Consider the following 265,198-nt stretch of genomic DNA (forward strand, 5'->3'; position numbering starts at 1 on the left):
AAAACAAAGCCATCATCAGCGTTATGATGGCTGATGATGACTTCCATTTTTTGCCCAAAACATAAAAAGGCAATTTACCCATGAGTGCCGGTGCTTTGATTCATCTTGTTTTGTTGGTAGTTTCTGGGATTCACCAATGTTTTCTTATTTTTGATCTTCTCCTAGGTAAGAGAACATTTTGCAACTGGTCCCGAGCACTTTTTTTCTTCTTGGTTTCAGAGTCCACAAATTGTCCAAAACAAGGAAACATACGTTTTAAATTTGAGGAACATGAAAAAAAAATGCATGAATATAATACTATCAAATTTAGAGTGATGCAGGTTTTAAAGTAAATAGAATGCCTTTCTGTCTAATCATGGCATCTCTCCCACCTAATAATCATTTTATAACGTTATAATGTAGTCTATACTTAATATATTTATGTTAACTCTTACTAAAGTCTCTCCTGATTGAACTCAAATTTAACCAGCCAATCATTTCATATCTGCAGTCTGCATGTTTACATACTATTGTAAAAAAGACAACATTCAAAACATAACATAGCACACAGCTATTGTAAATTAGATTGACTTGCTACATCCTGCTCCATCTGCAAAGGAATACAAAAAATAAATATGTCTAAATGGATCGCAGAACTAAATGACACATTACACCCGAGTAAGTCAGTAGTGAGATTCCCCTTTCCTGTTTTCTTTTTTCTTTCTCTGTCTATTCTGTTTTATTCAGTAAATTATGTCAACATTGAAGCAGTTCCCTATTTTGTACAAATGCCAAACATTTTGCAAGAATGCTTTGAATAAGGCAGCAGGTGCAGCACACATTTTTATTTGAAAAAGAAGCCATAAATCACTCATTTAACTTTTGTGTCAAAATTAAAGCTACTACGAGGAACTTTCATTTTGTGGTGATTGTGGCGGTCCCTGTAGACAAAAGCAGTAGTGTTTCTTAGCACCAGACTCCCTTTAGAAATCCTCTCAATTCACTGCATCAGGGTGTGACACTCTGCTCCATTCAGTCCTGGTTCTGGTTCTCCCGTGCCTCCTTTTCCCTCCAGCTGGTCCAGAAACAGGATCTGGTCCCCCAGCAGCGTGGTGTCGATGTTGGCTCAGCGGAGCAGCGACGAGAAGCTCTGCTCCTGACTGGAGGAGGAGACGCTGCTGCCGGGAGCAGAGCTCTCCTCCTCCCACTGGAGCTGTGACTGTAGGTTAAAGGCGGCAGTTTTTGGTGAATCTGCAGGATTTAATCTTATGTTGTGCGGAATCCGATCCCGGTGGCATCAATGACCAGCATAAAAAATAACTTTAAAGAAATGGCCAATCTTCTGGTTGTTGGTCTTTTTTTACTTATTAATGTCATGTAGAGGCATCAGTATTACATTGAGACTGTTTCATAACCAGTTAATAAAAGCACCACACAGTTACTTTGAAGAATGTCATGGTGTGATGTCCTAGCAGGTGTCCTGCTTTCAGTCCACACCACCTACTAACACATCAGTACTTACTAAACTTACACAGCTTCCTTCTTTCATTCGTGGGGCTCATTTCCCTCTCTGTTGTCTGTTCAGGAACTGTGCCATAGTTATATACAACTCAACCAATAGTTCTAGGGCTACAAGCTAAATTTGTGTAAAAAGTGTGATATGTGGCTTCAAATGCAGAATGTAATGATTTAGAGACAATGGACATGATGGTAAACATGTCTGATAGTTACATATTTCATGTAAAAAACAAAAACAAGATATTTCATTTTTGAATTAAAGAGTACCCTATATGTTACTGGTACACTCACATATTGGAAATCTGGGTGAATTCAATAAGAAACGCACATACAAATAGATATCTGTATTCTCTCTACTGTTAATGCCATCTTGTGGAAGCTCTTGGCATGACATCTTTTGATCAAAACATTCTCCAAATGGCCCCGTCACATGCTCCTTGTCTGGAGTGGATCTCTAGAGTGAAGCCTTAACTTAACTAGGGGGAGAGAGATTAGTACTGCTTTCATGTTCCACTTCTTCAGTCTATATGTGAGACCTTTATTAACATATTGTATGAATGTTATTAAATGTCAAATGTATGTACAACAAAATATCTGTGATATTATTTTGAAAATGTCAGCTTCTTGATAAGATCAAATTTAAAACTGATCTACATACAAACTCTAAATATTCATAGGGAGAGGTGTCCTGATAGGCGTGGAGTGGACTGATCCATATAACGTGCAGCCTGACCTCCTGGTCTCAGCGTCGCATGATAAAAGCAAGAGACGAATGCAGAAGGAAGATCATTGCTGAGTGTGTTACTGATGCTCTGCCAACAGGGGGCAGTGGGGTACTGCTAGTCAAGCTTCAAGGCTGAGCTGACTGGAGAGACGCTCGGTACAGTGAGGCATGAGTCTGTGACTTTAATGTATCTTTATCATCACAAGCATAATAAGACACGAGGATGACCCAATCTAGCTACATGTTGATACACATCCATCTAACACAGCAGACCACGCCCCAAGCTGTAAAAATACAGTGCTGAAGGAATGAATGGGCCAGTCGATTTAAAGTACAGTTTAATGTAGTTTTTCTTTTTAATAAATCATGAGTTCGTTTTAGTAATTAAGTAAAAATAAAAAGTACTAGTTCAAATGTGAATTGTCTGCTTGGCTCGTGACTGATTTCCGGTTTCTAGACTTTTTGTCAGACTTATTTATAATCTGAAGCCTGTCAAACATTGAGACCTGTATTGGAGTACCATCACGATACGAAAGGTGACATTTTATTTTTCTTTATCCAGGCAGAATCTAAATAACGGGCAGTGGAACTCTACGGGGCGCGCGCAGGTGCAGCCTGGCCAGGCGTACTTTGGCGTGACGTCTCTGCAAAGAGAGCGCGAGCGTATCGGAGTAGGTCTCGCGGGGTAGAGAGGAGAGGAAGGCAGGAGAGGAGGAGAGGAGAGGAAGGAGAGGAGGAGAGGAGCCGAGGAGCCGAGGAGCCGAGGAGCGCTATAAACTACTCCAACAGTCGGCTGCGTCTTCATTCCTCTGTCCCTTTGTCCGCCGACAGCAGCGCGCGCCATGGCGCCCCGCCGGTACACGCCGAGCGGCTCGGCCGCCGTTCAGAGCGAGACAGACGCTGGAGCTGCACCGCCGGGTCCCTACTACGGTGAGTAATTAGTAGTTTAATTAAGCTAATAGGTGGACATTATTGTCTGCTGTAGCTGACTAATTAAAAGCATAACAGAAACCACAAACTTATGGTAATGTAGGCTATTGAGATGGGCAGGTTACCTGGTTTTGTACTTTTGTTGTTTCTTTGACTAAATAGATTCATAACATTACAAAGAGGTTCGGCCACGATGTGCTATCTTTAGTGACATCTATGCAGACTGCAGCCATGCTCTGTACACAATGGATTATATACTTATAGAAATAATAAAATAATAATATCCTGTTAAAGTACCTGCTGTGTGTGTGTGCGTGTGTGTGCATTTGTGGATCCCTTCACTCTCTGGATGCAGTAACGTTACTGTCTCCTTGATTATTTTTTTTAGAGTTAAGTTTAATTTTAATATAATTTTACATAACAAAACAAGTCGACATTTGTGTCGTTTCTTTCAGTGAAACATGTCCAACCATCTAGTTACAGTAACCTCACCTTAAAGCAGGCTAACACGTGCAACTATCAAACCCACAACATAGGAGCAGATGTAAAGAGCGGTGTTCCTCAAAGTCAAGGATGCTTCCTCTGTAGGATGATAGAAGTAATGTCACACATTGGCTTGTGGACTACGGCTGACAAGAGCCTCTAGTTTGGCTTTTTGGCAGCCGCCATCTTGGTTTTTTTTGCCACCAGAAGTGACATAAGAGGGTCGGGATAAGTACAACACAACAGTGAATACTGAGGTAATAAATCAAGAGAGAAGTAGAGTCATTTTTTCATAGACTTCTATACAACTAGAGGAGTCGCCCCCTGATGGACACTAGAGAGAATGCAGCTGTCTGGTGTAGATCATGGATGTATAAAAAGAACTAGATACACCGTTCATTCCTATGAAAGTTGCTCAGTGGTGCATGAGGCAAAAAAAGTTTGACTTCCAAGTCTAAAACTACCCGGATCTTGTGGCGATCTTCTGCATCCATTGGGCCCAAAGAGCAAGGAAAATAACTCTGGATTCAAATTGTTTGGACGCTTTGCTTTAACTAAGAGTTGTATTGTTGTATAATTCAAGTGTATTCAAGATGTTTCTTTCCAAATGTTAATCTAATGGAAAAAGTCTTTTTGGGACCAATGGCATCATGTGATGGACCTGCAAGTTATATTTTTACCGCTTGGTCACTACGTACATTTTTTATTCATTTTTCTATTCTAGATGGAATTTCTAGTCGGAATATTGATTTTGCATTCCTCAAAACAATATAGACAGATTCATAACAGGTAGGTCTATTACAAAATAAATACAATCTTTTTGGACAACGGTTCAAAACATCCTATTAATATGCTCTCCTCAAAGCTACCAGACTCCATTGATAGAAACAGTCACTTTATTTCGCCGACTGTAAAACACACTTCATTCAAAAGAACAAAAGAAAAGGCATCAAAACTGTGGTGTTGGTGCTTTGTACTGAGCAGACTGTGGCTATTTTGGTCAGCAGTGGGATAAAGATTAGCCAAGTATTACTGTGCACTAATGCCATCAGCTGACCTCAGGTCTGTTTATTTAAACAAGGATGTTTCTTACTCATCCTGTCCTGTCTTGTTGTGCATTAACTGCCTACTGTACACTGGTTTATCAAAAATGATTTCAAAAGATGTTGAGCAATAGAATAGATCCTGTGTGTGTGTGTGTGTGTGTGTGTGTGTGTGTGTGTTGGTGGGAGGATCTATAAGAGCGCAACAGATAAGTAAGATAAGTCCTTTATGATAAGACCAGGCCAAACTAACACTGTCAATTAGGTGTGTGTGTGTGTGTGTGTGTGTGCATTCAGATGTACTCAATGCACTTGATGTTTGTGTACTGTTCACTGGTATTATTTTTCCATAATGCATTATACAAAAAAATATAGAGCTACTCACATCTTGAAAAATGTCCGCTCAGTGTTGAGACAACTCCACATAATGTACGTTATGATTTATTTATAGAGAAATGACGGAAAAACTGCTCCACCTGTCAGTTTTCATAGCTTTTTTGATCAGTATATTTACAAACAGTAAGATAAACATGTTCTGATAGATTTGATGAACGGCTTGATAGGCATATTCTAGCCTGTCTGGATGGACAATATGGCTAAAATCTTCAATCACCTCTAAGGATAAGTGGTAATAGATAATGATATATGGATGGACTGAGGGATGGACTGATGGATGGATGGATGGATGATGAATGCATGAATGGATGGACTGATGGATAGACAGATTACATTACATTACAGTCATTTAGCAGACGCTTTTATCCAAAGCGACTTACAATAAGTGTATTCAACATAGATATTCAAGAGAACTACTAGTCACCAGATGTCATAAGTACATCTCCTTTTTTAAACAATCATCTAAGAGCATAAACTAGAGCATAACCCAGAGCCAAAGTACAGTGCAGAAACAAATGAAAACAATAAGTGCAACAAACTAATGAGTACAATAAGTGCAACAAAATAGTATGAATGCAATAAGTGCTAAGTGGAAGGCTCAGGATAGCACTTCCTGAAGAGGTGGGTTTTCAGCCTGCACCGAAAGATGGGCAGCGACTCTGCTGTCCTGACATCAGTGGGAAGTTCATTCCACCACTGTGGGGCCAGGACAGAAAACAGACGTGACCGGGTCGATCGGCCGCAGGGACCTCTGAGCGACGGGGCAACCAATCGCCCCGAGGCAGCAGAGCGAAGTGGTCGGGCGGGGGTGTAGGGCTTGACCATGGCCTGGAGATAGGAAGGAGCTGTTCCTTTCACTGCCCTGTAGGCTAGCACCAGAGTCTTAAACTGGATGCGAGCTCTTACAGGGAGCCAGTGTAGAGAACGGAGAAAGGAAGTTGTGTGGGAGAACTTGGGGATATTGAACACCAGGCGAGCTGCAGCTTTCTGGACAAGCTCCAGAGGTCTGGTGGCCGACGCCGGGGCTCCGGCAAGTAGAGAGTTGCAGCAGTCCAGGCGGGAGATGACAAGAGCCTGGATGAGCATCTGCGCCGTCTCGTCAGTGAGGAAGGGGCGAATCCTCCTGATGTTGTAGAGCAGGAATCTGCAGGAGCGTGTAACGGATGAAATGTTTGGTGAGAACGACAGTTGGTCATCCAGGGTCGCACCCAGGTTCCTCGCAGTCCGAGTTGGCGTCACCACGGTATCGTCAATGGTGATGGACAGGTCTCGGTGCAGGCAACCCTTCCCCGGGAGGAACAGTAGCTCGGTTTTGTCCAGGTTGAGCTTGAGGTGGTGTGTCGTCATCCGCTTTGAGATGTCAGCCAAGCACGCAGCGATCCACTTGGGTGTCACCAGGGGGAAATTACAAGACCAGCTGGGTGTCATCGGCATAACAATGGTAAGAGAAGTCATGCAAGCGAATAACAGAGATGTTGTGTAGAGCGAGAAGAGAAGGGGGCCCAGGACTGAACCTTGTGGAACTCCTATAGTCCGCATGCGTGGTTCCGAAACGGCCCCCCTCCATGTCACCTGGTAGAATCGACCTGTCAGGTAGGATGCAAACAGGTAGAGTGCAGAGCCTGAGACGCCCATCCCCTCGAGGGTGGAGAGGAGGATCTGGTGGTTCACAGTGTCAAAGGCCGCAGACAGGTCCAGGAGAATCAGGACAGAGGAGAGAGAGTTCGCTCTCACGGCGTGAAGCGACTCTGTCACTGCAAAGAGGGTTGTCTCAGTCGAGTGACCCACTTTGAACTCGGACTGGTGGGGGTCCAAGAGGCTGTTCTGGTGTTGATGAGGTGGGTGAGGAAAGGAAGGAGTTCAATCGCAATAGACTGAAGAAGAGGGGCAGGGATCGGGTCAAGGAAGCACGTGGTGGGGCGGTTAGATGTAACAAGGTTGAGGACCTCGTTAGGGGAGAGGGGAGCCAGAGGTTAGGATTTTAGAGCAGAAGAACACAGCTTTAGCAGTAGATAGAGAGGAGGAAAAAGTGGAAAGAGCTTGGAAGTTAAGAAGGTCCTCCGGGAAGGTCCTATGGATGAATGCATAAACTGATGGACTGATGGATGAATGGATGATGGATGGATGAATGCATGGATGGATGGATGGATGGCTGGATGGACTGATGAATGGATGGATGGATTTCTGTGAAACAGGCGTGAAAAAAAGTTTTACCAGGATCATTTTTCAAAGTTTTTGTCGTAATACTAATTTTTCCATGCGCTTTCAACACAAGGTATATATATAAGTTATGTAAATTAAAACTCACCTGGAAGAAAACAGGAATGCTTTTAGCTCTTTTTTTGAAAATATGGTAGTGGTGCCATTCAGACAAAACGAGTGTTACCAATACAAACACTTATAATCAAATAATTCAGACAAAAAATCACCTGTCAAAACTCTTTTCCTGCCCGTTTTACAGTGAAGAAAAATGATGGAGCTTGGAAAGATTATTCTGTAAAAACTTTGTTTCACCTATTCTTAAGTCACAAATACATGGGAGAGAAACTATTTAGATCAGACTCAGAAAACGGATCACCAGAATATTTTTTCTCACTTGTCTCTCAGGGCTTTTGTAATGCTGTGAAGTTTGAAGTGAGTTTAAAAATTTGGGAACGAGTTGCTTACACAGTCATGTAAAAGACGGCGGAGACATCTATACATATTTAATATTTAAACATTTCTTCTCACACCGAGTCGGAGGGATAAACAACACAGTACACTGCCAATGGGACCAGCATTTCGAATATATGAACATCACAGAGTCTTTATCGTCTGGTTCCCTTGATGTTTGAATTTACAAAGTAGCAAATGAGGAGTTTCGAGAAGCAGAGAAAGTCAGTGCAGAGGTAAGACTAGATGCAGTTAAATGCACTGCTGTGTATAGTGGAGGACACTCATCAGAGAAGTGACAACGATGCTGAAACAGATTGAAAATTTTGTTTCATCAAACCAATTTATACTAAGTTATGGAGAAAGAGACAAAACTATTAATTTTGGATTGTAGAATGAATTGCAAATAAAGCAGAAGAGTGGGGAACAATAGAGAGACCGTAACGGCCCAAAGCAGTAGGTCACATCAGCTGTGACACTAAACTCTGTTTACGTGCTCTCTGCTGGGCGCTGTCTCTACACAAAGAGTGTGTATCAGGTAAACGAGAAGTCTCACTGTTTAGCTCCACTGGACAACAATGAGTGGACTGAGTGGTCTTGCAGTCCCAAGAACTCCAACAGAGTGATAGATCCTCCACCTAGCGGATCGCGTGACACCACTTTCACATTATCTAGTTAAACTTTCATTCACATCTTTATCAATAATTTAAAAGATGAGATGTTAAAGGGGTATCTGTAATATACAAAATGACATTTTCCTAAAATACTGCTGGCGTTGGCATTTCAGATCTGACTCCTCCAGTGCGTCATAGGAGCATCAAATGAGGCGCTTATCGCTTTCAGAGTGCTTTTGGGCCTTTTAAGAAAGAGAAACAGTAAAACATAGATCAGCGCAGAAACAGATCGTTTTCACATTTCTGGACAACTTTGATGCCATTTCATGATTGGAGTTATTCTTGTTTTGGCTTTCTTTATTGAGCACAATTCATGCATAAAAATTCAACACAAAGTCCATTATATGAAAGCAATTAATCATAACATTTACAATAAAACAAGGATAAATATAATAAGTGTCATGGTGGTCATTTTTTGTTGGTACTAATTCTGGTTTTCCCTCACATAATCAGCATTTATTTAATGTCATGTTTGTGTCCAAATGTAAATTCAATATTTACTCACTTTTAGCTCCGTTTTGGTCTCCACCAACTCATGAGAGAAATATCTGTTTATTTCGCTGCTAAATGCTCCAGAGCTAGTCTCTAGTGTCTGCTGTGTGGTGCAGAGGAGGAACTGTGCAGTGGCCTTCTAGAGAGCTTCTATGAGAGCGGTGACGTAGGGGATGGCGATGTATCAAATAAACTCGATGTACAGCATGTTCCACGTGGGATGTAGTGGCATATTAGCAAGGATGTGCGTATGAGGCGTATGATTTTGTATCTGGAGGGAAAGGGTCTGGAGAGAGCGAAAGAAGTGAAGCGCCAAAGCAAATGATGAATAATGCCCGCCTCCACTGGAAAAAGACAGTATAATGACACATTTCCCTGTCACATTTTCCCCCGTTGGCGGAATGTAACGGCCGATCTTTAATTGAAGTCCAGCAGCGAAGTTGCTTGTCGCGCTTGTTAGCGTTCCTCTGGCAGGGTAGGAGCTAGGCAACAGAGCACTGCCATTCTGCCATGAGGTGGCTCATCTCCCCTGTTTACGTAAACACCATTGTCGACAACTGATGACATGTCGGGGTCTCGATTGTCCCATTTCATAGGGGAGGATTTCGACCACTATTCTTTTTTTTTTTTTTTTTTACGCTCGTAGAGCGGATCTCCATGGCGCATACGCACCACACTTCCATTAGACAATATACGGAATACACCGTGTTAGCCACAGGACATTACACGCCCATTTTACTCAGCTATTATTTGAATACCAGCTTTTATTTCAGAATTGACCCTTTGCTAAGTCCCGCCCCTCAAACACAGTCTGGCCAATCATAGAGTAGCAAACCGACCAGGGTCCGACAACTATCCCGCTCTGCTCTATAGACTCATCAGTGGTTTCAGATGTTCTTCATCCTCAGGCTGGTTTAGTGGATTTGGAGCTGGTCATGGTTAAACGTTATAGTGATATAATAGTGATGCTCGTTACCTGGGGAGGTTGGAATGAGATATGCGTTCATAAAACGTTACATTTCTGCATAAAACCTGTGGAGCTAACGTTAGCAGAGTACATTAAGACATCAATAACTAGCGTTAGTAATTCTATGCTATGCTAGCTACTGAAGGTATACTGAATATCTACACATGCTGCTTCTGTCTGGATCTCCAGGTGATGCGGTGGTTCACTTTTACACTGTGACATGTAGCTTTAGCTTCTATTGTTATCTATTTAACCTGTTTTCACTGCTGTATCAGTTTGACATCCTGGATATATCCTTCAAATGCATATTTTAGACCCTTCTGACCCTTTTGTGTGACTATTTATTCAGAGAGTGTAGTTAGTGACAGTGTGGCTCCGTGGCAGCAACATATTAGTGTTTCATAAAGTTTCAAGCTACTCTCTTATTTTAACTGACTTCAAGCAGATTGCTGTGTCTGTGGGGTTTCACTGTGAAAACAGATCTGAAGGAAGCTGAACTTGACACTGAACAGTAGTTTGTGTGTGTGTGTGTGTGTGTGTGTGTGTGTGTGTGTGTGTGTGTGTGTGTGTGTGTGTGTGTGTGTGTGTGTGTGTGTGTGTGTGTGTGTAAGTGAATGAGAACGATCTGAATTCCAGATTTCTCCCTCTGTATATGTTACATAACAGATCTGCCACTGGAGACAGAAGGATGTAAGCACAATGTGTCTGTGTCTATAGTGTGTGTGTGTGTGTGTGTGTGTGTGTGTGATGAAGAAGGTGATATAAAGGGAAAGAGCAGACAGCTACACACAGTTCTACTTTCTGAAATACTGCCGATGAGTCATGGAATTGTATTAGTGCCACTTGAGAGTTCCCCGTTTGATTTGACTGTGTCTCATAGAACAGAGGTTACTTTACAACCTCTCGTGGCTCACACATGAGGATAAAAAACAACTTTTTTAAAGATGTGTATTTATTCATTGTGGTTTTTTAACATTTGAATCCTACAAAAAAATGTAGTAGAGGAAGTGTACAAAAGGAAACAAATCTATTGTGCAAATTAGGCGTTTAGGTGCAAAACAAAGTGTAAATTATTTTCCTCAGTAGGAGAAGGTCTAAAAATAGCACCACTGAATGCTGAAAATAGTCATTGTAAAACAGAAGACTGTATCTTATTATAGTGATTGAGTGTTTGTTGTTACACAACTAGTGAAAAGTGTGTTCAGATAGAGTCACATACTCACATACGTTGAGTCTGGTTCCTGTATTCCTTCCTTCCTAGTGTGACCACACTGTGAATACATTCTAAACGAGAATTACCAAAGTGTTGTATGCTTCCGCCAACTAATCATGATGCAGTTTACATCCGTGTCTGGCCAAAATGTCATCCCTTCAACATTTTATCCTATTAGACTGTGTGAAATTTCCATAATTAGGGCCCGAGCACCGACGTAGTCGGAGCGGAGGACCTATTGTTATTCTAATGTTTTTTATTATTATTAGGGCCCGAGCACCGACGTAGTCGGAGCGGAGGACCTATTGTTATTCTAATGTTTTTTATTAGGGCCCGAGCACCGATGTAGTCGGAGCGGAGGACCTATTGTTATTCTAATGTTTTTTATTAGGGCCCGAGCACCGACGTAGTCGGAGCGGAGGACCTATTGTTATTCTAATGTTTTTTATTAGGGCCCGAGCACCGACGTAGTCGGAGCGGAGGACCTATTGTTATTCTAATGTTTTTTATTATTATTATTATTATTATTAGGGCCCGAGCACCGACGTAGTCGGAGCAGAGGACCTATTGTTATTCTAATGTTTTTTATTATTATTAGGGCCCGAGCACCGACGTAGTCGGAGCGGAGGACCTATTGTTATTCTAATGTTTTTTATTATTATTAGGGCCCGAGCACCGACGTAGTCGGAGCGGAGGACCTTTTGTTATTCTAATGTTTTTTATTATTATTATTATTATTATTATTATTCTCGTACCAGTTTCATCGCAAAAAGGAGGTGCTTGGGATACTGGGAATCTTTTGAAATTTGGCACAAAATTCAATCGTGGTGAAAATTCCAGTATTATTGGGGTGTCCAGCTGCGGCATGACATTTTGGCTCGATAGCGCCCCCTACAGAGTAGCCCCAACTTTGGGTTTCACCTAGCTGTATGAAATTTGGTAGGTATGTGGAACGTGATGGGACGTACAAAAAAGTCAAAAGGAGGTATATCCTAAACCAAACAGTAAGTCGGCCATTTTGAATTTTATGACGTTTTTGGACCGTTTCAAGGCGCCGTACTTTAACGAACTCCTCCTAGAGATTAAACCCGATTGCCTTCAGATTTGGTCAGTATGCTCTTGAGACCTTGGCAGTGAAACGATACTCAAAGATCAAAAAGTTATCGAACTATGTGTCCGTGGCGTGGCGGCAAAAAAACACCATTCGCCATGAAACAGGAAGTTGTTGTAACTCGGCTGTACATTGCCTAATCTGCTCCAAATTTCTCATATGTCATAACATCCTGACCCTGAACACATGTATATGACAATTTAGAATCATAGTAATAGCACCACCTAGTGGCAACAGGAAGTCATATGTTGTGTACTTTGACACCCTACTGCTCACAGATTAATTGGATCCCGCTCAAATTTTGTCACAAAAGCCGTAAAACCTTGATAATGCTTCATTGTGAAAATTGTAGGAAGTTGTCGAAGCGTGGCGACGTGGCGGCTCTGCGAATTTCGATCCTTCGCCATGAACGAATAAACTGATGTAACTCGACTCAGCATCATCAGATCTTTACCAAATTTCACATGTTTGATTAAACTCCAGGCCTGAAGACATCTGCAAGCCAATTTTGAATCATAGTCATAGCGCCACCTACTGGCAACAGTAAGTTAAAGTCTTTATACTTTGGCTTGTTTCTCTTAGTTGGAAAATCAGATCAACATCAAATTTGTTCCACACAAATGTAAGAAGTTCATAATGCCAGTTCTCTAAGCTTTTGATGTTTTGTCGAACGCTGTTGCCGTGGTAACGCAGTCTTCGCCGTGAAAAACGATGGTCATTTGGAGAGGTTAAAAAAGCTCGAAACACAAGCAAACTTGACACACAGATCACAAGGCCAAAATGTAGTTCTATAATATGATTTTATTCAATCAGAGTGTTAAATCGGCTCAATAGCGCCCCCTACAAAATTTCGACGAAGCAGCCCTCGCAGTACGTTTCACATAGATTAACGAAATTTGGTAGGCACATGTATCACATGTGGACTTAAATAAAAGTCTCTTGGGGCCATGCCCTAAACCCAACCGGAAGTCAGCCATTTTGAATTTAGTCTGAATTTCTAGTGTCGTTTTTTCAATTTCCAGGCGCTCTACTTTAACGAACTCCTCCCAGGGAACTAATCAGATGAACTTAGAATTTGGTCAGAACAATCTAAAGACCTTTGTGATTAAAAGTTACTCAAAGGTTGTTGTTTCGTGAAATGCCGTTGCCGTGGCGATGCATTCCTCGCCATGAAAAACAAAGGTGTTTTTGAGGGGCTAAAAATACTCAAAACAAAATCAAACTTGTCACACACATTTAAAATCCTGAATGTAGTTATCTGATGTGATTTTAATGCTTCAGAGTGGCAACTCAGCTCGATAGCGCCCCCTACAATATTTCGACGATGCAGCCCTCGCAGTACGTTTCACCTAGATGTATGAAATTAAGTAAGCAGGTGTATCACATGTAGACTTAAAAAAAAGTCTTAGGGGTCCATGCTCTAAACCCAACCGGAAGTCAGCCAATTTGATTTTTGTATGAATTTCTTGTGGTTTTATTTCCTTTTCCAGGTGCTGCACTACAAACTCCTCCTAGGGAAATAATCCGATCAGCTTAGAATTTGGTCAGAACAACCTAAAGACCTTAACGATTAAAAGTTACTAAAAGCTTGATGTTTCATCGGATAACATGGACTTGGTGTCGCGGCAATTTTACATGATTCGCCATCATCCATCAAGCTTTTGTAACTCAACCTTACTTTGTCAAAACTGCCCCAAACTTGACATGCTTGATTGCTGTCGTGATTTTAGGACTTCTGCATGCCAATATTAACTCATAGTCATAGCGCCACCTACTGGCAACCACGGACGTAAACAGAATTCTATAATAACAGCGGCCCAAACAGGGTTTGTGGGCACACCATGAGAAAAAGACTTCTCTGATCTAAATATGTGCAAACTAAGATGCTTGGAGAACAAAAGTTAATCAACAGTGTTTTTCAAACCATGTCAGTGGGCATTAGTATAAATGATCTGTCTAGAGCTTCTACTTGAGCATCAGGTTAAATGTTACAATGAATGCTTCACACTACAATCTAAAGTTACAGAAGAGCTTAAAATGAAAACAGTGTCAAATTAAAGTGTTCAAGTAAAAACAAATGACACTGCTGTTCTGTTAACTTTCATCTAAGTCCAAATACAATCAGTAGGACACTGCAGGGAGTTGAACTCCATCCCAGTAACCTGACAGTCTGTTATGTTACAAATACTGAAGCACATTCACACGTTCATTTTCTTAATGATCTTAACAGGCTTAGATTTATGATTGTATCGGAGGTACACTCAAAACATTTGAGGCTTAAGACCTGGCAACATGGTCTTGCTATGCTGCTGGTCGACGCAGGAAATATCATCTAACTTGTGCATGCAGTGTATGATGGTCACAGAAATGCATTGCCGCATCAACCAGAGTCCTGCCAGTACCCTCGACGTGTGTGACGTTGCGAGGGCCCGATCAATGCTGCTTGCAGCTTTAATTATTAGGGCCCGAGCACCGACGTAGTCGGAGCGGAGGACCTATTGTTATTCTAATGTTTTTTATTATTATTATTATTATTATTATTATTATTATTATTATTATCGTACCAGTTTCATCGCAAAAAGGAGGTGCTTGGGATGCTGGGAATCTTTTGAAATTTGGCACAAAATTCAATCGTGGTGAAAATTCCAGTATTATTGGGGTGTCCAGCTGCGGCATGACATTTTGGCTCGATAGCGCCCCCTACAGAGTAGCCCCAACTTTGGGTTTCACCTAGCTGTATGAAATTTGGTAGGTATGTGGAACGTGATGGGACGTACAAAAAAGTCAAAAGGAGATATATCCTAAACCAAACAGGAAGTCGGCCATTTTGAATTTTATGACGTTTTTGGACCGTTTCAAGGCGCCGTACTTTAACGAACTCCTCCTAGAGATTAAACCCGATTGCCTTCAGATTTGGTCAGTATGCTCTTGAGACCTTGGCAGTGAAACGATATTCAAAGATCAAAAAGTTATCGAACTATGTGTCCGTGGCGTGGCGGCAAAAAAACACCATTCGCCATGAAACAGGAAGTTGTTGTAACTTGGCTGTACATTGCCTAATCTGCTCCAAATTTCTCAGATGTCATAACATCCTGACCCTGAACACATGTATATGACAATTTAGAATCATAGTAATAGCGCCACCTAGTGGCAACAGGAAGTCATAGGTTGTGAACTTTGACACCCTACTGCTCACAGATTAATTGGATCCCTCTCAAATTTTGTCACAAAAGCCTTAAGACCTTAATAATGCTTCATTGTGAAAATTGTAGGAAGTTGTAAAAGCGTGGCGACGTGGCGGCTCTGCGAATTTCGATCCTTCGCCATGAACAAATAAACTGATGTAACTCGACTCCGCATCATCAGATCTTTACCAGATTTCACATGTTTGATTAAACTCCAGGCCTGAAGACATCTGCAAGCCAATTTTGAATCATAGTCATAGCGCCACCTACTGGCAACAGTAAGTTAAAGTCTTTATACTTTGGCTTGTTTCTCTTAGTTGGAAAATCAGATCAACATCAAATTTGTTCCACACAAATGTAAGAAGTTCATAATGCCAGTTCTCTAAGCTTTTGATGTTTCGTTGAACGCCGTTGCCGTGGTAACGCAGTCTTCGCCGTAAAAAACGATGGTCATTTGGAGAGGTTAAAAAAGCTCAAAACACAAGCAAACTTGACACACAGATCACAAGGCCAAAATGTAGTTCTATAATATGATTTTATTCAACCAGAGTGTTAAATCGGCTCAATAGCGCCCCCTACAAAATTTCGACGAAGCAGCCCTCGCAGTACGTTTCACATAGATTAACAAAATTTGGTAGGCACATGTATCACATGTGGACTTAAATAAAAGTCTCTTGGGGCCATGCCCTAAACCCAACCGGAAGTCAGCCATTTTGAATTTAGTCTGAATTTCTAGTGTCGTTTTTGCAATTTCCAGGCGCTCTACTTTAACAAACTTCTCCCGGGGAATTAATCAGATCAACTTAGAATTTGGTCAGAACAATCTAAAGACCTTTGTGATTAAAAGTTACTCAAAGCTTGTTGTTTCGTGAATTGCCGTTGCCGTGGCGACGCATTCCTCGCCATGAAAAACAAAGGTGTTTTTGAGGGGCTAAAAATACTCAAAACAAAATCAAACTTGTCACACACATTTAAAATCCTGAATGTAGTTATCTGATGTGATTTTAATGCTTCAGAGTGGCAACTCGGCTTGATAGCGCCCCCTACAATATTTCAACGATGCAGCCCTCGCAGTACGATTCACCTAGATGTATAACATTTGGTAAGCAGATGTATCACATGTGGATTTGAAAAAAAGTCTTTGGGGTCCATGCTCTAAACCCAACCGGAAGTCAGCCATTTTTAACTTTGTATGAATTTCTCGTGTATTTTTCCCATTTCCAGGTGCTGCACTACGAACTAGTCCGAGGTAATTAATCAGATCAGCTTAGAATTTGGTCAGAACAATCTAAAGACCTTTGTGATTTAAAGTTTAGAATTCATCAAACATGGACTTGGTGTAGCGGCCATTTTACATGGTTCGCCATCATCCATCAAGCTGTTGTAACTCAACTGTACTTTGTCAAAACTGTCCCAAAGTTGACATGCTTGATTACTGTCATGATTTTAGGACATCTGAATGCCAATATTAACTCATAGTCATAGCGCCACCTACTGGCAACCACGGACGTAAGCAGGATTCTATAATTACAGCGGCCCAAACACTGAACTTAATTTAAAGGTTTGTGGTCACACCATGAGAAAAAGACTTCTCTGATCTAAATATGTGCAAACTAAGATGCTTGGAGAGCAAAAGTTAGACAACAGTGGTTCTCAAACCATGTCAGTGGGCATTAGTATAAATGATCTGTCCAGAGCTTCTACATGAGAATCAGGTTAAATGTTATAATGAATGCTTCACACTACAATCTAAAGTTACAGAAGAGCTTAAAATGAAAACAGTGTTAAATTGAAGTGTTCAAGTAAAAGCAAATGACACTGCTGTTCTGTTAACTTTCATGTAAGTCCAAATACAATCAGCAGAACACTGCAGGGAGTTGAACCCCATCCCAGTAAACTGACAGTTTGTTATGTTTCAAACATTGAAGCGCATTCACGCACATTCATTTTCTTAATGATCTTAACAGGGTTACATCTATGATTTTATTGGGGGTACACTTAAAAACATTTGAGGCTTAAGACCTGGCAACATGATCTTGCCACGCTGCTTGTCGACGCAGGAAAAATCATGTAACTCGTGCACACGGTGTATGACGGTCACAGAAATGCATGGCTGCGTCACCCAGAATCCTGCCAGTACCAAGAAATACCGTTTAACTCGTGCACTCAGTGTATGATGGTCACTGAAATGCATGGCCCCGTCAAGCAGAGTCCTGCCAGTACCCTCGACGTGCGTGAAGTTGCGAGGGCCCGATCAATGCTGCTTGCAGCTTTAATTATTATTGTTATTATCGTACCAGTTTCATCGCAAAAAGGAGGTGCTTGGGATACTGGGAATCTTTTGAAATTTGGCACAAAATTCAATCGTGGTGAAAATTCCAGTATTATTGGGGTGTCCAGCTGCGGCATGACATTTTGGCTCGATAGCGCCCCCTACAGAGTAGCCCCAACTTTGGGTTTCACCTAGCTGTATGAAATTTGGTAGGTATGTGAAACGTGATGGGACGTACAAAAAAGTCAAAAGGAGGTATATCCTAAACCAAACAGGAAGTCGGCCATTTTGAATTTTATGACGTTTTTGGACCGTTTCAAGGCGCCGTACTTTAACGAACTCCTCCCAGAGATTAAACCCGATTGCCTTCAGATTTGGTCAGTATGCTCTTGAGACCTTGGCAGTGAAACGATACTCAAAGATCAAAAAGTTATCGAACTATGTGTCCGTGGCGTGGCGGCAAAAAAACACCATTCGCCATGAAACAGGAAGTTGTTGTAACTCGGCTGTACATTGCCTAATCTGCTCCAAATTTCTCATATGTCATAACATCCTGACCCTGAACACATGTATATGACAATTTAGAATCATAGTAATAGCGCCACCTAGTGGCAACAGGAAGTCATAGGTTGTGTTCTTTGACACCCTACTGCTCACAGATTAATCGGATCCCTCTCAAATTTTGTCACAAAAGCCTTAAGACCTTGATAATGCTTCATTGTGAAAATTGTAGGAAGTTGTCGAAGCATGGCGACGTGGCGGCTCTGCGAATTTTGATCCTTCGCCATGAACGAATAAACTGATGTAACTCGACTCCGCATCATCAGATCTTTACCAGATTTCACATGTTTGATTAAACTCCAGGCCTGAAGACATCTGCAAGCCAATTTTGAATCATAGTCATAGCGCCACCTACTGGCAACAGTAAGTTAAAGTCTTTATACTTTGGCTTGTTTCTCTTAGTTGGAAAATCAGATCAACATCAAATTTGTTCCACACAAATGTAAGAAGTTCATAATGCCAGTTCTCTAAGCTTTTGATGTTTCGTCGAACGCCGTTGCCGTGGTAACGCAGTCTTTGCCGTGAAAAACGATGGTCATTTGGAGAGGTTAAAAAAGCTCAAAACACAAGCAAACTTGACACACAGATCACAAGGCCAAAATGTAGTTCTATAATATGATGTTATTCAATCAGAGTGTTAAATCGGCTCAATAGCGCCCCCTACAAAATTTCGACGAAGCAGCCCTCGCAGTACGTTTCACATAGATTAACAAAATTTGGTAGGCACATGTATCACATGTGGACTTAAATAAAAGTATCTTGGGGCCATGCCCTAAACCCAACCGGAAGTCAGCCATTTTGAATTTAGTCTGAATTTCTAGTGTCGTTTTTTCAATTTCCAGGCGCTCTACTTTAACAAACTCCTCCCAGGGAACTAATCAGATCAACTTAGAATTTGGTCAGAACAATCTAAAGACCTTTGTGATTAAAAGTTACTCAAAGCTTGTTGTTTCGTGAAATGCCGTTGCCGTGGCGATGCATTCCTCGCCATGAAAAACAAAGGTGTTTTTGAGGGGCTAAAAATACTCAAAACAAAATCAAACTTGTCACACACATTTAAAATCCTGAATGTAGTTATCTGATGTGATTTTAATGCTTCAGAGTGGCAACTCGGCTCGATAGCGCCCCCTACAATATTTCGACAATGCAGCCCTCGCAGTACGTTTCACCTAGATGTATGAAATTAAGTAAGCAGGTGTATCACATGTAGACTTAAAAAAAAGTCTTTGGGGTCCATGCTCTAAACCCAACCGGAAGTCAGCCAATTTGAATTTTGTATGAATTTCTTGTGGTTTTATTTCCTTTTCCAGGTGCTGCACTACGAACTCCTCCTAGGGAAATAATCCGATCAGCTTAGAATTTGGTCAGAACAACCTAAAGACCTTAACGATTAAAAGTTACTAAAACCTTGATGTTTCATCGGATAACATGGACTTGGTGTCGCGGCAATTTTACATGATTCGCCATCATCCATCAAGCTTTTGTAACTCAACCTTACTTTGTCAAAACTGCCCCAAACTTGACATGCTTGATTGCTGTCGTGATTTTAGGACTTCTGCATGCCAATATTAACTCATAGTCATAGCGCCACCTACTGGCAACCACGGACGTAAACAGAATTCTATAATAACAGCGGCCCAAACAGGGTTTGTGGCACACCATGAGAAAAAGACTTCTCTGATCTAAATATGTGCAAACTAAGATGCTTGGAGAACAAAAGTTAATCAACAGTGTTTTTCAAACCATGTCAGTGGGCATTAGTATAAATGATCTGTCTAGAGCTTCTACATGAGAATCAGGTTAAATGTTATAATGAATGCTTCACACTACAATCTAAAGTTACAGAAGAGCTTAAAATGAAAACAGTGTCAAATTAAAGTGTTCAAGTAAAAACAAATGACACTGCTGTTCTGTTAACTTTCATGTAAGTCCAAATACAATCAGTAGGACACTGCAGGGAGTTGAACTCCATCCCAGTAACCTGACAGTCTGTTATGTTACAAATACTGAAGCACATTCACATGTTCATTTTCTTAATGATCTTAACAGGTTTACATTTATGATTGTATCGGAGGTACACTCAAAACATTTGAGGCTTAAGACCTGGCAACATGGTCTTGCTATGCTGCTGGTCGACGCAGGAAATATCATCTAACTTGTGCATGCAGTGTATGATGGTCACAGAAATGCATTGCCGCATCAACCAGAGTCCTGCCAGTACCCTCGACGTGTGTGACGTTGCGAGGGCCCGATCAATGCTGCTTGCAGCTTTAATAATTATTGAGTTAGCTAGGTGGATGGATGGATGGATGGATGGATGGATGATCCCCCCCCCCCTCAACATTGGTAACACTTGTGGGCACTTGGAGAAATGTTGAATATATAGATTCCATTGTTTTCCAATTTTTGTAAAATAAATTATCAAAGAAATTCAATTTGTATTTTTAATGATTTATGGTATGGTAAATGTTAATCTGCACAAAATATATCTTTGAGTTCTCTCTACTTCTAGCCATGATTGTGCTGTTTCCATAGAGATGCTGGATTTATATCTTGCATTGAAAATCAAAGCCACAGAGAGTGAAATGTGAAAAAACGCCCTGAAACTGCTTGGGGTTCAGATGGACATTTTAAACGTATCGGTACAAATAAAATGGGGTTTTGTTCCATTTTTAACGGCAGGGTATTGCGATACTTTTCTAATAACGGTATATCGTTCGACACAGTTATGCCCTTCCACCTCTCTCTTTCTCTCTCCCTCTCCATCTCATGTACTCGTCCTCCTCTCTCACCCCATTTACTCCATTGCTCCTTCAAAGTTCTTCTCTCTCGTACTGCTGAATATATCTACATCTCATCTCTTCCTTTGTTTCCCTCTCTGTTCTTTCTGCCTTTTCATCAATTGTGTCTCTTCTTGGAAAAGTCCCCCTTCCCCCACACACTTGCAAGTCCTCTGTAATTCTCAGAAGGACCGTCTGACTGGCAGCCTCCTGGGCTCTCTACATTTCAGCTTCCGTCTCTTGTGCTTCCTTTGTAGACCAGTACTCACTCTAGGAAGTAAGTGTGTGTGTCAGGAGTGCATCCAAATGGTAGTCCCTCATTTCTCTCTGTATCTATTACCATGCATCAATCAGACCCAAAAAACAGCCCTTGTTAATGTGGCCGTGTTGTTTCAAGAAGATTAAATAGAAGGAAGGGAAGGTCAGTTTTGAGAATCTGATCTAGGGGTAAGTATGCAATATTTAAAATGCAAAATACTGCCATGAGCTTGTGTCAGCGACGCTTTTAGGGCCTTTATTCTTCTTTATGTGTTCCGGACGAATCGATGACAACCAGATTGACCCTCTTTGGTCCCCTAGGATCTCTCTGTCGATGCATTGACCAAGTCAACAGCTGGATGTCTCAAATTTCTCTTCGGCTGAATAAGCACAAAACTAAAACATTTGGGAAAAACAATGAGAGACTTAAGATTACTAAACTACTCAACACAAAAGAACAAACACCAAAGGACTCTGTTAAAAACCTGTCTTTATTGATTGCGATCTCAGTTTAAAAAATCATGCAAAAGTGACGACTGTTTAGCAAACATACCAAACTTAAAGGCCTTATCAATTAAATTAAATTTCAATCTTTTTTATTTGAATAGCCCAATATCACAAATTTGCCTCAGAGGCTTTTACAAACTGTACAGCATACGACATCCTCTGGCCTCGAACCCTCATATCGGAGAAGGAAAAACTCCAACGAGAAAAGTGTCAAAGCATGATTTTGAAAAACTCATTCATACTTTTATTTCCAGCAAGGCTGGCTTTGTGTTTTTACAGGCCTTCCTAAAACGACCATCAAACAACTTGTACAAAAAGCAGCTGCTTACCAACACCAACAAAACAACCACGTTGCTCTGATGCTTAAGTCCCTACACTGACTTCAAGTCACAGAATGGACCTGCTGGTTTATACATCTGGTTTCTAAATCATTAAATGAAGGGTATTTTGGTCCTGCTCCAGATATGTTTCAGCAGTACACACCTGCTAGACCCAGGGGGGAAAGTAGATTGAAGTTTGTGCCGGTGCTACTACCCCACACTTCATATTGGTGTCAGCTGCAGCCTGAACAGGTTTAATAGATAAAATAGAACAGATGTTTGCCATGGGTCCTAAATGAAAGAATCACAAACTATCAAGGATGCAGTCATTGTGAAGGAGATGGACACAGATTTCCTCATATGCAAATGAACTAACTCTCCCAAAATGATAATAATCTGGTTTCTTTTTCTTTAGATGACATTAAATACATAACTAATAATGTTTTGATAAAGTAATAAGTTAACATGTTGCTCTGATGTTTGTTTCTTACACTGGTTTATTCAGTAGGTATCATGGTAAGTTATAGAATAATTTGTAAATGTTGACAAATCATCTTTTAAAATCATAACAATTAGTTTTATTTTTAATAAGAAGAATATTACAACTAAATGAGTTGACGGCAGTAGAACAGTTTACAAGCTCTGTGTGTTGTGAAGTACAAATGTGCACAAACACCGTTATGAGTTACAGACGTCACATAGCATGTTTGACCTGCTGCTTACTTGTTTTTTTTTAGTATGAAACCACAGCCTGCCAAAAACCCACAGCCCTCGATGTCAGACAAGCTGCAGCAGAAGTTAACATTTGCCAGCAGTAGACTAAACAGTGTTGGAAAGGCAGCGAGCACGGATTTAATACCTGTAGGTCTGGGCTGGACACAAACATACCGGGACACTTTAGATTCAGTTTTTAAGAAAACTAGAATGGAGCTCCTCAGATGGTTTCCGTTTTCCTGAGTTAGGAAGTCGTTCTTCCGACCGAGCTTTGCGTTGTGTGGTGGAAACAACTTGGACGCCACAAAGAATATGTGTTGTATTTTATTGTTTCAACAACATGTTAGCTGTGTTTGACTTGCCGATTTGAAGGGGTGGTCGCGTGAATTATCCCGGTTCGGAGCTAATTATTCGGATTATTCCGAAACTACTATGAATGCAGCACAAATGCAATGTTCATGAATGGGAAACGTACTGTACAAGGAAACAGACAAACCGGAGGTAACGAACTGTATGTTGAACTAAGGTTAGCAGATCATGATCATGTTGTTGTAGTGGGCTTTGGGTTTTGGCAGGCAGTTGCTGTCCCCTCATCACGACACTGAATCCTTTAGTGCTACAGAAAACTGGACCATACCGGACTACTTTTGGCCCTGGTTAGACCTCTCAGAACACTTTTTGTAATGCCTACTGTCATGACTTAACATGGTGTTGAAGCTTTTATTTTCCTGATTGTTTCAAAAGTGCACCAACTGTAGCAACTTTCAAATCTCGACTTAAAACTTGACAGTTCTCAGAATATTTTGCTAACTGATAGAATGCACTTTGCTTTATCTGTCAATCACTCTGTAGCCCCGCCCTAAAGCATACTCCACTTTATGGTCTGTTTGACTCTAAATGGACCATCATTTACTAAATGAAGATCATGCTGTATTGAAGAAGACTTGAAACTAGAGATGAAGACCATAAACTCATGTTAACAATGTTTGCTGAGGTAATAAATCAAGAGAGAAGTAGAGTCATTTTCTCATAGACTTCTATACAACCAGAGGAGTCGCCCCCTGATGGTCAGTAGAGAGAATGCAGGTTAAAGGCACCTCAGCATTGGCTTCACCTCCTTAATTAGAGGAGGTCGATGCCTGGGAAGACAGGGTGGGCTGTGATTGGATGTTACATAACAAAGCATGACTTTGATTGCTGACCTGCAGGAAGTAGGGAAGAAGAAATGTTTTTCTCCCTCTAAATATTTCCTGTTAGCCCTGAGATGTAATTTTTAAAGGAAGTGTATGTGCATACTTCTCTTTCCTTTTGTGTGTGTGTGTGTGTGCCTGTGTTGTCTGGTAGTGTGCACGTTATTACTGATGTGTGTGTGTGTGTGTGTGTGTGTGTGTGTGTGTGTGTGTGTGTGTGTGTGTGTGTGTGTGTGTGTGTAACTATGAAGTATGATGCAGCTGATGTTTAAATCTTGACAAGCATCGTCTCATTTCCATATCTTCATCTTCAAGAACACTCAGCGTCTTTGCGAAGGAGGTGGGAAAAAGGTTCTGAAAGAGAGAAGAGAGAGAATAAATTTCAGTCTCATTTACATGTTCAGCTCTGAACCTCAGCTGTCCAAAGGAAGTCTCATAGCACCACACATCACATTATGCAAGGTGTTTGGACGTCCAAAAAGGCTGCTAGTGTCACCAATCATCCTGCGTTATACATACAGATACAGTATATAACTGTAATTTAACTTCAGCTTTTGATTAACTTTAAGTCTTGAGTTGTTGATATTATTTAGTTTTAATACAGACAGCAGACAACAAAAGCATGCATAAACATTTACATAATGAACCCCCAAATGTTTAACATTTAATGAATATAAAACACAAATAAACTATCACATGAATTAACTGTTTTAACCATATAAATAAACCAACAATTTTTGAGAGAATTAAAGAAATTATTAAAACTTATTATCATGAAATGTTATTTCATCATTGCATTTCATTATAACTGAATTATAGGCTATACCATTTTATTTTAAAGTGCCCTTTTTCTGTATTTATTTCATCATAACGTGTAACGAGCATTGTTAGCTAGCTCCCATTGATTTGAGCATTCATAAAGAACGTCTGTCTGTCTTGTTGATCATCAATGCTATGGAGGTAACTCTGATTTACTCTGACTCTACTCTCACAATGTGAAATAAAAAGCAATATTAATGATGTATTTAATATTCAACACTTTGGTGCTGCATGGATGTGCAAGTCTGTCTCTCCCTTTATTTCCTGTCTGTCCTCGGTGACAACCATCTAATAAAGGTGAAAATTGCCTGAATGAATAAACAGGCTTTTCACAGCCTTTATGAGAAAGGAAATGCTCTCAACTTTAGATCTCAAGGATACACACACATCACAGCAATACAATGTGCTTTGATGAACAACACTGGATGCCAACATGAAACTTTAAATGGCGATCGCTTTGTTTTTCCGATTAGCTTTGATCATCTTCTCTGTCCGTAAGCTAACTTTCTCACCTCAATATTATTATTATGTTACGGTTTTATTTATGCTCAATTAGAATTACAAGTACCCTACAGTTGTATGGTGTTTACTCACACAATGCACACAGTCAGGACGAAAGACAACTCATTTCACAGTGAAGAGAAGTTGACTTAGTCCTTCCTTATGGTTTTCAGAGAGTTGCCATAGCAACATTAAATTGATTTGCTGGCAGCAGAATTTGAGGCGTCTCTGGTGGGATTATCAGGGTTCTTCATGGAGGGATTAACAACAGGAGAAAGGTGCACACAGTGAGGTGCAAATCTCTGCCAGGTGTGTCATGTGGCCATAAATGACAACCCAAAACATTTTGCAGCAGTATGTGAGATTAGCCGTGGACAGACACAGAGATGCATGCACGCACACCACATGACCGATCTCATTATCTCCAGGCGGCGATAGTAATAAGGAATATAATGTTGCTAAAGAGTCATTTTGAGAAAGAAGTGCCTACAGAATACAGGTGCTTATAATCATGATGACAAAAGCCTCACATTTAGAAAGAAAAGTTGCATTTGAGTTAATTGTGGCGTCTTTTTGAGAACTCCTGGTTAAATAATCAGTGAAATATAAGTGAATACATGCAAAATATGCTCTGTATCACAGAAGCTGTTGTAAGAAAACCAATTGTGTGATTCAGTGAGATAACTGCCTTGGTAGTGTGTGTCTGAGACTATTGAATAAGACATGAGGGACCTCCAGTGTGCCCTAGATCCCCGTTCCACAAACCAACTGTACAGTTTTCATATCAACACACAAAAACCCATGAGGCCAGAGGCTCCCAGACAAAGACAAACATGAGCTGTCTGAATCAGACCTGTCAGGATAACTACTTTTGTTGGACGATATATTGTCCCAGAAATAATTGCGATAAACAATACATCATTTTAAGACCAATAAATTCCAGTCATATGATTATAATCTAATACATGTATTATAATCTATAATCTAATACATGTATATATTTATATATATATATGATAATTCCAGCTAACCGATTCAAAGAGCAATGAACTTTAAGTTCTTAAAAATATGCAGTCATTAAAATTAGATTGTGAAAACAATTGAAATATTCTAAACAAATTAAACGTGAATGAAATAAAATTCCAAAACAATATCAAAGTCAGCAAAAAGGTCATGTGCATATATCGTATGATAGGTCCATAATATAAAAATTATCAAGGTCATATCCATATATATATAACATAAAAAGTTTATTAATAAAATATTAAAATAATGAATACTAAAAAGTCATTTATTTTGCCACTTAATATTTATTTTCTATTTCTGTCTGTAAAGGTTGCATTTTATTATCTGAGTCGCAAAGTTAATGTTAAAAAGTTCTTAACCCTTTAACCCTCCAGTGCCTGTATTGGTATTGTGATGTCAGTATCTTCAAATGCTTCATATCCCTAAAATCTGTAAAATGTAAGCTAAAAGGTTGTGTTAATACTAGTGCTGGGCAACGATTACAATTTTGAATCGCAATTAATTGCATGATTTTCTGCAATTAATCTCATTGTTATGCGCAAAGTTCAATAATGAATTCAAAAGTGGTGTATTGCGTACTTTTATTTTAAAAGTACTGCTATATGAACAAAAGTGCAATAACATTTGGTTTGCAAACACTTTAAACAAATCAGGTTCTTTTTAACAGCAGTATTCCCTTTACACAGTAGCAGTTATATTTCTTCACTATCTGTGCTCAGTGTGCTGACTTTGTTTGAAACGTTCCACTGCTGTGCAACATGAATAAAATGTTCCGCACACGTTTCAGCAAAATGTCTGTCTTCTGTTTTCATGACAGTCAGAGCATGCAGCTCCCACTGTTCATCAATATAATGCACTGTAACTCCGAGGTGATGATGGTTACCCGGCGATGTCCAGTAGTCTCCAGTGAGAGCAACAGTTGTAACATTGTAACGCCGTCGCTTTTGTAGTCCTCTCCTTTTCATACAACTCGTGTATTCTTCTTGTGACGGTGCGTCTTGAGGGAGGCTCATATGTGCCATCATTCGTTGCGATCCTGAGAACGTTCCTCAGACCGACATCTTCCACAATACTAATCGTTCTGCAGTTTGTATCTATCCACTTCTCTGTTGCATTTGTTAGCTTGTCTTGCTTTTGTTTATCTATACTTCTCCAACACGCTGCATCCAACGTAGTCTGCCGAAGCCTCCCTCCACCGTTTGTTTGGGTGATTTGATGGCATCAATGGTGTGTATTGCATTTTAAAAAAAACTGCGTTAATGCGCGACAAAATAATTGTCGGCGTTAATTAATGAATGCGTTAACGTTGTAATAATGCTTTTTTGAGATTTAGTTCATGATTAAGTTTTATCAAGTGCACAGGCATTTTGATAGTTTGGTTCTGTTGAGCATGTGCATCATCATCATCATCATCATCATCATCATCATCATCACATTGTACATTCCTGCAAAAGCTGCAAACAGAGCGTATGCTCTAGCTGTTCTGGTTTTTAGTTTAGATCAATTTAAACAGGATCATTTAAACTGAACATTTGCAGCGACTGTGTTCCTCTAATTCCTCAAATGACTGAATTTTGGACCGTTGGGTGCAGGTTCATTTTCAGTGAAACAGAAGTGAGCGGGTTCTACTGCAGGTGGTCTTCTGCCTGACAACAACATGCGTATGCAGCAGGCTTGAGATGTTTGAACAACAGAGCTGAAAATACTTTCACTAAAGCCTCAGCACCTGTTCACTATTTTGCTCTCCTTTTTTTCTTCTTCCAGGAGAACCACACAAGTTTGATCCTTCCTTCAGAGGTCCAGTCCACAGAAGGTAACTCCATACTTCCATTTTTACATACCTTATTCTTTATATTCTGTCCTAAAGTATGTATGTATATATGAATATACAGTATATGCCCACACTAAGCCATCCACTATTACAACACTGTGTCTTCACTAGTATTTCCAGGATACTCTAGGATAAAGCTAAGCAATGGCAAAACAGCGAATTCTCTTCTTCCTGATCCTCTTTTCAGTCAGTAAATAACGAAATTGTGCATAACAACCAGCAACTGCCTTAATGCTGCATTCTCTCTAATGTCCATCAAGGGGCGACTCCTCTGGTTGTATAGAAGTCTATAAGAAAATTACTCTACTTCTCTCTTTATTTATTACCTCAGTAAACATTGTAAACATGAGTTTATGGTCTCAATCTCTAGTTTCAAGTCTTCTTCAATACAGCATGATGTTCATTTAGTAGGTTACATGTGAAACTTCTGACCACACTCATCAGTAAATCTAATTAAGAATTGAAATGATGAAGCAAAACTTTATATATTGTAAGATCTCAGCTGTATCAATTTATCATTTTCACATTATTATTTATGACTTTCAGACACATAAGCTGTCAAAAACTGTGACGGAGACTTGTTCTTCCACTGATGTCCTCAATGTTTAATGTGTCCTTTGAAAAAACATATTCCATAGAGATAGTTCTTCTAAGTTCATAATCAGTTCACATGTTGAGCATGTTTTTGCTTACCGGAACATGTTCTTGTTAAGACTCCAACACATCATTTATTTATCAAATATAGAATAAAAAATCTTTGTTTGTGTAGATATTTCCTCTATTTGTGAGAGGGGCTAACGTTACTGTACATTCAGTGCAGAGAGTGTGACATTAACATTCGCCTCTTGTTTACTTTCAGTGAAAACACATTTGCTTCTGGGGGGCGAAGCAAATTCCAATTTTTGAATTTGCGTAGATTTCACCTTTGGTGAGCTCTCTGAGATTTCTATATTACCTCGGCAGGTGTCACTCATTGGTTGGTTGAAGGTGTGAAAGAGGGAGGCTGTGTTTGCCACCAGCTCATCGGAATATGCACGGCTGCGTTTGAACAGGAATATTGGTGGAATATTCATTTTCATTAGCCATGTAAACATCTTAGTAAGAATATTGTCGTCCATCTTTCCAGAATAAGTGCATTTAAGTGTAGCCAAGTAGGCAGACAACTGTATGGTTTTATGAGTGTATTTAGTGATTAATTTAACATATACAGTAAATGCCAATGCATTTTCAGTCAATTACACAGACTAATTGCGGCAGCACTAAGAACTCAGGACACAATGTCACAAAGAGGGGCGTTTATGGCTCTTTTGCTCAAAACACCAAAATCCAGTCAACAAAACAACCATGTTTCAAGAAATTGAGACATCTTTACGCCTGGACAGTCTCAACCTGGCATCAAAGGTCACTGTGGCCCTTTCAAGTTATTCAACAGATAATGTAACAGTGACAAGAGCACCTTTCCTCACTGAGAAAAACACAGCAGGACGTCCATGTTGACAAGGTGTCTTATTCCAAAGAGAGACCATAAAGACATTGGACTATGAGGACCAAGTCTCAATGTCTTGCACTGTGAAGTTGTCTAATAGTAAGATGATTTAATGGAGGACATAAGTGAGTGGTTGTACCTCAGACATCACAGGCTCATAAATGTTATTTATATCATCCCACCCAATGATGTAGAAGACCCACCCTTCACAATATAAACTTTTAATAAATATTACCTCAGAAGGTTTTTTTTCCCCTACAGTTAACTTATTGCGTTTCCTTACTTCTCTTTTCTTTAAGCCATGAGCATGTGTAATTCCACTGCCACATTATTCTACATTACGGGCTGTACTTTAATTTTTAGGTTTGAGGACTTGTGATAGACCGATTACAAGGTCCCATATTGTAGAAAGTGAGATGTCTTTTTTTTATTATAAAGCAGGTCTAGGTGCTATATAGATACTGTGAAAGTATCCAAAATCTCAGTGTATACGGAGAAAAGCACCCAGCCCGTATTCAGAACCTGCCCCTTTAAACGAGCCCTCAGGACTTGGTTGAGGTGGTGATGTCACAACTATACTGTCACCGGATGAAGTGACGCTACACACTGAGTATGCTCCAGGTACGATGTGAAGATGACAACGGAGATATGGAAAACGATGACTAATCAGAGCAAACTGGGCTTCTGCGGTAGGGGGTCTTAAAGAGACAGGCGCTAAAATGGAGCGTTTCAGACAGAAGTTGAAAACAGGTGTATTCTGACACAGAGAGAAACAAATTGTTTTTTTGAACATTAGAGTGTGTAAACATGTTCTAGTAGAAACCCAGTGTACAATATACAATATGAACCTGAAAATGAGCATAATAATGAGCCCTTTAAACTAAAATGTAAAAAACAGAGATTGATTTTAAATCCTTAGTATTGCTAAAGCTGCAAAAACAGTGCATCCTACACTTCCCATTATGCAAATAGTTTTTCAAACTCCATTCTTCCAGTTTGTAAGACTCTCTGTAACCCTGCTTTAGTCTTAACACTAACAATGATGATGTCACCAGAATATTTGAAAATGTCTGTTCCCGAGGGAACACATGGTGTTTGGAGGTCTCAAATGAAGCTATTTTCTGGTGAATCAATCTGTAGCGGAATGAAACTAGTTTTCCCCACATCAACCAGAAATCTGACTTCAGTCCTCCCTGTAATTAGCTTTCACACACACAACACACACATTCTCACAAACACACACACACACAAACATGTAATTTTGATCTATAATTGCATCTTTTCAGCCGTGCGACTGGAAGGAAATCCGCAGTTGTTCCCTGATGCTCCATCTATAATTTCTCCCTCAATCCTTTCCTACTAAAGAGGAATAACCTCTTCTTCATTAAACTCTGAGCTCTCTTGCTTCTCTTCCCTTTGTTTCTTTATCTTGCCCTCACCAGAGCCCGAGGCACAAATAATTAAAGAATAGAGAAACACTTTCTTCACAGTAGCAGCATATGTATCACATGTTCTTATCTAAACACTACGTTTCATGATGATTTTCAACTAGAGCCAAAGTTGTATCAAAATCTGAATCAGGATAGTATATCGTATGAAGACTATTATTCCAAAAGTTACAGTAGTATACGCTGTTTTGTGACTATTGCTGCTGTGGTTGATGCCTTGTTTCTTTTCTGTCTTTTCAGAAGCTGCACTGATATCTTATGTTGTTTGATCTTCATCATTGTTATCCTCTCATATGTGGCCCTGGGGATAGTGGGTGAGTCAGTCTACACCCCCCCCCCCCCCCCCCACACACACACACACACACACACACATGCAGCGATAAAAGCAACTCCCAATTCAGTCACGTAGGACAGTCAGTGGTGCTCTGCGGACCTCTATAGGTGGGACGTTCTCTCAGTGACTCACGCACACACCGCGAGGGCGGGAGCTCATTATTCAACTATTGGGATATTCCTTTGTTGGGGAGCTATTTGGTGTTTAACTTTGGAGGGGTCAATTGGTAATGTGTTTGTGTTTGTCTACACTAGTTGCCTGCTCATTTCTTGCCTGCCACTAGTCCACAAGTTAATGGATTGCGAATGTCGTTCTGTCGTTTTTGTTAATGAAAACAAAAACAAAACAAAAATTGTTTGTTTTGCAATTGCAAAAATACACTTCCGTCTTCACAGGAAGTGGTTTTGAGCCAACAAAACCACTCAGTTAGATTTAGGAATGACTGTTTGTTTGACCCATCTACATCTCTTACAAGAACAAACCCTTCATTCAAAACTATATTTTTTTTTAATCACAACTTTACAAACGGACACCAAATAAATAGCTATTTGCACATGCCGACTGCACACTGATGTGCCGAGTATAAAACACTTTTATCTAGAGAGGCTTCTTCATGTGTAGCATGCAGTATATAGACTATGAACACAAAGGAAATGTGTTCATTCTCAGTACTATTCTCATAACAGTATCAGATACAATTAAATACAAAGATGATATCAACATATTACTGTATTGTACTCTAAACTAAATACAGCATATTGTAATTACCATCCTCTAACTCTCCAAAATTAGCCTCCATTGTTGTTCACACCAAAGAGTAAACCTGAATCCTGTTGAAAGTGTTCAAACTCTGATTTCTAAGTGATCTAATTGGAGACAGGTGTTTTCACAGGTGCATTCTGGGTGCATGCGATTATTAATTGAGTGTGTGGTATTTCATTGGCAGTGTTTTAGTTGTGAATGATGTGTCTAATTTAGATGACCTTTAACACTGTCACAGTGTGTTTTCAGTTTATGAAAGTTTTTTAATTAACTGTAACATGTTGTACGCCTATAAATGTCTTATTCAACGTCCTGTTGTACTCCACCCTCTCCTGTCACTTCTGGTTGCAAAAAAAACCAAGATGGTGACGGCAACAATTTCCGAACTAGGGACTTATGGACCAGATGATTGTTGCTTCATGTAGAATTTCCCCGTTTCTGTCATTATCTCTGTCTCGACGATCATTTGGTTTTCAACTGTTTCCCTGACTTACGTCCTCTATGTCCGTGCCCTGATCACATTGATTGTTTAACTGGCCGGTGGTTCTGAGGAGGAGATGAAAGGAGAGACATTGGGAAAAGAGAGGAGAGAAAGAAAGAGATAAAGTGAAGAGGGAGAGACAGCACACTGCTGGGAAGCTTATCTGAGAGATAGAGCGAGGTGTGAGAAACCGAGGCCGTGGAGGAGACAATAAGCCAGCAGAAATCACAACAGAAATCTCTTTGTTGCCAAATGTTCAGCAGCCCCAGAAGTCACAGCAGGAAGTGGAGGGGGAAGCTGAATTAAAGCATTTGATGTTCTGGAGCACAGCTCCATGTGAAACCATCGGTGGAGTCCAATTTCTACCTTAAGCACAGTCTTTGCTTACTCTGATGCTGTTCAGCCACCTTTAAAGCTACAGTAGCTTACATTATCCAAGGTCTTCGTTTTGAAACTATGGTAGCCCTGAAAGCTCAAATTACAGCCACTTTAAAAAACACATGCATTCAAAAGAAAACACAACCAAATACAGAAATACATCTTTAAATACAGAAAACACAACCAAATACAGCAATACATCTTAAATACAGAAAACACAACCAAATACAGCAATACATCTTTAAATACAGAAAACACAACCAAATACAGCAATACATCTTAAATACAGAAAACACAACCAAATACAGCAATACATCTTTAAATACAGAAAACACAACCAAATACAGCAATACATCTTTAAATACAGAAAACACAACCAAATACAGCAATACATCTTTGAATACAGAAAACACAACCAAATACAGCAATACATCTTTGAATACAGAAAACACAACCAAATACAGAAATAAATCTTTGAATACAGAAAACACAACCAAATACAGAAATAAATCTTTAAATACAGAAAACACAACCAAATACAGCAATACATCTTTGAATACAGAACACACAACCAAATACAGCAATACATCTTTAAATACACAACCAAATACAGAAATACATCTTTAAATACAGAAAACACAACCAAATACAGCAATACATCTTTGAATATAGAAAACACATTGTCAAACCCTTATTAAACCAACTCCAAACAAATACAGAAAACGACGAACTCAACCTCTACGATACTATTAAGCCACTTCAAAAGCTGCAGCTGCAGTAAAGCAGCAGGCAGAGCTTCTGCTTCAGCAGTGGAGGAGTATGACATCATCTGTGTCCCAACAGACAGCCCCTAAATCCCATTTACTAGTATGATATCACCCAATGGTGAGATCACTGGGAGCTTTCACATCCTGATGCTGATTTAATTTCTTACTTTATTTTATGTTTATCTGCAAAAATGCCCCAACTATTCAATAATTCAGTGAAATTTGTCTTTTCACTATGCAAAATATCTGAAACATCTGATGTAAACCATCATGTACAGAACTGATGGCATACATCTAGATGTGTAATAACCAGGCAGCAACCTCTGAAAAATGAAGCCAATATTGAAGTGTTTTAAAGCTGCATTCTCTCTAGTGTCCATCAGAGGGCGACTCCTCTGGTTGTATAGAAGTCTATGAGAAAATGACTCTACTTCTCTCTTGATTTATTACCTCAGTAAACATTGTAGACATGAGTTTATGGTCTTAACCTCTAGTTTCAAGTCTTCTTCAATACAGCATGATGTTCATTTAGTAAATGATGGTCCATTTAGAGTCAAATAGACCACAACGCAGGGTATGCTTTAGGGCGGGGCTACTTTGTGATTGACAGGTCTCTAGAGACACCATACCACTTCATGATTCAAAACTTCAGTCCACAAACCAATGGGTCCCGTCACAATGACAACGTCCACTTCTTCTATCAGTCTATGATGATAACAGTCAAAGGTTTAAAAGGCTGCTAGAGACAGAATTGCCTGGTGATTTACCTGCACTATTTAAATCTATTGATGCATTTGCTTGAGCTGCTCGTGCTATTCCTACTACCACTCCTATTCCTGCTCCTATAGATGGGGCTTTCGCTATTACCATAACTGCTCGTATTGCCACTACCTCTCAAATGTGTGTGTGTGTGTGTGTGTGTGTGTGTGTGTGTGTGTGTGTGTGTGTGTTACTGAGGGGCTACTGGCTACTGGTGACATCACCCTATACGGAGGGCATGGATCCACAAATCCCATTGTACACACAGACATGCATGCAATAACCACACGAGCCGTCATTTCTGCGCACACTCTTACACAAAGAATCACTCCACTCCACTCTGCTACTACCAAACACTGATGACATCATTCCCGATGACATCACCCTCTCTCTCTCTCTCTCTCTCTCTCTCTCTCTCTCTCTCTCTCTCATGCACCATCTGCACCTTGTACTTAGCCCCCATCTCTTTTTTGTCTCATCCATCCTTATTTTCAGAGCCACACACACACACACACACACACACACACACACACACACACACACACACATACACACACACACACAGTATAAACACAATTTCCTTTCTCTTCACTCTCTTCATTGTCATTAATTACACCAACCACTTCACTGTGCTGTAGATATATGAATGTCACAATGATGAGACGGTTTACTAGTGAGGAAAGGCAGGTGATCAGAAGATCATTTTTCAACACAAGCTAATTCCTTTGTTTAGAGAGGATAGTGAACTTCTCCAATCCACCACTAGCATAGAAAAAAAACACAAAACCGAGCTGTCAAACGATAGGCATCTGTTCAATACTTCCGTTCCAAAAATATGAAAAAAAAGGATTTGAAACAGTTAGCGTACAATGTGTAAAATCTGGCCAGAATTTCAGTTTCAAACATTCAGAAAGTGAATGCCGTTCACTCGTATCAGCCTCTCCCCAATAAAGGCCTACTGTAGTTCTCTCTGCAACTGAGAGAAAAAAAGACCCAGGCCTTTATTTCAGAATAACTTTGGAGCACCACTTGATCAACTTTTAAATGCATCTTTATGCATATCAAATGACATTAGATTGGTATATACATGATGGATAAATACATAAAAAGTGCAATGTGAAAAATGTGGCCAGAATTTTAATATTAAAACAGTTCAAAAGACGTCTATATGTTGTGTTGCAGAGATATACTGAAATGAACAGCTAGCCCGTCCTGTCTTGTAGTACCACTTGTTCTGTTCCTAGAGAGGCGATAGTGAGTCACTGTAGCGTCCCGTCTGTCCTCAGTCCAACATGTCCTGTCCAGTAGTCTCCTGGTGACGGCTAGGACGAAACTAAAATAGGAGGTTTTCTTGTTTTCTTGCCCTCTGCTGCTAGTTAGTAGTTGTTTTGTTTTTTTGTAACTTATGACTGTAGATTTAGTTTGTATGGACCTATAGTAGTAGAGGTGAGTTGCCGTCCCCTGGTGGCCAGACATTCCACATTGCACCTTTAAAATCACTTTGTATTACATATTTATTTTACATTTTACATTGATTTTTGTTACATTACATTTTACTATGACTCGTTTCAAACGAGTCATAGCTTCAGCAATGATGTAATAATTAAGGACAAGATATAGATTATGTTGTAATACAAAGTAGTAAGGAGGTTCATACTAGCATACTAGTACAAACTAGAAGATGTCAGTAATACTAGACAAAGACAAACCAAGTGCAGGAACTCAAAACCTAGTACAGTAAATCACAGTATTGAGATTTATTGTTCTAATTTTATGCCAAGGCATTGTTTTGGCACAGAGGGATGAGGGATGGTTGAAAATGAGCAAACACACACACACACACACACACACACACACACACAGAGATTCCTCCCATGGTTACTGGATGTCTTAGTGCCTCTCTGTTGTGTTGGTTAGATGGTTTTCGATAGTTGAAAAATATTTTTATTTTTAAAGCTGCGAATAGTTTAAGGTCTTTTCTTCCGACATTTAGCAGCTTTAATATCTCTCTCTCTCTATATATATATATATATATATATATATATATATATATATATATATATATATATATATATATATATACGTATATCCATACTGTCTTCCTGTTTCTCTGCTACAGTGAATGATCTGTCCGTCTTGTCTGTCTGTGTCGTCCAGCCTGGTTACATGGGGACCCCAGGAAGGTGCTCCATCCAACAGACAGCTATGGCCAGTTCTGTGGTCAGACGGGGACTTCCAACGCGTAAGTCACTGTTACACTCTACACACAGATCCCTTTACACCCTACAGCAGGGGTCGGTAATTGGCGGACCGCGGTCCGGATCCAGACCCAGACGCTGTCCTATCCGGACCCAGACATATAATTGAGAATCATACATTTTGGTGGGCGCTAATGTTTTAATCTGCGCATCTTTTTTGGCCTTTACGGCACTCATTCAGCAGTTCAGGAAACACACTGACCAATTGCATGCATTAATTGAATCTCACGTGACGCTACTCAGCCAATCGAATGTTTATTCCAAAATGCATCGAGAGTCGAATGAAATTACGCAGACAGGCGAGAGACGGACACCATTGAGAGAGGCGGAGAGCATTGAGAGAGACGGAGAGACGGAGAGCAGTGAGAGAGACGGAGAACAGTGAGAGAGACGGAGAGCAGTGAGAGAGACGGAGAACAGTGAGAGAGACGGAGAGACGGAGAGCAGTGAGAGAAACGGAGAACAGTGAGAGAGACGGAGAGCAGTGAGAGAGACGGAGAGCAGTGAGAGAGACGGAGAGCAGTGAGAGAGAGCAGTGGGAGAAGTAAGTCGGAGAAGCAAGTTAACATGGCGTGCTCTAAAAAGAGAAAAGTGGACCTCGAAAACCGAGCTTTTAATAAAGAATGGACGGACTTGTATTTGTTCATTCTTCCTGCTGGTGCTACAAAACCACTCTGTCTCATATGTTCAGAGACCGTGGCCATTATTAAAAGCGCCAATGTGAAACGCCACTATGAGACCAAACACAAATCTTTCGACCAAACATACCCACTCCAGTCTGAACTGAGGGCACAGAAGATAAATGATTTAAGAGCCCAATATGAACGTTCCACCAGAATATTAACAAATTCATTCACTGCCCAACAACGTGCTTATGAATGTTCTCTGAAAGTTGCTTGGATTTTGGGTCAACATAAAAAGCCATTCACTGACGGAGAGGTTGTCAAGGAGTGCATGAGTGCAGTAGCTGGAACTTCACTTGAGGGGAAACAAAAAGAAGAGTTATGTGAAAAAATCAAGCAAATACCTATGTCAGCATCATCAGCCACAAAGAGAACTGGAATATTAGCCCAGGATCTACTAGCACAGCTGGATGAAAATATTCATAAAGCACCCTGTGTTGGCTTAGCTGTAGATGAGTCCACTGATGTGTCTGACAATGCTCAGCTCTTAGTTTACATGAGGTTCTTTAACAAGGAGAAGAAAGAGTTCTGTGAAGATCTGTTGGGTGTTACACCACTTAAGACCAGTACAAGAGGAGAGGACATCTATCTGGCCATAAAGGAGATGTTAACTGAAAGGGGATTAGAGCCGCAACAAGTGGTTTCAATAACCACAGATGGAGCCCCTGCCATGGTAGGGAGAGAGAAAGGTGTTGTGGCAAGAATGAAAGAGGACAATCCTGAGCTCATCTCATACCATTGCATAATTCATCAATCTGTCCTGTGCTCCACTTTGTCAGATGAATATGCTGAGGTGATGAACATAGTTATGAGATTGATTAACTTTCTCAGAGCATCCTCTTCCCTTCAGCATCGCATGTTAAGGGAATTTCTAAGAGAAGTTGATGCGAATGCTGATGACCTTCTGCTGCACAACAACATAAGATGGCTCAGCAAAGGCCGGGTGTTGGGGCGCTTTTGGTCCATTCGAAAGGAAATTGCTGCTTTCCTTAAACAGCTGAAGAGCCAGAAGGCAACACAATTTTCTCTCTTTTTAGAAGATGAGAACAATATGCATATCGTTGCTTTTCTGGTAGACATCACTTCACACCTGAGTGAACTAAACGTAAAGCTGCAGGGCAAAAACAATTCAGTTTGTGACCTGATGACAGTGTACGCTCCTTCCAGAGGAAACTTGAGGTGTTTAAGGAAGACCTGCAGGCAGACTGTGCACACTTTCCAACAGTGCAGGATCAGGGTCAGGGTGAGCGAGATGCATCTACTTTTGTTAACTTTGTTGACAAGCTGAGTGTAAACTTCTGCACACGCTTTGAAAACTTCAGCTTTGGACAGCAGCTCACCCTGTTCATTCAGAACCCATTCCTCATCACAGATGTCACAGGGTTCTCAAAGGAAGTCACACAGCACTTTAAGTGGGCAAATGCTGGGCCTCTCCAGATGCAACTGATCGATCTTCAAGCAGATGTAGCCCTGAAAGAGCATTTTGGAGGAACTGACCCTGCCACCTTCTGGCTCCAAATGGTTTCGGAGACAGCTTGCCCAGGTCTGAGGAAAGTAGCTTTGTACATCTTAACCATGTTCGGCTCCACATACAGCTGTGAGGCAGCTTTTTCCACTATGAACATTATTAAAAACAAATATCGTTCCAGGATATCCAATGAGCACCTTCATATGTGCATGAGACTAACCCTGACACCATTCCAGTCCAGATTTAAAATCCTGGCAGGACAAGCTACAACTCACTTCTCTCACTAAACAAGAAAAAGAGATGGAGTGGGATGTAAGAGGGAAAGAAAGAGAAAAGGAGGTGTTAAAGCTGTTCAATTGTTAAGAGATTGTTTATTATAAAGTTGACAGAAGATTATGATGTTAACAAAAGAGAAGAAAAAAGTTAACTCCAGCCACACTCTTTAATTTTCATTCATTTTTCTAAAATCAAGCACTTTTTTTTAATAAGATGTAAGTTTTTCAAAAGTTATTTTTTGTGTATTTTATTTTTAGATGGAGCCTTTATTTTACTTGAAATGAGAGAAGAACATTTATTTATGTATTTCTATGTATTATTTATAATCCATCCAGTTCAATTTGAAAACAGAATAATAATTGTTAAAATATAATTGATGTGTGTGATGTCTTTATTTAAATTTGACAGTTGTTGACTACACAGAGACGTTGTTACTACTACTAGGCTACTATATGGCACTAAATGGCGCAAGTTAGATATGTATAATGTTCCAGACCTTTGCACGAGGAGATTTTCTCAATCTGGACCTTTTGGAATTTTAATTGAATACCCCTGCCCTACAGTCTCCCACATGTTCACATGTAGCAACTCAAATGATATTAGTTCAGTGTTTATTTATGGTGCATACTTGCCTGAAAACATTGGAACATATTGGTTAATTATAATTAATTTTATGTGTTGACAGCATTTTTATGGCAAAAATATGGACAATTTTTAAGATAAACTTGTAAAGTTATGCAGCTAAAGAACTTACTAACTAACTAGAAAAGAGACAAACACACATGATGATATCAATGTGCTTGTCACAGTTCAGTCATCCAGCCATCAGTAATTTTCCATTGATCCTGCCTCTGTCCCACTCAACCTGTCAGCCACGCCCACCTCGTCAGTTCACTCCACTCACCTGTGCACACAGCTGCCTCTCATCACATGCAATCAGCCCAGCATATAGTCACCAGCTCCACACTCACTCCTTTGCTAGATTGTTTTTTGCCATGCGAGTCTTTCCAGCGTTCTCCTGCCTGTCTTCCCGGTACCGACCTCGCCTGTCCCGGATTCCCTGCTTCATCTGCCTCCTGGTTATTCGACCTAGCCTTCCGTCCCTGACCAAGAACTTTGCCTCTCCTCTCCTGATTCCTGTTTGCCGGTTTCTAAACCGTTTGCCTGTCTGCCGGAGTCTAAGTAAAACGTTGAACTTTTTACCTCTGTCTTCTGAGTCCTTTGTACTGCAATTGGGTCCATACACCACCCGTTACAGTACAATCTGGCCAGACATGGACCCAGCAGGACCACCCTCACCACAGAATCGGTTTGAGAGGATTGAGAACGCGCTCATGCAACATCAGCAGAGAATGGAGGAGGCTGATGCATACGCCAGACGAGCTGCAGAGGCCAACGCCTTTGCAGCCCTCTCCGCCCAGTTGCAACAGCAGATGTCCACTCGCCCTCCTGCAGTTCCAGTCCCCACACCGGAACCTCCTGCTCCAGCTCTGCCACAGCCCAGGATGATCTCCGAGCCCCGAGTGGGAACCCCTGAGCGATATGATGGAAATCCTGAACTCTGCGGTTCATTCCTGACCTCCTGCTCCTTACTCTTTAGCCTGCAGCCATACACGTTCGCCACCGAGGAAGCCAGGGTGGCGTACGTAATCAGCAACCTGACCGGCAGAGCCCTCCTCTGGGGAACAGCAGAGTGGGAGAGGCGGACTCCCGCCTGTGCATCATTCCAGGCCTTCTCTGAGGAACTACGCAAGGTGTTCGGGTTGGGCGCTTCCGGATCTGATGCCGCCCGTGATCTGCTCTCCCTGCGCCAAGGGAACCGGTCAGTGGCTGACTTCTCCATTGACTTCCGGACCAGGGCCCGTCGGAGCGACTGGAACACTGCGGCTCTGCACGATGCTTTTCTGCATGGTCTGGCAGACTACATCAAGGATGAACTGGTTTCCTATCCTCTACCTTCCACACTTGATAAACTCATTGAACTTACTGTCCGGCTGGACTTCCGCATCCATGCCCGGAGAAGGGAGAGGAGACTGAACACTCATGGTCGTCTCGACCCAGCCTGCTGCCCGTTAAAGAAACAGGGCTCACCAGTGAGTGAGGAAGTCCTGGTGAGTCACACGGCAGCAAAGTCTTCCTCCTCAAGCTTACGCCCCCTATTCCAAGTCAAGCTCCTCCTTCCTGGTGGTGCACACACCCTGCCCACCTTTATAGACTCTGGTGCAGATGCCAACATTATGGCCGAGAGCTTAGCCATACAACTGGGACTTAAGAGGGTTCCGCTTGACACCCCAATTCCTGCCAAAGCCCTTGATGGCCATCTTCTGGGGACTGTCACTCACCAGACTTCTCCTGTCCACTTGCTACTTTCCGGTAACCACCATGAGACCATCCGGTTTCACCTCCTGTCATCTTCCAACATTCCACTGATCCTAGGCTACCCTTGGCTCCGTCGACACAGCCCCCACATCGACTGGGCCACAGGGGCCATCCTTGGTTGGAAGAACTCCTGCCACCAGGTCTGCCTTAAAGAGGCCTCCGTACCCCAGCAGACAACGCACTCCAGTTCCTGTCCTGACTTGTCCAGAGTTCCTGCCGAGTACCATGACTTCCGGGAGGTGTTCAGTAAGGCTAAGGCGACTTCATTGCCCCCTCATCGGCCTTATGACTGTTCCATTGACCTGATGCCTGGCACTTCACCTCCCAAGGGGCGTCTGTACTCCCTGTCTGGTCCTGAACGGGAGTTCATGGAGTCTTACATAAATGACTCCCTGGCTGCCGGTATTATCCGACCTTCCTCGTCTCCTGCTGGGGCAGGATTCTTCTTTGTGGAGAAGAAGGACAAGACACTGCGCCCCTGCATTGATTACCGGGGACTTAATGACATCACTGTAAAGAACCGGTACCCTCTTCCCCTCATCTCCTCAGCCTTTGAGTTACTTCAAGGGGCCATGACCTTCACCAAGCTCGACCTCCGTAATGCCTACCACCTTGTCCGCATCCGAGAGGGGGATGAATGGAAGACTGCTTTTAACACGCCCACCGGACATTATGAATATTTGGTGATGCCATTCGGCCTCACCAATGCCCCGGCAGTCTTCCAGGCCTTGGTCAACGACATCCTCAGAGACATGATCAACAAGTATGTTTTCGTCTATTTAGACGACATCCTCAATTTCTCCAAGTCCCGCGAAGAGCATATCCACCATGTCCAGACGGTCCTCCAACGCCTGCTGGAGAACTCCCTTTTCGTGAAGGCCGAAAAGTGTGAGTTTCACACACAGTCGGTGTCATTCCTGGGTTACATTGTGACCCCGGGTCACCTGGAGATGGATCCTGCCAAGGTGGACGCAGTTAGGTGTTGGCCAGTCCCTGAAACCCGTAAGAAGCTGCAGCAGTTCCTGGGCTTTGCCAATTTTTACAGGCGCTTCATCCGCAACTATAGCTCCATCGCTGCCCCTCTCACAGCCCTGACATCCTCCTAGACTTCCTTCCGATGGTCCCATCCTGCAGATACGGCCTTTCAGACCCTGAGGGGCCGCTTCAGTTCTGCGCCCATCCTCCAAGTCCCCGACGCCGAACGGCAGTTCGTCGTGGAGGTGGATGCATTTGACATGGGTGTAGGGGCTGTGCTGTCCCAGCGAGCAGCCAGTGACCAGAAGCTCCATGTGCCTTTTTCTCTCGGCGTCTTTCCCCAGCCGAGAGAAATTATGACATTGGTAACCGGGAGCTCCTAGCTGTTAAACTGGCCCTGGAGGAGTGGCGGCACTGGCTGGAGGGAACCAAGCAGCTCTCACTGGTTTGGACGGACCACAAGAACTTGGAGTACATCCGAACCACGAAGAGACTCAACTCTCGACAGGCACGATGGGCCCTCTTCTTCACCAGGTTTAATTTCACCCTCTCCTACAGACCCAGCTCCCGCAACGTCAAACCTGACGCTCTGTCGCGTCAGTTCCAGAGGGAGGATGATGCCGCCAATGCTCCTGACACCATCCTTCCGTCCCCGTGTGTTGTGGCATCCCTGACTTGGGAAATTGAGGAGAGAGTGAGAGCTGCCACAGAGGGTCAGCCTGGTCCGAGTGCATGCCCTACTGGTTGCTTGTTCGTGCCTGCAGCTCTGAGATCGGATGTACTCCAGTGGGCCCATGGTTCAAGGTTGACCTGCCATCCTGGGATCCAGAGAACCCGGGACGTCCTTCTACAACGTTTCTGGTGGCCCACGTTACAGGAGGACACCCGGGAGTATGTCAGAGCCTGCCAGACCTGCAACCAGAACAAACCATCGCGCCAAGCCCCATCCGGCCTCCTGCAGCCTCTCCCGGTGCCACATCGCCCCTGGTCCCACATTTCAGTGGACTTTGTGACAGGCCTGCCACCATCGGATGGGAAGACGGCCATCCTTACCATTGTGGACCGCTTCTCTAAGATGGCCCACTTTGCGTCCTTGCCTAAGCTCCCGTCAGCTAAAGAGACAGCCCAGCTGCTCCTCAACCATGTCTTTCGCCTTCATGGGATTCCTGTTGACGTGGTCTCGGACAGAGGGCCCCAGTTTTCATCAGTGTTCTGGCGGGAGTTCTGCAGCCTCTTGGGAGCCACCGCCAGTCTGTCATCCAGGTACCACCCTCAATCTAATGGCCAGACTGAGAGGATGAACCAAGAAATGGAGACGGCCCTCCGGTGTATGGTGTCACAGAACCCATCCTCTTGGTCCCAGCATCTGTTGTGGGTGGAATATGCCCACAACACCCTGACCAGCTCCACCACCGGTTTGTCTCCTTTCCAGTGTGCCTACGGTTACCAGCCTCCTCTCTTCCCAGCCCTGGAAGGGGAAGCCTCTTGCCCTTCAGTTCAAGCCTTCATCTGTCGCTGTCGTCGGACCTGGGCCCGTGCTAGGGCCTCCCTCCTGAAGGCGGCAGACCGGTACTCCTCAGCAGCCAACCGTCGTCGCTCTCAAGCTCCAGAGTACCAGGTGGGCCAGAAGGTTTGGCTCTCCACCCGTGACCTTCCTCTGCGTGTGGAATCCAACAAGCTGGCTCCCAAGTTTGTCGGGCCTTTCGCCATCGAGAAGGTCATCAGCCCGGTGGCAGTCCGGCTCAAGCTCCCTCGGTCTATGCGGGTGCACCCGACATTCCATGTGTCCAAGGTCAAGCTGGTCAGCGAGAGCCCGCTGGTGCCTGCTGCTCCACCCCCACCCCCCCCTCGCCTCATTGAAGGGGGACTCATCTATGCTGTGCGCCGCATCATCCGCTCTCGCCGACGTGGAAGGGGCTGCAGTACCTTGTCGACTGGGAGGGCTACGGTCCGGAGGAAAGATCCTGGGTTCCTGCTCAACACATTGTGGACCGGGGTCTCATCTGAGACTTTCACCAGCAACATCCGGACCAGCCCTCCCTCAGCAACATCGGCAGGGGCCGTCGCCATAGGACACCTGCTGCTGGCCCTTCCACTGCCCCGGACCAGTGGGAGGACTCCCTGTCTGAGGAGGAGGCAGTGGACCCGCCGGCGAACTCGCCTTCCTCACAGCCTGAGGATGGGGAGTTCTCGGGTTCTCCCGAGTTTTAGCCCGCCTTCCAATTCCCCCTCCTCCCACCCTGGTTCCTTGGACCTGTTTTGGGGACGTCAGGGGCCGTCCCTTGAAGGGGGGGTTCTGTCACAGTTCAGTCATCCAGCCATCAGTAATTTTCCATTGATCCTGCCTCTGCCCCACTCAACCTGTCAGCCACGCCCACCTCGTCAGTTCACTCCACTCACCTGTGCACACAGCTGCCTCTCATCACATGCAATCAGCCCAGCATATAGTCACCAGCTCCACACTCACTCCTTTGCCAGATTGTTCTTTGCCATGCGAGTCTTTCCAGCGTTCTCCTGCCTGTCTTCCCGGTACCGACCTCGCCTGTCCCGGATTCCCTGCTTCATCTGCCTCCTGGTTATTCGACCTAGCCTTCCGTCCCTGACCAAGAACTTTGCCTCTCCTCTCCTGATTCCTGTTTGCCGGTTTCTAAACCGTTTGCCTGTCTGCCGGAGTCTAAGTAAAACGTTGAACTTTTTACCTCTGTCTTCTGAGTCCTTTGTACTGCAATTGGGTCCATACACCACCCGTTACAGTGCTGATAGGACAGAGACTGCGATTTGTCCCATCAGTGAGGATTTATTTGGAAGCACCATGATCTCATCCCTACTTGTCATATGTTGCTGCTTAACTAATTACATTAATTTGTGTTACAGTAACAAAGTCATGTTGTGTGTGTTAATTTTCATATTTTAAAAATTCATAACTTTTCTTCTACTCAGGACTTTTTTTTTCTTCAAGTATTGCACATCACTACATTTTAAGTTGCATCCGTTACAGAGAACACAGAATGATCTACTCTGTGGAAGGAATGAGACGCAGAACAACACGTTGTTCATGCTGCCAATATTATATATATATATATATTAAGTCATAGAATCGTTGCAGAGAGTGAACCGAAGAGGCTCACGAGATTATTCTTTTTACAATTACTTGCCTTGTTTTACGAGTGCAATATGAGCTGTTAGATTGTGAAGCGGGTGAACACACGTGCACACGTCAAAGATCCTGACAGACTGACAGTGATGTCATTTTGTGCTTGTTTACAGCCCAGAAGGGTTCTAAGTCTATACATGAATGTAGAAATAATCCATCAAATTCAGATGACCTTCACGTCTAGAAATAACAGTCAGCTCTCGTTTCCTTGTAATGTGCATAATCATAGATGTTCCAATGTGTATATATAGTGACATAACTCCATTATATCCCCAACATATTGGACACATATTTTTGAGGCTCCATTGGGCTAAAGTTACACATCGATAATGTCACCTCGCTGTGTTGTTGGGTGCCAGAATCGATATATTGCATACATTTAAGATGATAAACTGTGATTTGAGGCTCTAGCCATGATGGAGAGAAAATGTTGCAAGTAGTTTAGCGTAGCCTTCAGCTAACCTTCTCAGTCATAATGGCTGCTGCACCGAAAAAGGCTAAACTATTAGAGAGAAGAAAAAATGGCCTGCTGCTTATTTTCTGTAACGTGTAGCATGAAAGCATGGTGGAATTACACTGGTTACAGAAAATGATCCGAACGAAGTTGACACTTATCTGGCGATAGCAATGCGCTTTCCTACATTGTGACAGTGTGTAGATAATACGGCCCTGTTGGTTTATGTATTGGTGTTTATACAGGGGTGGTATATCACGTATACCAGCCTTTATTGAGTTCTTTATTATGGTGGGTATAGTTTTTATACTCCTTTAGATCCCATCATCTTTATTCAGCTTTCTGTACTTTTTATGTAATATTCATGTAGCCTTGATACTATCGGTAAATATATTTAATATACAGTGTATTTACTTACTAATATTTCATATTTGATTGGCTCTTTGCAAGTGGTGAAGTACGTCACCTGTGCTTGTATTATGCATTATATCTATCGACTGTGTTTATAAGAAGTGCTCGAAATGTCACACGGCAAGAAAAAATAAATCTTCTAAAGGAGCTACTTGGTGTGTGGATCTATGTGTTTATATTCAATCAGATATTTCTTTGAACCAGCCACCACCCTATCGGACCTGCGTGTCTATTTTATCGTTTCATGTTCGAGTATCACAGCTCAGCGGCGTTGTTTGGCCTGATGCGTAGCTGTGATATAATCACAACATATCACAGTCAGTAATGAGCTCAGAATGGCAATATGAAAGTTATAGATACATTACAATTAAAGTCATTTTTGTATTAATATCTAATTATGTTCACAATAAAATGAGCAACTAGCATATTTCTTTAGCATTATATTGATAATATAATTATTGTTCATTATTATGTATTTACATTATTTGTATGTTGCCAGTTATAGTGCAGCAACTGAGAAACTGACCATTGTCGATGACTTTGATAACTACTTGTACGAGGCTTGTCTTTATTCGTCGGGTGGAGATGTGTTGCTTGGTTTTGGGTTGTTGCTTTACTTTCAGGAGTGTTGGTTGCCAAAATCTCCGGAGAGAGTTTTTACATTTGTGTCTACTTAAAGCCATTATTTGACACACTGTCTGGTGTCAAAACCTGCGTCCGATAGTTTCAGTCATCCGAGGCAGCGGCTAGTGTTATTCTGACATTATGTACAAACAAAAACAAACAAAAAAAAAAAAAAACACAAGCATTCCTGCTTGCTTGCATATTCTGGGCTACATTGTGGAACCTCCTCTTTACGTAGCGCTGCATGTTGTTCAGCAGGGGATTTTTTTTTGGAGATGAACACTGATCAATCTCGTCCTCCATAGAAGTCAACCTGAAATGTTTCTATTTTGTGTCAAATGTTTTATCTGTAAACTTTTCCATGTTCCCCCCCCCCCGTCTACTAAGCATCCGTAATAACATTAGTGTAAAAAATCAGCCGCGGGGTGATACTGTAATAGGAGTTAGACATCATGGTATGTAGATACTTCATCATGGCTATGAACCAATCCGATTGCTTGGTTTGAGCTACCCGTTTTGTAGCTAGATATACTGTTTACATATAACTTCCATTTATCTGTATCTGTCTGAATAACAACATCACCAGGCTCCATTTGACAATTTACAGGAATACTGTGCAAAGGATTATGGGATACCGAAGGCTGTTATTAATAAACTGGTTCGGTCCTGCATTTGTTGGCCGCATTTGAAGTACATTACATTACATTACAGTCATTTAGCAGACGCTTTTATCCAAAGCGACTTACAATAAGTAGTCTTTGATATGTAGTCTTTGATATGAGACAGACCATATCGACCTGTTTATGATCAATCTGGGCTAAAAAGACAGACTTCAGAAGATCCAGACGCTGAATTAGGACACAGTACATATTTACTAACTGTCTCTGGGATGAAACCAAAATGCAAGTAGTACAAGCACTTGGCGGTCTTAAAACTTGATGTCTTTTAAATTGATAAATCATGCTAGTGTGTGACTGCTCCAAAAAATAAATTGATGCGACCATAGAGGTGAATGATAGCATGTAGCTGACCAGGCTGCAGGAGAATGATAAGAGGATGTGTCTGTCAGGATTCAGTGAGATGAGTGGCTGAGACCAACACACAGTAGGTTTTTCTTGTGTGTGCTGCCATCTACTGGTCATTCATTGTTGCTACATGCTGACGAGTTCTGTTCTGTCTTTTTATTCATTCCATACAAACAGTATGTGACACAGAAGAGGAGCCCACTGACATTAACATTTTTAAACCTTGTCTTGATTCTTTAGGTTCCCCTCACATATGGATGTCTACTACACTATCACTGGATTACTTTGACACTGAAGAAAAATAGAAAATGTGATGATTCTCAGTCAAATTCTGGAGTCTTTTCAATGATTTCTTAGCAGATTTATTGATGTTTATTTGCCTTTAATGGACATCAGAGGTAACGATAGCAGGGGCTAGGTGCCACCTGCCTATCAGACTAACTCATTCACACACCGTAGGCATGGGAGCAATTTTGCTCAAGGACACATCGACATGCGACTAGATCGAACCGCTAATCCTCTGATTGAAGGACGACCCTGCTCTCCACTTAGCCACAGTCGCCCCTATGAGTTGTGGATGCACAGAAGAGGGTGACAAATACAAGACCAAATATAGTTCTAACAACTGAAGTGATTGGCATAAAAAAAGAAATCTGTGTAATAAAATACTAAATTAATGAAGGCTTGGAAAGAGGGTTGATCAATATAGTCAGTATGGGCTGTCAAATACAGTATGTTGCACCAACTGTCACAGTTTTGTCGAGCAGGCAGCAGGGGAAGGATCCAAGCAATAAAGATAATCGACTCTTACACTTAATGAAATATATTTAAACCCAAGACTCAAAGGTTATTTTTTTCACCACCATTCCATCAAATGGAAATAGAGTTGCATCCATCATTTTTAAAAGCTTTAGGATCTCCACTAGAATCATAAATCTGTTAGTTTGAACAATGGACAGCTGCAAACACAAGTTTGTGAGGTTTAGCTACAGGGACCAATGCGCTTCGACCCAACAATCTCTACTCTTTGATGCAAGGCATTCTGGAACATGAAATCACTAACTGGAAAAGAAGTGCACACTGGAGAAATGTGCACTATCTGTGTAATTTAACACATACACTTTTTTTTTTTGCAGGAAGAAACCCATCCTATTCTATTTCAACATCTTGAAATGTGCCAACCCGGCTATACTCATCAACCTGCAGTGCCCCACAATGCAGGTACTCCATTTACTATTACTGATGCATATCTGCTGCAGTAACACAGCATCACTTTATCTTACACCTGCTGCTATGGATTTATCGTGTCAGTTTAGAACAACACTGAGATATATTGAATTAAATACATTCTCACTTCCAACTCGTCAAATGCAGATGCTTGCTCAGAGGTCCTACGCTTCAAACTGTGACGCTCTATGTTCCCCTCCAGCCTTTGAGAACAGATTGTGATTGGGGTAAAACTAAGTAATGTTTGTTAAGTAAAATAAGTACACTGGTTACTTAAAATAAGTATACTTGTTACGTAACTTAAATATGTGATATTAGCTAAGTATGTAAGTTACATAACAAAAGTAAGGTAAAAGAAGCAAACATTGGCTAAGTTTCACAGCGATTTCCTGGGTGAAAGTCCTGTGTTTGTTTGACCCATCCATTTGCCGCCCTCATTCTTACGCTGACTCTTTCACTTATTATACTGTCATTGCTCTCAGCATCTAATAATTCTCTATGTCATAACAGATTGGTTTATATTGGAGTTAGGTAAAAGCAGTGGTGGGCCGTCAGGGCCAGCAAGGCCTTCTCTGCTGGCCTAGACAGAATCACAAAGTTATAGCTATTTTATAATTTAATTCATTTTCATAAATATACTACATGTATTCTAAATATTTTTCCCGTTAGTTTATTTTCTCATTGCATAGCTACTGTCTTTTTCAGTTGCACAGCTTGTTTTAAGTAGAGCTTTTATCCAATCAGATTTTGCCCCTATGCTGTCTCTAAGTAAAAAAATGTGCCCGAGGCCTTCAGAATTACAAGTGAAAGCCTTTGTAGTTTAAATAAATGGGGATGATATTGTTGATTGTCATAGTCTTCAACCAATCAGTTTTTTAGTTTGACATGTTGGGCATATTCTTTGACGTGCCAGAGCCTTCTAGCTGGCCTACAAGTACGTCAGCATTAACGTGCGGCTTGATTGGTCAGTGGGCTAGCATGACTGTTGTGAAACTAGCTAGCAGAACTTTGTAGTAGTAAGAGTTAAAGTTTAAAGATATGTAAGATGTTTTTACGTGACATTACATTTTTAGCATTTTGGCATGTTTGGCTGTGACAATCCCATGAATCGAGAAGGACCTCTTACTGGAACTGAACCGCACCGATGTACTGTACAACGCGGTATTGAACTCTTTGTAATCGAAGAAAGGAGGATGGACTTTGTCTTTAAATAGTGAACAGCAGCATTGGTAAGTGACTGCTTTTGTTTTCTTACATCTGCAGTAGCGTTACTACTGTGTTGATTTTTCAACCTTGTTGTTTTTATGATATGGTTGATATTGTTCCCTCTGATGTGAATAATATTTGAATGGTGTGTGGCAGAATGTGTGTTTTAGCGCCGCACTTTTGCTGGAATGTGCAGAGGCCTGTTGAATCGTGTTATTTGGGTTTTATGTTATTCTACCTGCTTTGTTGTCATATAAATATATGTGACAGGTTCTTGTGAGTTTGTTCTTGTTATTGTTAATTACATTGATTTTGACTATAAGCATTGCCCGTTAATGATGAAGCATCCCATCATGCTGCGTCATAATGAGGTTATTAGGAGGTGGTTCATCTGTAGTAGGACAGCACTGAAGGCCCAGGTACAGGTATAAAACACACGGGTAAAAGTCTGGTTGATATCAGACGACGAAGGGCATTGACCAATCGTTGGTATTTGACGAGTTGGAATTAAGAGCGCGGTGGTCACAGCGTACGCTAACAAAAAGTGACACATATTGTATAGTGCTTATTAACTTAGACAAGATTGCAGTTGTTAATAAAACAGAACTGTACTGAAAATGTATGTTTACTAGCTGACTGCAACTTTGCATTGGCATTGATGAAAGTGAGATCCACATGTCCATTAACAGAAGTCTATCAAATCACAAACGTAATGTCTGTGTCCATTTTCTTCCAGATGTGTGTGTCAAAGTGCCCGGACAAGTTTGCCACCTACACTGAGATGCAGCTGCAACACAAACTCAGCAGGAGTTACTGGGAATATTACAGACAGTTCTGCAAGCCTGACTTTAATAACCCTGACAAGGTACCAACACTGATGCATTGTATACGTGTATTACTAGAGTACTTGATGTGGTTTGGTAAGCTGTGATTAGTTGAAGACCAATATTGTGAGGGTCAAAGAGGATCCTGCTTGAAACTTTAATAGACAGAATCTTAAGGTATTGCCAAGGGGTTAAAAAATGCAGCAAAACTCCTATTGACCCTTTTAAAGCCGGCGTCTTTAAACATTTGTATGCATGTCGGCAACCGAAGTGGCGTTTTGCCTCAGCCATCCAGACAACTAAACAAGCTTTAAACGTTGAATTAGAAGGTTTTCCAGCATCAGAATGTCTGGTTGTTAAGTGTTCGCTTGTCAGAATGGACATTCCCACAGCGGACCCAAGTTCTACAGAATTCTAAAAAAGATCACAACCGTTTCAGAGTAATAGGTGTTTCAGTTTCATGAGTGACCATGTTATCTGGTGACTTTCAGCCAAATGCTTCCTTTGTGGCTCGTAGTAACTTACGTAAATGGTTGGCGTAGATAATAAACACATTGGAGTATGTATTTTAAATTGATGCAAGACCAAGATGGCAACTTCAAAAATGCTGAACTTAAGGCTTCAAAATCATAGTCCACAAACCAATGGGTGACGTCACAGTGACTACATCCTCTTCTCATATACAGTCCATGGGTGCAGTCCAGTATCGGACGCTGAAGTACATCTCGAATACATCTTGATGAAACTTTTCCAAAGTTCAAACTAACTTTGTGTGTGTGTCTTCACCGAGAACCAGAACTCTCATTCATGCTGTCATTGTAACCCTCCTGTCTCTCCACTGTTTCTTCCAGCCAGTATCTCAGGTTCTACGAGATGAGGACTGTCCCTCCATGATTGTACCCAGTAGACCATGTAAGGATGAGATCCCCCCCCTCCCCACAACTTACCTAAAATTAACTAGTTTTGTCAATGCCTCAATTTTAAAGTAGGTTAAATAAGTCATCACTTGACCAAATTAGATGGTTTTTTTGCAAACCAAAGTAAAAAAAAAAATAACGTGTCAATGGGTTCATCACATAAATCACATTTTATTGACATAATAGATGGAGTGGATAATCAGTTGAAATGTGGATATTAGTCAGTGGAAAACCACGATGTGTGTGTGTGTGTGTGTGTGTGTGTGTGTGTGTGTGTGTGGCAGTTCTCCAGAGATGTCTACCAGACTTCATCACTCAGAATGGGACTGTGACTGTAGCGAACAGAACCAGCTTTAAAGACGCTCTGGAAATGGCTCGTAGTGTAACTGAACTCCAACATGCTGCCAAGTACTGTAACTTCTATTACTTCTTGTTTTACATGTCTGTCACCTGCTGTGTCCACTTGTCAAAGATCACTCAACAGCACTAACGAACCAACTGCACTTCATCCAACTGACACTTTTCCTTCCCCTTCACCATAGCTGTGCCTACAGTGTATGAATGAGATAGTCTGATAGGCAGGTGGCACTTAGTCTGCCATCAGTGTGTGAATGGGTGAATGATAACAAGTAGTGTGAAAGTGCTTTGAGTGGTCGGAAAGACTAGAAAAAACAATACAAGTACAGTCCATTTACCATTACAAGACCCTGCAGGGTGACTTACCTTCATGTGTTTTTCTTCTAGTTTCTATTTTAACCTCTACATGTTTGAATATTATCTGTCAGACTTTGAGTGTGGCAGTGAGGGGATATTTCATACAATGGCAATAGAAATAGAAAAAAAAATCTGAGATTAAAGTCGTAAATTTACAAGAAAAAACTTGCATATTCTTTGAGATTACAGTCATAAATTTAAAAGAAAAAAATGAGACTCTGAATATATGAGATACTATAGGAAAGGCATTGCATATCTCTAAATCAATGCATGCTTGATTTTGTGTCTGTATATATTTACAGATGCTAACACTCCCCTTCAGCTCGATCTGGGCCGTTTAAACGCATTTACCATAAATGTCAGTGTAGCGTCAGCTGATGTGACCACGGAAATGCAAGTGGCAGCTTGAATACAAGTTTTTTTTCTTGTAAATTTGTCAGTTTTTTCTTGTAAATGTATGACTTTGTTTTTTCTCAGAATATTCCCCCCTTCCCCTGCTGCCTAATTTTACATTATGTATTACATTTGTTTCTACATTTGCCCTAATAGGCCGTCGTAGTTTCATTAGAAAAAAATATTTTTCGATATTTAAATTTTTAATTAAAAAAATTGTTGAACAACAGCTCATTGAGACCTGGGATTGATGTGTATAGTCAAGTGTTAGCATCTGGCTGATGGACAAAGTTCCTACAAACATGGCATTTCTCTGTGTCTTAGTGTCTTTGTCTCTGATGTAACATTGAAAGAACCGGTCTCTGTTTTCTTTCTCTGCTTCATTTCTGCTCAAATAACTCCTCTTCCCCTCTACTCCATGCAGGGGTATAACAGGACTAGTGGATACTAAGGAGCTGGGCATGAAGATCGTGGAGGATTACGCCAAGTCATGGGCGTGGATACTCATGTAACTACACAAACAGCACACACAGAAAAGCCACAACACCTAAACGCGTCTCAAAGATATTTAGCTACCGTTTAGCCTCAGAGCTAGTTGTGTCTAGACATTTACAAGTATCAGTAGCAGCTCTGCTAAGTTTTGAAAACGTTTCTGATCAGTATTTTGTTGTTGTCACCATCACTTACCTTCTAAATAACATGCACATTTACTTGATTCATTATTATTTGACGGTTCATCAGTAATGTTTAAAGTTTATTCCATTAAACAATCAGTGCCTCACAAATCTGTCACAACTTGAAGGGTAACTTTGGTATTTTTTTCAACCTTGACCCATTTCCCATTTTTTTGTGTCCCCACTGATGGGGATTGTTACACATCACAGTTTTTAAAACTGGTCCAGAACGCTGTATAGACGGCAAAATAACAAACAGAAAGCTAAAAGGTAAAGAAAAAGGTTTTATTTCTGTGTAGGGTTCTTTCCATAATGTTGCCAGGCACTTAGAACAACATTTTGATCCCGTCAGTGACAAAAACAAGCACTTTTATTAGAACATTGACTGAGCTGAATTGCCCCAATAGGATTACGTCGCAGCCCGTTTAGCGGCTGCCGTCAGCAACAATATCTCTAACTATCAGTCAGTCAGACACAAAAACATTACAAAACAGGGTCCAGGTTGAAAAATACCAACATTACTCTTCAACATGTCGCAGACTTGTGAGGCACTGTGACAGATTGTTTTATGGAATAAACTTTTATAATTAGAAATAACATATTTTATGTTATAAAACTTAGGATAGACATTACTGAGTCTGTTCACTGACTTTATGACTAGGACTGCCCCCTTTTAGTCGATTAGTCCACTAATGGGGTCGTGTTGGTCTTTGTCGACTAAGATATCTTAGTGGATTAGTCATTTTCAAATGCTTTTTCATGCTAAATGACTTTTCTCTGTAACAAACAACTGTAACAAACCTCAAATCATTTAGTTTTAGAACCAGTGAGACAAGATCCGGGTGATCTATGTGTTACCATATTGTTGTGTCTGTGACAGAGGCCTGCTGATATCCTTGGCTGTCAGTCTGATCTTCATCCTGCTGCTGAGGTTCACAGCTGGGTGGCTGCTGTGGACTACCATCATCACCGTCATACTGCTGCTGGCATACGGTGCGTTGTGTCGGGAGGATTCACATCTTAGCTCGTCCTTTACTGCTGCCTTGAGGAGAACCACTTCCTTATTTCATGAAGCGTCCGTGTGTGTGTGCAGGTATGTGGTTCTGCTCCGCGGAGTTGTCCCGGCTGAGACACAGACCAGGCTCCGATGTCTCCATTGTAGAGGTGGGGCTGCAGACTGACCTGCAGGTCTATCTGCAACTCACACAGACATGGATCATACTATGTAAGTCCGTCTGCTTTGGGAGATTTCACAGGAAGTCATTAGAACACAGATTCTGACTTTTGAATATATTCTAAAGTTTTTTTCTCCTAAATGTACGACTTTCCTCTTATGAATATGTTTTTTCTCGGAATATTACCCCCTTACACGGCTCCTTGATTCATTTTTTATGTATTGTTTACATACAATGTTCATAATACATAGTGTGGGTCTAATTCAACCAATTGGTCAAATAATGTGTGCTTGTGTACTTTCTTAGGAAGTTAATGTTGTATTAATATCATTGTGTACTTTTTTTATTTTGATGATTTGGCAACATTCTTTATTTTTTTTTACTTTCATGCCAATAAAGCCACATTGAATTGAAGAGTAATTCAGACTAAGAGGGAAATCAGAAATAATTTCTATAAATTTCCAAACAGTAATCTTTGGGGGGATTAAGAAAGCAAAAAGGTAAAAAGCTGAACATATAACGAGCATAACCTCTTGTTTGTGTTTGTCAGTGGTGTCTCTGGGGGTGACAGAAGCTTCCATCTTGTTGATGTTGATCTTCTTGAGAAGAAGAGTGCGAGTGGCCATCGCCATGCTCAGAGAGGCCAGCAAGTATGAACTCTAAGGACATCTGCAGAAATCAGATTATAAGAAGAAAAAACAAGGAATTGTACGATGACATGTTTCTCTGTTGTTGCAGAGCCATCGGTCACATCATGTCCACGCTCTTCTTTCCAGTCATCACCTTTCTCCTGTTGACTGTTTGCTTCTCCTACTGGGCGGTGACTGCCGTGTATCCTTCACTGTGCTGAGAAACAACAATGTTAACTTCTTGTAGAGCAGAGAGTTAAAATATGTATTTGTAAAACTCTTCAGTGTCCAGAGGATAGGATTTCTAATTCATCAACCAGCTTGTTAGTTGTGTCTTTAACCAGCACTCTGTGGGACCAGTTACCTAGCGTCCTCAGGTGAAGCTGTCTACAAAGTCATGTCTCCTGATGTCAGCTGTCCCCATGCCAACAGTACTTGCAACCCAGAGGTACAGTCATACAGTAGTATTACTGTAGTAGTAAGTGTATTGACTAAGGTTTTAGGGCATTGTGGGGTGCTAATCAGTCAGCTGTTAGCTCTGTTAGCCAAACACACTCTGCTGCTAACTAGCTCTCCTTCTACTGACATAAGACGGGCTTCGTTGTAGTTGCGCTTATAATTTGCTAAGCAACAGTTATACATAGATACATGCAATTATCTTGCCTAGGTGTGCAAATCAAGACAAAAACAATTGGTGACCTGTAGTCGAAAAAAGAGTCCAAATTGAAGAAGTTGTTGATCACTTCCGGCCTATTAAAAGTAGTGAGGAGTCAGCAGTCAATGACGGTATTAAAAATGTCAATAAAAGGAGGTTTCAAAAAGTGTAAATCACCGCAACTACAAGAGGTCCTTCAGCATACAGTCACAAATGAGCACAAATAATATTAGGCTGCTGGGTCCAGCAGTATTCAAGTTTAGACACGGACAGACAGACAGACACACTCATGCATGCAGGCACACAACCAAATGCATAATCTACTGGCAGAGATAACAACTGTCCTCTGTTCTCGCCCCTCACTTCTCTGTCAGACCTTCACCAGAACCAACATCTCCAAATCAGCGTTGTGTCTGGGCTCTCAGTGTCTGTTCGCCTTCTACGGTGGGGAGACGTCCTACCACCACTACCTCTTCCTGCTGCAGCTGTCCAACCTGCTGGTCTTCCTCTGGCTGGTCAACTTCAGCCTGGCCCTGGAGCAGTGCACCTTGGCCGGGACATTTGCCAGCTACTACTGGGCCAGGAGGAAGCCTCAGGACATCCCGCTGTGTCCACTCTTTTCATCGTTCAGCAGGGCCATCAGGTCAGGACCGAGCCTGGGATTCATCATGTGTCACATTGTATGCAAAACAACACAGACAGCCTTGTGCGTAACACCGTATTGAGCTCTTCCTCTGTCCTTCTTCAGGTATCACACGGGGTCTTTGGCATTTGGAGCTCTAATTCTTTCAGTTGCCCAACTGGTCCGGATCATACTGGAATACCTGGAGCAGAAACTAAGAGGTTTACATGCAAGCGCACTAACACGTATACACAGTTTCACTTACTACTACTATAATTACTACCACTATCACTGTACCGATCTTGTGCATGTGTATCCATGTAGGTGTTGACAACAGCCTGTCCAGGTTCATGATGCACTGTCTGCAATGTTGTTTTTGGTGTTTGGAGAAATTCATACGCTACATGAACCGTAATGCTTACATCATGGTGAGTTGATTAAAGGTGCAATGTGTAAGATGTGGCCAGAGGTATCTACTGAAATGAGCATGCTAACCAGCTAGCCCCGGCCCGTCCTGTCTTGTAGTACCACTAGTACCTCGGGAGGCGATAGTGAGTCACTTTAGAGTCCAGTCTGTCCTCAGTCCGACATGAGAGGACCAAGAAGTAGAGCTGCCCCGAGGGCTTCTCAGTCACGTTGAATGTTTTAATAGCTTGTTTATTCGATTAAATCCAACTCGCCCCCTTTGCTTGTTCCTCCCGGCCACCACAAGACAAGTGAAGAGAGTGTGTGATGGCTCTGGGAGACGGACCCACAGTCATCAGTTAGCTCGGATTCAGCCAGTGAAAACCCCAGCTCTGGTTCTGATCACATGGGACTGCCCCGACTCCCTGCCGCGAACTTGCTGGTGCTGAGGTCACACAGCCCAGACCCAGCGTTCCACCAGCCCGCTGTGATCCCCGGTGCTGGGGTTTTCGCCGAAATCCGAGCCGCCCCAGCCACCAACTGAAGCTCCGTCCCCCGGTGTCGCCACACGTTCCCTGGAGAGATCAAAATAAAAACACCAGACGTTCCCTTGTCTCAGCTACCCCAAACCCAAGTCAATAAACACACTATCAAAGCGTACACGGACCGTTCAGCCCCGGTTAGTGTCACAGTAAACACACAGATGGCTGACTAAACCACAGGCCGATGCCACATGTGAAAATCATAAGATGGCAGTGTTTTATTGACTGTCTCAGAGTTTCAGCTGTTTGGTTAAATTTTGCGTGGTAGCTGCTTGTTTTTTTTTATAACTGATGACTGTACTAGAGGTGAAACTGCTGCCCCCTCTTTGTTTGAAGCATTTGGCCACATCTTACACATTGCTCCTTATATAAAGTGTTTTTATTTCCAAACCAGAGTCATATGAATATCACTGTTCAATTTGTCAACAACAACCCTGTGTTGTTATGAGAGCTGTGTTCTGTCTCTTCTCCACTAGGTGGCGATCTATGGTAAGAACTTTTGTACCTCTGCCAGAGAAGCCTTCTACCTGCTGATGAGGAATGTGGTCAGGTGAGGCTTTTTTCACAGGTTTATTGTTTGGATATATGTTTGTGATGTTATTATAGTCTTCATAAGAGAAGCTGTTTATGATCATTAAACCCTGTGAGCAGCACACTGCTACTCTGTTCAGATGAGTGGTGACTGTGTCTCCACAGGGTTGCCGTTCTGGACAGAGTGACGGACTTCCTGTTGTTTCTGGGAAAAGTTCTGATAGCAGGAGGAGTTGGTAAGTGACAGTACAAGGCTCAAGTCTGAAGGCCTTTACACACATAGCAGGGCATGACGAATAAATTACATGAAAATGTGAAACACTCACCAACAAATATTTTGCATCAAAACTATTCATACCAGGTGCGATGCAAATCAGCAAGGATCCCGTTGACCCAGAGCAGCTTCTTTATTGAGTTTCCTTTTAGTGAAATGCTCTGAGTGAGTTTGAGTTCCCTCTGGTTAACAGGTATACAGTGTATATGTCAATGGCTTTTATTGTGAAAGGTAAGAGCAGAAGGAGTGGATCTGGTCTGCGCTGCCTTTGTCAAGGTTGAAATGAGTTATACATTTTGCCTTCTTGCCTCCATATTGTTGTACATCTGATTATGTCCCTTCCACACAATGGTATTGTTTGATGTCTTTATTTGAGTGATATCTCAGAAAGAAATCTACCTTTTTATGTTGCTTTATTTCAAAAAGGTGTGTAAAAAACTTTCATGTTAAATGTTTCACATTACAATTTTCAAGCAAGTGTTCTATCTGCAACTTATTTCTGAATATAATTATAGAAGAATAGTATAGAGATCAGTGAAGACATGTAGACAGCAAGAAGATGTGTCAGTCTATGTGTGTGTGTGTGTGTGTGTGTGTGTGTGTGTGTGTGTGTGTGCGTGTGTTTCAGGTGTGATTGCATACCTCTTCTTCACGAGGAGGATCCCTGTTATCCAGGAGGAAGTGCCCAATCTCAACTACTTCTGGGTCCCCCTGCTTGTCAGAGTCTCTTTCGCTCACACACACACACACACACACACACACACACACACACACACACACACACACACACACACACACACACATTGTGCATACATGATGTCATTTGGCATTATTGTTAAAACGAAAACGTGTAATTCTCGAAGCACCTCAAAGGGTGAAATGTACCTCTAACTTTGCTGCCAAGCAAATATCATCTTGGTGCTCCTTTTTTTTAATTCACACATTTAAATTATGTAATTGGGTAAAAATATCATCAGTGCAGTATCTTTAGTGAGTGGGACTTTGAGACGGGCCAGATAGTGGTTGCAAATTATGCATGGTCATGGTGCTATCAGCGGCTGCTAACCATTTTTTGTGAACTCACCCCTGATTTGGGGAAAACTTATTAGCTGCAACTTGTGTCATGGAGACACCATAAATCTGAACAGTAATCAACAGGATAATAAATTACACCAACAAGCAATGAAATTACAAAGAATACCATTTAAAGAATATACAGTGTATTGTTAAGACATTCGTTTTTTTACGTCTTTCTTTCGTCTGTAATCAAATCTGCTGTAGTTGTCCAACACATGTGTCTCTCTCATCAGACGGTGGTGGTCGGTGCCTACCTGATCGCTCACGGCTTCTTCAGCGTCTATGCCATGTGTGTTGACACGCTCTTCCTCTGCTTCTGTAAGTAAACATGGCCATTACTGTGTTCAGGACTGACTATCAAAAAATAGTCCAGGTCAAGTGTACAAACTGGACGAACCCTGTGTCTGAGTTCGGTACCCGGTATTCACGCTAATCAAATGAACTGGACTTTGGGGTCAAGTGTACTTGGATCAGAACCCCGTCCCTGATGTGAAATCCTTGTCTGTCTCAGCTGGTCTTAAATTCTAGAAAATAATTCTAATTGCCACACTGTGTAGTGTGAATCCTGTGGTCCCATGATGTTCATCTCTTCTGCATGTGTCTATTTAACAACACTAACTAACGTCTCTCTGTCATTTTGTCTCCACTTCCCATCCACACATCTCCATTTGACCTTTGGCTTCAAACTTGAACTCCATCCTGGAATTCCTCACCCTGCGTCATACCCATCCCTCCACCCGTTCATCATAATCCATCTACCCATCCCTCCACCCGTTCATCATAATCCATCTACCCATCCCTCCACCCGTTCATCATAATCCATCTACCCATCCCTCCACCCGTTCATCATAATCCATCTACCCATCATCCATTCATACCTACTTTTTCTCCCACGCTTCCATTTGATCTGTCCCTCCATTTAATCAATCCAACCAGGTGATGACTTGGAGAGACATGATGGTAGTTCAGAGAAACCTTTCCTCATGTCCCCAGAGCTGCACAGAATTCTGGGAAAATCCAGTCAGTCGCGTTGATATCCATTCCTCCTACCCACGGTGTCAGCAGCCAGTCTGGTCGGTCTTCATCCAACAGTCCTGCACAGACGTCACCTGGCCAAGGCCTCCACACTGAAGAAATTAGAGACTACAGAAAGACGACGGGTCTGATCCTCTGTGGAGACCCTGTAAGTTCACTACCAATAAACCTGTGTCGACACACACAGGAGGGCAACTCCTCCTGAAATCTAAATGTGAACAATGTATGAAACCGATACTTCAATCAGAAAGGAAGACTTTTTAAAACATAACAAAGTCAGAACCAGATGAAAGTTAAAATGAGGCCTCTGCTGGATCCAGGAGGTTCTGCTACACCAATGCACTGACTTACTGCCTGTGTTTTTAACGCTGTGCCATTCTTGGTCTCATGTAATATTTAAACTCTCAAACGAGTAAGTGAGAAGAATAAGTGAGAAGAATGCCGTTTTGTATTAAGATTCAGGAGTGAATTCACAAAAGGATTGTTAGGCTTTTGCGGCTGCAAAACCTGCGAATAAGACGTAAAGAAACTGTGTAGTTCTCAAAGCACCTCTAACTGTGCTGCCAAGCAAATCTCAGCGCTCCTTTTTTATTTATTCAGATGTATTTAGGTTAGATTATTAGATTTTTATTTAATAGGGATGATGTAATTTAACAGTTTCAATACAAAGCATGACACTGATGTGCTACACAGAGAGTTTAACCCTATTCCCCATTTCAAACTATTGTCCCTAGTTAGGTTTTCACATTCAATTGTAATTACAGTAAATTCATACATTTTGAGCATAATTGGGCCCTTTTTATGCAAATGAGCTTCAGTGCAAAAACAGTCCAATTCACAAAGATCAGCGCTGATAGACACACACAGTTACAGTGAAATTATTTGCGTCTTTAGAAAGTTGGTGGTAATGGAAGCACATTTATGAAATGCGTCCGCTCAGACTCATTTATTTGTGGGATGCAGTGACAGTTGAATCATGAAAAATGAATGAATAAAGACACATTTATGGTTTCTGCTGCGCTGAGATCGCCGCAAATGTTTAATAAACTCAAAAAATGTCTCAAAGAACTCTTAAAACAAGAGATAAGTAAGTAATCTGTTTCCTTGTTAATGGTGTATTATTTCACCAACCAGCATATGTGTGAGAGGCTGTACAGGCACAATAGAAAGACATGTCCGACACGAGCCCGGCTCAAATCAGTCTTCTGCTGTGGCGTGGCCTGTACTGTAGATTCACCTGAGACCAAAACACAGTACAGTGTGCACCTGGCGCTTCAGCCAGCCATACTGAAGACCTCACAATACACACAGTCACAAACTATCACTGTAACATTCCTTACTTGTGTGACATTAGTATTTAATCAGTATACTGTATAAGAACATCTACATCTCTCTGAAAACCAAGAGTCAAACCCACAGGGTCTTTAGGATTTGGTCAAATTCTGGATTAGTACTTCCTTTTCAGTCCAGTCTTGATATATCCGTTTTTTATGATGTAACATAGGAAGTACTGCAAATGTCTTTTTTTTTTATTTAAAAGGGGCCATTATAGCTTTAAGCTAATTCACATCTGTAGTCCCTTGGCAGGTCAACACAAGGAAAGCACAATAGCAAACAGTACAAGGTAGAGACACAATACAAAGATATACAAAAATAAAAAAAACAATACAAAGCTACACACAATAGCACATCACAAATGTATGTTTGTCCGATAAAAGCAAGTCATAGACCATAAAACTCAAGGTCAGTGACTACAGACCTTGCTGAGCAGCTTTTAACAGAAATTATGCTAAAGATATGGATTTACACAGAGACATCTGCTATATTATTATTATTATCACTGTTCACAATGAGTTGAAAATTATTCTCTTTTGCTATGTTAAACCACGGTTTCAAACACTCCCTGTTCATTTTCATAAGATGGATTCATTTTTGTATTTGCAATGTGTTTTTTTTATATTTGTAAGTTGGTTCAAATATAATAGAATGTTCATATCTTGATTAAAAAAAGAATAAACGTGTCTCTGTCTTCAGTGCTTATGTTGAACTAAAAGATGAAATGACAAAAGGCAGCTTTGTGATATTTAAAGCTTCACTTCTGTTTCCACTGCTAACTCAAAATCAGACCACAACTAAACACAGTTGTATCATCTGCAAACAAAACGTTGCTGCATTATATCTTTTACTAATGTCTTCCTCAGGATTACGATGTACCACAGAGAAGAGCACAGTGCTGCAAAAGAGAAAATAATCAATGTATGAGTATGATTTAAAATTGGAGGAGTAACCTTTAATTCTAGTGTATCAGAGTTGAAACTCTTCAAAGGATCACACAGGTTCAGACCATTTACGTATTAGTAGAATCAGATATCAGACATCTACCTTGTTTATTGTGAATCATCACCCTTTGGGTTTTCTAAAGATACTCAACTAATGTTTTTAAGGGGCCAGAAAAGAGAATCGAATTGAGACCTTTGAGATAATCAGCAGAGCAGGGAAGGTCTCCGCACCCAGGGTGTCAGGTAGTCACTTCTCCAGCAAAGCCACTGAATTGCCCTTTGTGATTCAAGAGTCATGAGCATCATTTCCAGTTTTCCAGCTCATTTGTTTTGGAGGGGAGTTCAGACACCTGTTTCTAGAATCTTTATCGTTTTATCGTCCTCTACGTCATCATCTGATCTTCTGCCTGCCCCAGTCTCTCTGAGAAATCTTTGATGTCCGATTTGACCCCATTAATTGGAGTCAGAACTCAAAAATGTGGAAATTTGGAGCCAAAGCTGTCCTTCAGGGCTGCAATTGGTTAGCCCCGTCCTGAGCAGTTTGAGGCCATTGAGTCGACATATCACTCATACTTATTTAATTTAGGAATTCAATCCCTTTTAACACAGGAGAAATGTTCAATTTATCAATTGTTCAACTGGCTGAGAGATTATGCAGCTGCTAGTTACATCCCTCCTTCCCCTATATTCATCTTAAGCAGTAAGCCACACAAACGGTTGTGAGCGGAGTGCCTAAAACCTCCGTAGACCCCCTGTAAATCACTGCCTCATGTGGCTTGTTTTTTTAAAACACTTACTACATACACCTGACAATAAACACACAGCAACCAAAAATGAAAAAATGTATTGATATAATCATTCTTCCGCCAACTAATATAGTTCTTTATTATGTTTTTTATTTATTCATTTTTTTCTCTGTTTTATCTCAGTTGATGTGGCCATAGTGCAATTATTTCAAAGGTTCTCTTGACGATATTCAGAGCATTAATATAGAATTAAACAACTATTATCTATGTGAACATATAGAGAGTAATGCCTCTCCCTCTGTGTGTTATCACAGCTTCTCTGCTTGGTTTACACAGCCGGGCCGGCTGCGTGTGCTTTTAGTGCATGTTAGTGCATGTGATCGTGTCCCAGGTAAACACTGTTAGCGTTGCTTGCACAGCTAGCGCAGTTATCCCCGTTAGCTGCTTGCCACCGGCTAAGCTGTCGCCATGTTGAGAGCTGTGTGGAGGCAATAGATATTCTCTCATTTCTGTAGGGATATGCCTCATGTACACATAATATCTTAAGTAAAACTAAAAGTATTGAAACTTTTAGTCGGCCCTCTACAAAACACAGCCTCCAGATCAGGTACAAACGCAGAAGATAACCAAGGCCCTTATTACTATTTCAGGTTTTTTTGCGTACATTACAGTCATTTAGCAGACTTGCTTTTATGCAAAGCAACTTACAATTCAGTATCTATACACCGTAGGCACACGGGAGCGATTTTGGGGTTAAGTTGGGTTGGTAAGGTTAAGTGTCTTGCTCAAGGACACATTGACATGAGCAGAGCAGGAGCTGGGGATCGAACCACCGACCCTCTGATTGAAAGGCGGCCCTGCTCTCCACTTAGCCACGGTCTCCCCACCACACTAATAACCCTGTGCCTTCAGTGCTTCTGAGGATTTCGGGCACCGGGGCAGTTGCCCGATTCATAATCCAGCCTACAGAGAGACTCCACGGTGATGCCGACAGCCTTAGTCTGGCTCAGTGCTGCTGCTGGGCGAGGCTGCAGGACAAAGCTGGGTGGAGTACTTCAAAGGGACGTCCAGACCCACCACAGGACCCACAACACTGAGCCACGACAGCACGTAGTTCACCGGTCTGCACAGACACACAGAGACAGATATCTGATAAACACTGTATGACATGAGGAACCCTCTGCAACTGGTTTCTTTCCTACCTGTGTTGGTCCTGAGCCGCCTGCAGCACGGGCCTCATGAACTCCTCTGTCCTGCAGGGGTGGAGCATGAAGAAGGGCTGACCCAGCAGAGGATGCTCCTGACACACAGACACAGAGGGGAGAGGTCAGTGGAGCTCTGAGGAGGAGGGGGGGGGGGTTGGAACAGCTGACGGCTGTTTTACCTGCAGAGTGATGGTATTCAGAGGGCTGCTCTGAAGCCGAAGCCTGAAGCTGGGATGGACGGAGCTCCACACCTCCTCCAACGACAGGCTCCTCCCCTCTGATGTGGTGACACGCGAGGAAGAAGACAAAGCACAGATATCACTGAGGGCATGCACAGAAAATACTGTACACAACGTGTTTTCCAGAAGAAACCGATGACAACTTTTGTCTGATGTTTGGGTCGAATAAAAAGAAACGCAGCGTTGTGTGTTTATGTGTGTGTGTTTATGTGTGTGTGTGTGTGTGTGTGTGTGTGTGTGTGTGTGTGTGTGTGTGTGTGTGTGTGTGTGTGTGTGTGTGTGTGCAAAAACTGTGCAGCTCTTTGTTTTGCTTTCATAAGTGTGTTTGTGGTTGTGGAGCTTTTGTATATTTATCATTTATAATCAGTTGTATGCACATGCTGAAAAGTGTTGTCTATAAAAAAGGAATATATTGTTGCTTTGGACATTACATGAAATCAGTAATCTCTTTTAAATCGCTTCTTAAAGGGACAGTGTGGAGGATTTTTGTCCCTTCTGGGCTATGGTAGAAACATGGTGGTGCAACATGGTGGAAAAGCAGCTCCCTAAGTACAGGTTAAGGGCTCCTTCTCAGCAAACAAAAACGACAATCAGACAATGATTCTTAGTTTCAGGTGATTATATATTAGTTGTAATGAAAAGATAGTTATGAATATTAAATTCCAGTTCTGCTAATAGATCCCCCGAAATTTTACACACTGGCCCTTTAAAACCCATTTTATAGACTTGCTTTTATCTGACATTGTCTTTTTACTGTTTTTCTTTCTAGTTCTATTTATTTTATTGACATGTTTTTATTGTTTTTATCTGTTGTACTATTTCATTTTTCGCCATCATTTGTCTTTTCTTCACTGTCTTTTGTCTTTGTGTCTAAATTTGACTTTAGTTGTGTCCTGCTTTTGCTTTTTTTTGTCTGTTTCTTTGTAAACTGCTTTTAAAGGTGCTATATGAATAAAGTTTGTATTAGAGCTCTGTGGTGTGATTGTAATATGCTGATATCACATAACATCATCATATACATTATGCATTCATATTCAATACACTAGCATATGTGTGTGTGTGTGTGTGTGTGTGTGTGTGTGTGTGTGTGTGTGTGTGTAGTGACTGACTCACCCTGAGTGAAGGCTCTGAAGTAGAGCACAGGAGCAGCGTAGCTGCAGGAGTGCAGGATGTGATACTCGTACTGAAGCACCTGGCTGCTGCCTTCAGTCACCGTACAGACCCCGTCATCTTCATCATCACCATCACCACCATCATCATCATCATCATCATCATCATCATCTATGGCACCGCTGACACAGTCAGTACCCACTGAGGCAACAAGACCAGACTGGAGGAAGAGAGGCGGTGGTGAATGGAATAAAGTTAATGATTGTGCATGGTATTAGTTTAACATGTTAGTTAAAGGGTCATTTTAATACCACTGAAGGATATAATTCAGTGATATTTAGTCAAGGCAAAGATGGAAACAAAATAAATGTTGCCATGTTTCACCTCTTCCTTCTCCCGGCCCTGCTGATCAGGACAGGACTGACAGGAAGTGCGTGGCTCCGAGTCCGAACCCGATCCTTCCTGGTCACGAGCCGGGCTTGGGTCGATGACGACCGACCTGAGAGCGGTCTTCCTCAGGTAGCCCTCCTCCGAACCCTGCAGCCCCGGATCAGAAAGCACCGTTAACCACGTTCAGGGGGGCCCACGGCAGGCTGTCGGGGCCTCTGTCTATGACATGTGACCAGTCCAGACCTCCTCACCTGGACGGCCTCCCAGCTCCAGCCGTCTCTCAGCTGCTCCGACCGCTGCAGGAGGAGCCTGCAGCAGAGACGGAAGCTCTCCTCATCCAGCACACAGCAGCTCATCTCTGCAAGGGGACACGGTGGAGGGGGCGGTACATGAGTGATATGAATAACACATTACCACTATTATATAACAATGAGATAGATATATATATATATATATATATATATATATATATATATATATATATATAACCTGCACTACCTGCTGCGTTTGACAGTAGTGGAAGGTTTCACTTGTTTTATCATTGTGCGGGAGGCCTCTTTCATAGATATTATATTAACATTGCTGATGCAGGCAGCACTTTAATATTGTTGCTGGTGGAAGTGTAGCTTCTTTTAAATACTTTAAACACTGTTGCGTATTTATAGAATTAAAAATATATATATTTTATAAACTGTAAAAAAAAATTCTATGTGCAATCTTAATCTGAATAGTAAGCAGTACCTCCTCCTGCTGTCAGATAATTGTAGTGCAGTAAAAAGTACAATATTTCCCTCGGAACTGTGGTGAAGCGGAAGTATAAAGTAGCAAAAATACTCCAGTACAAGTACCTCAGAATGCAGTTCAGTACACCTTAATCTCTGCTACCGACGGGAGAATGTGTGTACCGATGAACCCTTAACGTTACACGCAGTCATCAGCGCATGCGTAGAACATGACGCAGCGTAACGTTACCGTGTGGCCGACGGGAGGTTCCGACCCAACCGAAGCTCAAACACACAAACACAGAGCAACAGACACCGGACAGTTTATATTCCACTCTTACTTGCTGGACGGGTCGCACGAAGGAACAGCAGCTGCAGAACCAACGTTTCACTTCCGGGTCGGGAGATCACGTGACTATTACCGTCACCATTTAAAATGATTATACAGATCTGTAAAATAACAGATTCATTAGGGAAAGATTGTCAAAATTACCAAAATATTTAGAAACCTCTTTATATAATATAGATTTAATTAAATATAGCTCGTGTCATTCGTTGGTCTTTGAACTGTCGTTTGTCTTGTTGTTTGTCTGTACAACCGCTAGATGACAGCAAATAGCCCATTAGAGCTGCGGCTCGAAACATGTCAGCGCCAGAATGTGTCGTCACTTCACGAGCTGGATTTACAAACAATAAGGCAATCATTTCAATTATGAAGTGATCTAACTGAGCAGATACCACATTAACACATTTACACACACAATAACACAATTTAAAGAAAAGTATATATATGAGCATAATTAATCCTAAAAAAACTAAATAGTATAGATAAAACAAGTAAAAACAAAAGATGCATAATAATGAAAAAACACATTGTTGAGTGATTGTTAGGGTCAGATAATTTTCTCGTAATATATAGAACCTTTGGCATATTTGGATTTCATTAATTCCAAGGACTCTAGAGTTGAGTTTCATAGTAGCACATGCAGAAGGGTGGGGTCTTCAGAAATGTTTCCTTATGAATAAAGAATTCAGTTAAAATTACAAAAACATACATCCTTAGGTCGATTTTTTTTCTTCATATAACAGTAAAGATAATACTACTATGATCAGCATTTCTGTGGATTTGCTAATTAATCATTCCCATCATTTTTTCCCAGAATAAGAGAAGTTGTTTCAATATCACCTTTACAGAAAATAACCTAATTACTCTCAAAGCCAAACCTAAATCTGAAAAATTCACTGGAAGGGTAAACATCAGTGATTATCTTGTAATGAACTTCTTTTGTTTTGGGTGGAACATGGTTTTTGAAGAACCTTGTTCTCAGTTAACATACTGTTAGTTGGTCAAACGGTATAAACTGTTTGTTATTACAGACCCGGTGAATCTGTTGGAGAACTTTTTATTAAAAAAAATGAATTCCATATATAAATTGTGTGGGGATAGGAGATGCGGACTGAGAGCTGAATAATTTGGACAGGTATAGGTATTCTTTTTGTTCATCTTCAGTGGATTTCAATGCACATTTAATCATGCTGGTAAGGTACCAAAATGTAATTTTGAATATATAATACAAAACACCTGAACTATCCCTTTAAGACTCACTACAGCCATCATGTCTCACATTATATTACACATAATACATAACAAGTCTTATTGAATATGTGACATCACCAAAGAGGTCCTAATTTGATACAAAACGTTTCCATAGGTTTGTTGAGAAGCAAAATGGATTATGGATTATGACCATAAGTAGTTTCAGTGTACATTTAATTACTGGAAAGTCACTTTAAAATGGATTGGAGCCCATTATCAATTTGCCCATATTTCAACTTCTTTATGAGGTTTGCCAGTTTCAGATAGTTTGCCAGCTCAGACATGAGGAAATCAAAATGTGTTAGTGTGCTTTTTGAGGTGAATTTTCACATTCAATTTGACATGGTCATAGTCAGGGTCATTTTATTTAATGACAGTTCAAATATGACAAAATTCTGAATGTGTTCCAATGCATTTTGAGGTGACTTTCCAGTAATGTAGTGAAATGACTTATGGTCATAATCAGTAACATTTTGAGCCAAAATCCACTGCACTTCTTGGCAAACCAAAGGGTCAGCAGGTTTTTGGTTCTCTGTAGTTAACACAAACTATGTATTGTTTTGTTCTATGATATAAATACCTCAGTGGACACACCTCTCATTACTTTTGAAGCTTTTAAGTGTCTTAAAAATGGCTAGATGAGACTACAAACCCTACAACATTAGCTTTTTGCTGCTGCCCATTGTATTCAGAAATAAAAGAAGTGGAAATTCGTGAAAATGATTTTGCTGAACTAATGATACAAAATCTGATGGAAAAATCCAATTGTTTTTTGTTGTGGGAACCAGTGCGATGTTAACCTGTTCTTCATAAAGAAGTCAACCCTGCACCTCTGTATTGGGCAGAGGGAGAGCATCAGCACCACTAAGTGTATGTGTGAGCAGTTTGGTGTAGGAACTTCTTTCTTTCTACCAAACAACCGTATCACTGGGCAGAAGGAAGCGTGCATCTACTCTGCTGGCTAACAGCTCAGCCCAGGATGAGCCTCTCTAGAATGATAAATAACACTACAGGTAAGATGAAAAATATATATTTTGGGATTTTAGGGTGAACTGACCCTTTTTAAAGGGCGTATGTGCTTTGGTAAAGTAAAAAATAAAGTCACCTCAAGGGCTCCGTAGAATTCATCCTGCCTCAAGAAAATCTTTGTAAATAAAGATTAATTCAATGTTCCGTTAAATTGTAGTTGCCACCTTGCGGTCACAGCGGTTGCTGTCCAGCAAAAGTTAGTTTCACTTTAGGGGACGGACACAAAAGACCTCAGTGAGAGACATGGCAAAAGAAGCCATTTATTGAAATAGTCAAAAGAAACAAAACATGAACACTTTTTTTTTTTTTTTTTCCAATCAAGCAAAATGCAACAGTTTCCACGTCGAAACACACGTCAACACTACGTCTTTGAGACGCTCCCGCCCAGTTTGATCAGGCAGTTCTGTACCGAGGGCAAAGAGCAACACAGCAGTTTTTTTGTTCGGAATCTTTTGTAACACGTAAACCTTCAGACGGAGAAAGAAAAACTGAAATCCAACACATGGCTTTTTAAAATCAAATATATACATTTGTTCTTACAGCATTTACACAGAGAAGAAAAAATAAAAACAAAAGCAAGTACCACAGAAGAACTCTATCTGTCAATCCAAAAGTTATAAAAAAATGTAGAAAGAGGAGAAACTGAAGCATGATGAGACTGCCAGAAGAGTTGGACATTGTCTTTATTAATGCTGACAGCGAGAAGCAGGAGGGTTTTTCTGCGTTCCAGAAGTAGACGCATGGGAAGGACACATCAGGGTTCTGGACAGGAACATGCTAGAACAACCCTGAGCTCAGAGCGGGGGGGCAGAGGGTTCACTTCACTTCCACTTCAGTCTATTTAGCAAGAAAGGGATGTGTCAAAACGGTGAAACTTCCTACAACTCCCACAATGCCATTTTACCCAATCATGCTAGATTCACTCTTATTTGAACTAGTTGTTCATGGCAGGTCTGTAACCACCGTGTGAGACGTTTTAAGGCTGGTGTGAAGCCACGCTGAGGCTTTTTCACAAGTGTAATTATGACTTCCATGAGGATTTAATCAGGACATGTGCGTACTTGTGCTTATAAAGTACGGTTTCAACAAAAAAAGGAGACTTTTTGGCCTTAAAGGACAAGTGTGTAGCATTTCGGGAGATCTCTTAGCAGACATGGAATATAATATTCATAACTAATTACTGTATAATCACCTGAAACTAGGAATTGTTTTCATTAGATTAGAATGAGCCCTTTACATCCCAGAACAGTCAAACCAAACACTGGAGAGATCCTTCAGCGTTGGTTTCGTTACCTGAAGAACACCGTAGTTCTCCGACACGCTTGTTAACCTGCGATTCTGTGAGCCGCAGAGTGTGATACTGTGGTACCGCTTTCTGACTACCGTTGCTCTTAAAGTGATGTTATAAGAGCCCAGTATCATGTTAGGTTGTGAAATGATCAGGAAATGCAATCTATTGGTTTCATGTACAGACAAATTGTCTTTTTCATGGTGGACACAAATGAAATGCAGAGCAAGTGAAATAGTTTTTAATATCCAAAAAGACCACTTTCGGTTTGTGGGAGGGGAGCTGGATTGGTCAACCAAGATGTTTTTCCAAAACTTAATTAAGTGATTGTATTGCCTAAACCTAAACTTTCATTGTTGACATAATGTGGTCCAAAAACAAAGTTCTGAGCGACATGAAAAATACAGACAATTGGTGTTTCTGTACATAAAACCAATAGATTGTATTTTGTATTTGTATTTCACGAACTGCTGTGAGGCTGTGTTGGTTATTATGATATGGATGGCCTCTGAGCGAGGCGACCAGCGTTACCGCGGTTTTGCACTCTGCGATTCACGTCAACTAGATCTCAGAAAGGAAGGAGTAAGCAGACGGGTAGTCAGTTGTTTGCAACCACACCACTAGACGGTAATCCTACACACTGTCCCTTTAAAGCCTTGAGTTAAGTTTAACTAGATCATAGCGGATAGGTGAATCAGATTTCATGGGTCTTTCTGAAAAGCTGAAACATGTTACTTTTCTGTCCATATTGTCAGCTAAATAGGTATTTATTGTGCATGGAAGTGAAGTAAGCCTAGCAGAGTTTCTGCTGTTGACACACTTGAGGGTGAGGGGAAGGGAGGTGGCAGACAGACACACTGACAGTTTACTAGACGCTGACTGAGGCGCTGCATTCACACCTATATGGCTTCAGGCCTTGAGACGTGTCAGCGACGTGCAGACATGTGGACAGACTACGAGGGTGAGGGTAATTCGGCACCCCCTTCGTTACCAGGGAAAGACATAGGGTGAAGACACAGGTTTTGGACAGATAGAGAGGCGGATGGAGCAGCAGAGTCGAGGGCATCGACAAGAAATCACACCGTAAACGCAGTACGGAGTGTTCTTTGACGTAATAGACGAGCACTCCCTTCCACCCTCCTATGCCATACTGTGCTGTAAGAGTGAACAGACAGCTTCATTATAGTATTGCTCTCAGTGTAGGTAAGGGGCCTGGTGGTCTACATAATCAACACTGTTTTGGAAGGAGAGTTTTGGTGTCCTGCTTGAAGTGTCATTTCATCGCAGATTGCCATCTCTGTTTAAAGGACACTTCACTGCTCATACAACTCGAGACTTTCTGGTTCTTTGACCTTTAATTCTCCCACAGATGTGCGTGTGAATGTCTGTAAAACAATTCACTAACGGGAGTCATGCGGACTGACCGGTAACTCATTCATTGGACCATTTTGACCCGTATCACCGTGACACGGAGCCAACAGAGGAAAATAACCTTGGGATTGGAAGCAGGTCCTGCTGCACTTTACCGAACCAGGTTGGTGTATTCAATTGATATGTTTCTATTTTTTGCACTGTGTGGATGTTGTTGATTGTTTAATGTTATGCACCACCCGCTATGTCAAATTCCTTGTATGTGCAACATGCCTCGGCAAATAAACGGTTCTGATCTGATAATGAGCATTATTAGCAGAGGCTGATCACTTCCACCTCAATCATTTATCCCTTACATCTAAATCATTCATGTAGAAGATGGAGCGTTGTCTTTTTGAAGAGAATAAAGACACTCCATCGATCAAACGTAATGATGAAGAGTAATGCTTCGTCATCAAGGAAACCACCCTACATATCTTCTTACATACATAATGCAAACACCAGCATGCAGAGAGCACACTGACCAGACAACAGCTGAGTGTCATATAGTAGTTTGGCAAACTCGCATAATTACATTGAATTATTTACTGCTGAATAAACCTGTCAGCAACAGCTGCAGTTAAGAGTTGGAGACGATTGACGATCTAACACTTTCAGTTAAGAATTTTTACAGCTGGTTAAATCATTAATAATACAATTAATCTCTGACGATTTGATAACTACATTCTTTCAAATCGTAACAGTAAAATATAAATTATATAATTCAATTTGATCATTTGGTAATCTTCGAAATAAAATCTGGTAACTTTGGTGGTCACAGGACTGTAATGAGCTTGTCCAATTTGGGCTGAATGAAACGATTGATTATTTTGGGGGAGGGGCTTTGGAGGGAAGATTTAGCATCTTTTGGAGCTAATGCTGCTAGCTACTTTCATTCTAAAAGAGTTGGCAACACTGGGCTGACTTTTTAGGTTGGATTAGTTTACAATCTAGTGTACTCTTGCTCAGCACCATTAGTAATAACATTTATTACAATTTACCATTTGACCAAATCTCATAATTTTAATGAAAAAAAATCCCCCAAATGACATGTATTAAATCATTGAATTCTAAATAGCAGGGTTGTCGACAGTGTGGAACGGCCTCTGAATGACCGCATCCCATCACAGGACATTAAAACTCTCCAGTGAAATGGTTTGTTGGTTAATAAATCATCAGCATAACGATTTGATGATGTTACCTCAATGCTGTACGGATAAGTATGCTTGAGATTATATTCTGTATTGTGTGTGTATCTGTCCAAATCCTTCAGTGTCCTCTGTTTCCTTCATCACTCAGTCATCATCACACACTTCAAGGCATTCATTCAACAATTACAACATCTAGCTTAACAAGAGCTAAAGCTAGCTTACTACCGTTCGTGTTTCATGACTTTCTCAACATTTGACTCATTAATGACCAATTTGTAACCCATCGAGTTGAATTGATCAAATGTTCCTTTAACAGTCAATATCAACTTCATCACGGCCACACGGTGTACCAGCGTCACTGATTTTCCAATGTGAATTTTGACAGATAGAGTTCGGTATCTGTTTTGCAAAGATGTCAGGACCCTTTTCAAGGTTGGTTTAAACGGAGACATCAACACTGTGACATTAGCCTTTCTCAAAGTGGACATTTGACTTGCAGTAAAAACACAGGTAGAACTACTAATGTTGATGGTGGCCCTGACCAACCAGTAGTATGTTTCAGTTAACACAGGAGCTATAGAGACAGTTGCTATGAGGAGTTAATGGTTAGGGCTGTCACTTTTTAATTCCAATCGCAGGTAAAATGTATTGATCTGATCTATTGAATGCATCTGTTAATTGTCATTAGGCTAGGCTAATGTTGTTCTCTCTTTGCTAACGCAAAATGCAGGTAACCAGTGAGCTATGGTGACCAGATAATCATGACACCAACCATCTGAGAATTAATGTGAAGAAGAATGTTGGATTTGACGCTATAGATTTAAAAATTGTGGAAAAAAGTCAACCTTAAAACACACTGCAGTGCCACATCATGTGTTATTAGTACTTTTACTAATGTCAAAGATCTGAGTAACGTTACTTCTTCCACCTCTGCATTAAAAAAAATGTCTTTTATGGGGCGGAGAGGGTGGAAATGGGACAATGGCTTGATTTTTACAAAGTGACAGCCCTAACATTGGTCAAAGAAACATGCGTTTTTAGAAGTGTTTTTGACATCCGCCACTCGCCTGACTCATGAAACATTCTATCAATCCACACTGACTCAGAGACAGCTCAGTATATTCCTACTGTGTGTCTGCATGGTGAAGGCAGTTGGCCTAGCTAGTGTCCTTTCAGCTCCCCAGGAGCTGCTGAGAGGACAGAGATGGCAAAACCAAGGTTGGAGTTAATGTCGACTGAACAGATAGAAAGCTAGGTAGCTAGCAAGCTATGTAGGAAGATAACCCCACTTACAATGCTCTAATTAGTCAAGCCAAAATGTTCTCCGTGAGAAAGGCCTATAACCCTTCGATGTGAGGCGGTCACTTGATGAGTCCTTGGTAAATCGCAGTGCATTTCGCTCCTCTTGTTACTTCAGCAAATTGACAGACTGTCTGTAGGATTATACAGTGTCCATAGAGAAACAATTAATTAACTAGTTGTTCTCAGACATGTCCTGTGGTTGTTTGTCTCTTCAGACCGAGACAGTTTGTTCATATAACTGTCCAAGTTTCATTCCATTCTGGTCATAGTGTTCATGATGTTCTAAACATAAGTGGACTGGAGTCCTTTTCCTCATCCCTTCATTAATTTCCTTGCCAGGTTTGTTAGACACGTCAGGCTTTCTCTTGCATCCATTCATTCATCCATCTATAAATTTTGACAAATTTTCAGTTCAGCGCCAAGATCACAGTCTGTAAACCTGTGAGAGATTCTGGTCCATCTATCCCTTCTGAAAGATGGGGCAGTTTGCCTGTAGTTTAAAGTACATCCATTCCACTGTAGTGCTTGCCCTAAACATGTGAGACTTTTTGCGTCTCTCTTGCCTGTTTGATGCTGTACAGCCACTTGATGACTCTTGCGTTTCGCTCCACAGCCGAGATGCCATATGGAACACGCTCCCCAGCCTCCTCCTCCTCATCTTCCTCCCCGTCTGATAGCCCATCGTTAGAAGATCGGCGAGACCGGTCACATTCTGAGGAGATCATAGAAGCTGATCGAAAGTTCAGGCTGACAATGTCTGAGTTGGCCCGCGCAAAGTTCTCTGGACCGACTGCCTCAAGCTCCTCTGGGTCCAGGCCGCAGTAGTTAAAAAAACGTTCCACGTCAGCTCCCGCCCGGGCGTACCGGTCTGACAGGTCTGATTTAGATCTGTGTAGCGAGGAGCGACGAGCCACGGATGAACCAAGCTCCGGATTGGCATCGGTTGAAGTATTGGAAGAATCTCCGAAATCGCAAGGTAGCGACTGGGGGGCGGTGTTGTCGCAGAGCGAGGGGGATGGAGTTGGACGAGGGGGAGGCAGCGACAAAGACAGAGCGGGGGGAGGTAGGGTGGCAGGGTTGGGTTTTGGAGGGAGGGGTGGAGCTGAGGAGCTGCTGGATCGCGCCGTGCGAAGTGGCTTGCCATTGCACAGTCGCAGGAGGTCGGAGGAGGAGTGGGAGGTGAGAAGAGGTGGTAATGGGGAGCGAGAGCGATCTATAACGCCTTCACCTCGTCTGCTAAGGTTGAGGTTTCCTCCCTGTAGTGGACTGCGACGTCCCCCACTGTTGATCGGAGGGACCTTCAGGGAATGGGAGAAGGATCGGAGGGAATGTGAGGTGCTTGGACTGGGAGCTGAGTCTGGTGGTTGCTCATTAAGTGTCATTGTAGATCGGTAGGTTAACGGCATCCTAGGAACAGAAAAAAAGAAGATAAGTACATGTAATGCAGTATAATTTGGTAGGAAGACAAATTCAAGTATGTGGACTTACAACCTTGTGGACATACAGAGTAATTTAACAACCTTGGACATGGCCCCTTCCCAAATTAAAAAAATGCATTCAAAGCCAGATACCTAATCCCCTGCCCATGGTTCCCCCTTGGCCATTCATTCTGCCACTACTCTGTTAGATCGATGTTCCAGCTCCAGGAGACCCGCCCTACTTCGCCCCTGATTGGTTTACCCTGATATTCCTACCCTAACCCTTACCAATCTGACTCCTCATGCCTAAACCTAACCAATCTAAACAATGAAGGCACTGACTACTAGCCAATCAGAGGCCGAGTAATCAATATTGCTTAGGTAAACATCCAGGGTCATCCAGATTCCATAAAACCAAGTCACATGCGGCTTACGGTTTTACTCGCCAATATGAAGCACCTTTTTTACTTGCAGACACTGAAAGCAGTGACAGTGTCCCAACCTTTGAGTCTCCACCATCACTGACCGTCCAGATACTTGTATGAACTGCTAGCTTAGCTTAGCGATGTTTTAGCAGAGGCAGTGGAGAGTTACAGAACAAGGGATGTGAATGAGTGGTAATAACGGTGTAAATTTGCTACCAAAACTGTAACATTGATCGACACCGTAGTAGTAGTAGGATGTGGGGTGAATGTGACTTGTAATTTGGAGGTATAAAGTACAAGGCAAATCGGGAAAAAAAATATTCTGGAGTTTGGAACAAAACATATAAATAGAAAAGGCATAGAACGGACATGGAACTATTTGGAAATTGTTAAGGTGACAACACACGTCAGTGGGTCCTTAAAGTGTTGTAGGTCAACAGGAAGAGGGCAGAAGCAGCTAGCTAGTTAGCTACATAGCTTGTCGTGGTTATAATGATGATAGTGAGGTGGAGGGACTGTTACACCCAGTGCTGCCACTGGCTGTATGGCTTATTTGCTGTAACTAGTGCAGCATTAAAGCATAGTGAAATTAGAAAGCTAGCTAACTTTCCAGCCGTCTGCTAACTAGCTTGCTACTCCCACCATGCTTTAATGCTACACTGGTTACAAAAAATAAGCAGAACAAAGTCACTCATCTGGCTAATAACAATTTACTACGGAGCTTTTACATCAAACAAACTGATATATCCATGAAAAGGCAACGGAGACACAATGAGCCAATAGCTTTGTTAATGTAGTTTTGTTCAAACTATGGTGACTCCCCACAAGCCTGTTCGGGATAATTTAGGAAATATCAGTCAAGGTGACAACTTGCAGTAGACATTTTAGAACACAAAAATGGCTCATAACCATTTCTAAATATTAAATTAGTAAATTACCCCGATGGTGTCCAACTCCTGGCCATTCCCCCTGATGACCTCATCAACACAGCACTTTTAGCTCCACCACCTAGTCCTTCAGGTCCTGCTCCTGAAGAGGATGATGAGTTAAGCAGATTTTTAAGGATCTCAAGGTTTAAATTCCCCCGTTTGCTGCTGCCGCTGCTTGTTGGACACGTGTCTGACTTGGCGTTGTTATTGGATGCTTTGAAAGGTATCCCGCCTCCATTTCCTCCTCCACCAATCCCAGGGCCTCTCTTGGACAGGAGGGTGTGACCAGCGGGAGGCTTAGCCAGCACAGGTGGTTTGATTGGCTCCTGCTTGGCGTTAATAACTTCCTGGCTCTTGACATACTTGGCCTTGTCAGCTTCTAATCTCTCAACAGCACTGAGGCGCTTTGGATTTGGTTCCACCTGAGACACAGATTCAAAATGAAATGTTAATGAACACAACACTGATTACCCATTTTCTGTACATGTTTACCCTTCACGCTCCTCCCTGCTTACCCAGGGTTGGAGCAAACCCAACTTCAGGAGAGAGGCAGGGACCACCCAGAACAGCTTGCAAACTTTTCAGGGCAACAACTTGTAGACAGATGAACTATTGATACTAACATTGAAACCTTCCTTACAGGCTCACCTAAACATGCAAGTCTTTGGACAGAGGACACAAGTGCACCACAGAGACATGAAGAGACAATGCAAGGACGGATGGTCAGGTAGGGCGCAAACCCGAGGACCTACCCGCTGATTTGACCATTTTTCCTTGATATTTGTGCTTCTACCATACAGTACGTAGGCTAAGTAAGTAACCAATGTAGTTAAATGGTTTCTTTTTTGTCTGTTTTAACTGTGTTTATTGTTTCCTACTTTGTTTTGCTGTAGCAGACAAAGTTAATACTGTTAAAAGTCCAGTTATGAACAACATGGATCAAAGATTTGTGGTTGCGTTGGGTGGAATCGCTGAAAATCATATTGACATGAAACAGGCAGAGGAGGAGAAGATGGCAAAATCAGCTGGGGTAGTGTGGGCAGGGCATCAAAGCCACTATGGCTGTAGGACATATCATTTTTTGAGGGGCCAAACTGATGGGGTGCAGCAGCCATTGCCATAATGACCTTCGTGAAATTTCTGCACTGATGATTATACACAGTGCATTTTTTTTTTTTTTAAATGGACAAGACTCCTAGTTAGCTATTATGCCAACAGACTTTTGCCATATGTGTAATAATATAAGAATTATTACTTACACATTTTCCTGTGATTTTAGATTAATCAGAAGACATGTCTTATTTTCATACATGCCTTTAATGACAGATGCTAGGACATTTCATTTATTTATTTATTTTGCATCTAGTGCAGTCAGAGGCATTAATACCAATCTAGTAACAGATAAGATTTCAGCTACTATGATAGAACAAAGACTTCAACATGAAGTGTAGGGGTAGCAAATTATCCAGTTTCAAAATCATATCAGAGAAGATATAGGGAGTGTTGTTTTGAAACAGATTTTTTTTTTTTTTAAAGCTGACTTCACAAAATGAAACAGATCCCTTTTCAGTCCAGCATCTTGCATGAAGCTCTGGGAGGTGCTATCGAACTATGAAGGTATATTTGTGTCTTTATTATGCAAACAACAACAAAAAATTTTTGAAAGCAAATTTCTTGCACTGCAATCAAAAATCAAGTTTGTAAGTGAAAATATATAAACTGTGAATAAATTATGTGTTAGTTTTGCTTATGAAACTAGAATTTTTGGCTGCAAATCAAACAACTTTGCTTCCAAAAAAACCCCTACACTTTCAAAACGAAAACCTACGCTTTCAACAAAAAAAATCTACGCTTTAAAAAAAACAACCTACGCTTTCAAAACGAAAAGCTATGAGTTGAGTTTGGACGTAGTGGGCGGGGCATATGCTGCTGAATGAGCAAGGAGTTTCTATTGGTGGGTTCGACTTGGATCCCGGTATCTGCCTCCACTGTAAACACTGACGGGAGGTTACTGTGATGAGCGACATGGAGGTAAGTTATACATTATATTGCTCTGTTTTGTCAAACATATTTTAAATGTAGCAGCACTTCACTTTGTTTTTAAAGAACGACATGGAGGGCTGATGTGTTGACATGAAGCCTCACTTTCTAGGTCGGCGAAAACCAAGCTTAGGATTTATTTAAAATTGTGTCATACATGCGTATCTAACCTTAGCTAACATAGTCATGCCTCAGGCATACGTTACTCCCATACCGGGAGGTTATAACATCACATGTTTGTTAAAATGATTGGTTAAGTTACATGACATTTGTAGTTGACAAACGAGCTAACGTTAGCTGACAAGCTAACTAAAATTAGTGGCAGCTCATCTGCCTGCATCCGACCGTAGTTGGCCTTGGAAAGTAACTTTGAATGCCTTCACTTTCAAACTTCAGATGTTGACTAATAGTTTACTGAGATTGTGACGATTTTACAGTTGATTTACGCTTCATATTATGTCCATAAATGGACCAACAAGAGCTCAGGTCGACCGGTTATGAACTTTAAGTCCGGTAACGTTACAAACGTTGAGATTAATTACACGGATAAACTGAATTCGAGTATTTTGCTCCTTTTTTTTGTGAAATAAAACTAACTCTACATTTTGTTTTGTTACAGGGAGCCAGGAGCAAACGGCTCAGTTCATCAAGCTGAGGGGGAGAACGATGGCCTCTTCACCGGGGCCAAACATTCAGCAGCCGTAGCTTGGAATTAAGACATTAGTCCTTTTGTAATATCTCCATTTGACCATCCTGTCCTTAAGGTTACAAGTACATTAGCTCTCATCCAATACAAAGCCTTTACTAATAGGACAAACAATAGAGAGGACAATACACTTCTGATGTGTTATTGTTGCTGTCACACAGATGACAGTTGTGACTGTCACTTTTTCTTTTATTTATTTAATCCCACAATAAGACATCCATGTAAATGATTTCTGTGTGGATTTGTGTATATTCTGCTGTGTAAAATGTGTCAATCTTCTAAATTTGCATTCTGGTGTTAACTTTATTCATTTCTCAATGTTTTCTCAATGTGACAATTTTGGAGAAAATAATCCTGCAAGCAAAAAAAGGGACAATTTATAGAAAAAAGTAAAGTATGTCCATATGTGTTACTGCAAGTTAATAAACACGTTTGCTGACATTTGTTTTGCTACTGTTGTTTTTGTTAACTGTCCTCTGCCTTAGGATTGCAAGTATTCAGGCTCTTTTCTCTACTAGAAAGATTCATTGAGAAATAAATAAATATATATGTATATATACATTTATGAATATACATGTATGTATACATGTGTGTATATATATATATATATATATATATATATATATATATGTGTGAATTAAATAAAAAAGTTATTGATAAATACATTATTTTATTTACAAGAACTATAAATTATTGAAAATGTGTTATTTAACAGCAACTGATTGAATTATTAACTGATTATTAATTTAGAAAAACTATATTATGAAAAAACTATGAATGAATTATTGAATATATGATTGAAAAACTGATTAAAACTAAAACCTTTACAGTATATATATATATATATATATATATATATATATATATATATATACATACACACACACACACACACTGTATAATCCTTCTGAGCAGGCATGCTAGGCACGGAAGCCTATATTGTTTCATCAACATATAGGCAGCATAAAGTTAGCTGGTGACGCAAACAGGAAGTCCTCTGTAGCATAGGCCGTCTCATTTCGGAGGCCGCTCAGTCCAGCCTTTGTGGTCCTCAAAGGACGTGGCCGACGTGGACCACGAGGGCTGGGTCCACTGAAGGATGCAGCCACTGGATTGGGACATATGCAGTGTTTACAATGGAAGCAGATACCGGGATCCAAGTCGAACCCACCAATAGAAACTCCTGGCTCATCGAGCATTGTATGCCCCGCCCACTACATCCAAACTCAACTCGTAGGTTTTCGTTTTGAAAGTGTAGGTTTTCATTTTGAAAGTGTAGGGTTTTGATTTGCAGCCAGAAATTCTAGTTTCATAAGCAAAACTAACAAATAATTTATTTTCAGTTTATATATTTTCACTTACAAAGTTGATTTTTGATTGCAGTGTGAGAAATTTGCTTTCAAAACATTTTTTTTTGTTTGAGTAATAAAGACACAAATATACCTTCATATAAGTAAACACAAGAACAGTTTCTTCCCACAGGTAGTCAAAAGGGTAGGGGTGTTACTTCTTCCTGCTCTCAAGCGTTCCTGATCCATGATCAGTGCGTGGCCCCGCCCCCATATTTAGTATTGAAAGAATATGGGATATTGTCCACCACTTCTCCACAACAAGCACTCTGTTTTGGATATGGTCTTAATTGTTTCAGTAACAAGGTTACAGGCACGCACGCACACACACACAAACACACACACACACACAGTTGATTCCACAGAGTGATGTAACAGTGATGTACCTGTCTCCTGAAGTAGTCGGGGCCCTTGTTGAGGATGCGGAGGGGTACGGCGGAACTGAAGGCCGTTGCGGGGCCAGCGGCCTTGCTATCTGGCAGGGCTGGAGCCAGTGTCTCTGTCGGCATGGCAACGAGGCGACTGGGGTGGCCGGCCGTGGTGGCAGCGGGTGCGGGGGGGTCGACAGAGGGCGGGGGCACCGGAGGACCCCCAAAACATGAAGACACAAGGTGGAGAGGAGAAAGTCTAGAAAGAGTCAAACCCCCTGGCCCTCCTCATCGCCTGTGGGACCCTGTGGGGCCAAGCCAGACTTTGGGCTGGGGGTGGGGTGCTGATGAAGTACTGTATTGAAACACACTACTGCATCGCCAGGGTAGGATGATCTCTGTTAGCACCTAAACAACTGATCTCTGATGGTCTTTACTGAGAGGTCTCTACTGGTTTGCAGTGCTTAGCAAGATGGACAGATAGATGGATAGAAAGAGAGTGAACAAGCTCAGTGACAGGAGGGAAAGGAGGGCACACAGTGATGGGTGTGTTCCAGTGCAGTGGTGTGGATGAGTGCTTCCACGGGGGCTGAAGGAAAAGTAGAGGACGGTGGAAGAGGAATGCCCCGACGCCTCTCCACGCTCGCTTCAGCTCTCCTGTCAGCTCACCACACTATCTGGAATAGGAAAGAAAGAAGACAGAGAAACAGCCAATGAGGTTCGAGCTAGACTGTGACATCATGCACCTAGCAACAATTGCCGGAATAGCTAGGACACACACACACACACACACACACACACACACACACACACACACACATTACAAGGTACCACTGTGTAAAGAAAGCTGTCTGTGTAAAGGATGACATAAACATAAGGGTCAAACTCCAGAGAGCCCACTGGGGCCGCACACTTCATGGTCACTTTAGTGCTTTGCTCAAGGGCACCTAAGTGGTGCTATTCGTTGAGAGAGGACACCAGGCTGGACACAAACCTTTTTTATCTTGTAGTGCTGTGCATTACATGTGGTGCTAATTAGCAAATGTTAGCTAACATTAGCTTATAGCTTAAACCACACCGGTGTTAAAATGCACCCTCTCACATGTCCGTAGACTAAAGAGGCATTCAGACCAAAAACTGCCGTGTCATAAAAAAAACCCCAGCACATTACAAAAGTTTCCATCCAAATGCATCAGAAATTGAAAAAGAATTTCGAGAACATTTGATGGAAGAAGATGCAAATTAATGCTTGTTCCCATCTTCATGTGATTATTAGGAAGCGCCAATTGTACGGTCAGAAAACCATTTTACCAATGCAGAAGATGTGATTAAAGGAGCGCCAGTCAGACCTCAAACGATGAAGAACGATGTAGAAAACTGGATGGAAAAATCTCTTTTTGTTGATGAACAATGCTAAATATCCATTTCCAACTTTTCCACCTTGAAATAATCCCCCTCAAAAGTTTTATTTTTGTGTGCGATATTTCAATATTGTGACCATTTACACTAGACATGCCGAAAATGCATTGATACATTTGCATTGTCACTATTATGACTGATGGGATTAATCATAGATCACATTATTCAGCGTTATGATTGTCTCTGTTGTTTTATATTGCAGTATACATCATTGACATACTTTCCCATATTTATTGTTATATATTCCTAGTTTTTACCTTTAGAGAGGGAAGTTTGTCTTGAAGCTTGCTGCTGTACTTATAATTTACACATTCAAGAAGGGTGCTTCATTCAGCCGTGAGTGTGACTACAAACGGAGTGTGAGGTGAGGAGGCGGATTGGAACTGTGCCATAACAGACCATGGCTGACGGGTGCCACTATTGTGAAGCCTTTGCTGTCTTCCCTGCTCACTTTCAAGCCTCTTACACATGAAATGGAAGAGCTTAATGAACAGTATCAATAATTGTAGTAGTTTCCTTTTCTATAACAGCCTCCTATAATCTGATGGAACACAGCATGGATTATGTGTTGTTTAATCTGGGGTGATGAAGCCGCTCATATTGGATTGAAAAATCTGTATGGAATATTAATTATGAATATGAAAGCAACTGCTGTGTGCATTATCTATTTTCTTTGTGTGTCGGACTGATTAAAATCCTCTAATCTGCCAGCCGAATCTGTAGCCTGCAGAGATGGTTTACACACGCACGCACACACACACACACACACACACACACACACACACACACACACACACACACACACACACACACACACACACACACACACACACACACACACACACACACACAGCTGTACCTCTCTTTTCTCTTTTGGAATATAATTCCAGCTCAGATGCAAACTGGGGAGCATTTGTATTATTTGCTCAAACACAGCAAGAACCCAGCAGAACAGGGTTTTGTTTAGGTAGCTTTATGTGAGCTGGATGAACCTTCCTGTGATGGTCAGTAGCTATTGTGAGGAATTTAAGGTTTAGAAGCATTCCTAGTATGTTTTAAAGCACTCCTAGTGGTGGATATTTTATGTCAATGTTTACTTAAGGTTTAAACCAAAGGTATAATTATTATATAATATGTTTGCTTGTAGAAGTTTTGAACCAGGGAGTGTGGTCATTTCATGCATTGAATGTATATTGAGTGACTGTGAGGGGGGTTTGAGGAATGTGAGAAGGTGTGAACCTGCGGGGGAAGTATACGTAGTTGACTGAGGTGTCTGCCCAGGACAATGGGTCAAGAGCCAAGGAGGAGCTCATTGGTCTTCAGCCAATCGTCGAGCAGATCGATAGGCTGAGGAATGTGACTCTTGGGAGACAAAGAACTGTAAATCCCAGGAGAGAATCAGACCTTGTCCTGACCATGATGCAGACATGCAGAGATGCAGTCCATCGCATGGCCCGGATGGGGCCTCACTTTCATGAAATTAATATGTTTGTTTTGTTATTAATAGTGTATTCGGTTTGTAATTGTATAGCTTCTGTTTGTTATTAAATAACTTTTGATTTGATTTTAACTTGGACCAGCTGATTTTTTGGCCCTGCTCTGCTGACTAAAGACGCAGCAGTAGGAGACATGCGGCTTCCCCTTGTCTGCGAGAGAGTTGAGACCCTAACACTATTAAACTCCGATCCTGGTACCGACAGCCGCTGTCTGACTTCTTTTACTCCTATAGTACTGTTATTATGGTAAGGATGACCTGTGAGTAAGGGGAACGGTGTTACTGCCGTTTTGCACTCGGTAACTCCCGTTACCGCAGTCTTGACAAGGGAGGAGTGAGCTGAGGGGTATTCAGTTTGTTGTAATCTACAATCTCACCACTCACCAAATCCTATGGTCCTTTTTCGAAAGTTATTAAATCCAAAGTGTGCCCAAACATTTATAGAAAAAGATGACCTACAAGATAACTCTTATTTGTTGTAAAAATAATATATAGGAGAGCGTCCGGTTTCGGGACCTCAGGTTAGCATCCCTCCTATTTGCAGATGATGTTGTTCTGTTGGCTCCTTCAGAACGTGACCTACAGGGGGTTTGCAGCCGAGTGTGAAGCGGTCGTGATGAGAGTCAATACCTCCAAGTCTGAGGTCGTGTTCTCTGCCGGAAAATGGTGGATTGCACCCTCTGGGTTTGGAGTGAGTCGCTGCCCCAAGCATATCCCGGGGTCTATCTAATCGGAGTAGAGCTGCTGCTACATCGCATCAAAAGGGGCCAGCTGAGGTGGTTAGGGCCTCTGATCGAGATGAGCTCCTGGAGGCCTCCCTTTAGAAGTTTTCCGAGTACGCCCAACTGGTCCCGAGGTAGACCCAGAACACGCTGCAGAGATTATATATCTTGTCTGAGCTGGTAACGCCTCGGGGTTTCCCAGGAAGAAAAGTGTTGCTGGTGAGAGGGACGTCTGGAATACCCCGGAACACCTCAGCCTGCTGCACCAGCAACCCGGCCCCAGATAATAGGAAGATGATGGATGGTTAGATCGCATTTGCGAGCCAATCCAGAATTGTGGAAGAAGAATATGTATGGAAAAGTTAACTTTCTACAGTTTGAGGGTTGTAAATGTAGACTTTTTAAGGGTCTGTGAATGCATGATGCATGTATCATGTGATTACTCTGTGATTCATGTACTGAACAAGGCCATATGTTTCTAGTTTACAACAGACACACAACACAGATAAACACACACACACATTGAAGGACTGATTTCATTTGGATTAGGAACATGTGTCTTGCTCATTTCCTGCACAACTCACTGTCAGACAGAGGAAGGAGAGAAAAGGTGGACAAACACCAAATCTCTTCTACTTGCAATATCCTACAGACATTTTCTCTCTTCTTTTACACCTGTAACACAGACTGACTTCAACTCTTATCATGCTCTAGCAGACGGGAGAAACACTGGCGTGATTAGTCTACGTTTCGCCTGCTTTCAAAAATCAAAGCGAAAATCAGCCAACACACACACACACACACACACACACACACACACACACACACACACACACACACACACACACACACACACACACACACACACACACCCTCCCTCCCTCCCTCCCTCCCTCCCTCCCTCCCTCCCTGTAAACACATGACAGTCATGAGAGAGAATGGGTTCCAGCCCTAAATGCCTGCAGGACTATTCTTTCCCAGAGAACAGTTGGCTGTTCATTTCTGGTAGTGGTGTAACGGATCATAACACTTACGGTTCTGATTGTATCACGGGTCAGAGTCACGGATCGGATCACAGATCAGCTCAGCACAAAAGGAAAAAAATGGAGCAAATATAACTTCTAGAGATCCCTGATCGTGTTTTTTTTTGCCGTCGATACTAATTGTCAATCATTGATGTTGGATTATAGCAGCTGGTCTACAAGGCTACTGTCCCAAAAATCATTTCAACCACTCTTAAGTCTGTAAACCATAACATGTTCTAAATGTTTTCCTTTTACTTTACTTATAGTGTTTTTTCCTTCATAAAAACACACAATTCAAATCATAAGGAAATAAAATATTGTATATTTATGGATTAAAACAAATCTTGTCGTTAGTTGTTTTAATTATTTTTTATAATGTGGTTAGAGCTAGGGATGGGTATTTCCGATACCGGTGCTAAAACGATACTTTTAAAACGATACCGGTGCCTAAACGGTGCCTGAACCAATACCTTAAAAAACAAACACACAAAACGACGATTGTCGACATTAAAGAAAGGCTTTTTTTTATTGCCAAGGCAAGTTGTTTTCTTCAAATTGAACAATATATTAACTGTTTGAAGTATACTATAAATATAAATAAATACAAAACACTTGGCTTCAAACTACAGATTCAAACTTTTTAACTTCAAACTATGAACAATATACCATTTTGGCACCGGTTTTCGGTACCCAACCCTAGTTAGAGCTAGTGTTAGGAAGCTACAGCTCATAATTCATCTCTAATATCTATTTTATATTGCTGTGAAAACATCTCAAACAACTGGATTTATTCAAGTTAATCACCAAAACTACATTTTACGAGATTACATGTGAACACATCATGATAACGTTATCATTTTCACTGAACAGAGCCTCATAATGTAAGTGAATGGAACCTTTGTCCTGCTGTCAATTTAAACACAGACTGGATGTTTACAATGTAACATAATCAGCGATGACTAGAAAAGCATAAATTATGTCCTGATCTCATATTTTACTGAACATTTGTGGATAATGATCGTCAGTAAACTATATTTCAGACTGTGATGTCACGTGTGTGCCAAACCATGAAGAGGATCCGTACGGATCAACAGTGGTCCGTTTATGAACTGTAACGTCTTATTGTTGTGTTTACCAGGATAGCTGGTACTCACATTGGCTGTATTTTGATTGCATGGTTTAATCCTTGTTTAATCCAGCACATTGAAGCATCACTCTTTCCCTTCCTACCTTTCACAATAAAAGCCCTAGACAAACACTCTGCATCACTATTTGCAGAAGGAACTTAAATTCACTCTAAGAATTTCGCTAAGAGCAACATCTGAACATTTTGAAAAGTCCACAGAGATATACTATACATCGGATCAATTGAGACCCATTCCAATACCAGGTGTGAACTGACTTACTTAGAGTACATCCACATTACTCCGTTTTCGTTTGGAAACGCATATGTTTTGCTACGGTTACACTGAGCGTCCACACTACGCCGGCGTTTTGGAGCACCGTAAACGGAGGAGTTTAGATACGATCCCGAAGCCGGATAACTTTGGAAACTCCGGGTAGCGTATTCGTGTGGACGGACGGAAACGCATACGTTTGGAAACGATGACGTAACACCCGCGATCGACTACCAGGTTAACTGACAACTGATTACAGGCATTGCTGACCTTGTTGTCTTTACTAGCAGCTGTTGTCCAGTTAAAGTCTGCATGTCTGCGGAGGAAACAGCTGTTATTGTAGCGATCGGTGAGCTTAACTAACGTTAAGTCTGAAAAATAAAACGTATTAAACTTTCCACGAACTGTATCTGTTTGAGTTTATAGAGGAAGATTTGAGAGAAGATCTTAAGTATCAAACGCATACTTACGATCATTAAAGACTACTTTATTACTCTGGTTGCTTAGTTACAAAATACGACAATCTACTTCCTGTTTACAAACGGAGTAATGTGGATGTAGCCTTAGACCTGTCCCTTGATGATCGGATCACCCGAGATGCATTCTAATACCAGGTGTGAACAGGGCCTGTGTCCTTTATGTGGTTCTGTTAGCATGTAGCATTTTCTATCGATAGAAATAGAAAATATGGGACAATCCAGGTGAAAACTAGCACAGTGCATGGGTTGCTTTTGGTGCATTTATCACAGTGTTCCCAGCTCAGATTTTTCCATGTCCAGTGGCAGCCTTCATTCTGCTTCGCTGAAACCGACCGCATCGTGTAGCTTAGTTTCGTTTACGCGCACATTTGGACATCACTTGGTTTATTTAAGAGTTAGCATCTACAACTGTGCACGATGTCATTGTAGTGTCTCACTCCTCCACTCTCCACCTCCTCTCTTTCCTCTTGTTTTAAGTCTCTCTCCCATGTATCAACCCTGGGCATACAGCCAAGAATCAATAGCAAACACACCCACACACAGACCCTCTAGCTCTTTCAATTTCCTGTGTAAGCAGCATGTTGAGCAGAGGCTGCAGAGTACTGCTCGGAAACCAACCACGCTCTCGGCAGCAGGAGGCGGTTCACTCCACGTTCCCACCAGTATTCATCATAGTTCAGTGTTCCCCTTCAAAGGTCGAGCTTTCCATTTATAATCACCTGGTTTGGCACAGACACTGTTGTACTATCACATCATAGTATCACAAAGAGACAGGTACTGAGAATTAAAGTACGCATCAACTATCTGATATACTTCATTCAGCTGAGTGATGTGGTTTCTTTACTATACATATTTACAGTATTTTGCCTGTAGACCTACAGCTCAAGTGTTACTAGTAACATTAATGAAGCTCCGTCACATGACAGTGTACTAGTGAGTCCAATGAGTTAGCTTACACAATACCAGTACCCTGGAACTGACTCACTCCAATGGAATGCAGCTATTATTTTTTTTATTTATTATCATTTATTATTAGTTTTTAGATACATCTGTTGTTTTTATGCTTTGACAAGTCCAAATGCCGGCTGAGAAACAGCTTATTCTTATGTTGACCTTAATAATTATGAATACCACCAAATACACTGAAGCGGTCAGGTTGGAAACCCATGGGTTTATTCATTTTTCTCCTTGTTGCATGTAATGTTGCTTGAAATATGACCAATGCGTTTTGACTGTAGCTGAAGTTGTACTGTTATAAACAACTAATTTCCAAGGATTCCAGGAATAATGTTTCTCTGCTCCAGGGACAGAACATGTCTAATGTTATGGAAAAATATGAATACCTAGCCCATACCAAATCGCTATTTTCCAAGTATCTGTTATTTTTGATAATGCTGCGTCGAGGCTTCCATCATACGCAAGTGGGCGTGGTTTCATCTCACAGCCATGTTTCAAAATGATGCAGTAGGTGGAGTTAGGCTAAGACCTGGGGGTGAAGTTACACCTACAGCTTCAAAGCACAGTAACCCTGAAGGCCTGGCTGCTATTACTGGTTGATGCAAACTGCATGCTGGGCATACTGGGTAACCCTAAAGTCCAGACACCACGTGATGACAACAAGAGCTAAGATTGGTCACCTTGGGCTGCTCGCTTTTCTAAAAATGTCCAATGAGGGTGAAGCTTGTTGAGGCTTAGTGTTCTGCTCTTTTTCACTTACACACATCTGGCAAACACATCTCTACTGCCCCCATCACCGCTCTCTACCCCAGTGAACTGAACATTAGCACAGCAACTGCACAGCAGTAGTAAATATTCAGTAATGAAACACTCGATTCTAGCAGGCTTCCTAACTAATGTGAAAACGATTTTATTGCAACACTACAAGATACACTCATTCAAACATCACAGTCACTATGAAAAACTACCAGATGACTCTGTATTGTCTCAAGCAATGAAACATTTCTTTTAAATGTATTATCTATATAATTAGCTCTGTTTGTCTGTTTGTGTTAAATGTTCAATATAGAACATGCAGATTCTGGGCCGGGATTGCATCCACACAGCTCTCACCTCCGATGTCACAAGCAAACATGGAGGTTGAGCTGATATGGCGTTCTCTGCTCAGGATGCCAATATTAGTCTCTATCGTTTATATAGCAAATAGTTGTTTGCTGCTATATTCAGAGGTGGGTAGAACAGCCAAAAACTGTACCCCACTAAAAGTACTGTTTGCAAAAAAAGTACTCAGTAGAAGTAAAAGCAGTCATCGAAATTAGGCCTGCAACGATCAAACGATTAGTTGTTAACTATGAAGTAGATTGGCAACTTTTTTGATAATTGATTAATCGAGTCATTCACAAAAAAAACATTTTCTGATTCCAGCTTCTTAAATATGAATATCTCATGGTTTCTTTACCCATCTGGGACATTGAACAGAACATCTTTGAGTTGTGGACAAAACAAGACATTTGAGGACGTCGTCTTGGGCTTTGGGCTGACATTTTTCACCCTTTTCTGACATTTTATAGGCCAAACGACTAATGGATCAATCGAGAAACTAATCAACAGATTAATCGACAATGAAACCGGCACACTACTGTCTTTGTTTACTGTCTGAGTTTAAGAAGTGAACATACACTTAGTGATGAAATGACAAGTCTTCATCTCCTGATTAGATAACCTGCCCCATATACCCCAGACATTATTCTGTAACTCTCAAGTCTGATCGCTAAATATTACTTTTATATTATACTAAACAATTTTCTTAATTTATATTCTTTGCTTGTTGTCTCCTATATTATATTATTATTTAGCAAATAATTGGTAAATTGTGTGCATTGTAGACCATGTCTGCTATGTCCAAAAGTAAATCACAAACTCCTGCTGTGGATCCAGCTGTGATGCTGTGAACAGAGAGTCATGTGGCGGCGTGTGCCTCTTAATGGATCATGAATGCATAAAGTAAAAATAACAAAAAAAAGTAGCTGGACATATGTATCCAATAGTAATGGAGTAAACGTAATAATTCTTACAAGTGCAAAATACTCCTAAAAGTTACTTGACTACATGTAAAAGGAGTACATGTAACGGAGTAAATGTTTTGTGAGGATGCTAATAGTACGATTAGTTTATGGAAATGGGATGACATTGAAAAAAGACATATGTGAACTGTTAAAAAGGTGCTAATCATAGCCTTTTAATATATTACAAGAGATAACTACTCATCTGTTGAGGTATTGTCCTAGTTACGGAGCTGAAACTGAATAGAAAAAACAAATATATTTTTTAAGACTGACAGTAATTGAAATGTCTTGTTGACTTTCACTTCTTTCATTTGGTCTAGATTTAACTTTGGATAGCATCTCCAGTTTTTTCATAAATAAGAAAAAGTTATTACCAGTTTGCAGCTGTCCTATTGGCTAGCCAAAGGGGCCACTTCTACTCTCCAAGCTTTTTGCTATTGGCTGTCGGAGCTGGACGCCTCCCCCCTCTCCTCCATGTGCTGCAGGTCGACAGTGGGTGTCACAGCTGTCAATAACAGAAACCAATGACAATGTATTAAGAGCAAATCATCCAAAGTCTCTCATGATCAGTCAAATTATTGACAGCATTCTACAACAGAGCCAGCAGCAGTTTGGGTCATCCTAGAATCTAGTTGTATTCCCAAGTGAAACAAGTGAACAGAACAGCGAGACAGACAGAGATAGAGATAGAAAATGGAATGTTCCTCACTGATATTTGTGTGTATTTATGAAATGTCTCAGAGTAGGAAACTCTCTCTGAAGCAGTCCTGCTTCAGAGGGTCTGTTCCAGGATCTAGTCCTGGTGGGCCTGCTGCTGTCATGACCAATCTGCACAGAACATCTGGCATCCATAACTGCATCTATGTCTCATTCATGTCAGGAGCAAGAATACATATCACACTGCTGATATTTGACTCATGACACTGACATAGGTGCTGAAACCTGGGTGACATCGTGACTACCTGCAAACAAACACTATTGAGGTCCCACCAGGTGGACCCTGGTTCCATCGGTAGCAATCCTGGATGTGTCACGGCTCAAAATGTTCATATTTTCCCGTGAACACAAATTCATTACATACGAGCACTAACTGTGAACGTGCCAACTACTGTCAAGAAAGAATTTACAAAGAATGAACTGCCAATCTCAAGGTCCGATTCACAAAAGATACTGTGCCAATGATGTTACAGTGCAAACACAACCATAACGTTTGGCAGCTGAGTGACATTTGCCCTGATACAATGTTCACGTGCATTTTGTAAAATAATCTCTAATATGAGATAGAAAGTCAAAATTATGAGATAGTGAGTCGAAGTTATGAGATAGCATGTTGTCTGTGTCCCGAGATTAAAACTGTCACAACAGGTGAACAGGAGAGGCAACAGCCCGTAAAGCGGTTTTCCAACAAATGATTGAGTTGAAAATGATCGCCAAATAATCCCAAAATGTCCAAGCAGAGAAAAATTGATGTAGAGGGAAGAACATTTTATGAAAGATGGAAAACAAAACATGTTTGTGCTTCAAGGAGAAAAACCGGTCTGTCTTCTGTGCTATGAGGCAGTGTCTGTGATGAAGGAATACAATCTACGTCGGCATTTTGACACCAAACACAGAGCTAAATTTAGCCTCCAAGAAAAAAAATTAAATTGTCCAAGAATTAAAGGGTAGACTGTAATCGCGGCAGAATATATTTACAAAAGCTACAGCCCAGTGCATGCTTAAAGGTATGTGAGCAGGTGTGCTTCGACCAGATACAGACTTTTACAAATGTCAGTTTGTGAAGAAACACCATCGCAGACCGAGTTCAAGAACTAGCAGGTAATCTAACAACACAGCTAGCTGAAGAGACGAGCAGTTACTTGTCTCTTTCATTAGCTGTTGATGAAAGCACAGACAACACGGATACATCATACATCTATCAATGTTTATAAGAGGCTGAAGGCAGACCTGACCGTCAGTGAGGAGCTCTTGGTGACAAAAATAGCTTTGAACAAAGTGAATGTAATAACTTGTTTGATGATATTTGTCTTTGTTATTTTCTTTAAAAGTTTGATCTTTGTTAGAGTAATGTGGGTTTCTTAACCCTACATTAAAATGATTTATGTTATAACAGAAATGTGCTTAAATATAATTTTACATGTATAAAAATTAATGTACAATATTTTTACGCTTGAATAAATGATAATCAAATGCAGAGACAGTTATTTAACAATATGTTAGGGAGTAAATACAGTTATATAGTCTTTCAGTTACAACCGGCCCTTTGAGGGCCACCATGACGCTGATGTGGCCCACGATGAAAATGAGTTGGACACCCCTGTAGTAGAGATACTGACCTGTCAATCACAACGTAGCTCCGTCCTAAACAATCCCTGCTTTATTTGACTCTAAATGGACCATAATTTACTAAATGAACATCATTATGTATTGAAGAAGACTTGAAACTAGAGATTGAGACCATAAACTCATGTTTACAATGTTTACTGAGGTAATAAATCAAGAGAAAATGACTCTACTTCAATCATCAGAAGTAGAATCATTTTCTCTAAGACTTCTATACAACCAGAGGTGTTGCCCCCTGATGGACATTAGAGAGAATGCAAGTTTAAGACTCTTCAGCTTTGGCTTCACTTTTCAGGACCGGAGGTTGCCTCCTGGTTTTACACATCTCTAGTTCTTCTTTCCTTTATATCAACGGTCTGGTGTCCCTTGAATTGGAATTCATTGTGTAGCTTTCCCTGGTTCTAACCTTCATCAAATCCACTCCTACTAGCTGACATCATCACCTGGCCCCACACCGATTGGTTCTACATTAAGGACTCACTGTAGTGCCTACGTATGCGGGAGCTCAGCGGTCCAGATGGTCACTCAGTGAGAGCAGGAGTCCCACCAAATGACCTGCTAGCTGTGTTACAGCTATACAGCAGAAACACACAAACAGGTCCCACTACTGCACATTGGTGAGTAGGAACAAAATAAACGACATACCCTTAAAGTCAGCAGCACTCTGTGCTTCGGATTCTTTGGTCTTCAGCAGATTATTTTATCTGAATAACTTGATTCTGCACAGCAGCTCTCTATAGTTTCAGTTATAGTTTTTCCCCCCCTGTCAATACACAATGGTTTGTCACAGAGAGGAGAGTGACCATGGTGGCTACTTTTACAGCGACATCGCGCACATACCTGTGCCCTGCGCAATGAGCCACAGCCACACTGTGGCTCATTGGTAGAGCAGGCTGGACCTTCCATCAGAGGATCGGCTGTACAATCATAGCTAGTCCATGTCAATGCGTCACTTAACACAATCAGTGTATGAATGTGTGTGAATGGGTGAATGACATGTTGTCAGCGCTTTGAGTGGTCGAACTAATATAACATTGATGATTTCAGTTTATTACTATAATATACTATTACATATTAACTTTGTGGCTTTGGACGTCATTTCAATCAGTAATGATGACATACAATCTGTCAAGTTAATTGCTGAGATCTGTAACATGTGACATCACTACTACGAAGTCACAAGCCAAACGATCAGACATGTTGGACACAAACATTCTCGTGCACCCTATTTTATCCTTGATAATGCTAAATAGTGAACAACAAATCTATGTTGAAATCAGCAGGAGAAGAGCTAGTTAACGTTAGCTGTTAGCAGTCAGTGGGCAGCGCAGTCCTGCATGGCTAAATAACAAATCCAACAGCTAACAGTAACGGAGGTTGCATTGAGTTATGATTTTGATGCGTTCAAGCTCTATTCAGTGTTTTTTGTTTGGTTTTCAGCGCACTAGTATCAGATACAGACTTGGAATCGGCCGATTCACAAGTTCTCAGGTATCCGAATGTAAAAAATCGGAAGCATTGGAACATCAAAGTCAACTCTGAGTCGCAAGTTTTTTGTTATTACTCAAGATTATTACTGGTATTTTCTTTTTCAATACATCTCACCTACGATTATATAAGTTTTGAAGTTACAATCTCAAAGATCTCTGTTTCGTTCTCTTGGCGACACCTATGGTGATCAGCAGTGTGTTTTAGGATTTCTATTTTACTTTTTTATTTCATCATCTGTAGACATCTCTCTTGGCCATGGTTACCGTTTACCTGCAACACTAGCAGTGACCTGGAAAAAAACTGTAAGCGGCGAGTCTGACCAATGCTGGGTGACGGAAAATGGTCACTGATTTTTCACGCAAATGTTGCCACAGTTAATGGAAAATTAAAAAAAGGTTATTACTTTAAAAATATAATTTAGGGATGCTGCCCGGCTACGCACAGTCCAGACTACCTGCAGACCAGCCGCCCCACTAACTAGCATCCGACTATATTAGCACATCTCAGAGTAGTGGTGTAACGGACCACTGTCAATCCGTACGGATCCCCCCTCACGGTTAGGCACGCATGTGAACCTCGGAGTATCACGTTAACCATCACAGTGTGAAATAAAGTTTTACTGACGATCGTTTTCCGTCGATCTCTGATAAATCCAGTGGTTTGAAGATGTATGTTTTCACCACAACATAAATAGATATTAGAGATGAATTATGACCAGTTTACAATATCTCTAAGCAGCTTATAATACATTATTAAAACCACTATTGACAAGATTTGTTTCAATTAATAAAAATACAATCCTTTCCTTATCATTTGAATTGTGTGTTTTAGTGAAGAAAAAAACACTACAAATTACTATAACAAAGTAAAATGATAACATTTAGATTTTTGATGGTTTAGACCAGCTGCTATAATCAAACAAAGGCATCTGTATCTGCTAATATGGATCATCAATGATTGACAATTAGTATAAAAAAAAGTGATCAGAGACCTCTAAAAGTTGTATTTGCTCTCTTTTTTTCTTTTGTGCTGATCCGGTCTGTGATCAGATCCGTGACTCTTTATGAACAGTCACACCACTAATATTTGGCCCATTACACGGCAATGGTCTAAAATACAAGCTCATGTTTTCAATACCCCACATTTGCTCTACGTTCATTTCAATAGTGTTGGTTATATCCAAGTTTCCCTTAAAGTCACATTTTATCTTACATTTCAAAACTATTTGTGACTATGCTCAGTCACTGTCACCACAACACGGGGAGAAAAAAACAGATGTTTGAAGTGTCTGTGTGTGTGATGGGGGCTTTTCTAGCTCAGTGATAATGGAAGTCCAGCTCCTCAAGCCTGACTCAGCAGTATTAAACACACACACACACACACACACACACACACACACACACACACACACACACACACACACACACACACACACACACACACACACACACACACACACACACACACACACACACACACACAAATACACACGTTACATCACCAGAGTGAAGCTGGTCCTGTAGAACACAGTGTTCTGGACTAGCTTGTGGCTGCTGTTATTCAACCTCTTTTTCTCTTTAGACTTCATTCACTCAGAGTTCTCCTTCTATTTCGATCCTCTCTCTGTTCGCTTTCTTTCACTGCTGTGTCTTATTTCACAATGGTATCAGTAAGGTGAGATGCTAGTCTGTAGGGCTTAAGGTCTATTAATCCTACCGAAGGACACAAGATTTGTGGAATGCCTGTGTTGTGAAGTGGAGCTTCTAATGAGGACCAAGACACGTCTGGTTTGAACGGACCATTTTACTGTCTGGAACTGCAGTATTAGAAAAGTGAACATTCGATATGTGGCTTTCTACGTATAAATCATATCTAGGTTAGTGTCAAAAGAGCACATATGCTACAAAACGGCTCTTTAAAGTAAAAGCACTTCCTGTTTTATGCTTTTCACACTATACAGCTTAACATTATATTATACAATCAAACAATTCACAACAGCCTGAGAAGAAGAGACTCACTGCAGGGAAACCATATATGAAGTTCTGCCTCTTTCATACTATCAACAGGAAAGCTGAGTTATCGGCAATATGAGAAAAGTCATTGTGGTGTTTGTATAAAACATTCTGTCCACAGCAACAAGAATTAAATGTCGTCAAATCTCTTCCGAACAAACAACTAAGCGCTTGTTCAGTGTTTGTATGCCTTTCTTTTTTAGGTTACTGTGAGGAACCTTTAACTGTTTCTGAAACAGATTAATCCTGGTGCATCTATTTGATCTACATCAGTAAATGAGACCATCAGAAAGAAGATTGTCTATTTCTATATAGTTATTCTTAATGCTCGTCATCGAGTCCTTTTCCTGCAACATCGACGATTTATAGCACCTGGCAGCGTCCAGCCCACCAGCAACAGATCTAGATCCGGCTTCACTGCAGCCTTCGACCTGCAGTCGGAGCTCCGGTAGAGACGGAGACTGCTGCTGGGAGCAGAGCTCTCCTCCTCCAGCCAGGACTGAATGGAGCAGTGTGTCACACCCTGATGCAGTGAATTGAGAGGATTTCTAAAGGGAGTCTGGTGCTCGGAAACACTACCGCTTTTGTCCACAGGGACCGCCACAATCACCACAAAATGAAATTTCCTTGTAGTAGCTAAAAGAAATGAGTAAATAAGTGTAGCGTGGCATGTCTAGCTGTGTTCTTAAAAGGTGGAGGAAGCTGGTACTGACTGACACCACAACAAATAAGTGTCTTGCCTGAGATGCGGCATGGAGTGTAGGACTTGACCATGGCTTGGAGGTAGGAAGGAGCACTTCCCTTCGCTCTCTTGTCCGGAAGTAACCTGACGCACCAGATGGTTTGTTACACAGAACCATCTGAAGCAGTCACTTTCATAAAATACTTGGCAGGCGATTGGATGAACCATCTGTCAATCAAACCTTTGCTGAGACCAGTCAGGAGAAGGGAGAAAACGTCATTTCCAAGGAGTAAAGCCTTCAGTGTCGTCCTTCGCTCATGTTTCGATTAAGAAATACTCTCCAGTTCTGATAGAACTGATGCTACAGCATCATCTATGCCAACCTCTTTAGGAGCCGCCATTGTTGTTTGGAACAAACAGTAGTCTCTCCATGACTTGCCACAGACACGCCTAGCTCCTCACAGGACGCCGATTGGTCTGGACACAATTGCATTACTTTAAACCTGAGAGGATGGTCAAGATTTTTAGCGTGATGTCGCGATATCACAGGAATTCAACTGCCACGCACGGTACAGCCCCAGAGGTTTGAATTAGGTCTTCTAGGGTGGGTATCTGGCGAGTAGGGATTTACTGTAGTTGAGGCAAGAGGTTGTCGAGTGCCTGGACGAGCGGCTGGGCCGCCTCCCTGGTGAGGAAGGAATGATCCCTCCTGATGGTGTAAAGAGGGAACCGACCGCTGTGTTTGCTGAGAACGAGTTTGTCATCCAGGGTGGCTCCCAGGTTCCCTGCTGTCTGCATTACCACAGTACTTTCTCAATGTAGGCAAAGACACTTTGCTCATTGCTCGCCATCAAGCTAACTCTTAATGGTGATTAATCTATAATCTCACACTCACACACACACACACACACACACACACACACTCACACACACACACACACACACACACACACACACACGTAGAAGAGCTGATGAATTCTTAATGCTGACCTCGATGACAGCACGGCAAAGTCATCCATGTCTCTCTCCATCCTCTATTCCTCTTTTCTATCCCTTCTTAACCTCCCATCAACTCACCTTCGTCTGTTTCTCGCTAATCCACCCCCCCTCCCGTTCTCCTCCCACACATTCTCAGCAGGCACTGAGGTGGACAGACTGCTCCGAAGCAGGGGCCCACAGCCAAGAGAAGGCCTCAGCAACAGGGTTCAACCCATGTGATGGATGCCAACACTGCTATCTCTCCCAGAGCATTCTAATCGAGCTGAACACGTATCCTATACTTACCCTTCTCACTGCAGCTTTTGTGAAAAGATGAGCCAGATTTCAAGTTCTGCGTGCACACTTTTTCACAATAAAAGCCCTCTGTAATTTTTGCTTCTTACTTTGCCAACCTGCAGTATTAGCAGAGCCTCACCTGTCATCATGAAAAGTAAAAAACTAATGATCAAATAAAATAAATATGAATATGCTGTGCCTAGTCTCAGATAGTGCAATCCCTTACAAACTGGGTTGAGCACATGCCTTTTGCCTTCTCATTGTTTGTCACCACTGTAAAATTTGTAGACACTTTTATTACATGTCCTTTCTTTCCATAGAATAGGTAATGTATTTCACGTATGTGTAGAACCTATTTAGTCTTGCTGATGTGACATAAATCTGCAGTGAAAAAGCACAGAGGGGAGGCAAACGGTACATCTGCCTCAATGAAGGGGGCGTGCGAGAGCCCACGGCTCGGGTTTATGCTTGTTCTGCCATTGCTCTTCTTCTACACTTCTCTTCTTCATCTTATATTTTGCTCCGCTAAAGATACGCGGCGAGTCTATTTTAGACGGACCCGCGCTGAAGTCGGGTCAAGCTGCACAGAGCAGATCGACCCAGACAGGAAGTCAGACACTGAAAAGGGATAGAGCATTCAGTCATTTTTCAAAATAAAACACTATGTGCAGGCGGATCGCGGCGCATACGCTCCCGGTGGAATAAAATATGTACCTTACGTATGTGTGTAAAGAATGCTGATATGAAATATGAAAAACAACCAGTAGTCAATGTGCAAGCTGCCAATTGAATGGTGATTTAAACTACTCTATTGGGTTCATATATTTGTAAATCTGACTCTGAAAGAGTCAGTGCCTCACCAGCCACGAACCTCACCGCACGTCACTGGTCCAAAATGCCATCACTTCATCATCTTATCCTATTGCAATCAGGAGAGATGTCATTAGAATTTTACAATAATCTAATACACATGCATAAGAACTGAATAGTGCAAAGTCTTTGGCACTTGGGCTCCATCCTGAAGTAGGATAATGGAGGGGTGGTGATGCTGAGGTCAGGTAAGGCCTAATCCCCTTGGAGTCCAAACACTGGTGGTGGTGATGGGAGGTGCTGCAATCCGATAATGAATGAGGAGCATGACTGTGATGCTGACTGGAGGTGACGAGTGGAGGAGGGTTCCGCTTAAGCTTCATTTGACACTTTTAAGACTGTGTATTTTGGGAGGTCACAGTGCACTTTGACCACCAAAATCGAATCAGTTCATCCTTAAGTCGAAATGGACCTTTGAGCCAAATTTTGAAGAAAGTCCCTCAAAGTGTTCCTGAGATATTACATTCACAAGAATGGTTTGGACAAACGGACAACTCGAAAGCATAAATAAAAAGAAAAAATGTAGTGCATCACAACAGACTGCCGTCACACTGATAGAAATAACATACCCTAGAACTGTAATTAATAGCCCGGGCTTTTATTAGCTTCAATCACTGAATTGCTTTCTGCTCTCATTATATGAATCATTTCTGTCATATGAATTGAATGTGTTATAAGTCTATTATGTTGTTCATTCTGTACACATGACATCTATCACACTTCTGTCCATCCTGATAGAGGATCCCTCCTCCCTCAGGTTTCTTCTTTTTTTCTCCTTGTTAAAGGCTTTTTTGGGGGAGTTCTTCCTGTTCCAATGTAAGGGTCCTGAGACAGAGGATGGGTACAGATTGTAAAACCCTCTGAGGCAAATTTGTAATTTTGAGCTATACAAAATAAATTGAAGAAGAACCGGCGTGTAATTGGGAAAGGCCTTTCATTCATTTTGCACAAAACTCATGCTCAGCAAAGATGGGAAATACTATCAAATTGTTTATTTAAACCAGGATGAATATTACGTGTATAAACATCAGGCTATGGAATAACAAATCAATTAAGAATCACTCATTTGATCTAGCTCCGAGATAGTGAACAACACTTGTTTTATGGCACCCGACAGACGAGCACAACACCTCTCTTTATCCTTTTAATGCCCACCTGCCTGTCAACCACAAGGCTATCAGGCATATCGAAAAGGAAAAAGGGAAACAGAAACGTGGGGATGCTTTTATTTTGTAGCCAGCAAAAGTAACGAAAACAAGCATACCCAACAGTAATATGCAGGGAGCAGAAGAAATATGTTATTAAGTTAGTTAAATGAACTACACATAATGTGTGACGCTCATGGTTTCCATAAAATGAACTGAACGATTGAGTTGTGGATGATCTAACCGATCTAAAGATGTGTGGCACGTCCGTATGAACAATTGTTACCTAGCGTCTGAAACTTGCGTTTATTTGTCCAAACGTGTAGCCACGCCCGGCGAGTACTAGGGGCTCTGCTTTTAATTGTTAATTTAATTGTAAGTTTTAAGGTATTGAGGTTTGACATTTAGGTGTGAAAAAAGCTACAGATAGTGTGTCTGTACTCCCAGCCTGCAGCATAGCCATTAGCTGTGGTGTCTTACTGTGTGCTCCACTTGTGAATGGGAAAGAGATGACCCCACTCTCACCTCCCTATTCCTCTCTCTCTTTCCCAGTTTGTTCCATCGCTCTCTAACCTTTTTACAGGCTTTCAGCTTGTGTGTGTGTGTGTGTGTGTGGTATCAGTATTATTATTACATTTTCATGTAACTGAGATCCCCACTGGGGCAGAGAGGAGCAAGTCGGTCTTTTAATAAAATAGCGAGGGAGGCAGAGAATGAAGGGAAATATAGGGCAGCACAGCAATGGTGGAGAAAACATTTAAAAAAAATAACTCAATACCAGAACAACAATTTGTTGAAGTTACACCAATATTTAGGTTTACTGATAATCGTATTTGTCTCCAGAAGGAAAATCATGCAGTTTGCTCACATGAGTGAGTGAGTGTGCACCTCTGTGTCTGTCCACAGTTAATCACCACTAAACTGCGTAATATTTTGGGTGCTCGGTTATGGCTGCATGCTCCAGGACGTCTCGTGGTTGCTGTGACGCTTACTCAAACCACTTTTTGTTGCCTGTTTTATAGTCATGACCTGCCTGCTGGCTCCTCACTATCATCACCAAACCCAGGGACCCAGTGTGGGAAACCAACAAATCTCACCTCGCAAACATTTCAAATGTAGCATTGAGCGCGGCACACACTCACTTTCTGCTTTGTTCTTTAGTGCAAGTAAAGTCTCAAACTGCTCAGATTATAGGATTGGCTAACGAGAGAAGTGCATGGCTCAATTTACCACTAGCCATTAGAATCTAAAGACAAGCATTCCCTCTATTCCTATCTTAGAGGTTTTGGGAATCCAAATAGGAAAATACTGAATAAGTAAACAGTGTCAAAGTAGAAACTCTTTGCCATCTAATTGTTATGAGAAGCTTCAACTAATTATTTGATATAAAGTGAGATGACAAATGGAGATAATTTCAGTAGCTGGCTATTCATTTCTACTTCCAAGTATCCACGCAGAGCCTTTTGTGAAATACATTTTCTAAGGTTATACTTCTGACATAAACACAAACTTCTCTGAACAACACTTCTTTTTCTCAACAATGAAAATGTGTGATATTGACCTAAAATATAGAGGTACACAGAAATGTCTGAGGTTTGGATTATATTTCACTACTGACAAACCAACCCCATCGCCAGTGTTAAATGTTGGCATTGTACAGTTCTACAAACCATGGAAACATTCAATCTTGATGTTTCTGAACCAAAACTATATATTTCTACAAACATGTATATCAACGTTACAGTGTTTTAACCTCTTGTGGCGCTTTTGCTGTTTTGAAACTAAACTCTCAATTACGTTTAGCTAACAACTTCTTGGTTAGGTTTAGTAAGATATCATGTTTTGGGTTTAAATAAGCATGTTACTTTTGGTTTCACACAGTACACAAACATTAGTCTCCTAAGTGAAAGTCCTGAGTTTGACCCATCCATCCACGCCGAGCTCCTACCTACCCATCTTTAATCAAAGTTATTTGTGAAACGGCAAAAATAAAAGTAATCCAGGAGAAGAAAACGCTCCTCCGGATCATAATTGACAGTGCAGTTTCTTTGTACGGGAATGTTCTTTTCAGCACACCAGGCTGGACAGTCCATAGGATAAATAGGATTGAACAATATCTGCATAACCCTTTCAAAATGTCAGAGAGTTCCATCAGGGAAATAAACACCAGAGAAATCCTTTAACCTGCTCAGTCCCCAGCAGCTATAGATTGTCTTTCCAGTAAGTACAGATGGGCTCTTAATTAAACAGGCTGGTACAATAAGAGATGTTATCCGGTCGATCTCCACGCGTGAAAGCTGCTCAGACCTCTTTACTTCCATTAAATACTAATAGTTTAGTTTTGTGTTTTGCTCCATGTCACCTACTTGTGGTTTCTGAAAAGGTCATAGAGATCATTCTTCTTCTTCTACACGCTACATTAAAACATACAGACTTACCACAAGAGCATTTCCTGGAATTCCACACAGTTATCAAGCATTTGATAACTTGCCGAATGAGGAAGCACACAATCACGGTGCACATTGTTGTCCATGGCAATAGTAGGTTCGCTTTGCCTCACGATACGCTTAGTTAGTCCATCGTTCACGTCTTACTTTGGCATACTAACCAAGCAGAGCTTCACAGGTGGGTGTCAACAGACTGATAGAAGAAAAGCTGGATTTCAAGAATATTCCTTAAGAATCTGAATGTCAGAGAAAGTTCGGAAAGCAAACTCCCTGAGGAGCATCCCTGAAGCCCTGGTTAAAAGCAAAGCTGACGTCTGCCTGAGTTAATGAGTTTACCGCAGAGCTGCAGATCACATCTTACAGATTTACCCTACTGCCTTAATCACCATATTAGTTGAGGACTTCTCGAGGAACCCATTCAAACTGTTTAGAAATTTAAAAAAAGGCTCAGTAGACATCTCTGAAACCATTTTGGAAGTATTTTGACAAGATTGTCTATACCATGTTTGGGATTAGTTTCTGATCTGACGGTGGCACTGCTTCGTCCTTTTAACTGGAAAAGACAGACACCTCTAGAAAAAGGGATGAGGAGGAGAGAAGAGCAGGCCTGAAGAAGCAGCTTAGGCTTATGGTTTGCTTCAGGGAAAAATGATGCTTGCTGGAATGCCAGAGGAAGCAGTGCCAAGATCAGTTCAGAGACTGATCCCTACAAAAAGCAAGCAAGGATAATTTTATCTTCTGACACAATGATTGCAAGCGAAACACTAGAGATTATGTTTGAGTCGTCTACCAGGAATGTGCCCTTTCATGTATTTGGTTGGCCATCGCCTTGCAGAATGATGTTTCATTGCTTTGGAGCAAAACTTTTGTTGGAGACGCAGCGCTTATTCTGCCGGGTTCCTCAGCATCGTGACACGACGGTGTAGTCTCATTGAATGAATGACGAGTCTCTATAATAACAGTGGTCAGCTAGCCTATTGAAAATAAGTCTTCCCAAAAAATGTTTTTTAGGTGTTCAAACAAAATCATTCATTGGTTCCAACTTCTCAAAAGTGAACATTTGCTATTTTTCTCTAATTTACATTGTTGTTGGATTCATCTCTTTTGGTCTTGGACTGTTGGTTGAGAAAAAAAAAGAAAAAAATTGAGGGATTGGTTTCTGAAGAAAATTGATGGGCATTTTTCATTATTTTCTGACATTGTATGGACAAAATTATTTAATTTCAAATTGAAAAAAAGTTTTCTAATGATAAACATATCTTCTAGTAAGTAAAAAATCAAATATATATTGTTGTCATGGAAGAAAAGCCCCTGAAACCACATTCAGACCATCCGATAAAGGCCTTTTTTGTGTCAATTAATTTCAACGTAAATATATATTTTTTAAATTTCTTTTCACGAGTACTATTGCGCATTGAAAAAGCAAAGTAATATTGTTTAGAAATGAGGTGGATTTTTACTGAGCTTTCGCACTGCGAATGAAGGCATTAACCCAGGGGTCGGCAACCCGCGGCTCCGGAGCCGCATGCGGCTCTTCAGCCCCTCTGTTGCGGCTCCCTGAGTCTACATCCACACTAATAAAAAAATTTTTTTAAAAAGTTTTAACAAACAAAAACGATCTCAGTCCACGAGGCGTTTCAGCATCGTTTTCGAGACTATCTCCGTCCAGACTACAACGTCTGAAAACTAATAGCGCGCGACTATTCACGTACACTGGGAACACGGGTGGGACCGGTGTAAACAGAAAGTAGATTGGTTACTCAGAGCCGCTAACCGACGGCCGCTCCGTAGGTCTGATAACCGCTGCTGGACACGCCGCTCGCTAATCGCTACAATAACAGCTGTTTCCTCCGCAGACATGCAGACTTTAACTGAACAACAGCTGCTAGTAAAGACAACGAGGTCAGCAACACCTGTAATCAATGCTGTTTGTGAATTTCCGGGTAAGGGTCACGTGATAAGGGTGTGATGAATCAGGGAAGGACACATCGTGACTGCTAAGAACCAATCAAGTAGCAAATGTGGATGTCTACATCTACTGTGTTACTGAAAATAAAAAATGTTTTAATATTTTGTCAACTAAAATGTGCATCACATCCTATTAGCTTGATATGTGCAAAACATGTAATGTAGAAAGACACTTCCAGAACAAACACACTGCATTTGCTGAATAGTATCACGCTGGAGATGAGCGAAAAAGAGCGATTTCTCAACTGCTGCAGCAAACTCTCCTCTTCATAAGAGTTTGATATTGTTATAACAGGTGAAATAGCAATAAAATGTCAAGAATTGTCTTTTTTGTCTATTTGGTAAATACAAATAACTATAATTTTTGTATATATAATATAACTATATTTAAAACTTTATAAGCTGTAATATGAAATTGCTTTTGTGGCTCCAGACGGAATTAATTTGGTGGGATATAGGGCAAAATGGTTCTTTGGATAGTAAAGGTTGCTGACCCCTGCATTAACCAAACAAACAAAAATCGAAACAGACAAACACGTCTAATAGACAACGTGTTTGTCGATTTTTGTTGAACCATCAAACTCAATCAAACTCTTGCCAAAGCGAGTCGGGAGGAGAACTAAAAAGTATTTTTCATGAAGAACAACCTTCAGTGTTGTCTGCTCTTCTTTCAATGAAGAAATACTCTCCACTTCTCATAGAATTGAAGCTATGGCAGCATCTACGCTAACTGTCTCTTTAGGAACCGCCATTGTTTTTTAGAACAACAACTCACCTAACCGAACCAGGAACTCCTCACAGGACGCTGATTGGTCCAGACACAAACACGCTACTTGAAGCCTGACCAGATGAATTCTCGCATCCTGCTCCCATGAAGGCAAGCGTTTCACCTGACCTTAGAGAGCACTGTCTATAAGTGGAGCTAACAATAAAGTGAGTAATACTATTAGACAAGGAGATCAACCACACTACCCCAGTGATTGTGTGTTAAAGACATATTTACAATAACTAAAGTTCCCTCATGTTTGGGAGAGCTTGTTGTCATAGTTGCTGTTAAGTCTGCTTTGGGCTCGTTGGTAGTACACGCTGCACTGCGACAGAAGAAGTCCTGCTAACCAGATCAGAGGGGACACAGAGCTTAATCCAGACCGGGTTTGGAGCGCCACAGATAGCAGATAGACGGTGAGCCCAGCTGAACCCTGTGGACTTAGTGACCTCAATCTAGGCACCACACACACACACACACACACACACACACACACACACACACACACACACACACACACACTTGTGAGGACTTCCTATTGACTAGACATGTTTCCTATTCATTGTACAGTTCATGTGTTGTGACTCAAATCAACTGCAACAACGTGGATAGAAGAGAACACCAAATTCAGCTACTTTTCAAAATGAGTTATGTAAAAACTCAATAAAATTTCATTTTAGAAGAATTTAGACATGTTTCTTGCCATCTGCTGCTGATGTGAAAATGGTTGTGATTTTCAATTTAAAGAATCCGTAGTAGTAATTTAGTGTCCAATAAACATAATGATTAAACGTAATGGCTCTCATCAGAGGTGTGTAATACAAATGAGGCAGACAGACATTTGGCAAAGCTTTGTTTGTACTTTCTATGAACAAAATGATTAACTGCAGTTTCCTTCACACTGTCACATCAGAATATTGACTATTGTCAAACAGACAAACCAAACAGAGAGTTCTAGACAACACATCGTGCTTCACTGGAGCTAACGTCACCAAAAGAAGACTTCATTTCTAGGGTTGGGTACCGAAAACCGGTGGCAAAATGGACAAATGTACCTACCGGACCGAAACGCAACGCAGATTTCGCTGCTTCCTTTCGGCGCCTGAGCCGATTGAAATACTGCCACTGGTGGCCTGAAACGGACGTTACAGCTAACATAAGCATCACCTCACTATACGACCGGTGCCTACCGGACCAAAACGCAACGCAGATTTCGGTGCTTCCTTTCGGTGCCTGCGCCGATTGAAATACGTTTGCTGCTTCATTTCAGTGCCTGAGCCGACTGAAATACGTTCGGTGCTTCCTTTTGGTGCCTGAGTCGACTGAAATACGTTCGCTGCTTCCTTTCGGTGCCTGAGCCGACTGAAATACGTTCGCTGCTTCCTTTCGGTGCTAAGGCAAATATGCTCATATTTCTGCAAAAGAATTGCTAAAGTTTATTTATATTTATTTAAGTATACTGTAAACTGTTGTTAACAGTTAATATATTGTTCATAGTTTGAAGTTAAAAAGTTTGAAGCTGTAGTTTGAAGCCAAGTGTTTTGTATTTATTTATATTTATAGTATACTTCAAACAGTTAATATATTGTTCAATTTGAAGAAAACAACTTGCCTTGGCAATACAAAAAAGCCTTTCTTTAATGTCGTCAATCGTCGTTTTGTGTGTTTGTTTTTTTAAAGTATCGGTTCAGGCACCGTTTAGGCACCGGTATCGTTTTAAAAGTATCGTTTTAGCACCGGTATCGGGAAAAACCCAAACGATACCCATCCCTATTCATTTCATAATCCGTGCTAGGAAACAAGGCTACGTGTCGGTAAGAATCTGGCGATATGATACGTATCACGATACAGGGGTTACCATGCAATATAATGCGACAGAAATGTTCATGTTGTCTGTCATTTTGACAGACAGGGTTACATCATAGTGAGAGAAAAGACGAACAGAGAAACGTCACCGACCGTAGGGTCACGTTTCATGATAAAACACAAAGCAGATCAATGATATTTTTCCATATTTGCCTCGGACAGACGACTTCTCATGACCGTCTCTATTTAGTTCTGAAGGCTAAACCCTTCAGCTGCACTGGCTCGGCACTGTGACCCGTAGTTACAGACGCTCCAAGGCCTCCAATCCGTCAAAATGATGGACGGCCTTTAGATTTTTCCGTCATTGTTAAAAAAGTTCAGTCAATGACGGAAAATATTCGGTTAACGCGACCTCTGTGCAACATATCACGATACTGTAAACAGTATGTTTATGTATTGAGGTTTTTTAAAAGTATAATTCTGAGAAAACTGATAAAAAACACGCCGCTATAAACCTAAAACCAGAGTAAAAAGAGTTTAGTTCTACTTTGTTTATGCAGTCTGAACAGTGGGATCACAGTCCCTGTAACATCCAACATCACTGCACCAGTTCTTGTCTGCCACCAATCTTTGCATGTAAACGATTCATTAAAATTGATTGATTTGAGAATCGATACAGTATCACAAACACAATATCGCGATACCTAAGTACTACGTTGAGGTTAATATTGTAGGCTTACTTTGCGTATGATGACATTAAAACCTGTGCAAGTAAAAATTGGAAATTATGTTCTAGTTTAACTGGGTCTCTTTACAGGAGGAAGTCTGTATTCATGGCAAATGTCATTTCATATAGTGAAATCATGATATACACCATTATAATGTTTAGAGACAAAATAACCACATTAATTCAGCAAGTGATAAATCTGAAAAAAAGAGTCTTGCTCATTGATTTGTAAAAATGCCCACACTGGCTACACTAAATGATAAGGCAGAATCTCTGAGAATAGACACATTGATATTCTATCAACACCACACCATATATGGTCATATCGCACAGCCCTATCTGACATTAATTTCCAAATAATTTTTTCATGTTATCATGCATAATTGGTATCAATGTCAGTTTATTTAGTTGGATTGTAACTTTGTAAATTAAGGTTTGTCAGTGTGCAAAATACCCCGTCGCAATCGGTGGGTCCTTCCTACCTAGGGTTTTGCTAAAGTCTTATACAGACTTAATATGCAATATACACAATTTATTTGATTCAACAACAAGGCCACTCACACAACAACACAGCCTCAAGACGAAGCCCTACAACAGGATCCACACAGAACACTCACCCCTCTCATGTTTTGCATTTTCACTAATGAATAGTGTTGGACACAGTGAGCTTTTCAAAGATATTTTAGTGATGACTGCAAGTGACAAAACAATTTTTCAAAGGTTTTTCTGGAGACCCTCAAAATATTGCTGTTGAGTCTTTCGGGGGTCTTGTGTGTACTTAAACCTAAACCTGAAAGATGTCAGCCAGGGTAGCAGTTCAGTGTTGATTAGAAGAAATCCAACCTGCTAGAAACATGGCAGCTGCTTGAGTTGTGAAGAGCCCACTGTCTAAAAAGCTGATGTTACCCCCACCGTACAGCAGATGTCACTGAATAAAAAAATGTCTCTTATGTAACGTTATTAACCCGCCACATGAATGGCACCAACACGCTCCGATGAACTCATACATCTCCGTGATCCCTGTCTGGAAGTCACAGCTTGTGGATGATCCACTGAGGTTAAAACACAGAGCTGCATTCACTATCCCACGTGTCCACTGAGAAACGGCTTCTCCGAGCTTACTTACAAGCTGTCGCCTCCTGCTAATGCCTTCACACTCAAATGCATTTACTGTGAAGCACACAAGAAGTGGCCGAGTTGTAGTGAAAGCTTTGTGGGTGTAAATGTAGTGCATCTAATGTGGATCAGGGATGTTTAGCAGATCATTTTATTGAGAACAGACTGGCAGTAACGATTGGAAACCCCACACATTATGACTTTATCTGCCAAACATATCGGCACTAACTGACCCTGAGTGGAGCAGAATCAGTCCAATCTGTTGTCACCAGAGCCGTACTGACACTTGAATGCATCACCACTTGACTTGAGAGCACGTATCCATACACACAGCTGACAGCGGTTTAGCAATGTCGACACACAGTCCTCATCTTATACACAAATCACTTTCTATCCATTGCTGTTGTAGTTGAGAGGGAATTAGTCTTCCAGCTTCGGCGATTCCCGCCATAACATGGCCGACTCGCAGGTTGTTGTGCTAACCTCAGCATGTGTTGCTAACGGCCTTTAGCTTTTTGTTGGGACGTGCTGCTGCTCGTCTGGTGGAATCGTCACATTCAAAAACTCATCCCATCTGCAGGGATCACGTAGTTGACCTATTTTAGATTCAAAACCCAGGAGGCAACCTCCGGTTCTGAAAAGTGAAGCCATGCTGAAGCGTCTTAAAGCTGCATTCTCTCTACTGTCCATCAGGGGGCGACTCCTCTGGTTGTATAGAAGTCTATGAGAAAATGACTCTACTTCTCTCTTGATTTATTACCTCAGTAAACATTGTAAACATGAGTTTATGGTCTCAATCTCTAGTTTCAAGTCTTCTTCAATACAGCATGATGTTCATTTAGTAAATGATGGTCCATTTAGAGTCAAATAGACCATAAAGCAGAATATGCTTTAGGGCGGGGCTACACAGTGATTGACAGGTGGCTACCAGAGTCATATATAGCGTCTCTAAGTCAGTCCTCCACAGTCCAAATATGGTCAGTGCCATTCACTGGTTGCAAAAATCCATGATGGCAACTGCCAAAATGCCGAACTCTGGGCTTCAGAACCGCAGTCTGCAAACCAATGGGTGGCATCACGACAACTATGTCTACTTCTTATATACAGTCTTTTGTTCAAAACGTGTAGGACGTAGGATACATGAAACTGCTCACAACAACTAAAAGGAAAACAGGTAACAAGTCAAATGTATTTCTGATTTTGGAGTGAACTATCTCTTTAATGCCCCTCTCATCACACGAGCGGAGCTGCTGTTGAACCGATGTAATGTAGGCCAGTGGCTTTGAGGATGGGGGGGGGGGGTAGCTTTTCTCACCCTCCAACAACGACTGTTTGCAGCATTTGACAATCAATTCATCTCAAGGAAGGATAATTGCTGTAACCATTTGGTGCCCCACTTCAGAACTGTAGAACACTCGCCTTTGTTTTCAGGGGTGGCAGAGTAGAAAGGTTTAAAATCTCTAATCTGATTGGGGCGACCATCTGGAAGACCCCCCCCCCCTCCACACACACACACACACACACACACACACACACACACACACACACACACACACACACACCCCATCCCTGTGTTTGTCCTCACCCATTCACCCAAATGGTGACCAATCATCTGACCATCTCTCCTCACATCATGTGAAGAAGGTGCACTTCAAAAACGCAAAGGACAAAGAGCATCATCAAGTCTACTGTCTCCAGCTGACCCGTGTGACAGGTAGGGCGTCTCATGCAGACAAACAGTCTGGAAGATTGTCTCCTCAAACATGGTGTCGGTGACCACGTGACAGATGGGGCTACAGCTGCTCATGCAGTATTCATTTACATGAAAAAATAACTGTACATATAATACTAACAGGGCTCAACAACAAGGTTAGCATTGGGCAAGTAAAATGCTACGTCAGGCTAGTAAATCTGGAAAAAATTGTCGTTTTTTCCAGAGCTGATGATTGATTTATCACGGTACAGCACTTTGGTCAACTTTTGTTGTTTATAAATGTGCTCTTTAAAATAACTAAACCCAAAATATGAGCCTTCTCATATCTGTTGAGCGTTGCACATGCTCAGTTGTTGGGCCGTCGCAAGAAAGTGGTGACGACAAAGTTTCTGAGTTGAAGTGCAAGCGGGCCTCTCAGTTATCTTGGAAAGGGGTTTAGATGGATGCCGTTAGAGAGGATGTGGGCGAAAATACCAACTATGTATTGTGCAGTTTGCCGCATATAAAACATAACAATTAACTGTGTTGTTATTTGATAATCACTAATAAATAAAACAATGTGTAGAGGCAAGTCAAAGTTTGACTTTGGGCAATCCACATGAAAATACCCCAAAAAGATGTATTTAAAATAGCAGCAGTAGTAATACGTGCTAAAGTCTTAGAAATACTGTAACATTTCTACTCCTATTACTGTCAGCTTAAGTAGCAGTGGCAGTAATAATAGTAGTTGTGATAGTAATAAAAAACAGTGGTAGAGCTCTCATATACATTACATGTCATGTGTTCATGATGCCCATGTATTCTGGAATCCGCAGAAAGCTCCAAAAACACCGGATCCTACAATTCCCATTATTCAACTTGATAGCATCTTTTTATCAGACACTCCCTTACACCCACGTCTGTCAAACTCCACACATCCAGTTTCTAACTTCACAGTATCAATTTGTAGCCTCAAAGGAGAGTCGAGATAGCCCTGATTACATCATCGGGTAAAGTGATGTTGATGTGTGGAACTGGTGGAGCGCTCCTTCAACAGGCTTCACACGTGTTTGGAATGAGCTTGACACTAAAGCAGTGTCACCATGTAAACTGCTCTCAGCGCCTATCCTGAATGAACAGAAAAACTGCAATCACCTCCAATCCCAAAGGTCATCACTTCACCTTTTTATCCTATTCAACTATCGTGTGAAATTGACATAATTAGTATATGAATTTTTGTGACGTCAGTGAGCTTTGCCCTACAGATTCTAATCAGTTCATCCCATGCAGCAAACTCCGGTTCTGAAAAGCGAAGCCAAAGCTTCATGTGTTAAACTTAGAAGTCTATGAGAAAATGACTCTACTTCTCTCTTGATTTATTACCTCAGTAAACATTGTAAACATTAGTGTATGGTCTCAATCTCAAGTTTCAAGTCTTCTTCAATTCAGCATGATGTTCATTTAGTAAATGATGGTCCATTTAGAGTCAAGTAGACCATACAGCGGAGTATGCTTTAGGGGCGGGCTTACTGTGATTGACAGGTTGCTACCAGAGCCGTATACGGCATCACTATGTCACTCCTCTGCATTCCAAATATGGTCACTTTGGTTCATCGGATGCAAAATTGACAAGATGGCGACTGCAAACTCGAGGCTTCAAAACATCAGTCCACAAACCAATGGGTGACGTCACCATGACTACGTCCACTTCTTATACAGTCTGCGGTTCATCCTTGAGTCCAGGGGAAAATCCCTCCAAATATCTAGCTGGCTAAATATCTGGACATATTGGTAAGCCCGTCGGGGAGCAACAGCCAATGAGGGAGCAAGACACGTGTTAAGGTGAAAACTTGGAGGAGGGGTGGACTGTAAGTCCTCCAAATAAAACAAGGGATTTAGAGCATTTCATTAATGTGCATTTCATGAATGTTCTGTCTTATGAGTTTATGAAAATTGTGCGTAGTTGAATACAGTCTATACATCCATATTCATATAATTTTTCTTATTGAAATTATATTCATCCACCACCACATGATTAGACTCTCTTTGTGATGACAAAATGTGCTTGAATCGTAAAGGGCGGAATTCAGAAAAATTAAAAACACGGCATTTGGGAAAAAGAATGGTAATCTAGAAAACATGTGAAGAGATTTAAAGAGATTTCAAAGTGTCCTTGTTTCAGGAGTCCAAAGCACTGAAGCAAGATTTCATCCTGAGGTCACCATTTAGTGTAGTAATGTAAGCAAGGCTGCTTTAGCCTACACACCATTCATTATTCATGCTCACTTTAAACACACATACCCATTTCAAATGAAACATTACAAGGCAAACCACACACACACACACACACACACACACACACATACACACACACACACACACACACAGCCTCTCACAGCTCATCCTGGCTGTAACCAGGGCCCTAAAACTAACCCTGGAAGATTACAGTACGTAAACGGTGGAACCTGATTAAAATCTATGATTGTAGCACTTTGAAAGTGTACTTTAATAAATACACTAAGAGCATCACGTTTCTCACAGCAGAGAAAGACTGGATAGAGATAATTTGAGTAATAAAGTATCTGATCGTACATCAATGAGCCCTCATCTTTCAGTACACCCTGTCAGTGGAGATCCACTGCTCCAGACCCTGACGAAGTAAGGCTGGAGATGGAGGAGGAAGACATGGTGCTGTGTTCACACCAAACGCGACCAGATTACATACAAAGTCAATGCAAAGATGAGAATGGCGCAAATAAAAAAAAATATTGTAGCCGTAGATGTTCACCTAGAGCTCCGATACCTGATATCTACGAGTATAAACAATATGGAACAAACGCTGGCGTATTTACGCCGAGATGATGTTATTGTGAGTGTTGATGGAGCTGCTACAATGACAGCATAGCGTAGCACCAATCGATCCGAGCTCCATTCAGAAAACAGGCATTTAAAAACAAAACATGAATTCAGACTTTTTACAAATTGGCATTATTGTGTATTTATTTCAGCATCCCTTTAATCCCTGTATTGCAAATTAAACGACAGCAAGTTGTTTATTTTGTATTACAGCTATAGTAAACCAGCCGACGTGTGGCTTGCTAGACACAGCTCGATGAAACTCGTTCAGCGTCTTCGGATGATGTTATGAACCCAAAAATGACGGCGTTAGTTTCCTGGATATGTGGGTCTTCTACAACATGTACAAAACAGAAATAGAGGTCATTTTTTGATTGAACGTCGACATGGAGATAAGCCCCTGTTCCTCTCCGGTGCGTCGAGCGAGAATGATGCGAATAAACACCAATGATCCCGCGATCAAACTACCGCGAGTACGTTTGTAGCGCTTGGTGTGAACATTGTTTTGCAGAATGTGCCTCAATGTTTGACTAAGACTAAGGATAGTGACTCCAATAAAGCTGATTATTTGAACACATGTTAATAAATATTGTATTCCATTTCTTGAGAGTGTTGAACCACAGGTGTTATTCCATTTCTGCTAGTAGATCGCCCTAAATACTACACATTGTTCCTTTAATATGAATTGTATCCATCGTGACCCAAATGAGGCCGTTCAAAATGTCCCCTTCTTCTGATGGCAGACACAACACGAGGGAGAAGGATATATTATTATCAACACAATTAAAAAGTCTGTCATGATGTAAATATAATATAATAGTTTACCCTGACTCAGCTAATATGTTTTTTGAATGAATTAATAGTATTTTTTGACCTGTCTTCCGTGAAGACATTGATTAGACCCTTGTGCTGACAATTAGCAGCTCAGATAACAGAAGTGCTAAACATGCTAAATACTAGCTGCCAAAAACAACACAATGCAAAGTGAACAGAGCTCTGCTGTTTAGGCTTCATTCTAACTGACAGACCAACAGCTTCTCAGCCACAGTATGACACAAGAGTTCAAAAGAATGCACCTGACAGAGGCAAAAGTATTGTAATTTAGGTCTATATAAAGTATCTAACTTTTTCATCTTTGAAGCCTGATAAAAAAAAAAACTACAAGGAACGCCGGCTTCTCATTTGCTGCTTTACTCTGTTTTTATCTTTGGACTGTTGTTGAACAAAACAAAAAAATGTACTGACGTCTTCTAGGACTTTGGGAACTGTGGGATTTTTTTTTTACAATTTTCTGCCATTATATAGACTATATGATAAACCTTACAAATAAACAACACATTCCATGGAAGTTGGTACGGAAGTGAGTACTGATGTGGGTATGTAGGTGGTTACGGACGTGGGTAAGGATGTTGGTGCGGAGGTGGGTATGGACGTGGCTGTCGCTGGTGCAGATGCATAAAAATAGGGTGCTCGAGAGTGTTTAACCACAGGTGTGTGGTTTGCAGGTGCAGTAGCGATCGGGCAGGTGGTACGAATTGGGCAGTGAGTGACACATGTTGTTGTTCCTGTTTTGTGCCAATCAGCTATTTAATGATGTATGATAACCTGATATCAGATCGCTACATAGACTTGCCTCTACCCGATCCAACATCTTAGGCTGTTTCAGAGGCCGATACCGATATCCGTATGAGAACAACTCTATTTATTACCAAGTCAAGTGTAACAACTCATATATTTCACTCGGCAAAAGTGTTCCTGGACGCTGCAGCCCTAGGCCTAACGCTGAAGCTCCAGTCAGAGCCAGGAAAAAGCCTGACTGTTGGTGCATAGACCAAACTATCCAGCATTACTCATCAGGACTGCAGACAGAAGCAGTGCTCTGTCAGCAAGGCTCTCACTGTGGCCCTGATGCAAATATTCCAGGACTTTTCCTTGACTGTATAACTATGTCGAAGGGCCTCAACAAACCAAGAGACTCTACAGATCAGACTGCATGCGAGGTCATGTCAGTCCCATCTGAGTGCATGCGATGTGGAAAGCACTGATAAAATGGTGCTGTTGTGCATTCGCAGACAGATTCAGAAAAAAAAGTCTCTTTAAGTTTTTTTACAGACTTCCAAAGAGTGAAGAGAAGAGAGGCAACATGAGGTAAAAAAGGCTGAGCGTTAACTTCAGTTGATACATTGTTTCTATAGCCTTAATTCTGGTAAAAGCAATATGATCCAATAGTGACCAGGCACCATGTGGACCCAGAACTCCAGGCTTAATGTCAACTGGCTTGTGTTGATCTCATTGGACATTTGTTTTGAAGTATGCAGCACTACAGCACAATTGACTGATATGATAAGTTGGTTAAGACCTCTGTTATATAAGGCCTCATATGATCAATTATTATCATGAGGCCTCTCTCATAGTGAGTCCCTGTTCGACAGCGAATCTGGGAACTAGTTTTCTAGAATGGAAAAACTGTAATCGGGCCCCGGTAGCTCATTTTTACCCAGGACCCCCTAGCAGGTTAATTCAGGCATGCTCAGCACCTTTAAAAGGTTTTTTCATTTTCCATTTTCCACAAGTTGTTACCGAGTGGAAAGGTGCATTACAAAGCGACATGTTTTCCAGAACACGGTGGGAAGCCTGCAACGTGAAAAAGTGATGAGCATGAAAAGTTTGGCTTTTTTTTTTTTTTTTTTTTTTAAAGATAGGAAAAAAATTGTCAAAAAAAGTTGGGGTGTGCAATTGCCCCAAGCCGTTTGATACATGTTCATAACGCAAATAACTGATGTGAAATCAGGCTAATTCATTGTGTTTCGGACTATGATTTAACATAAACTCCACTTGGAGAAGGGGCTTGTGGCTGTTGTTATCTGTTAGCTACATTGTTAGCTACATCGGGTTAGCCCTGGAGGTACAGCTCAACTCGTGAATGTTGTCAGTACAACAAATACATATAAGAAACCCGAGCTGGAAGACCCTCCAGTGTCATTTAGATCTATGTTTTGGCCAGAACCAGAGGGCCAACGTCTCTAGAAAACACTCACAACATGCAATTCTCATGTGCTTTTTAGTCGGTCGACCGCACCAAGCATAGTCATCCAGGGTTTATCCCTGGCCCTGTATAAATGATCACACGCTGCAAGTACGTCCAGGAATTATCCAATGCCCCGGCAGCCGTTCTCACCATCACCCATGCATGGACCTCCAGGGCTCCGGAGAGCCACTGACCTGCAAGAAGTTTCAACTGCATCGCTGACTTTAATGGTCAATTCAAGCCAATCATATGCTACACCTGTTTCATAGAAAAATAGTTATATGAACTTGTTCATAGAGTCTTCAGTAATACGTTTTTCTTATTATTTTCAATTGCAATCCATGAGGCACTAATTCATGTTCGCATTTTATAAAACTAATTTTTGTTTTTCCTTTCTGTATTGAAAACCTACCAAGCCCTGATTACAAAACCAAAGCCAGTGGATTTAGTGATCTGCACTCACCTACACAAATAATACACGCCAATAATTTCAAAAAATAGGATGTAACGTAACACAGAATGAGATTATTGTATATAATACTGGGGGAAAGCATTGATATGTCCAACACCCCCTGATATGTAATAATCCAATTATACACAAGAGAAGAAATGCCACTATCTACTCCTGCGACACTGCCGAGACGGACAGCGGGAGGCGCAGACTGCACGTGTCAGGAGCTGCACATTAGCAGTAACACAAACACCGACTACACTTGCGTGCGTGCGTGCCTGCATGAATGCATGCGTGTGTGCGCGCGCTCCGGTGGTGGTGCAATGCAATGCCAAACCCCCACCGATACAGCAGCACAGCCATGGATGTCTTACAGCCCGGAATATCTCTGTGTTCCTGAGCTGGACGCTAGCTCTGGAACACTGAACCACACCAACAACCCAGAGCTGCGGTTCAACACAACACACACGCGCCGCTGACACCTCTTCAGCTAAACTGACAAAACGCTGCGTTGAATTAATGTGTCTAAGCTGTCGCCTGTATGACAGTATGCCGAACAATAGCCATATTTTCGACATGTCTGGAAGAAAAAAAACAGGTCCCGCGTACCGTCAACGACTTCAATAACGGTCCACACATTATAGGTATGAGAGGCAGCCAGGTTAGCATCACAACTAAACTAGTTAGCCGTTCTTACCTGGATATCCAGCTCCAGAAAACAAAGGATGCTGCTGCGGTTTCTCTCCGTTAGGTTGATGCGTCTGTTCGGCCTGACAGCATCCTGTTCCCAGCCAGCAGCTCCCCCTGTCAGACTGCATGGAAGTAAAACAGGCGCTTCCGGTCACAACTTTCACAATACAGGCCGATTTGTGTCTAAATTGTACTTGCATCTTGATTACGATCATTTTACCTACGTTTATATGGGAGTAGGCCCTACTTGTGAATAATTTGGTCTCAAAATAGACAGAAAGCCTGTCGTTGTTCTTTCCTATGTTAAACAAAAAAGGTTATAACTAAATATAATTAAGTAAGTCACTTGTGTTTTTTTGTTTCAATGCAATAACCCACGATATTATTGTGCACCTCTAGTAAGTGACATGTAACAGTACGGCCCCAAGTATGCTGTAATTAAATAATCTGCTATGCATGTTTTAATATTAGTCTTCAAAGACATTCTGAGCAAAGTAAAATAATTCACAAAGTCGAAGACGTTAGGAGATCTGATACTTTCTACACAGTTGCTGTTGCCTTCGAAGTGTAAATTAAATCCTGCTCATGCTTTTGTTTTGAGGGATGAAATCGCATCTGTTCCGGTTCTAATTCTACTCATGCTGGCTAGCTTGACACAGCTGACAACACGTCTGCAATGAGACGAATGAGACAGATGGATGCAGCTGAACGGGAGAGCAGAGTGGGCATGACTGCCCTTTACTGCATTTCACATCGACTGTAAGCATTTTCACTCTGAACATCTAGATTGCTTAAGTTATTTTCTTTAGTATAGCTACATGACTTTTCGTATTTTAATTACAATTAAGTGCATCTGTTGTTAGCCAGCCAGTTTCCTCCCCTTTGAATATAAATGGAGCGGTCCAGTCATTAAAGGGCCAGTGCGTGTCTTGTCTTTGACAGCTCCTCAGACCACATTGATAGCTTCTTATTTGTCAAAGCAAACCAGGAAAAATCTTTCCATTCTAATTACTGATTGAGAAGACAACAAATTAGCAAAGACTCATTTTTTTCCTTTTTTTAAAACTTTTTTGCTGTGTTTGCCTTTTCACGTCATGATTTGAGCATGATGAGGGCCAAGAAAGAAATGTGTTAAAATAAATCCATCATTAAAATTTCACTTATTATGGTCCCAGTTTATTTACTTTGCTCTGGGGTTGTTTCTCACAAGTTTGGAAAGGACATAATGCTCCCATTAAAGGATTCTCCTTATCACAAAATGTTCCAAAATGATGCAGAGGCCACAATATCACAATTTTTACTCAAGCTTGAAAAAAAAAAGCTCAGACCTACAGTTCCCATGATGCAGTTCATTCTCCATCCCTGCCTGGTAAACGTCTGCATCCTTCAAACCCCACACCATCAGTTTGTTATGCTGACCCTCTAGAAATTTCAAAGAGGGAGATTACAACCATACAATCATATAGAAAGTAAAATATTTAAAGGCAGGGTTGGTGATCTTCTTCAAATACTAAATAAATAGTAGAGTTGGCAACACTGGAATGGGTGTTGGACTTTTTTTTTTTTAATCTAGTTTACCCTTGCTAGTTTCTCAAAATTACCTACCCCGCCTTTAACTGCTGGAAATTCAGCCATATTTGTATTTCTGCATTAAGTATTCACAATTGGGTATTCAGCCGTTTTATTAAAAAGTGTGAAGTCACTTATATAAAAATATAAGTGACTTCACACTCAGCTCTGAAAATCCATACTGTGTGAACACAGAGGGAGAGAGACCGACGCAGAGGAAGAGAGAGAAAGGAAGTCACAATAAAGGAAGGGAAAGGTTAAAAACCAGTGGGCACTCTGGCCTTTTTGTGATGTATGTGGTTGTGATATGAATCATTTCACTACTAATGGATGCTAAATCAGATTTGTTGGATTCTGACCTCTGCCTCATGTCTGTCTTGGAAAGAAAGTGTCGCAACTGCAAAATGTTGCCATTATAGTGACGATAAACAGATATAGAAATCTGTCCCCTGTGCACATCAGACCTCTCCTCTGCCACATCACTTACAAACTGTTCTGCCCTCAGGACTGGGGAATTGGAGCCCCCTCCTGGGCCCTTTAGGTTGTGTTGTTAATTTGCCTTTATTTTGACATGCACTTTGACGTGGAACAGGAAGTTTGCCACATGTGGTAGTTTTAGGTAGATGGTGTCCAAAAATCATCCACTGCCATCCTTCATGTTTTTGTTTGTTTTAGTTTTACTCCTATTTGAATCGTGTTGCACAATAAAGCATCTGGAGCTTGGATGCTACATCCTGACTCCCGTATTCATTTGAATGGAGTTTGGCTTACTGCTGAATTGTGTACCAAGTTACACACACACAAGGAGAGCAGTACAAACTTCCAAAGCAGATATAAATGGTGGTCTTTGGCCTTAAAGCACACAGGGAATACATAAAACAGACTCCAGTCCCTTTGCACTGTGGAAATCTAGGGGTTGATCTTTAAAACAAAAACCCTTTCTCGTGCCAGGTCCAGTTATAGAGAATTTCCTCATGCAAAGGTCCGGAACATCACAATATTGTCTAACTTGCGCTATGATTTTGTTCCATATATATATTGAAGTAGCCAACAGTTGTATTAACGTCTGTATGTAGTCAACAACTGACTGTCAAATCAAATAAAGAAAGTTCAATTGAATAATATTTATTGTCAGTTTTCAAATTGAACTGAACGAATTATAAATAATACATACATAATACATAAACTAATAATAAATAGATGTTTATCTCTCATTTCAAGTAAAATTTGGACTGTATTTAAGAATAAATTAAATAACAGAAAGCTTTTGATGAAAATGTGCATCTTAAAATTAAGTACTTCATTTTAGAAAAAATATTTAACTGAATTGTCTTTGCCGTGCAGCTTTAAATTCAGTTCATTCAGATGTGAAGTGATGCCAACCACGATATTATATTCTTCTCATCTTCTCAAAAAATTGTGTGCAGGGACTTTATCTGTGGTTATTGCAGTGGTGGGCCGTCAGGGCCAGCAAGGCCTTCTCTGCTGGCCTAGACAGAATCACAAAGTTATCGCTATTTTATAATTTAATTATTTTTCATAAATACACTACATGTATTATAAATATTTTTCCCATTAGCTTATTATCTCATTGCATAGCTACTATCTTCCTCAGTTGCTCTGCTTCCAGCGCTACAGCGCTGCTTCCAGCACAGCATGTTTTAAGTAGAGCTTTTATCCAATCAGATTTCGCCCCTATGTTGCCTTCAGACTTACAAGTGAATCCCTTTGCAGTTTAAGTAAATGGGGACAATATTGTTGATTGTCATAGTCTTCAACCAATCACATTTTTAGTTTGACATGTTGGGCGTATTCTTTGACATGCCTGAGCCTTCTAGCTGGCCTACAAGTACATCAGCATTAATGTGTGGCTTGATTGGTCAGTGGGCTAACATGACTGTTGTGAAACTAGCTAGCAGAACTTTGTAGTAGTAAGAGTTAAAGTTTAAAGATATGTAAGACGTTTTTACGTGACATTACATTTTTAGTGTTTTGACATGTTTGGCTGTGACAATCCCAATATCTACTGCCTCTGTGGAGCGGACATTTTCAGCCCTCAAACGCATTAAAACGTATTCAAGAAGTACAACTGGGGAGGCTTCACTGTCATCACTGGCGTCCATGAATCGAGAAGGACCTCTTACTGGAACTGAACCGCACCGATGTACTGTACAACCGTGGTAATAAACTCTTTGTAATCAAAGAAGGGAGGATGGACTTTGTCTTTAAATAGTGAACAGCAGCTTTAGTAAGTGACTGCTTTTGTTTTTTTACATTTGCAGTAGCGTTACTACTGTGTTAATTTTTCTATCATGTCGTTTTTATGATATGGTTGATATTGTTCCCTCTGATGTGAATAATATTTAAATGGTGCTCTTGAGTGTGTGGCGGAATGTGTGTTTTAGCACCGCAGTTTTGCTGGAATGTGTAGAGGACTGTTGAATCATGTTATTTGGGTTTTATGTTATTCTACCTGCTTTGTTGTCATATAAATATATGTGACTGGTTCTTGTGAGTTTGTTCTTGTCATTGTGTTAATTACATTGATTTTGACTATAAGCATTGCAATGACGAAGCATCCCATCATGCTGGCGTCATAATGAGGTTATTAGGAGGTGGTTCAACTGTAGCAGGACTTTTCATTGGAATTGTTTTACAATAAAGTTGTTCTTTTTCATGTGTTTACAATTGGCTGACAGGTGGAGATTTGTTGTCCATGGTGGGGTGGATGGATTCAGTCGTTTAGTGGTCTACCTGACAGTGGCTGGCAATAATAGACCTCATACAGTCTTACAGAGCTTTATCGCTGCTGTTGAGCAGTATGGGCTGCCATCAAGGGTACGGTCTGATAAAGGGGGAGAGAATGCAGATGTGGCAGAATTCATGATCAGAAGCAGAGGTACCGACAGGAATTCACACATCACAGGCAGAAGTGTCCACAATCAGTGGTAAATAAAAATGTTTGGCAACTAGGCTCACACAACAAACATACCAGTTGAATGTACTTCTTCAGCATATGTCACGTAAATTAACAATTTGTCAATTTTATCCTAAACTCAGAATAGAGAGGATGTGGAGAGATGTTTATGAACATGCCCTGGACCTCTTCTATCAGATCTTCACTTCATTGGAAGATCAGGGAACACTGAATCCAGACAATGAAGTCCATCTTTTCGCACTGCACCGGATCTTCCTTCCACTAATTCAGCAAAGCCTCGACTCCTTCCGAGATGCTTGGAACTTTCATGGTCTGAGGACTGAAAGGAATCAGTCACCACAGCAACTCTGGAGAAGATACAGAGAGCAAGGACCTATGGAGGATCCTACTGAGGTTAAAGAATGATCAACTTTAAACACTTTAACTGTCTGTTTCCCCAAAGGAATTATGGGACAAAATATTGTGCTAAATGTGCTACTTTAAATGAAACAGGTTATAGTCTCTTCAAAGTCTCCTGAGCTTTCAAAGATCAACCTCTGTGCTGTAGTTTCTACAGTGCATACTATGCACAACTGTATTATTTTACAAAACTGAATTGAATAGGCAACATTTAATTTCTCACCGACTTGGTGACCAAAAATAACAATCTTAACTACCTTGTGTAATGACATGTCAAACTAGTTTTAAGTACAAGATTGATCATGCTTGTCCTCCATTCAGGTTCCTGAGGAGTATGGGATCGACTGGAACGGACCTCACAGTCTTCATGGAGGCACTGTGTCAGTCCCCGAGGTTCAGCTGGCCCGTGAGCTCTCAGATGAAGAGGTTGCCATTTTGCCAGCTCCAGGAGTTTCTGTAACGATGCACTTAGATTATATGTAGAGACTGTGCAAGTTTTATCAAGAATCATAGCAGACTGATGTCCAACCCATGCTTTTATTTAGCGTGTTAGAACAAGCAAGGATAAACTGAAAAAGTTTGCTTTCCTTTTAAAAAAACTTCCTGTCTCATTGTCCACAGAATGAATAACATGAATGCTGTACTGTTTACATTGAAGGTGCAGAACTGTTTGGTTCAGTAAATGGAAAAAATATGTAAAATAAAACAAAAGTCAACTACAGCACAATGTGTTAATGTTTTCAAAGACACTGAACTCGTGTCAATTGACCTGACCTACTGAACAGTGCATGCAATGACATCTGTCTGAAAAAACTCAAACAAGTCCAAATCCAGTCTGTGCACTATTTATGGCAGAGACAAGTGCTCTTTCAAAGTCCATGTAGGTTTTGAAATGAGCTGGCAGCTTTAGTGTTTCGAAGCATGTGGAGGATGTAGGAAGGGTTCCCCCAGAAATCTCCACTCTCAGTTCAGGAGGAAGCATCTCCCAGCCAACCCAGAATGTCAGCAGCTGGGCCAGGGTACCTGATGAAACTAAAAAATGTATCCACGAGACATAGAAGCATTTGTAAAGAGAGCAATACATTAGCCAAATAAGGTGTTTATACCTGTTTCAATGAACATCCTTAGAAAGCCAGTGATGCGGCACGTGGACTCTAAGTCAAAGTCTTCATCGTCACTGTCCTCAGCTGGCCATGTGATTTTTTGTAGGAGCATCTTAAAGAACACAAAAATTGTAATTATTTTAAAGGGAGAACTTATTTTGGTGAAGGAATATGCAGATCACATTCTTGGTAAATGGAAAATACACGCAACTCATCAAATGAAGTCACAAATATAACTAAATTACTGACTTACCTGGGGTGTGAACTGCATTTCAGCCATTCTGGGGAAAAGAAGTGGGACAACATCTGACCTAGATGTCAGCAGGGGCCATGCCTTCACATCTTTCAGTCCCTTTCTCAACTGTTTAATTTGGCGCATGGTCCTCCCAATGACCTAAGAGACAGACCCGACCCATATTACAGCCCAAATCCTCAACTCAAATTTTACAAAAGTTGGCACAGTAGGGAATATGTTCATAAAACCACAATAAAGTACTTTATAAAATCCATTCAAATTCTAATACAGAATATATCAACCCTTTACAAGACATTTACACATAAAATAATGTATGCCGCTATTTAGATGTGTGTTTTCCCGGGATTTCCCTTCATTTTGCAACAAATCACATTCTACCTGGATAACAAGTTAAAGATAGTGCTAGTTGTCCTGTCTACAGTCCCAGTCTGCCTGTGATTGAGAATATGGGGTGCTTCATGCACACTTGACAACACCGTTCTGCTTAAGACATAGCTAATGGATGAATGGGGAAATCCCACTTTCTAAATTTCAGCAACTGGTGTCTGTTGCTCGAATGTTTAAAAACTGTAAATGAACAATTAACAGTGGTGAAGTCTTGACTGTATCAGCTTTTCACAGTAGGTTATCAAAAAGCAAATTCACATAACCAGACGTGTGTTGTTAAGGTGCTCTCAATGTACTGTAGTGTGATTTTGTTTTGTAAAGGATTACATTTTGTTTTTTATGATCTTTTTTCCTGTGTCAACATTTGTGAAATTGGGGTTTTCTTAAATATGCCACTGTCCTATCAACATTTGCAGGAGTGAGAAATGTTGTAGCAGTTAAACTGTATATACATTAAATGGTGGTTTTGAATAACTTTAACATGGCTATGGGCAAAGATTAAATATCATTAAGTATTCATAGCATGAATTTCACCACTAAAATTTGACCTTTTCCATCTCTGCCAGTGCTAACATAACAAGCCAGGGTTCACAACACTTATAATTATAACTATATAATTTCAATAACTACAGCAATGAATTCTGTCACTTAACCAGCAGAAACTCACTGCATGGAGTAGAAGTTTGTTATGAAGCCATCTCCAATTTGTTTTGGTGACTGCCGGAAGATCCCAAGACATGGAAAGATCTGAAACTGTGTCCTTCTGTTCCGGTGTAAGTTCTTCTTGTTCAAGCTAGAATCAAGACCATACAAGTTATTATATTTGCCCAAACAATAATTTTTGCAAGACAAAGTTTCTTTTATGATACATACCAGTTTTATGATACTCCTGATGTGCAGATCAGGGCAGTCTACTGTAACAACAGTTGCCATTTCAGGGTCCCCATTGAACAGTACATGAATTACAGCAGGACTTAATCCTGTGACATGGGGACCGTCATGCAGAAAGCTGTGGGTCAACATCCTTCCTGCAACCTGGAAGAGGTTGCTTTCAATGAGTGCCTCTGATGCTGGTGGAACAAGCAAATAGCAGTGTTCGGCCCATTCCTCCTGTAAAGTACCAAGAGAGCAGGGGATAAAGTCACAACAATTAACCACTTAAATACATTTTTAAAAGTGCATCATATTAACCTTCAAAATAGTAAGAGACTTACCAAGGTCTAGACTGAATCCAAACTGGAGTTTGGATATCACTGTTGTCATGAAGTAGCGCATCACTCCCTCTCCGACAGCAACATCACCTGAAATAAAATACTGATAATAACACAGTGGAAAAACAGTCGCTGACTAATACAGGTAACTGGATTAGGTAACATTTAACAAGCAAGAAAGGGATTCCATTCTCCCATTTAACAATTCCATATAAGATACTTGAGTGGTATAAACTTTACTGATACATTTATTTTACAAACTTTATATTACTTACCAGCAAGAGTGCAATGAAGTGGACATGCCCATTCTTGCTGCCGTTTGTAGAATGAAAGAAGATCCCGTTCCCTGTCCTCTTCAGAGTCCCTCACATCCATCTTCATTCTAAGTGGTTTCCCTGTTTCATGTTCCTTTAGTAGCTCCTCTTTGAAAGCTTTGGCAGCTTGAGCTGGTTCTTTAATAAGCTTCCATTCTAAACAAACAACAACAATAAAGTTATCTATTTCAGAGAACATGTTGTGAGTTGGCATGTTACCTGCAGATACACATATCCTTTGAGTTTACAGAAAAGGAGGAAAATTCTGTCCATGTCACTGACAAAACGTGAGACCCAACATCTTCAGAATCTGTCACAAAGCTGAGTTGACATAAAAACAACATTCTGAACAAAATCTAAATACATTAACAGTTAGAATATATAACCTATAGCAACTCTATTGTGATGACACAAACCAGTGTCTGCTTCGTTGTAATCCAACTGCTCGTTGACCATCACTGCTGGTACTACTGCACCCTCAGCTGATGCTCCAGGCCTCACTGGACTGTCACTGACTACAGCTGTCTCAGTATCATTTTGTTCACTTTGACCTCCCTCTTCTCTTTCTGATTCCTGCACCGGTGTCCTTGAAGTTAACAAAATTAAAATTATGGTCATACTCCCTTACTTGTGTGCACAACACTCTAAGAGAGACATTTTCCAAAAAAAAAGAAGAATATGCTACCCTTACATTGCTTTAGGAGGTACATACCCATTGCAGCTCACTCTATGCAGCCTCATCTCCGAAAAGGGAACTTCCGTCTTACAAGTGATGCAGGGGATGACTGGACCAGAGGGAGGACGTGAGCTCTCCTAACAACAAAAAAATGGCTTTTAATTAATGATTAAAAGTCACCAGTAAGCTTTGTTTTGATTATGTATTAACCCTTGTGCTCCCCTTGGTACATTTTATGTACTTTTCAATTTAAAAAAAAAAAAAAAAAATCGATAATTTTGCCTGTGTTAATTGTAGTGAGACACAACTTTCAAAGGTTTTCAGTTTTTTATCAAATTTTTAAATTCCAGTGCTCCATTCCATACTGTTTTATTGAGGCCTTTTTCTGTAGCATTTCTGACTATTGCTTGGCAATAGAACTCATGATATTCATGATGATTCATCTTTTGTGTTTTTATCATTTAAAATGAGTTCATATTCCCAAAATGGCATTAAAGGGTTATTTTTTAATAAACTGACACTGCTCAAAAAATAATAATGCATTAAAAATCAATGTTGTTGTCCATTAATGACATATCCAAGGGTGTAATAATCCCCCCTAAAAAACTCCAGTGTGCACTTACTGTATAGAAAATATAATTTTGTGTTTTTATCATCAGGCATTAAAGGGTTAAAATTATTTAAGAAATACATGTACATTTGGTAGTTATGATTAGGACTAAAGTTGGTCAAAAGATTTAATGCAGTGAAAGTGAAAAATATATTTTTACAACACTTTTTTAGAAAAAAACAGTTTTTGCACCAAAGGTATTACCTGTTCTTTTTATTTGAAGGGAGCACAAGTGTTAAACTAGGTACTAGGTACATTTATGTAGTCCTACACAAGCTAAGGGTAGATCCTGCTGAAGTGGCCTTATGTAAATTGTAGCTTGTCCAATCATCGTCGATGGATCCTTCAGATGGCCAATTGTGTATCCAGTGCTGGGACACTGAATCAATGCCAGATGTCAACTGCGTGTAGATCCAACAATTTTTAAAAATTCGAAGCCTCCCCCTTCTTGGAGCTTTGGAAACACTTCCATCAATTTATTTGTTATGACCATGGGATCATTGTCATTCCCTGGAGAAAAAAATAAAAATAAATCATAACTCATATTGACTCACCTAAAAGTAAGCAAATAAGCCTGTGATAACTAGGCATATTATTCACACTATGAAAAGCAATTAAGTTTGAGTCAAATATGAACATTTATATACATTTAACAATATTTATGACTATAAAAAGAAATGCCGAGTAGAACTGCAAATAATTTCAACGAGCCACAGGCAGTACAAACTTTTTGGGGTTTTGGTAAATGCCTAGTTTAGCACTGACCTGAAAATGTCACTTTTTGCTCTCCAAGTCCTGAAGAAAGAAGGTCCGCTCTAAGCAATACGCTTGGGACTACATTTGCCTTGTGGTCAGCCAAACAACAGACAGTGTGTGTGTAGCTTCTTCGGCTAATTTGGACTTGAGCTGGTCTTCTCGTCATATTCCTTCTGGATCCACCGTTATACGGCGCAAAGAGCCTTGCAACCTCGGCTGCAACAAAGATACAGATAAACGTCACAGCTCAATGCCTCAACTTCTATCTTGGGATGCTCAAGCTTGAGTATAAAACTAGTTTTATACTCAAGCTGGCTAGTTTTATACTCCACCATTAACAATGAACGTATTACACACGAAGCATAATGAGCCTACCGCCTCCAAAAACATTTTCGATTAGATCTAATTTAACCCACACCTTTGTCCCGAGTCATTCATTAGTGAGAAAGGGCACCGGCAGCTGCCGCGGCAGGTCAGTAGCCGCTGCCTCAGACACCGGCAGCGGTTGAGAGATTAATTAAGAAAACCTTGCAGATGAATGCAGAAATCACGTAATGGAAATGCTACTTCCAGCGCGTCAAATACAACACTGACGACTGTTTTATGAAATAAAAAATAAAAACAAATGTCGATAACAGCAACAGTTGCCTGGCAGCCTCACCGGGAAGTGCCACTACTAGCTGACGCTGCCACGAATCGAGCTAGCCCTTGCTGTGATTAGTAGCACACCCGGCTAACATGAAATTACTTAGCTTACCTTGGACAGGTGTACGCGATGAAGCGGCAGGGTTCTGCTGCGACTGAGACGCCGGAGCCGGAGGAGTTTTGCTCAGAGCTTCTTCTATTAAATTAGCAGCTCCGGGCAACTTTTAGACATTTTGTCCTGGAGGTCTCAACGTTTGGGGTTAGCAGGACCGACTTGGCGGTAAAGTTTAGTTTAATAGTTATCTAAACCAACGTAGAGGCGAACAGCGCCACCCAGTGTATTGGAAGTAGCTCTGCATCGATCCATTATCTGGAATTGATTTGTCTTGACTTGATGCGCAGGGTAACCAATCAGGCGTTAGGATCCGCCTACCAACTTTGATGGGCGAGTTTGACAGTTTGACAATTCATAAAGCGCTGCAACAAAGGACCATGAAATGTAAATGTAAATCGTAAAATGTAAATGTAAATCGTGAAATGTAAATATAAATATTGAAATAATTGGTATTTTAATTATTTAATGACACATTTAAGTAATTATTTAATGGTGTATTTATTTATTTCATTTTGGCACTTTTAGTCCTCCATAGACGAGTAGCTTTGCGGTTGCGCCGGTTAAAATAGAAGCGCTCCATTAAAATTAAATAATTATCAATTATCTATCAGTTGTAAGTTAAATTGCATAATGTACGTAACCAATCCATTCTCACTCCCAACTCATCAAATACCAACGCTTGGTCAGCAGCACATCCTCTCTAGCATCGGTTTTGAACATGGCAGGGACAGTGTGTCAGTTTCCGCTAATTACATGCATAGTGTCTTTTCAAAATAAACTTCTATATTCACAGGAAGTTAAGTTTAGGCAACAAAACCATTAGATTTCGTAAAGGAAGGTTGTTGAAATTGACAGAATGTTAATGTTTACTTTTCAAATCGCACGGGACACGAACAACAGTCTCCTGGACGAAAGTCCTGCATTTGTTTGATTCCTCACTCATCGAGTGAGAAAAGTCAGTCAGTAAACTCAGTTATTTGCTCTGACCGTCGATTAATAAACAAGTGGGTTTACATTGGATTTAGCTGTAAGTGCTGTGCGTCGATATCAGGCATATGTCACGTAAATAACATATGGATGTTACTTAATTATGTAACAAATGTACAAACATAACAAGTAGTTTTGTTTCAGTTCATGTCTCACATTTTAATGGTAATGATAACAACAGATAATGCACATTACATTTAATGGGCTGATAGCATTCGAAACGGGTGCACAAGAACCAGAATGATCACATTCTCCTGCTTTGACCTCCTTGGACTGGTTACCTGGGGGGGCGTTCTGTCGGAATCCAATAACTGACTGACCTCTCTCTGTTCAGTTTTAACAAATTTGATTTCCTACATGTTAATCTATACACTGTCAGAATGTGGTTTGATTTACCGGAACGACCAACCATTTAGGAGTCAGGGGCACTCAAAGTTGACCCCTATTGGACAACAACCCCTCCTAAAGACACATATATCTTCTTCAAAAGGAAACATAACTGTATTTCTTTTTAAAGCTAACAAACAAGGTTATCCACAATTTCAATACTTTTGGTCCAAAATAAATGAATATGCATATTAGGTTATTTTTTTTAGCCTTCAATCGTACGCTCATGGTCAGGAGTATACGTCTTTTTCCATGTGACCCCTGCTCCAGACCGAGACTGGATTTGAGCATTAGAGCAAGAGTTATAACCCAGCAGCACTCCTTGACTGTGTGGAAGGTTTTGGGCTGTCAGACAACAATGTTCTCAATGTCACTGTCAAGAAACACGTGGATACATTAGATGCTAAGCCAAGGTTCCATTTGGTCATTTCAACAAATGATTCCCTGTACGTGATTTGCGGCTTGAGGAGAATTTAAGCCGAATAGAACTTTGGCTTAAAAATATTTGTTGGAGGCTATTTAGCTCCATGTTTTGTTCTTAATAAACAAAGCACCTCAAACGCTCTCCCCTAAAAACCTTAAACACCTAAACTGGTCAGGGTGGTTTCCACAGATGGACGGGAGGGAAGAGAACAGGAAACGTGTCGAGAGTCAGTAAGTGTGTGCCTGCTTGCCTGAAAGACAGAGCTGTTTCTCTGCCATGACATGCACACCCAGACACACATACACACCCAACTCTGTGTTGTCATGTGGGCTAACCCCCACACTGTTACCTAGCAACGGTGGAAAACCAGGCTACAGAGACAACATCCTTGTCACCATAGACTCACACAAGATCAGGCCGTGTGGACGGTTGTTTTGGAAACAAAGTGTAAAAGCCATGGGAGGTGGAGGTGGATGTCACTGCAGACTGACACTGCTGCTACAGGCCACATCAGAACAAGGGGGCAGGAGTTTTTTTATTTTATTTTTCCCCATCACATGCACATCTTCCTCCATCAAACGGACATGCTCTGATCTAATCATACAGACCTCCGACATGGCGTGTAAGAGGCAAAAGACAGGGCCGGCCCAAGCCTTTTCACCCTCTCCTGTCCTATAAGTGCTCACTACTGTATATCATCTGTGTAAAAAACACAGTAACTGCTAATTATTTTCATGCTTGGGTGATTATTATTATCATCGCCAGGAGATGATGTATTCGGTCATGTGTGTGTGTGAGTACATGTGTTTATCACTGTCAGTTAATCTTGTGTACTGCTGAATCCATCAGCCTAATATTTTTAGTGCTTAATTATAACTGTATGCTCAAGGACCTCTCATGGTTTCACACTTTTTGAAAACATATTTTATTGCCAACATATTTTATTGCCAGTTTTATATCGTCATTAACTGCTCTTGGGGCCATGTGCTTCTCACCATGTGCTTTAAACAAGTGGGGCCTGCAGGCAAGGCAATGGTTTGGGTAGAGGGCATCCAAACCCCCACCAGAAAGGATTTCACACTCACCTGTGAAATCTTCACCCAAACGCAACACTGGCCCAGGGGTGGGCTGGCCATAGGGGATACCGGTAGGCCGACGGGTTTGGGCTGGTCCAATACCGGCCCACCTCCATCATCAACCGGCCCTCCCTCTGACATCGCCGGCCTCGATTATTTTATTTTTTTTTTGTCGTTTTTGAGCGCGAGGCGGCAGCATGGCACCGGCACCAAAACGTAAATCCTTTAAAGATGGAGCTGAAAAGCTCAGGGAGAAAAAGAAGAGATGTCTGGAGGAAGGTGCATCAAAATATTTAAAAATCTCTGACTTATTTGGGAAACCACCAACTGGTGACAGTGATATGATGGTAAGTTGTAGCATATTCATCTAGCAAACTATACCTACCTTGGAGTGTAATGGATCATTTCCATTACAGAATATAATAGTGTTGGTAATGGGTCATTGACTGTTCAATACTGTCTTTTTAGATCCTAACAACTCTCTGACAAGCACAATAACACCAAGGTTAGAAAGAGAAAATCCTTTTCTCTACTGACGACATGCAACTTCATTCCTATGCACTCCAAACTAACACAATAAAAATGTTGCATGGTGTTGCTCATGCATTAGAAGTACAGAATGTGAATGTGCATTATCAACAGAACATGAAGAGGTTACAGTGTTGACATTATGTCAAAGACGTCCAAGTATTGTGTTGCAGAGATATCTTCTGAAATGAGCATGCTAACCCGCTAGCCGAGGCCCGTCCTGTCTTGTAGTCTGAGGTCCAGACTGAAGGATTGGCTGGGTTGCAATAAAAGGTTTCGGACAGCCGTGGTTATGGTGAATTAATTTCAAAATAAAGTTCTTTAGGTTTAAACAATGATTGACTATGGTGGGTCAGTGATGTTTTTAATTTGATTTCCTTTTTTAATTTAACCTTTATTTATCCAGGATAGTCCCATTGAGATTTAAAATCTCTCAAATAAATAGCAAGACCCCCATTTAAACATTTTGCACTGGTTCATTTTGTTATCCGGTAGATTGACAGTATAGTTTTTGCATATCACAGGCAAATGATTTGAGTGGACAAGATTTATGAAAAGTAGGGCGAGGCTGTTTCACAGTATGGACCTTCTGAATGTGTACTTACCTGTGTGTGTGTGTGTGTGTGTGTGTGTGTGTGTGTGTGTGTGTGTCAGAGAGACAAACTCAGAGAGACAGAGATCGCTGATACATCTCGACTGCTCCTCCATAAATGTTTCTCATTGCTCAAGATTAATGTGGGGACATGGGGTTTTATGGTCGCCATGGAAACCGAGGGGCACTGACACACGTACCCGATGAAGAAGGCACACAGGGTTACTGTGTGTGTGTGTGTGTGTGTGTGTGTGTGTGTGTGTTTTTGAGAAAGAGAGAGGCGTTGTAAGCCTGACTGAAGCTGAGATGTGACTTGAGTCATCAAGTAGTATTGACTTGTGAGTGTTATAAAGGCTTAGAAGCATTTGTGGTAAATGCTTGTTATTTGTTTTAGGTTTTATTCTAGTATCCACAGCCCACATCTATTTAAATCAGATCATCTAAACATGAGTGTGATAGACTTAGTAGCTCTATGAGTATGTGCGTAGCCCTCTAAAGGGCTTCCTTATTGGTTAACCCCATTGAAACTCCGCCTCTGCACCCTGAGACAGATCTCATCTCATCTCATCTCATCTTCAACCGCTTATCCGGGATCGGGTTGCGGGGGCAACAGCTCCAGCAGGGGACCCCAAACTTCCCTTTCCCGAGCCACATCAGCCAGCTGTGACTGTGTTGGCGGAGGCCAACCATCACCGGAAACGAGTCCAATTTACTGCCGAGAACCCGGACACAGCTCTCACTTTGGGCATACAGGGATTGGATGGCCCCCAGAAGTGGCCCCCTCACCCCATACTCCCGCAACACCTCCCACAGTATCTCCCGGGGGACCCGGTCATACGCCTTCTCCAGGTCCACAAAACACATGTAGACCGGATGGGCGTATTCCCAAGCCCCCTCCAGGATCCTTACGAGAGTGAAGAGCTGGTCCGTTGTTCCACGGCCAGGACGGAATCCGCATTGTTCCTCTATAATCCGAGGTTCGACTATCGGCCGAACCCTCCTTTCCAGCACCTTGGAGTAGACTTTACCAGAGAGGCTGAGTAGTGTGATACCGCGGTAATTGGCACACACCATCTGGTCCCCCTTATTGAACAGGCGAACCACCACCCCGGTCTGCCACTCCCTAGGCACCGTCCCAGACCTCCACACAATGTTGAAGAGACGTGTCATCCAAGACAGCCCCTCCACACCCAGTGCCTTCAGCATTTCTAGATGGATCTCATCAATCCCTGGGGCTTTGCCACTGTGGAGTTGTTTGACTACCTCAGTGACTTCCACCAGGGAAATTGATGATGCTCCCCCAGAGGGCGTATTAGTCGGATTCAGGAGTTCCTCAAAGTGCTCCTTCCACCGCCCGATTACCCCCTCAGTTGAAGTCAACAGAGTCCCATCCTTACTGTATACAGCTTGGATGTTTACCCGTTTCCCCCTCCTGAGGTTCCAGATGGTTTTCCAGAAACACCTTGGTGCCGACCGAAAGTCCTTTTCCATGGCTACTCCGAACTCCTCCCACACCCGCTGCTTTGCCTCCTTCACGGCAGCGGCTGTAGCCCTTCGGGTCTGTCGGTACCTTGCAACTGCCTCAGGAGTCCTCCGGGATAACATATCCCGGAATGCCTCTTTCTTCAGTCGGACGACTTTCCTGACCACCGGTGTCCACCACGGTGTTCGAGGGTTACCGCCCCTTGAGGCACCTAAGACCTTGAGACCACAGCTCACCGCCGTAGCTTTGGCAATAGAAGATTTGAACATCGTCCATTCCTGTTCGATGCCCCCAACCTCCCCAGGGATGCTAGAAAAGCTCCGCCGGAGGTGTAAGTTGAAGATCTCCCGAACAGGGGCCTCCTCCAGACATTCCCAGTTTGCCCGCACTACCCATTTGGGCTTACCAGGTCTGTCCAGAGTTTTCTGGACAGACATACAGGACTCCAGTCAGGGTCTCTAAGAAGGCCGAATACTCTGAACTGTTGTTCGGTGCATATTCGGTGCACACAGTCAGAGTTTTCCCCCCCATAACCCGCAGGCGTAGGGAGGCGACCCTCTCATCCACCGGGGTAAACTCTGACGCAGCGGCACTCTGAGACAGATCATTGCACTTATTACCCAAACTGGACATTGAAATCCCAGTTGGTTATTTTCCTTTTGGTCTCAGCAACGGGAATCGAACAGGGGCTAGCTGATCCCTGGTGTTAGAGGCTACACATGTAAACATACAACTATTTCTATTTGGTACATGGCGGAGGCAGAGCTGTTGGGGATGAGATGTCCTCCCAGCTAGGTCTGAATCCCTGCATGCAATCACTCAGACCCAACTGCTGACTGGACGAAAGGAAGTTGAGTGGCCAGTCTACTGAGAACCGCCTGCCTGGGGTGTGAAATCCAAACAGATGTTGCTCCAAGAGGTATGACAGCACAAAGGCAACTACAGCCTTACAGTTCATATGACATATCTTACGAAAGGTTACTCCACAGTTTTTGTGCGTTTTACTAAGAAAACCAGCAAAACGTGTCAATTTCCACTCGTTACACACAAACAGTGTTTTCAAAAGAAACTTCCGTCTTCACAGGAAACTACACAGTTTGGTTTAGGCAACAAAAGTACTTGGTTAGGTTGAGAAAAAGATCATTGTTTGGGTTAAAATAAACACAAAAGTGCCAAAACGACATTATGCAATTTACGTGAAGTAAATCAACACTGCCCTCTCGTTTCAAATGGGAAACAAACACCGGTCTCCTGGAGGTCGAGGTTAACATTATGAGACATGTTTAATGTTGAGAAACGGTCGCGGTGAACGCTATAATGCTGTGATGCCATTGCGCTAATAACCAAGAAAAAACGTCATGGTTTGGTTTAAAATAAGCAACTTGTAACTTAATGTAAGCTATGGACCCAACGTCATGTGACTCAGTGGGGTAGCATCATGTGACAGAACGTCACTCAACTTTTGGTTTCACATGGGACAGGAACACCGGTGTCCTGAGTCAAGGTCTTGTGTTTGTTTAACCCATCCACCCCTTCCTCCCTCCCTCCCACCCTTAGAAGACTTCCTCACGCTTCATACTACATCATTTCTTGTAAAAAAGTAAATATTTCAATCTATGTTTCTTGAGTAGTGGTTCCAACAGTGTTATCCTTCTTTTGTCTACCAGACGCTGTATTACATTTTCTAAACAATCCCTGTTTACTTGTACATTTGGTGAAACAGAGCCCATCACCAATGTCAGTAGTTACAGGTCGCCCACTCTGTCAGGGTAAATCGTGTTTTTTATAACTGTACTTTGGTGTGCTCAGGTCTTGCAACAAAATCCGGGCTCTGACCAGGAGATGACAAGTTCCATGTTCTTCCAGCTGTCAGCAACAGTTCTGTCGAGTGTGATTGTGAACGACTTCAACGATCACAACAACTGTAACCGCCACTTGACCTTCTGCATTATCACTGTAAAATCTGACAAGTTGATATTTAAAATATATCAAGGAAACTGGCTGCCTTGAAAAAGTGAACTAAATATAACCTAAGTTATGTTTACTTTATATGTATTTCTTAAGTTTACTTAATTTTTTTTTGTGTTTACTCAATTTGGAATGGAACAAGATTAAAGACAAAAAGATTTGAGCAAACCAAAATACTACATAGTGGTTTGGGACACTGGACTTTCTAGGTCACTGACCAAACTGTGTGTATCTCATAATGTAACTGTAAGATTCACATACAAGTTCAGTGAGCAGCCACAAGAGTGTAGCAAACACAGAGAAACGCTTTGACACGCTGTGACCACAGTCCATGTGATCAAATACCATGAGATGGCAGATTCATTCCTCTTGTAAATTCAGCTTTATATTTATATTGTACAGTGTATAACTCCAAAACCGTTTTGGTCATGAAGGTCTTTCTCTGACCTGAGTTGTATCCAGCCTGTGTATCTTTTTGTGCACTTTTTTACAGTGTTTCACAAACAAACAGATGGAGATGGCCCTCATGGTTCAGACTTTCTAAATGGTATTATGAAGAATTGAATTTTTCAGTCTTTCTTTATGCAAAATTCAGAGCATTTGCATTGCCTCTACATGGCTCTCAACATGGTTGACAGCTGAAGCGCGCACCTAGCAGCTAACGGTGATAGCAGAGCCTACAGTGCAAACGACAACAACAACAACAACACACAAAGAGAGGGAGAGTGACTGCCCGGGTAGATATTACTACACTATATCTTTACACGGATACTAGTTGTTTGCTGCTATATTAATCTGAACATCGTATAGAGAACATTTAGGCTCAACACATTTTTCAATAAGATATCAACTCAAAGTGGGCTCCTCTTCCAAACAGTGGAGTAGACATTAAAGGTGGATGGTAACGTGCATACCACCATATCATGTCGCAAGATTATAATCAGTGTTAGACAGTGAGAAATGCCTCTTCTGAAAGTGTAACATAGTCAGATGGTATGTTAAGAGGTCTTCCCACACATTTGTCATGTTATTCTTATGTTGCGGAGCAGATGTGTGATGTTGAAGTTGGACTGGAGCATTGTTTAGACAAGTGGAGCTCTCATAACATCCTGACTGCCTTGGGAGTGAGTTAACATTGGATCGTCCAAAAGAACAGAATATCCTCCCGATATGCAGAGAATTAACAGTGAGGAAGACCAAAGCCTACATTTAATTAATGTATGCTCCATCTAATGTCTTCATTCAGGAGGGATCAAAATGTTAACAGTTTAAAACAGCGACACCATTACAAACATTGTAAAGTGAGATTGATTAGAAGAACAGCACTTACAGAAAATGTAACAAAAAGTACACTGTAAAAACTATACATTGAGGTGCATAATGTGTTCATTTGTTAAAATCCATCATTTATTTTATTCATTTATTTATTTTGCAGGGACAATGCACACCAATCAACAGTAAAACTGTAAGTGAGCCAGAGTTAGCCAGAGAGGCTAGTTTCCATCTGCTGTCCCCGGCCAGATGTTCGAAGGCTGCCTATAAGTTACAAAATTTCAAATAAAATGGAATTCAAATTCATAGATAGACAGTAACGTATAGACAAAAGAAAAGTGTACGACAGTAGAGCAGAGCAGAACAAGCACATATATAACACTGAGACACATAACACACATCAAAAATGGAAAATAGCAACACTGAACAAGACAAATGCACATATAGGCAAAACAAGCAGGCAGGACAGACAGTACATCAATGCTTGCACACCTGATTGGCAACAAGCTATTCCTTAAGGCTGTGTTTGAATGTTGTGTACGTGATCCATCCAGTATCATCCATTAAGAGTTTTTCAAAACCGAGTGACTTTGTGGTTCCCAACATGAGTGTTATGATAAATCTGAGGCTCCACAACATTATTAACAGGAAGGAAGTATTTCTTTGGAAAATACTGTATGCAATAAAGCATCTAAAAAACCTTAAAAAGAAACAATCTGACAAGAAAACAACAGCTCGTACTGCGTACAAATCAAGTCAAACTAAAGAGTAGTTATAGAGGGTTATCATAATTATTTTAATGCACATTATTGTTGTTGCTGGAGAAACCACAGGCTAATACAGGTCTGTAATCAGATATGATGAGATATAGCACAGGGACTATTTCCTCAGTAGAAAGTAGTTCCAATGAAAGCTGTAAACAGTGTGTTCTGTAAAAGTGGTACTGTTACTGGACAGAGGTATTGCTGTTGAATTTTAAGATTATTTTTTTTAATGCTGTACCACAAACTGATTTCCATTAACCTCCATTGTATTGGTGAAATTTTAGAGACAGATATCTGAAATTGAATGGAACTATCTAAATGGTCAGATACCACGATGGAGAAGAAAGAACAGTCATTTAAAAAAAAGTAATTTGGGTAATTTGGGTTAAGTGACCCTTTAAAAGAAGTTCACCTCCTTTAAGCACTGTGAATCTCCGGTCCCCCCTCAGGTTAACACTGTTAGCTCTGATAGCACTGTTAGCTGCGAGCCGTCGGCTCAAAAACAATCTTATATGATACTTCAGATGAAACGATAATTGGTCTTTTGCTAAGAATAGAAATGTGCCTACTGTGTTGAACGTGTGTATGAACGTTTAATAGCTTACCTAAGCATTTAGGTTAAAAAGGCTAATGTCAGATCACACTGCCACATCAGAGGATTGGAATGATTAATGGACCATTTGGAGACACGTGTATCGACCCTGTTGCTGTGTGATGGCCACAGATATCTGATGCAGTCAAAGAAAAGGAGCCTATGCTACAGATTATGCAGATTCATAATTTACAGTCAGCATGAGATAAATATGTCAACTTACCAGGAACCTTGAAAACTAAAACAACATTGTTTTAGCTTGATGACATAATGACTCTTCAGCCCTTTTTCTTTTAGCTGTTGTATTAAGTGGGAAAGGTTACAATCAGCATTCCCGTAACAATCCACTCTGCAGTATTCACGAGTACAAAAGGGATTCGGACAATTATTATAATTCACCTCGCTGATCTTCGTAAACACACAATAAATCACACTTTATTCAAACTGTCACGAAACAGTTTCTCATCAAAACCGTCTTTGAGACTCTTTCCACTATTGCAACAATCACTAACTCTGATTTGAGAGTTTGAAAGAGAAACTGAATAAGTAACACATAGAATAGAAGTAACCGCCGTGACATTTTCAACATTTATTAGTGGTGTCATGTGATGTGCCAAGGCTTTGCAGCGTGTGCCGAGTAATCCAGGAAGTTTTCTGTGAAGAGCGTATCGAGGCTTGTCGTGTTTCAGACCAATGACATCATCCGTGACGCCCGAAACACGTTGAGAAATAAGAAATGTACATCATTCTACAACCACTTCCTCTTTACAGTTTGAGAACACTAATAATGCCCCTCCTGCCATTTATTTATTATATGATGATACAATTATTGATCAAAGGATTTACACACTTTTGGTGCATTACCCGCAAGACAAATATAGTTTATTATGCAGTCATGGTATCAAATCATAATATATTTACATATAAATAGGTGCCATATTGATATAAAATGTATCACAAAAAAGGTCATTATTACAATTATGTAATTATAATTACTGTATTATATACAGTAGCCTATCTCACAGATCATCTGTGGTAGATCTGCCTATTTTACAAGCATACTCGTATACTGATAATGGGAAAGGAGGAGTGTTTAAAAAACCTTCATGTATATGGGCCATATTTGGTAAAAAAAAAAAAAAGGAGTATCACTTCACCCATGACTCTCTCTTGCTCTCTCTGGGCTCCACTTAATGCTGAGTTTCTGTAAGAATATACTGTAGGTTTGGCCTGTTCAGGCTTGACTGGGGTCATGTTTATCTGATGCTGTCATGAGGTTTCTTATTACTCTGTGTGTATGTGTGTATGTGTGTGTGTGTGTGTGTGTGTGTGTGGGCCAGAGCCATTTTGGACTAAAAGCAAAGATTACAGTCTAACATGCTAAAAGGGACAGAGAAGTTGAACAGAACAGAACATAATATCTCTGATTCTGTTTTTCTGTGTTCAGGAAAACGTGATCAGATCTGTGGCTATGCATCTGGGCAGCGAGGAACCCAGATGCAGAGAACCAGGCAGACAGGAACAGTTCAGTGGTGGTAGTGGTGTAATGATGATTCAGTGGGTTTAAAGCAAGAAGTGGGTCAACGGAAAATTTATAATTTTACCGTTCAACTCAGTTTTCTTCTCCGAATAAGTTTTAGTAATGTGATAGAAAATTCCATTGTGCTAAGTACTTTTCTACTGTGAGTTTGCATGATCTCCCTGTGTCAGCGTGGGTTCCCTCCAGGTTCTCCGGCTTCCTCCCACAGTCCAAAGACTTGCAACTGAGGTTAATTGATAACTCTAAATGACCCGTAGGAGTTTTTTTTTCTCCTAGTGTTCATGTTTGAACACACATAACTGCTAGCATTATCTTTATATTCATTCAGAGTCTTTCAGGGTTCTGGAAACACCTTCAGAGCAGCAGTAAGTGTATTGCACACGCTGCTTTTAAAACATCAGCACCTCATTATCTTTTAGAAAAAAACGGTTGGTTTCCTACCTCAGTGACAGGATGTATGCTGATACATGAGTCTTCACACTACCAATATTTTATTCTCATGGCCTGACTGTCCGGATAGGACAACTGACCATTAAAACTCAGAAGACGACACAGGGGAGGGAAGGTCTCTGTTTTCCGTTACGTCAGGGCTTCGCTTCGACCGTTCTATTCAAAACACATGGATTCCTATAATCTGGGTTTAGCACTATGCCTTATAATGAACTGTAAAACATTTAGGGCTTTACTTCAAACATTCTTTTAAGATCCCATCAGTGGTTTTGCTCAGTATTTATGTTCTAATGATAAAGAGAAGTCAGCTGAGATGTAGATGTTCCAGCTGCAGTCGACAGTCATCGATGACTACGAGGTTACAGCATCCGAATCCCACGGAACCATGACTGCTGACTAAAGCTGAGACATACATGCAGTTATTCAGTGTGTGAGTCAGAGGCATGAGTGAATGGGAGCGTCAGCTATAGACCCTTTCATTGCCATTCTGTTGCGAGGGCAAGGAGGCAAGGAGCTTCCTTCAGTTACTGCATTAACAAACACTGCAACAGGAAATACGAAGGGGTCTATTTAATGTGTTTGTGTTGTCGAGTTTGAAACGGTCTATTCGATTTATTCTATTGGGCTTATGAGCCTTCCAATATAGCACACTTAAAGGGAACCGGCATTCCTTACACCAGTATCACTGCTGGAGTTTTCCACACCCCGAGATAGGGAGGACATTCTGCTGAAATATCACTATTCATAAAAAGTCAGAGTTTCTCCAGACTTGCTGTGTTGTTTCTTGGAATCTGCCATCCCCTAACGTAACACAGGTCCCACAGGAGTACGCTCATGGCCAAGTACACCACAGAACAGATTTCTGGACATTTTGTTGTGTGCTGCTTCAGGGTCAGGTGGGGCACAATATTTTTTATGCAACCCATTACAAACTCGTCACACCTGGACAAATGGCCAGGACTGTATCCACACTGGTCATAAAAGAGTCCACACATTTATTTTTGTCCTCTCATGGAAGACAGTGAAAACTAGAGGACAACAAAACAGTTTCACGCACAAACAACAAAAGAAACAAATGCTCTGTCTCTAGAATAACAGAAAAGTTTGATGTTTTCGCTTTGTCTGAACCTCCAGGTCATATGGTCATCTTACAACGACAAAAAACGTATTCATCATTATGAGTAAACAAAGCCAAAACAGTTAAGAGTTTAACACATAAAGTAATCAAAATTACAATAAACAAGATATATTATAATTGCATAAAATAAACTACCTGACAATCATACAAATCACAACAACTTCTGGTGTTCGCATGGCAAGGTGTATACGCCGGTCTTATCAGCGTCAGCTACAAGGACCCCTTTGGCGTCACTTTTTAATTCACTGGGTATTATCCCTATGCATCAAACTATGACGCTCCACTATGGTGGCAGTTTTAAACACGTGATTTGGTATTCAGGCAAAACTAATTGGTTTATTTTGGGAAAAAGAAACGTTGTTTGGGTTAAAATAGATTTGTTTTCAAGTTAAAGCTAGGGTCGGTAATCTTTAGACACAGGCAAGAATACGCTCGATTTTCAAAAAAATATCCAACCTAAAAACACATCCCAACTTGTTGCCAACACATTTCCACTGAATGTAGCCAGCAGCGTTAGCTCCAAAAGTCAGTAAATCTACAGAGAAAGTCACCAAGTCATCAACACTGACTCCTTCAGGCCTCCCTCCAACGCCACTGCCTTGTGGTCTTCAGGGTGAAAGTCCTGTGTTTGTGTGACCCATCAGTCCACCCTGACTTCCTCCATGCACAGACTTTGTCACTCCTTATACTAAGCCACCTGACTTCCGGCGCACTTTCTCTGAGCGTCTATGGATGGGTTTACATTGGAGTTTGTTGAAAGCCCGGTGCGTCTCATACAGATGCGGGTGCCTTGTGCGAAGGTATCAGACGCAAAGGGCCCTGACATAATTTGGGTAGTTGAGCTGGGTTATTTGTGAATGTGACTTGCAAAAACTGAAAAAATAAGCACATGCAGCTCAACAAACCATGTCAACCCAGTGTCCTACAAAACATTCGCAATTAGGTTTTCCAAGGAAACCTGTGATTTTGTGCTGTACAAATATTGAATATAATTGAAGACCGTGTAAATTGAAATAAAACAAACTACACAAGAAAAGTGAAAAGGATGTCAAATTTAAATAAGTGAACGCTGACTTCTGTTTTTTTTACACAGGCCCCAAACATCAGCCTCCTGGGTGAAAGTCTGTTTGTTTGACCCAACCATCCACCCCAATCCCCATTCTATGCAGACTCTGCCGTCATGTCACGACGTGTATGCACCCTATAATCTGATTGTTACTCCCCGTATACCTTATATAAGAGATAAAATGCCTGTGGAGCATTGAACCAAATCACTGAGGATGAGTCAGTGGGCTGTAAAACCCGGCTGTTTTTTATAGTTTCTGCTAAATGTTCCAGAACAATAGTCGTCACTACTACAGCACTAACGCTTTGTTCATTCTGTTTGTGCATGTGTTTGTGCTCTTTCTCTCAGTGATTAAAAACAGCTGTCTGTGGTTTCAGCTATCTACAAAGTAATTTCAGTAATATGTGCTGCTTGAGGCAAGGGTTGTTTACAAAGAGTGAATGTTCATGAGAATCCATATTCTTGCCCATTTGAGTCCATATAAACATGAGATGGTATGAAGCATGTGTTTGACAGAAAGGGCCAATAAATGCACAGAGTTTGGGTCAACTCGTCACTTGATGATCATGCTTCTGCAGCTGCTCCTAGCTTTGCTAGCTCCAGTATCACTGCTGGAGTTTTCCACACCCCGAGATAGGGAGGAGATTTTGCTGAAATATAACTATTTATAAAATGTCAGAGTTTCTCCTTACTTGCTTTGTTGTTTCTTGGAATCTGCCATCCCCTAAGGTAACATGCCAGACGGAGGCATTGCTTAAGTCCCACAGGAGTATACTCATGGCTGAGTACATGGCCTTGCTGCTATACTAGCAGCAAGGCAGACTAGAGACTTGATCTCCTGACTTTTTTCCCTAACACCACCGTAACATTTTTGGATTCAGGGTGAAATTATTGCCATGAAACTTAGCACAGACCATCTGGATTGTGATCCCTTCTCTAGCACCATCATCAGGTCAAAAAATGTGTCCAATAATTTAGTTTGGGATCTAATACCTGCAAAACTCAGCTGTAGGTATTGTCTTAATAACAAATGTTAGCATGTTAACTCACTAAACTAAGATGGCGACCATAACTACACATCAGCATGTTGACATTGTCATTCCGTGCAGGTGAGCATGCTGATGTTAGCATTTAGCTCAAACCACTGGTGTGTATAAGTCGGCTTCGGCCTCACAGAGCAGCTAACATGGCTGTAGACTCTTATGTTACGCTAGTTCGGTATCTTGGTGTCTAGTCGTGAGCCCCAGTGGGAGGCAGAAGAGGCGCTGTAGAGGGTGTGGCTTGTTAACAGTTGCTCAGATTTCAGTCCCCCCTAACTCTCCACCTTCACTGTGGAACTGAACTGCTAGTTTAAGGAGTATACAAATACCTTTTTATACAGCTGTCTACACGGGCCGCATAAAGCCCCCGTTCTGGACCGAGCGGTCTCCGAAATGAGATGGCCTATGCTACAGAGGACTTCCTGTTTGCGTCACCAGCTAACTCGTTACACACATGCGCAAAATTATTGTTGGTGAAGTGTCGCCTCCCATTCATTCCCATTATATGCAAGTGAAGGGGCTAATAAAACATTAGCTACCGGTGGCAAAGCAAATTCACAAATTAACATCGGTGCATCTTTCCATCTAGCGTTCAACTTTGGTAAACTTTGAGCAGCGAAGTCACAGCCTCAACCTGTATCTTTCTTTTTTGTGTGCGTAACTACCATAGACGTTTTGAAGACTGAAGTTCTGCATTTTGACCATTTTGATTTTGGTATTTGTTCCTCGCCATCTTGGATTTCTGGAATCAGGAATGACACGAGAGGATGGAGCTAAGTACAACCGAACGCTGAATAAGACATTTTTAGGTGACCTAAATGTTATAATTATATCTTTAGAGAAGTGAAAACACACTGAAAGCGTTAAAGTTGTAAAACGAAAAAATGCTGTGTGACCTTTCAATCACGAGGTAGCCCCACCCTAGAGCATGCCTATGAAGGTATATTTGTGTCTTTATTACACAAACAAAAAAATTTTTTAAAGCAAATTTCTCGCACTGCAATCAAAAATCAAGTTTGTAAGTGAAAATAAATAAACTGACAATAAATTATTTGTTAGTTTTGCTTATGAAACTAGAATTTTTGGCTGCAAATCAAAAACCTTTGTTTTAAAAAAACAACAACTTTTCAAAACGAAAACCTACACTTTCAAAACGAAAACCTACGCTTTAAAAAAAAACAACTACGCTTTCAAAACAAAAACTAAGTTTGCATTCTTGTGTTAACATTATTCATTTCTCAATGTTTTCTCAACGTGATAATTTAGGAGAAAATAATCCTGCAAGCAAAAAAAGGGACAATTTATAGAAAAAAAAGTAAAGTATGTCATAACATAGCAATTGATTGAATTATTAACTCATTATTAATTTAGAAAAACTATATTATGAAAAAACTATGAATTATTGAATATATGATTGAAAAACTGATTAAAACTAAAACCTTTACAGTATAAATATATATGTATATACAGTATAATCCTTCTGAGCAGGCATTCTAGGCACGGAAGCCTATATTGTTTCATTAACATATAGGCAGCATAAAGTTAACTGGTGACGCAAACAGCAAGTCCTCTGTAGCATAGGCCGTCTCATTTCGGAGGCCGCTCGGTCCACCGAAGGATGCAGTCGCTAGATTGGGACATATGCAGTGTTTACAGTGGAAGCAGATACCGGGATCCAAGTTGAACCCACCAATAGAAACTCCTTGCTCATTCAGCAGCGTATGCCCCACCCACTACATCCAAACTCAACTCGTAGATTTTCTTTTTGAAAGCGTAGATTTTCTTTTTGAAAGCGTAGTTGTTGTTTTTTAAAGCGTAGGTTTTCTTTTTGAAAGCGTAGGTTTTCTTTTTGAAAGTGTAGTTGTTTTTTTTTAAAGCGTAGGTTTTCATTTTGAAAGCGTAGGTTTTCGTTTTGAAAGCAAAGGTTTTTGATTTGCAGCCAAAAATTCTAGTTTCATAAGCAAAACTAACAAATAATCTATTTTTAGATTAGATATTTTCACTTACAAAATTAATTTTTGATTGCAGTGTGAGAAATTTGCTTTAAAAAAATGTTTTTGTTTGCGTAATAAAGACAAAAATATGCCTTCATACATGCCCTGCTTTATCTATTTATCTATCTAAATGGACCATCATTTACTAAATGAACATCATGCTGTATTGAATAAGACTTGAAACTAGAGATTGAGACCATAAACTCATGTTTACAATGTTTACTGAGGTAATAAATCAAGAGAGAAGTAGAGTCATTTTCTCAAAGACTTTTATACAACCAGAGGAGTCGCCCCCTGCTGGTCAGTAGAGAGAATGCAGCTTTAAGCACTGCAGCATTGGCTTCACATTTTAGACATTGAGGTTGCCGCCTGGTGTCTACAGTATTGAGCTGTCAGTGCTGCCAAATAGCGGGTGACCTACACTAAATACTGAGCCTAAACGCATCTTGTGCAGAATTAGCCCTGTCTAGAATATGAGAGAGTGGTGGGAAGAGTTTAAACATGGCACAAATACTGTTCCACTATCAACACTGTAAATCACTACAGCTACACGTAGAGGTTGTATTTCTGCTACTTTGCTCTCAGTTGCATGTTCTCAATATTTCACACTCCACCCTTTCTACACTTCCGACAGTTGCCAGCTGTATTTATATATTGGGAGTAGGGTGGGGATGAAGGAGACATTGCCTCGTAGTTTTTCGGGGCGTGCGTTCTCAAGTTCATATGTTTTCAACAGATCTTTGGGGAGGGAAACTTAAAAACTTATTTAAAAGTAATTAGAACAGGCAAAAAAAAATGTAGACCTTATTTTAATTCCATTATCATTAAATATATGGCATACTGTGGTATTTAAATACAGATAGAGGGATTATTGCTACGATACACTTGACTGTGATCTGCACATAGATAAAGCTCATATTCTGACACAATGTACCAGCATTGGTTCTTCATTGTTGATGCACTTTACTTTCAAGGCCACAGCGTTGATAAAACTTTGCTCCAAATGTTAGCCTTTAGGAAATGCTTTACGATTGGCAATAAAAACAGATTCCTCACTGATCTGAAGCAGCTGTCACTCGGTTTCATTACCAGTACGAAGATGGTGTCATTAGTTTTTCTTTGACCATGAAAATCGTCAATGGCCTTATTCATATCAATTCTATTCTTCTAAAACAAACTTTACTCTAAACTTTCAGACGGTAATATTGGACTTTTCACTCCACTACATTAATCTGATATCTATAGTTACAATAAAATGGATAGACCAAGAAAATAAGTAGCGGATTAATGTGAAAAAAAGATTTGATGTGAAATAGTTCAAAATGTGCTCCATCTCAACTAACTACAGTAAAATGTTGCTTAAACATGAGCAATTATAATAATCTCTAGTAATATATTTTATACTAGTATATATAGTATAGTATTATCAGATACTATGCACTCACAGAGGCCATTTCCCTGCATTAAGTACTTTTGATGGAATCCTGGACTTTTTGATGGACTTTTTTTGCTTGTATGGTATTGGTACTTTTAGTCAGAGACAGACTGGGAATGAACGACAGGCCCACCAAGACCCCTAAAATAAACTACTGGATGAATTGCTGTGTTGTTTTCCTTAACATTTGGATTAAAAAACAATCTGGGCTGCGTTACTACAAAATGTTGATGCAAATAAGTTGCAGATGAGTCTAATTTTAGTAGGTTGAGTAACACAAACATACTGTGGTGTGTTATTCTGTCTCTTGAGTGTGTGTGTGTGTGTGTTTCCCAGAGTTTCTGTGTATGTGTGGCCAACTAGAACAGTCACATGTTTCTAATTATGACCAGGAGGTTTCCCCCAAATGACGCTGTTCCCTCACTGGTCACACAGTTTTACTGCAGATCTCTGATCCACCCGAATGCCATTACCTTGAATAGATGAAATTATTTCAATGAGAATCCAAATGTACCTCTTTAGCTGTTATTTTTGCTAATGTCTACTTAATATGGTTCCACTTTTCTTCAGTTCCACATTCCTTGGCTGCTCTGCTGTCCCAGGGGATAATAGAATGAGAGCTGAGGGACATTTCAAACAAGCAACAGGGTTTGTCAACTTATAGCAGCAAAGTTAGATTTTTGCATTTAATATTCAATGCAAAAATCATTGGGATGGGTTTGCTGTTATTCTGTTAATGTTAATGGGACCACTACACAATAAATAACCCAGTAAAATAATAAGAAAAGAGAAAATATAGGCAGAGGGTCTCTGCAGATACAGGCACCGCCACACACTTTTTTTTTGTATTCAACCTTTATTTAGCCAAGATAATCACACTAAGAATTTAAATCTCATTTACAATGGGGTAAGCGTAAAAGTTTCAAGGCAAAGCGGCCTCAAGCTGTTTGGTTTTCACTGAAACACAGTTGAATACATGATGAGCAGCATAGGGCCGAGAATCTTCTTCTCACAAAGAAAGAATGAACTATTTGGTTCTTGTCCTTGTGGGTGTAACCATTGCTAACTGATTACTCATGTCTCTGTAAGTTTACACACGGGTCACTTACAGGGATATTTTACAACTTTCAAAGTGTCGTGTGTCAGTCCAAGGACATTCATGTCCTTAATCTGTGCTTAGGTGAAAAGAGGAGTTCAAACGGAACAGATCTTTGTACACTCCCCCCATCAGAATGCCGGCATGTGGGAGGGATCAGCAGGCAGAACGAGGCGGAACACTGAACCAGTTCCCCAGTTCCCCCATTTACAGCTCTCACACTCTCTGTCCTGTTGACCAGAAACAATAGTCAGTCTGAGCAGCTTAAACCCTGAGGAAAAGGATTTTGGGTTGTGGTAACATGGCATCGCTCAAAACTGTGCTTTATCTGGGAGTCTGGCTGTCTGCTTGGATCATCACTACTGCAGGTAAAAGCACATGATAGATAGATAGACAAGCATGCATGTTTTTTGCATTAAGGGTATCATGTTTTCTCCACTGGAAAGGCACCCTACAGGGCACTTCATCATGTTTTATCCACTGGAACGTATTTCTGGAAGGCACGTCATTACTTTTTCTACACTGGTAGGGCACCCTAGAGGGCACTTTATTTATTTTTCTTCACTGGAAAGGAACCAGAGAGGGCAATTCCTTTTTGTTTTCTCCACTGGAAGGGCACCCTTGAGGGAACGTCACCATGTTTTTTTCACCAGATGGGCACCCTACAGGGCACGTCGTTATGTTTTCTCCACTGGAAGGCCACCCTAAAGGGCACAGCATATTGGGGGGGGGGGGCAGGCAGAAGTAGGCCTGAAATGCTTACCTGTGAGAGTTCTGCCCCCACCCCAATCCAACAGACTTTTCCACAGACTTTTTTTCAGAGGGACTAATTCTTCAGTAGAAAATACCCCCCATACCGTCTATGGATTATTCTATTCTGCCCATTTGTTTTGGGCTTTGTATGATGATCAGACTTTAGTCTCTGGTGCCATGGCCACCACTGGTCACCTTAATGTCCTGCCACCACGTATACGCTGTTTAGCTTATCAAATATGCTGATATACTGTGTTCCAATATGATGCAACTTATTTCACAGCTGAGGTCCACTGTGTCAGGTGTCAGATAGATAATGGACAGAGAGGAATTCTACATCTTGAAACGATACCAATAATTTGTTATGTTAAGTTAGGTATTATACATTTGTATGTTAGGCCTAAATATAAAATGCATGTTCGACAATTATTTATATTGGAAATGGAACTTATGCTCAAATAGTGAAATGCAAATTCAAATTCTTTAAAGCAAGAATCTGCATGAGCTTGATGGAACAAGAACTTTGCACAGTTGTAACATTCTTCAGTTGTTCTGTAATCAGTAAATGTTCCATCAGGGTATTTACCTAATCATGATGCTGCTTTTTTTTTTGTTTAAAGACGTGTGGAAATGGGTAAGAAGCAAGGAATGAACCAAACAAAATGTTCCACAACATTTGGACGTTTTAAGAAATGAACGCAATGAGAACAAGATGGAATGTTACAAGAATGTGACCCGGTACCTCAAACTGTATTAGGTTGTTACTAACAGTCTCACTTCTGGCTCACGTTCAGCTCTGCCGCTGGCAAGGTCTGACTTTAATTATGGTCTGTTTATGAGAAAGAGGAGGATAGGGAGGTGGATGTCAAAGTTTACAGATCTATCAAAGTGGACATATAAGTATTCGTTGTGATACTACACTACACTTACAAAACTAAAACAGGAAGAGATCATGGGTGAGCAGAAAATGAATGTTGTGTTACATTTTTTTTTCATAGATGAGAACTTAGTGCCTAAAGCAGAGAATGTACACTGGGTGTCTCTGGACTTTAAAACCATCCTCGTCTGGACTACTAAAGCTTCTGATTACAAATACACTGTCTCGTACCATAGGTGAGTCCACACACATGCACGCACGCACGCACGCACGCACACACGCACACGCACACACACACACACACACACACACACACACACACACACAACTGTGTTTTCATGACTTTTGGGGACATTGCATTGACTTAGATTCATTTCCCGGAGCCTTACCCTAATCCTAACCCTATATGTTCTAACCTAACCTAACCCTTAAGCTTAACCTTGACCTAATCCTAAATCTAACCTAACCTTAACCTAACCTAACCTAACTTTACCCTATCCCAAAAATGTAATGATGTACACCAGTGATTCTCAACTGGTGGGTCGCAACCCACCCGTTTTCAGTGGGTCGCGGACCTTTGCCTGTAAGTTATTCACACTCCTTAACAGTATTTGGCGTTAATGCCTTGTAATGCTAATACACACCCACCATTTCACAGTATAGAAGAACACCCACAAAGTTTGTTTTCATGCTAATTGAGTGAAACGCAAGTAGGACACCGACTACATGAGATATGGATTTTCTTACATTGAGGACAAAAGAGGACAAAAACCTCAGTGTGTTTTGTGCAACGAGCTTCTGGCACAAGAAAGCATGAAGCCGTCAAAACTGAAGCGGCATTTGTTGGATCAATCCGCAGCAGATAAGCTGAAAACTATACCTCTGTCAAATGACATTATAAGTAGGTGAATTGAAGACATGTCGGATGACATCAAACAACAGACAACAGTTCAAATTAAGGCAAGTGGTCATTTTGCATTACAAATGGACGAATCTACAGACATAACAAACAAATCAGTTTTACTGGTTTACGTGAAACATGTGGGACGGGAACTGACGGGAACAATTTCTCTGCACAATAGCGCTTCCTACTACTGCGACTGCAGAGGACATTTTCAGCTCAGGTTCACACTGGACCATCGTTTCATTAAATACATTTGAGAAGTTGAACATTTGGGTCGCGGCTTGTCATCAAGGGGTGATAGGTCAGACCAGTTGAGAACCACTGATTTACATTATGGGAACGTGCATTTTGTCCCCAAAGGAAGTCGAGTCCCCCCAATGTGTAATCAGGATGAAGTGCCCAAAAGATGGAGCCCCCCCTCCCCCCCACACACACTACAGTACATTTGTGTAATTCAGACTTTGTATGTCTGTGTCATATTTTTGACAGTGTAAGATTTAAAATAATAATACTTTATCTAATAATACTTTTCCTTGTAATAGAGTATTTTTTACATTGTTGTACTTCTACTTTTACTTACTGTAAGTAAAGGATCACTGTACTTCCACTGCTCCTTTGTTAATGTTGTTTCAGTTTGAGTAAGGAATCTAAAACAAGAACAAATTTGAAGGCTTATCACACACAAAGCACTGCACTTCTAGAATTGTTCTGCTTGGTCTAGATGAATTGCTGTAAATTTACGGTGAATTTAAAACAGTATCTTACAGTATTTCATAAAAATGGTAACAAACAGTTAAATGTTCATCCCTCGCATGTAAATTAACAGTTAATGCCGTCAATTAACCATAACAGCAGACTACTGTAATGTGTAATGTATCAGCATGATACAGTATTTTCTGTGAGGTGGTGGAAATACACTTCTTTATACAAGTTCAGTGAGTCACAATCCATCTACATCGTACTGTCTATTGTAGGTTAATGTGTCCGTTATGACGATAGAATATTTTTATTATTCAAACTGTTCATTGCCTACAAGTCATTTTTGAGTCACAAACGTCTTGTGACCGACTGCTCCTGAACGTGACTTTGGACACAACAGCTTCAGTTCATCCTTCTGAACACAGCCATATGGAGATCAACTGAGGAGCCGAGGTAACGTTACACTTATTCCAAAAATTCAAAGTGTCCAGTATTGTTATGTCTTCATGATTATTGAACTGTTAACATCTCAGATAATGTTTCACTTGGTCTGTTTCGTTACATTAAGTTGCTAATATTTGTGGAGCTAGCTCTGTAACGTTAGCTAGCTCAAGCTCAATTAGCCTTAGAAAGGTTAGCTAGCTAACAGCATAGCAAATCACCAATTACAGTGTTAAGATGTAACGTTAGTAACCTAAGTGTTTACTTGTGCTATTATTGAACCGACTGTAGGACCGCAAAAGGAGCAAACAAACCAGAAATCGCCTGTGTGTGTTCAAAATGATGAACAGTTGAGGTAACGCTAACAGTAACGTTACCTGTGTGTTATCCCAGGGGCAACATTATCCTGGATGCCATAGAACTTTCCAGAAGTTCAGAACATCGTGTTTCTAAAGTTTTTATTTTGTTTGTTTTACAGTCACTCCTCATCAGAGATTGAGGATACCAGCCAGACGCTGCAGTCAAGTCCTCTTTCAAGGTGTTCTCTTTCCTTATTGTTTTCATTCATGTGTGAGTTCATGCAGTTCAAATAAATTATAAATGTGTGTAAGACTTGTTAACAAGCTAGACTGTGATAACAGTTCTATTACATTGTTCTTGATACTCTTTTAATTCAGCATTTCCCTGTTGATACTATTTTAATTTAGTGTTTCACTCTTAATGCTATTTCAATTCAGTGTTACACTGTTGATGCTATTTTAATTCAGTGTCTGAGGTTATGCTAATGAGTTCAGTTAAGCCGGTCATTTAAGATGATTTTATTTGTTTTCTTCTAAACATGCAGTACATTGTGAGTTTTGTGATGTAATACAAATTTCCCTTTATTATTTGAGAACATGTATTAAACTGCAACAATTATATATTGGAAGTCTAATCTTAATCTTTTATTTGTTGGGAATTAAATGCAAAAGTAGCGGGTTGTATTACTCTTTGTAAATAAACGGTAACATTCTGGCATATACTGTAAAATTCCGTAACACCCAGTTATCCTACTATCACATACCGTAATACAGTTTACGGTAAGGTACTACTGGCGTCCCTACTGCCAGTAATTTACCGTTAGTTTACGGTGAAATTGTGTTTGTTAACTTTTTCAAACCAAGGCAACCCTTCATGGTCCCTCCAAATAAACAATGGATGAAAATGAAGCATCCAAGCTGGTTAAGTATATTTCTTTCATTCTGTGAAAAGTAACCTACCGTTACATTTTAGGGTTTGGATACCTGAAGGCCGCCGTGGTTCACAGACACGTTGAATTAGGAGCCAGTGATGATGTGACAGTGAGAGCTCCTGGAACGTGGTCCTCTGGGAGATGAGGCTGTTCAATGTGGTCACACATCATTAGCACTGATTCAAAAAACAACGATAAAATTACCTCCTCCTTCATTTCAATGACACCACTGTGTAACGCATGTCCACAGCAATGGTACCAACACAGAGGACTCTGAGGGAAAAAGCTGGATTGTTTGAACTTCACTTCATTTTTCCCACAACACAAAGCTACGTACACTCCACAATGCTATGAAGGCCATGGGAGGAAAGTGAGAAAAAAACCCTCTTGTCATCCATTTTCAAAGTCTGATCCAAGTTGTTTCTCTCCTTAGTTTATGACTAAAGAACAGGTGAAAGGAAAGGTTTTGACAGGATCATTTTTCTAAGTTTTTTTTTACTGAAAACGTGTTGTAATACATATTTCAGCCACAAGACACTGAAGTGCACCACCACCCCATGTTGTAAATTGGACTAAAAGCATTCATGTTTTCTTCCAGGTGAGTATTCATTTCTCTATTCCCTCTAAACAAGCTACATATATTGTAATTTATGTAAGTTAGAACTCACCTGAAAGAGAACGTGAATACTTTCAGTCCTATTTAGAACATGGGGTAGTGGCCGAAATATGTATCAAATAAAATTTAAAAAGAAAAATAATCCCTTCAAACAAACCAAACCTTTTTTCCCCACCTGTTTCACAGATGACAAAAAAATTAAGGCAACTTAGAAAGATTATCCTGATGAAACTTTTTTTTGTTCACCCGTAATTACAGTAAGTCATAAACACAGGAGAGAAAACAAGATAATTTGACTTACAAAATGACTCACCAGAATTTTCATTTTGTCTAATTTTCCCCTCTGGGTTTCCTTCATTTGATCATGAAGGTTTTTCATATATTTAAGGTTTTTAATCCTTTTCTTTTAAATCTATTTGCAATGTCTAATGTGCTCCTGTCCTACAGCGATCTCACACTGTGTCTCGCACTGCCGGATCATGTCAGGCACAGAAAGTGTCAGTAAGTCAGCAGTCTGTGGGTTTTTAATCATTTAAATCATTGTTCATCTGTTTTGTGTGTTTTGTCATGTGACTAGCACTGAGGATCTTGAAGGGAGGCAGAGTCCCGACTGCATCCGAATGTCACATTCAGAATGTGATCTGACCGACCATCTCCGACCTTTCGACAGGTAGGACCTCTGTCCTTTCAAGGCCTGAATAACAGCTCTGTAATGTTTCAATTGGGCCTATGTATCTGGTAGGTTCAGTAACTTATAGCACTTTACATTCATTTGTAATTTCTAACGCCAATCAAATTTTATAATTTTCTTACAGAGACTTATTTGTCATCCATCTTTGTGTTAGTTTTGATCTATCATAAATTACGATTAGCCACATGTGTACATGATGTATATGAAGTATATTTGAAGCTCTATTACTTATTATCTGTCCTAGTTTCGGTATGCTGACTTTAATATTATTGTACTTCTCAAATTTAATTTTAAGAATTTCCTGTCCTCTCTTTTAAATTAATCTTGCTTGAGACTTTTGAGCTTTGGCCTCATTTCAAAACACTTCTGTGCAAAATCCAACCATGCATGATGAATGTATATTACTTATCTCCCACCCATATTTATGTATTCCTGTTTGACAGGACCTACACTGTCCAGATCAAAACAGAGCCTGCGACCATGGACTATGACTATGACCTGGACGAGTTCCCTCACAGTTTTGCCCCTCCCTTCAACCCCTATAGACAGAGTAGGTATTGCATGCACACGCAGAAAAAAACAATCCACACATAACACACATCAGAGTTGTCAATGAGCAGCCTGGTCTCCTAAAAATAACGTACAACAGATACAACAAAACTGCATCGTCAGTTACGTTTCGAGGGAAACACATTTCCTCTCAGATTGTGTTTGTTTATGACGTATCACAAATGTTTCTAATGAGTCCACATAAGGAGGACTCATTGATCACATTTGGGATATGATTCTTTCATGGAATATGTCAGACCTGGTTATTCATCTCCCTGTATACGTGGTTCTAATAGTAGTCAGCGTGACTTGCTTTTACATTGTTACATTGTTTGAATTACAGCAATGTTTTATTACGCCAAAGGAGACAAAGGCTGAAAGATAGAGCTAGTATTATATATAAAGTATTATAAGCTTTATGAATAAGACGCTTAGAACCCGCCTGAATAAGCCTGAGCCTCATCATCACTGGTGATTCGTCCTCTCCTCAGCGAACATCAGCGCAGTGAATTTCACCGTGGAGGCCGTGGATGAGAGCAGAGTAATCGTCACCATCACAGATCCTCTGAGCGGTGTGCATGAGCTTGGGAAGCAGCTCAGCCTCAGAGACGTTCTCAAGAAAGACCTCAAGTATAAGATCAGCTACTACAAATCTGGAAGCACTGGCAAGGTACAGTATTCAGCTGCCACGCTGCCACCAACATGAAGCTCAGTCATACAAACAAAGTCTCGCCAGAGTATTGAAAACTAACAAACAGTAGAATGATCATAGAGTAAATGGTATTTTTCCAAAGCCCTTCAAAAACTTTTCAGCGTTCACTAAAATAATATGTCTCACTAGGGAATACGACAGTACAGAAAAATGCTCTAACTTCTGTTTCAGTGGGACTTGATGTAGCAAATACAAGCTGTTTGTCGTTGATATTGTTTCCTTCTTTGAAAAGACAATATTGAACGAAAATAAATTGTAGGTGACTTGAGTTTAATCTGTATGAAGATCGAGCTCGCCTGTGAGAGACAGAGACACGTGGAGGCTCCTCCATTGTGAACCCAAACATAAAATACAGATGATAATATATAAGTGTAGAGGTTCATACTGGAATGGAGCAGCTTCAGAAGCTGATTGGATATTAGAAAAATGCTTACTGCATGTTGTGATGTGTCAAAAACATTAAGGTCCACTACAGCAGCGTTTTTTGCGCCATGGACTGGTTTCATGTAAGACAATATTTTCTTCCTTCAAGGTGTGGCGGATAAACACAAGGAAATAAAATGATACGATCGGCATGAAAACAAATATAAAATACATAAAAAATACAACTCACAATAACGCTGAATCAGTGGGAACTCTGAGCTTGTTTCTCTGCAATGAGACGGTCCCATCTGGGGGTAATGGGAGACAATGACACCTGAAGTGTATTCCTTATGTCCAGTCTACTCCGTAATTTTGTTTTGATTGCTGTCACTTCAGAAAATGCGGCTTGTGGCAATCTCAGGATATTCAACCCTGATTTGAATCCAAAACACCAGCAGAGTTGTTGTCTCTGTAGCGGACCCCAGCCGGACAATGGTGAAGCGTACTGATGTTTCCAGAGGCCTTTATTTATTTTTTCTCATTTAAACCAATCTCCAGAAAACACCGTAAGAGCTACGGAACAGATACAACATAAATGAGCTCTTACGAGTTTAAACATTCCTTAAAATACAGTTAAATATACATGGGAGCATTAATTAAACATTTTCTCTAATATATATACATTTAAAAAGCACATGTAAAAACCGAACTATAGCATTAGCTTAAAATTACAGCTTAGTCATTTAGCTAACCCTCTTAAGCTAATATTAGCATCTAGTTGAAACAGAACTAGAATAAAACACACAATAAACACACAATACCTTGTTCCCGTTCCAGCTAGGTGCTTGATTGTTAATTAATAAACTAATATTGCAGAGGAATATTTATAACATCTTTTCGTCTGCACCGTCAATCTTTTTATCCAAATCCAAGTCAAACTACTATACTCTGACGAGTTGGATCTGCTTCCGGTTTCGCCAGTTGGACTTCAAAATAAAAGGACCCAAAACATAGAAAGGGCACTTACAAAATAAAGGCTAGCAGGAAGTGATTAACTTAGGTAACAAAGAAAAGGGTTTGTTGGAAATATTCACCTTACATTTTTAGGAGTACACTTTGACAGCAGATTAACATGGAAAGACCACATAAAAAACGTTAGTGATAAATGTAAAAAAGTTATAAATGTAATGAGATGTCTGGTAGGGTTGGACTGGGGAGCAGAGGTTGCATCCCTGATACACATTTACAAAGCTCTAATTAAATCCATATTAGATTACAGTAGTATAGCATATGGTTCAGCATCAGAAACCGCACTTAAACAGCGAGATGTTATCCAGACAAGGGCCCTTAGAATCTGTATAGGGGCAGTAAGAACATCACCTGTGTGCGCCATCCAAGTAGAGACAGGGGAAATGCCATTGTGTCTTCGCAGAAAACAACTGTTGATTAATTATTGGATAAATCTGAGAGGTCATGAAGATACTCATCCAACTAAAAAAGTATTACAGGCGTGTTGGGAAAGACATAAAGTACCAAAGACAAGTTTTGGCTGGGTTGGAGAAGCGACAGCAAGAAGCCTAGGAGTCTCTGATATAGAGCTTTGCCCTACTGTCATGTGGCCAGTAACTCCTGTGTGGCTGCTTAAAGAACCAGAGGTGGACATGGAGTTGATGCAAATTAAGGTAAGACAAAGAAATACAAATTTAGTGAGTGAGTTCTATGAATACACAGATAAAAAATACTCAGAACATGTGCATGTTTTTACTGATGGATCAAAAGATCCAGCTACAGACAGTACAGGATCTGCTGTTGCAATTCCTAGTCACAAAGTGGAAATATTTAAGCGCACTTCGAATTTTTTAGCTGTGTATACAGTTGAGTTGTATGCCATTTGTTTGGCCCTAGAGTGGGTTGAACAACACAGACCAGGCAAAGTCCTTATTTGCAGTGACTCCATGTCTGCACTTGTTAGTCTGAAGTCAGGTATGTCCAATACCCGACAAGATCTGCTATTAAAAATAATGTCAATTCACTCTAGAGCAGTAGAACGAGGCACTGAAGTTGTATTTATATGGATACCGGCCCATGTAGGTATCAGAGGAAATGAAAAAGTGGACAAATTAGCCAAACAAGCGCTGAAGGAAAACGAAGTAGACATCTGTATCAAGTTATCCAAAGCAGAGGGAAAGGGCATCATCAGGAAAAATATCAACAAAGTATGGCAACAACACTGGGACCAGGAGACGAGGGGGAGACATCTACATTCAATTCAGAGTAAAGTGAGCAGTGTAAGATATAGGGGAGGAGACAGGAGAGAAGAAATTACAATATCAAGATTAAGAATAGGACACAGCAATCTACGAAGCACATTACACATGATAGGGAAACATCCAACCGGTCTCTGTGAGCACTGTCAGGCACCAGAAACTGTGCAACATGTCATCACCTCCTGTAGTAGACACAGCTCAGAAAGGAGGGGCATGCTGGGAGAAATGCAAAAACAAGGGATGAGAGGAAGAGAGCTGAATGACATACTGGAGTGGGGATCAAGTAATCAGGGAAGAAGGTGCTTCACAAACTTTTTGCGAGCAGCGGGACTGATGGGGAAAGTCTAGTAGTTGTGAACATACGGATTGAATGAAACCGGAAGATGGCAGTAATGCAACAAAACGGATGCAAGCTGCCGTTAAACACCACAGAAGAAGAAGAAGAAGAAGAAGATTCACCTTACATATAACAGAACCTCATAAGAGTCCTTTACAGTCTCAAACATACTTGTAAGGCCACCATCATTTACAATCTCCAGCAGCTGATCTTTCTCTGTCGCCACATATTATGCAGAGTGGGCTTGACGCGTGAAAATTACTCCTGATATTTAATTAGACTCCCGATATTGTCTGTTAAATGAAGCTTTCTTTTTCTTGGAAGTTGCAGGCTCCTCTTCTGTCTCCTTAGTGGGCCTTTTCTCCTTTGCAAAGAAGCTCTCCAACAGTTTATTACTAATTTTCGCTAGCTTGCGGGCTTCATTTCTGGGTAACGTATCACATGACCGAGACAAGCGTCTTGACATGTGTCGGATGAAAGGCGGATGAAATTGGGAGAGAATCCGATTATTTTTCAAAATAAAACATCTTTCAGACTCTGATAATCAATAAAACGGAAATAATATAATATTTATTCTTTCTTAGCGGCCCGGCACCAAATGACCCACGGACCGGTACCGGTCTGCGGCCCGGTGGTTGGGGACCGTTGCACTACGGAGATGATTTCAATTTAGATTTGATATATAAAAATGTGTTTATCAAATCAAGAATTTATGAATGTCTAAATGTTAAAGGTGAGTTGGATAGATGACAGTGATTGACAGTAATATTTCTTTCTTACCTGGTAGAGAGACATCATATCTAACTCCAGTACAGCAGAGGTGTCAAAGCTGAATGCGGGACAGAGTTACTGCTTCATGGTTGCAGCTTTCATCCCCTCCAGACCCAAAAGCTCCCAGCAGGGAGCCTGGAGCATCCAGCGGTGCACACCCGGACACGGTAACGTCCTGCAAGGTGCTCACACTCTGTATGCACTTCACTACACCCAGGTCTCACTCCCAGCTCGTCAAATACAGATGGTTGGTCAGTGCTCCTCAGAGTTTGATATCGACACACGAGGCACCATTTGGCGTTTGTATGAGACGCACTGGAGTTTTCAACTGACTCCAATGTAAACCCATCTGCATCGATGTTAGACTGTCAGAGTCAGTGACGTGGTATAAAGACCTAGGTGGTCCACACAGGGTGGTGGATGGGTCAAACAAAGGACTTTCATCCAGGAGACCGCTGTTTGTGTCCTGTGCTTAACTGAAATTTAATGTTGACATTTTGTCACATCAGTCTTGACTCAAGTGATTCACTAGTCACATAACACGTTTGACACTCTTTAGCCAGTCAAGTTAACGTCAACCTAAACCTAAGTGGTTTTCCTAAACCTAACTCCCTGTGACGATGGAAGTTTATTTTGAAATCATGGCGGCAAAAGTTGGGAGAAAGCGACAGAGTCCTATTTGGGATTACTTTGAATATGAATGTGTCACAAATAAGAGCAAATGCCTTGCACTGGAAGATGATAAGATATGTGGAGCATTTATTAAGGGGAAAAATCCCACAAATCTGTGGATTTGAAACGCTCAGAGTCGGAGGAGTCGGACGCGGAGGGTGAGGAGATTGGAGGCCTCGGTGAGTGTGGGACAAATACTTTTTTTTTTGTCTTAATAATTTCCTTTTTTCTATGTACTCCATACATACTGCAGATAGCCTACAGTATATGCTGCAGAGGGCTGGACATAACCTGACGATATCAGGGTTTGGTCATGTGTATACAGCAAGCTTCCCCAACCTTGGAGTTGCCTTTAATGAAAATGTGGTCTTCTTATTTTCCCTTTTCAAACTAAAATGACTGTAGGCTAATGATATTTAGTCATTATTGACTTGAAAAACTACCAACAGTGTTTTGCTTAGAAGCCACTGTGAAATGAATGCAGCTTGCCTACAAACAATGCTTTTCTGCTCAATTAGCCTACATCAGTAGCCAACAGTATGAACACTACTCAAAATGTTCATGCTGGGGTCACAGCAATTTTCCAACCCAAGTAGGCTACACCTGTTAAAATGTAAGGTATAGCCTATTTCGCACTTTGACATCATAGTTATTGTCATTTCATATCCAAGATTAAAAAATGATATGGAGACACAATATTAAACAATGTGTCATACTGTGGAAAAAAGTTTATGGAGCTCACAGTGTAAGAAATTAAATATGATATTAAAGCTGCGAGCAGCGATGAACGGGCATCCTCCCGCACGTCTGGGGTGCCGGTGGGACTCCGGCCAGCGCGGCTGGGAACGTCTGCGACCGTCGAACAACGCCTTTGCGAGTTTGACATTTTTTTCCGCCTGCCGCCTGCCGCTGGAAGTTACGCTTTGCAAATACTCCACCAGGGTTGAGGAGATGCGAGGTGAGGCAGCGACGAGCTGTGCCTCACCTCAGACTGTGAATCCCTCACAAACTGGGTTGAGTGCGTGACTTTTTCTTTCTCATTGTTTGTCACCACTGTAATATTTGTAGACACTTTTATTATATGTCCTTTCTTTACATAGAATAGGTAATGTATTTCACGTCTGTGTAGAACATATTTAGTGTTGCTGATCTGACAGAAACCGCAGTGAAAAAGCACAGAGGGGAGGCAAACACTACTCTGCCTCAAAGAAGAGGGCATGCGAGAGCCCACGGGTCGGGTTTATGCTTGTTCTGTCGTTGCTCTTCTTCTACACTTTTCTTCTTCTTCTTATATTTTGCTTTGACCACAAAAATGTAAGATTCAATATCCAAGCTTAAAAATGTCTCAAAAAACAGGGAAATATGACCAAATCAACAGCAATTCACCGCACGTCACTGTACTCCACCACTTTCTGTGTCCTCTGTGTGGCGCTACAAAACACGCCCAAACATGCGTTATGTTGCTCTAAATCAAGTGCAAACCACATAGTGTAAAAGTCATGTAAATCGGATGCTGTTTCTCAAAAAAACGCAGATTTACTTGGACTGTTGCATTCCGCGGTAAAGACTAAAACTAATACTGAAACTAATAAAAACTAAACTCAAACTAAGCATTTTCAAAAAATAAAAACTAAACTAAACTAGCAAACCCGCTTAAAAACTAATTAAAACTAAACTGAAATTGAAAACAAAAAGTCAAAACGAAATAAAAAGGCAAAACTATAATAACCTTGGTACGTAGTAGTATCATAGTTTGAAGCTTAGGGGCTAAGTATGAAGTGAGAATGTGTTGCACAACTCGTCAAACAAACAGCCCTTTCACCCATGAGACCACTGTTGGTGTCCCGTCTGAAACCAAAAGTCAACATTTACTTATTTCACAAAGATTTTCTTACATAAATTCACGACTATCATAGCGTAGTTATTTTATGTAACAAATACACTTATTTTAACCCGAAACCACCGGAAACCTAACCAAGTATTGTTGTTGCTTAAGTAAATCTAAAAACTAAGTAAACCTACGTGGGAGTTTGTTTTGAAAAGACACTATGGATGTAACTAGTGGAAACCAACACAACCTCATTGACACGTCCAGGACTGACGCTAGATGGGAACATAGAGTGTCATAGTTTGAAGCTCACGGCCAATACTGACCAAGTGTCAGTATTTGAGTTGGGAGTGAGAATGTGTTGCAACCTCACAGGGTACAGACATAAAAATGACAGCATCACATTAAGGCAGGAGCCTCAGTCCTCATGTGATGGCCGGGGCAAAGACTCACATGGACACAAAGCATTGGGTTCAGTTCCTGGAAAAATGCTTTTTTTTTTGGTGGGGGGGGGGGGGAAGTCATGAGTCCTGCTTGTGGTTTTTATGGATAAGAAGTTTTTTTTGTCAAAGTGCTTGGAGATCATTTTGGTTGACGTACTTTGTGGTCAAGTCTCTGAGTCACCCCAAATACACTGTGCCTCAAGCCTGACAAACAGGAATTTCCATTCATAAAACATCTGCTAAGCTGATATTTTTGTGTTTTGAAAATAGGTGGAATTCCACCCATTTGTTTTAAGTGCATGTGCATCACAAAAAGAAAAAAACTGAAGAGGAACTGTCACATTTTTCTTCAAAAAAGCTTAAATATCAAAGAAATGTTCCTTAAACATTTTCTGTGTGTGTGTGATTAGATTTTAATATGGCATGGAAACATCATGCCAGGTGATCCAAACACACATTAAAACATTCCTTTATAGAGCTACTAGTGGTTAAAAACTATAATCTACATTTAAAATTGCAATGTTTAAGATATGGCCCGAATTTTTGTTTAAAAAGAAGACGTCTTTTTATTGTTTCAGAGAAATCTAGTAAAATCAGCATGCTAACCAGATGGCCCCGGCCCATCCTGTCTTGTAGTACCACTAGTACCTCGAGAGGTGATAGTGAGTCACTGTAGCATCCAATCTGTCCTCAGTCCACGACGAGAGGACCAAGAAGTAGAGCTGCCACGAGGGCTTGTCAATCACGTTGAAGCTACAGGGTCTGTGTTGTTTGTTTATTGGATTAAATCTAAAGTGTCTGAAACGCAAAAACATCTGGCACCCAGTCTCTCTTCCTCCTGTCCATAAGGAGACTACTACGCTGGAAGGAGAGTGGGGCAAGCTCAGAGAGACGGATGGAGCTTCAGTAGCAGTTAGAAGTTAGCTCGAATTCATTCACTCTGGATTTAGTTCGATGAACAAACTATCAAAACATACACTGCTATTAGTTAGCAGTTGGCTTTTTAAGATTTGTTTACACCCAGTAGTAAACAAAGTAGAGGTGAAATGCTGCCCCCTAGTTGTTCGGAGCATGTGGCCAGTTCTTACACATTGCACCTTTAAAATGACAGATCCATCGGTCTAACTGTGAGTCTCGTTGTCCCATCAGAGCTGAGTCTGGCAGCGTGGGTCGGTGCGGTCTTCATCCTGCTCACAGTCCTCGTCATCATCATTACGGTGACCGTCCTCTGCTGCAAATGCTGCCGACAAAAAAACACATCTCAGTCATCGGCACCTGTTTAGTGCATGTATGTGTGTGTGTGTGTGTGTGTGTGTGTGTGTGTGTGTGTGTGTCTTACACAAACAGGGAGCTGGTCTCCCTTCTCTCTCCTCTCTGTTTCTAAAAAAAACCATCGCTGTGCTCTTTGTTTACAGTGTATTGTCGTCATTATTTTTCTATTTCATATTTTGATTTACATTAAGTTGAACATGTGCAGCTTGCTATGACAATGTAAAGCAAACTGCATTATGAGCAAAAACGTGAACAACTGCATTTCTTGCATTCATCCCATGTGTGTGAACGACCTATGTGGACTAATGATCAAGTACATCAAGAATCAAGTACAGCTTAATTTTAGTTGATCAAATGCCACAGCAACAGTTCCCACTGGAAGAATTATCTAATTAAGACAATTTCAAATGTGATTTGTGTACCTGTTACATTGTATAACTAAATGTATAACATTCCATCACAACTTCCAAATCTTACCATATCTTCTTTTAACCCGTCATATCAATCCAGGTGACTGTTTCTACTAAACATATTTCTCACAATTTTTTGTTCTTTCATTAAAATTTCCCTTAAAATTTCTGTCAGGAACAAAAAGAATTAACCACTAAAAATACAGTAAATTAATCTCTTTAGATGCACGTAGTGGCTGCCCCTCGCAACTACAACAACATCAGCAAACTTATCTCTACATATCCATATTTCTCTATTCTTTTACCCTTATTGATAGTTATTATTCTTTATTGTTTTGTGTCATAAGTGTAATTTGTGTTGATCAAAAGGATGGAAAAGCAATAAAACAATAAAAATTAAAAGTTTCTCCAGATTTCATCATGCTTTAATTTTTGTATGGAGAGGCAGCGAGCCATTATGTTTCTGAACATCTGCTGACTGGTCCGATCTGTATCTGACTAAAACAGCGCATGAGAGGTGTCACCACCAAATCTCCAGTTCCTCTCAGCTGTACAGAACAATTTAGCCAGTGTGGCAAAGACATGGGGTCTCAGGGGGTTCAATTTCTAGAAAGAGACATTGCTGTTGAGTTTTTCAAATGTATTTTTGGCACTTTGAGCGCTGCAAGCCAAGTGCCATCTTGTCCCATTGTATTGAAGCGAGGGAAGACATTTCTACAGTTGACATCTCCAACACTAGGCAACTCACAACACAACAATCTAAATGGATAAATAACGATTATTCATCGCTCAGGAGGCTTTTACCGCAGAGGAAAGCCAAGCGGTTATGGTTAGGCATCGACCTTGAAGGGTTGAGGTTAGGCATTGACCTTGAAGGGCAAAGGTTAGACATTGACCTTGAAGGGTTGAGGTTAGGCATTGACCTTGAAGGGCAAAGGTTAGACATTGACTTTGAAGGGTTGAGGTTAGGCATTGACCTTGAAGGGTAAAGTTTAGACATTGACCTTGAAGGGTTAAGGTTAGGCATTGACCTCGAGGGGTAAAGGTTAGACATTGACCTCGAAGTGTTGAGGTTAGACATTGACCTCGAAGGGCAAAAGTTAGGCATTGACTTTGAAGGGTTAAGGTTAGGCATTGACCTCGAAGGGCCAAAGTTAGTCATTGACTTCGAAGGGTTGAGGTTAGGCATTGACCTCAAAGGGCAAAAGTTAGGCATTGACTTTGAAGGATTGAGGTTCAGCTTTGACCTTGAAGGGTAAAGGTTAGACATTGACCTCGAAGGGTTAAGTTTAGGTGGGAACGTGGCGTCCTGGTGGAGGTCATGGGGGGCACAGGCACAAGGGTAACATTTATCTAAATAGATGTTGGAGTTGTTCTTTCAGGGTGTATGGTTTTGCTAAAAGTCCCCCTATAATAAACAACCTTTTAAAAGAAAAGTTAAAAAACAAGATTAAAAATAAAAATATAATAATCCAATAAAATAATCTAAAAATTAAAAAGAGGGGCGGGGGTTTAAAAACAGCATCAGAGCAGACGCAAGACGGGCAACAGGAGTGGAGACTTCAAAGAAACCACTAGATCTCCAAGATTCGTCCCCCGGTGAAGGTTCCTATAAAAGTCAGGAAAGTTAAAAGGTACCGTCCAAGAAAAAACACAATTAATTAAAATACAAGTTTTGACAGAAGGGAGAATAATGGAGATAGTGTTTTTTTAGATTAAGATAAAACAGTGTAAGAGCACACTAATACAAAGGTGTTCCCTTAGTATAATTACATTAAAAAGTTCTGTACAAGAGAAGTGCTCACGTCTAAAAATATATAAAAAGTGCTCAAGAAGAATAAGTGCAAAAAGTTAAAAACTAAGGAAACACCAGGTTAAAATTGAAGTGCTATAAACTGTGTAAACGTGTGCTCTGTTGCCATCTCTCACAGACATATCTTTGGAAGGGGAGGTAAATGAAATAATGAAAAAATTAAATGGCTAAAATGGATGGTCCTTCACTTAAAATGTTTCCCGTCTGTGTGCGATAATTAAAGGAATATTTTAGTTAAGTAAGTGGGAGCCCCCCCCCTACCGTGCGTGTCTAAAGGAATATACAGTTGTGGTCAAAAGTTTACATACACTTGTAAAGAACATAATGTCATGGCTCTCTTGAGTTTCCCCGTTATTTCTACAACTCTGATTTTTCTCTGATAGAGTGATTGGAACAGATACTTCTTTGTCACAAAAAACATTCATGAAGTTTGGTTCTTTCATGACTTTATTATGGGTTAACAGAAAAAGTGACAAAATCTGCTGGGTCAAAAATATACATACAGCAGTGCTAATATTTGGTTACATGTCCCTTGGCCATTTTCACTTCAATTAGGCGCTTTTGGTAGCCATCCACAAGCTTCTCGTTGAATCTTTGACCACTCCTCTTGACAGAATTGGTGCAGTTCAGTTAAATTTGATGGCTTTCTGACATGGACTTGTTTCTTCAGCATTGTCCACATGTTCTCAATGGGATTTTAAGTCAGGACTTTGGGAAGGCCATTCTAAAACCCTAATTCTAGCCTGATTTAGCCATTCCATTACCACTTTTGATGTGTGTTTGGGGTCATTGTCCTGTTGGAACACCCAACTGCACCCAAGACCCAACCTTCGGGCTGATGATTTTAGGTTATTTTGAAGAATTTGAAGGTAATCCTCCTTCTTCATGATCCCATTTACTCTCTGTAAAGCACCAGTTCCATTGGCAGCAAAACAGCCCCACAGCATAATACTACCACCACCGTGCTTGACGGTAGGCATGGTGTTCTTGGGGTTAAAGACCTCACCTTTTCTCCTCCAAACATATTGCTGGGCATTGTGGCCAAACAGCTCGATTTTTGTTTTTCGTCTGACCACTGAACTTTCCTCCAGAAGGTCTTATCTTTGTCCATGTGATCAGCAGCAAACTTCAGTCGAGCCTTAAGGTGCCGCTTTTGGAGCAAGGGCTTCCTTCTTGCACGGCAGCCTCTCAGTCCATGGAGATGCAAAACACGCTTGACTGTGGACACTGACACCTGTGTTCCAGCAGCTTCTAATTCTTGGCAGATCTGCTTTTTGGTGGTTCTCGGTTGACTCTTCACCCTCCTGACCAATTTTCTCTCAGCAGCAGGTGATAGCTTGCGTTTTCTTCCTGATCGTGGCAGTGACAAAACAGTGCCATGCACTTTATACTTACAAACAATTGTTTGCACTGTTGCTCTTGGGACCTGCAGCTGCTTTGAAATGGCTCCAAGTGACTTTCCTGACTTGTTCAAGTCAATGATTCGCTTTTTCAGATCCATGCTGAGCTCCTTTGACTTTCCCATTGTAGCGTTTGTGGGCGTTCGTATCCAATGAGCCCTATTTAAATGGCCTCAGAGAAGTCACCAGTTGTAGTCACTCATAATCACTCACAAGAAGTTAAGAGGCCATGCTATGAAGCTCATTTCATTGACACAACTTTCTAAGTCACCAAAATTGCTAATTCATGTTGCTGTATGTATATTTTTGACCCAGCAGATTTTGTCACTTTTTCTGTTAACCCATAATAAAGTCATGAAAGAACCAAACTTCATGAATGTTTTTTGTGACAAAGAAGTATCTGTTCCAATCACTCTATCAGAGAAAAATCAGAGTTGTAGAAATAACTGGAAACTCAAGAGAGCCATGACATTATGTTCTTTACAAGTGTATGTAAACTTTTGACCACAACTGTAATCAGGGAATATAAATTAGTTAAAACATGCAATTTATATATATATATAGAATAAAAGCATGCAAAAGTTCAAAAGCACACAACATTTGATAAAATAGGGTATTATATACACAGTAAAATATAATTTAATAAATAATTTAAGATAAATAATTTAAAATAATCATTAAAATATTAAACATTTCATATGACTACACGGTAGGGGGGTGCCTAAAATGGTTTGGGGAGGAAAAAGGAGGGAGGGAAGGAAGAAAGGGTTAAAGGACATATATAAGAAGGAGAAGAAGGGTAATCGCACTACAGACGGGGTCGCTAATAAAAAGACCCGTGGGGGCGGAACCCTGGAGATCAGGAAGTGGTTTGTTTATTAAAAGAGGTTAAAAACCTGGTTAAAAAAATGGACACACAGTTAATACTTTTCATTAAGACCATCAGGTTCTATTGTTTTCAGTCTGTGTATCCATTTCCTCTCCACTGCTCGCCGTTGCGCCACGCTCCAATGTCTATTGCTCTCAAGGCCCACACTTGGAACATTGTGTGAGCCATGGAGTTTAAAATGTGTGTACAGGACGCTCGTACCATTGCCACTATTGATCAAATAAATGTGTTGTTTAATTCTTAGGTGCAACTCGTTACCTGTCTCCCCCACGTACAGTTTGTTGCAGGCCCCGCACCTGACAGACTAGACTGCGTTTGTAGCCGTAGGCTGCAGGGCCTGCCCCAGATTAAAACCAATCCTCGCATGAGGGTTAAAAACATGGGGGAGACGAATAAAACCGATCTCCGAAACTCGAAGCGCCTCCTTCCTGGTCCTCTCCTTATTGAGATTTGTGTGGACCAGGATATCTTTCAGGTTTTTCTTCCTACGGAAGGCGGAGATCATCTGGCACCCACCCAGGGCGGCACAGTCCTCCCTCGTCCCCTGAAAGTAGATTTTTTATTTCTTTAAAAAGTTGCTTGTGCAATCCGAGAATGTTGTTATTAAGAGGACAAGGGATAGATCGGAGGGCTGCGCCGGGGCATTGTTGCTTTTGAAGGTGCTGGCGATTTCCGCCTTAATACCTCTGAGGAAGCGCTTCAAGTAGCCCCTGAGCCTCAATGCACCAAAGAGGGTGCTGGTAGCCTCCTCCACATGCTCTGGGAAGGTGCAGATTCTGTGGAAACGGATCAGGCATTGACCTCGAAGGGTAAAGGTTAGGCATTGACCTCGAAGGGTTGAGGTTAGACATTGACCTCGAAGGGTTGAGGTTAGACAATGACAATTGTTGAAAACATTTGGTATAAAGTAAGTACACAACTCAACAAGTATATAATATTGGTTATAATAAGTTGTTTTTTTGGCATTTTAATATAGAGAAGTTACATATTATACCTTTAATCAGGTGAACACAAACACAACTCACATGAATGATAATGCTCCTCTGCATCTGCTGGATGTGTAAATAAGCAACATGTTTGCTGTAGTTTCAAAGTGATTTGTAGTTCAAGGTGTTGTACTGCCCCCAAGTGGTCAAAGAAATCAATTGTAGCTTCAGGTTTTAGGTGCCAGTCTGACAAGTACACATGACGTGTTGTTTCTAAGACAGACCTGATCGTTGGTTTATCTGAGAATGGAAGTTTATTCTGTTGCCCGCTGCTGCTCATTGCTCCTCTGTCCTGTTTCTGGATAGACCACATGTACATTGACACAAATCAAAAAGTGACAAACCAGACACCGCGTTGGAATCATAGGTGAGTTTTATTTCTTATTTTTTCCAACACAGAACCTCACATTTAGACAGCAACACACACAACATCACAAATAAATGTATTGTCATAACAAGAAAGCATGTCACCATGGCAAAACACAGAAGTTCTTTTGAATATCATTTCACTCAACCATGGCTTTTTAAAGTGCATACATCATAGAAAACACACACACATGAATGAATAGCCCCAGGAGCAACTTTGTCTCTCTCTGTCTCTCTCTGAACAATATTACTGCTCTGACAACTGCTTTCAATAATATTCTGATCATGTTACATATTATAAGCAGCCTGTACATAAATAAATACAAAAATGAATCATTACAAAAATAAATAAATAAATATGTCAGCAACAACAAATAATAATTTAACTACCTTCTGTGTAAATAATAAAACAACTTGCTAACCTGGTTATTTTTACAATGCAAGGAATGAGATGTTTCTTGTGCTACATGTGCCTATGTACAATGATCATTTTCAACATTTTATTAGTAAGGAAACAGAAATTTATTAATCACATAATTGTTTTCGTTTAGCTTTGGAGAGTGGAAGATTGATTTCATTTAACTCAGATATGGAACTCTCGTATATTTCACTCGTGCTTTAAGAGGAAACTGTTCTTAAATCCTTTGCACAGTTCTCTTTAGAACAAATCTGGCCATGAGAGTGGTTCTTTTATGAAACTCAATCTTTGATATTGTCATATGAATGGATGTGTTTGTGTCAGTTTGACAATAGAAAATGTTGGTTCAGATTACAACCAGTTCATAAAACAGAAACGGGGCCGACCAGTAAGACTTATTGAATATTTCTAGTTTGCACAGATATCTAGAATAAGAATTGGGTAATTCTAACCCGTTCTCATTCCCAAATGTCACCTACGGACACATATTCAGGACCCTTTGGGTAGTTTCGTCAACCAAACTACTTAGTTAGGTTTAGTAAAAGGTCATAGTTTGGGTTCAGATAAGTATGTTTGTAACCTAACCTCCGTTGGGTAGCCTACATTACATGTGTGGTCTAAAGTAAGTAGATATTGCGTGTAACTTTAAAAAAAGTCAACATTGACTTTTGGTTTCACACGGCACTCGGACAGTGGTTCTCCTGGTCTCCACCCCGACCTCGTCCTTAAGTGGACTCTGTCGCTTTTTAAGACTCTGACATACTTTCCGTGTTCCACGGACAGCTGTGGACTTGTCACACGGACGGTTTGGCGCTCCACGCATGCGCATTTCTCAATTCACTTTCCATTCCAGTTGGTTGTGGTAATGCACCGTAACGGTGACTTGTCTTTGTATACTTTTAAAGAGAAATTATATTATACTATACTATACTACTATGTGTGCAGTCCGCACAGTTGCAAAAATTGGACTGCACGCGGACGTCCACATAGGGTCTGCAGCCCAAAGTCTGCAGTGGGCGCATGGTGACATTTATGTCTCGCAGACATGGAAAGTATGACTTGGCCTTATACCAAGTCACCTGACTTCCAGAGCAGTTACTCTGAGCGTCTAATAATGATGCGGCTAAGTTTACATTAGAGTTACTTGAAAGCCCGGTGCGTCTCTAAAGGGTGTCTTGTGTGTCGGTATCAGACGCTGAGGGGCGTGACAAAACGTCGGTGTTTGACGCCCTGGGAATGAGACTGGGTTGATGGTTACCATGAGCAGTAGAGGATCCATCTACCAACAGATCATCACAGATGAGCCAAAGATTTGATACATCGTGTGATTGAAAGATGAAATCTAGAAGTTCTGAAGTAATTAAAACAAACAAACATGACCAAATAAGTGATATTATTTAGTCATCATCATGGGCAGATATTGTTAAATAGTGACTCTTCAGATGGAAGAATACAGCAGAAACAAGCAAAAACTGCATTTCCAAATGACAAACTATTCATCTGTAGAGAGTAGAGATAAGTTCAGAAAGACAGTACCAGTTTCACCACTTCATGGCTCTAATAATGTTGATTATGTATTTATCATTTGTATTGTGCAGATGAACAGTATTGGACAAGGATTTGATAATTGCATCATACAAACTATTGAACATATTCAAACAACCCTTGGCATGAGAGCCAAAGACAGCAATAATTGGTCTTTAGGGTATCATTTACTGTTACAGACTCATTTTCCTTCTTTGTTTTACACTGTGTACGTGAATTTGCATTGTCTTGACTGCACACCTTTACAAAGTGTCAATAATCACAGAATGTAAAATGCTTTTACGGGGTTCACAGTGTTGTCATGCAATCATGGCAGAGTAGTAATGAGGTAGGCGTAAAGTGAAACTTAATATGAACTGAAATGTTCCTTCGGAGTCTGCTCAGTCTGTTTCAGTGTGAAGGTAGACTGGCATCTGGGATATATGTTCATCCTGTGCATAGGACACTTCACTTTGTATGAGTCTATATATGTATATTTCATTGTGTTTGTATGAATTGGTTACATGGTATATTGAATGTACAATGCTTTGCAGCACAGAGGTTGAAGTTTATTCGTTACACAGTATTTGTGGACTGTTTCCTTACAGCAAGCGGAAACAGAGCTTTATAGTGAGTTTGAGTTTGTTGTTTCACCGTCCAGCTGCAACTTTACTCTTTTGGTTCACTCTCACCGCTCTCATAGCTTCGAAATGCAGACAGACACAACCAACTGAAAACCAACCTTTTTCGTGCGATGCAGTTACATACAAAGTCAATGCAAAAACATGAATAGGAGCAAATTTGAGACGGGGGACGCAAATGAGTTGAGATATTTCAAATTGTTGCGTCACTGACGTCCTGATGTGTTGAATCAGAGATGGAGGAAAAAATACTGCAGCCTTCTGTGGTTAACCGTAGCTCTATGTTAGTACTTCATATTTGTACTAAGACCGGACAAAACTCTATATGTATAAATATATGTGTATAAACCATAGACTGTCTATGATACAACAATAATGTTGCTGCCGTATTTAAACCTAGAGGACGTTATTTTAAATGTTGATGGAGGAGCTGCAATGTTAGCATAGGCTAACCCTGATCAATTCAAACTCCATTCAGAAAACAAGCTTAAGCTTAAAAGTGCTTGCCGCAGTCTGTGCACATGCAACATTTTCTAAGCACGCAGATGGGCGAAGAAAATGGAGAACTTTGAGGAGCTTTGAGAATGTTGGTTTGCCGTGAGGAGAAATTTGCATGGAGTATAAAAGATTAAAACATTTCCTCGTCACATATTGGCAGCAGCTCATGTCCCTGTGACTGTATATGCGGGAAGTATAACAGAGGCTCAATGCTAGACAAAAATGTGCTTGGCATTTGTCGTGAACCCATTATTAAAGACTTACTGCCTGGTGAACGTAGTGGAGCATTTAACAGCTAAACAGCCAGATATTTCCTTCAGGAGTTGGTGGAGACCAAAAGCTGAGCTAAAAGCGAGTAAATATTGGACTTACGTTCATCAGGTGGACACAAACATGACTCCATATGAATGATAACGTTGCTCTGTGTCTGCTGAATGTGTAAATATGTACAACCGCTTGCTAATGCCAATGTTGTGTTCACAACTTGCATCTGCTGCTGACAACACCTACTGCAGGTTCAACAAAGAATGATGGAAAATGTTTGACTTCATGCAGTTTGATCCATTCAACCAGCAGAACGAACTACTCTCCTCATCCAGAGTCATATATACACAGCTGGATTGGACACTGCAGTCTTCAGCAAAACCGAATCCATGGTGGGAGCAGTTAGCACTCCATTTACTATAAAATAATTTTTCTATCTGCGTTCACTCCCTCTCTCTGATGTCTTTGGTTTGATGAGGGTAAACATGTTGTAAGTGATTCACTCACTGGCCTATCAGAACTTTTCCTTTAAGAACCTGCAAGCTTTCAGTCCATTTCCGCTAGGCGAACGGCACCCTCTTAATTTTCTGTGCTGTAAAGCGCTGCTCATCCTACCTGGTGACTGATTCTAGCCGTGTCCCAATTCCATACTTCATACTAACCAAGCAAGTTTAGAGTATGTAGATCGTTAAATTACACACTAAATTACTGTAAATATGCTCTTACTAAATCTGCTTGATGTTCTATTGATTGTTGAGTGTGCTTTTGATTTTAACTATCTTACCAACATGCAATTCACAAAGGAAACACATAAACAACTGAGACAGGACAGTAGCTCCACAACACCCCAAAAAGAACGAACAAAGTGTGAAAACTTGAGTGCCTTGGGTTAAAATACCTCAGCGTTGAACAGAAACAGTGATCACCTCCCTACGCACACTTTGTTTCCCTTTATACTAAAGGCCCGTATTCCTTCTTTGCTCTTGTTACGATTAGTCCTGCCACTTGAGGCTGTTAATGTGGGTCAATAACTTGCTTGTAAAAACGATGGGGGCATTTTTGGGGGGAGGACAGTATCCAATATGCAGTTAGTATCTGGTACATACTACAGCCTAATTGATACTGAAATTGATTGGTGAGAGTTAAAAAAATAATAAATAGGTCTTTCATCTTTTATAAAAATGCATAATTTAAACAAACATGTTTGACAGTGTTCACATATATAGTGAGTGGGACACTTTACAGCTCACAGCAGTGAATTAGTGAAGAAAAATACAGACAGTGGTGTGTGGACTCCAACGGCAGCTAGGAAAACAGATAAACTACAATATAAAATAATTGGCAGTAGTCTTTCAAAATCGCAGTTTGACATCAGTCTGCTCATACTTCCACACCTGTAGTGTCCATACTAAACCAAAAAATTCAATTGCTGGGTCTCAAATTGCATACATCTGCACTTACACTGCACCGCGAGTACGGCAAAATGCAGTGCACGGTCAGTACCTGGATGGTGTACCCATAAGTGTGGACACTTCTCACCCACAACGGACGCCAAAGGGGAAGTTCCGGCAGCGGTCGCTTTGGTGAACTATACACGCACTATACAAATGTATTGTAAGTACTATTTTTTTATTTGGTTCAACTAGGAGTGTGTTTAATGATTTTATACCACAAATAGTAACGCTGCTAGCTAGCTAACAGCAACTGCTAGCCAGCTAACAGCGACGATCGTCATTTCCGGTAAATGCACAACAGCCGTCTTCGGTTTGAGACAACACTACCCTGTCGAAATGACCTCACTATGCAAGTGAATACATAGTGTACACAGTGTACCACCTGGACGTGTACTTACAGAAGTATCTGAATTGAGACACAGCAAAATGTCTTGTCAAAATAGTGCACAGTCAACATTTGTGCATAGTTCTTACTTTGTAGTATTAGTATATCGAATGGAATTGGGACACTGATGTAGTGAAATGCAGTTTAATGCTACTTACTATAATGTTCAAGTACGAAGTTCAGAGGCTGAAATACTTTAAAGAGAAACTCAACACCCCCTTAAAATCTTTTTTCGCTGACCTCCAGTGGTTCTCACCTTTCGGCAGTGACGAGCAGGTGAACTGTGGTTAAAGATGCAGCAACGCACACACCTGACCACATGCTGAGAGGTGAAATGGGCTCGAGAGTCTACGCCTGCTGTTCATGTACTCTTTGAGGAGCACCTTAATGCAACTGATGACGGAAAACACAGGGCATGTTACCATGGCGACGGTATAGATATGCACTCACTGTACAACCTGACCAAACTCTTTATACAGCTCTCATCCAAGTTAGACCTAAAACTACTGACTAGATAATCTGAAAACCACAATAGCTGAGTATATCATTTATATACATTTTATCTCTGTGACAAAGTCACACCAAGTCCACTTACACATGCTCCAACACGAAGCTCAAATCAAAAAAGGAGAGATAATTTTTTTTACTGTGGACTAATCAACTGGAGAGTCGGAAAGGACGGGAAGCTTAACTAAGACACGGAGAGTGAGTTGGCAGCTGATATTGTAAATAAATGACATAACATCAATTGTATGATTGATCGACAACCATCATTTGGGGTAAAAACAGTAGAGTGTAAGAACATTGTTCATTTTCATACAGTTGTTTCCAACCCTTGTATGAATCACTCTAAATAGAGCCAATCAGGTTTCATTAATGGTGATCATTAAATCTTACGGAGCCAGTTAGTCCCCTGGTATCTAACATTTTTTGTCACTTCTTATCTTTTCATGCTGATTTTAATGTATCCCTTTGAAACATAAAAACCATCCCAAACTAGACTTATTGCAATGAATAACAGCAGAACGATCTCTCCCTCCTGTCTATTTCATCTGCCCTCCTTCATTCCACCCCCCTTTGTTTCCATTTAGTCGCCCGTCCTCTTACTTCTCTCCTCATCCACTTGGTCTCTCGTGTTGCCGGTGTGGTCATGGGAACCCTGCTGACATGGTAACCCCCCACAAGAGTGTTGGTTGGCGAGAGATCACTTCAGGTCGATGCCCTGAGTCTGGGACTGAGCCTTCTCCTTGCCCTAAAACACATACAAGAGAAAACGGACAGGATGATGATGAATGTGATTAAAGCTATTAAAAAGATATCAAACTATGAATTCATGCCATGCTATCTGACATGATATATGAAGTTGTTAAGCTTTTTGTTGATATATAAAATGTCTGTTTTCTCAAACAGAGAAAAAACACAGTGGTTCATGCAAAAGGTCAACGAGGGCCTACACTTCATTACATTAGATTTATCTAACACTTTAGTATCTGCCATCTACAAAAAGAATAATTTTTTTTGGGATTCCAACTCACCCTGAGCGAGGGTCGAGGAGGCCTAACTGGTCTGACAGGTCGTACTGGCTCTGCTACTGGGTTTGCCTGCCTTCTCTCCAGAGGCTCGAGGTCGTCAGCTACATCAGGACAACCGATGTATCCTCCAGCCCCAAACACTGAACCCAGATCACCTTCTAACAAGTTGTGAGTGGCAGGAGAATTAGATGGTGCAATGTCCCGGTTGGCAGACATGTTGCTGACGGCCATGTTGACGGTCTCGGCAGTATTGGTGTTTGATTTGTTGGTAGGGAAGCTGCTGGTGTTACTGAGTTCGAGCCCCAGTAAGTCTTCTGATGCCACATCACTGTCTGAGCTGTTATTGGTGGGACTGACCTCTGGTTCCACAATGCATTGGTTATTGTTCGCTTCAGGGGAATCCTTACTCAACAAGTCCAGCACCTCCTGGTTGTCATGGCTACCTAAGTCTAGCAAATCCTGATTTTCATTGCTACCGAGATCCAGAAGTTCCTGGTTGTCCTGGCTACCTGAAACTAGCACTTCCTGATTTTCTTTGCTAATAAAATCCAGCAAGTCTTGGTCGCCATGGCTATCTAAATCCAGCACTTCCTTATTTTCGGGACAGGAAAAGTCCAGCTTCCGATTGCCATGGCTACAAGGTTCCAGCACTTCTTGGTTATCATAGTTACAAGGTTCAAGTAGTTCCTCATCTGTGATATTGCGATAGGGTTCCACCACCTCCTGGTTGTCAAGACTACTGAGATCCAGGAATTCCTGGTTTTCATTGCTAACTAAACCTGTGCTGTCAAGCCTTGAAGGTTCCAGCACTTCTTGGTTTCCATTGTTACACAAATCCAGCAGTTCAAGGTTGTTGTGGCTACAATGTTCAAGCACTTCTTGGTTTTCATGGGTATGAGGTTCCAGTACTTCCTGGTTGCTATAGTTAGAGGGTTCTATTTGCTCATTGTTGTCATAAGTGCAAAGGTCCATTGCTTCCTGGTTATCATGGCCACAGAGGTCCAGTACCTCTTGGTTCTCTTCCTCAGGGCTAAGCTTAAAGCCATAAGGGTCTGAGTCCCGTGCCATTTGGGAGGAAGTAATGTCAAACCCATAGCGATCAATGTTCAGTTGGTCTGGTTGAGAAGAAGAGGGCTCAGGGTCAAAGGTCAGATCGTTTTCAGGGGGTTCTGGGCTGAGTTCGGCTTCATCAGGGTCTAAGAGGGTGTGACTAGAATGTTCTGGACTGAGTTTAAAGCCGTATGGGTCAAAGGAAGACTGACTGGTTGGTTCATAGCTCAATTCAAAGCTAAGTTCTCTGTTGTGATCTGAGTCGGACTGGATGAAGAGGTTTTGGAAGTCTACTGAGTTTTGGGGAGTTGCAGGGTTTTGGGGTTCCTCTTCAATGTTGCCTACCCATTCTGGCCCCTGACTGGAGGTATGATAACAGGACAAAGTTTGCTCTATTCCACCTGTCCAATCTGGTTCCAACCGGACTTGTTCGGTGAGCTCAGAGACATCCTGAGCTGAACCAGAACTCAGACCTAGGAGAAGAAAACAATGAGGGGTCAATGCTTGAACCATGAGGGGCGAGACTTATAGAGAACCTGTAAAGGAACAAAATAAAGCTGTTGACACAAAGATGACACATATTTTTGTTGCAAATTTAAGAAAAGGTTTTCACAAAAAATCTAAATATAACACAATGGTACCCATACCATAGTATTCAGAGTATAAAAATGTGCCATAAACTGTTTCAACAACCACAAACATATGATCTTTGTGCAAAGACGTGTCCACGCGAGTTGGAATTGTTTAAACTCGGTTGAAAAATTAGCACTCCACTTCATTAATGTATAGAGACAAGAGGGAAAATGACTCTGAGATTCTGTTGGTGAGAATAAAGGAATGAATAATAATCTGTGGATATGTTGGGTTTTTACGCACGACTAGAGACTAGTTAGAGACTAACAGTAGATTTCTTACAACCACTGAGGGGCTGTTTCACATTCTACACATAGTGGCTTTAATAAAATCATTGTGACAGGGGCATCCTACTAGCTGATACAGCTGGCCAGTTTCTGTCTCAGAGGCTGGGCAGAAAAATGTACGCTTGCAGCTCCTGTGAGGTGGGGGATGGGGGCTGCAGTCCCACAGGGGTCCCGCATAATAACACTGTTCGTATGTAAACAACTCAAATTAAAATGAATGAATAAGCATAGGAAAGCATGAAACATGAATTTTAGCACCACTCCACACACTGAGAAAACAATACAAAGTAACGTTTAAAATGAGTATAAAATGTTAGTATGAGTGACCTTGTTTCAGTCCTGCTGTTTCCTCGGTGGTAGCCTCGCCAGCTAGAGATCCCAGACTCTGTTCTTCTATGTCCGAGGGAGGAGAGACAGCGCCAAGGTCCAGCTCATACCCATTGGGGTCTGATTCTATAGAATACTGACCCTGGGACCTCCAGCCCTGGATGGGCTCCGGCCCCAGCTCCTCTGACGAGCTCTGAATGGGTTTAAATCCGCGAGAATCATCAACCACAGCGATGGCGTCCAGGTCCTCTCGGCTGTAGCTAATCTCTATGTCGCTGTCTTCGTCGGGGAATTCAGACTCGAAGCACTGAGTTCCTGTTGAGGCTTTGTTTTCAGCACAGGACAGACTAGTGTCCCCCTCATCGCCGACATTTCCTGCCCCTTCGTCAGCATCAACGTTCGCTTCTGGGAACAAAATATCTGCTGCAAAGGGGTCGCTGCCTTTGAAAGGGTCTGAAGCGAATCCACCTGGTGAAATAGAGTATTTATAAAGAACTTAGTGATGTGTCAGTTAAAATGTTACATCCATCCCAATTTTAATTAATAATTTTGATCATATCGAAACAAACTTCTTCTACTGTAGCTAATACACTGACTTTGGAGGAGTACCTCATACAAACCCACTTCAAAACATCCAAACTATCCCTTTAACTCCTCTAAAAGGAAGTTAAAAGGAATACTGGTGTATTATTACTCACCAGATGAGTCAGTTTTAGGGAACAGGTCTTCATTGAAGAGGTCATCTACGAGTCAAGGGAGAGAGAAACTGGAAAATCATTTTATAAAACCAATGAGACACAGTGGATTATAAAGACTGGGCAAACCACAGATAGAGATTGGAACTACAGACTTCCACAGACGTTATAGTCTTCGATTTAAATACACTAGAAAACACAATGAACTCCTGGTCAGTCGTCACTGGAGTTCTAACGGTGGGCAGACCCTGCAAATCCTGTGAGAGCACCATTTGACTCTTAGCTAAGCCCCGCCCTCCGCTACCATGGAGCCCACACTCCACGCAAGTGCAGTCACTAACTGCACTTGCTGAAGAAATATAATCAAAAAAATTAGTATTTTGAGAGAAGCAGACAGAAGGGTCTATAATATGTGTTTGAAGAATATATCCAGGATGTCAAACTGATTCAGCAGTGAAGACAGGTTAAAAAGATAAAGATAGAAGCTAAGCTAAAGATCGCAGTGTAAAAGTGAACCACCACATCACCTGGAGAATGGTAACATGGTACTTGTATAGCGCTTTTCTAGTCTTTCCGACCACTCAAAGCGCTTTCACACTACTTGTCATCATTCACCCATTCACACACTGATGGCAGGTGCTAAGTGACATCTGCCTATCAGATTATATCACATTCATACACCGTAGGCACAGCTACATGAGCAATTTCAGGGTTAACACGTTTCATTTTAGGGTTAAGTGTCTTGCTCAAGGACACATCTACATGAGACTAGCGGAGCGGATCGAACCACCGATTCTCTGATTGAAGGACTACCTTGCTCTCCACTTAGCCACAGTCACCCACACTGATGAAATAAAGGAACAACACTGTTCTTTTTTATTCACTGTTACAATCATTCCCTGCTAATATTAGCGCCACAGGTTTTTAAGCAGAAACGTAATGTTTTATGAACGTGTATATATCTCCTTCCAACCTTTCTGGGTAACAAGTATGACTATCACACGTTTAACCATGACAAGCTCCAAATCCACTAAACCAGCCTGAAGATGATGAACATCGGAAACCATTGATGAGAGTCTATGGAGCAGAGTGGGATAGTTGTCGGACCCTGGTCGGAGCTGGCCGATGCTACGTTATGATTGGCCAGTCTGCGTTCTGGGGGTCGGTGTGTTTTTGTTCCAAATAAATCATAGATGGCAACCAGCAGCTGTTTATATGCAGCTACATTTGTGCTAAAAGGCCAAAAAAAGGAGATAAAAAGCTCAGTTTGGGTGAGATCCCGGATGGAGAGACTCGTACGACTGCATAGCCTACAAAAAGAATTTGGAACTTCGTAAAACAAAGCTAACTTCAGGTAAAGCTGTTTATTTACTGCTATGTCTCCCACCATCAATCGCTGACATCATCGATGTCAGTCGCAAATATCAAGCATTAAAATGTATCTTTCAGAGAATGACTAGCATTCATAGCAACAGTTCACCTTAAAAGCTTCACATAACACACACGTTATGATTTTTATCCACCAACTAACCCTGACTGGGTCAGACCCGGTCCATTTTGCTCCCATCAGTCATCATTCATGAATGATTTTCATAATGGACTCAACAGTCATATTTCATGTCCTGCGTCCTGTTCAGGTAGAATGACAACTAAATGCATTTCTCTTAGGTCTGTTAGAAGTTGGGACATCCAGAAGACTTGGTGGTAATTAAATCCCCTAGACGTCAAAACAAACCATTTTACCAAAACAACCTTTTCCGTTAAGGATGGATGACCAAATGACGAGACAAATCTAAACTTAATTTGGTTACCAAGTCATTGAATGAAAGGTTTTATCAACCTCACAGTGTCTAGGCTCCATGTTTGTTTGATACATACGGTCACTCTGACAGTGGGCGAAGGGGTCCGCTTGGTAGAAGTCCATTTGGCTGAGGTGGTTCGGGTAGACAGCAGGCTCTTTCTCCCCGTCTTCATTGATCTCGCCCTCCTCTGGGTCGTCCTCTATGTCAGATCTATCCATCTGTGAAGCATCCCAAACCAAGGAGGACGTGTTAAACGAAGGCTGATCACTGCTGCTGAGCGTGCTATATTAGACTGGTTGACAGTGTGATCACCAATTCCAAATCACGGCATTAACTGACTGTTTAACAGCTTTTGTGATAAAGCTAACCTTTGGCGAGCTGGTCCCACTGTCGTCCACTTCTTCTCTGGTATCCGCTAGGTTATTGCAGAAAGATGAGCCACTGGCCCGCTGGTGGAATCACCCGCACGGACAGACAGGAGGAGACGGTGAGAGAGTTGTAACATGAAAAATACTCACACACTAATAGTCACAATAATATTGTATTACAAGTGAGAGAGCTCTTTATGTCATGAAGACAAGATAACTGCTGCTGAACCTGCCACAACCCCAGCTGTTTTCTGCTGCAAGTCTACAATGTTCCAGGATTTCAAGCATGTTTGGTCCCAGTATTGGTAAAGTTCTTGGCGGATACGGAGGGCTAAAGAAAAAAAGACTGTAGTGCAGAAATACACACTCCACAAATGCTCTCAGGCGATGTGTACCGATTGAAGATTATTCCACTCTGAGGAAATCTCAAACGGGATCCAACTATCGCAATAAAGGTCACCGTGGGGCAGATTGGTCCGTTTCTATGTGTATCTATCAAACTGAAGAGCGGGGTTATGGTGGAGAAAAAAAACATGAATCAATCATTCACTTAGTTTAAAAAAAATTAATGTTCTCTGTCTGATTGTAAAAGCAAACCGAGGATAGGGAGTTATGGATTGTGTGGGATAAACCTAAATTTGCACTTGTCATTCGAATATTTGTAAAATCACTACAGACTTAAACTTATAATGGGAACATATCATGAACAACTCAATAAAAACAATAAAACTGTAAAATAAGACAACCCAGTCAGTCTTTTTTGTGCGCTGCTTAGATCAGAAAACATAGGAGGGGGTCTTAAAGAGACAGGCCCTAAAACGGAGCGTTTTAGACAGAGGGTGAATACAGGTGTATTCAGACAGATGGTATGAGAAAACTTAAGTGTTTTTTGAAAATGAACGCGTGTGAACACGTTCTTGTAAAAACCCAGAATACAAGTAAGAACCTGAAAATGAGCATGATGTGTCCCCTTTAACTCTTATGCATTCACCTCAGTGTTCTAGGTAGACATTATTCACATGAACAGCAACATTGGTTTCAAACTCCACAACCAATATTGGCACATCCTTTCTGTTATCAGTGAATAGCCTGCAAGCCCAACCTGTGATTAATAATGTAACCGTATGAAACCAAAACAACACGGCACAGCCAAATATTGTAAAGTGCTTTAAGTAGTGATTTACCATGATCAGGTCAGCGTAGGCAGGCAGAGATTGGCTCCTTCCCCATGGCCTCATGGGAAGCGGATCGTCTTCGGTGGTGTCTGCAGGAGACGTCGACTCCTCCAGCTGGCTCTCTGGAGTGACTGCACTTCCTGACAGAGAACACAGGGTGTGCTCCTCCTGCAAGGATAAGAAGAGTGAGGAGTTGTGAGGAAACTATGATATAATTAAACTTGTTTCTCTTTAAACACCACAGTTACCAAAGAAAACACATGAGTAAACAGTTTTTGTGAATACTTGTCATCTTCCCCTGCTGAGCTTGATTAAAGGCAGAATAATCAAGAACTTGGCCCTCCTTGGGCGTTCGTCACAGTTGGGTAGTATACAAAATATACTACTGATAGAAATCAGAAACATAATAGAGTGGTGGGTCTTCACAGTGGACTGTTAATGACAAACACACTCAAAGCTGTGTATGAACATTCAGAGAACACAAAGTGTTGTTAATCAGATAAAGGTGTTGACCGAGCTCTCACTCGTATTGTTAGTGAATTAATAGGCTCCATGTTAAGATAGATTTGACGTGGTATTTTACTTTCTCTGAATCTAAGAATCGTCCTCCTTCTACTACCACTACTACGACTACTACTACTAGTAGTAGTACTATTACTACTAGTACTAATTCTATTCAGCAAATAAAACAAAATCAGAAAAAATGTACAGGTTCACACTGAAAATACACATTTGGACTATTTAAATATATATATAAATATTGATATAAATAAATAATATATATATTTTGTGGGTGACTATCACAATATTGTACGGAAGCCCTGATAGGTAAGTGAGGAAAAAAAAAATCTATTTTTTAAGTATGATCTAAATAGTTTTCTTTCCTGTTTATGACTTAGTTCCTTTTCTTTTTTTTCATCTTCAGCCATTTTTTTTAATTCAGGATAAAGTGTTTGTTGATGTAATACTCATATTGGTCACAAGAGGCCGAAGTGCACTACAACCCACTGTTCTAAATAGGACCAACCACATTCATGTTTTAATGCACATAACACAGCATATGTACCATGTGGATGGAGAAATTAAAACTCACCTGGGATAAAAATGAATGTTTTTTGGGGTAGTGGTGCACTTCACCCTCTTGTGACCAAAATTAGTTTTACAACAACAAACACTAACAAAAGAAAAATGACTAAAAAAGCTAATCTTTTACCAGCAAATCTAAAAAAAACATTTACAGTTACTGAAACTCCTTGCATATCTCTTTCCCCCCCTGGTAAAACTATTCACAGATTGGGTTGGATTGGGGATTAAAGATGAACCTGGCCAACACTTCCTTCCATCTGTTCCTAAATCATAAACACAGCGGAGAAAACTATTTAGATCAGACTTAGAAAATGATTCATCAGATTTTTTTTTTTTTTTTCACTTTTCCTCAATGGTCTTCAGTAAAGATGGTTTCATTCAGACCTATGGTTGCCATCACAGATACACACAAACAACAACACACATGGTACGCACGCATGCACATCCTATGGTACCTGCAGGATCTCTTCATAGGACTGTCTGATGGAGTCCTGCAGGGGAGTGTTCCTCTCCCCCGCCTCCTCTACCTTCCTCTTGGCCTGCTTCACCTCGTCTCTAAGCCTCCTCAGCCTCCACCTGACTCTGGCGAGCTCCCTCTCGTACTCCTCCACCTGGCTCTCCTTCTGCACCTCCTCCGCCTGCAGAGACAGGATCTGGCGGGAGAGGACGGGGAGTCAGTACCGGCAGATGGCTTCCTGTCACATTCGCTGTACTGCTCAAATGACCCGTGATAGAGATGAAGAGAGTTGTCCAAGGTAATGACATTTTATACTTGTGTTTGAAATATTACCGGCTGCATTACATATAGATTTGAATGATTGTGTTTGGAGTTCTACTCTGATCATAGTCAGCACTATTAAGAGGCTTAGGGGAATCTTTAGTTTACTGTTTAGCTATAAAACGAGAACGTTTGTGACCCGACAATAGTTGAGCCAAAACCAAGCACCGCCCACCCACCAAACAGAACCCTGATTCATCCCCTTCAAACTGTATTCATTCGTTCTCCAACAACTACATATTACAAGATTTTACATGATGTCTACATATGAACGCATCATGATAACGTTATAATTTCCCTACGGCCAATACTATTTTTTACTGAACAGACTTGAACGCATCATAATGTAACTCATTTCAACCTCCACTGACGTTAGCTGTTAGCTCCGTTATTTAGCCAAGAAGGACTGTGCTGCCCACCGGCTGCTAACGGCTAACGCTAACTAGCTCTCCTGCTGATTTCAGTATGGATTTGTTGTTCACAATGTAGCAATATCAGGGGGAAAAATAGTGTGCACCACAGGTGTGTAGCACTAGTTTGCACATGTGCAGTAGCGATGAGGCAGGATGTAAGGACCGGGTATGGAGAGACACTTGTCGCTGTTCCTGTGTAGCGTACATAAGCAGTAGCAGTTGTGTCGTTACCTGTTGACTCTCCTCATAGCACAGCTGTCTAGTCGCCTTTATTTGCTGCACCAGCGTCTGCTTGTGCGTCTCTAACTTAACCAGAGTCTCCTCCAGCTCATTGCGGTCCGACTGCTGCTCCTGAAGCTCCAAGTTCTCCACCGTCACTGCGTTCTCCAGCTCCTACACACGCACACACTGTTTAGGATTTAAGGATGATTCCAACTCATGGGTGGGATGATAACACATGCGTGGAGATGTATGAACGCACACACACACACACACACACACACACACACACACACACACACACACACACAGGTACAGAGGAGAGATGTGGATGGAAATGTTCTTTCACAACACCCAAATGATCCTATGGAGGTAAATTCTTCAAATTGGCCTGACGTTATAGAGGTGAACAGAGATCCATCGAATGCTTTATCTCATTAGCATGTAGCACGTCTTTAGCTCCTGACGGCTCCCTTTAAAAGTCTGTGTGTCTGTTCTTGGTGTGACTATATCACAGCATCAGGTTACGCTTAGTTTAATTATCTCAACTATTATCACAATCACCAATCATATTCATAATGCTACCTACACTTATGGAGTGCAGAGCAGAGTTTTGGTGAACAGGCATAAGGAGAACTGAGACGGAGGGAAAAGAGACTGCAAACTGGTTTGTAGTTCAGGATTGCTGATCCCTCAGCGGAAGGACATGCCGCTCCACCAGAAACATCTCGGAATTCAGTTGTGTGCACATTCTAGAGATTAGTTGGTCAACAGATAATGATCTGCCAATCCTATTGATGATTGATCCAAAATTGAATATGTTTTCTTCTATCTAATGGAGAAAATAATCAATTGCATCCCTGTTCCCTTTAACGTCACAACTTCATTATCCCCTAAATTAGTTTTCTTCACACAGTCCAAACGGGGACTGCTGATACTTAATACTTCATCACATGGGTCAGATTCACCAAAATGAAAAAAGTAGAGATGCCTGGGCTTTAAGTATCAGTCGATACTGAGCATTGAAACCAGTGTTTAATTAATAAGCTGCATGCCTCACTGTGTAGAAGTGACTGGATCATTCTTTTATGTGTAAAGCAACATCAGGCTATACTTAAACACTATAACTTTGTACCACAACATTTTACAGATAGAGACATAGATATGAATGTACTGAAGTGTTATTTATTCAGATAATGGAATTCGAAATTTGACCGGCCCCATTGTTACCAATCCAGACAGTTTTTTTTAGTTTTATGCTTGCCCATTATGTTCTGATAGTACTAAGCCTAGTGATGGGACATGAGGGGGCATTTTCCTGCAAAAGTCCATCAACACGTGTCGATTTCTGCTCGTTACATGCAAACAGGCTTTTCAAAATAAACTTCCGTCTTCACCGGAAACTACCTAATTGGATTTAGAAAACAAGCCTGTTGACCTCGGTTTAGAAAAAGTCATTTTTGGGTTGAAAATAAACACAGAAGTGTCGTGACCACATTACTTACGTGACAAATAAATCAACGTTGACTTGTCGTTCCACATGGTGAATGATCGCTGGTTGTTGGAACCCATCCATCTCCATTTCCCCGCCCCAGTCCTGTGTGGGCTTTTACGGTCTTTATACGTCCTCGTTCATGATTACGTGGATAATGTACAAAAGAAGTTCGAGGGATAGCTAGGAATTACGGCGATTTCTTTCCGTAGGTTTAGCACACGAATGCTGGATGAGACCAGCCTGCCCATCAATGTGACTGTCTCTGTTATATAACATGTATATCGTACCACTGATACGCCAAATGATGGCATTTTTGAGTAGCCTAATTTAAGACAAGATAGTCCTTTATTTGCCCCACAGCTGGGACATTTGCTACTTTTTGTAAGAACAATGTATGCCAGCTTAGACAAATCGTGACCCTGCTATAAGCCTGTAAATCCAGGTGATAACCAAGCAAAAAATGTAGTTCATTGAGAAATGACCCGTGGTAAAAGGATCACTGCTGTGTTACTACATTGAGATGAAATGAATCCAATAAGAGTTTTTGGTTGCACTGAGACTAGTTTTACAGCATCATCACATCACATGAGAGCATCATGACATCACATTAGAGCATCATGACATCACATGAGAGCATCATGGGAAATGCAGTGACGGAAAACACCACACATTCACACAGACATACATATGATTTATGTCCTGTACGCACCATTTATATTAACAAAAGAAAAAAAGTGATACCAACACAAAAAACACATTCACGCAGATGAATGACAACCAAGACGTACGCACACAAACATGCACACACCAGCGCGAGGTGCTGCGGTCTTCTTACTCTGATCTCGGCTGCCTTGGCGAGGACCCGCTCGTCCGTCTCCACGACGTCGGTGTCCCTGGGGGACGACCAGCAGAGGAGACAGGAGTGTTTAAGGAGGGAGGAGAGGGACCGGTCGCTCTTCCAGTCCGCCTTCCCTCCGTCGTGCCCTCCTTCCCACGAACCCTCTATTTTTTCCTGCTGCACTGCACGCTCCTCCATTGCTGCCCCTCGCTAGCTGTCGCTACACTGCAGAGGAGGCGGAGCTGCCTGTGTGTGTGTGTGTGTGTGTGTGTGTGTGTGTGTGTAGATGCACACGGGCAGAATGCACCAATGTGAGAATGGGAAGATGGGGGGGGGTCCGTCCTTAGGGAGAATGTATTTCCTCTCCTCTAGTCTCCTCCCATCATGCTTCTCCCCCTCCTTCCTCACACATCTTTCACCTCCTCTCCTCTGTCTCTCCTCCTCCCCCACTCCATCACCACCACTGCAGTATGCATCAGTCCAAACACACACACACACACACACACACACACACACACACACACACACACACACACACACACACACACACACACACACACACTGTAAGCAGTGACTGAGCCATTCATAAAAATCCTGGAGAGCACGCAGCAGCAGTCTGCACCGCTACCAACCAATCAATAATTATTCACTAATACATTTTAAAAATGTGTCCAGATAATTAACTGTAAAACGTCTTAACCGCATCAATCATTAACACCAAATGATGCGTTTGTGTGTTGCATTATTATTAAAATATAATATAAACAATGCTGTGCAGCAGACTAGGTAAGTAAGAGGATAATTAAAGCTGCATTCAGTTATTTGTCATTTTGTTCCCACTTAGGTGCAGCAGAACAAGCTGTAAACACAACACTAGACGTACTATCAATCAAATGGGTATGGTGAACATGTTAGGCACAAATCATAAAATCTAATGTAACCAAAAGTGTGTACAGAACCACTTGCATGTCAGTTGTTTTTGGTCAGCAGCCATTTTGGAGTATATCCAACCCTTTCCATATTTCTTTTGGCTTATCTTTCTTGTTTGTGTCCATCTAATGAATGTAAGTCCAGTATTCACTTTCTTTTTTGGTTTTAGTCACGAACGTGGTCTGTTGTTTGGTGCTGAGCAGCTAGTGTACAGTGAAGTTTATCAGATCCTTTTCACTTTCTCGGCAATAAAACAATGAGCTAATAACCAGGCGACAACATCTGGTTCTGAAGCCGTGCTGAAGTGTCTTAAGACTTGCATTCTCTCTAGTGACCAGTAGGAGACGACTCCTCTGGTTGCAAAAAGAAGTCAGATGGCATGTAAGTCTATGAGAAAATGACTCTACTTCTCTCTTGATTTATTACCTCAGTAAACATTATAAACATGAGTTTATGGTCTCAATCTCTAGTTTCAAGTCTTCTTCAAGACAGCATGATGTTCATTTAATAAATTATGGTCCATTTATAGTCAAATAGACCATAAAGAGGATTATGCTTTAGGGCGGGGGTACACAGTGATTGACAGGTTGCTACCATGTCGCTGTCTGGTCTCAGAGTTGTCTGTGTTTTTGTCTTAGAACTCTAACTCTTTCACAGTGTGTTTTCACTTCATGAAAGTTAATTGTACCAATTTGGTCACTTGAAAATGTCCTATTGAGCGTTTGGTTGTACCTAGCTCCACCCCTCTCATGTCACGTCTGGTTGCAAAAAAAAAACAAGATGGCAACAGGACAAAACAAAGATGACAACAGCCATGTCGAGGCTTCAAAGTGGCAGTCCACGTACAAGTACTACGATGTTTTACTTAAGTAAAAATACTAATAACACGATGTAAAAAACACAATCTTACTGAAGCAAAAGTATGTAATTATTTAATCAAGAACATTTACTTTTAGTAAAAGTTACAGTATTAACTACGGAGCAAAATGGGCTCTTTAGTTGTTATTATTATATATTATAATATCAAATTATTATTAATACAGTAACATGTACGATGCATTTTAATTTTGTAGCTGGCTGCAATACAGCAAATTTTACAATTTGTATACTGCTGGGTGGTTTCATATACTGTATAACAATGCATTGTATTTCATATAATTATAAATAAATGTAGTGCAGTAAAAAGTACAATTTTCCAATCTGAAATATAGTGAAAAGTAGCATCAAAATTTTACTTAAGCTTGTTAAGCAATTTACTTTCTATCACTGATGAATATACCATGCTGCACCAAAAGAAAAATGGTGCAACCAAGTGAGAAATTTGGAACGGTTCTTCTAGAGACTGTAAATAATACCCATTACATTCTTTGCAGACCCCAGGTGATGTGTTAAGATTGCTAGTTGTGTCCGATTCAATACTCAAGCAGCAAAGCCGTGTGTTTGAGCTACAACAGAGAATGTACTTGAAAAATGACACGATGAGTCTTAATTTTTTAGCTAATGACTTACTTGAAAGTATGCTCTAAAATGTGTGCACATGAATTATAATGAACTATTACAGAACTTTAAAGGTTTTGATGCATGGCCATTTTTTTCAATTTTGAGTGTGGGCTTGACAGTGTGAGCAATTTCCACTGTGCAGCCACTGTGTCAGTCTGATTTGAGCTGCTGTCCAGATGATGTTAACCCAGTTACTGCCAGGGAGCGAGGATTCCTTCATGCGTTCTCTCATTCATACATTGATGCTTCAGTTGCTAAGCGTGCCAATTCGACTCTTCTGATCTGTTAAAAGAAATTAATGGAACCGTCTCACTTCATCAATAACTCATTCAAAATGCTTTAATTGGAAATGAGCAGGACTATTTGACACAGGCATTTCATTTTCATGAAGGTCAGTAATTCTGTTACCTCAGTAGCTAGGTCCGCTGCCACAACTGACTTTCCAGCCATGTTGTAAGACAATATTATTTAAGCGTGCCCAGATTGGCCATAGCTTGAATATTGTATATACTGATAAAACGCTGCGGTTACTGCTTGATGCAAGATTTTTCTCTTGAATGAAGTCAAAAAGACAAGTGATTTACATAGTAGATATGTATGCTGTAACGGACAAAAAAATACATTTAATTACAGTTAAACTATACCATTGAATCAAATGACTTTGTGTGATGTGAGAGTATTCGCTTCTAGTGACAAAGCTGCAGAGAATAATCAGCCGACAGAAGCTCTGCAGAGGAGAGAAGATGGTGGAGACCAAACCAGAGCTAAAAGAGAGTGAATACTGCATTCCTCAGGTGGACACAAACATGACTCCAAATGAGTTCTCCATTTCTCTGATAGTCTGTGATTGATTTAACGTCTTTTTAATAAAATAGGTAAAACAAGTACATATGAATATCCTCTTGTAAAAGCCTCAATGTAAATGATCCTGTTCTACTCGGCTATCATCCAGTCTGTTCACTGTTCTTCCATCTCTGCGTGGTTTGGATCGGCCACTAAACAGGACAGAAACAGACTACAACAGATTGTCAGATCTGCAGAAAGAATCATTGGTTCCAGCCTGCCCTCCATCCTGGACTTGTACGCCTCCAGAGTCAGGAAAGATCACTGCAGACCCATCACACCCTGGACACAAGCTGTCCCAACTCCTCCCCTCTGGTAGGCGCTACAGAGCTCTGTACACCAAAACCACCAGACACAGGAACAGCTTCTTTCTGCTGGCCGTCACTCTGATGATCAGTCATACTGCACTATTACCTCCATTCTGCACTATCACCTTAATTCCATTGACACTGTTGTTGCATTGTTGTACAGGATTATGTTCATATATACAGTATATATATACACTTTTTGAATATATATTTATATTGTACATAGTCGTTAAATGTTTGTGCTTACATCTTTCCTGTTTATTGTACATTCTGTGTATGTATGTAGAGAACGAAAAACCAGAGTCAAATTCTTTGTGTGCGTAAGCGTACATGGCCAATAAAGCTAGTAGTAATAATAATACGAATGCAAGCAGTGCTTAAAGTATAAAATGTGAAAGTACACATTATGCAGAATGACCCATTTCAGAACATAATGTTAATTATTTAGTATTTTATATTAAAATCAGCAAGGCCGATATATCGGATGACATTAGCTTACTGCATTTGGATATATGGATATTAATGTATATGTAGGCCGAAAAGTAACAACGAATTGCCGTACAGAAATGCCAAACTAGATGTGAGGTACTTTAGAAACGAGTCGTTTTTGCACTGTAAAATGTTCCACTCAGTATGTATAAGAGATGGGCATTTTAATTAATTTCCATATTCCAAATTACTTAAGAGTACTAGCAATAAAAAAAAAAAGCTGAGGTGTGCCAGTCTTCAACTCAAGTTCTGAATAAAATATCAAGTGATGGTTGACTCGATGATAAGAGATGTTAATGCCTCTGTAGTAATAGCTACCATGCATCCCCTATAAATAGGGCTAAACCTATTGTCTTTTTAAAAAATAATTTATAAAAAGTTTCTTGAGGTTTTCAATAATGCTTTAAATGTCTGTCTTAATATTTTATTATGTTATCACCCTTAAAATGGGAAAAATATGATTTTGTGTTATTGTGTTTATGTAAATGTTAATCATGGTGCTGTTGGATTGCTGATGAACTGCCCCGTTAATACAGGTGCATCCTTCGTTTGTGTGCAAAAAGTGGGAGAGCAAGCAGTTTTTTACTGCAGTGAAAATGTGTTTTTTGAGGGCTAAACACCAACAAACATGGATTGAAGAACAAAATGTCGATAGATAAAAACAGGTGAATTTTGGAAATGATTACATCTATAATTTTTCAATAAAATTGTGACTTTTGGAGAAAGACAACTACAAAGACGAGGACTGAGTGCCATGTCGCTCGCTGTGAGTGTGTGAGAGAGAAAAAAATGTGGATTACTGTACGCAATATTTTTGTCAGTCACTAAAAATAATAATTGAAATGGAACTTTAAATTATTCAGTCCAGCCCTACTCATAACATGTAACTCGTTACATCTTCTCCAATCTTGTAGTGTTTAGCCTTGATAGTAAACGTTACTATCACGGTTTTTTTACATAGGAAAACAAAATGTGATAACTCTACATTGAACGAATACTGACTTCCAAATGGAGTGGGCCTACTTGACCCCTAGGGTGTGCAGTATCTTGATCTCAATTTCTAAAAAAAACTTAGTTAAAATGAATAAAATATGAGTGATCAATATGACTATTAATTTATGTTAAGCGTTTATGTTTATAAATATTTGTCTCTCTAATATCGACATCAGGATCATTATCAACCGGGCTGTCTTTCATATTATTTGGATATTATTGCAAATGCATTCATGTGTAGTAGCCTAAGCAACTTTTAGCTGGCTGAAGTGAGGTTAACTTTAAATACTTTTGGCCTACATACTGCTGGGTAGTTAACCCAGGCGCAATTTCTATGTTTCGGATTAAAATTTGATCTGCAAAGCAAGTAACTTCAGTAAAATGTAGTGGACTTAAAAGTACAAGAGTTCCCTGTGATCTGTTGTGGAGTAGCATAAAACGGTTGTACTCGAGTAAACACAAACACGTCAGAATAGTATTCACTTGAGTAATGTGTAGTTGGTTACTAGTAACCACAGCTGTAGGTTAGTGATGCCACATTTGACGCCACACACATTCCATAGGTTACTAATGAAGAACCCTTGGGCAGGCCCTGAGCTGCTGCAGCGTACACTATTTCACTTAAAGCCTAAATATGTTGTCTATTGAAAAGGGTAGCCTCCATTTAGTCTACGTTTTTGTTGGTTAAAAGTTAAAAGCTGTCATAACATGACGAAACCATGCAAATCGTGCATGTGTAGCTAGAAAATACTTTTTTTTACATTTGATGCATGGAAACAATTTACGGTCATTTTACCCTTCATCCTTCGGGTTTCTCGCTCTCGGTGTCCTCAGGCAGTCCAGGATAAAACGCATCATTACTGCAGTGCTCGCGCTCTCATCCTCTGACTGTCACCTCCGTTACCGACAGGGCTCGTGCAGCAGCAGCAGCAGCAGTGCCAGTGTAAATCTACCAGCAGATTGATGGTAACCGTCCTTCAACTCTCAGCCAGCTTTCTCTATGTTAAGTAAAGACCGTAACCAGGAGAGAAAGTCCGTTAGCCCGTTAGTGTAGTCACAGATGCGGAGCGTCGGGCTAAAAAAGTAAACCGGACTTCCTGTCCAACCTTTCAATATAATATCAGGTCGAATGAGAACGTTATATTGTAGCGTTGTACATGTCAGCGCACGAAACAACACGAGTGACAGGCATAACGTAATATGCATCATACGTGATATTTATATCCCTCAATGGTCTGTCCACTCAACGTATTTCCTCATTTTACCATGAAAATATTTTATTTTGAAGGGAACTGTTTCCAGTATTGTGTCTCTCTGCTAGTGTGCTTGATGCAGGTCTCGCGCTGCTCCTCTGCCGCATCCCCGTGGTACTTTCACTCTACGAGAACTAATTATATAATAATTTATCCAGCTGGAGAAAGGTAGCCTATACTGTAAATGGGAAACAACAGATGCGAGTGATCCTACCGGCTAATAAGGACTACTTACTGGGGACCCCCAAGAATAAACAAGCGTAATAAACAACCACCATGGCGAAATGTAAACTGATTCTTCTCAAAACATTAGTAATGTAATTAATGTCATCTGAAATAAATAACTGACTATTATCATTTTAGTAAAGTTAAAGTTAATATGCGTACTGTGTAACGCAGAATTAGAGCACATGAGGAAATCTGTGTGTGCTGCATCTGTTTCCTTCACAATGACTGATAGAGGGCCCAACCCCCTTGGTAGCTCAATACTTTTAATTAGGACGCATGGCAAACTCAATAAATAGTTATATCTATTAAAACCACATGGATTCCACCATGAAAAAAAAACAATGATATGAAGTCATTAGAAACAACTTGAATGACAAAGTCATGAAAAATTTAAATGACAGAATAAAGCGCATGTGAGATATGGTAAAAAAGTTGTTTTTTTAAATAATTGAAATCATACCATGTTACATTTTTTCTTAACAAACATGAGGGACGCTATTACACTGGTATATTATGTAGCTTTGGTTTCTCCTGGTGCTCATCATTGTTTGTTCCAGCAGTCCTGACAAACAAACCAACCATATGTCAGCCTTAAAATCCTCACAGTGTCAGTCAGATAGTAAATCCCCTTTCACTGATTAATTAAATTACTGTCATATATTTGCATAAAGCCCTCAGCTCAGGGTCAGAATTCTAAACAGGTGTCAATATGGCACACCATTTGGTCCAAAATGCAGCCGCCCGTCTCCCCTCAGTTTAACATGTTGCTGGAGGCTCCACTCTCCACAGTTTGTTTTACTGCTGTCAGATTTAAAAAACAAAACAAAACATGCAGTTCAGATGCTAACAATATTCATATTTAATTTGACAAACAGTGCAGGAGTGCTACTGATATTGATCTGCCTAATAAGAACTACAGGCTAAACCGGGGTCACCCTTTGTCATAATTATCATATTAGCAATAACCATCTTGTTAAAAACCTTTTTTTTTAATCAAATTTTTAAAGAATAATATTGTGACAACAATATAGTAGGAGCTTTGAAAACCCTTTCGAACGTCTTCATTTTTATTCACACTCTTCTTCTTTCTTCTGGCAAAGAACAAAACTGTGCCATACAGTTAAAATAATACCGTCTGTCACATATCGTTTATCACAACTCATCTGACCAGTGATGCCATAGCGATTCAGTATACTCAGTTCAGCTTCGGCTTTTTAAATTTGAGCTCACAATCTCTTTAACGAACCGTCACTACATTACATGGTACAAGATTAATACTTGAAAAGCCACAAAAATCTAATCATGATGTGCAACAACTGGTGAGCATTTGAATGGTCAGATGCATGATGCTAGCTATTTTGCTTCGTTTTTATAAACAACCCAGTTGCCAGAATCTTTTTTGTCATTGTACATTTCCGGATTCGCAACAACGCAACGCAACAACACAACAACACAACAACACAACAACACAACGCAACAACGTAACCTAATAATGCACAATGTCAAGGGGTTAGCATTGTGAAACCTTTGGTTAGGTTTACGCAAGGAAACTACTTGGTTAAGATTAGAAAAAAACATCATGATTTGCGTTGAAATAATGCAACAATGTAACACAACAACGTAACGCAACAACGTAACGCAACAACGTAACGCAACAACGTAACACAACAACGTAACACAACAACGTAACACAACAACGTAACACAACAACGTAACGCGACTGTGGCTAAGTGGAGAGCAGGGCCGTCTTTCAATCAGAGGATCCCCTAGTCGCATGTTGATGTGTCCTTGAGCAAGACACTTAACCCCAAAATTGCTCCCGTAGCTGTGCCTACGGTGTAGAAAAAATGTGATAGAATCTGAATTGTAAGTCGCTTTGGATAAAAGCGTCTGCTAAATGACTGTAATGTAATGTAATGTAACAACGTAACACAACAATGTAACCTAACAATATAACCTAACAATGTAACTTTCTTTCTTTGTGAGGACACTCATCGAGATCCTTTTTTCCCTAGCCTTAACCATAACAAGTTAATGCTTTAACCCTAATGGTCCTCACAAAGACAGGTGTGTATATACACACAAATAACAAATATATGCATTTAGTTAATATGATGAATAAAGTTAACACCTTCGGCTACATGTATAATCTTTTTGACACATCATAGCATGTTCACATTTTTCAATTGTATTATTATTATTATTATTATTATAATATGTGTACTTACATGTATTGTAGTAATGTTAGTGTCTCAGTATGTAGTGATAGTCCCTGATGACCACTAGGGAGTCTGACAGAAACACTAATCCACTAAAAGGCTTCCAGAGGGGAGCCTACCCTCCAACAAACCTTATGAACCATGACTCTATAATGATGAATAAACATCTTTCCCTCTGTCTATCTCCCTCTGTAGATCATGTCACTGACTGTCTCCCTAACTCTCCTCCTCCCCCTCCCCTCTCCCCCTCACCCCTGCCTGACTCTCTCTCTCTCTCTCTCTCTCTCTCTCTCTCTCTGTCTAAACTGTGCTGACATTACCATTGTTCTTGATCACAGATGGTCCATTGTTCTCTGCCAGTGTGGTCTGAACATATCCATACCCCGACAACTAATAATAAAAACAACCATATTCCATGAAAAACAATAACAATATCAACAACAGCACAGACGAACACGCACAGAGAGGCTAAAACAGCTATCAAAAACATTGTACCTGTGTTCGACCCTGATAGTTTCCTGTTTATACTTTTCATTATGTTTGGCTGAAGTGCCAAACATAATGAACTGAATAATGAATGAATAACTGTGACTGATGGAATTGTATTTTACCCTTTAAATAATGAGTTATTTAATTTTATCTTTGAATCACTATTAACCCTATCTTAACTCAGTCTCCTCCAAACCTTTGCAGTGATTCTGACTGCAGTGAAAGGACCAGTGTGAAGGATTTAGGCAGATTTAAAGGCAGGAATGGAATAGAATATTGGAAAGGGAGGGGTGAGCTGAGGTGTATGTAGTTGGTTGCAATCTGCAACTTCACCACTAGATGCCACTAAATCCTACACAGCTCCTTTAAGTCACGTTAAACCACCCAGTGTAATCTACCATATATTCCTATAAATTATCTAGAGCCGGCTACTCAAACCTAAATTACTAGAAACACAGTTCTTCTCTGGCACTAAAACTAACTGACTAAAAATGTATTTCAATTAATTTAAACTAAATACACACAGAAGCTGATCAATTCCCTCTCCTTTCCAAACCCATCCCTGCCAGTTAATAAATTGATGTTGTTGTATCATAATAGTCAGAGCACTCATAAATATTCACCAGACTTTATAACTATAATCATAACACATTATGAAACATTTTATAACGAGTATCATAATACTTCAGAATTACTGGTCACTCACACATAGTGTATTATAACTCTCGTCGTTGCAATAGATCATAATCTTTTCATAATGCATGATAATCACTGTTATCATGCATTACAGTGTGATTATAAGTTACTCTAAGGGCTCATGATTTGTTTTGAGTACAATGAAAAACATCATTCAATCTATTCAAGAACACACAAAAGAAAGTCTGTGAGTGACTAGTAATTATGACCTTATAGCTCATTATAAAATGCTTTATAATGTGTTATGATTATTGTTATAGAGCAGTGATTTTTGGAGTGCTTTATTTAAACAGTGCTATAAACATTAAAATAACGCATTATAAGTATGTTCATAATGCATTAAGGACAGGGATGTCATAGAAAGTCTCTTCCAGCACTACTGGCAGTAACTGTCAGTGCTCCAGGTCACTACAGAGAAAAGAAAAATCAACAAAAAATCAAAATGGCAAAACATTAAAATGTTGTCAATTTTATGTAACAATACGCTTTTAACATGTGGGTTTTTCGAATGGTCTGACCTGATCTCTGTTCAGGGAGCTTTCACAGAGGGATGCTTCAATCCAATGCTGCCAGCAGAGGGCGCTCAAAGGACAGGAAATGCACGATGCGCGTGCCATCAGCGGGAGACTGAGACAGAATGCATGACTATGACAAAGTCATTGTTGGGGGCCACTTTTCTAGAATGACTCTGGTGAAACTCTGAAGGCTTTGTGTGAAAAGTTACAATTCATTATTCAAATGGAAGAAAACGCTGAGCCGACTTGCACAATCTAAAACACATGAATGGGACCCACTGTCAGCCTCACATTGATCGACAGGTCAACACAAAATTAACTGACAATAACTTTTTAAATTAATTAAACTTTCATGTATCAAACACATGACAAACACCTGCTGGTTACAACTTCTCTAAAATGACTATTAGCTGCTATCTAACCACTGCAATTTGAATACCTTGTACCTAGTTTAGTTTTACCAAACAAGGAATTAAGTTGTATTTATTATTATTATTTCTACATTTGATAGATTAAACAATTGGCACATTAATTGATAAATAAATACAAATCTGCAATTAATTGATAATTACATTACTTATTTATTTTTACTAGATGACAATTAATTATTTTTATTTTATTCTAAATTTTATTTTATTATCTACTAATTAATTCTAAATTAGTATTACTTAACAAACATAAGTGAGATTAACTTTTCCCTTATAATTATGTAAGTATACATCCTCTGAAAAACCCCAACAACTTACAGTCTCATCACATACACACACATATACACACACACACACACACACACACACACACACACACACACACACACACACACCGGCCCCAGCTCAGAGTTGTCTGTTGATATGTGCCATTGATCCTCCATTCATTCCTTGACCGCTCCAGCTGTCAGTCACTTCCACGTCACTGCATCCCCAACGGCTGCACGGTGTCACAGTGAAGTTCCAGACGCCTATCTGGGATCAGTTATGTAATTTGCCTGCTCGGTGCTACCAGAGATCACGGGACAGAGACTCACTGACCCTGGATCAGTCCCTGACGGGACATTCGGGCCAACAAAGGACGGGAAGAAAAGGACAGAGAGAGCAAACGACGGGGGGTGGGGGTTAGGAAGGAAGATGAAGAAATTGGAGGGGAGAGGAGAGAAGGAAAGAAGGGAAGGATATTTGGAGATGAACAAGGAAAGGAAGGACAAAGGGAAGCCAATCAGCAGAGAAAAGCCCTCAGCATCTCACATCAACACCGTCAGTCAGACAGAGCAGGGCTGCTCTCACAGACACAGATTTAGGTTTTGATTAATTAGAAGAAAATAGGGGCATATTGTTTAGCCCCCAGGGCAGACTCATACAGTAGAGTAGCTACGCCAGAAAAGACGGGGGTGGGGTCACATCTCCAGCCAGCTACAGAGAGATCCAGGAGGGGACAGGAGGGGGCAGGAGGGGGGCGTACATTTCCTCATCCAGGGATTATGCAGCTCAATCAGACTCTGGCAGATTATGTCTGACCAAAACAGACTCCACTGGGGAGGGAGATTAGCAACTATTTCCAAATAGTTTTGTTGGGTGAAAACAATCAGCTTTGTGATTAAGGGATAGAGCTGCGGCCATCAAATGGCCCACAGATGTAAAAGCAATGTTTTTTTGGAGGATAAGTCTGCTCCTGCAAATCCTCTCAGATCCATTGGTTTCAATATGTTTGGGAGGTTTAATTGTAATTGGCTTGATTTTACTAATCCGTAAAAACTATTACCAGACAGCTTCCAAAACCCAATAATTAGATGCAACCAAAATATAGCTCTCTGTGGTGTAATTAGAAATCCCCATAGTGTCATGAACACTAATCCAAGTTAAACGGATAAAATACACAGATTAATTATTGATACGCAGATAAAACATTGTATGGAATTAAGAATAAATTGGCTGGATTGTTCAAAATGTACAGCACAACATTAAAGGACAATTCATTTATAACAACCTGGGTCTCATTTTAGCAGTTGTGATAATAATGCGCTCGAGTAATAGACAATCAGGTCCTTAACACTTTATACAGATGATCAAAACTAGTGGTTCTCAACCAGGGGTCCGGGGACCCACAGGGGTGAGTTCCAGGGGGTCCCCAGAAAAATGGGGAGTAGTTTATTTTAAAAAATAGAAGTGGACCTAATGTGAGTCAAGAATCTTACACACCATGGGGCGTTTTTTTCAAAAAGCAAAACATTTTATTTCTTTCTGAACAAGATGGTTTTTCGGACTTTTCCCACTGTGAGTAAACGCATCAACCAATCAGGTTGTGCAGAACGGGTTGACTTGCGGTAATATTAATGAAACAGCAACATGGAGGCTCCGTAGTTGGAAATAAGACAGCATGTTTAGTCACTCACAGTGCTTGGTTTAGGGTAGAGGAAGACCGTGGTCTGGTTTAAAAAACATGATTATTGACATTTAACAAAACCACAATCTTTCTCCAACATTAACCAAAGTGTGTGTGTTTGCCTGACCATGACCACGCAGTCTGGATGTAAACCCCAGTCTCTGGAGTCTCAGTCCTGCCTTTTGCAAACCTGTATTTCACCTGTATTTATTAGCCATGCTGAGACTCCGAAGCTATCACTTCATTTAGGTTGCCTCTGTCAATAATCCATCCATCCATCCATCCAAAATAATTGTGGAAACAACTTACTATGTAAATGTAATTTCTAGAAGACAGGGTTGATAAAACACAATTTCACCCACAACTTTTGTTGTCCATTTGGTTGAAGTACTCAAGATCCATTATTTGAAATGAAAGGAGTACTCCAGAGTACTTTAATAAAGTTAGATGACTCGCAAGAGAAAGTTTAAAAAGAATTGTCAAAATGAATATAGCAGAGGTATCCTGACTTTAGTTTCTAGTATGAGTCAAACTACACTTCCCATCATGTAACCCAATAGTGCCTTATGTTAGAAGCTCTCTGCCTGGAAAATACCAGGCAGCAACCTCCAAGTCTTAAAAGTGAAAACAATTCTGAAGTGCCTTAAAGCTGCATTCTCTCTACTGACCATTAGGGGGCGACTCCTCTGATTGTATAGAAGTCTATGAGAAAATGACTCTACTTCTCTCTTGATTTATTACCTCAGTAAACATTGTAGACATTAGTGTATGGTCTCAATCTCTAGTTTCAAGTCTTCTTTAATACAGCATGATGTTCATTTAGTAAATGATGGTCCATTTAGAGTCAAATAGACCATAAAGTGGTATGCTTTAGGGAGGGTGATTGACAGGTCACTACCATGGCGTTGTCTGGTCTGGGAGTTGTCTGTGTTTTCTTTTTACTACTTTAACTCTTTCACAGTATGTTTTCACTTCATGAAAGTTAATTGTAACATTTTTGTCGCCTAAAAAAGTCTTATTCAATGTTCGATTGAACTCCACCTTCTCGCGTCACTTCTGGTTGCAACCAAACAAGATGGCGATGGCCAAAAATCCAAACTCAAAGCTTACAAACATCAGTCCACAAACCAACGGGTGATGCACGGTGACTGCATTCACTTCTTATACACAGTCCATGGTAAATGCCCATGTATCTCACTCCTAAATTATTTAGTTTGTGGTATGCATACTGCACAGTACATCACTGTTTTATATTTGTGTACCATGATAATATTTGTGTAGTATTTCTGTAAAATGTCTGCATACAAACTCATATTCTACCTTATTTCCATCGGTTAGCATGGTGTTATTCAAAAATGTGATTGTTAAAATTGTTTTATTATTAATTTGATAGATTGTGTTTTAAACAAAGACAAATATATTTTTAAATCTTTCAAACTGGTTTAACCCACAATGATCTTCTCATTAGACATGTTTAATTCAAGTTATTATGCTGAAATCAAATGAACCCCCATGCTACTGAGAGTGTTTAGTCCTTGTCAGCGGTGCAGTGTGGCTGTGGGGAGTGGAGGTACAGGCCGGATGATGAGTGACACCATGAATGTGCATTCCACTTGATTTGCTCTGTGCTTCAATTCACTGACGGTAGTCCTTTCATCCCATTAGCTCCAAATTCCTATAACTGGCTCCCTAAATGCGTGGGCCCCCGTATCAGGGCCGGCCCCTGCTGGGAGGGCATATGGGCTGCTTTGTTGGCAGGAAGGGAGTGTGTGTGCAGGGTCCACCAATCACTGCCCTCGCCTGGGGAGTTAAACAAATTGATTGGCAGGCTAGTGGTGGCCAGTTCCAGACACTGTGGTCCCTATTCATCACGACACTCTGCTCTGCAGCGAGCCAGCTCAAAAAGGCCTGGGCCTGAGGTGGACTCGGAGGAGTCGTAAAAGCTTATTCACTAAACATGCACTTCCACATATTTTTTTACAATAGAGCCTCATATTCTCAAATTGACCCTATGTTCAAAGTGGATGTCTGGAATTCCACTGTAAATATCAACGATGAGCTGGGATTAGAAAAACACATTCTCTCTCCCAACTCGTCAAATGCCGACGCTTGGTCAGCAGCCCTACGGCCCTTCAAACTACAAGGCAAACTATGACGGCGTGGCTTGTCACGTAACTTAGTTAGAGAAAAACCAAACCTACATGAAAAATTATTTTTATGTTATTTCATCGGTTACACGCTCCTGCAGATTCCTGCTCTACAACATCAGGAGGATTCGCCCCTTCCTCACTGACGAGATGGTCCAGGTGCTATTCCAGGCTCTTGTCATCTCCCGCCTGGACTACTGCAACTCTCTACTCGCCGGAGCCCCGGTGTCGGCCATCAGACCTCTAGAGCTTGTCCAGAAAGCTGCAGCTCGCCTGGTGTTCAATCGCCCCAAGTTCTCCCACACAACTTCCTTTCTCTGTTCTCTACACTGGCTACCTGTGAGAGCTCGCATCCAGTTTAAGACTCTGGTGCTAGCCTACAGGGCAGTGAAAGGAACAGCTCCTTCCTATCTCCAGGCCATGGTCAAGCCCTACACCCCCGCCCGACCACTTCGCTCTGCTGCCTCGGGGCGATTGATTGCCCCGTCGCTCAGAGGTCCCTGCGGCCGATCGACCCGGTCACGGCTGTTTTCTGTCCTGGCCCCACAGTGGTGGAATGAACTTCCCACTGACGTCAGGACAGCAGAGTTGCTGCCCATCTTTCGGTGCAGGCTGAAAACCCACCTCTTCCACTTAGCACTTAGTATTCATACTAGTTTGTTGCACTTATTGTATTCGTATTACTTTGTTGCACTTATTTTTTCGTTTGTTTCTGCACAGTACTTTGGCTCTGGGTTATGCTCTTAGATGATTGTTTGAAAAAGGAGATGTACTTACGACTTCTGGTGACCAGTAGTTCTCTTGAATACCTACGTTGAATACACTTATTGTATGTCGCTTTGGATAAAAGCGTCTGCTAAATGACTGTAATGTAATGTAGTGTGGGAGGCCCAGGACCAGGTGGAGGGACTATATTTCCAAACTGGCCTGGGAGCGCCTCGGGATCCCCCAGTCAGAGCTGGCTGATGTGGCCCAGGAAAGGGAAGTTTGGGGTCCCCTGCTGGAGCTGTTGCCCCCGCGACCCGATCCAGATAAGCGGTTGAAGATGAGATGAGATGAGATAATGTAATGTATTTCCACGGCCTTGGAGAGTTCGGTCAAAATTTGTGAGCATGAACTGCTCTCTCTCAAGGTCAGAAATCAGAAGTCTGGAGCTGCTCAATAGACAATGAATGAGACTTTATTTTATTGTAGCCATATATAATGAACATTCCCTCTCATCCACCTAAACTTCCTCCCTTTTTCTATTGAATTAAATGGACAAATCCCCAAAGCCAAAACCGAAAATGGGAGATTGTTTGGCCCAACGGAAGTCATTTTGTGACTTGAAAGAGGCACAAAATGACTTCAAAGATGCATAACGTCTACAAAGAGACACAGATTAACTACAAAGAGACAAAAAATTACTATGAAAAGACTCAAAAAGACCAAACAAGAAACAAAACACAAAATTACTTCAAACATGCATAACGGCTACAAAAAGACTTACTAAAAAGAGATACAAAATGACTAAGAAGAGAATCACAAAGACAAAAGCATCAAAAGGTCTGTGTTGCTCCTATGTAGGAGAGGTGGCCCATGGGCCCATTGTCTCATAATATGCCCATGTATGGTGGGGGACAACTTGATCAGTTATTCATGCTTGATACTGTACATATTAGTAAATGATTTAATAACAATTAGTGAAGATTTTAAATACTACTTGTGAACACTTTATAAAGAGAGTGGTAAACCATTTTCCCTCCATACTTCTTTGGTGCTCCTCCTGTGGCACCGCAGCAGGCCTACACTGTGTCCGGAGAGGTCCAGTCATCTGTCGATGCCAAGGTGAATGGCTCAGTGCCCACACAGATTATGCAGACCAGCAATTAGCCAGGGCCAGTCAGCCAGCAAGACACCAACACATGGCCAACAACTACAACCGGCCAACCAAGCACAGCGTACTGGACGGCACAACGGCACACAGATGCTCAGCACTAATCCCTGAGTGATTGTTGTGTTATCTCTTTTGTTGGGTTCGTTTATGACGCTCTGTCATGCCTCGGACTGCGTGCAGTTACAGCATTCACACACCAGGCCTCGTGAAGCGTGACTTCTGACACCGACTGAATTGATTTTTTTCCTCCCCTCCTTTTTTAAATTTCCTTTTCTTTGCGTTCCGCTGTGTCGTTTTGCCAACCTGAATGAAAAGCGGGTGTTATGGAGGCCTTTTGTTGCCTCTGCTGTGTTGAAAAGGTTCTGGACTCCTTCCAGCGGAGGCAGAAAAGCTCCCTTTGAGTTTATGAAAAAAAAAGTTTCCTTTTACTCAAATATGATCTCTGCTCACAAAACAGTACAGGAGTCTTTCAGTGAGAATGAAGTCAAACTGACAGAGACGAAGAGAGTGGAGGGATGGAGGGAAGAGAGAGGGCAGGAGGACACACACACACACACACACACACACACACACACACAATTACGATAGGTGCTGGAAGGTTGTGTGTGAGTGTGTGTGTTCTGTACAGGCCTGATGGGCTCCTGACAGATGTTGTGTGTGTATGTGTCCCGTCTGACACACACACACACACACACACACACACACACACACACACACACACAAGCTCATTTCCATTTTGTACAGGTTCTGCTGGTTCTGAAACAAAGAATGTCTCAAAATGTGACGATTCCAGGATTATGAACTTGGAGCTTAAACACTTTCAACACAACTTGGAGCTTCAACACTTTCTCTTTCAACTCGACAAACACTGACGCTTGGTCAGTGTCTCCTACGCTTTAAACTATGACATTCTAGGTTCCCCATAGTGTCAATTTTGGACATGTCAGGGAACGCCGCTGTCCTGTGCTCAATATTATGAAACTGTTTCCAGTCAGGTGTTGAAATTCAAATAAATAGTAAAATGGAAACTCTATTGCAGGAGTCTCTTTATCTATCACAACACTAACACAATATCAATCTATGTGTGTGTGTGTGTGTTCGGGGGGAGGGGGTGGCAGGCCCAGCTGCCAATGTTGGCCCTCTACAAAGCACTGACCTGCTAAAGTTTTGGAGAATTTGCTTATTCTCTCTCTGGAGTTATATTGAAACCAACGTTTCATCTGTCTGTTAAAGGCAAAACAACCAGGATATCAGCACCTCTGAAATTCCAAATTCCCAAATACATAAAGAGAGGAGCTGTGCACTCAGTGCAGAATGCAAACACCCCACTGTGTTTGACGACACTTGTATATTTGACCACTGTCGGACAATGTGTGGGAGCTCTGTGAGAGAAGACAAACAGCATACAGGTGGATTCACAGCGTTCAAGGGCCTCTTTATCTAGCACAAATGTTTGACTGCCATTCAGTTTGCTTGTGTAACTACTACAGCTACCTTAAGGGCTCCAGTCGTAATGCTAACAAGACTAACATACACCATATCTGTCAGTGATTGATGAGTTGTTCACACCAGGGATGGCCATTACCCGCTCTAATATTTGTTCACTTTTTAGGCAAATTTCATCTGAGAGAACAAAAAAACCCCTCATGGGCTGTAATCACACTGGACACTTTTAAATGTTCCTTCAACCAATTATAGTCATTTTTTGTTCTTTAGTCACATCTGTAGGGTTTTAAAGCACCGCTACTATCTGTTTTTATTATCTCCACCATGCGTGAGCCTGTAGGGAGATCATGTGTTCGGCCATGTGTGTATGTCTGTCTGTCTGTCCATACTACTTGACCCATGAGCGTACTATTTCCTGTGCTCATTTTTTATTCTATGCTCAAGGACCTTTTGTGGTTTCAGTGATTCACAATAAAAAATAAATAAATAAATTCACAGGCCGGTAGGGAACATAAGTGATCAACAACAGTTTCAGTAACAAAAGGAACTTCCGGCCATTGGCTAGGCTAAAAAAAAACTGTACCTAGTCTGTTGCAGGCCGCATTTTGGCCTCTGTCGTGGCTTAAATCTCTGCTCATCTGCAGATTAATTCCATACCTGATATGTTATGATCCACTAAAATTAGGCTACATGAGGCAAGATGAACAAATCCATTTTTTTGTTATCTGCGCTGCTATCTTGACTATAAGAGAGCCTGGAGGGACAACTGAGTGAGATTCAACTCTTCTTTATTTGGAAGAAGACATGGAGACACATCTGGTGGGGATCTGCATTTTACTGAGGGCATTTTTGCTAACTACCATCCAGACATTTGTTGACTTGTCAGTGCATCTGACTGGCTTCTTGAGCGTATTTTACTATATTTTCTTTGTAGCTCCATCAATTATATTGGGAGCCCTTGCCTCAATAACACAGAGTGTACGTGACCTCAAGCAATGACATACAGCATACTCATTTTCTACAGACGTGCACCGCAGCAAAGGCTGGGCCAGCCCTGTGAATGCAAAAGTCTGTCCATGACTTACTAAGTGAGTGAGTGGGTGAGTGATGAAGTTACACCATTGGTTGGTGGAGTGTTGTTGAGTTTCCCCATTGGCTGTAGCAGAAACATTGTCGACGCAAGTATGCGTACACTGTCATTGCGTTATGGAGTGTTTCAGGTGAACATTGTGAGGCAACACAAGCTTGATCTGCATGTTGAGCAATGCCACCAGGTTTGTATGGCATGGAACAACAAGCTGACCCTTCTGCTTAGGTCCACTTTGACATGGCTCTTCATCACCTCTTCATTCAGACACACATCCCATCGTCTATATGTTTTCTTTTTGATTCTTCCTTCTGCGAATTAACCTAATGCTCTTTGTTGCCCCCTTGAGGACTGGTGTTCTTTGCCTCCACTGTGGCGTAAGAGTGCACCTTGATTATGCTCACCAGGGCTTTGTGCCTGCTGGACCAGGCGTTGTTATTTGCATCTGTGCACTTGCGTGGACAATGTTGACAGGCTGCACTGCCGTCGTAGTCTAAATCTATTTTCCCAGCTTTAGCCGCACCTGGTTGTGTGTATTCCTTCAGATTAAATTATTCGATTTTCAAGTTTGCAGGTTCACGCCCAATTTTGTGGAAGCAGCAAGTTCTGCTGGAATGGAGGTTGGTTGGGTTCAGGATTTCAAGAGAACATTAAGGGTCTATAGTGGACATTTTTTTTAAAGGAGGTGCAGATATTGGCAGACAAACCAGAGAAGAAAGAAGGGAATATAACACTGTACAAAAGAACCTCTAGAAGAAAAAAACATTTAGTTTAAAACTATTTTAACTCTTGACTTTTTTACCCCGCATCTCAACTCTCAACACCTCTGCTGTACTAGTAATAGTTTTATTTAATCATATTAGTTTAAAATCTTTTCTTGATTATTGTTGTTTGTCTTGCATTACATAACCCTTGTTACTATTGTCAAGTGCATCTACATCTACATCTCTTTGAAATTACAAATAAAATACAATAGTGGGGGCATTGTGGTTGTCCTCACTTGTAGTCAATGAGTATTTAAGTAGTGTTGCTTAAGCATTATTAGTTATTCAATTAGTTTAATGTGGAATTATGACAAAATAGTAATTTTTGGCCTTTTAAACTTTAAACTAAGTTTTTGGTTTCAGGAGTTCATCACAGATATTTTGACTATATTTATTTTATCAAGGAGGCATTAGAGACTTTGCCAAAAGTATTAATGTAAATATTCATGTTTCTAGCCAGGTCTCCTTTCTTCATTTATATGAACCAGCCCCAGCAATGATTTATAATGCTGTGTGGTTCATTGGGTATGGGTGGGTTCACTGAAAACCACCATGGTCATGGTTAGGGACTCATCAAGCCATTTAAAGCATATTAGCCGATTAGACAAAACTTTGTCACTGTCTCAATTGCCATTTCCTCCCAGTGGTCATCAAAGGGCCTGAGGAGTATTAACTTCACATTACCAGCTCAGGAGTTAACCCAAGAAAATGTAGAGGGAAAAGGAAAGCAAAGAGCAGCTTGCGACAGGCTTTTTTCTCTATAAGAGTGTGACTAACTCAGGGAGCTGGATGCAAACACACACTAGAACTTTGAACTCAGTGGTTTGGAGGTCAGAACCTGGTCAGGATGCTGTCAGGACGAAGAGGGGCCCTCTGGGTCCATCAAAAAACAAGTTGACCTGGGACAATGGGGCTTGGACACTCACACACACACAATTCAAACATTTGCACTAATCTTTCAAGTACCTCTTTTCTGTCTCAAACCCCTTTCACCCCAAGATGAGGGTCGAGTGTGAAGCAGTTGTCCTGCGACCCATGTCAAGATCAGGGCAGAGTGAGAGCCAGTTATATTCAGTGATGTTTGGCCAGTCTTGGCTGTGTAAAGAACAATTGTCAGGCTGACGTATACAGCGCATCTTGTGCTCCCTGTCGACCTTTGATCCTCTGCAAGATGTAAGGGCAGAGTTAGGCTCCAAAAGAGATACAGTAGTTTGTACGATGTTCTAGTAACATTCTGGTCCCTGACTGGATGGGTCAAACAAACAAGACTTTCATCCAGGAAACCACTGTTCGTGTCCTGTACGAACTACAAGTTAACAATATTGTGTCACTGGCCAGTCAAGTCAACCACACGTCCAAAACAGACGCATGGTTGAGTTGCTTAAGTAAATCCTCCTCGATACATAGAGGAAAGGCTATTTCCTGCACTGGCAGTGAATGTTGCCACTGGACATTGATTGACCTGCAGAATTGGCTATTATGTACATACTGGTTGGCCCAGTATGTGGATACTGGGCTGGGAGAGTCTCCCTTGCGGGAAAGAAGAGATGGATTTGTCCTTGTCTCTTTAACCAACCAGCAGGACTCAACAATGATTGACAAAGGTTCTTGAGTTTAGGGGGGTTGTGATTGGAGGGATAGCAGAAACTTATGCAACCGTTTCACCCTCCTGGTGCAGCTCTTGCTGGCAATTGAAAAGAAGCTACCATTACTACACAGTGTATCTTAGTGTAATATTATTTTCTGTTTTGTTTACCACTGTAATATATTGTCAAACTCAAGACGTCATGTTGCCTGCACTATTGCATCAAGTGGAAATACATTTTGGGCTTTATGGAACCTTTAGTATCAGTGAAACCTATCAGTAAACCCCTCCCCATGAGATCTTGATATGAAACGAAAAAGTGCTGTCATCATAGAGATATGCAGTATACTGTGTTGGTTCAAGTGTCTCGCCTACTAAATAATGGGAAACAAACAGCTCCAAAGCAAATGGCAGCATTTTAGAGCAGCTACTAAACTTGAGATCAGTGAAAGTTCACCCCTACCTCACTACTCACTCTGTATTTGCTCAACTATCCATCAACTACAATAGATGCCAATGGATTTTAGGTGGTGTGTAACTGTTAACCAACAGGCGATTGATGGAGAGACACTAAATGGCTTTATTGGATGCTATCATTCTTTTCTGAGGCTGCACAGAGCCAGTTAATGATTGATCTGTTCACACAGTGAGATAGCTGAAACACATGGCAAATGGGTAAAGTTGCATCATAGCTTTGAACCTTTATGGTGTGGTCTTGTAGGGTTCCCAGCAAGCCAACAGCAAATACTGATAATGAGATAAAAGTACACTGGCATTCTGCCACAGCCCTGATGTGCTGATTCTACTGTTTTTACTTTAAATGTTCTTGCCCTCTGTTAACTTTTACAATAGAAGGCAATGTGGAAACACTTTTTATTTTATTTTGATGACAAAATGATCATGTCTTATTTTGCTGAGAGCAAATGGGACAAGAGAGCATTTGACCAACTTCTGTGAAAGCAACTTTTGGGTTTGAAAAGTAAAGTCAATGCAGATGTGCCTTGAACCTGTATTCTTTCTACTGTCCATCAGGGGGTGACTCCTCTGGTTGTATAGAAGTTTATGAGAAAATTACTCTACTTTTCACTTGATTTACTCCCTCAGTAAACATTGTAAACATGAGTTTATGGTCTCAATATCTAGTTTTAAGTCTTCTTCAATACAGCATGATGTTCATTTAGTAAATTATGGTCCATTTAGAGTCAAATAGACCATAAAGCAGGGTATGCTTTAGGGGCGGGGCTACCTTGTGATTGACAGGACACTACCACGGCGTTGTCTGTGTTTTCTTCTTACAAATTCAACCCTTTCACATTGTGTTTTCACTTCATGACAGTTAATTGTAAATGGTAAATGGACGTACTTATATAACGCTTTTCTAGTCTTCTGACCACTCAAAGCGCTTTAATACTACTATGTTCATTCCCCCATTCACACCCATTCATACGCATGCAAGGTTCTCCTGGTTCTCTTGGTTGCATGCAAGGTTCTAACTAACATTCATAAACATTCATACACCACCGAAACAGTCTGTTTCTGTGGAAACAGCAATTTGGGGTTACATGTCTTGCTCAAGGCATTGCCATGGACTAGTGGAGCCGGGGATCGAACCCCCGATCCTCTGATTAAAGGACGACCATGCTCTACCAATGAGGCCACAGTTGCCCTAAATCTCCTAAAAATGTCTTATTCAGCATTTGGTTGTACTTAGTTCCACCGTCTTGTGTAACTCCTGGTTGCAAAAAACTAAGATGGCGACGTCATGATGACTATGTTGACTTCTTAGATGCTTTCAACTAACTCCAATACAAACCCATCCTAAACCCACATTTTAAGCAACAAACATATTTAAACCCAAACCATGATCCGTTTCAAAACCTAACCAAGTATTTTTTTTGCGTAAGAAAACCTAAAAACTAAGTATACGATGGAAGTTTATTTTGAAAACAGACTGCTTGTGCTGCAGTTTATCCATTCAAATGAAGTGATTCCCAGCGACACCGGACTGGCATGTGACTGTGAAGCCACATGGAACATTAACAACATCTGTTTCCAGTTTGTCCTTAGTTTTAAAATTTGAATGCAAATGTTGTTATTGCAACCATTTCTTGCCCAAAAAATAAAGTGATTTTCCAATGTCAAGCCAAATTGCTGATACAATGATAAAGCTACTTTAACGATTGAGTGTGCTGCCTCCTCCACTCCAGTTTTATGACAGGATACATAAAGTTACCTTGATCAGTTTTATATCTGTGTTTAGGAGAGGATGACCATGAGTTACTTTTTCCGTGTATGTTAATATCTGTACAGTTTTATCTTTACATTAATTATAATTATTTCTGCTACACTCAGGACATCTCCAATACCAGTGTTTGAGGAGAGTCCTCACTTGTTCTCACATCCCCCATTTCAAACACACAGGCATTGTTGAAAGACCAGAAGAGGCCACTTCAGGACACAAGTGTCCTGACCTGACCCCCCGTCTCTTGCTAGGAGACTATATGGTTGACATCCTCAGAAGCGGAAAAACCTCAGTGTTGATGCACCAGTGATGCATGATAACTGATAATTTAACAAGTAACTTCAAAGAGAAATTCATGGAAAACCAACATTCAAGAAAAGAAGGGAGGAAATTTGGGACAGTTATTGCAATTAAATGAAGCAGTTAGCTTTCAAGCTAAAGTTTTGGGGAATACGTTAATCCTCTCCCTGGAAGAGAATTAGATTGGAACCGACGTCTCATCTGTCTGTTAAATATAAGGATACAGCTATGGCCAAAGGTAACAAATTCAGGATACCAACAGTTCTGAATATGACCAATCAATATATATAATTGTTTTAATTCAAAGAGTAATAACCATATTTCACTGTTTTTTGGGGGACTATTTCTTGTCAGAGCAGCTGCCAGGCAACCAGCGCAGACTCCAAGCTATTGGTCGCGGCCAACAAATAGTTCGGCAAATCACTTCACTGTAAAACTGTAAAATGTTGTTTTTGGGGCGATTGCAGCTCAGGTGTTAGAGCGGCTTTGTTCATTAATCACAAGGTTGACGGTTTAATCCTTCTTGCATGTCAAGAAGGCTTAAAGTCAAGGGACCTTCGGGTCCTTACTCTGGCATTCTGTGACCCTATTTGAAGAACCGCTGTTTTAGAACACCTCTTAAGAGGCACCTGTCAGAAAACCCAAACAAGGCTCACATTTGAGTAGTCTATTAGGGGACAATAACAGACGCACTATAAAGAGAGGTGGCTGGAGGGTTGAATAAATGGAAAATATCAAGAAAAAGAGGGAGCACTTTACCCTCACAGCTCCTGGATAGAAGTGGAATTCAGGAGTTAGCATGCGACAGCAATCAACACTATACTAATAAGTAATTGACCTGTCAAAATGGGCAAGTAGTATGATAAAAGAAAGATTGGTTTAGGATATTATTATTGCAAATGAATGCAGTTACACAAATGGATGGGAGGAGGTATGGACAGACAGGCAAATGGATAAATGTAAGTGGAGTTAATATCTAGTATATAGAAGCAGATGCTGACTGCAGACTATGTTGGCGGAGCCCCCTTAGCTGTTGACGTCTCGTTAATAAAGACTTTCCACCTTTAGGTCGCTTCAATCGCTAAGTTTTGTCTCCTAACCCCCAACCTCTCTATCCACACACCATTTCAATCATAGCGCTTCCGCTTTGTTGGATGTGTGTCTTTATGTGTATGTTTCTGTCATTTCACTGGAAAGGCAAAGTTCAGTTTTCAGGTTCCACTCTGCACGATGGCGTGGCCTAAAGTGTGAAAGATGTGTTGGAAAGTGTGGTTTTTGGTCATTATTGTAGTGACTTTGATGGAGCGAGCAAAAAATAACAGAGGGCTTGTGCAGTGTTTGCATGGGTTTGGGGGGCATCTCCCATTGTAAAGACAATGCCACAGCGAGATTATCCCTTTATATGTGTGCCTGAAAAGATACTTTGGGTCGCAGTTAGGCACTTAAAGCACATGTGAAACACACGCTGTTATCTATCCTGAGTAGGTGTATGTCTGCAGCCGTGCTAGCAGTTTGATTAGACTGTGCTTATGGACAGTCCTGCTCAGTTCCACCATCTAAGTTTCGTGGGAAGGCACTACAGCGGAGGACCATTAGTTTTACAGGTGTTTGGTCATTAACCAAAAAAGATATTCATTGTGAAGGTTAGGTTTGTTCAACATCATGATTTGGTTTAAAATAATTACGCTTGTCACATTATCTAGGTTACAGGTCAATTAAGTAAGGCAACATTGATTTGGTGTTATAGGGACACGACCAGCGGTCTCCTGAGTTAAAGTTCTGTGCTTTTTTTTAATCCAGTCATCCACCCTGAACTCCTCCCTTGTTCCGTGGACTTCCGCAGATTAGAAACGTATTTGCGATACCTGAGGAGCAAACGTAATTCCGGGAGAAAAAACACTTTCATCGAAATTTAATTGACAATGCAGTTTTGCTTTTTTTTTTTTTAATGTAAAACCATATTGTCCAAAGACTAGAATGTCAACCAAATTTCACGGCAATCCACCCATAAATTGTTGCAGTACTTTGTTTCCTTTTGGTCTAAAGTGGTGGACCATCAACCAGCATTGCCATCTCTAGAGTCGTGATGCAATGTCTAAACAGTGCTGGCTGTATTTTCAGTAGATTTATAGCACTATTAAAAACATGTACTTTCCGTAATCTGTGCAGTACTGTGAGCAGCTTTGATAAGCACCAAACATAAACAGTTTAACTATTAAGATTAAAAATACTAGTGATTAGTACTTATGCCACACGTGACAGGTGTACAAAAACCCCCCACCAAAGTGCAAATCACAGTTTCTTACATGAGAAGGTTCCTGTTCTGCAACGTGCAGAAAGACAAGCAGGTGCAGTCTTTTTGCTCTGGACTATCTCTGTGCTATGTTGCCACACAGTATTGTGTTGAACCTTTGTGTCCAGACTTAATGATGGGCCTCTCAGTCACTATGCGCAAACATATACATACATCACCATGCTATAGTCGCCATATTACTTTTACAACAATGGCACTCAACCTGTTCGATAATCACTGCCCTGCCTTCCTTCCCTTAAGTTTAAATAGAAACCTGCTTTTATAGTTGGCTCAAGGGGCTCTTTCAACAAGCAACCATGCACATCCTTCAAGATCTCCTGCAGTCACTATTCATCATCTGGAGAACAATATAGGCTGTGGTAATAGGTGCTATACTCCAAGAAGTGGTCAGTCTCTGCAGGGCCTCAGCACCAGGCTTTGAGGCATCTAGCTTGGTGTGAATACTGCTTTTTACCAGGACACAATTGCAATGGCTCAAGCAAAAACAGGTCATATTGTTTCTTTGTGGTTGCTATAGTGCTGGCTCTGGTGATGAACACTGTGAATAAATTACAGGATTACAACAGCCATATTTGTATTCACTTTAAGTAATGTGCCATTCTGTTCCAGCTTCCAGTTTGAAATCCATTAATTTATACCTTTTAAAAACGTGTCCTGGAATAACTTGCATCAACAAAAGAACTGGTAAATGACACTTATTCATAATTCTTGAATATTCACAACATTACAAGATACAGCAAATGACTAGCTGAGCAGAATATGCAATTACAGACAGCAAAAACTACATGCTTGGGTTGGACGCTGCAATGTTCTCCTACAGGTATTCAAATATTTTGAAGGGTAGGGTTTAAATGGCTATTATCAATATTTTTACATCACCAATATCGCTACTCACAGAGAATGATCAACAACTCTGCAGTTCCCCCCTAGCTTTATGGAGCTTTCAACTCTTCAAGATACTGTAGGCCAGGGGTATTCAATTAAAATTCAACGAAGACCATTTAGAGAGAATTTCCTCCTGCAAAGGAACATCACAATAATGTCAAACTTGTGCTATGAATTAGTCCCATATATATTGAAGTAGCCAACAGTTGTATTAACGTCTGTATGTAGTCAACGACTGACTGTCAAATAAAGAAAGTTCAATTGAATAATAGCTCAACAATATTTATTGTCAGTTTTCAAATTGAACTGGGTGAATTATAAATAATACATAATCTAATAATAAATAAATGTTCTTCTCTCATTTCAAGTAAAATATGAGCTGGATTAAAAAATAAATGACATAGCAGAAAGCTTTTGAAAAATGTGCATCTTAAAATAAAGTACTTAATTTAAGAAAAATGTATTTAACTGAATTGTCCTGCAGCTTTAAATTCAGTTCATTCAGGTGTGAAGTGATGTCAACCAAAAAAGCCACAGTATTATATTCTTCTCTTCTGAGAAATTTGTGTGCAGGGACTAAATCTGTGGTTATTGAAACCACTTGTTTCAGCCTCATTCCCCTCTCTGTTTCCATCAGTGGCGTGCATTTTATACCTGGGCCTTCAGTGCTGTCCTACTACAGTTGAACCACCTCCTTATAACCTCATTATGACGCCACAGCTACAGTTATTATTTGTTTCTAAGGGTGTAACAATACACGTATTTGTATTAAACCGTTCGAGGCTTACGAAAAAAACGAGGCTTATGAACCAAAAAATATGTTTGAATAATAATAGTGCGTTTGGAAAATGCAGAAGCTTAAATTGTGGGAAATATAATGTTTTCGGTGGACTTCGCTCAAACTGGCAACCCACATGACGTAACAGACAACTGTCTGACACTCCGACCCCGGAAGAAAAAGTTGCATAAAATAGAAGTGCTCCATCAAAATTTCATAATTCTCAATTATCTATAAGTTTTAGGTCCAGGTCTGGATACAACGACGTTAGTGACCCCTGCTGTAGACAAATACATAAATACAAATTAAGCCAGAAACGAGGTTTGCACTCTACACGTTTTTTATTAAAATGTACAAAATCCTCAGGTAGAAGCCATTTAAACAGCACTAGGTAGTTACATATTAATCGAGCTAACAGAAATGCAAAATTTGTATTTTACATTTCAACTTTTAGAGGTCTTGCATGTATACTAGCTTTTAGATACATTTATATATAAGGAAGACACTATAAACCATGTGTCATAAGCCAACTATGCTATTTGCACCCTGACAGCACCCAGGTATCCTTCGTCAACATGAGGGATGATCATACATGCATTTTGTTTTGGGAGAATACTTTCATACAAATTGTGAAAGATGATATCTGACAGTACATGTGAAGTTGGACAGCTGAGCTCAGGCCGAGGCAGGAAACGTGCCGTAGTCCAGTGTTAACATGTCACCTATGGCCCCAGTGACAGGAAGGTTAAAGTCTGTCCGTCTCTTAAATGCTTAATCAACAACACCTTGCAGCCTCTGATCTCGGCATCAGTGCTATCAGACAAAGAGAAAACAGACGGCGGGGGGGGGGGGGGGGGGGGGGGGGGGGGGGGGGGGCGTGGCACACACACACAGCTCAGCTCCCGCCACTATTGATTTTTAGTTAATGTACAACTACTGGTTCAGCTCAGAGTCAACAATGAAGTGCATTCATCAGGGTGTCCAGAGCAACCCTTATTACCAGCATCAGGAATGTGGATGTACGCTAGAGGATCTCGGGGCCACAGCACAACTCTTTGAAGCATCAGTCATGCAAAACACATGGCTTAAAAAGGTATTCACTGTCATATTCAGCCTACTATAAGACTCTCAAACCTTTTCACGGGACAATTTCTCCTATTTTCAACAAATGAGTGGCAATATGTTGAAACAGTTTCTTGACATCTGATAGAAAAAGGAAGTAGAAGCAGTAATCTTATTAGGAACATGAGGAAACTACGTGAGTACATAGTAGTACTACCTACCTAGAGAGTAGGAAGGACTTAAATCTCATCAGAAAGTTGTTGTTGTGGCTGTTTCAGCATGGCTGACAATGTATGATCATTGGTTGCTTAATTAAAAAATCTTTTGAACAAGCCTCAAAAATCAGGTTTGGGGATATCGAATCTCACTTGCAAACATTCTCAACTTGCATTCATGGTGGGCTGGGCGATAAGAAATGTCAAAACTATTTCACAGTAAAATTTTACACAATAACAATATGTTATATTCGGACACGTTCTCAATTCTAACTCATCAAATAACGATGTCTGGTCAGTGACCCTATGCTTCATCGATGACTCCAGCTTCAGTTTTGGACGTGTTATGGACGGCTTCCTTTTGTTACACTCATTCAGTGTCTTTTCAAAATAAACTTCCAAAGTAGGTTAACTTAGGTTACTTCCACAGGGTTTAGTTTACTTCCACAACAAAACTGCTTGGTTAGGCTTAAAAAAAGACGTTGGGGTTGAAATAAAATAACGACTTTTTTTTGTAACTGGAAGTTATGAAATAAAAGTACAGTATAGTAAGTCAGCATTGACAGCAGTCCCCTGGGTGACAGATAATGATGAGGCGGAAGGGTTTATATTGGAGTTAGTTGAAAGCCTGGTGGGTCTCATACAATGGGTGCCTTGGTTTCAAGCTCAAACATTGACGGAGAGCGAGCTGTACCCAGCATGCCGTTTGGCGCTGTAATAGTTAACAGGGCCCATGTTTTATTTAATTTATTCAATGTTCAACATAAAGCAATGTAGGTTAGATTGAATGTTTGACACATATTCATTGTGATAATTAATAATTGTATATTATAAGCCATAATTGTCTTCTGGTTTCTTTAGGGTTCTGTACAATGAGCTGTATTGTATAATGAGCATTATTATTATTTTGAAATATATATGGTGTTGATTATTGAAATCTATCAATACAAAAAAACATGTTGTGATAAAACTTTTTGACATATCGTTCAGTCTTATGTTGCAGTCTTCACGTGATACGTCATCAAAGTAATAGATGTGTAAAGTATGAAAGAAGCTTGAGAAGAAAAGTTCAATCCCTGGCTCCTCTCCTCATTCCTCTGTGAGGAAGGGGCTTTCAGACGCTTACAGACACTCTGCTTGGACAGAGGTTGTATCCTTTCTACTGTTTTCTGCCGTACCAATATAAAAGCTAAGCACAATGTGGAGGAGGGAGGTGAGTGACACTTGGGATCCACTGGTCAAGTGGGACCTTTAAGTGATTGTCACTTATAGACATGGAAACTGCACACATTAGAAGCCTTTGTAGGGAAAATGGTAACCATTAGTAATAGAAGACTCTCTGCATTCATGACCAATGCAATACACTGCACTTTATTAGCTGAGCTTCAGGCCCCAGGCCATCTTTGGAACATAATGGACTTTACAACGGGCACACAGGATAAAGAGCCAGTGATCCCCCCCACCAACAGTTAGGGACAAGCAGATTGGATCAGTCCAACCAAACAACTGTCACTGGTGTTACACAGTGTTTGGGCATACAGCGATTAAGTTAATTTTTGCGTATCAGCACCCATTTTCAAGAAATTAAAAAACTGTCATTTTGTAAAACACTAAGTGTCGCGAGGGGAGCTCTTGAGGAGGACTCGGATGCAGAGTAGAGGTTCAGCTGACAATCTTTTATTTCCAACAAAAATACACAGGGAAATCCCTGGAAACGAAAAACTCCTCCGAAGAGGGATGAACGGGGAAATGCTCTAGCTAAACTAATAGAGCTGGGCAAGATTAAATAACGGGAAGCCAACAAAAACCTCTCTTAGCGAGGAAAGAAGAAAATAACAAAGTAGAACTAAAAATGCTCTGATTTAACTCAAAGAGCTGCAAAGTCAAAACGGCAAAAGCCAAACCAAAAATCTCTTCTCGAGGAAGGTATTAAACTACAAGTAAAAATGTTCTGATTTAACTCGAAGAGCTGAATAGACGAAAAGGCAAAATGCAAAACCAAAATCTCTCTTACCGAGGAAACAAGAAAATAATCAGTCACTAACAAAAAGGCTCTGAAATAATTCTAAGGGCTGTGAAGCAATAAACGGCACAAGGCCAACCAAGGACTCTATAACAAGGTTCGGGACAGACAAAACTATGACTTGGACTTGATACTAGCATAGGGCGGGTGTGCAAGATGAAAGGACATGACACACTGGCACAGGACAAGGGGAGACGCAGACTATAAGTACACATGAGGGAAGTGGGGGAACAGGTGGACACAATCAGGAATCAGGGAAGACAATCAGACTGGTGACACATGAAGAAGGGCAAGGAACCTGAAACGAGAGGAGAGTTAATTTCCAAAATAAAACAGGAAGTCACAAAACAAACGTGGAGACAGGACAAAAACCCAGCTTGACATACAGGTGTGACACTAAGCAAGTTATCAATACTCAGTCGGACGACGTACGCTACAACTGACCAAGTGACAAGTCCCGCCCTCAAACGCAGACTGTCCAAATATCTGTGGAGCTAACATTAGCAGAGTACCTATTTAAATTATATGAGGGCTTAAAGTTATGGTATAATTAAAGGTGTGCAAGCTGCTAACTTTCTCCTCTGCTGTTCTGGTCCACCTCAGCTCCACCAACAAGCCACATCTATGCCCATTTTTAGAGTTGGGCTGTGTCGTCACTGGCGAGTCACCCACTTTGAGCGTCACAATGGCTCTTTAGGTTTAGGTGGTTATCACATGATACAGAGGACACAGACGCTTGCTGACACTTGGGAGGAGTAGGCCCACAGATAGCATATGTGTCTTGGAGAGACAGGAGGATTTACACCTTTTCACAATAAAGTCAGAGGTTCCTTGAAAACCAATCTAGCTAAGTCTGTTCATATTGTATTCGTACACTCCTTTACTGCCTTAGGGGCGACTGTAGCTCAGTGGTAGAGCAGGGTTGTCCTTCAATCAAAGGATGGGCGGTTCAATCGGTTACGATAGTCCATGTCGATGTGTCCTTGGGCAAAACCCCAAAATTGCTCCCTCAACATGTGCATGAATGGGTATGAGTGTTAGTTAGTCCTGATGGGTCGGTTGCACCTTGCATGGTAGCCCCTGCCATCAGTGTATGAATGGGTGTGAATGGGTGGCTGAACAAGTAGTGTTTAAGCGCTTTGAGTGGTCGGAAGAATAAAAAAGCGCTATTCAAGTACAGTCCATTTGCCTTACATTTCACTGATGTTCAATTTGTGTCTTTTTAATAGAATGTAAAATGTAAAATTATTTGTTTTATTTGATAACTGAGGCGCACCAATCAGAGGTTCCAGGGAGTGAACCAAACTGAAAGAGATTTTTGAAGCGAGGGGGACCCCAATGGAAATGACGCCTTTGGTACCCACTAAACCAAATATCGCTCCATACCACTACAAGTGGCTAACAACTTCAAAGGGTTCCTTTAATGTTAATTGGATTGATAAACTGTTTGGAGAGTCTGAATCTTTACATAATATGATATGTTTTGTCAGATGAAATGTTGTGTGTTCCACACCTAGCCATTCCTGTTTTGCTCCTGGCAGTGAATAATGTAATGTTTTGGGTGTGACTCTCCTCTTTAACTTTAGCAATGAAAGCACTGAATTATATTTTTTATCCAAGTGACAGGCAGTCAATGAAGGCCTCAGCGAGTGGTATCAGCCAGTGATTAGAGCGTGTGGCCCAGCTGTAGGTTTGTAACTAAGCAGGCAGATGATGCTGTTTGCAGTCTATTGTCGGTGACAAACACCTACACATTTACTGTCTCGTCTCAACGGACAAAGCACATCAGGGGCTGGACAAGCAGGAGGTCCCTGCTTCCTTTTCTTCCTCCATTTTGTCTCTCTTCTCTCTTCTCTGGCTGAGAAAGAGAACGGAGGGTTTCGCTCTGGCAGCCTTCTCTCAGCCAGACCAAAACACACAGAGGCAGAAAGACGCCCACTAATACTCCCAACCATGGCTAATGTGACAGCCCAGGCAGCTATTCATTCACTCTCTCACACACACACACACACACACACACACACACACACACACACACACACACACACACACACACAAGCACAAGCACACTTCCATGCACACATAAATGGAGTAACAATCAGCCTCACACACTCACAGTCAACACCCCAGTGGCACTCAAAGCCTTTTTAACACATGCTTTCACTCCAGTTGATAATGTGACAAGAAGGTGATGGGAATCCCTCCCACACCACGGCCCTCTATACTGGGACCATTCTCATTGTTGACTGGATATTTCAACAAGTTAGCCTACCATACTTATATATATACTATATGTTTGTAGTTTTATTTGTTTATTCACTTACTCCCACATCATATGAAAATGGCATTACGATGGTAAATAGAAACATGCCCGATCAAATTTAAAATTTAAATAGAAAACATTTGAATTTGAAAACATAAATGTTAGTTTTCTTTTGCTTGAAGCAAGCAAAGTCCATTTTCATTTGATAAGAGTTCCTAAAGTAAATCTTAAATAAGATCACAAAGGCTAATTTCAAGGAATTCTGTAACTAATTGAGTTAAATTTACTAGCGATTTGAATTCATTTGAATAAGATTGGTGTCATTTGATAGAGTTTCTAGATAGAATGCTGCACAGATGATGTATTTTTGTATTGGCTTTAGGATTATTGTAGAAAATATGCTCTGTGACAAACCAACGTTGATGATACTCATGAAAAATCATGTGTTTATGATTTTTGGAGCTTGAATACAGTCAGCAGAAGTATAAATCTAACGCCAACGGCTATAAAGGAACTCCACCACGGTCACATGACTTCACGTCTCTAACACTAAGCTAAAGGAGGACTGGTGTTCTAGTGAGGGCGTAGCAACAGGCCTTTTTTAAGACACGTAAAAACTTCAAAATTCCATTTACTGACATATTTTATGTTGTAGAACAAAACTTTTAACTTACTCTTGTTGTTAACCACAGACCTTGTTTCTGACATCTAACCAAAAAATCATTAAAAAAAAACATTGACTTAGAGTCGAGGGAACCAGAAGTGCATAAATGCAGGTTATAGGACTCATTCCTGCAAACTTCTATATTACACACAAGCACAACCTTTACACTACCTACTGCTCCAGTGAGTATGTTAATCAATGGATCGACTACTTTGGTCCAGACCGAAATATCTCATGATATTTGTGAACACACTAGCCGTTACCTGCCAAACAGCAGCATTGTGAGCATGTTAGTATCCTGACATTAGCCTTTAGCTCAAAACACCGCTGTTTTAATGTACAGCCTCAAAGACAGGCAAGCATGGTTGTTTTATTAACAGTGTACATTGAGAAAATATCACTTTTGGTGACACATTTGACCAATAATGCTGGAGATGGAATAAAGACAAGTGACACTTACCTGAACAAATTCTAATTGAATATCCAACACTAGAAAAATCCAATCCATACCACAAACCAATAGAACAAGCAATTGCAATCGTTGTCGCCACGGCAACAGTTTGTTTGGGCTTTTGAGATAGAAAGTGGTCTACGTATGTCAGACAAAAGGGTGCAATTGATTATCCAAATCCTCATATTTTCATCTATTGAAATTCTATCAGTCAAGGCAGTTAAGAGTACACAGCAGTAGTTGTACCTACTGATAGAAAGAGTAACAGTTACACAGAACATTGTTGTCAGAACATCAAGTATTTAACCTTCATGACCTCTGTTTCTCCTGTCGTCTTGAAACAAGAAAGGACAATGCATATAAAAAAAAATCCTACTTTATTCAAGTAAGATCATTGACTAAAGTTAAAGAAACAAGATAGTTTGTACTGGTCACATGTGGAATTATCTAATCTCATTATCATAAACATTTGATGTATTATTAGAATATGGAGCATTGAACTGCCTCATGTAGTATGCTCATCATCAGTAGCTCATTATTTAGCTGTTTGACAACAAGCTGACTAGTAATGTCCTATAATATTCACACAGGTTACTTTGGAACATTTCAATTTTAAAACTTCACAAATTGTGGATAAAAAGAAATTGTAAAATATTGTCTACCATATTATTTTATAATAGAAAATAGCTCCCAAGAAAGAAGCATAACATCGAAATTATCTAATTGGATAAATACCACTAGAGGGTAAAAAAACAACGTGTAATCTGGGTGAGCTGACTCTTTAAATGACTTGGCTTTTTTTCATTGTACAAAATAGCACGCTGCCTCTGAAAGCGCTACATCATGTCTCTGTGACAGTGCGCTGGCTGCCCTGGCAGACTGCTTCAGTCCCAATGGTCATTACAGCTTCATCTACATGACCACAGGCATATTGAAGTAAATCAGATGTTCTGGGGTTGACCTCTGCTGCCCTGACCTTCACCTGCCTCTCTGACCACAAGCTTTAAATCAGCCAGCGCACCCCATTCACAATACTGGCCGAAGGTCCCAAAGAAAAGGCCAGCACGCCCATTCACAATGCAGGAGGACCATGGGACCATGAGAAAGGGACAGCGCTAGCCGGGTCAAACCCAGACTCTTTGTGGGAGCTGGAGCTAATGGCACAGCAAGCACTAAACGCACAAATACTGCCATTCAGTGGGTGGAGCCTGAGAATGGCAGAAAAACACACAATAGATTAAAAGAAACGCCTCCTTAATCGGGATGTGGACTTAACATGTTGTGAATGACGTCTTTACTTAGTCACATGTCTTATATTGATTTGTAGTAACACAGGGAACATTAGACTGGCCTTATGACCAAGTTTGAACCGTTTTGTGGGTTTTGCGTGACTGCAGAAAAACATGAATTTAATCACTAATTTTAAGTCTTTTCTGTAATACAGCATGATGTTCATTTAGTAAAAACCAAGATGGTGACAGCCAAAATCCTGAACTCCAGGCTTCAAAACCATCCAGAAACATTACATTACATTACAGTCATTTAGCAGACGCTTTTATCCAAAGCGACTTACAATTCAGATTCATTCATTTAATTATGAACTTTAGTGAAAAATAATCAGATTTTATTCTTGTAATTGTGTATCACTATATCTCAATAGATGATTTCCTTGCGACATGATTCTATTGAGAAATGATAAATGATCATAAAAACAAGCATATACTGTCCCTGATACCTAAAGCGTCATTGTTTGAAGCGTGGGGCCACTGACCACGCGGCAGTTTTGAGGAGGTCAGAGAGTCTTACAAGTGTTATTCCTAGCTAACAGGTTCTCACTCCTAACTTTTCAGACGCAGACAAAATATAATATGTATACGTTCTTAAACAAATTGCTTGACCTCAACGACAAGAGCGAGAAAAGACTTGAAGGAGAATTCATGATTATTTAGGAAAAGACATATTTACAACACAAGTATAAAATGTATAAACCAAAGTACAACATATGCTTAAATGAGATGATCAAATATGATCACACATGCGCATAGACAAACTTGTCATTATCATACTTCCCTCATATATAGTGCTCTCTGTGAACACGCATTGAGACACAGCATAAATATTCATTGATCTCTTCATCGGCCGTGTCTTCATTCTCATCTCTTCTTCTGCGCTCCCACACACATGCATGGGCCCACGCGCACATCACATGTGAATTGGTTTCTTCCACTTGTTTTTCACTGCCAGGACATTTTGATACGAACAGATCAAGGTTCACCAGGTGCAGGTCCTGCTAAGCCCTACTCGTCTCATCCAGCTTTTCACCCAGCCAATGAATATTCATACTGCTGGGTCCATGCTGATTCACTCGCAGAGACTTTAATTTGTCTTCTAGGCCACGAGGGGAAACAAATGTATTCTCTGCACGCACACACACACACACACACACACACACACACACACACACACACACACACACACACACACACACACACACACACACACACACCAAGATTTCTTCTTCTACCCCAAGCAGGATTTGCTACAAGTCATTTAGGGAAAGATGAAGCAGAGAACCTGTGTTGTTGTGTCTTTAATAGGATCAACCAATGGACCAGAGTTTAACAAAACAAACTGCTCTCATCTCACAAATAAACCCATATTCTTATCTAGTCCCAGTGGCTTCCAGCCATGCAGATAGTTTAGCCTTTTCTTTGCTGAAGTTTTTATAAATCTGCCGCTCTGTTTTCTGTCTGATCTCCAATGTAATGGAGGTAAATGGAATTCCACTTGAGGGGCTCACATCATTGACTAATGTAGTCTTAAGTCTTTAGGACTGTATATTTGGTAGTAAATAATCCTTTTCACAGTCGATATGCACCTTGTTAAATATGTGGGTAAATGTAATGTTTGTTTGGTGTCTGAATATGGTCTTCATGGTGTAATTCTCTTAAAAAAGATACAACATATGAGTGAATTCACCGAGGTGCCGAGCATCTCTCGTGCTTACGATGGCCATTGATTACGGTTTCCATAGCATGCACCAGGTGACTTATTGTGCAAGCATTGTGGCTGTATATGTAAAGGTGCTGTCATGCCTGAATCAAGTCATTACAGAATCGTTAGTCTGAAAAATGCGGTTTGACCTGTCATAGCAGCAAACCCACATGTGTAATTAATAGCCCCTGGAAGCATTATTCATTGCTCCTTGACTCCAGGGAAGCGATGAAGAACTAGACATTGCACATCCATGGGCCTCCAGAAATACACCCACCAAGTGTGAAGTAGATCGGATGGACAGCTCTCGAGATATGTGAAGGACACACATACGTATATTCCTTTATATTTAGATAATTAATGGTTCGATGATCAGTGTTAGTAACACCTGTGCTTTTTCTGCTGTGAAAAGATTGCTGTTGCAAAAGACCAATAGTCCCACTGAAAACCTTAGTCGGGCATTTGATTGAAACTAGCTTGTTTATACTGAGGGTTGTCCAAACATGTGTGTTCATAGCTCATCTTACAGGTGGGTTGAAAGGGCTGCCATCATATGGGCAATGAATTGGTCACATAGGGATAAGAGAGCATAGTTTTACATGATTCCAATGGAAGTGATGTGGGACAAAAGCCACAGCCCTCGTTCTGTAATTTATAAACTAATTATTTCGTATTACTCAAACTTAGGACAAAAAAACATTAACATCAAATTGTAGCATTACTAATAATCAGTAAACATTATTATAATTTCATTGGTTGTTAACATTAAAATAACAATTAACGTTTGATTACCATTTAGAAATTATGGTCATTATAAGAATGTTACCAAAAAAAGATCATGTTTTGTGTTCAAATAATAACATAACGTAACAACCATAATTTCGTAAAAAGCATAATGTCAATGTTTAGTTTTGGTTTCACACGAAACATGCACTATGTTATTATACCATGTTAATTTCACTAATGGTCACTCAATATACTACGTCACATGCTCTGAGTAAGATAGAAAACAAGTCAACATTCAACTTATCCGGGGTTTGCTGAATCGTACACGGACAACATTTCTTCTTGGCGACTGGGCTGTTTAGAGAGACTATCTTTGTGTAACCCTGTCACGCAATTGTTGTTACCATGGTCATAGTAATTACTTATTTTCACATAAATTACAAAGCATGTCAAGTAGGTTGAAACTGACCCGAACCTGAATGTCATTTGTTAACATTTGTCCGAACCCGGCCCAAACTGTTGGATATCCACAATCACACTATTTTAGTTATCTGTGCGTTCCCTGCAATGACAAGTCTGCTGTCTGATTAAAAGCTAGGTTGGTCTCAAATCATGGACGCTTAATACTTAAGTTTGAAGCCTGTAAAAATCAATACACCATAGACAAAAGTATTTTAAAAGACAATATCTATTTCAGCACCAGTCGGTTCACCCTGCTGCCATCCGGCAAGAGATACAGAAGAATCAGCTGCTGTACCACCAGACTTCAGAACAGCTTCTCTCCTCTGTGAGACGACTAAACCCATCCTGCACACTCCTTTATAAAAAATATTTGTCCTTCCTTTTTCCTACAAAAATTCCGTTAGGCAACCCCGTGTTGTATGCCAATAAATGAACCTTTGACCTCTTGAACAAAAAGCCAAGACCTATTGTCAAAGCTCCAGTGTAAAATATGCTGTGTTTATCTCCACCGCCTGTCACCAGTGACACCCAGCAGTGTTTTCCTTGGGTTGTGATGAAGTGAGAAGAGACCAGAGGTCACGGCTGTGTTTCCTCCCGAAGCACCTGATGAGGAAGCTGAGACGTTCACCGACCCGGACAGCGGAGTTAACGGCAGTAATCTGCAGGCTTCGTATTGACTCGCCGATAATTGGTCTGTGAGCTTAATGAGCTTAGATTACACGACTAGCTCAGATAAATCTGGGGGGGGGGGGGGGGGGGGGGGGGGTGTTAAGCCCCCTGTCAATATGGAAGCTAACACCACAGACTGAGCTATCAGATGCACAGAAGCCAGCCTGTTAATTATAATGTTATTAGATTATACTGTTGTTGTTGATTATGATGATTTGAAGACGTTTAGGGGGAAAGCTGTTCACGTCTTCTCTCTCATGCACACTGATTCATAGGACAGGGCATTCCACAGTGACTGATGAAGTTTATATCATTGCATAAGCCATATAAAGAGTACATCTGCTCCTGAAAAAACATCTAGTTAGAGAAGAAAATATTCTTGTTAGCAGCTATTACATTCTATTGTATATGTGCAGCTGCATGTCATGTGGCTTTTAACTTGATGTTTTACTAATCTAGTACATATCATGTAAAATCTTACGGTACACAAAAATGGAATTACATTTTTTTATTATTATGAAATCCAGTTATTTTTTCTTCACAGCTGGAGCTTTCACATATGTGTGTATCTGTATATTTAATGTAGATGTTCATTTTAACTTATAGGTATCACCATGAAACTTCCCCAGTTTATTACTTACATTAATTGTTTTTGTATTACAAGTTTTCTGAAATCTTAATGTTTGAATATGCAAATTAAACATTGTCTTAATAAATATGAACTGATTTGCATACATTTCCTGTAGAGATATCTGAACATTTGATAGAGCCAGGTTCATTGTGATGACTCTAAGTCATCATTTTTACAGAGGGAATTTTGATCTTTGTATCACTCCATAAATCAAAAAATACTTTCAACAGCCTTCTAAAAAAACTAAATTCTCCATGTTTTTAGTAATAAAATGTTGTATAAATGAGGCTATGAATGATATATAAACAAACTCCTCTGTAAAAACCTTCAGAGTATAGATAGGAAATGAAACTGGAAAGTTTGGTGGATGTAAGTGCAACTGGAGATTTCTGGCTCAGAGCGAAAGTGAGAAAAAACTAATTTTAAAGATATGAATTGTAAAATGACATACATTTTGAAGACTCTACAGGTAAATAGGGTAAAAGCAATAAACAAATACATTTTGGTGCATTCAGCAGGAATTGAGTTTCTTTGTTGAGTCTTTGTCAAGTTTAGTCTATTATGTAGGAGTATGCTGGGAGACACCTCCTAGCAGGGACTCTTGGGTCCTCCCTCCACATCCACAGACACTGATGTATCAATAGCTCAGCATATGTCCAACCATCCAGCTATCACTGCGTCTGAACAGCGCTCTGTGTCAACCAGCCATCAGCCGCTTACACCTTGAGAGATACAATGTGACTGCAATCCCCCTCCCTCCTCTACACACCACCACAAACACCAGGTCTGGGTAGCCTCAGTCCACACACACAGACACACACAGAGACAATCACACACTCGCCCACCATGACTTGGCCATGTGGTCCCAGGCCACCTCCAGCCAGGTCCCAACCTCCCCTCTGGCCCCTCTCAGCTCATAGATCACTGCTGACACATAATTGAGCTGGGATAGATAAGGGCCAGCGGACAAGACCCCGGGGCCCTGACACCGCTGAAAAAAGCCCAGAGCAAACACTGTGTCATCACACAATCCGCTTTCCCCTGCTGCTCTTTAGCTCAGTTTGTCTGTTGAAAAAAAACCCAACAGGACTTTGATCCGAGCTGCACTCAAGATCACATCTGCAGTGATGCAGATACGAGTGAAACAGCTCAGACAAAATACTTCAGGGCTGATTATCTGCTTCACCTGTTTCACCCGTATTGCTTGCTTTAGTGAACAAACAGCAGAGACATTAGTCTAGTGCTTTTCAGTGATATTTAATTCTCATTTTTGTCATGCATTTTAAATTCCTATGTCTTACAATAATTTTGAAGGTATAGCAACTCTTCAATTTGCACAGTTAGAGCAACAAGTGTTGTTTCACCACGAGGTTAATACAAATGACAGAATGAAATATGAGGGCTCAGTACATGCGGTTCATTCCCGAAGCCAATCACTCAAAGCCATTCTCGCTGGTATCTCCTGCTCCCTCCACTGCAGAGCAGCTGATCCTTCATAAACTGTTCACTACAGTGTTGTTCACTGTCGGGATTTAGCTTGAGAGGAGAAGCTAACAGGTAAAAAGCACTGAAAACTGGGCTTAAAGCACAAAAACAGGCAAGCTAGCATGCTGACGTTTACAAAGAGGTAGCCTACGTCACTGTTAACATTGAGGGAAAGACACCAAAAACCAACATTAGCTTCCTTCTGATATTGTTTAACACTATAGACAGCCAACTGCAACTAACAATGATGTTTCCGTAAATGTGACAATTTTGGGTTACAGTGGCAATAGACTATTTCTTTGCTTTAAGTTATCATTACGAAGTAAATGTTGATTGTAAGTTGTAATGGCTAAAGAATAATAACACTGTGTTTAGATTGGTTCCCTTCAAGCCTCTCTTTCACTGTGCACTTCTGTCTGCCTTCAAGTACGATCTCCTGGGAAGAGAAAGGCTCCATTTTTACTAGTTTTTCTCTGTCTTTAGCATAACACTAAGATCTAGAATGTCAAGTTCAAATTGGGATTCTTCCACTTTTTTCTTACTTTGGACAGTAACTAGGCTGCTACTAGCAGTCATGTTGCTAATGCTACTGCTAGCTAACGATAGCAGTTCAAAAAAGAACCTGGAGCTACAGGAAAGTTGGGGACAGCAAACAGACATCTATGATTCATTTTCTGTTTGATAATCTGAGGGACACTAGCTAATGCTAATGCTAACATATCAGTAAGAAACAAGCCCGTGATTCATTTTGTATTTTAAAATCCAAACGATGCAAGCTGACGCTATTGTTAACACTATCAGTCAAAAATTAACATAGATACGATTTGTTGATTTATTGATTTGATAATCAAAACAATGCGGTGGCCTTTTTATATGAGCAGTGGTGAAACTTAGCCTACTTGGCTTGTATCTGATTCGGTTGTGTTTGCAACAGCTGCAACAACATTATTACCACTTGGAAATGCTGGCAGGGAAAAGTTGTGTGTTGCCACTTTAAAAGTCAGTTGTTGGCCTTCTTGTGCTTTTGGGGTTAGGGTTAGGTTGGCAGAATAATGTTGAATTATCAAAATGTAACAATTCATTTTCATAATGTAGTAATAGCTCAAGTCATTTAAGAATTAAAAACACCACATATTTGCTGCATCTTTGTTTTTTTTATTAGTATTATTTTGATACAGTTGTAAACAGTTCAAAGACTCTTGTAATTTGAGACTGGTGTTTCATTATATCTGATATTATATCTGATATTTTGCAAACTGAACAAGTCATTGATTACTCATTAGACAAATCAATTATGAAAATAATCATTAGTTGCAGCTATATTTTCTTGACCAAACCACGTTATCGCCACTTCATGAACGTGTTTTCCCATTAATGCTTTCGGTTCAAAAGTCAGTAAGGCTAAAAGAGGATCGGGGGTTTAAATAAAGAGAGCGAGAACACGTTGTTAGCAGGACATACAAGCGTGATAAATTTCCGTTCGTCTTTTGTCAGTGAATACGTCTGGGCCCATATGCTGGACTACAAAGCTACGTGAAAGCAGCGTTTAAAAAGCCAGGCCTACCACATTAAAGCCTATAACAATCTCTGTTCATGGTAAGTTATCACTCTCAATTAATCACCTCCCACAATGGGATTTCTGATGTGTTCAAGCCCCTTGAAAGCTGCAGGTCAGGCCGAGGGCAGACTGACTCTCAGTTCCCCATTCTCCATCCCCTCTCTCCCCTTTCACTTCATCACATCTCTCAGTCGCCGCCAACTGAAGAGCCTTTACATTTTTCTTACTCTTCAAGCTCTCTGAAAGAATGAGAGAGTCGGGCATCACGCACTCCAAAACAAACACAGAGAGATAGATGTAAGTGTGAAGATGTGGGCCTTTTTATGTGAAGCGAGGGCCTCTGTAGTCTGACTGACAGACTGGCCGACTGGCTGGCTGGCTGAGAGCCTTTCTGCCTGATTAAAACCCCTCCCTGGTCATTCCACTGGGGCTGTGTTAGCCTATGAATGGTATTGTATTGTTCGGGCTCTCCCCATTCCTGCACTGCTGAATGGGTTTAACCACTGGTTTAGATTCAGTTACACGGTTTTGGTTGAAAGTGTCCCCCTCCCACCGCTTTGGACTCCATGGTTCCCTTGACTGACCTGTTTAGAAGCTGCCGTGGAAATGTCATGTCGCCCCTCCCATGGGCCGGACCCGACATTCACTTTGATAGGTAACAAAAAAATGACTTGGGATGGGATTAAACCAATGGCTCTTTTTAAGCACCATGAATTGCCAATTTATGGTGGAACGTAACAGTGTGGTGATGGAGGACTTTGAAGTGGAGGATGCGGTGATTTGCTTTGCAACAAGTGTTGATGGGGCACTGGTGGAAAGTTAAACGTTCCCTAAACAGAAACTGTTGCAAATTAAAATTTTTACAGCACAAATAGGACATTTTGGCAACTTTTATTAAGAATATACAGATGTAATAATCACATCTCAAATCATCACACTGCAAAAAAGTCTAATAAAAAATAAAAGTTTATTTATTTATTTGTTTGTCATTTCAAATTAACCTTATTTTCTTAACCATATATGTAAAATAACATATGATAATCTAGTGGAAAGAAGAGATACATGAAGGTAAATTGTAAATGTATTTCGGTATGATGTGTAGTCAACAACAGTTGTTATAAACAAGTCGTTTATTTTATTTTTGCCAGGAGTAAAGGAGAATGCAGTCCCACACATTCATTGCATTAGATGTTTTCAGATCAGCTGGAGTGGAAAAACAATGTTAATTAACCAGGAAGTCAATGAAAGTCAATGAAAACTCAGGGAAAAGTGAGTTTGGGGCCTCAGTGGGAACCCTGGGTGTTCATAGGATATATCACAGTGTCTATAACACTTGTGACGGTAGCGGACGATCTATTTATCATGAGAATGTAGGGGCTTAAGAATGGCTATGCCTGGCTGGTCCCTCTGTCCATCCAAGAGTTTGGACTGCCAGTATCCAGAGGATGAGCCCTAATGTTTTAGTAACCCCTGATTTTTTCTTGCTTTCACATTAGCTTTTCTATAAATCCTCCAAATGTAATTGGCGGTCAGCCATGAAATGTGTTGAGTACATTCTATTGAGTACAGGATAAACGCTTACCAGTTCCATCAGCTTACATGCAGCCTTGTACCTCTTGGAATATACGACTCCATAATTTACATCCAGTGCCAATGATCAGCGCTAAACTTTGCTGCCTATAACAGGGCATGTGACTAGTCTTGTTTTATTTTGTGACAACGTATCATCATGCAACGGTTCATATGACATCTTACAATAAGTCATTTTTGTGTGTTTTTCTACAAAAAAGTCCAGCAACACGTGTCGATTTCTGCTCGTTTCAGGCATACAAAATACATTGTAGGAGTATTAGGAAAAACAACCTAGTTAGGTTTGAGCAACAAAACTACTTGTTTAAGTTCAGGAAAAGATTGTGAAGTACTTACTTAGGTTAAAAATAACTATGGAAGCGCCATTACTGAAATACAGAAGGTACGTGACAAATAAATCAACGTTCACTCTTTGTCACACAATGGGAAAGATCAACGTTCTTCTGGGTGAAAGATCGTTTTTTGTTTGACCCATCCAACACTGTGTGGTCTTTTGCTGTCTGGTTCATGTTAATGAGGATTATATACAAGATGATTTCGTGGAATATCTATGAATATCAGCACATTATTTTTTGTTGGTGTAGTTACGAACATTGGATGAGACCAGTCTGCTTGTGCATATCCTTCATTCTCGTTGGTAAAGAATTTAAGACAACGATAGCAAGAGCCAAATATTTGAATTTGAACCAACAATTTTTAACCAGAATTTCTGCATGGTAATGCCATCGCTCTGTGCAGAGCGCTCCAACTTGCTACGGGACTAGAGAGGGGACTAAAAGGTGCCTCGTATTTGAGTTGACCTTGTGACTGGTACACTGAATAGTACATTCAGTCTGCCAGTGCTTGACTGGCAGACTGAAGAGTATACTTTAACTTTGTTGCCTTTGTTGTGCACAACTCAGAGGAATGCCACCACTCTTTAAAGGAATTTTCTCTGTGAGTAACAGCTCATAGACACACAATGGAGGCCATGATGCAGACCTTTTCTTTACATGTTGCCCAGTTTAGAAAAGGAGCAGCTGAGACTTAACAATCCCTCACTTCTTCAGTCGGATGCGGCCTATGAGGAACTTTTTTCTTGAAGTCTGAGGACCCCCTGCTGTGCCGTAGGATGATCCTTAAAGAACTGAGGCAAAAAGAGAACTGACTTCCAAGAAAAATAAACCAACGTGTCTCCTAGAAACAGAAATTCAAGTGCACACATGCTCATTCACACACAGGGCCGGAACGGAAAAGATTCCTTCAGTCCATTTGCCATCGGTCCCCCGGTGCGTTGGAATACGACAAGCCTATAATCAATTAGCTGTTCTCTCCTCATGTGGCTGTCAATTAAGCTGGCCAATGATTGGGGATATGACCGCTTTATTAGCTGATCCAGCTGAACTCCTCCTCTGCATACTACATTACTTACAACCAGTAACCTAATAACAACACTTTTACTTGACATTTATTAGACAGATGTCTCTGACTCCAACTCTCAGCACAACATGATGGCACTTCAATACACTTGAATCATTTGACTCCATAGAGAAACATCTGTGGTCAGCACTCAAACCTGCATGAACAATGGCGTTATTGCATTTTCTTTCAGCTCATTTGAGGCAGTAACATCATCCCTTCCAGTGTTGAGCCTCTCATAGCAGTAAAGGAAGAATGCTGCTGTGTATCAAGTAGTGAATTGCTTTATTGTAATATCCCCATAAGTATTTGGTTGCAGTTATAGAATATTGAATTGTAATGACTACCATGATCTCTTTCCAAGATATTTATCTGACCTAGCTGTTTTTGTATAATACTCTAATATAAGAGAACAATTCATGTTGGATTTGTGCTGGATTTGAAGAGGCAATCCACCAGTTTTACACATTAAGGCCTTAACACACCAGGGGCATGGCAAATAAATTACATGAAAGAAGTGAAAGATGGATATGGAATAAAGAGAATTGGATACAGCATTGGAAGCGAGGCTCCCTATTCATCCTTATGAAAAATGCTTGATTTACGAGAATAAAATAACCCAGATCAAGCGCACAACAGCACCAAAACAACTTCAATTAGTTATATTAATACTCTTTTTTCCCATTGTAAGTCAATGGGAAAACCTCTTTTTCGCCACAACATACAATTTGCTTCAAAGCCTGGTGCTCTTCCTGGGGTTGTGGTAGTGATCATTTTGAACATGGAAGTTCTGTAGGATGTGATCAGTTCATGCCTTTATTCGTGGTGCGAAAGCTCAGAAAAAGGTGTTCAGAGAAGAAATGCAACACTTATTTTTCCGCATAATATTCACATTCTGTGTGAAAGTGCTCATGACAAAAACAAAAGTTCCAAAAAATATATCAACATGCTAATTATACGAAAAGACAGACAGGCAGGGTAAGATGCCGTGTTTGACCCTACGGTAACTAACTTGTATTTAAGTGTAAATGAACAGGAAATGGATGGAAATCAATGGATGCCGGGAAATTACAGGATACTAGAAACTATTTAGTTTTGTGACCTTTTGAAATTGGCCTAAAAGATGAATTTCCAGTTTTAAGATGCTTTAACTAAATAAAATCACTCACAAGTCTGGATTCAATAAAAGGTGAGCTCATTTAAACGCTCTATAGTCTTACAAACATGTAATGTAACAATTAAAAGGTGTGAAAACTGGGTTTATGTGTAAGTGTTTATTCATCCTTATACAATTAATTTACAACTCTAAAAGTGCTCCGATATCAGAAGATGAGTAATAAAAGATAGTAATAATGATAATAATGACTTTTATAAAAGGCTTTGTGCATCCTTTGGGCTGCTCTCACACATCAGTGAGTCTCCATGGATACTGACTTTAGGTATATTTTACAGCCTGTTGAAGCAGCTCGGGAGGGTTTCCTACTTCACGTCTGCCTCTCCTTTCACAGCCATACTCTATTGGTCTGCAGGAACAACACATATACTGTCGGCACCGATGCTCGCTGTAAAAGTAATTGGTTTCATTGGAAAGTGGATAAATAGCGCTGGCTGGTTGCAGAGGGCTTCCTGCCGAGTTTGACCGCTCCTGGGTTAATCACGGTCCCTCTGAGGCTGGAAGGCTTCCCAGTCGTCAGCCCCATGGCCACCAGCCACGGCAGGCTCTGACTTACAGCACAGCCGGCTGGGGATCAGCTGCAGGGAGAGAGGAAGGAACGGTTACACGGCTGTTTTTGAACCTAATGACAAAGTGTTATAATCTTATAATGCTGACACCAATATTTATGCAGGATTTACACTGCAAAATTAAAAAGTTACACTATCATTTAACATGCTTTAACTGTGATATTTCACAATTAATTACACTATTACCCCTTCACATGTTTTCAGTGTGCTATTTCACAATAAATTACACCAGTATGGCTTCACATGTTTTCAGTGTGATATTTCACAATAAATTACACTATTACCACTTCAAGTTTAATATTTTAAACTTATAATTACAATTACAATTGTTTATACTATTATAACTGCACATGCTTTCACTGAGATAGTTCACGATAGAGTGAACACAGTAAGTTGAGTCTATATTAACCACTATCAATAAATACTCCATTACTAATACCCCTGCGTAATAATTAACCTGCAAAAGAAAAAAGAAAAAGATTCTAAATATATTTGTCTATTTTTTTATAGAGGACGTGGCTGAATCTGGGTTTATTCTGAATGAAAAAGGACCCACAAAGTGTCATAGACTAACTTGTCGTTCAAGACCATTTTCAATTATCTGGACCCTACCAACAGTTTGCATTGCAGTCTCCCCAATTCGGCCAAAAATAAGCTGACATTTCAACACCATAAGCGCAGTATTTTCTGCATCATGCGGGCTTTTGTTTTTGATTGATTTGACGTCCGCATAATGCTGACTTTCTCCATCCCGTCGGCTGACTGAAACGGCCTTTTTGTGCCACTTGTCTCCCTCGCGCACACACAGCTGCATTTGTCTTGCAAATCCATCCCCGCTGCGCCGCGTTCAGACGAGGAAAAGGGAGCAGTCGGACGTCAGTGAAGTTCAAGCCAGCGAACAAGCGGAGAGGCTGTTCCATAGCAGCCGCTTTTGTCGATATCAAAAACGGAGAGCTGGTGAAAAATGATGCATGCTTTTACACCTCTGACTCCTGGCAACTGAGAGAGGAAGGGATGGGCGGTGTGTGTGTGTGTGTGTGTGTGTGTGTGTGTGTGTGTGTGTGTGTGTGTGTGTGTGTGTGTGTGTGTGTGTGTGTGTGTGGGGGGGGGGGTATGAAAACTAAAAAAAAAACGTTCCCTTTCCTTGAAGGCTGAAGTCAGTGTTGGAGGCGAACAAAAGAGCCTCGGTCTAAACGGGTTGAGTGTCCTCTAGCGCGCGACGGGGATCAGCAGCGCAGAAATAGGAGATGGATGGAGACGCACACGTACAAACGGCCGTGACTGAAATTAGCATATTTGTAATTTATCACTTTTTTTGTGGAGTTATTCATGTTTTTTTGTGCTTTTTTTTTACCGAGTTGTAATGAATCATTTGTCAGCGCGTGCGTATAGAGAACATTCAACAGTGCATGAATCTGCTAAATGCCTGAGTTTTTTTCTGTTGAAACATGCGATACTTATTATAGTTATGTATTTATTGCTTTTTTGTATTGTGCCTTGAGATCCGTTCTGGAATCAGCCCATGTCTGCTTCATTTCCATATCTTTTCAATGGCGCTTCCTCGTGAATAGACTGTAATATTTCATGACGGGGCACGCAAAAGCTGTGCACAATGCCTCTCATATCCACCCGGCTTTCAGCTGCAACAATGATCATAGCGAGACGTCTTTATGGCTAATTCATTCAAAGGCGCATCTCCCGTCCTCCGGCGCGGAGGTCAGCCCGCCGTGTTCCGTCCACCAGGGGGGTTTTCAGAGGCCAGAGGCGGCCAGCTGGCTCCGTAACACAAGGAAACGCACAAACAAACACACACACACACACACACACACACACACACACACACACACACACACACACACACACACACACACACACACACACACGTGCACACTCACTTCAACATTACGAGCGCGTTCAGTTATTTATCATCTCAGAATACAAATTGTTTATGATCCGAGGTTGACATTTCGGTGGAGAAAAAATATGCAAAATTCATGAAACGGAACCTTTTTTTCTAACCAGACCAAATACAACTTTATGGATTGGTCTATTGTATTTCCCCTATACACAGCAGGCAGTGACGTTAAAGTTGCCTGGTTTTCAAAACACCGATGTGCCAGATTGAGACTTTACCTACATTACAGTCATTAACCATACCTCCATCAAACACTATTTTAATATCGGTGTCAATATCTTTTCGTCCAATATGTGATGAAAATAACATTTAAACGTGTTATCCCATAAACACGCGCGTGCTGAAAATGAAGCAGCATCTTTTCAAAGACGTTTTCTCGTCACATCCCAATTTTATTGGACTGTTGATAATATTATTATGCTGGATTTATGTTGTAAATATGTCAGGGGCTGCATGACATCGGGTTTTCCATCACTGTCGCTTTATATTTAAGGATCTCCTATTAAAAGTCGCGTGTGGGTAAAAAAAATTGGTCCTATTTGTTGAGTCCAAATCACACGTCTCCGGTGCTCTCATTGGGAGGAGTGAGATGCAGCCGAGTGTAGGTGCATTTTTTCCCCAGCGCGCAGTGAACGCACCGTTACGCAACGAGACGAAACTGGATAACGCCTTCCGCTTTTACGCATGAATGCACTACACCCGAATTCAAAGTTTATAGGCAGAATCTCATGTTTATATGAAGTTCCTATGGTAAAATCTGGATTTGAAATATTAGTAGGCATCCACCCTCGCTGGAATCATCATATAACACTACAGTCCCGATTGACACATTATTTTTTGAACGAACTATTTTGAATGAGGAGGCTTTGCATGCATACAATCTCTTAGTAACTGATCTTATTTCATCAGACATTTTATTTTAGCTATAATTTTCTACATGCGCACTCACTGCAGTCCCAGTCTGTCCATGCGTTGCCATGGATATTCATGAGCCAAAAGAGTGGTCCTTTGGAACATATCCAAGGCAACGCATATTCCCCAACTTAAATAAAGTATAGCAATTTCCCTAAAACGTACACGACTGCGTGTACCAAAGAAATAAATCCCTTCTCTGATCATTAACCCGCTACTTCTTCTGTCTCTGCCACACTGCTTGTCTTAATGGGGAAAGCTGCTCGTGCGCCCCGGAGCCACTTGTTGCCGGCGCATAAAGTATGAGCCTTTGAGAAGTTAAATATCCCGGAAAGAACACAAGTTAGTATCTCAAGGGCTTCTCAGGGACAAAAGACCAGCGCCTTACCATATGCTTAATGGCTACAGCCGTCCAGCCTTCACTAAAGGCAAAAAGTGGTCCTTTAAAAGTTGGAAAGGCTCCTTTATTTGAGTTAGATGGAGCACTTGCGCACAAAACCAGAAGCGCGCGTTGCCATTGACTCGCCCCCTTTCTCTTTCTTTCAGGAGTCTGAAGCGGCCACCGTCATCGCCCGTTTCACTCCAACATAAGCTTTTCATCACCCGGCTTTGTCCTCGGTGAAAGTAATGCTGCGAATCAAAGAGATGACAATATTTTCCATCAGCTTGGAGACCCTGGACAAGAGCCCTCGAGCTTTGGCAAAAATCAGGGCCGGTTATTCATCCTGTCACTCCGCACCTGTGGTCCTGCATTCAAAGTATACAAACCTGTCCCTATTAACATTAATTATTCACAAACAACACAAAGGCTGAAATAGAGCAGGTTGAAGTCTGTTTATGGCTCCTAAATGTTTTATTCCTCTGAAGATGTGCCCAACGCTTTTTTTCTCTCCCTCTCTCTCCCCCGCTCGCAAACCGAGTGCCTGTCTCTCTTTCAGCCTTGAGTAGCCCTACAGTTTGGATGTTACAATCGCAGCATCTGCTTAATCTTGCGGATAAAAATATGACACAAAACATGGCCCATAAAGGATTTTTTAAATCCTGGTAATGAGTGATCAAGGTGGGAAACAATGGAGGAGGATGGTGAGAGCCGTATGGCTCCGGGGGCACCCGGGACAGTTTGCTCTCTTGTGGAGAAAACGCCAGGTGATGGCAAGAAAAATCTCCGTTCCGAGGAGCACGACACACGAAATCCACCTCCTTTCTCCCCTTGAAAAAAAAGAATTAGGAGACATAAATTTAATTGGCTTATCAAGGCGCGGCGAAAAGAACTCGCTGTTAATTGGCTGGGGGCGCACAAAACAAACGCAGAGACAGGTTTTTAGCCTGGCTGGCCCGCGCTGCGCTTTCAGCCTGGTGTCACGTCATTGAAAATGTGTTTTATTATTGCAAAACGTCACATGCTTTACAGTTGCCATATTGTGTCCCGGACAAAGGCTGATGGAACATTAAAGACGCGGAAAACGGTGCCAACCCGTCTCGAAGACACTGCAAGGGCCTCTCTCTTTGCTTGCTTTTAGGCAGCTGCTGTCCAGGGACTCAGGCACAAGGACTATGAAAAGAGACAGAGACAAAGTTTGAACTACCAGGTGCATCCCCCGGGAGAACGCGGCGGAGACCGATCTGTTCCAGCGGGACGGGGGGAAGCGCTCATAAAGATGTAATTTAGATGGGAAGGTCGCGTCTGAGAGGGAAAAAGAGCGCGCGGGTTAAAGGGAGAGCGATCCCGGCTCTGCCTCCCCTCCTCGCCACGCACGTCCTCCCGCTCCCTGCTCCACACAGCTGACCCATGTTGGTTACCAGTGGCTCACCGCACCCAGATATCAGCTAAGAGATCTTCAGCGCATGGAGCTGAGAGCCTGGGCAGCTCAGCCTCACAGCTGCCAGACGGATGCCATGTTGGACAGGAGAAGGGGAGAAAAAGAATCAAGGGTATTAATGGTGTCTCCATGGGGTTGTATTTCCGATGCGGGATAATCTGAAAATCAAGCCGATTTGTTGGGCGTCTCTCCCAGCGTGCTAACATACGGGCTCAAAGGGGATTTGGCAGCATTAGAGGCGAAACAACCTTTCTTCTCATTCATGTATCAGTCAAAGCTGTTTAACGAAAGCGTCACACCTTCACTGGTGCGTTTCGCCACAAAAGGTTTTAGACCCGTTGGACTTTTGTTAATTCACTTTTCAGCCCAATTTTTCAGCGCAAGCCAACACACTAGTCAGTCTGCTGGTGCGTAAATGTGCCAATCTCTGCATCCTGCAGCTATAGGACGACGTGAGGCGACCCTTCGACGGTGTGACTGAACCGCCACGAAGCTCTGCCGTGGAAAGCCAGAAAGCAACAAGTGTCGCTGCAACAAGTGTTCTCCATGAACGGTGTTGTGTCCATTATTATTAGACCGAACGTCCCCGATGGGGAGCCGGGAGGAACATTTGGGATTCGGGGAGGTGCTGATTGAAAAGTGGCCTTATACTTATAATAGGTGAAACTTCAGGGGAAATATTCATTGTAATGCTTGAAACCCCTTTAAACTTGTACAGGAGACGTCAATAGCAGCCGAGTGTGATCCTTAACAAACAGATTAAAAAAGAGATACAAATACAGAATAATTGTCAAATTGTAGATACAGTAGAATAACTGATTTATGCTCCAATAGAATGCAAATGTATTTGCCATCACATTACTTTTATGTACTATCTTTAGTAAAAATATCAACATATTTCATGAGGCAGCGCATGTGTTCAATATTTGACTCACAGATGAGGAAGAAAATGTACAAAAGTACAAAATTAAAACTAAAGACGCCTATTTTAAAGACTAATCTCTTTCAGAATCAGTGTTTTTGCAATTATAACGAGGGTATCCATTTGGGTATTTTAATCCAAAGGAATGAATCACGTTTCTTATGAATGACGGATTGACAGCAGCCATCAGACAATGCAAAGGATCTGAAATATGTGATTTCAAGGTGTTAATGAAAATGGTGGAGTTCTTGAGTAGATCACTGAGTCAATTACATCCTCCTGATTAAAAAGACCAAAGTCATGAGCATTTAAAGCCTGAAATGTTGTCTCGGATTTATTATAATGAACCTTCCATCTCAGTCTAAGTCTGAATTCAAAATTTACTTTCAGAAATTACACTATGGGATTCCCCCCTCTCATTATTGATAATTTAATCAATTCTGAATTAATAAAATAAAATAAAATAAAATAAAATAAAATAAAATAAAATAAAATAAAATAAAATAAAATAAGATAAAATAAAATAAAATAAAATAAAATAAAATAAAATAATCTGGGCAGTGTACTGCTTGTCTGCCTAATAAGGCGAATCAGTGGCCTTTGAGCTCAGCGCCAAACCTTTCTCAACCAAATTACCGCTTGGCGTGGCCCTCTAATGTCCCGGCCTGCTGCTGAGAACCAAAGGAAATAAAACCTGTCAGACAGTTAAAAATGCTCGTGTCCTTTTTAAGGCCTGCCAAGGCCGTATAGCCAGAGTGACAAGATAGCCCAGAGTATTTCAGCCTGTCCCTTCCGCTTGGCTGCGACCGCACCAAAGGATGCCGAGAGGCGCTCCGCGCACTAAAAAACTCCACGGCACAAAGGCGCTAAGGTGCGAGGAGCTACAATGCTACCACTGTTTTAAACCTCCCGGCTCGCTGCTGCGCAATCAAAGCAGAGCCGGCCCCTCCTGCCAAAGAGATGAAGTTACCCTGCATTGAGTCGCGAGCATTTGACTTTCCCATGGCTCTAATAGGATTACATGCTCCTGTCGCGCTTGAGGAGCGGACGGACACAGAGGACCTGGAGAGTCTGCTAGGACAGAGAGAGAGAGAGAGAGAGAGAGAGAGAGAGAGAGAGAGAGAGAGAGAGAGACCCGAACCTCGAGGGTAGAAAAATTAAGATTAATGTGGCATTCTTAAAAACAAAACAAAACAACTAAATCATCTATCTGTAAAACACACAATACTCTGCTAATTACTCTGATGAACAGAAATACCTGCTGTGCTGGAAGGTTTTGTAAAAAAGAAAAAAATCCAAACTTTCACAATCCTTGCAGCAGCGCCACTTTGCAAGTCGCATCATCCTTGAGTGTTTGCAGCTTTTCTTGAAGAGGGGGGGAGGACAACCGGTTCATATAATGCATCACTTTGGTGGTGTGGGGGCGGCCGCAGAGGAGGCCGCGCGCTGGGGACATGTTGGAGGGGATGACCGCCGTACCACGGGAAAATCCGTCCCGGCAGCACCTGGCAGCACAGAGCGGCATTCAACAGCCTCCCGCCACCCCGCTGCACTCCCGCATGCGCTTTAAACACCTTCTGCTGTCGTGGGGTATACAGTGTCGCCTCATTAGCATATCATTTGCATATGTATGTGGCAATATTTGGGGTTTTGGGGTTATTTTCTAATTCTTACTCCATCCGATGAGTGCAGTTATTCAATGGCACCTTTTGATAATAATAATAATAATAATAATATGCATGTATTATGGCATGATTAGATGCGTATACCAGAAATCACATGAGTATGTTATGCACATAAATTATGATAACTCTTTATTAAACATGAACCTAAGGACAAGACGACATGATTTATGTCAGATCTAGCTCATTTACATCTGCAGATTATTATTATCATTATTTGAAGGTCGAACTTTTACACTGACATTAAATTATAACTCAAAAAAGTTGGTGACAAAAACAAAAAAGAGTCTTATAATAAACACAGTTTGTCATAAACAAGAAGTATAAATGTTAATGTTAGGTTTCTGAATGGAAAAATGTATCTCCGTTAAAACCAACTGTTGGTGTTTGACAAAAAAAAAAGCTTTCACATCGCTTGGCTTCATCAGTAAATGTCCAGCACGTGAACGTTGTGCTCACTGTTATGTAGCTTATATACAAGATAATGAATGAATCTTCAAGCTCAACATTTGTGGTTAGATTCACAAACATACCATGTTTATGCTGAACACAGATAATAATAAGAAAATACACACATATTAGAAAAAAGTTTTTCATCAGTAAGTGCCTTTATTTGCAGATTCAATATAAATATAAATCATCGTACAACAATATAAAAAATATGTTTCTCTCATTCATTGTAATTAAATTAAAACATATATTATCACTTGTGAAAAAAACAACAAAAATAAATACATGATTGCCAGTTTCCTGAATTACAAAAATTAAATTATCAACATGATAAAACTATTTACAACATTGAATACAATATCTGTACAGCATAAGCTCACACGGTGCTCACGTATTTCTTCGCAATGCGCCTTCAAGTGCACATTTAACATAGTCTTCACATTTACAATGTGCGTGTCAGTCGGAGGGAGTCTGGTGGTTCCCTTCAAACCACCATGCCGAAAGGAGGCTCGTTTTCAATGTTTGTGAGGCCCGGTTTGTTGTGCAGTTTTCGGGGGTCCTCCGGTGTCCAGACCTTGGCAGTGCGGATGATGTTCTGCTCCCGGAGTTGCTTCTCATCCGACCAGGACAGAGAGTGACCGGCCAGGGGAGGCAGGCCGTAGTCCGGGTCGCTGGGGGAGGGAGACCCTGAAGAGAGAAAACAATGAGAGAATTAGTGTTAAGCTTGTTTTTTTTCTTCTTCTTCTTTTTTGTTTTCAGCCTGCTCGCAAAAAAGCAGCATTTAGAGGTGTGCTCTAAGTGGACCTACTTGTTCCTCTGTGGCAAATGATGACCTTCTTGGGCTGCACGTGTGACTCGCTGCTGGAGTTTCTGATGGGCAGGTCGGACTGCACGAGCTCGGCGAGGAAGTTGATGTAGCCGATGGCGAGCCGCAGCGTGTCCACTTTGGACAGCCTCTTCTCGTAGGGCAGGGTCGGGATGTGGGTGCGAAGCCCCTCGAACGCGTCGTTGATGGACTGCATTCTCCGCCGCTCCCGAACGTTGGCCGCCTGCCGTAGGTGCTGCATCTCCGGCTCGGACCTCATCCGCCGCCGCCGCTTCAGCAGCGGCCCGCCGTGGTGGCCCATCCGCGGGGACAGGTCTGGGGTGCTGTCGGCGCAGCCGTACGAGAACGTGGAGGACGAGGAGGAGAAGGACAGGTTGCCGATGTCGTAGTCCCCATCGTGCGGCGCCGCTCTGCCGCCCGCGTCTTTGCCGTAATAGTCTTGGAAGTGGCTGGCGAGGAAGTCGACGTCGTCATCCAAGAAGTCATCAGTGTCCAAGTGTCTGTCCCTGGATGACTGGTCGGTGAAGAAGTCGTCGTCGTCGAAATAAGGAGGGGAGGAGAAAGAGTCGAGTCCGGAGAACGGGTCCAGCACGCTGTCCATCTTTGTCCTCTCTCTGTCCCGTTGTCGCGGTAAACAATGACACACTGTGTTCGTCTTTTATCACCTCTGCGTTCGCTGCTCGCGGTCAACAGTTAGTTTTAGTTGAAGAACCGGCACGCGAGGATTCTTTATAGCGACATCCATAGTCGCGTGCCGCTTGCCGGGATTGCCAACCAATCACGGCTCTGTCCGCGAGGCGCACCTCGAGATAAGTCCCCCTCCCCTCCCCTCCCAGACACCACGCCCCCTGTGTCCCCGCTGTCCGGGGTTGAAGTAACATCTCAACTGCGCTGACACCGGCCGTTCTGCTGTACCAGACTCCGTTTACAAGTTTCTCTGACAGGTTTAGATTAATTGCTCCCCCGAAGTGAAGTCACTGATCAGATTATAGTCTATACACCGTTATGACCATGTTTTTTTCACTGAATAGTGACACTATGTAGCCTCGAGTCACATAGGCCTATTTACAGAAAACGTTTCCCGCAGAAATCGTCCTATTGCGAATTACTGTACTTGAGATTAAAACCAGTCAACGTGACCTTGCAGTCTGCAGAATGCAACCAAGAATGTGCCCGAATAAATGCTTTACGTTTAAAACAGGCGGGTAGGACCTGAAGCAGCAGGTTTTCATGAATTCATTGAGTTTCTCTCACACCAAAACAAACATTCATGTTACAGTTAATGTTATAAAACGACGAGGTGCCTCAAAACTCTTTATGGCTCATGTGCAACAGGTACATCTACCCAGCTTTTTTATTGTCATTACGCCATCATTATTATTATTATTATTATTATTATTATTATTATTATTATTATTGTTGTTATTGTTAATGTATGTATTTCTTTTTCTTTTTTACCTTTAACGTATGTTATGTTTTATGAACTACTTATTTATAATTATCAATTAAAATTGAATTAAATAAATTCAACACATAACGGAGAGATCAGATTTGGAATGTGAACGGGCACTTGCAAAAAGCAAAAAAAAGACGTTATAATGACCATGTGTGACACATAATTGATATGACTGTCTTTTTTTACTGACACATGACCGGGCGCAGAATGTGGAGGAAGCCCGTCAGCATGTCGCTCTGAGCGGCTGAAGAACACGTGAGAGCAGCCTGCCTGGTGACCTGCAGAAGAGCCCTCAGCTCGGTCATTTATTCAGCGGTAAGTGGGCAGCGCCGCCACCATAAATACGTGCACCAGCAGAGTGTTCGATGGGCCACTTGTGCCAGCCACTGCGGTTTTGATTGGGACGACTGGTTGACAAATAAAAGCACAGTGGTGGGCCCTAAAGAGCGCGCGCGCGCCTCTCGGTCACCTCACGCGACGTGTTAACGCACCCTGGTACACCGAAAAGGAGACTACCCACCGGCCCCTGGGGGTCTGTAAGAACACATCTATTCAGTCCATTCAGCTAGAGGGTTCACTTTGTTTAGAAAAACGGCCCTTTCGCAGCGCCGGGCTGGGTGCGCGCGCACCGCATGTCTGTGGATGGATGGAAAGCTGCAACACGGGCCGTGGCCGTGGGAAGAAGGCCATTTGCGTCCCTATCGCCAGTCAATGCAACATGTCGTGTTATAAATGAGGCTTGTGTTTTGCTGTCTACATAATGAAGCCGTGGTGGGGACAGACGCACAATGCACGCACGCCCTGGTACCGACCAGGTGCTGGACGCACAACACAACACCAAACCCTGACAGGACCCTGCAGGACTGCGCTTTAAAGCTGCACCATAAGAAGAAGAAGAAAAAAAAACACATCCTCCATCAGCATACATCACTGTCTAAATATCAACTTTGTATATGTAAATGTGGCGGATTCCTCTTTGTATTCTGTTGTGCTTCATCAACACCACCAGACTGGACGGAAACATTAAGTTAAGACAATACAGACACAAATATCGTTTTTTCATGCACTGGTCCATTTTGAGAGTTTGGGCTATTTAACATGTCTTTGTTCAGACAAAATACACATTAAGTTGTTTATGTTACTACTTTGTCTGTAGGGTTCTCCTAAATTCACCAAAAGTTACCGTTTCATAATGCCTCATTTGTATATTAAACATACTATAATATATACATATATATATATATATATATATATATATATATATATATATGTATATATATATATACATATATATATATAATACAACAATTAATATCAGTAATCAATGGGGAAGTTTCATGATGATATCTATTATTTTATGTTTTTACCCTATCCACCTGGAGTGTCTTCAACAATTCATTTTACAAAACTGAGTTCTTTTCTCAGACTGAGCCAGAAATCTCCACTTCAGTAGCACTTACATATCACCAAACTCTCAGTTTCATTCCTCTCTATTCTTAAGGTTTATAGAGTTTGTTCATATATCATACATAGTCTTTTTTACATAACATTTTATTAATCAAAAACATGGAAAAGGAGACAGGGAGAGCTGGTCTCCACACAGTTTAGCAGACTGACTGTCTGTGTGGAACTTCCTTCAGTGTCCATTTAGAACATAATTAGATCATAAATAACATGATACATCAAACTAACTTTCTAACAAATGATAGATAATAAAAAATAATGATAGAGCCTCATGTTTTTCTAATTAAATGTAAATTGACCTTTTGCACTCAACAATAATTACAATAATCCAAATAATTCATAACCGTTATCCAGGATGTGTTTATTTTATTGTAAATCGTTAGGATTTGTGTGGAAAAATGAAAGGTTATTTGTGAGAACTGCACAACAATTACGTAGATGAAGAATAGGAAAGAGTGACTCAGTTGTCAAGGTGACAGGTGGGATATAATGTATTCTTCTACTTTCAGAAAATGTAAAGTTCACAAACATTTCGGAGGCAATTTGTCGGTGAACTAGCCATAAAGAATACACGGTTCTCAAAGCGAACTGTATGTGGGGAGCCTGAAAGTCCCCCGAATCTGCCTGTCGGCTGTTTTCTGTCACTATGGAAAAACATAATAAGCATAAAGGTGACAGTAAGTATACGCAGTGAAACCTCATCATGGCGAAGTGATGACATCTTCATGTCACAATATTTTCATATATCATCCACCCAGTTTCACAGGATGTCTTTTGTCTTTCTGTCCTCTTGATGTGCAACCGACAGACACAAACACTCCAATACATGCAATGTCTTTACAAACACCCCAGTAATACAAAATAAATAAATCTTCACACTGAGAACGGTTTGCAATCATTTCTAACATCCTCATTGACCTTCTTTTATTAAAACCTTATCACCAAGGCAACAGTGTGTGTGTGCGTTTTGCACTGACATGTTAGAAAAGTGTGTGTGTGTGTGTGCCCACCCCTCTTTTTTGCTCCAAACCAGATGATAATTTGAACCGTGCAGGTTTTTAACGCGCCGTGACCGCGCGCTCCACGCCGTCTCATTGATGAACGTGCTGTCATTCTGAACGGGCCGACCTGCGCGAGCGGAGCAAGTGTTTCGGTTCCCATGCAGTCCCTCGGTCTGCAGCATGCAGCAGGCTGGACGGTGCATTAAGACCGACCTCACGGTGCACGCCAGGGGTGGTGGTGTTGGCGGGTAGAGAGGGCAGCGCGCGCACACGCGCACGCATGAATTACTTACAAATAGTAGAAGCCTACTTTTCCAGAGAATACCATGAATAAATAATACTGGATCATCATGACAGACAGTCAAATTTGACAAAAACAAATAATAATCATAAAATACTAATATGAGATGTAAAGTCTCATATGAGGTAACGATTTGACCCTCTCTGTTGTGAGATTATATTTAGCATTTATCTTAGTTATCTGGTTTATCTTCCTCTGTTGCATTTAAATTTAAGTCGACCCCATTTTGAAAATGCAAAACGATACAAAATGAGATTGTAATTATTACATCATGAACTACTGCACAACTATTTTGTATATCATTCATGATTATCTATTTCATATCCAAATTGAAAGAGGCTTTGCTACTCTTCAGGACAACACTTTATTTGAAGAGTCCATTCTAAAAAATATATATATATATATATATATATATATATACATTAGATTCTAATGATTTTTAGATAAAAGAAAAACATACTTTCTAATAATTTCCTTTACAAGAAAGAGGAAAGTCATTTGTTTCCAATTATATAAACTAGGAATTTCCTTCAAAAAGCTCAATCTACACATTACAAAAAAAACCGTAATTGTTTGGCTAAATTACAATTTTAGGTGTGCAAAAATAATTAATTTGAACATCCATCTTTATAAGTAACAAAATACATTGGTTTTTTTTAGGAAACCTAAACTGTCATTATGGACCCATACAACAATGCATTACTGTTCTTGATCCACATCTCTAGTTTGTCTTTATCACAGTTTCTAGCTTTGAATTTCTTCCAAAAACCTGAAGGATATATCTTCCTCCTCTGTGTTTATCTAATCCTATGAATGCTGTGTGTGTTTTCAGTTTGCATATGAACACCTTGTCCGTCAACATAGCAAAAGGAAATCCAGAAAGTGAACTACAGCAGACAAATGTGTGGAATTAGATGTTGGGCTAATCCTCCCACACAGAGATTCAGTGGTAATCCCTCTAATCTCTGGCTACGGGGGATTATCCATCTGGATGACTAAAACAAATTAAAGGGATTTGCTGAACAGTAATTCAACAGCTCCAGTCAATGCATCGTAACCTTTGCTCACTGGTCACTTGAAGGTCGCTGCATTTAGTTGAGACACATGTTTTAGAATGATTTATTTTCAATTCATAAAAAAACGTAACTTTATTCTCCACTTCTGTGTGATACACATCACACACACATATATGCAGTTTATTTAACATTTCATTCTTTTTGCTTATATTTGGTCATGTTCTCTTTAATATTTATGGATATATTAAAGATTGTCCACTCTACCATTTTTCACATGTTGTTTTGTGCTGATCAGGCTGGGGTATCTTTCGTTAAAATGTGATGATATATATAATATAATGACTTTCACTGTTTCTTGGCAAAACACAAAAGAAAAATAAAATAAAAGGGGTTTAGTATTCCACACCAGATTAACATACCTGGCAGTGATTCCTTAGAACAAAATGTGTGGAGGTGGAATTCACAGAAAATTCTGTTAAATACTATTCAATGTCATAAAACGTCATTAAAAAGCCATAGTATTAAGTCAAAGGTTTCCATGAATCTTGGTTATGCCAAGTACTAATACTTTTTCTTTTATTATTTCTGCAATTATTAATGCTACTACTTTCATTAAATGTATGATGTTTTGTTCAAGTGCAACATATCGCAACAATAAGAGACGAACAAATATTTTATTATTATTATATATTATCTCATGGGCCATGGGTCACTCAGAACAGATGAGTTTTCAGTCGGAGATGGAGGATGAAAATAAAACCCAATCAGAAGGAGCTTCATGACCCACATTGATAGTTTATTTTTTTATTTACAATGTGAAGAATAATCTGTCATGCTTAAAGGTTGTGCATGTGTTTTAGTCTTTCTTGTGTGTCTGAGTTCATTGGAAGAAGTATGACCATGTAGCTCAGAAGACCTGAGGTGGTGGGTTCAATATCATGTTTTTACGTTTTTTATGACATTTCTATAACTTACTATATACTATGACATTTCTGTGACATACTTTATTATGACATTTTAATGAAATTAATTTATTACATACTGTGACATTTTTAAGAAATATATTCATGACATACATACATTTTTTTATTACCTTTATGTCATATTACACTATTTCTTTTTTATGACATTTTTATGCCACTATTTACTATGATAGTTCAAGATATATTTATGACATTTAATTATATCATACTATACTTTGACATGAGTAAGTAATATATTTACGGCATACTCTACTATGGCTTTTTATGGTATAGAACACTATGACAATTTTTATGATATATACTATGACATTTTTTATAAAATACTATTTTATTATGTTTAATGGCATACCATACTATTTATTTTTTATGACATACAATGCTATGACATTATTTATCACTTTTTCCATGGCATACCTTACCGCATCATTTACATTTTTTGGCATACTACACAATTCATTTTCCATGACATTTTAATGACATACTATATTATTATTTTCATGACATTCTATACTATGACATTTTCTATGACATACCATGACACTTTTTTTAACATACTATAGTTTGACATTCTCATGGCATACACTATGACACATTTATGGCATACTATGCCATTTTTGTGACATTTATTATGACATACTATACAATGATATTCATATTTAATTAATTTGTGACATACTATGGCATTTTTATGAAATGTATTTATGGATTACTATACTATGTCTTTTACAGTAAAGAATACAATGACATCTATAAGAGGTTTCCCGTCATTCTATAGTGTGACATTTTTTATGACATTAAATATTCTACCTGAGAGCTTCAGCACAGAGAAGATGTTGTCTCAGTTGATTTGTTTAATGTTCCTCTTCCTCATCCATCTAGCGTTCGACAGTTAAAAGCACCTGTCTCTACATACAACACAACTGAATGTTACAGTAAAAATAATGCAACAATAATGCAACAGCTTTTGTAGAATTTATAGTTATATAGTTAGCATTGACACTGGAAAGGGGAGAAAACCTCCGTCTACATGATGACACATAAAATAAGTGTGTCATTAATTTCAGGTTGGAGCATGTTGCACACATTCAAACCAAAACTAATAAAAAATTAAATATGTAATAAAAAGTGGATATTTTATCTGATAAATGATCCGTTACCTAATTTGATTTGCATTTATTTCCTCATTAATTAATAAATAATTTCAATAAAATTAAGCTAGCATGAAAGAGTTTTCTTCAGAAAACACTAAAAGACTAATTTCCATAACATTGAGATCTGCCATCGGCCTGCAACTCGAGGACTAACAGCCAGACTTTGTGACCAATTGTATCCCATTAAAAAAGTTATTTAAATAAATAAATAGCTGTGGTGACAATCTCTCCTGCTTGAAGTTACGCCCCTCCTTTCCTAAAGGTGTATGACCCTCAAAAGGGCATTCTGGCTTTCATCTGTTTCTCATTGTAGCGTTCATTGTGATTACAGAAAAAATGATTACAAATGATTTTATCATAACATAAAATTTATACATTTTATATTATTTTGTTTTACTTTAGTTATGTGCAGAGGTGGCAATTATTAATCAAATCATTATTTTTATAATTATGTTTTTTATTCATGTTTAATAGGCAAACAGCCTACTGGACCATGCACACACTGTAATGAACAGGAAACTGTCAGTGATGTACTGATAGATTGTATCAGGTGTGATGGAGAAAGAAGGGAATTTAAATCAGCTGCAGCAGCAACTTCCAGTAAAGCCCCCTGCTTCAAGTTGTTCCCTCTACGTTACGTCCTTCTCTGCAGACACCAACACTCTGTTCATTAGCCAGTAATGCCTGTTGATTTCACTAAGTGCTCATCCACAGGTGGCATTGATTTCCTCTGATATTAACGTTGGGAAAAGTATAGCAAAATCAATATATAACGCAATGTTCCTTCTTACAATGATCTCCAGTTTACGCTTTGCAACATTCAGGTGAATTTAACAGCTGACCGCTTAATAATCAATAACAATCTATAACAATCTATAACTTGTCCACCTTTGACCAGTTCTCTCTGCATTATAAGAATGTCTGTCACACTACTTCCTGCTTTGCAACTCAACAGAAACACAGGTGGCCTGAGCTGTTTGACCAAAATGTCTTTCCTGCAGAGAGGACAGCCTCCTGCCTGTTGCTGTGTCCTCTACAGCCTAATGAGATAAGGGTGTGTGTGTGTGGTGTGTGTGTGTTTGTGTGTGTGTGTGTGTGGGGGGGCTTCTTTACTGTTGGACTGATAACTGCTGGACTTTGACTGGAACAGAAAACTGTGCACACCACCAGAAACAACGTCTGAAGCCTACCACCATTAAACATCGTTTTCACCCACCTGTCAGCGTCTGAGCGTGTGTCTCTGTCCCATGCACTCAGACGACACACGTTCGTCCGAGCGGTGACGAAAGCAGGTCACAGGGTGTCAGTGCGATAGCCGCTGCCTAAGCACCGGGGAGGCCTGGGAATCCCGCCACATGCAGGCGGGGACGCGTACAGAGACCAGGGACAGACGTCAGGAGGAGGGTGCCAAAAGGCCCTCTGTGGAGGATAATGAGTGTGTACTGCTCGCTCACGTCCAGGACACCACATAAGAGTTCCAGGTCAACTTTAACAATGACATGCTAGGTAGACCTCTAGCACAGTGTGCGCACACACCGAAGTGAGGTTTATTCTCAGCCCAACATTGTATGCTCATACAATGGTTTGTATCATATCCTACCAAATGTTACTCCTTATCATTTGTGCATCTTCCTACATAAGTCCAGCAACACTTGTCGATTTTCCCTCGTCACATGCATACGGCTTTTTTAAAATAAAACAATAAAACCACTTGGCTAGGTTTAGGAATAGATCGTTGTTTTGGGTTAAAATAACTACGGAAGTGCCGTTACTGAAGTACGACATTGACTTCTCGTTCCACACAGGGAACAAACTGCAGTCTCCTGGCTGAGAGATCACTATTTGTTGGACACCATCCACCTCAACTCCCACCCACCGGGTGTGTGATTTAGCCATCGTTATGCATTTCGTTAAAGACTAAATAACATACGATGAAATTAAGCATTATTTTTCTTAGGTATTGCTACAAATTACCGGATGAGACCAGCCTGAATATCACAACTTTTTTGTCCCAGAATTGTTTACAAACGTACAACTCATTGTCTTCCTGCAGAATACGGCCGACATTGTATCACTGCATGAGAATAAATCTGTATACTAACAGGAAGTTAATTCATGGACAAATGTTACCTAAACCCCTCATTTAAAGAATAGACTGAACTAAAACTTGCTTGACAACATGCTTCTGTTTCTAGACATTAAAAAGCTCTTCTGGCACAGCTAAAGGGCTGTTGCTTTGCTCAAGGACACCTTGGCAGTAGCTGTTGGAGGAAGGGGGGGGTCATTATTCTGCCTCTTTCACCTCTAAACAAACACCACCCTCTTGGAGAGACCACCCCTCCCATTTCCTTTCCCCTACAAGATGTCAAGCATAAACACCGCTGGAGTCTGTATCTTAAAGGGGGGAGGGGGGGGGGGAATTGACTCGTCCGTTGCGACCTCTAATTGGTTTGGGCGTTAATCTGGGGGGCTCCAGACTAAGAGCCTGCTAATGTGAGGAGACCGGAGAGAGAGTCCAGCTCTGCCCTGGGGGGTCTGTTGACGGCTGCAGGGAGGATTGGAGGAGATTAACAGAGATCTCTGAGCGTCCTGCAGGAACAACTCAGCCCAACTGTTTATCTGCTTGTCCGTCGGAGCCAATGGGACAGGGGTCAGGGTCTAGGGAAAGTCCTGCATGCAAATGTGACTTCCAGGGGGCCAAAGAAGGGCTCCCAGGTAGACCTGCAGCTCCTCCACATGTGTTCTTTTACTTGAGTTCTAAATTGCCAAAGTGGGTACTGGAGATCTTGGACTGGGTACAAAGGGGATTTAAAAGTTATTGACGGGTTCACTGATAAAAGTGAGTATGAGAAGATGTAAATGTAACACAATTAAACATATGATATTAACAATGAAAATGTATGTTTTTATCTCTACAAGAAAAATTATAGTCCTGGACTTAATCTGCATTTGTTTAAATGACAAGACATTGTGCATATTTTCCTTAACAAGCTGTATCTGCGTAATCCCAGCCAATCTTCCTAAGTAAATGCACACAACAAACATTTCATTGTTGTATTTACTCTGCATAGTGTTGGTAGTCACATGATTACATTTCAAATGCGAGTCACTCACAAAGTCCGCCATTCCATTCAGCAAGGTTTACCTCTACTTTTGGACCGAACGTCAACCGAACCGCCTCGACAGAGGAACGGACTGAACTTCAAGGTAAGAATAAAGCTAGCAATGTAAAGTGAGTTGGTTAGATACTACAGTCTTTCCAGTATTCATATCTTTGTAGAAGTAAAATTAAAGTAAACCAGAGGCTTTTCTTGAAGCTAATGTTAGCAAGTAGCCTTAAACTAGAGGTCTTGTGTGAAATAAATTAAGGGCTGTAGCAGGGTTTCCGTTAGCCAGTATTTGACAGTTTTGTCTGGTAAAATGTATTTAAAAAGCAACAAATGAAAAACTTTTAAAATATCCGGTAATAATGCTAGGTCATGTCTGCGGCGCTAGCTTAGCCGCAAGCTAACGTTACCATGTGCAGCCTCGAAGAAGGATGGTGAGGGGTGAAAACCAAATAAATTGGGGGTTTTGGTTGACAAGATGGTTGGGTGGGTTGCTAACATCGGCAAGAAGAAATATTAGCGACTGTGTGAGCATCGACAGGGTCTTCGTGGTGACGTGGGTTTCCTTAACTTTATATAACCGTGCTTTTACTTTATTTTATGAACCAGCCAGATTGAACGCTGTAGTGTATCTTAGTTTGCCATGAATATTAAAATATGTCAAATTGTTACTCCTTTCTCTGCCTGAGGTAGGCTGTAAATCACACAAAAGCAATTACTTACTTAGCAGAGAATGCCTTCTGCTCTGTATATACACTGCATTTGGAAGTTTAACACAATAACTTTTTAAATTTTTACTTCATCTCTTTGTAATAAGATGTAATTTGATTCTTTGCATGTCTAAATTCAACATAATAAATATCTTTTTTTTCCAACTACAGAATCATCACCATGACTGCCAGACTGTTGAGCCTGAACAGAAGGAAGGGAGGATCTTTTGGGATATTAGCAATCTGATGTCTGTACTTGACTTAATCTCATTATTCACATTTTTTACACATTAAACAAACAAGATAAAATGTGTTACTAACTAAGCTAACTGACTATATGACTAACATATATTTAACGCAGATGTATGTTTATGTTTATGGTGTCAATCTGCTCAGCTAACTAAACAAAAAAAGAAAATCTGCATATTTTCCAAAAGTATTGGTTCAAACCTAAAAAGATATAGTGATGATATATATTACTAATCACATTATAATTTGCTCTTTTTTTCCGACGTTTGGATGGAAATATTTCAAGACAGTAAGAGTCACGGTACCGTCACCGTCACCGTATTTCAATGAGGCAAATTTTGTCTTTTGAGAAACATTGATCATTAAATGGGTGTCATGGGTTTGAAGTTAGACTTATGTCATCTTTCTATAAAGATTCTCTTTCAAAAACTACCAGGATTTGATTCTTTTCTATTTGTTTTATCAGTTATTTTGCTGAGTAAGATGCTGAGTAAGATGACTGATACTCGTTATTAAACCGTTATTGTGCGTTGTATAACTTTGATTCAATGATGACGGTATAGTTAGTGTTATTTAAAAGGCCACAGAAGCATAGTGTTTCAGACAACGAGAAAAGAGTGTTGCAGTATTATTATTTCTTTAGTTCAAAGTGGGGAGTGTTGTTTCCTTTGCATTTTACAGGATAAATAAAACATCTTGTGTAAATTTCTTGATTGCCAGATTTAAAAAAAAAAAATGGCATGAAGCATTTAAATGGTCATCAAGGACATTTATGTGTGTAATATTTTACTTGTAAAGGTGTAATATGTAACATTTCTACATTAAAATGTCTGAAAACTACTAGACTTGTGCTATATATTTTGCTGCGTTTTGTTGAGTGAAAAATGTTGTGTTTGAGCTACGTAAAGAAATTAAGGAAACTTTTTGCATCAAATTATTATGTAGAACAAGCAACGCTGGTTTTTGTGTGAACTACAATTTAACTTCAAGTAAAGTCAACTTTAATTTGCTAATAAATATAAGTTGACTTTACTTGAAATATTCTGTTGATTTTACTTGAAAAATTAAGTTAAATTACTTGGAAAATGAATTTGTTACATACAAAAAATGAAGTAGTTCATACAAAAACCAGCATTGCTTGTTCTACATAATAATTGAATGCAAAAAGTTGCAGAGCCAGCAGTGGATATGCATAAACAAAAAACAAACAACAACAATATGTTACTGGTTCTTTGTTGAAGTGTTAGTGTGTTGAAGTGTTAGTGCAAATACTTTGCAAAATGAAAATATTTTTTACAAAATACGATAAATAATAAAAATATATTTTTATTTTGCAATTAAAATCCTATATTGCATCGCTTTTAAAAACAACAAGTTAAAGAGCAACTATGCCTGTACCATTTACCATGCTCATACTCTTTACGTTCCTCTCACTATTCCTCACATTTTTATTTTATTTTATTCAACCAAATGAGTGAACAAGTGACATTGTGAATGTGAAGGTATAAATTTAATGATTTTTTTAGCCCAGGACAAGGTGCCCTAATCGTCCCTAACCACTGTCCCTACCCATTGTCCCAACCGTCGTTATCCACTGTCCAAAATGTCCCTACCCACTGTCCCAACCATCCATAACCACTGTCCAAACCGTCATTATCCACCGTCCCAACCATCCATATCCACTGTCCCAACCGCCACTGTCCCAATCGCCCATAACCACTGTCCCAACCGTCCCTACCCATTGTCCTAACTATCCCAAGCAACTGTCCCAACCATCCCTAATCACTGTCCCAGCCGTCCCTAACCACTGTCCTAACGTTCTCGAGCACCAGTCCCAACCATCCCTAATCCCTGCTCCAACCGTCCCTAATAACTGTCCCAACCATCCCTAATCACTGTCCCAACCGTCCATAACCACTGTCCCAACCGCCACTGTCCCAATCGTCCATAACCACTGTCCTAACTATCCCAAGCAACTGTCCCAACCATCCCTAATCACTGTCCCAGCCGTCCCTAACCACTGTCCCAACCGTCCTTACCCACTGTCCTAACGTTCTCGAGCACCAGTCCCAACCATCCCTAATCCCTGCTCCAACCGTCCATATCCACTGTCCCAACCATCCCTAATCACTGTCCCAACCGTCCATAACCACTGTCCCAAGCGTCCCTACCCACTGTCCCTACCCACTGTCCCAACCATCCATACCCACTGTCCCAAGCGTCCCTACCCACTGTCCCAACCGTCCATATCCACTGTCCCAACCGTCCCTACCCGTCCCAACCGTCCATATCCACTGTCCCAACCGTACCTACCCACTGTCCCAACCGTCCCTACCCACTGTCCCTACCCACTGTCCCTACCGTCCATATCCACTGTCCCAACCGTCCATAACCACTGTCCTAACCGTCCATAACCACTGTCCTAACCGTCCCTACCCACTGTCCTAACCGTCCATAACCACTGTCCTAACCGTCCCTACCCACTGTCCCATTCATCCCTACCCGCTGTCCCAAACGAAAATGCAATTCTACATTTAACAAATTGTGCCCATCTTGTCTGAGCTTTATAAAACTTGATAAATTGTTAGCAGACACATGTATCTGTTCAGAGGTTAACTTATTTTCATTATTGTTTAAGTAGTCTGTGAGTAATGGAAGGTCATTTGGTATTGACACAAAAGTGTCTCAAACATCCTCTATCACAATTTGTAATATGTGAATGCATTAAAGCTGTTGGGATCTATCAGGGTTTGGTTATCAGCAAATATGAAAAACTAACTTTCCAACATAGAGTTATTAATATCAATAAGCTTACTTAACAATTATTAATAATAACGGGGCACCACCCTGAGAACAGGAACCAATAACCAAACTATAAACTAAGTCTCATAGTTAGTATTCACTAACAATGTCAATAGTCAAAGTCCTATTTCACATTCAGATTGAACAGTGAAGGTTGAGTGCGAGCACAGGCCACATATCCAGCTATTATTCCAATACCTAGCATAAGTAATTACAGGAAGCTGCTCTTTAAATTATAACAGAGTTTATTAAATCCCAATAATAAATTATCAGATCAAATAATATCCAAAGCCAACCAAAAACATTACACAATTATAAGCCTACTATCTAACATCAACAAACAAAACTGTGGTGAGTGTATGTGTGTGTGTCTATGTGCATGTAGGTGGTTGTGTGTGTGTGGGGAGAGAAGCGAGGAGCTGCTCTGACAATGGCGGCTGTAATCTGACACGTAGATAGGACTCTCAAAATGGAGGGGATAGTCTTGCACGTGGCCACGCGACAGATTACAAAATGGCGCGAGACTCTAATCCCATACAAGGGCTGGCTAAATGCATTGAACAAATCAACAACTGGATGTGCCAGAATTTTGTTCAATTAAACAAAGATAAAATGGAAGTAATTGTTTTTGGTACCAAGGATGAACGATTGAAAGTCAGCTCTCAGCTTCAATCACTGATGTTAAAAACCACAAACAAAGCCAGAAACCTAGGTGTAGTTATGGATTCAGACCTCAACCTGAACAGCCACATCAAGACAATCACAAAATCAGCCTACTATCACCTGAAGAACATATCAAGGATTAGAGGACTTATGTCTCAACAGGATTTGAAAAAACTTGTCCATGCATTTATCTTCAGTAGACTCGACTACTGTAACGGTGTGTTCACAGGTCTCTGTAAAAAGTCAACCAGAAAGCTGCAGCTGATTCAGAAAGCTGCAGCTCAAGTCCTCACTAAGATCAAGAAAGTGGATCACATCACTCCAGTTCTGAGGTCTTTGCACTGGCTTCCTGTCCAACAAAGAATTGACTTTAAAATCCTGCTATTGGTTTATAAAGCACTGAATGGTTTAGGGCCAAAATACATCTCTGATCTGCTGCTACCCTATGAACCATCCCGACCCCTTAGGTTGTCTGGGACCGGTCTACTTTCTGTTGCCAGAGTCAGAACTAAACACAGAGAAGCAGCGTTCAGTTTTTCTGCTCCACATATCTGGAACAAAGTCCCAGAAAGCTGCATGTCTGCTGAGACCCTCAGCTCCTTTAAATCCAGACTGAAGACTTTTTTGTTTGCTGCTGCCTTTGATTGAACCACATTAATGATATTAATCAATTTTTGCATTTTACTACTGTATCAATGAATGTTTTTAATTGTTTTTAAATCTCCTTTTCTTTTGCATTATGTGTTGATGCTTTTAATGGTTTTATGTGAAGCACTTTGAATTGCCTTGTTGTTGAAATGTGCTATACAAATAAACTTGCCTTGCCTTGCCTTGCCTAAAAGGCGAGAAACAAAAGAGACCGTATCCGTATCTGAGACAGTTACTTAATTAAACCGGTATATGTTTATAACTATGTATGTGTATGTGTGAGTGTTGGTTAACAAAGAGAGAAAGAAAGAAAGGAAAAGGAGACTTTCAAAGTAAGGCACTCTGCACCGCTGTTAGATATAGGAACAGCTTCTCTATCCTACTATTTAAAGATGAGAAAACAAAACCGAACCAAACAAAATAATCCTCAAAACAAAGCAGTTCCTTATCACGTGGCGAAATACGGAAATTGCTTTCCTATCACCCCAGAACCCGGCTGGCGATTCGAGGTTCAGCCCGCCGTGGTTCTGGTCTTTAAAGTGATAAGATGACCTATCGGATTTCTTTAGAAGCAAACGTTTCCTCAGTACCTCCTGACACCGAGCAAGCTCAGATGGAAAGGGCTGTTTTGAAGCTTGCGCTGTGGTTTTATCAAACGCGGGTCCTCTAGTCATAAAACCGGGGTTCCAGATTTTTTGCTATTATTGTTTATTTTTATTTGTTATTTAGTTTTTTAGTTTTTTACTTATTTGTTACGTGTTCAAAATGAATACATTAAAAAAATTATCTAAATGGTTGTCACTGTTACTCATATGAATCAACATGAATCCCATAAGTATATGACTGTATGAATATACCAGTGGTGTGCCGTCAGGGCCAGCAAGGCCTTCTCTGCTGGCCTAGACAGAATCACAAAGTTATAGCTATTTTATAATTTAATTATTTTTCATAAATACACACATACATGTATTCTAAATATTTTTCCCATTAGTTTATTATCTCATTGCATAGCTACTGTCTTCCGCTGTTGTGCTGCTTCCAGCGCACCTTGTGTAGAGCTTTTATTCAATCAGATTTCGTCCCTATGCTGTCTCTAAGTAAAAAAAATCTGTCAGAGGCCTTCAGAATTACAAGTGAATGCTTTTGCAGTTTAAATAAATGGGGATGATATTGTTGATTGTCATAGTCTTCAACCAATCAGCTTTTTAGTTTGACATGTTGGACGTATTCTTTGACGTGCCAGAGCCTTCTAGCTGGCCTACAAGTACGTCAGCATTAACGTGCGGCTTGATTGGTCAGTGGGCTAGCATGACTGTTGTGAAACTAGCTAGCAGAACTTTGTAGTAGTAAGAGTTAAAGTTTAAAGATATGTAAGACGTTTTTACGTGACATTACATTTTTAGCGTTTTGGCATGTTTGGCGGTGACAATCCCAATATCTACTGCCTTTGTCGAGCGGACATCTTCAGCCTTCAAACGCATTGAAACGTATTCAAGAAGTACAACTGGGGAGGCTTGACTCATCACTGGCGTCGATGAATCGAGAAGGACCTCTTACTGTAACTGAACCGCACCAATGTACTGTACAACCGTGTCATTGAACTCTTTGTAATCAAAGAAAGGAGGATGGACTTTGTCTTTAAATAGTGAACAGCAGCATTGGTTTTTACATCTGCAGTAGCATTACTACTGTGTTCATTTTTTTATCATGTTGTTTTTATGATATGGTTGATATTGTTCCCTCTGATGTGAATAATATTTGAATGGTGCTCTTGAGTGTGTGTTTTAGCGCCACAGTTTTGCTGGATTGTTTAGAGGCTTGTTGAATCGTGTTATTTGTTGTCATATAAATATATGCGACTGATTCTTGTGAGTTTGTTCTTGTCATTGTGTTAATTACATTGATTTTGATTATATGCATTGCCCCTTAATGATGAAGCATGTGTGTGTGTGTGTGTGTGTGTGTGTGTGTGTGTGTGTGTGTGTGTGTGGAAAGATGTATCTTTCTGTGCATTTTCTCTGTAATACAGCCAATTGTTGCTGAAATTGCATTTCATGAATAATACTATAACATAGATAATAACAATGTATCTGTCACCTGTCCTGCAAAACAAACATGGCTGAGAAGTATAAATAACTGACGTCACAGTGATAGAACATGAATGCATGTTTATAATGCATGGTTTTCTAGGTGACAGGCCATACACATTATACGTGTCTGCTTCTTTTGGGCGCATGCTCGGATCCCTCTGGAGGACAATCGGTATAATCCTGGTAAAATCCTGCAGCAGAAGTGTGGCATCTAATCCTCGGTGCACTACCGCCATCATGTGTTCACAAAGGAGAACACATTCAGATTCAGGATGCATGTTGATGACTGCATCTTGTTCCACAACTCTCAACAGCTGCATCACTTCTAGAGATTCAAAAAAGCGAATCTTTATTGGCATCATGTCAGCAACATCACTGTAGTTTTGATATCGATATCTGCAGAAAAAGAGGAAACAAAGGTGATATTACACTTCCTCTTCCTAAAAGCCCTTTAGCGTTTTTCTGTGGACATAATCCCTATATTTATTAACACGAGCCATTTTTTCTGAAATGTTTGCAGGACAGTGTTGTAGAAAATGCAGAAACCTGCTTTTGATATTGTTATTATTTACAAATGAGCACACACTTCCTAACCTTTGTCTGTCTGAGATAAATATAAATTACATTTATAATAAAAGGAAATATTCTGTCCATTATGAGAGGAAAAACTACGTAGAAAGACACGGTGGTAGCAACTAATCATTTATACAAGAGCAACGTTACCAAGATACCTCTGATTCATTTGATTCCATGACTATCTGCCCATTATGACATATGATTACGTCAAAAGTTGAGTTATTCAACTGAGGGAGCAGGAGATGAAATGGAACTCCAGGCTTACCAATATAAGTTATATTTCCCACTTTTGCTTTTAAATCTGAAAAAAATGCATAGGTCAGACTTCAAAAACACAACTGAAAAAATGTCAGCGTAAACTCAATAATTATCATCACATTTTGAATTGACGTTGCATTTTTACATTAGAAGACAATTCATTGAAATTTAAAATGCCAGATTTTGTCATCCATCATGTTTTCATTACAAAATAGGTGG

At 40.8% G+C, this 265,198-nt stretch overlaps 7 protein-coding genes and 2 long non-coding RNA genes across 17 annotated transcripts; 3 read left to right on the top strand and 6 right to left on the bottom strand.

Annotated features, from left to right (window-relative positions):
* The first annotated feature begins 2,962 nt into the window (after positions 1 to 2,962).
* On the top strand, positions 2,963 to 63,189 carry LOC137892670 (choline transporter-like protein 5-A). 3 transcript variants are annotated; one of them, XM_068737983.1, is made up of 22 exons: positions 2,963 to 3,151; positions 28,080 to 28,128; positions 31,321 to 31,394; positions 36,719 to 36,803; positions 49,405 to 49,489; positions 51,438 to 51,566; positions 52,377 to 52,437; positions 52,727 to 52,850; positions 53,974 to 54,057; positions 55,104 to 55,216; positions 55,317 to 55,448; positions 55,949 to 56,048; positions 56,137 to 56,229; positions 56,388 to 56,475; positions 57,057 to 57,325; positions 57,431 to 57,525; positions 57,629 to 57,732; positions 58,728 to 58,801; positions 58,948 to 59,018; positions 59,685 to 59,773; positions 60,367 to 60,451; positions 61,070 to 63,189. In XM_068737983.1, exons 1-22 carry the CDS (start codon positions 3,064 to 3,066, stop codon positions 61,165 to 61,167), a joined length of 2,190 nt encoding a protein of 729 aa, XP_068594084.1. In that variant the 5' UTR covers positions 2,963 to 3,063; the 3' UTR covers positions 61,168 to 63,189. The 3 variants fall into 3 exon arrangements, with proteins under 3 accessions (XP_068594084.1, XP_068594086.1, XP_068594087.1); XM_068737985.1 differs by having other exon boundaries at positions 61,127 to 63,189; XM_068737986.1 differs by lacking the exons at positions 31,321 to 31,394; positions 36,719 to 36,803.
* On the bottom strand, positions 62,171 to 68,220 carry atg10 (ATG10 autophagy related 10 homolog (S. cerevisiae)). Its single transcript, XM_068737987.1, has 7 exons — positions 67,986 to 68,220; positions 67,389 to 67,495; positions 67,132 to 67,284; positions 66,751 to 66,967; positions 65,578 to 65,675; positions 65,396 to 65,493; positions 62,171 to 65,316 (listed from the first exon to the last, which is right to left on the bottom strand). Exons 2-7 carry the CDS (start codon positions 67,491 to 67,493, stop codon positions 65,190 to 65,192), a joined length of 798 nt encoding a protein of 265 aa, XP_068594088.1. The 5' UTR covers positions 67,494 to 67,495; positions 67,986 to 68,220; the 3' UTR covers positions 62,171 to 65,189.
* Positions 68,221 to 70,720: 2,500 nt separating this feature from the next.
* On the bottom strand, positions 70,721 to 119,892 carry fam110b (family with sequence similarity 110 member B). Of its 2 annotated transcripts, XM_068701408.1 has the most exons (5): positions 119,805 to 119,892; positions 92,806 to 92,936; positions 82,890 to 83,548; positions 78,418 to 78,830; positions 70,721 to 77,043 (listed from the first exon to the last, which is right to left on the bottom strand). In XM_068701408.1, exons 3-5 carry the CDS (start codon positions 83,010 to 83,012, stop codon positions 76,167 to 76,169), a joined length of 1,413 nt encoding a protein of 470 aa, XP_068557509.1. In that variant the 5' UTR covers positions 83,013 to 83,548; positions 92,806 to 92,936; positions 119,805 to 119,892; the 3' UTR covers positions 70,721 to 76,166. The 2 variants fall into 2 exon arrangements, with proteins under 2 accessions (XP_068557509.1, XP_068557510.1); XM_068701409.1 differs by lacking the exon at positions 92,806 to 92,936.
* Positions 119,893 to 124,184: 4,292 nt separating this feature from the next.
* Positions 124,185 to 125,317, top strand: LOC137865954 (uncharacterized). Its single transcript, XR_011102090.1, has 3 exons — positions 124,185 to 124,265; positions 124,427 to 124,697; positions 125,025 to 125,317. It is a non-coding gene; the product is annotated as an uncharacterized lncRNA (long non-coding RNA).
* Positions 125,318 to 125,651: 334 nt separating this feature from the next.
* Positions 125,652 to 126,194, bottom strand: LOC137865953 (uncharacterized). Its single transcript, XR_011102089.1, has 3 exons — positions 126,060 to 126,194; positions 125,810 to 125,918; positions 125,652 to 125,735 (listed from the first exon to the last, which is right to left on the bottom strand). It is a non-coding gene; the product is annotated as an uncharacterized lncRNA (long non-coding RNA).
* Positions 126,195 to 127,169: 975 nt separating this feature from the next.
* LOC137866131 (uncharacterized) lies at positions 127,170 to 129,660 on the bottom strand. Its single transcript, XM_068701822.1, has 7 exons — positions 129,532 to 129,660; positions 128,687 to 128,787; positions 128,391 to 128,560; positions 127,936 to 128,130; positions 127,664 to 127,750; positions 127,323 to 127,559; positions 127,170 to 127,242 (listed from the first exon to the last, which is right to left on the bottom strand). The coding sequence occupies exons 1-6, from the start codon at positions 129,589 to 129,591 to the stop codon at positions 127,501 to 127,503; spliced, it is 672 nt and encodes a 223-aa protein (XP_068557923.1). The 5' UTR covers positions 129,592 to 129,660; the 3' UTR covers positions 127,170 to 127,242; positions 127,323 to 127,500.
* Positions 129,661 to 150,695: 21,035 nt separating this feature from the next.
* LOC137866187 (tissue factor-like) lies at positions 150,696 to 166,857 on the top strand. Of its 3 annotated transcripts, none has more exons than XM_068701923.1 (7): positions 150,696 to 150,976; positions 152,360 to 152,474; positions 156,707 to 156,799; positions 157,264 to 157,370; positions 157,861 to 158,039; positions 161,836 to 161,986; positions 165,912 to 166,857. In XM_068701923.1, the coding sequence occupies exons 1-7, from the start codon at positions 150,910 to 150,912 to the stop codon at positions 166,043 to 166,045; spliced, it is 846 nt and encodes a 281-aa protein (XP_068558024.1). In that variant the 5' UTR covers positions 150,696 to 150,909; the 3' UTR covers positions 166,046 to 166,857. The 3 variants fall into 3 exon arrangements, with proteins under 3 accessions (XP_068558024.1, XP_068558023.1, XP_068558025.1); XM_068701922.1 differs by having other exon boundaries at positions 150,702 to 150,976; positions 161,836 to 162,001; XM_068701924.1 differs by lacking the exons at positions 150,696 to 150,976; positions 152,360 to 152,474 and adding exons at positions 154,264 to 154,294; positions 154,761 to 155,883 and having other exon boundaries at positions 161,836 to 162,001.
* Positions 166,858 to 171,887: 5,030 nt separating this feature from the next.
* LOC137892676 (nestin-like) lies at positions 171,888 to 195,869 on the bottom strand. Of its 4 annotated transcripts, none has more exons than XM_068737998.1 (11): positions 195,640 to 195,869; positions 189,778 to 189,835; positions 187,460 to 187,621; positions 186,493 to 186,690; positions 184,961 to 185,119; positions 183,777 to 183,857; positions 183,485 to 183,626; positions 181,610 to 181,654; positions 180,912 to 181,379; positions 178,618 to 180,137; positions 171,888 to 178,334 (listed from the first exon to the last, which is right to left on the bottom strand). In XM_068737998.1, exons 1-11 carry the CDS (start codon positions 195,699 to 195,701, stop codon positions 178,287 to 178,289), a joined length of 2,943 nt encoding a protein of 980 aa, XP_068594099.1. In that variant the 5' UTR covers positions 195,702 to 195,869; the 3' UTR covers positions 171,888 to 178,286. The 4 variants fall into 4 exon arrangements, with proteins under 4 accessions (XP_068594099.1, XP_068594097.1, XP_068594096.1 ...); XM_068737996.1 differs by having other exon boundaries at positions 189,751 to 189,835; XM_068737995.1 differs by lacking the exon at positions 195,640 to 195,869 and having other exon boundaries at positions 189,778 to 190,209.
* A 49,970-nt stretch (positions 195,870 to 245,839) lies between these two features.
* Positions 245,840 to 247,188, bottom strand: ptf1a (pancreas associated transcription factor 1a). Its single transcript, XM_068701472.1, has 2 exons — positions 246,487 to 247,188; positions 245,840 to 246,365 (listed from the first exon to the last, which is right to left on the bottom strand). The coding sequence occupies exons 1-2, from the start codon at positions 247,103 to 247,105 to the stop codon at positions 246,163 to 246,165; spliced, it is 822 nt and encodes a 273-aa protein (XP_068557573.1). The 5' UTR covers positions 247,106 to 247,188; the 3' UTR covers positions 245,840 to 246,162.
* Between the last annotated feature and the right edge of the window lie 18,010 nt (positions 247,189 to 265,198).

The sequence above is a fragment of the Cebidichthys violaceus genome, unplaced genomic scaffold, assembly GCF_023349555.1.
Source record: "Cebidichthys violaceus isolate CVI_PGR_0920_01 unplaced genomic scaffold, fCebVio1.0.p SCAF_8, whole genome shotgun sequence".
NCBI lineage: Eukaryota > Metazoa > Chordata > Actinopteri > Perciformes > Stichaeidae > Cebidichthys > Cebidichthys violaceus.

Bases quoted from the DNA above. Each gene is read 5' to 3' on its own strand.
- atg10 (XM_068737987.1), bottom strand. From the start codon at position 67,493: ATGAGCTGCTGTGTGCTGGATGAGGAGAGCTTCCGTCTCTGCTGCAGG. The intron at 66,968-67,131 runs GTGAAACATGGC...CTCTTCCTCCAG, and splicing joins AGGGCCGGGAGAAGGAAGAG to TCTGGTCTTGTTGCCTCAGT. The intron at 65,676-66,750 runs GTGAGTCAGTCA...TCACCACATCAG, and splicing joins CTTCAGAGCCTTCACTCAGG to AGGGGAGGAGCCTGTCGTTG.
- ptf1a (XM_068701472.1), bottom strand. From the start codon at position 247,105: ATGGACAGCGTGCTGGACCCGTTCTCCGGACTCGACTCTTTCTCCTCC. The intron at 246,366-246,486 runs GTAGGTCCACTT...TTCTCTCTTCAG, and splicing joins CATTTGCCACAGAGGAACAA to GGTCTCCCTCCCCCAGCGAC.
- fam110b (XM_068701409.1), bottom strand. From the start codon at position 83,012: ATGCCGACAGAGACACTGGCTCCAGCCCTGCCAGATAGCAAGGCCGCT. The intron at 78,831-82,889 runs GTACATCACTGT...TCTGTGTCTCAG, and splicing joins CCGACTACTTCAGGAGACAG to GTGGAACCAAATCCAAAGCG. The intron at 77,044-78,417 runs GTAATTTACTAA...TTCTGTTCCTAG, and splicing joins AGGAGTTGGACACCATCGGG to GATGCCGTTAACCTACCGAT.
- LOC137866187 (XM_068701922.1), top strand. From the start codon at position 150,910: ATGGCATCGCTCAAAACTGTGCTTTATCTGGGAGTCTGGCTGTCTGCT. The intron at 158,040-161,835 runs GTACAGTATTCA...CTTACCTGGTAG, and splicing joins AATCTGGAAGCACTGGCAAG to AGAGACATCATATCTAACTC. The intron at 162,002-165,911 runs GTGCTCACACTC...TTGTCCCATCAG, and splicing joins ACACGGTAACGTCCTGCAAG to AGCTGAGTCTGGCAGCGTGG.
- LOC137892676 (XM_068737994.1), bottom strand. From the start codon at position 189,978: ATGGAGGAGCGTGCAGTGCAGCAGGAAAAAATAGAGGGTTCGTGGGAA. The intron at 186,691-187,459 runs GTAACGACACAA...CTCTCCCGCCAG, and splicing joins GCTATGAGGAGAGTCAACAG to ATCCTGTCTCTGCAGGCGGA. The intron at 185,120-186,492 runs GTACCATAGGAT...TTATCCTTGCAG, and splicing joins CCTATGAAGAGATCCTGCAG to GAGGAGCACACCCTGTGTTC.
- LOC137866131 (XM_068701822.1), bottom strand. From the start codon at position 129,591: ATGATTGGACAAGCTACAATTTACATAAGGCCACTTCAGCAGGATCTA. The intron at 127,751-127,935 runs GTAAGTAATATA...ATTTTATTTCAG, and splicing joins ACTTCATTGCACTCTTGCTG to GTGATGTTGCTGTCGGAGAG. The intron at 127,560-127,663 runs GTAAGTCTCTTA...GGTACTTTACAG, and splicing joins TGGATTCAGTCTAGACCTTG to GAGGAATGGGCCGAACACTG.
- LOC137892670 (XM_068737983.1), top strand. From the start codon at position 3,064: ATGGCGCCCCGCCGGTACACGCCGAGCGGCTCGGCCGCCGTTCAGAGC. The intron at 49,490-51,437 runs GTACTCCATTTA...ATTTTCTTCCAG, and splicing joins TGCAGTGCCCCACAATGCAG to ATGTGTGTGTCAAAGTGCCC. The intron at 57,326-57,430 runs GTCAGGACCGAG...GTCCTTCTTCAG, and splicing joins TCGTTCAGCAGGGCCATCAG to GTATCACACGGGGTCTTTGG.